The sequence below is a fragment of the Phodopus roborovskii genome, unplaced genomic scaffold (assembly GCF_943737965.1).
Source record: "Phodopus roborovskii unplaced genomic scaffold, PHOROB, whole genome shotgun sequence".
Lineage (NCBI taxonomy): Eukaryota > Metazoa > Chordata > Mammalia > Rodentia > Cricetidae > Phodopus > Phodopus roborovskii.
In genome coordinates, this window is record NW_026126525.1 from 11072325 (window position 1) to 11360682 (window position 288358).

The 288358-nt window shown below is 44.8% G+C and overlaps 1 protein-coding gene across 2 annotated transcripts; it reads right to left on the reverse strand.

Annotated features, from left to right (window-relative positions):
• Positions 1 to 32991: 32991 nt before the first annotated feature.
• Shroom3 (shroom family member 3) lies at positions 32992 to 180158 on the reverse strand. Of its 2 annotated transcripts, none has more exons than XM_051198642.1 (10): positions 179858 to 180158; positions 71127 to 71258; positions 58269 to 58400; positions 49496 to 52685; positions 45600 to 45673; positions 43570 to 44424; positions 42009 to 42500; positions 39264 to 39414; positions 34253 to 34525; positions 32992 to 33431 (listed from the first exon to the last, which is right to left on the reverse strand). In XM_051198642.1, the coding sequence occupies exons 3-10, from the start codon at positions 58325 to 58327 to the stop codon at positions 33078 to 33080; spliced, it is 5448 nt and encodes a 1815-aa protein (XP_051054599.1). In that variant the 5' UTR covers positions 58328 to 58400; positions 71127 to 71258; positions 179858 to 180158; the 3' UTR covers positions 32992 to 33077. The 2 variants fall into 2 exon arrangements, with proteins under 2 accessions (XP_051054599.1, XP_051054598.1); XM_051198641.1 differs by having other exon boundaries at positions 42009 to 42503.
• Positions 180159 to 288358: the final 108200 nt, after the last annotated feature.

The window sequence follows — 288358 nt, forward strand, 5'->3', positions numbered from 1 at the left end:
GAGTTGTTTTAGTAAGGCCTGAGTTTGGGTCTGAGTTCTGCTGGGGCCATGGTGGTGTACATGACATTTTATTAGCCTTCCAGTATTAAGGAATACATGCCCATCCCAAATGTACATACAATGATAATAGCCTTAAAATACAGGAAATAAAAATTGATAGATGTGTAAGAGAAACAGACACATCTACAATTAAGGTTATTTTTCATGATTTATAAAGAGACAAACAGTAAAGAACATAGAGTTGAAAGACATTATATACTAACATGACCTAATGGGTACTGACCATCTAGAAAATGTAATATTTCCAAGAATACATAGAATGCTTGCCAAGAGAAATCATACAGTCGTTTATAAAATGTTTCAGTAAATTTAAAATGAATCGTTTTCTGATGATAATGAGATTAAATTTCAAAAAATGTACCTTGAAATTCTCTAAGTATTAGGAAGTTTAAACACTTTTAAGTAACTCATAGGCCTAAATAAATAAATAAATAAATAAATAAGGAGGAAAGCCAGAGACTATTTCTGAGTGAATGGTAATGAAAACATAAAACAGAAGAATATGTGAGATTCAATCCTTAGGGAGGAATTTACGTCTTTAAAAAAATGGTTTCCTTGGATACAAAGCTCTTACAGCAAAATCTAGACACTTAAAAGCTAAAGGGGAATGAGCAGTAGGTAGGAGATGATAGAGGCGATGCAGAAATCAGTGGCACAAAAATAAACAGAACTAGGAAAACCAGTTAAAACAAAAACCGGTTTATTTTTAACGTTCAATAAAATCAACCTCTAGCTGGACTAAAGAAGAAAATCAGGGGAAATATAAGTTACTGCCATGAAAAGGAAACAAAGGCTGTCAGTCCAGATGAAAAAGGTGCCACCACACTTTGCTTTTTCACGTGGGTTCTGGGGACCAAACTCAAGTCTTGCACTTGAAGGGTCTTACACACTACACTACCCCCCCACCCTGAGCACCTTAAATTTCACCAACGAAGAAACACATTTCGAAATCAACCATTTCATTAAAGTGCCCTGGATTTCCATAAAGCCCACATCTGATGCCCAGGGTGTCGATCTGAAGTCTTAGCTGACGTATGGTGAGGAAAAGTGTCTCTAGAACAGGGCCATTCGGGTGGGATGCTGGCTGTCCTGGTTGACTTACAGTGAGGGGCAGTATCTCTAGAACAGGGCCAAGCGAGTGGGGTGGTGGCTCTCCTGCCTTTGCCTGTACATGTCTGATAAACTGTCATGGGTCTAGCTCAATCACACCAACATACATGTAACATTATTAATCGTGAAATAACATATATCCATTATAGCATGAAGGTATGCCAGTATATGCCTGGCATTAGTTGGGATCTGACCTATCTGATTTTATCCTATGCCACAAGGAGGAAAAGCCAAAACTAGCCCAAATTACGACCTGGTATATAAAATCAGAGAGGCAAATGATTTGTTTACAATGAGAATGAACTTTCATCCACTTTGAGATTGATGGGGTAAACATATTTCTCCTTAGATACCGTTTTAAGGGGAAATTATTGTAGGGACCCGTTGAACGTTGATTTAGGAAGAGGAGAGGCTATGGCAGGCTGGAGTTCCACCTCATCCCCCCATCACCCGGGTGGCTCTCCCTAGACTGTTCTCTGTTCTTTATGAGATGGCAGAAACCAGAGGTTTTCTAGTTCTGTTTGGGGGAAGCCAGACTGCATGACACCTGGCAGCAAATAAACTCCAAGTAACTGACACAGAGGGGTGGGGGTGGGGAGCCACAAAGCGTTCGTAGCACTGAGTGGGTTTACATTCCAGGTAAATAAATGCTTCAGTTTGATTTTACTCACAAAGATCAGGGTCTATCTATCCACCCATCTATCTACTTATTTTTTACTTTACTTATTTTTATTTTATGTACATGTGTGTTGGGTCCCCTGGAGCTGAAATTACAGACAGTTGTGAGCTGCCATGTGGGTGCTGGCAATTGAACCCAGGTCCTCTGGAAGAGCAGTCAGTGCTCTAAACCACTGAACCATCTCTCCAGCCCTTTTTATGTATTTACTTATTATTCCTTGCCACTGTGCTCTGCCTTGGGCGGCACAGCCGCTGTTACTGTTTCAGGCCTGAGCACCAATGTTTGCAGTACTCTGTACAGCTAGGGGAACTGAGTCAGAACTTAGAGAAACGATGACGGTGGATTCTGCTGCTCATTTCACTCACATGGAATGATTGCTCACTTAAACCATCTTCAACTCTAGGGGAGACTGAGGAGATTTGTAGGAGGCAGAAGAACCCCAGGGGGTGGAGGCATCATTTTCTTTGCAGTTCATCAGTGTAGAGGCCTGTTGCCTGAAGGCAGATAAGCTGGCAGTGTCTGGCTGGGGTGCACCCTGTAGTCTTTCCATAGCCTCTTGTCAGCCCCCTCCTCCGCCGAGATACCTGGAATCCTCTTCCTAGAGTAAGAATCCATGAAGTGTCTGCAATTACCAGAGCCCAGGTCCCCAGGGCTGGACTGACTGGAGTTGTCTGGCAGATAGGTCTGTGAAATCTGAGCTGGGCCTACTTTGTGTCCCTGCTCTTTTTCATGGTCTAGCCTTGGGCAGATTCAGTCTTTAGCTAACAAACCACCAGATTTTATTTAATTCATTCCATGGTCTAGAGTAGTTTTAAACTAGATCTCTCGGCAGCCCAGGCTGGCTTCAAACTCCTGATCCTCCTGCCTCAGCCCCTCAAGTGCAGGGATTACAGGTGTGTGCTACCACAGGATTCGGAGCTGTTGTTGGGTTTGGCTGGCCCTGTGCCTTCCTTGGCGCTTTTCCATTCCCTTTCTGGGCAGGTAGTTTTCCTCCATGTGGAATTTTGCTGTTGGTTTTCAGTCCCCTTGGAGTAGCTCGGTGACTGATTCTTCCGGTGTGGTGCTTGGTGCTGGTTTCCTTTTGCTTCCTGGTTCTGTAGATGTGACTTCTGGAATGCCTTGTCTTCCTGCCAGAAACACTAGCCCTTCCCAGCATCTGGTCAAATGCAGCGTTTCCGGGGGCAGTGCCCTTTGCTTTTGTAACCTTCTGGTCATCTGGCTTTAGGTTCCACAAGGGACTGTCCTGGCTGGCAGGTCAGCGGCCGAACCCTGGAGCCAGAAGGTGCCTTAGTAATACGTTTCCGTTGTGGATGGAGTTGACAAGAGTTTTAAAGATGGTCATTTGGAGAAACTTGCAAGCTGTGTGTTGAAAGAGCCACATCAGGGGAACCCACCTCCTCGTGCCAGCCTGCCTTTTAACGCTTTTCTCCAATCACCCCTGCCCCCTTTAGCTTCCACTCTGTTTCCCTCATCCCAGCCATCTCCTGGCTTTTGCAGGAGCTGCTGCCTCCACAGACTGGCCACCTTTCCTGCCCGGTTCACTGCCTGTCTGGCTCCATCTCTGCCTGTATCAGTAGCATCCTAGCATCTGTAGCATCCATCCCTGTGTACTCCTAAAGCTTACTAGGCCCTCCTCTAACCAAACTCATTTCTCTTTTAACCCCTGCACTGCCATGGTGCCATTCTTACATTTTCGGCATTCTAAGAGCCATCATTTTAGGGGTTACATAGACATCCATTTGAAGTGAACCACTCAATGGTTTTTAGCATCACCTCAGAGTTGTAAAATCATCCACACAACCGATTCTAGAATATTGTTATTGCCTGTCCTACTATGCAGCCTTATATTGGTTAGCTCCCATTCACTGATATTTCAATCTTCCCAGCTCTGGGTGACCAATAATCTTATTTGTAGATGAATGTATTTAGGATACTTCATATAAATGGAATCATATATGTGTGGCCCATAGTGGTTGGCCTCTTTCACTTAGCACGATTGTTTTCAAGATTCACCCATGTTGTAGCATATATTAGCAGGATTCCATTCAAGAGAGCCATTAACAACATTTTAACATCTCTGAGGTTAAGCTGTATCTTCAAGTCAGTGGTATATATAGTTTAATTAGCATTTTTTCTCTCTTAGTCATACTTAAAATAATGAGTTACCTTCCAGTTGATAGTGTCAAAAGCTGAAACTCTACCAGTTAAACACTAACTGCCTGTCTGCCTCTCCAAGCTTGCCTACAGGCGTGACTTTCAAGTCTGGAGCCTGAGTGTGGAGCCTTTCCGTTCTTAAGATCTTAATCACAGCTTGTGAGCTTATCAGAAGGCAAGCCTCACAGGGAGGGACGGGAGACCCTTTATCCCCCCCCCCCAGCCTTTATCTCGGCTTTCCATCTCTCCTGGAATCCTTTCCACTGAGCTAACGATAGTTATCCAACAAATATTTATGTCAAGACTCACTCTCTGTCTCCTAAGAGCTCACAGTATAACTGCAAAGTCAAAAAGTTAAACAACAATTATTCCAGGTGACCCAACAGCACTGCTTCTGAGCATATTTCCTCCAAAGAAATGAAAGATGGACACTCATATGTATAAGCCAGTTTATAATAAAATAGTTCATACTAGCCCAGAGTAGAAACACCCCAAATGCTTGAAGAAGGGTGTCTGGGCAAATTGTATGCACACACAGTAGAATATTATTCAGCCTTCAAAAGGAATGACATTCTGACTCATGTTACAGTTTAGTAGAAGCTCGGCTATACGGTGTGTACAGTCACACTGCTGCCATCTTCAGGCGTCTAGCCGGATCACACCAGCTGGGCTTGTTAGTTGGGGAAAGCCATGGTCTCTCCTGAGTACCCAGCCATCTTTCCCTATCAACTGTACATAACTCTGGCTCACAGCTGAGTGCTGTAAGCTGTGCAGGCTGCTGAGGTTTGGGCAGGACAAAGAGCAGGCAGTCTTGGGCTCAGTAGTGGTGGGGGAGGGGAGAGGCTGGAGAATCCGTAGCTATTACTTAGCTATCTAGTTGGTAGAGATAGAAAGAAACTAGGCTGCATACGATCTAACTCAGGGAACCATGGGATGAGTGACATGAAGGAGCTGTACCCAAAGAGGTCTCAGGTTTGGGGGACTAGTTCTATCTCATAATATGTGGGCCTGCAGAGGATGAATGTGCTTGCATGGAGACAGACGATGAATTAAACTTAAAATTTTTCAGATCTGCTGAGTTGAAGGGGTTTGCAATATAGCTAAGCAGTCAGCTACCAAAAAAAATCAGCTTTAGTTTTATTCAGAGACTGTTATAGGAAAACAGATTGAGTTTTTGTTTTGTTGTTGTTGTTTTAAGACTTGCTCTTCAGCCCTCTAAAGAGTATAGGACCAGATGTGCCCTTGCATGATCGTGGCGGCTCCCTGTGCGCTGCCCACTTCCGGCTTATTTTCATCAAGCACCCACGTTTGCTCACTCCTCTCTGGTCTTATTTAGGGAATCACTGATTGGGACCAGGAACTTGGTCTTTCTATTGGGAAGCCAAGCCATCATCTCCAGGGCTTGAAGGAAAGAAGAGGCACTTTAGCTGCAGAACTGAAGTTCTCAACCTGTGGGTCTTGACCCTTTGGGGGTCAAATGATCCTTTCACAAGGGTCACCAAAGACCATGAAAACGCAGACATTTACATTCCAATTCACAACAGTAACAAAATCACAGTTATTAAGTAGCAATGAACATAATTTCATGGTTGAAGGTCACTGTAACACGAGGAACTGTATTAGTGGATCACAGGACTAGTAAGGTTGAGAACCATGCATAGTGGTTATAAACTACAGCCCCAGCCTTTATGTTGTTGAGAATGGCTTCTTGGTTTTTAAGTTTTGCTCTGCCTTCAGAAGGATTGCCATTGGAGAAATACTGTTGATTTGCTTTGGTTTTAGATGCTTGGTTTCTCTCCCATTCTCAATCTGTTATCTCGGCTGCTGCAATTTTCAAACATTACTTGACAGGGTCTGGATTTAGCCTTATCAGCTGGTCTCCCTATCTCAGCTCCCTGAGGCTGGAGGATATACCCATAATCACCGGGCTCTCACCTAAGGCCTTAGTCCTACTGTTCTGCTTAGGACAGTCTTCACAGCTACAGTTAGTTTTCTTTCCTCTTGGGAACTAGTGAATGAGGCACTGAAGGGTTGACTTTGGGATTTGGTAGTGACCCATTGTTTCTTGGGTCTGTGACACAAAACCCCAGCAACCATCTTGTGCATGGTGTGTGTGTGTGTCTGTGTGTGTCTGTCTCAGTGTCTGTGTCTGTATGTGTCTTTCTGTGTATGTGTGCATGTGTGTATGTCTCTGTGTATATATGTGTGGTATGTGTATATGTGTATGTATGTATGTGTGTATGTGTATATGTATGTATATGTGTGTATGTATGTGTATGAGTGTGTGTGTGTATGAGTGTGTGTTTATGTGTGTCTGTGTGAGTGTGTGTGTGTGTGAGAGAAAGTGTGTGTGTGCAATGTTGCAATATACAAAGTTCTTCATTTGCTCACATCTCCTCCAGAAACTTAGTTTCTTCATCTGTGAAATGTGGACAGTGTAATCAATGTATCTTCTCCTCTTTGCACACTCACAAAGATCCTGACTGACACAGATAGCTCTGGGATGCCAGCAAATCTGACTTATTAAGATGGGTTCTATTAACTAGATAATACTATTTTCGAAACTCTTCCATATCCACAGCTTTTCTCTTCTTGGAAAGCACTTTCCAGCTCTGTCGTCACAATCTACGAGACTGTTCATTATAACAACACTGTCATTTATCAAGACTTACTATGGTACATAGGGGGTCTCATTTGGACAAGTTATTGTGGCCTGTGCCTGTAATATCATATCAGCACTATGGAGGTTGAAGTGTGTGTGTGTGTGTGTGTGTGTAAGGCCTGGGATAGGGCTTAGTATTGGAATGTTTGCTAACCATGCACGAAGCATGGGATTGGTTCCCTAGCACCTCCAAAGGAAAAACAGTCCCCACTTGAGAAGTAGAAATAAATATGATTATTTTACAGAGGAGTTACAGCGGGTGGTGAGAGGTGGAAACTAGACAACATTAATCCATGAGGTGCAGTGGGGAAGAGGTGGGCTTGGAAACAGGTTTGGATGATGTGTGGCTCACCAGCTCTGAGGGCTTTTCTTGAGGTGTGGGGGTGCTCTTGAGACAAGAGTTTCTCTGTATGGCACTGACTGTCCTGGAACTTGCTCTGTAGACCAGGATGGCCTGGAACTCAGAGACCTACCAGCCTCTGCCTCCAGAGTACTGGGATTAAAGGTTTATGCCACCATCCCATGCCCGGCTGCTCCTAGCATTTCAATGCACTCTATCTCTCCCAGCCCTGCCATACCCCCTTTGCTTTGTCCCAGGCACCCCGGACAAGGTGACAGATCCTGCATGCACTCTGTTCCTTGAAGAGAAATGTTAGGAGTAGGTTTTACCAGCAGGTCTTGTCCCACTGCCGCACCAGCCCCAAATAATTAATACACAGAGACGCTGTAATAGATATAAAGCTGTAGGTCAGTTATTAGTTTCTTATCAGCTGGCTCTGTCTTAAATATTAACCCAGTTCTATTAATCTAAATATTTCCACGTGGTCTTATCTTACCGGACAGAGGGCCTGGCATACTACCCTTGTTGTCCTCCATCTTGAATCTCCTCCCTACTTCTTCCTCTCTCTTCCTTGTCTCCCAGTCCCGCCTATCTTGCTTTCCTATTGGCCAACAGTGGTTTATTCATTAACAAATATGAGAAATATATTTACAGAATGACATCTCCCATCAGAGAAACCCTGTCTTGAAAACAAACAAATAAAAATAACAAAATAAATCTTTTTTTAAAGTTTAATGTGTGACAAACACTATTATTTAGCCCACCCAAAATATTGATACATTTACCTTAGACACTGGAAAAGCTAAGTTTTCCATTTCCCAGACTCCATTGCCACTAACAATAGCCATATGACTTACCGCAATGAGACATCAATGTCAGGCTGCCGGATTGTTGCTGGGGGAAATGCTTTTGTAGCAAAAGCATCTGCTTCCTATTGTCCTCTTTCCTACTTTACTTCTTACTTTGAACATGGGTATTGTGTCACCAGCAGCCATCTTTTGACGGCTCAAGCTTTACCTGGCTGCCAGAGGACTCAGTTACACATGTGCAAGCTCCCCTTTTAAAGTAAGCATGCCAAGCATGCCTCTTGCTCTCTCTTTCTTTCTCTCTCTCTCTCTCCTGCTTTCGGTTGGCCACCAGCTACCCCCTCTTTCTCTCCCTTCTCTCAATAAACTCCACGTGGGCGCTGAGTCTCGTGTTTGTGTTTCTTCGGCATAAGCTGCAGCAAAAGAACAACAGTTAGTCTATAACTCTTTCTCACAGCTCATTTTCCAAGGCTTCAGTGAGGCATTTAATAGTCTCAATTACAAACATTTTTCCCCAATGACGTCAGCTGATTCAAAGCAATATTTTCAATGCAAAAACAATAATTTAGTGGTAATATGGGTCTTGTAGCTCAGATTTGACTCAACAAACAACACTCAAACATGCATACAATATGAGACAATTTTTTTTAGAAGACAGGAAATAGAAGGGGTAAAAGGTTGTTTTCTCAACTAATAAAGAAAAATTCAGAACATTTTATCCTCTATCCTACTACTGAAAGTAAATATAGATTTAAGAACAGTTTATTTGTGCTTGCTTTTTTTTTTTTTTTTTTTAAATCATGGAAAGTGCAAACAACCCCAGTAGCAGAGGGGTTAGCTACATGATTCCTGGAAAACCCATCAACCAGCCCAAGTAGATACCAATGTTCTACTTGTTGTTTTCAAATGATAAAAACGCTACAACACTTTTATTAACTTCAAAATAGCTTTAAAAATTGTTAAACAGCCGGGCATTGGTGGCACATACCTTTAGTCCCAGCATACCTTTAGTTGGAAGGCAGAAGCAGGCAGATCTCTGTGAGTTCAAGGTCATACTGGTGGGAGATGTCATTCTGTAAATATGTTTCTCTTATTGGTTAATGAATAAAGCCCTGTTGGCCAATGAAAGCAAGATAGGCAGGACTAGGAGACAAGGAGGATTCTGGGAGATGTAGTGGAGGAGAGTCAAGATGTAGGGACTTGAGCTAAGAAGTCTGAACCCCTCTCTCCGGTAAGAAAAAACCACATGGAAACACTTAGATTAATAGAAATGGGTTAATATTTAAGATAGAGCTAGCCAATAAGAAATGCTAATAACTGGCCAATAGCTTTTTATCTAATACAGCATCTCTGTGTGTTATTCAGGGTTGACGAGGCTCTGGGACCAGGCTGGCGAGAAATCTGCTCATAACACCTGGTCTACAGAGCTAGTTCCAAGACAGGCTCCAAAGCAATACAGAGAAACCCTGTCTCGAAAAACAAAAAACAAAAACAAAGAAACAAAAAATTGTTAAACATTGTTGTGGGGGTTGAAACACCAGCCAGGGCTTTAAAAGCAAAACAAACCACCCCCCTCATCAGTGAAGGGAAAAGGCTGGAGTCCAGATCCTCCTTGAGAACTTAGGAAATCTCTCCTAGGGTTGGTAGGGAAGATCTGAATTTGCCTGATGTCAGGAGCTTGAGACAGGAAAATCGAGGCTTCACAGCCAGCCTGCGATATGTACTGAGATCTTCTCTCAAAACACAAACAGGGAAAGGGTATGTGTGTTCATGTTTTTGAGCATAGGAAGGGTCTGGAACCAGGTGATCATTCTACCTCATGGCTCAGATTTGCAAGTATCTGGTTGGTTGAGAGCCAGGTGAGGTAAGAAAGGAGATGTAGTGAGTTTCTTCAAGGGGCAGGGGACAGGAGAGGATGGCATCCAGACTTTAGATGGTATCTCTAGTCAACTGTCCAATTATATTGTGGTGTGTGCTAAGACACAGTTTTCTTAATGTAAACATCTCACTGGTCTACAATCTGTGTGACTTTGGTGACATGCTGTTTTTCTCATCTCTATAACACATTACCTGGCAGAAGCAATTTAAGGAAGAATTTGGGTTCACAAGAAGAATTTGTTTGGGTTCACAGTTTGAGAAGGTGCTTCTCAATGGGAAGCAAACATTCAAACACATGGCCTGGTGGAGGCTGTGCATTCAAATCGTAACAGGGCATTTTTCAAATTTTAAGAATTATTCATTTTTATCTATGCAGTGTATGTGTGTGTATACATACATGCATGTGTACTTGTGTTCGTGAAGGCCAGAGGACAACCTCAGGTGTCTTCCTCAGGAATAGCATCCTCCTCCTTTGAGACAGGACTCAGTGACCTGGAGTTCACCAGTTAGGCTAGGCTAGATGACCTGTGAGCCCTGCATACTCCTGTTCCTGGCTCCTAGGGAATCAACACTATATAGATTGTTTCAAAATGTGGGTTCGGTGGCTTTAACTCGGGTCCTTATGTTTGCAAAGCAAGCACTTTACTGACTGAGCTATCCACATTTCTCAACTTTAAAAAAATTCATCAGCACTCAGGAGGCAGAGGCAGGCGGATCTCTGTGAGTTCCAGGACAGGCTCCAAAACAATACAGAGAAACCCTGTCTCAAAAAAACCCAAAACAACAACAATAAATAAATAAATAGTAAAAATAAAAATAAATAAATAAAATTTTAAAAACCCATTTCAAAAGCTTCAGCAAATGGCAGTGATCTGAGGTCACCTGGGAAAGCCTCTGGTGGGGTTGGGGGTGGGCTCCACACAAGCCTGTTCTCCTTACCTTTCTTTCCCTAATGAGACAGTTGCAGGAACCGCTCCTGAACAGAGCCCAGGGAGGCAGTGTAGGGTTAGACGTCAGATGGTTGAAGAGATGATGAGGCAACTGAGCTAGAAATAGATTAAATATGGTGTGGACACCTGAAACCTGGCACAGGAGAAGGGGGAGGGGCATTCTCTTGGAGTAATAGAGGGAAATCTGGACTTTAAATAATTCACTCGTCTGTGTGTGTGTGGGGGGGGGGGGTCCGAAAAATCAAGGCACAAAAAGCCAAGTTCTTGATGGCTAACTATTTAAATCTGTCAAGGAGATTCCCAGACACCTCTGCAGAGACTTAGAGGCACAGCAGGACCCATGAGAGAGTCACAACAGATAGCTGTCTCCTCCAGGAACTACTGAAACCCAAGGTTTGTATCTGCACACCCCCACCCTCCAACCCCCCACTCCCCCACCCCTCCACACCGTCCCAGACCCTGCAGGCAGCTTCCTTCCAGAAGCCCTTGTAAACACCAAAGCCGGCTTCCCACTGACTGCCTCACTCCTCACCTAACTACCTCACTCCAACATAGCCAGACAAAGAATTCAGCGTCTCCCACTAGGTTCACTGACCCGAGAAGCAGGCCGGGAAGAATTGCTGACTGAGTTCCTCCCTCCCAAGGAACCCAGGACACTGCAGGGTGGCAGGGTCCCCAGAGAGAGGGTGGCCTTTGCACAAAGTGCAGGCTCAGCTGGGTGCTTGGAATGACTCAGGAGGGGACACAGGAGGCTGGGGAGCTGGATGAGCTCACCCCTGGTGGCACCCCTGTAACTCAAGAAGGACCTCAGAGCTGAAGACTAGAGAGCTACACAATCTGCAATCATGATGATCCCTTGGAATCGCAGGCACCCTGGAGGCTGCGCAGGAGGTGGGGGCGGGCAGGGCTTTTGTAGCGAATTTAGCAAGTATGAGCGATGACAATACATCAGAAATGCATTTCATAGAAATCTAAAAATAAAGTGATCTTGTCACAGCTTGTAGATATAATTATCAATGGCCTTTCTAAACTATTTTTGACTTGCTTTCATTGGTGTTGGTTTCCTAGAAATCTGTGTAACACATAATAAACATGTGCTCCTCATGGAAGGGGAGAGCAGAATGCTAGGCTGCAGCTTGAGTTTATGTAACAGGCTGTGTCCTTTTGATTTTTTTGTTTGTAGCTTGGTTTTTTGTTTTTTGTTTGTTTGTTTGTTTTTGTTTTTGTTTTTGTTTTTTGTTTTGTTTTGTTTGTTTTTTTGTTCTTGTTTTTTGAGACAGGATTTCTCTGTAGCTTTGGAGCCTGTCCTGGAACTAGCTCTGTAGACCAGGCTGGCCTCAAACTCACAAAGATCCACCTGTCTCTGCTTCCTGAGTGCTGGGACTAAAGGCATGTGCCAAGCCACCAACACCCAGCTCCTTTTGATGTTTTGGTTATGAGCCTAGCCTTTAATGGCTGAGCCATTTCTCCAGCCCCTTTTGATGTTTTATGGGAGAAAAAAGCCACTTGGAAATGTGGATGCATCATGGACCTCTAAAGTTTCACTAAGTACCAAAGACAGGAAACACTGAAGTCTAGTGGCTTGGCATGGAGTACGTACTTGGCCAAATGCCTTTTTTTAATTTTTCAATTTTTTGTTTTATGAGACAGGGTTTGTCTGTGTAGCCTTGGCTGTCCTTGAACTCAGAGATACATCTGCTTATGCCTTCTGAGTGCTGGAGTCATGTGCTACCGTATCCAGCTTAATTTTTAAACATTTTCCCAAAGCAGGTCTTTCTTGCTATGTAGTCCTGGCTGGTCTGATACTCATTTTGTAGCCCAGGCTGGCTGAAAACCTGAGGCAACTCTTTTGTTTTGTCCTTCTGAAACCTAGGATTACACTCATATACCAGCATGCCCAGCTCTTGCCAATTTAAAAATTTTATTTATGTATTTGTATGTGTGTGTATGTATATGTGTATATGTTTATATGTATATATGTATGTATGTTTGTGTGTATGTATGCATGTATGTGTATATATGCATGTGTATATATGTATGTATATGTGTGTGTATGTATGTATGTGTGTATGTATGTATGTATGCACGTGTATATGTTTGTATATATGTGTGTGTTCATATGTATGTTTGTGTGTATGTATGTGTGTGTATGTATGTGTGTGTATGTATGTATGTGTATGTGTGTATGTATATGTGTATATGTATGTATATATGTGTGTGTGTGTGTGTGTGTGTCACAGCCCATGTATGGAGGTCAGAGGATAGACAACCTTTCCCGGTCAGTTCCCATCCTCCACCATGTGGTCTCCAGGATTAAACTCAAGTTGACAGGCTGGTCAGCAAGCCGTCTCACCAGCCCCTTGCTGGCCGTGGTTAAAGCACTTTGGTTCCGGAGAGATGGAGAGCAAAAGGCAAGAAGGGAGGCTGGGATGTAAGAAACATCTTAGGGCTTAGTCTATAATCCCTCTTGCTTCCTGTACCCAGGGCTGCCTCCATGCCAGAACTATTTTTGTCTCCGCTCTCCTTATGTCCTATTTCAACATTGCTCAGCTTATAGGCAGGCAGCGAGGCGTGAGAGTGAAGATCTAAAAGGGGGCTCCCCAAGCACTGGAATCTCCAGCACTTTCCCCTAGACATCACTGTGTGGTGTGTGTAGGCTTGGTTCTCTCAGCTGCAGCATCCACACCTGCCAGGCCGCTTCCTCTCCCACCCTGCACATTTATAGGTCCAGGATGGAGAAAATGACCTCTCCCATCCTCTCACATTTATGGGCCTGGGATAGAGAAGTTGAGGAAAGGTTCAAGAGACCTTGAATGATGCTTTGCTCTTTGGTTACTGGGAGTGAGCTATTAGGGAGGAGAAGGGTTCAAAACCTGCAAGCTGTAGGCTGTGGGAGGGGACTTGAAGAGACTGAAGAATGGAGGAGTCAGACGGCCTGGGGTAAGTGTCCAGACTAGACTACCACCAACATCATTCTCTTCTGTGGTCTCCAAGGATACAGTCAGAAGGCCCAGCCAGCAGGCAGGGACCAAGAGGTAAGTGTGCTAGTTTTTGTCAACTTAGCACAAACTGGAGTCACTTTCTGGTGGTTTTAAATAAGAATGGCCCCCATAGGCTCATATTTGAATGCCACTATTTGAAAGGATTGGGAGGTGTGGCCTTGCTGGAGGAAGTATGTCGCTGAGGGTGGTCTTTGAGGTTTCAAAAGGCCCACGCCAAGCCCAGAGTCTTCCTGCTGCCTGTGGATCCAGACATAGACCTCTCTGCTATTTCTCCATCATCATGCTTGCATGCCACCATCCTTCCTGCCACAATGAAAATGGACTAAACCTCTGAAACTGTAAGTCATCCCCAATTACATGTTTTCTTTTGTAAGAGTTGTGGTGGTCATGGTGTCTCTTGATAGCTAGAGGATCTAAGACACACCTGGAAAGAGGGATGTCAATTCAGGTATTGCTTCCATCAGGCTGGCCTGTGGGCAAGTCTGTGGTGCATTTTCTTGATTGATGTGGGAGGGCCCAGCTCACTGTAGGCGGCTCCTTCCCTGGGCACGAGATCCTGGGTTGTATAAGAAAGTAGGCTGAAGAAGCCATAGCCAGTGAGCAAGTCAGCGATCTTCCTGGCTTCCACTTCAGTTTCTGCTGGGTTCCTGCCTTGGCTCTCTTCAACGATGGACGGCACTCTGTAAGTCAAATATGCCCTTTCCTCCCCAGGGTGTTTCCAATCAGTGCTTATCACAGCAACAGAGAAGAAAGCTAGTGACAGGACCATAGTTGGCTGCTGGGCCGCAAGGAGATGTAGCTTTGGGAAGGGAATTACCAGAGTGGTGGCTACTAGCGTTACCTGTTTTAGACAGTCCTGAGGGCAGTCACAGTGTAGAGGAGGTTTAGGGCGGCCATTGCTTTCGTGTTTATTATTATTGCTGCTAAGTTGTGGAAAGCTCTGGGCATGTAGGGGAGGGCAGAGCCAATCATGTGTGTTTTTGAGGCTCTATTACACCCACCTGGAATAACTCTAAACAAGTACTGAGAGCCCCGTTGACTAGATTCTCTCATAGATACACACCTGTTCTTTTGCTTGGCATGGGTGACATTCTGATAAACTCACAGGAAGCTAAAAAACGTTATTAGTGAAAATGTATTCTGTATTTACACGCCAAGCATGCTGGTACTCTCCTGGATATCCTGGCTGCTTGAATAGCTGAGATGGGCAGATCTCAGGCCTTCAGGGCAGCATGGGCAACAATAAGGAAATACATTTGCTACACCTGATTTGCTAAACATAGCATCATAGGGCATTGCAAAGCCCTGTTTTCTTTTGTGTTTGTGTATAGCTGCCTAAAAGAGTGCTACACTGTGTACTACCAGCCCAGGGAAAGCCCGAAAGTCAAAGTGCAATTTCTACTGAATGCATATTGCATCATCACAAAGAAGCAGCCAATCAGGGATCATCTATTGTTTAATATGTAAAGTCATATGCTCCTCAACATAAGCTTGCTGGTTGTTGTACCCATTTCACAGATGGTCAGACTAAGGCATAGGATACCAGCAACTCTGGGTTTGAGTGGGCTGTTTGGCTGCAAACATACGTTGTAAATACATTAGGCATTTTTCAATTGGGGGTGAAAAGAAATAATGCAAGAGGGAAGGAGTATAAAGACCTCAGAGACTGGGAAGCATTTGACTTGGGACTTGAGGAACCCTGGGTTAGGGCTGGGGTGTCTTTGCTTTTATTTGCACGCAATTAGGAGCGGGGAATCCTCAAAGTCCGCTGGCCACCATGGCTCCACAGGTGTAGATGCGATGGATCACCAGTCTCAGCTTTGTGAATCTTCATGACTGTCCTCAGGTGTGTGTGGACACAAAGGGGCCACTTCGTTCTGGTGTCTTCGTTCAGAATACTCAGGTGGGGGCAGAGGGGGAGTGCACGCTTGGCTGAACTTGCAGCACGGGGTTGATTAGGCACACCACCACACCGCCAGCTTCCCCTTCAGGCTCTTTCCAATCTTAGATACTGATGCTTCTTCCTCATCCTCCGGCCCTGTACTTAAGAATGGTGTGTGAATAGCTAATATCCCCAAGTACTAAATGAGTTTCCTCTATCTGGAACCAGAGGGTGAGTATGGACTGAAGTGGGAATAATGAAATCTTTGCTCTCAAAGAACTTTTTTTTTTTTTTTTTTTTTTTTTTTTTTTGAGATATGGTCTCACTGTGCAGCCCTGGCTTGCTTTAGGATTAGCCATGTAGATCAAGCTGGACCTGAATCCAAAGATAAAACACCGGTTCTAAATCTAGGGGTAGAATTAGATTCTAGTCAGTTCTGTTTTTCCCTTCCTCACCCCAAGTGAGGGATGTGAGAGAATGGAGAAGCTAGGCAGCTGCAATGTTTCCTTTTTAGTCAGAAAGTTAAACTTTTCTGATAAGTGTCCCCTGAACAGATGACCCTGCTCCCCTCCCCCCAGACAGTAGCACTTCCTAAGCCCCAGATGGGGAGCTTTCTGGAAACAGAGGGGCATAAAGAAATGATGGCTAGAGCTGGAGAGGTGGCTCAGAGGTTAAATGCACTGGCTGCTCTTGCAGAGGACCAGGGATCAGTTCCCAGCACCCAGAGCAGCTCACAATCATCTGTAATTTCAGTCCCAGGAATCTAACACTGTCTTCTGGGTCCCAAGGGCACTACACACAGAAGGTGTAGGGAGATACATTTAATAAAATACCATTCACATAAGTAAAATGATCAAAATTAAAGAAGTAATGAGTGTTGTGGTGTTTTGAATGTAATTGGCCCCCATAATCTCATAGGGAATGGCACCATTAGGTGTGGCCTTGTTGGAGGAAGTGTGTCACTGTGTCACTGTGTCACTGTGGGCATGGGCTTTGAGGTCTCCTTTGCTCAGTGTCACAGTTGACCTCCTGTTGCCTTCTGATTAAGATGTAGCCAGCACCATCTCTGCCTGCACACTGCATGCTCCCTGTCAATGATGATAATGGACTGAACCTCTGAAACTGTAAGCCAGCCCAATTAAATGTTTTCTTTATAGGAGTTGCCATGATTATGGAGCAATAGAAAATCCTAAGTCAAGTGCTCATGGTAGAAATGTTTGTGCATGGCTTAGGGTGGGCAGGATGGGCACAGAATTTGTTGGCCAAACAAGGCCACATTTGAGTCCAGCATTCAAGAATGAGAGCATTCTTGATAATTATGCTATTATGCTGGCCAGTTTTGTGGCAACTTGAGACAAGCTAGAGTCATTTGGGAAAGGGAACCCTCTCATTTTGGAAAAAAGTTCCCCAGATTGGCCTGTGGGAGGCCCCAGCTCACTGGGTGGTGCCACACCTGGGCAGATGAGCATGGGTTCTATAAGAAAGTAGGCTGAGCAAGGAAACAAGCCAGTAAACGGCTCCCCTCCATGACCACTCCATCAGTCCTGCCTCAAGGCTCCTATCTTGCTTGAGTTCCTGCCCTGACTTCCTTCAGTGATGGCCTGTGATGAGGAAGTGGAAGCCAAATAGACCCTTTCTTTCCTGCCCAAGTTGCTTCTAGCCGTGGTGTTTCATCAGGACAATAGAAACCCTCAGACGACAATGGCAACAGGTATAAAACAGTACTATCCCAGGCAAATGGGAAAATGGGGTGGAGGCAGCTCTCAGGAAGTGTTCAAAGGCGAACACAGCAATGCCAAGCTGCTGGGCTGGAAGAGGCTAGGAAACACCAGGGGTGGGCGCCTCAGTGGCTACCCCAGTGCTAACTGTTACTGCCCCCTCCTGTAAGTGCTTAGCATTCATTGCTAAGTGCCTGGAACTGCTCTGTGTTGGTGCTTGGTGTGGGAGATCAAAGAAGAAGGGAGAGAAGGAAATAGACTGCAATAAACTGTAGGGCTGAAATGATCAGAAATGTTTGTTTTGTTTCAGCACTTTTGGCAGAGGCATTTCAAAGGTGGAAGAAACAATGGTGGTTAGAGAGGAAAATGGCTTTGTGATGACAGTAACGGTCTGAAATTACTTGCATGGCACTGGCCTAGTGCCCAGTCACTGGGTCAGCTAGGTGTGCGCAAAGAGATCTGTGACTCAGGTAGGGCTGGGTTTGTGAGCTACATGCAGTACAAGCCATGAGCGCCTTGGGTGAGGGAAGAGAATAGAAAAACACAGAGAGCTGGGAACTGGAGAAGCTAAAAACAACAAACAAACAAAAAGCCCCGCAAGAACGATTAACTGAGTTTCAACAGGACTCAGTTAAAGGAATGTCTAAGGATGGAATTTAGAACCGGCAAAATGGGTCAGCAATGAAGGTACTTGCAGCTAAGCCTGACCACCCAAGTTTGATTCCCTGGGACTCATAGTAGGAAAGAACTCAACCCTGCCAGTTGCCCTTTGTGGGGGCATGCGCCCACACATATAGATGCACGACTAACCATGCATTGAATAAATACATGTGATACATATTTTAAGATAGAATTTGAGCCTGGAGAGACACCTCAGCAATAAAGAGAATTTGCTGCTCTTGCGGAGGACCTAGGTTCAGTTCCAGCAACCTCCTCGCCAGACACACACACACACACACACACACACACACACACACACACACACTCTCTGCAGCTAGCAACAGCCCCTAACTCCAGAGGATCTGATGTCCTCTTCTGACTTTTGAGGAGAATCAGGCATGCACACAGTGCACATGCATACATGCAGGCAAAAGACTCATATACATAAATCTTTAAAAAAATGAAATTCAACTGAGAGGGGAAGAGGGATGGGAGAGAGAACAACCTCTATTGCCAAGTAGACATTATCCTCTGAGGTAGGATGCTAGTTGCTCCCAGCATCCATCTTTCCACTTTCTGTGTAGATGTGGAAGCCCTTCACCCTTCCTGAGGTTCCTACAACATACCAGGAAACAGAACACAAACATGACACAGGTAAAAGAATTTTGTAATTATTGTTTGTATGTTTTTGTTTTTTGAAACAAAGTTTCTCTATGGCTTTGGAGTCTGTCCTGGCACTAGCTCTTGTAGACCTGGTTGACCTTGAACTCACAGAGATCCACCTACCTCTGCCTCCCGTGCTGGAATTAAAGATATGTGCCACCACCACCCAGCAAGAATTTTGTATTAAAAACACATACTCAGCTCTTAAATTCTTCCCCAACATTTCATTGTTTTTGTTTTATCATAAATGTAACCATCCATACTATTCAACCACAAATCCTTTCCAAAGAAATACAGGTTATTTCCTAAATTCCTCAGGAACCTGCCATTAACAAGACTTGAGTGTTTGTTCAGGATTTTGTTTTTGTTTTCACATGACATTTAATTTAAATTCAGTAAAAAGCATGCATCTTGAGTATATATGCTAAATTTCCCCAAAAACATTACAAATGGAAAAAATTTCAAATATACATGAAGTTGGAAGGATTTTACAACTAACCACTGTGTTAATCACATTTACTATAAAATCCATCCATTCCTCTTTCCATTTAACTTTCTAGGAAGTTCAAAACTTTATTTCTGACAAATACTTACTGTGCATGGCATTAGAGACATTTGCTTATATTTTCTTTCACATGATGTAACTTTCTCATGTATAATAGTAAAATGCACATCTTATGTTCCCTGGGATGGTTGTTGGTGGGATTTGAACTCAGAGCTCCAATATGGTAAACACTTATTCTCTCTCTGACTACATCCCAGCCCTTCCATGAGTTCTGATGAATATACAAACCTATGTAACTCAAGCTCTTACCAAGGTGCAAAATACTATCCTTTCCTCCATACAATCAACCCTATGGAATTTCCCACTCACTCCCAGCCCAGCTGCCCCAGAGGCAATTCCACTTTTTTCTACCATGCATTGATTTACACATGAAATCATATAGTCTCTTTACTCTTGTGTGAAAGGCCTCTCTTTTTCATATTTTTGAGGTTCATTCTTGTTTGTATCAGTAGTATATGTCTTTTTCTTTTGTCCTTGCAGTCCTGGAGATATCAGGCAAGTTCTCTGTCCCTGAGTTAGAACCTCAACCCTCATGTCTTGGTATTCTTGAGTCATACTCCATTGTAGGATGGACTAAATGATTTCCTAGTCTTGGTGGAAATCTGGGATGTTTCCAGTTTGGGGCTTGTGTTATTTATTTACTTTTTTATCCTCATGACAAATTTCTGACAGAAATGACAGAGGAAATGGTCACTTTGACTCCTGGTTCCTAAGAGTTCAGTTCATGGTCTCTTAGCTCCATGATTTGGGGCCCATTGTGAATCAGAACATCATGTTCTTCACAGTGAGCAGGAAGCAAAGAAAAGAGAAATACAGGAAAATGCCAGAGATGCAGTAACCTGTATCCTTCAACTGGGCCCACCTCCTACCTTTTCCCACTTCCAAATAATTCCAAATCATTTTAGGATCCATCAAGAGTGAAGCATTTGTTAACTCAAAGCTCTCAAGGTCTACCTGTTCATGGAAATGCCTTCCTAGACATACCCAGAGGAGCACATTATTAATTTCCCAGGGATCCTGGAACTCTGCCGAATGGGTGGTAGACACTAAGTGTCACAGTACATATTCTCGAAATTGTCTTAGATGGGTCTCTTTGTAGATGTATACTTTTATTTTTCATGAATAAATACCTTGTAGATACATAGGTAGAATATGAATGTGCAAAATGAATAAGGAACATATGGTTTGTAAGTATTTCATATTCCCATTAGTCCATTATTGAGTTCTGGTTGTTTGTTTAGGATTGTCTGTTGTAGGGAGTGGAGGAAACCCTGAGTGAGTGAAGTCCTAAGTGAGTGCATTATTGGCAGGGGCAAGAGCTCCAATGCCTTGGAACTGTGGGACATTGGCATTGGCAAGGCCATTGCCCATATGGTCTGGGCTCAAGAGAAATTGCAAAGCTTTCCTGGGAGTCCGAATCTGAGTGTTCATGCATGATTAATTGGTGTGAGCAAAGACTAGCAACTGCAGCTTCCTCCTCCCAGCCGCTTACAGCATTGGAGTGCTCACCTCCAGAGAGACCAGCCAGCCCCTCCTTTGTGCTGTACACAATAAACTCGGATGGTGTTTCAGGTTGTGGCAGGTTAGGAATCTCCCACGTGACTCTGCCTCTACTGTACATGTGTCTGTCCGTTCTTCAGTTCCTCCCTATCCCTAGTCAGGGTTCCGTGACTCAACCCTGACTACAGCAGTCAGTGACTTTAATTTTAGCCATTTCCATAGTGCTGTAGTAATGACTCATTGTACTTGAGATTTTCATTTCTCTGATGATTAATCATGGTGAACATTTGTTGGCTTGATGACTATATTTGTGTATCTGCCTTCATGAGGTGTTCACTCAAAGGCCAATTCGAAAAACTGTTTGTCTCAATTGTTGCAGACATTGTTATTTGTCATACATGTAACTTGTGGATATTTTCTCCAATTGTCGTTATTTTAATGACAGCCAGTGATGAGCAGAAGTTTTCCGTTTTGATGAAATTTAATGTTTTCTGTAACCAGTTTATAAGCCTTTTCTCTTCCTGAGTCACAAACATATTCTCTTATATTTCCCATAAAAGTACCATATGACTATAGCATTTATACTTGTATCTATGATTCATTCAAAATTACTTTGGGGAATGGTATTAAGAAGGAGCGAGTTTACTCTTTTCTCCATATGGACATTGTTTTTATACATAGAACCTTCCCTGCTGTTTAATTGCTCTTGGTACCCTTTTGGAAAGGCAAAAGAGTAACCAAGTACTAGCCTATTTCCGAGTTCTTGTCTGTTTCATAAATTTGTACCTAAACTTTTTGGAAAGCAGAATGTTTGCTGTGTGAGTAATTGTTGGCGCGCTCAGCATGAGCTCGAGGCAGCCAGTGAGGCTGCTCTCTTGGGTCTAGGCTGCTCCTTTCACAGGATGCTTGTGGTCTTTGATCCCTTCTGGCAGCACATGGCTTCTTGGCCTTGACATCCCACTTCTCTTTCTTGTGATTGGCAGGGAAGTGACAGGCAGATTCTGGAGGTGGCATGATGTTTAGTACAATGCACTGCAAATGGTGACAGTCCCTCAACATCCTGCTCCTGCAGTGAACCAGTGAGATGATAAAACTGTTTCCTCGTCTCTAAGTGTAAGCCAACAGTCAACCGTTTTGTGCCTTGGGAGGCGCTTAGCAGGCAAGTACTTTTCTGCTGAGCTATACCCCAACCCAATACATTAATTGAATCCATTTACTCCTTTGGGTGGTTGTTTTTTTAATGTTTGTTTATTGGGAATGGGAGAGAAAGGCAGTGTGTGTATACAGGATATGTGTGCCACGGCATGGCATGTGTGTGGAGGTCAGGACAACTTGCAGGAGTTGGTTCTCTCCTTGTACCTGTGGAGCCTGGGGACTGAACACAAGTGTCCAGCGTTGGTGGTAACCAGTTTTACTCATGGAGAAATCTTGTCAACCCTAGAGAGTGGGTTCTCTTCTGTCATTTTGTGGAATCCAGTGGTTAAACTCGGGTTATCAGTCCAGTGTCCAAGCGCCATTACCCACTGAGCCGTCTTGTCAGCTCTTTGTTTTATGCATGCAGTGTCTCTAGAGGCCAGAAGAGGGCATCAGCTTCTCTGGGGCTGGAGTGACAAGAGTTGAGAGCCACCATATGGATGCTGGAAACAGAGTCATCCCTCTAGCACAGTGTTTCTCAACCTTCCTAATGCTGTGACCCTTTAATACAGTTCTCATGTATTAACAATAAAGTCATTTTCACTGCTACTTCATAACTGTAATTTTGCTGCTATTAAGAATCATAATGCGAATATCTGATATGAAACCCCTGTGAAAGGGTCATTTGACTCCCAAAAGGGCTCATGACCCCCAGGATGCAAACCACTGCTCTAGCCCCTCAGATTTTCCAATGTTTTTTTCTTTTTTTTGCTATTAAAAGCTGCCATGAAGCTCTTGCTCCTTAGCTTACAATGGGATTGTAGCCTAGAAAAAAAAAAAACAAAAATAAAAACAACAAAAGACTACTGCAAAGTGGAAAATGTAAGTAAAAAAGATTTTACATTTGATTTCCTGAGCACCCACCCATAAGTGGGGATCCCATGATCAGAGTGTGATTGGGGGTGACAGGTCATTGTCACTGCCCCGTGTCTTGCAAGGACAGCAGTGGGCTGGAAACAGACCCAAGTCTGAAGTACAGGTTCTCCTGAACACTTGGCATAAAGTCCAGTGAATCATCGAGTCATGATATTGGGAGCGCCACACGTCCAGTCCTCGCAGTGACTGCCTCAAAGTGTGATTGCTAAATCATAAGGTAAATGCTTTGTTTTTCTAGCAAATGTCTAGACAGTTCTTCTTCAAACTACCCAGCTACACAGAACCCCATTTCCCCCACTGACACCCCAAAGCTGCTATCAGTCATCCTAGCAAGTAAAACAGAATTTCTCTGACAATTAAACCCCTGCTTCCCTGGTTGTTTTAAGGGTGTTCACCAACTGTAGCTCCCTTTGAGAAATGACTTTCATTTTTTGCCTAAGCTCTTAAAATCATTTTTTATTGCTGATTTATATTTATCAGATAAAATGCATCTTTTATGTATCCACATTTAACATATGTGACAGGGCCCAGCCCACTCTCCCCAAATAAAAACCTTGGCATTTGATACAGAAGTGGGAATGTTACCCTGACATTCTCTTGACATTGTCCCCTGAAGCAGGCCCTGAAACAGTTGTCCCGCCTCCCTGTGAAGTAGGTCACAGTGCAAGGTGACCTCAGATAGACAGGCTTCCCTGCTTCAGCCTGTTCTGGAATTACAGGCCTGAGCCACCATGCTGGGCTTTCCCGTCTTTTTGATAACAGCTTTTAACTAGCCAGACTAACAGATCTTAGGAAATATCTCATTGTGATTTGAATTTCTGTTTTTACTTGCAAGCACACCTGTGTGTGTGTGTGTGTGTGTGTGTGTGTGTGTGTGTGAGTGAGAGAGAGAGAGAGAGAGAGAGAGAGAGTACATGTGAGTGCAGGTATGGGTGCATGCTTTGTATGTGTGCACACACCTGAGGTTGATGGTGGGTGTTTTTCTCTTTTGCTTTTCACTTTAGTTACTGAGGCAGGGCCTTTCAGGAAACTGAGATCTCGGCTGATGCGGCTAATCTCCCTAGCTGGCTTGCCTGGGTTTGCCCTGTCTCTGTTGAACATCACACCTGCCTGGCAGTGTGTTCTGAAGTCCCGACCTTACATTTGCACAGCAGACACTTCTGTAACTAAGCCATCTTGCTAATCATATACTTCATATGATTAAAAAAGTTGAGCATTTTAATGTGTCGGTCATCTTTATATCTTTTGGTGAATTGTCTATTCAAGTCCATTGTCCGTTTTTGAATAGAGCTGTTTGCTTTCTTATAATCGAGTTAGCTGGGGTCCTTGTTTGTCCAGTATATGATCTTTAGCTCTTTTCTTCCAATCTCAGGTCATCTCTTGGCTCTAACAGTTTCCTTTACTGAAGAGCACTGTGGCGGATATATCTCATTATCTAGTTTTGTTTCCAGTATCTGTTTTGGGGTCATAGCTAAGAAATCACTCCCACACCAGTGCCCTGGATCATCCCTCTATTTTTCCTAGTAGTTTTCTAGCTTTAGGCTTCATAAGTTGTGAGTGTCCTCCTGAGGCATGGAATAGGGCCGTTTCACTCCTCTGCACGTGAGGACCCAGCTCTCTCCACGGTGTTTATTGGGAATGCTGTCTTTTCCCATGTTTCATGTTTGTCATCTTCGGTCATCACATGTTAGTGCTTTGGACTTGACAAGTTAACTTTACTGGTGTTTTTACATTTTCATGCACTTTTCTGTTAGCAATTAACATTTTCCTCCTTCAGCTTGAAGAACTCAGTTTTGCCTTTTCCCAGAGAAGGCCTCGTGGTGACACTCCATCTTGCCTTTTCTCAGAGGAAGTCTTTCTTTGCTTGGAACTAATGTTTGCAAGAACCCTTTACAATTAGACTTTATTTTTCATTTTTGTTTATTATTGAGGGCTGTAATTACAGATGTGTGGCACCATGCCTAGTTTACAATTTCTTTTTAAATCCTGCTACTTCTTCAATATGTAGTGTTGAGAACAAGGAGTGTTCAGTGGGATCTGTAGAAAAGACTTGGGGAATATGGTTTGAAAGGAAGCCAAAGGGAAATGTGGAAGAAAAGGCTTTGTTATTCTCAATATGAAAATAAATACCTCCTTAAGGGTTTTAACCACATAAGGCAGGGATGAATGCCTGGTGTGGGCAAGTTTCCTCAGAGTTTAAGTAAGAACATGAAACATGGTCAACAATATGGAACATGATGACAGCCAACACTATGGATCAGGAAAAGCTCCAGACATACTTTAGATGCTTCCGGACAGGAAATTACAATCAATTGGGAATGAAAGAACAAGAAGATGGCCAGTACAGAAATTAAAACAGAGAAATGCAGAGACCCAGAGGAGGAACACACACACACACACGGACATACACACACGGACATACACACACGGACATACACACACGGACATACACACACGGACATACACACACGGACATACACACACGGACACACACGGACACGGACACACACGGACACACACACACACGGACACACACACACACACGGACACACACACACACGGACACACACACACACGGACACACACACACGGACACACACACACACGGACACACACACACGGACACACACACACACACGGACACACACACACACGGACACACACACACACGGACACACACACACACGGACACACACACACGGACACACACACACACGGACACACACACACACGGACACACGGACACACACGGACACACGGACACACACGGACACACGGACACACACGGACACACACACACACGGACACGGACACACGGACACACGGACACACACACGGACACACACACACACGGACACACACACACGGACACACACACATGGACACATAGGACACATAGACATACATACACCCAGACACACACACACACACACGGACAGTCTCACACACACACACGGACACACGGACACACACGGACACGGACACACACGGACACGGACACACACGGACACACACACACACGGACACACGGACACACACGGACACACACGGACACACACGGACACACACGGACACACACGGACACACACGGACACACACGGACACACACGGACACACGGACACACACGGACACACACGGACACACGGACACACACGGACACGGACACACACACGGACACGGACACACACACGGACACACACACACACGGACACACACACACACGGACACACACACACACGGACACACACACACACGGACACACACACACGGACACACACACACACGGACACACACACACACGGACACACACACACACGGACACACACACACACGGACACACACACACACGGACACACACACATGGACACATAGGACACATAGACATACATACACCCAGACACACACACACACACACGGACAGTCTCACACACACACACGGACAGTCTCACACACACACACGGACAGTCTCACACACACACACGGACAGTCTCACACACACACACGGACAGTCTCACACACACGCACACGGACAGTCACACACACACGGACAGTCACACACACACGGACAGTCACACACACACGGACAGTCACACACACACGGACAGTCACACACACACGGACAGTCACACACACACGGACAGTCACACGCACGGACAGTCACACGCATGGACAGTCACACACACACACACACACAGACAGTCACACACACACACACACACGGACAGTCACACACACACACGGACAGTCACACACACACACACACACGGACAGTCACACACACACACGGACAGTCACACACACACGGACAGTCACACACACACACGGACAGTCACACACACACACGGACAGTCACACACACACACACGGACAGTCACACACACACACACGGACAGTCACACACACACACACGGACAGTCTCACACACACACACGGACAGTCTCACACACACACGGACAGTCTCACACACACACGGACAGTCACACACACACACACGGACAGTCACACACACACACACGGACAGTCACACACACACACACGGACAGTCACACACACACGGACAGTCACACACACACGGACAGTCACACACACGGACAGTCACACACACGGACAGTCACACACACGGACAGTCACACACACGGACAGTCACACACACACAGGGACCACACACAGGGACCACACACATAGACATACATACACACGGACACGGACGCACTTGGACAGACGACAGGCAGACGGACACTTGCAGGCAGGCAGGCAGACAGACAGACAGACACACACACACACACACACACACACACACCCCACGCCCATGCACACCCCACGCCCACGCACTCCACTCCCCCATCCCTACCCCCACCCCCCACCTCCCCACACTCCCACCTCCCATCCCCCATCCCCCACCCCCTTACGCTTCCACCCCACACACACACCCAGACAACCAGACAGATACACACACACACACACACCCAGACAACCAGACAGATACACACACACACACACACAGACAACCAGACAGACACACACACACACACCCAGACAACCAGACAGATACACACACACACACACACAGACAACCAGACAGACACACACACACACACCCAGACAACCAGACAGATACAAACACACCCAATACACAGACACACACACACACACCCGATACACAGACAACACACACACACACACACACACACACACACACAGGGGTCAGCTGAGAAACAAAGGTTGACAGACACACACTTTTACATACTTGTCACAGCCCTCTGTCTGAATCTGTTGACTTGGACTTTGAGGACTTTGAGTACTATAGAGTGTATAAAGTTCATTTGTAAACAGACGGGAAACTGCTTTCTTTCTTTGTGACCCTTGTTCTTTCAACAGACATGGCTTCTACCTGATAAGCCTTGCTACGATCTTTATCGTCTGGGAAATGGTTCTAAGGGGTCAAAAGGTACAAAATTGTATGACTCCAGATTTAAAGCCAAGAAAATATACAGGAAGCTATATTTGTGCCAGTTTTCAATAAATTGCTTCTCAGCTTCTAATTCCTCATGGATAGCTCCTTTAGGTGAGTGTGATTTTCAGCTTTCTCAGTAGAGGGCGCTAAAGCAGTGAGCTAGAACTGCAGACACTCCCCCGTTAAAATGTTCCAGTAAACCCATAACCATGGAAAATGTGGTTAAGTTGAAATGTATTTGATGACTCTAATATCACACTCAGCCTAACCTGCCTTCATCATGGCTAGAACCCTTGGGCAAAAATCATCTAACAGCTCCTATTTCATAATAAAGTGTTCAGTTTATTGAATGTTATACTGGAGGTAGGAAGCAGAGTGGTTGAGTGAATATACTTTTGTACCAATATAAGGCTAGAAAATTATAAACCGAACCGCTTTGTTAAGATGGAACCTGTCTATATTGTTGCTCTCTGTTCAGTGAGGATATCTGATGGAGTTTTCAGCTCCAACCATATCCCACAATGTAGGCTATCCCCAGCTACCCTGTAGCCTCAGCCTGGTGACAACCTTTCCTGGGCTTCCTGAATGCAAGCCTGAGCTCTGAAAGATTCTGCTTATCTGAAACCCAATGGGCTCCCAGAGTGGCCTGCTTTCCCGTTGACCGTTATCTGCACAGCTGGTAGAACTGCATTTATCTGCACTAGGGAGGGTTGCTTCCTGCTTGCCTGGGGAATGCACCCGGCTAGCTCATGCAAACCCTGTTGTATAAGGCAAGCCAGTTCTCCTAGGTCTGAGCGTCTTAGGGAGGGCCATCTGTTTAGGTTTCTTTCCTTGGGTATTCTTTAGTTTTAGGATGCTCACCGTTTCCTGGTATGTCACGGCCACCTCTATTTCTCACCACTTAATATGTCCCGCCACACTTCTTTCGGGCGACTGTATAAGTCAACAGCAGTGCTGATGTCTCCCTTGATGCAGCTGCCTTCCCATTTACAGAGACGAATTTATAAAATGCAGCACCAGCGAGTCAGTTGCTGTTTTTTCCTCCCTAGCTTTAAGGCGGAAAGGGTTTTTCTTCCTTTCACTCTCAAAGCCAATGGACACTCTGCCTCAATAGCTAGACTGTCCTGAGTGTCACTCACATGTGGCATAGACTTAAGAGGATGCAGGAATCCCAAAGAGGCCAGTGATATCCTTCAATCAGGATGATGTGACTCTTAGGAAAACAATTGCTATCAGCTAGTCCAGGGCTTACTTTGTTTAAATGTAAAACAGATGTGGGGACAAGTAAATGGGGAGCAGGGGTTACATCAAAGCAGGGGAAGACAGTAGCAATGTTATAATATAAATAGCATAGTTAACTGAGCAATCACTTCTGTGATTTTTATTATTAAAAATCTTTAAAATCTGGGATTTCACAAGTTCATCATAGCCTTGTGATGCTATCAATAGAAACTGGGTAAGTGGTCAGAGCAGTGGCTCTTATAAGTTAAGGCGACCAGGACAAGCTAGAGATGGAATTCAACCCAGAACCCAGCCTGCCCTGGTGTCTTAGCAACCTGCAGCTTTAAAGAGCATCCCAGGGGATGCTGATAACTTTGATAAACCATGAACTGGCAGCCAATGTAAGTAAGGTTGTATCTAAAATCAGAGTAAGTAAGCAGTTTACAGATCCCATTACGGTATGAAAATTGTCCTCATTGTATCTGACACTTCACCTCAGAGTTAAGGCGGCTGTATGTCTTCTGCCATCAATTTTTGTGTGGCAAGATCCTCATGTACCCCTGATCACTTTAGACCTGCTGGAAACGAAGAAGCAGTTTCAGATAGTCTTTTTCTTTTTTTTCTTCTTTCTACTAGCAATGTGAATAAAAGCTATGTTTCTCTAATAACAATAACAGCAATAATTCTGAATCAGCATGCTAAAGCTACATAGTATCAAGGAAAGTAAAACAAGTGAGCTATGAATTTGGAAACACAGGAAAACATAGTATTTTCCTAAGTATCCAGAAAAAACAAAACCAGTAATTTAGTGAAAGACGCTCGGTTACTTCGTCATGGGCAGGAGAGGGACTCCTGAGAGCCCACTCCTTGCTGAGGAGCTGAGCTGTTGGTGGCAGGTGTGGGGGGCATTCATCTTTTGAGGGTGTGGCCAGTGGTAGGCTAACCCACCCTCATGCACACATGGGCAGCACTAATTGGATTCGTTGGATTTTTTTTTTTAAGTCATAGAAGTTGTGAGAGGCGGTTGTGTTGAGAGCATCCAGGGCGAGGGTGGGAGGCGGGGAGTGGGAGAATAGAATTTAAAAATACAGCTTACAGGCATGAAATTCTTGAACAGTAGACACACTTTTAGAACAGATCTGTTAAATACAGCTACAGAGTTCATGGCATACGCATCCTTTTTAAACCAGGTGAGCTTCGATCAGATGCTAACAAGACAGAAGCAAGAAGGTGGGCAGAATCCTTCCTTTCCTCAGTGGCTGCTACTGATTTGGCCCGAGCTGGCTACTTTTTCTGTTTGGAAACCAGCTGTACTGAATGAAACCTAAAGTGTACCCTGTCTGGTGTCTTAGATAAGAGGTCCCTCCCTCATTCTTTAGGGTGAAGCATCTAACACAACAAAAACCACAGGGAGGGAGGCTGAGTTAGCTAACTTGTAGCAACAGGCCTGGAACATTCCAGGGGACCTCCTGACTTGGTCACAGGACATGTTTCCTGGAACTTCCAGGATTCTGGTGTATTCTCAGGATGCTGCAAACACTACCACACCCGACGACGTGAGTGGGAAGTGGGTGTCTGAAAACACAGTAAGTGAACTCTGTGACGCATGTGTGTTCTAAAACCCCTGTGATGGTGTGGCTGTGACTGCTGCTCTCATTGTCTTAGCAGTGGACCCTGTTATCTACATTAAATGATTTCTTTTTTCTTTTCTTCCTCTTTTTTTTTTTTTAATAGTAAAGAGTGAGCTACAAAGGAATGAACACATAGGATTTCTATCTGGGGGTTTCTTCAAAGCATGGGTCAAGTCCAACATTGATGAAGGCCACATCCCCCTAAATCAGATTTCAAAGTCCCTCTGGGTACCTCACTCATTTCCTTGTACCAGGGGAAGGATATTAATTGTAGCAAAAGCACAGATGCAATGCTGTGAAGTCAGTCTTACAGGTCTAAAACAGAAATGTCAACAAGGCAGAGTGTGTGGATTGACCCCAGTCAAATCCTGCAGTGTCTGTATTTGAACATGTGGAGGCCAGAGGACAACCTTAGGTGTTTCTCAGGTGCTATCTGTCCACCCTGTGTTTTGGAGCTGGGTTTCTTCACTGGCCTGCAACTTACCAGGATCCTTGGGGATACACTAGTCTCCACCTCCTAACCGTGGGGATACATATGTGTGAGTGCTCTCATATGCTTCTGTTTTTAATGGGTTCTGGGGCTTGAATATCTGCCTGTAAGGCAAGCGTGTTTTCTTGCTTTTGCTTGTTGCATGTGTGTGCATTCGTGCATGTGCCATAGCATATGTGTGGGACTATTTGCAGGAATTGGTTCCCTGTTTCTATCACGAAGGTTCCGGGGGCAGAGCTCTAGGCTGTCAGGGCAGCAAGCACCTTGCGCTGCTAAGCCACCTCACCATTTTTGATGAACAGTGCTGGGGCCTGAGAGCCCCAGAATTCCTCCAAGGCCTTTTTTTTTTTTTTTTTTTTTTTTTTTTTTTTTTAACGAAGAACATCTGTAGACAATTACCCACAGGCATGGCTTTTAAGTTTCTGAGTGGTCCACACTGACATGGTTTAGTATAGCATATCAGTTGGATATATTATATTAACTTCAAAAATAACTTTGCAGTGTAGTGTGGCTGTTGAATCCTCTCTCTGGCTTCTTGAGTCATGATAGCCCCTTTGAATGAAAAGAAGCATTTGAACCCAGCCCTGGGAAAATGCTGGCCTCCCTGGATCAGCACTAGAATAGTATACAAGTGCCACAGAACATAGCAATAGCTTTTGCTGACTGCTGGCAAGAAACCTCTGGGTGGCCTCGACACAATTTGTAGTGTGTCACCCGCTTACAGTGGGGCACTTTTCTTCTCAGTGGCTGTGCACAGCCTGGTTCTTGGCCTGTAACCCCTTTCTCATCTGATTTGTTTGAATAGACTTAGACCTCAGGCCACCAAACCCCGACATATGTTCTCATCGATGTCATTCTTCAGGTTTTAATAGACCCGGGTCACAGAACCACTCACATGCTCTCACTGAAATGACAGTAGCAATCAGGTTTGACATTTAGGAGGACCAACTTGTAAAAAAATACTAAAATATCCTGATTATGTAGCTCACTAAGTAAGTGCGATTAGCTCACATCCTGCATGGGAAGGCAGCATGGATTCACTTCTGAACAGGTTTAGACTCTGGACTTCTTACAGGTTTGGAACTGTTGTCTCTGTCAATAAACTGGTGAAGATGACATGTAGCCCGAGGAGCCATCACTGGGCTGCACAGAGCCATCATCCTGGGGAAAGTGTTGTTTGATAGAGGACAGATGTGCTAAGTCCTGAGCATCATGGGAACTGGGACCTCCCACCCAGTTAACACAAGTGTAGTGTGGCCACTGGTCTTTATAAACATCAGACAAAGGCTGGAGAGATGAGTAAAAAGTACTTGTTACACAAGCCTGATGATCCAAGTTCAATCCTTAGAACCTACAAAAAGTTGTACACAAATATTGTGGCACTCACATCCACCCACACATCATATACACACAAGCATGTTTATACACAAATATATACAGGCAAAGAGTATCAGACAAGAGCAGAAGAAAAAAACCCACAAAAAATCTTCATATTCAATTTGACTATCTTTGGAATTCTTCATTAAGGTTTTCACAAAATACAAAGTTCACACGTAATGTCTACATCCACCACAAAACAGAATCAAATAAGTGGTTAGCACACAAACATAATGATCTTTTTCATTTTTAAAAATATAAATAACAAAAATGTTTAAGGTTTTACAGTTCTTAACATGTGTATCTTTTTAAGGCTTTGTGTTGCAGACTGGTCCTTGCGCCCTGATGACAGGGTGCACTGCCCACCAGCAAGGAAGGCCACTGTGGATACATCCCTGAGGGTGGCGCACACTGGCCTCTGCTGCTTCAGCCTGTGAAAACCTATAGTCAAACCCCTCCCATCAGGTCAGTGTCATGACCGTCCCTTAGTCCCTTCTACTGCACAGCGAATACAGAGTGGGAAGGCCCAGCAGCATGCAAGGTCAGGAGAACCAACCATGAAAGGCAAGGGAGGAGAAAGATGGGCTTCTTCCCACCCCCACCCCCACCCCCAACCCACAGTTCAAACTGCAGTCGTAGTGAAACACCTTTTAGATTAAATAGTGTTGAGTGTGGCATCTTTCGGTTGGGTCTTTCAGGGGAGGTTAAAGTGGAGAGGTCAAGGTTGGGAAAATGCCGCCGACAGGAGTCACGTGGCTGGTGAGGGCTGGGGGCAGGGAGATGGCCCCCGCCTTGGGCCTGAAGTCCGAGGGAAGCGACTCCAGCAGGCACTTGACCTGCTCCTGGCCCAATTTGATCTTGTCATCCAGCTTCCGCTGCTCGATGAGGAGTGTGGACTTCATTTTCACGAAGTGCTGGTAGTCTTGGAGCTGCTCGGCCGACAGATAATTGGCCAAGATGGCCAGCACCGCGCGCTCCCTCCGGTCCAAGTTCTCCTTGAGCTCCCGTGCATCCTCGTGCTGCTCAGCCAGAATCTTCCTCTTCTCGTTCAGAGAACTCTGCCAGGGTAAAGCGACAAGAAGTCAGCCAAGAACACAGGGAAGCAGATGGGCCAGGCTCCTGCATGCAGCCTCTTCCAGGGCAGCAAACCCCTTCTCTACTTAACAGTGCCTTTGTGGGCCTGGCTGTAAGGACCAGGCTTTCAAGTCTATTATCCTATGTGAACACTGTGGCCATTAAGTGGCTGTGAAACAAGCCTGACCCTGGGGGCACTTTTTTGAGTACTTTGTGTCCCCCTGGGGGCACAAAGAATCAAAAACTCTACATAGTGTGGTGGTTCCAGGCACTAACTGCTCAAGAGGACCCTGGTTCAATTCCCAGCACCCACATGACAGTAACAGCATTCCCATGCCCTCTTCAGGTAATGATTGCACAGACATAAACAGGCAAAACACCCATTAGTATACAATGAAAATAAGCTAAAAATCTTAATTCTCTCCAGGGAAGGAAGTCTGTTTTGCTTCCCTTTTTGGGGGGGGGGGTGGTGTGTGTGTGTGTGTGTGTGCGCGCACGTGCGCGCGCAGCGTACAGTGGACTCACGCCACGGCCTGGGCTCTTCATGTAGGTTCCCTGGAGCTCAGCCTGCCCCTCCCCATCCCAATAGTTCTGTGGTCTCTCGCAGTTGTCTGTCTAGCATCATGTCTGTTCTTCTCTCTCAAACTCCTAACGTCTTCATCTCCTTGTGGAGAAGCCCGTGGGTCCTGTGCGCTAAGCATCACTACTGTGTCCTGCATGGAGGCTACTCTCAGCTCCACGGGATTGTGGTTAACATCTCCCCTCTGTGGACACAGGCTGGGAGGACAGCCTGCTGGGCACATACCCTTTCTTCTTTACTTGCGTCTTCACCGAGGCCACTAAGGACGTTCTCCACTCGGGCGAGGCGTCCAGAGAGTGAGAGCAGCAGGTTGACCACCTTGTCCAAGTCCCCTATGAACATCTTGTACTTGTCAAACTCGTTGGGTTTGCAGAGCTCACTGATCAGGCCCTCCACCTCTTCCCCCAGGGCATTGTTCAGCTTGATGTCCATGAGCAGGCTCCCCTTGGCCTCCTGGAGGGTCTCCAGCTTGTGGGTGAGGCTTCCGATGAGCTCAGCCTGGAACAATAGAAGCACATGGCCATCTATGTAAGGTGGACTGGTGCCTCCTCACCCCATCCTGCCTTTAAGGCTCAGCTAAAAGCGCCTCTGCTCTACACGGGCAGATGATTCAACGTCAGAACATTTTTCTGGCCTTTCCCTGAATGTCCGTCTACAACACCTGATTACACATTGCTCATCATGTTTCCCCACAGTGTCATGGAGTTCCGCCCTTTCCACTGGTTTGTTAAATTCTCATTCAAAGCCCTTTTGTGATGTGTTCTCACTGGGAACAATATCATGAGTTAGAAGGCAGGGGCAGGGCAAACATCCTCTTACAGAGAAGCCACCAAATAGGAATGAAGGGACTTGCCCAGTCTGAAGGCTGAGCGTTAGCTGACCTGTGTGTGGCACAGAGCAGTCTCCAATAGTTCACAGGTGACGGTGAAGCTCAGTGAGAGGCCACCTGAGGCACGTGCAGCATGGGGTTATCCTCACAGAATCATTACAAACCCCATGCCAGAACACCATCAGAAGTCAGGTTTCATTTTTGTTTCTTTTAGATGAATTTGGATTTAGTTACCATGGCCCAATTACGATTTCTTGAACTTGAAAAAGGAGGCTACAAACACACACCCTGTCTATTTTGTTGGTTACAATCTCTGGGGAATCTTGCCATGTTCAGGTTTGCTTCAAAGGCATTATGTGTAGACAGTGCTGGCTCAGAACTTGTGGCAATGCTCCTGTACTGGGATTATGGGCATCAACACTATACCCAGCCTTGGACTACAAAGGACCGGAGATGGAGAAGGCAATGAAACTAATGTTTTGCTCTGAACATCTGTCATGGTTAGGAACATGTTTGAAGTGATCTAGGGATGTGTTCTACAACTGCCACCTGGGAGCCAGAACTTCTCAAGTTCTTGGTGTCAGCGGCTCACATGTCCTTGAAATAAATGCCCACACTCTGGTTTGAATAGGGACATCTTGTCCTTTCAATTTTCTAATCCCCATGGCTATGGGTGTCTAAACTGATACCTGTTGCCCTTTTAGTGGAAAAGCTGAAGGGGAGGGGGAAGGAGAGGAGAAAGATATTGTAACTAACAAACCCGTCTCCCGTGGGAGCTACTTAATTTGTAAACCTCTGACATTTACCCACTTGGCTTCTCATTGGGCAAACTGTTAACTCTGGCTGTATTTCTATAGCTTCTTTTCTAAACATAGTTCAGTGCATCCCCCTCCCATCTCACCATCTGGGCCTCTCTCCCCTCAGCACCTGATGAACACAGACTGAGTCAGAAGCCGGCTCTGACAGGATCACTGCCAGGCAGGCACTTGACCTGTGCTGTGCCATCAGCTACCCACACCACCTGCCTAAAGCTCACCATCATATCTTCGTCACTGAGCTCAAGCTTGGTGCCACATGGTACTGTCATTGTCCCAGTGTTATCGCCAAGCACAGCTAGGTGAATGGAGGGTATGGAGCATGCCTGAGCCCAAGGCTAAACCCATGTTGTCTGAGTCCAGGGCAGACTTCAGTGACCACCTTCAAATACCTCAGATGAAATAAAGCTGGTGTGAACACACTGGAAAACAACCCTAACCAGACACATCCTGTTCTCTGTGCCATCACAAGGTCAGGCTATATAGTTTGAAGAAAGCAGATGCCTGGAGGGCAATGCCAGCTTCCCCGTGTGGCAGAACTGCCTGCCTCCTGCACTGAGTGCTTGTGCCAGCAGCATCCCTCCCCCCCAAACAGCAGGCTTCTGCTGGCTGTTTTCATCTGGAGAAAACTTCTGCACTACTGGCCGAATGGCTGAGGACAGGTGGAGTTCAGGCTTCTTTCTCTGGTTCTAAAGGCAAGATCCAGGACACTGCATGCAGCTGCTACTGTTCTTGCCAAGCTTTAGAAAGTCAGGGCAGTTTCAGACTTAGCAAGGAGGCCAGACCTACAGAGGTCACGGGGCCTGGTGTCAATGTCAAACATCCTCCATTTCTCCTCCAGGAGGCTTGTGACTGGAATGCCACTATTTGAGATGGTCCCTTGGTGTCAGTTAAGGTCTAAGCTGGAGGAACAGTAATGAATCTGCAAGGTCAACTATTCCCAGATACTGTCCTCGCTGTCCCTCAGCACAGCAGCCTGGAGCCAGGGTCATCCTGACCAACCTTTCTCTTCTACCATCAGCTCCTGCCTATTTCAACAAAAACCCTTTCAGATGGCTCCTAAATGGCCCCCTGGATTGTGTGTCATGGCTGCACCACCTTCCAGTGACTGCACTCTCCTCCCACCCTGCTCCAGAGTGACTCTTCTGAAATGCCAATCTGTCCTGCCTTCTGCCAAGCCCCAGAGGGTAACCGCTGGTGTGCGGGCAGGAGTCATAACTAACCACTGCAGCTTCCCTCTTCTGCATGTTATATAATCAAACTGGAGGCTCAGGAGGGCATTGTGAGATGTTGACCTTGGCATGACACTGAGGTGCACACCAACACACGGGTGAATCTCCTGCTTTTCGTACCTTAACAGCTGCAGGGTAAACTGAGGAAAGCTTGTCTATAGAGTCTGATGAGGGGGGGCCTTAGGTAAGCTGGTGGGGAATCTGCTTTCTCTTCTTTCCCAGCTGTCTCCAATGTGCCTCCACTCAGGGAGGCCCACTATGTAGTAATGGCAAGGCACCCCAGAATCCTTCCTGAGAGTGTGAGGGGATGCCGCTCTATTTTCCTTCTAGGCTGCTATAAGTGAGAACCTGTCTTTCCAGCCAGAGGACTAAGAATAGGGGTCCCTGGGAGCCAAAGATTGTGTGGGAAACCCCTAGCGCGCGCGCACACACACACACACACACACACACACACACACACACAGAGCAAGGCAATAACCAGCCAAGCACCACAGCCATGTGGTGAAGGGGAGGCAAGCAGCCACGATGGAGCTCACATTTAAAGCTGGACATTACTTCTCAGTGGTAGCAAAGCATGTAACAACATGTCTACACACTGCAAGACTAGAGAGTGCTCAGCCCAGAATTCTGTATCCAGTGAGGACACCCTTTGCAATGATAGTGTCCTGGACACACAGACGGAAACTATACCAGTGCAGATCTATTCAGAAGGAGACGCTAAAGGAATCTTAGGGTGAGGAAGCAAGGCCAGAGGGGAACCTAGAACTCCAGAGTGATGTGCACCAGAATCGGACAGCAGAGAGCTGAGGAACCACAGCTGCCTCTCAGCACCCATTCAGGACTCATTGGCAACAGCCATTTTCAAGGGCAATGGAGCACAACAGTTGTAAGTGCTGCTGTCAATCATTTCACTACAAAATGGGCCAATAAAGTATTGGTGGAATTTTGTATAAAGACTAGAAAAGCACACAAAACCTTAACAGCCCACACATGGACTGTAACTAAATAGTGCTAATTTACTTCCTGAGAGGGTGACTTAATCCTATAAAGTACTGAGGAGTTGGAGAGATGGCTCAGTGGCTAAGAACACTTGTTACTCTCCCAGAGGATCCTAGCTCCAATGCTAGCACAAAGATGGAGTTCCAGAGGATTTGATACTCTCCTGCCTTTCATGGACACCAGACATGTTTGTGGTGAACATATATACATACATACAGGCAAAACATCTATACACATACATACAGGCAAAACATCTATACACATAAAATAATCTTTAAAAAACTGAAGATGAAAAAAGTGCTGTACTTTGCTACTGTAATGCAGAGGGCTATGCTCAGGAAAACAGGACAAAGGGAAACACTCAGTTGAAGATGTCACAGCACAGGGGATGGCACATATAAGGCTCCTCTCAGTAGCAGAGCAAAGCGTCTGATCTCCGAGCACAGAACCCACAGAATGGGCCCAGTCAGCAGGGATCTGAATGAGAAAGCTGTGGTTGGGAGAAATGTGTTGTAATGGACGCTGCAGCACACAGCACGCTGAAGCAGCAGGGACAATCTGAGGGAGTGGCCCTCAGGTCTCTCCATTTCTGGGGGTGGTGTCATCAGGTGCTTTCAGTTTCCTCCAGCACACTTGGGGGAGGGCCTGGAGCATGTTCTGTACAATAAGTAGAATGCCATGTGCAAGGCCCTGCTAGTACCTGCCAGAGCACACATCCCATGCTCACTCGCTCCTCTTGTGGAAGGCTTGCCTGGGATCTATGGAGGGCTGTAGGCAATGTGGAGGGGTGCTCTGCCCTGCAGACACAGTCTGCCCACATCTCCATGGGATGTGGGGAGGCTGTGACAACAGCAGGGTCATCTTAAAAATGTCTGACATTTACAATTTCTGTAGGAGTACCAAATGCTAACAATTACATTTCAATGCTGTATTTTAAAGGTCTTTGAGGTACTGCAAAGAGTTGGGGGTGGGAATGTGTAAAGGTCAGCCTTACATCTCCTCCAGGTGTCTAAACAGCTGGCTTTTTTCCCTAAGCAAAAGTGTAAGAGCCTCTAGTTTTCCTCTGGAATAAACTACAACCAGCGGCCTAGAACAGCGATCCGGAGCAGCCAGGAACCTCACCCAGGTCCAGTTCCAGCTGCGAGACCTTTAATAAACAGTCCAACCTCTCAAAGCTTTCCTTCATCATTTGCAAAATGAGAATGACAGCGACTTACCTGCCCCGTCTGCTCACGGGAGACCGGGGAGAACCCTCAAGTGCTATCAGATGGGACAGGTTTTCCCCTGCCCTAGAGGCTGGCAACCGTGTAAGTGTGTTTCAAAGAGTTCCACTCCCTTTGGGAGCAAGCATCCCACTCTACCTTTTTCTCGTTGACGTCCTCCTGCTCCTCCTCCTCAGGCACCTGCTCTGGCATATCTTTGATTTTGATCAGCAGCTCTGCCTTGGCAGCAGACACGCTGTAGTAGGCAGGGCAGTTGACCAGCACACCTACTGCTTCCTTGCCATCACTCCTGAAACACACGGCACAAAGTCAGAACAGCGCTTTCGCATCAGGCCTTCAGAAATGTGCAAATACTTCCACATACGTTAAGTCTTTCCCAGAAACAGTGACAAATGAACAAAGTATTTACTGGTGAGTGATTATTATATGTTGGGCCCCTAAAATCAGATAAGCCCACGGTGGAAAACTCCCAAAGGCAGCGCTGGAGATGGAAGTGGGAATCGGACTGCGAGTCATTCGGCTTCTGTTCTCCTGATGGATCCTGACGCCTCACTTCACAGAAAGACAGTGTGGATGGCTGTGGAAGCACATCCATGGTGCTGCACAGCCAGCGTACCCTGTCCTCCTTGTTCCTCTGGAATCTTGCTGATGCTTGAATGCATAGGAATACATAGTCTCATACCATACCATACACCTGTGAAATCTGGAGCTTGCTGGTTTGATAACAGTGAACTGATACAAAACCTATTCATCAGCCCGGTATGGCGGTGCCTGCCTGTAATCTCAGCACTTGAGAGGTCGTGGCAGGAGGATCAAGAATTTGAAACCAGGCAAGGCTATTGCATTTCAAAAGGAAAAAAAGAAAAAGTGGAGATAGAAACAGGGTGGCAGGCTCAAAGCTGTCCAAAAAACCTAGGAAACGAGAAATGTGGCATCTCATGCATTTGTTTTGACCATAATTGAGTTTTTCATAGTCTGTTTCTTTTCTTTTTGAGGAGCTGGGGATGGAAATCTAGGTCTTTATGCATATCAGCAAGTCTTCTACCACTACAACCTCAGTTTAGAGTCCAGATACCACTGGTGAATAAATGACTCAAGGAAGTAAGTTAGGGTCTCTTGTGGGGGAATTTTAACTCTTCAATCATGTGACATTTAACTCTGATGCTATGATTCACTCAAGAATAAAGAACCATGCATACAAACATTTTACCCATTTCCTCTAATTGGCATATCTACATGTAAGCCAGCTGATTAGGAAATCGGACAAAGCCTTCAGAGAAGGTTGCAACTTCTCTCAGGGTGTTCCTGTCCTACAGGCCACTCAGGAATCTGAGTCTTGCCACAAGTGGGCTTTCTTGCTTTCACCAGAAGGTGGCGCATGCTGTCTTTTTGGGCTCAGTGCAGCAGGAACATCTCACCACCAAATTCACCAGGGCTCATAAACTCTCAAAGGTAACTTTGCTTTGGTCTTTGTGCAGCCAGGTAGCAGCATAATTAATATATACACACCACGTGAGCTGCATGGCAGACCCATCCTTTGAGCCCTTGTGGTGCCCAGAGGACTGCCCTGAACACTGCAGGTATTCAGTGATGTTTGCTACTCTGGAGAAGTGACCGCACCTAAGGGTAGCCTCGACTTCCCAAATCTGAAACTGAAGAGACAGACGGGGTAACAGTAGGACCTCGAGTTAGAGAAGTTCTGAGAACGTAACCCATAGACTGCAAATGCTACGCACACAGCTCTTTTCTTCCTCCCACCCAATGAAACACGGTATTCCTGCTACTGATTCAGAGAACCAGCGGGAAGTTTCTAAGCTGCAAGCCCGTATGTGGGTGAAATGTTCTGTTTGTATTTCATCTGGAAACTACTCACTGCTGAGTCCCAGTCTGTCAATAGGCATAGTTTTCACTGAAAAAAAGGAAATAAAACCCACTCTACTCCTTTTCCTAACAGTCTTTAACGAAATCAAATATGTAAGAAAATCTTAGAATAACTCAAATCCACGTAATGGGAAACACAACTGCTCAGTTCTCATGCTGTGACTGGATTCTGGAGCAATGTTCCAAGCCCAGCATAGGACTTGGGAGCCTCCACATCTAGGGGGCATTCCCTCTGAGACCTCAATCCTCAGGGTTTGAGCAAATGCCCCCAAGTGAAATATCCCATATACGTCTAATTCTCTACACCCCTCTCTTTTTCTCTCTTGGTTTTTCAAGACAGGGTTTCTCTGTGTAGTCCTGGCAGTCCTGGAGCTTGCTCTGTAGATCAGGCTGGCCTTAAACTAGGAGATCTGCCTGCCCCTGCCTCCCAAGTGCTGGGATGAAAGGTGTGCACTGACACCGCCTGGCTAGGCCCCTTTCTTTCTCATGAGGACTTGTCCACTGATCATGTGGAGGCCTCAGATATGCCCACATCTCCTTGCTACCTTCTTAGCCCTGAGCCTAGGAGGTCCCTGAAAGTATGGCAGGACAGGACAGGATAGGCAATCATGTGTTTGCTGAGTTAGGAACATTGTATAATTGCTAAGAGAGAAAGAAGTCAGGGTTCAAATCCAATTGCTTCCTTCCACTTGGACATTTTAGGGCTTTGGTGGAGGCAGACATTAACATACCTGTGAGTATCAGAGGTAGCTGCCAATTCTCAGGGGTGCTTGTGACAATGACAGGCAATGTTTACATGAAGGAGGAAAATGAACAGTGGGTATTAAAGACAATGACTCCTACTGCTCTCATTTTCGCTGCTGGGATTTGGAATGTCACATATGCTCAATGATCTGTGGTGGCAGGAATATATCACTTGAGTACTCCAGAATGCCATGACCCACAGGAGTTTGGTTGTAAGGCTCTGTGGGGATGGGGGGAGGGTCACTGCAGGGGACTTACCTCTTGGCTTCACACCCTGTCTGTCTGATGGTTTCTTCTAAGGCTTTCCTCCTTGCGCCGCTTTCCTTAAGCACGTTAACATCCCTGGGGAACAGACCCTCCATTAGGTCCATCGTTGTCTTCCTTCTGGAGTCCGGGTCCAAAATGTCTGCCAGAGATTTGTCTTGGTGGACAATTTCCTTGGCAAGAGCTTCTGTTCGGATATCTTCCGAGGTCTTCTGGGGCTCTGCATGGATATTCTGCTCTAGATCCTGAGTTCTACTGACAGACTCACGGGTGAGGCTTTGGGTCTGGTTGGGAGAGGCCTGCTTGCCAAGAGAACTGGAGAGCTGCATCTGAGCATTCCCATCGGAAGGTGTGCTGGACTCGACTTCTGAACCTGTGGCTGAAGTTTGGGGTGCTTTGGGAGTCGTTATGTGACTACTTTCGGAATGGACTGCACCAGGCACGTGCCTGTCCCTTGTGACTGTCACCTTGGGAAATCGGCAGGAACTACTAGAGAAAGAAAAGAAAGCATGGTGAAGAGAAGAGTCAACAAAAAGCTGAAGGTGAGGACAACAGGGAACGAGAGAGAGAAATTCTCATTAGGGCTACTCAAATCAGGAGTGGTGTGAGGAGACACAGCGGTGGTATGCTCCCAGCGCACAGAGCTCTAAAGGGCCTTCTCCTGAGCCCAGGGCTGGTCCCAAGACACTCACTAGCAATTTAGTTTGACAAATGTTGCTATTGGGCTCCAGAACTTTCTAGAAGGTGCAGATAAGACAGAAAATGGTGGTGAAGTGACATTTGGGGCATTTCGAAGAGGCTACCCCATAGCCTCTGCCTCCTGAGTGCTGGGATTAAATGCTTGGCTCCAAAGAGTGGCATTTTTTTTTTTAACATTTTATTTTTACATGTATTTATTTGGGGGAGAATGTGTGCCATGGTATGTGTATAAAAATTAGAGGACAAGCTCTCTCCTTTCACTATGAGGGTCCCGAAGATCAAACTTAGGTCATCAGGCTTGGAGGCATGTGACCTTACTAACCAAGCCATCTCACTGGACCCCAGAGAATTCTGCTGTGAGCAATCACCAGTCTCACAGGCTGGTTCCCACCACTTCCCCTAAATACCACTGACTGCTAGCTCTGCTAGCTGTCCTTTATGTCTGTGGACACGGAGTACCCGTAGACCGGAAGCCTAATCTGGGGTTTAGTACCAGGAGGCCCTCACAGTCAGACCAAAGCCGCATTCTCCACTGTCTGTTCTGCCAGCAATATAGCAGCATTTCTGGATCCTATTTCTTTGATTGATCCGAAACTCAGTCAAGAGGAGTGGGTCTTGACTCTTTCAAGTCTCACTTCTCAGTGTGTACAGTAAGAGCTAAGCCCCTCAAGGCAAACAAGTGAACTGTGGTGGCAGCTTCATGAGTTAAACCAACATGAAGATTCTTTACCTTAAGGCTCTCCTGTGAGCAACACAAGGATGCCTTGGGGTCCCTGGCTGCGAACACCTGTGAGTGAAAGCCGACCCCCCCTTCCCCTCAGCCAAAGGCTTGTCCTGGCTGCAGCTGCTCACTCACCTGCTGCCGGGTTCCTTGTATGCCTCGCTGTCTATCAATGCCTCGTGCATGGCCTGGGGAGGAGGTGGAGGGAAATCATCAGAGCTATTCACTAGGGTTTCCTGGCTCAGTAGAGAGCACGGAGGTGGAGGTGGGGGCAGCACCTCGAATGTGGGGCTTGAAGTAACCTTGGGGTGCAAGTCCTTCACAAACACTTCGTCATCATAGTCTCCCCGGGGTAGCGGGGAAGCCTGAAGGGCTGACTCTGATATTCGGAGAGAGATCCTCCCTGGAGTGTCTGGGTCTGAAGTGCTGCATGAACTGGGCAGACTCTGATTTTTACAGTGCTTCAGAGTTGCAGACTCAGGTGCCAAGGCATCCTCTGAAAGGCTGTCCTCTCTGGCTTCATGGGCCCACTTCACCCAGGATGGAGGGGGCCGCTGGGGCAGTGATGCCTTCCTCCTCATGCCCTCTTCTAGCCCATGCTCTGGGCTGCTGAACTCATGGCACTTTGGGCTGGAAGGCTGGGTAACTGCAGGGGTGGAAGGTGGAAGCGGCTGTCGCTCCATCTGCCCATTCCTTTCAGTCTGATGATCCATGGTAAGCTGTGGCCGGTAACTGGAGGGGACAGGAGATGGCAGAGGGGACCTGAACGGGGCCATGGAGGCAGCTTTGGCATCTGGAAAGTGGCCTTGCGTTCCTGACGGAAGTGGCCTAGGGCAAGGTATTCTAAGTTGCTTCGGGTGGTCTGGAACTCCAGAACATTCCATAGGAGCTGGGGAACCAACAGTAGAACCTGAGCCATTCTGGCAAGGGGTAGGATGGTGAGGAGGCAATGCTGGCTCTTTCTGGCCTCTGTCTGAGCAACTGGTAGACCTGGAACAGGGCAGACAGGACAGTCAGAGCTCTATTGAAAGGGCAAACCCTGGGCATCAGGCACAGATGAGGACCCTCACCCCCAGAGAAGTCAGACACTCTCCCTGGACCAACTTAAAGTAGCCAGGCAGTGTCAGCACAATCCTTTTCTAACCCCCACTCACAGCCCAGTTTCCTGCCACCACATACATGTAAGATGGCTTCTGAGGACAAGCTATGGAACATGAAGGAAAACAAGGAACACAGTTCTCCAGCTTCTTTCTCTTTGGACCACTTTGGGGAGCTGCTCTCGGCTCTGATGCCTCCCTCACTGCCTCCCTGCAACACCCGGAGGGAGGAGTCTGCCTGGGAAGCACTTGTATGGCTGCTGAGTCTCAAGATTTGATTTTAACATTTCTGTCCTGAGTCTCTCAGTGTCCCTCACTCCCTAAGACAAAAAGGGACAAACAGATAAAAAGGAGGGGGCCACCTAGCCTGCTTTCAAGGAGATTCAATGTGATGTGGCAAGCGTCTAGGCATTAGACTGGCTCCTTACTGGGGGTTGTACTATTTTGTGTTTATGATGTCCCCTTTAAAAGCCTTTAGACGTACATTATAAACACAAACTATGCAATAGTCGGTAAGGAGCCAGCCTAATCCTTGGGCGTTTTTAGTTTGTTTGGTCTCACTCACCACACTAATATTAAATCCCTTTGGAAGCAGGATTTAAGTTCAGTGCTTCATTTGGTTGACATTCTTCACGGTTATTGGTTTTCTGTTTCTCAGGAATAATTTTAGGGTAAAAACAAAACATCTTAGTTCATTTTGCTAATATAATCAAGGTTCATATTTGATAGGATTTCTTCTTTTTTTGAGGCTGAACAATATTCCACTGAGTCCACCACGTTCTGTTTATATGGTCATTCCCAGATGGAGACTTGAGTTCTTGACTATTTCTGACTACTGTCAATGGTAAACAGCTGCTATCAACTTCACATGTGAGCCTTTCTCAGACTCGGCTTTCAACCCTTTGGGATATAGACTCGGGCTTGCTACGGGTGGAGTTTTTAACGCTTCCAGGATCTTCCGTGCTCTTTGCTTTGCTGCCACCGATTTACATGCCCTCAGTGTACAGAGTTCTGACTTCTCACCCTTGTCAACATTTGTTTTTTCTATTGCCACGTACACACACATACCTAGATCCAGTGCCAGCCAAACAACAAGGGTCCTTCACAAAACCAAAGCCACCGTCTTCCTGCAAGAGCACATCCTGGAAGCAGAAGAAAGGGACACTGAAGTAGGGTGCAGGAAGGAAAGGGGAGGGGCCTGCACACTGGTGACCTACTGTGGTCAGGTACCACGGCAGCACTCTCACAGACACTGCCCTCAGTCCCCAAAGCTCCGGGAAGACTGCTGACGGCAGGCATCAGTGAGGACACGCCCAAGGTCAGAAATGGGTCAACACGAGAACTTCCGAAGTTTCTGCAGGCATCTGTCCTCACAAGAACGTTTGTCAAGGAAGAGATGCCGAAGAAGGATTATTTTGGAGTTCACAATCACTACAATACTCAAGAATGATGATAATGACACAAATTCCATGGGTCAAACTTTTAAAATGGCAACAAGTGGTGATGGTAAATAAGACAACAGGAAAAATTACAATTTTGAAAGATTTCAAGTGTTCTAAATATGAATCTAATTTGTAATTAGGTGACAGTAAACTCTCCCAAGTCTTCCGGTTAGGTGATATCAGAGGCTTTTCAGAGTAGTTTTTGTTTTTTTACTATGAATAGATACTGGTACCTTGAAAGGGTTAAAACTGCAACATGGATAGTGTAAAATCTGTCCTGGGTGATCTGGTCATGAAGAAGAGGACACTGACGCTATGGATGACATAATCAGCTCTCCATTGTTTACAATAATATGACACAGGTGGGAAAGGAGAATGCATATATAATCTGAACCTAATAATGCCTTAACTCACTATTTACTCATCTAATGGGATAACTTCCTTATCCATGTTTTTGACTGGGTAAAAGAGGAACTCATAGTCAACGAAGACTCAGACGGGGAGATAACGAGTGGACAAAGTGCTTAGTGGGAGCTGGAGTTCGGATCCCTAGAACTCACACCAAAGCTGGTGGTCATAGTGGCCTGCCTGTAATTCTAGCACTCCAGAGACAGGGAGTCCCAGAGCGAGTTGGCTAGATAGATTAAGTTACACTCGTGAGCTTTGGGTTCAACTGAGAGATCTGTGTTACTACCATCAGCCCAGGGGGAAAAAAGATTCTCAACCTACACACACACACACACACACACACACACACACACACACACCCTACAAACATATACATGTGTAAACAAAACAGTCAAACGTTAGATAGAGATACAGAATGCTTGCCTAGCATGCATGAGGACCTAGGTTCAATTTTCAGTATGGTCTCTTCTCTCCACTGCTGTTCCCCAAAGGTCAAAGGTATTCACAGGCGGATGAAGTGAATGAATGCCCAGACATTAATAATCCCACAACTCCCTTATTAGGTATATTACTGTGTGCCAGACACTTTGCTTAGTATCTTGTACGGAATATTATCTACTTGACACTTCCATTGAAACTTGCATGTCTACACACATGCACAAGTACACATGTACATACACAATTAAGTGTGTGAATGTAGCTCACTTAAACAGAGGAACTAGGATTCAAGCCAGGCCTGCTTCAAAGCCCAAGATTTTTCTGTGGAATTTCAATGAGTTAAATGCAGCTGATGAGTGCGATCAGGTTTGAACACATGAAGATGAATCCCATGCACTGACTACCACTGCAGGACAGAAGCCCCTGTTCTCAGGAACTCTACGGTCCTTTAAGTCTCGCCCCACCATCCTCCCTGTTGACCAGGTGGGCCAGTTTTTGCCAACAGTTAGCCTGAGCCCTAGGACCCATCTGAGTTCCTGGCACTGCCCTTAACAGTTGTTTGTTCTGCAACTGTACTCTCGAGTACAAGGGAAAAAGCATGGGTGCCGTGTGTTTTGGAGAGAATACCAAGGAAGCAGGGGAGAGGCCTTATTTCGTCAAGTTTTGGAGTAAAGCTCTCAGGCTATTTGTAGTTCAACACAGTAGCCTCTTGCGGTTATTATTTCAGACCTCCAAATTATCAACCATTATACTCAGGGAACTGATTTTCATGATGACTTGTTTTGGAGACAGAAAGTACCCAACTGACAGAATTTTGAGAAGGACTGTCAGATGTTCGTAGAGTTGTTCAATACCCGTGTGTGTGTGTGTGTGTGCACGCGCGCTCTCTCTCTCACACACATACTCTCACACACACTTACACACTCCCATACATACACTCACACTCACACACACATACTTATACTCTCACAAACAACTCTCTCTCACTAAAGCTTATAAAATCTTACACTACCAGCACCTGATCAGTGAGAGCAAATCATATTCTGTGGGTGTCATAAACACACATACACACACACACAAGCTTATAAAATCTTGCACTACCAGCATCCAATTACTAAGAACAAATCATATTTTGCAGGTGTCATAAACTCTGATAGTATCAAAAATGAATCCCATAGAATTTTGGTTTTAACCTCAGACTGTACAAAGTTCCCTACCTTGCTTGAGTTCACTGAAGTTAGAAGAAAAATTCATTAACTAAACCTACAGAAAACCTAGATGATGAGGGAGTTCTTTAAACTTACAATTCCAAAAACTAAAAACTTGATTTTATAGTTCTAAAATTCATGATTCACCTTGACTCAATAACCCCACCCCCCCTTTGGTGTTGGAAACCAAACCCAGGGCCTTGTTCCTGCTGGCTTTCTATCTCCAAGCTACATCTTCAGGCCCCTTGCTTTGTTTTAGCCACAAAAGGCTAAAGATGAAAAGCACACATGAAGTGGCCCGGCAGCGTCTCTAGTCAGGCTGGGACTAGCTGCTGGGCCAGGCAGCAGCTCAAGAATGTGAGTGTTGGCGAGGAGCGGCACAAGGCAGGTCTCTCACCTTGAATGTTCCCCCTTGGCTTCACAGTCCCTGATTAAATAACAATTACATATGATGTCTCCTTATTAGAAGAACACCTTTCTAAAAACAGTTTTACAAATAACACACAAAGTATTTAACTGGGATTTGAAGAAGCCTTACCACTTCTCCAAAATAGACTAAAAGCTCACTTGGCGTCTATTTCCCAAGTGACCAGCTTATGAAATACTGGGGGGAGGGGGGAGATACAAAGCATTTAGTCATCTAACCAATTCCTCAAGACAGAATAATGACATTTAAATATGACTATGCTTTTCTATCTTTTTTTTTTTTTTTTTTTTTTTTTTTTGAGACGGGGTCCCTCTACACTACATAGCCCTGGCTATGGCTATCCTAGAACTCACTATGTAGACCACGCTGGCCTTGAACTCCCAGAGAAATCCCTGCCTCCTGGGTGCTGGCAATAAAGGTTATGTGCTACCACACCTGGCTTTTTTTTTTTTTTTTTTTAATCACATCATCTTTACAGTATTGGGAGAGAAGAACAAATTGTTTGGACTGCCATGTGGTAAACTACTGCTATAAAATGAGCTGAAAAAGCTTGTACCTATGGATTTTAATGACCGGTTGGGAATAAGGAAGCTCTGTAGCCTTTGAATGGCTTCTATAGATTTTTTTCTTTTTTTTAAAGTAGGAGTTACACTGGGGAGAGAATATTCCTAGACAGTTCTGAGCAGAAATTACCTGGGAGGGTACAGCATTTTCTCTCACAAGGATGTATGTGAGTGGTATGTGTATGTACACGTGTTTCAATACACTGAGAGATGGACATTTCCTAAAATCCTACATACTGGCACACACCTACATAAAATACCAAAAGCCAGACTTGGTGGCAAAAGTTTATATTTCAACTACTTGGAATTCTGAGACAGATGGGCAGAAAAGTTCCAGGTTGGCCCAGACACCTTAGTGAGACCCTATCTCACTAAGTAGAAGGGGTCTGGGTGGGTATAGCTCCGTGGTTACGGCTATTGCTTGGCATGTAGTATTAAACACCAGTACCCCTCGGCCAGCTGGCTCGGCTGCACCTACCTGGCCTCTCTTGTCTGCGGTGGGAGACGACCTGGACCTCACATGCACAGGGACAGCCAGGGTGTCAGAGCGCTCCAGCAGGTCCTCGGCTGACTTGGACTTCCCGGCCTTGGCGGCCACCATGCTCCAAGAGGGCGGCCTGCTGCCAGGGGTCCTGTCTGGTCTCTGGGTGGCCCTCGCTCCGCAGTTTGCCCCGCTGAGCAGCGGCCTGGGGGGCTGAGGGTCCCAGCGTCGTCGCTCCCCGGCCCCGCCGAGGCGTCCGCCGGCGAAGGAGCTGCTGCGATCTCGGGGCGCGGGCGCCTGCGGGGCGTCCGCGGCTGCTGCAGACAGGTGGTGGGGGTGCTCCTTGCGGGGCGCGTCGGGCTCCCGCAGCGAGCTCAGGCTGCAGGCCGAGGCCAGGCCGGGGCCGTCGGGGGCCGCAGCGGGGCCGGCCTGGAGGTAGACGCTGTGGGCGCGCTCGCGCAGCCCGGGCTGCGGAGGGCAGGCGGCGGCGGCGGCGGCGGGCCGCTTGCCGGTCTTGCGCTGGATGTAGTCGGCCAGGGCGCTCTGCTGGAACTGCTTCAGCTCGGGCCCCGACAGGCTGAGGCTGGAGCAGGCCCTGCCGTCGCGCTCGAAGAGGCGGCGCCGGTCGGCCACGGTGCTGCTGCTCTCCCCGGAGAAGCTTGGCGGGGCCGGCCTGGGCGGGCCTGGGCGGGCCGCGGGCTCGGCCTCCTCCGACACCCCCACCTCGTTCATCTTCTCGGGCTCCGAGTAGGAGCGCTTCTTGTGCTCGGGCGGGAGGCGCCGCCGGGCACCACGGCGCGGGGCGGCCTGGGGTGCGGCCGGGCTCACGCTGTGCCGCTCGCGTGGGGTGTGAGGCGAGGAGGACGCGGGTGCGGCGGCCTCGGGGCTCCGCATGCCCACGTGCGCCGAGGCGGGTCGGGGGCGCCAGGGCCTCGAGGCGGCCGGGGCACCGGGCCCCAGGTCCCGGCGGCGAAACGACGTGGCGCCCAGGACGCGGGACTGGGCGTCCTTGATGCTGTTCCTGTAGGCGCGGCTGAAGGGCGCGTCCAGCACGGGCGACTCCGGCGTGGGGGGCCTGTCCTCCGGCGGCCACGACGCTTCCCTCCCGGCCGCCGCCTCGCTGCACAGCTGGAAGCTGCTCTGGCTGCGGAGCAGGCGGGCCTCGGGCTTCGGGGGCTCAGCGCCTCCTCGGACGGGAGGCCCCCGGCCGTCCCCGGCCGTCCTCGGTGGCTGGCCGCACGGCTGCCAGCAGGGCGCCTCTTCTGGCCTGGACTCCCCGGGGCGCAGCTGCTCCAGGGCCTTGGCCGCATGGACGCTGGCCTTTGGGCCCTCGAAGTCGCTGCCGCCACTGCCGCTGGAAGGGCTGGAGGTCTGGCCCGTCCTGCCGGGCCTATGGTTGAGGCCCAGCGTGCTGCTGCCCGCGCTCGGGAGCCTGTGGCGCCCTTGTTCTCGCTCCTCGATCATGGAGACCTTCTCCAGCACCGAACAGTGCAGCTTCCGGTACTGCGGGCCAGGGGCGCAGCTGCTGCTGCTGGAGCTGGAGCTGAGCCTCCTCGTCTGCTGGAGCGGTGGGCCGGGGGGCTCTTCCGACCTTGGGTCAGGACGGTGCACATTGTCTGCGGCGGTCATTTTCCCCTCCGGCCTTGCATAGGAAACGGGCCTGTCCTGGTGGCTCCTGTTGTCGGGCCCGGCTTTCCTGCCAGGCTCTTCCACGTTGGCATTGAGGGCACAGGTAGGCCTGCCACCTGGGTGGCCCTCCTGCGCTTCTCCTACAAGCTCGACGCTGCCTTGTCTTCTTAGACTCTCTGGAATGTTCTGGAGAGATGAGAAGGCCGACTTGGTCCTGCCAAAGCTGCCTGGTTGGCTCTGGCCTAGAGCTTCCCTCTCCGGTTTCTGTCTGAGGTTGGCGTTGTGATCTTCCTGAACGTCCTCCTCCCAGGGCTGAGGGAGCCTGGAAGGCCTCTTGCCATCCCCGGCGTGCAAGGCCTGGGCCTGAGGAGATGAGAGGCTGTGGTGATTAGAACTCACTCTGCTGCCATGGAGAGGTGTGACGTGTCTCTTCAGGGAGGAGTCTTCACCTTCGGGGGCTGAAGAGAAGTGGACTTTGTAGGGGACATATTTGGCCGTGGGTTCTGCATTTCTCTCCCCTGGGGTCACTGAGACATGCTCTTGGGGCTGACAGAAGGCAAACCCCGGCCTGCTAGCTTCATTTTGGTTTCCATTCTCATCTACGGCAGCCATCTTGTTACAAGCTCCCTGAGCAGCTGTATATCCACTCTCTTTGACCAGTGCAGGGTAGACTGTACCATTACTACTCACAGAAGGCTGAGGCACCTGGGCAAAGTGTGGCTCTGGAGAGGGTACCGGATAGATGCCAGTGGGCAGTAGGGGTTGGCCAGGCTGCATCTTCTGGGTGTAACTATGCTTAGGCTTCACTGGGGGGCTGTTCTCTGGACTCCTCTCTAGGACTGTATGCAGCTGTTCCTCGATAAGCGGGGTTTTCAAGGAACCTGGGGAGTTTGTCGGAGGTCGGCAGAACCTCTTCTGATCAAGGCTGGACCAGGAGCTGGGACGGTCGCGATGCCGGAAGGCTGCATAACTGTCGCTCCGAGTAGGGGGCATGGGCGCACCCACTTTATGAGGCAGGTTGTCAGTGGCAGTTTCTGAGGAACTGGGGCACTGCTGGCTCCAAGGTGGGGAAGGTGCTCCCTTGCCCCGAGGAACGCTGTGCCATTTAGCACAGCCCTGAATACCTGCTGACGCGTGGGCATCCCTACCTTGAAGAAGCAAAGCTGAAGGGTTCACCTCATACTCTGACGATACTCCCCTCCGGGTATCATAGACTGTCTTGACATAGCGAATGTCTGCTTGCCTCATCCCTTCTAGGAGGCCGCCTCGAGCAGAAATCATGTCCATGGAACCTGAACGTTCTTGGCCAGAGCCACCAGGGGGTGGATACTCTAGGATGCTAGAGCTTGTGGAGAAGGAACTGTATGCCGAGTCTCTTTTGTTATGGAGGTGGCCGAGCTGGTCGATGCTGCTCATGGACTTGGCAGGAGAAAGGAGATGGCAGGGTGGGTATCCACCACCAGGTCCCAGACTTTCCATGCTCCCCTGCGAGCTGCACTGGTCAGGGCTCCGCCTCAGATAAGCATGGTCATAGTTGGAGAGGTCACTTGTAGAAGAGCTGGGAGGAAAGGAGACAGCAGTCAGTCGGCTGAGGAGGTTAGTGGGCTCACAGACACAGGGCTCAGCTTATAAATTCGCTCTTATGCAAGATGTTCCGTTTTTGGAAGGGTGGGTCAAAAGGGCCTTATTTGGGGCTTGTTCCGATGCCTGTGTCATCACTAGGATCAATTGCCCAGTGCTGTAGCCTTATGAGACTCTAATTAATCACTCAGGCTTACTAGAAGAAGGGGGTGGCCTTAGGCACAGGCAGCACTCTGGCCCAACTTGCTGCATTGTAGCTGACATTTTGCACATGCCCAGATATGAAGGAGGTGAGCGGGGGCAAACGGAAAGGAAGAATGATAGAGAAGGACATTTTCTGTCTGTTGTAGATCCTTGTGGGGCAGACAGAGGAAAGCTTAGTAAGCGAACAGGCATGTGAAGGGCTCGGGACTTGGGGAGCACATGAGTATGATTTTAGTTAATATCTTTCCTTTTTAAGGAGTCAGAAGCTAGGCCCTGGCAACCTTCCTGAATCTCAACACTGGGAGGGACAATTTGTTTGTGGGGAGAAGCTAAACACAAAGCTGAAAGGAGAAATACAGGGGGAGACATTAGAGCCAGAAAAAGGCAATGAGGGAGGAGAGGGTAAGCAAGAAAGGGAAGCTTGGAAGGAAGTCTTAGCCACAGGAGGTCCTTTAGGCTGGAATTTCAACACCAAAGCCATCTCCAGTGTGCATTCAGGAGAGCAAGGCCTTTGTATTTCTAAACTCCTCTGGGTTGAGAAGGAAAGAATTCTCAATATTGGACCTTTGTACCACAGAGATTTTGTTTTTGTTAGATAATCAAAGAGTCTAACATGCCATGTGTGGGGACCAGGGAGTTTGGGAAATCTTTGTAGCTTCCATTCAATTTTGCTATTTTAACTATAAGGGCTATAGGGACTATAAAGGGCTAAAGAGATGGCTCAGTAGTTAACAGAACTGGCTGGGTTCGATTCTTAGTACACACATTGATGGTTCACAACTGTCTCTAGCTCCAATCCCTAGAAATCTGACTCCATCTTCTGGCCTTGGCAGCTACTATGCATGTATAAGGTACATGGATGTACACACAGACAAAACACCTACATACATCAAATAAAAATTTTCTATAAAATATATTTGGGGGGTTGGGCAGTGGTGGTGCACATCTTTAATTCTAGCACTTGGGAGGCAGAAGTAAGTGGCTTTCAGTGAGTTCAAGGCCAGCCTGGTCTACAAAACGAGTTCCAGGACAGCCAGGACTGCACACAGAAGAAACCCTATCTCAAAAAGCCCCCACAAAACAAATATATTTGGGCTGGGAGTAGAATCCATACCTAGCATACGGGAGGAACTAAAGGAAAGGAATTATATACCTAGGAAAACCTATACTAGAATAAACAAGACTCAATCAGCAGCCTCCTTGTGGTAAACAGTGATTCTCCAGAGGAGGGTAAATCAGTTCTTACCTTGGCATTTATTTCATTTTTAGATGAGTAGAGACTCAAAAGCATTTACAATCATGTAGTATACATATTTCTAGATCTCATATAGGCAAATGTAATGATATAGTACCAAGTATGACAATGTTTTAAGCTGGAATGTATCCAGAGACTATACAAAGAGACTTGAAGGGCAATGTTCAAAGTTATAACTAGTGACAGACCAAGGAAACATTGTTGGTCCCTGATAGCATGACCATTGTAAACAAGAACACATGCCCAGCATTTTACCTCAACAGATCCATTTTCTCCTCAGGGAAAGACAACTTACTGAAGGAAGTACCCTGCTTTGGGAAGGACAGGATAAATTCAAGAGAGGAAGAAGGAACAGTTGGCGAGCCTGCCAGCTCAGGAGTAACTGACCTGCTCTCAATGGCACGGTGCATGTCATAGCTAGATTTTACTGAGGCCTGACTCTCACATTCCCAGTTTCCGCTAAAGTGAAGAGGTTTGTTGCAAAAGCCTGGGGGTGGGGGGTGGCGGCACTGAAGTCCCATTTGGCTGGCTGTAATTCCTTTAACTTCCTGCAGCAGAGGTGACACTTGCAGGGGACTTGGAAGCAGCTGGCCACATGAAAGCTGCTCTGCTCACCAGTTCCATGCATGGAGTGAGCACTAGCTAGTCCTCTTGACTACAGTCACTCACTGAAAGGGTAACTCAGCTCTAAGTAGGAAAGCACATATAAGCAACCAGCAGCCACCGGGAGGAATACCAATGAGCAGGGAAAATACCGTCACTGGTGTCTCAAAATATAGTTGGTGTCTAGGAATAGGAAGTCCCACCTATCTCTTGACAAACCAAACAAGCGTCTAGGGACCCACTTCCTGTAGCAGACTTCAAGTGGGTAGCAACACACGAGGACTTCATGGACTACTCTCCTACAGGGGTCGGGGGTATGCTCTGCCCCTCCACGGTCTGTTCTAGGGATGTGGGACCCAATGCTGGCCTCTAGGAACAAGCTTCCCACTACTGTCTGGAGACACTCATCACTGTCAGCTTTGACGCTCCTGCTTCTAAGATGCATTAATGGTGAGGAATGAAATCTTCTGTCCCGCCACACTTTCGATGCTAACAGGGGCAACCTGACTTTGCTCACTGCACTCCAGTCCCAGCCCCTCCTGGAAAGGACTCAAATGCATGCGATAACCTCACCCATCTCTGCCAGTGTTACAGAGATTTTTTTTGCTTGCGCTCTACCACCTGGAGTGCCCTTCCTCTGCTCACTCCCTTCCCTTATTCAAGTCTCTATTTCAGAAGACTGCCAAAAACAATCATGGCCTTGGCTCTCCTTACATCCTATAACGCTGCTTTTATTTTCCTCATAGCACTTCATGCCACTTGACTTTATATCATTGCTTTGGTTATAAGAAAGCAATTCAGTTCTATCCACAATGTTTAAAGAATGAAAGCACTCAAAAAACATTTGCTGATTTTATGGCAGATACAGGTGTTTTTCTATGCTACTCTATTTTGTGTACTTAAAAGTAATTTTTAGGGGCTAAAGCAGTTCAGAGAACTTGTGATATTGCAGAGGACCTGGGTTTGGCTCCTGAACACCCACCTGGTTGCTACAACCATCAAAACTCCAGTCCCAGAGGACTGTCAACCTCTTCAAACCTGAGGGCTCTTGGCATGCACGTGGAACACAGACATGCATACAGGCAAAATACTTATAAAATATTTCTCAAAAAAAGTAATTTCTTTTGTTTTTCAAGACAGGGTTTCTCTGTGTAGCTTTGGAGCCTTTCCTAAAACTCATTCTGCAGACCAGGCTAGCCTTGAACTTACCTGCCTCGGCCTCCCAAGTACTGGGATTAAAGGCATGTGCCACCAACACCCAACCAAAAAAAAAAAAAAAAATAAATAAAATTTAAATGCTACATTGTGAAAAGCACAAGACAAATGACATGAAAAATTTCCTGATATGTACTCCCAGAACCGTAATTCCTAAAATGATCAAATCTGTTTGCAAAACACTGGACTAAAGTTAAACAAGTTTGTTTACTGCTAGACTTCTGGGTCTTCCATAAACTACTGTTCATCTGTTGTTCCAAAGGGGAAAGACACAAAGCAAACTTTTCTAAACTTATTTGACCCCAGAAACTTTCTGCCAAGGAACACTTAATGAGCTTTTATTTCATGGAAAAGTCTTTGGGAAACAGTATTATAAGGTGAAACATTTCCTATCTTCTTCGGGGAGCATGCTCATCACTAAGACATGGGGGTGCATTAGGGGATGCATACATTCCTTTAAGTTCATGCTCACAATGACCCAATGACATAGGAGTCATTAGCTTCATGTCAGAGAAAGGAAAGCCAGGATCAAAGGGTGCTCATGCTCATGAGCAGGTGAGGAGTCACACCTAAAAGTTCCTCAAGCCGTTAGGGGCCCATACTTTACAAAGCCCTGACACATACAGGCCTGTAAATCAACTGTCCTTTGTGGGATGGGTGTACTATGAGGGAACCCACTCTGCAGAACAGATGGTCAGGTAGTGTGAACTGGTCCCCTTAAGAGACTAGGAGGGCACCAGGTATGGTGGAGCATGTCTTTAATCCCAGCACTTGGCAGGCAGAGATAGGCAGAGAATGCCCTGCCCTCCCCAAAAAAGACAGAGACTGGGATTCCTACAAAAAGGGAAAAGAGGGCCTAGAGAAGTTAAATAACTAGGAATCACTTCTTCCTGTGGCCTGATGCTTACTCTAATATGACAGAAGAGGTCTGTCCTGCTCTGTGTCATAGACCAACGAGAGGTCTATGATTTGCCTTTGAGCAAATCATGATCTGTAAGGGCTGAGTCCTACTTTTCCCCCAAAATGCAGCCACGATGTTAAATAATCCTTCCAGAAGCCCCCTAGTGGCTGTCCTTAAAATGCCACCTGCATTTTTTATGTAGGTTTGAAATGTCTTTCCCACCTCCTGACCTCCGCTTTACCTCTTCATGACTCAAGTGATGACAATACTGTGTAAAGCCTGACTCTCAGGATCTACATGGATGCTAGCTTGTGTGTGCAATTGGGGTGGGCAATCCTGACTTGAGTTTGTTCTTCAGGATGCCTGAGGGTCTGAGTTTGGATCCCCTTTTCCCAGCTCCTCTCAGATGTGTAAGGCCAGATCTCTGGAACAAACCCCTTCCATTGCGGCACTCATGGAGGCTCTGTTCATTCTTGAACAACCTGAAGAGCTTCAGAATGACCAGAGCACAAGCATAACCTATATGCAAAAACTACAGGACCTGGCTCAGCTCTGTCTTCACCACATACTAATCAGCTGTCCATATGCAGACAGACTAATTTGTGCATATTTCAGCCTCTTGTTCTGCAAAATGGGGCAAATTAGTGTTTCTTTTTTGGGAGGTGGGGTGAGGACTGGGGGGTGTTTCAAGACAGACTTTTCTCTGTGTAGCCCTGTCCAGGCTGTCTTGGAAATAGCTCTGTAGACCAGGCTGGCCTCAGTCTCAAGAGGTTGGCCTGCCTCTGCTCCGAATACTGGGAATTAAAGGCATGCATCACCACTGCCTGGCAACTTCTGTAATCTTTAAAATGGTACTGCATGCAGAAGAGGGAACTGAAGGGACTTGGTGAAATCACGTATCTCTGAGAAAACCTCCATTTTAGTTGTTTCTGCTGCAGGGCCAAGCAAGATAAATTGCTTTGACAGAGGAGGAAAACCAAGTAGAACATTTAAATAAGCAATATCATCAATTTGGATGTGCGTGCGTGCGTGTGTGCGTGTGTGCGTGCGTGCGTGCGTGTGTGTGTGTATTTCTTTTTGCATAGTGCAGACAGGACATTGAAGCACCCAGGAAAGAAATCTGTCAAAATTTTCATATATGGGATTATAATAGGTATTGAGAAACAGCTGACTGGGAATGGGTTTGTTCCATAAATATCTCAAATGACCAGCCATGATCAAACTCTTTTCAGCCTTCTCTCAACAGTCTAGTTCAGGGTATGCTGGAAAGATAAGCCACCCACATGGTTAGTATTTTAAGAGGATGAAAAAAAAAGACATTTTTGGGGAGCACATGACCTTTGGAAGAGAGAAAACATTGGATGGCAGCCATGGCCACTCACCTGGAATGGTAGCTTTGGTGCCAAGGAGGGCCCATCGTGCCCTGAGATATCTGCATCATGCTGGTATCAGGGTGGTTCTCTCCACACTTGGTTGCATGCCACGAGTGAGGGCGAGTGGCAGGCTCACTGTACCTGTGGAGGCAGAGGAGGCGACCCTTTAGCATCAGCGGCTTCTCAGCTCAGTCCCCTCATGAAGCAAGGTGGTTGAGGGGCCCAGAGACCTGTGTCCCAAGAGATCACAGATGCAAGCATTGCTTACTTCCCCTCTGATCACTGTGTCCTTGGCTCAACAAATACTCCATTTTACTTCTTATTCTCACTTAACTTCAGACCACATAGGAATGCTGCAAAGTCAGTATAACTTTATTTAGGCTTCCTACATGTTGGCATTTTAAGCCTTCTGAATGTGAGGACATGGTTACCATGGTCATTCTGGACATCCACATTTAAAGAAAAACAGGAACACCAAAATGCCTTCCTATTTCCCAAGTAGATGCACAGTGAAAAGCTTTCTGGGGGGTTTCAAGTTGTCTGTCAGACCCTGGGTGGACGTTGCTGCTGTTGATTGTCTTGCTGTATGAAAGGCAGAGGCTGCCCTGCATTGACAATGAATGTTCTATGCCACGGTCTCAAGAACAAAGTGTTCTCCAACAGGCTTTCTCATTTTTTTAAGTCGGTGACTTCAACTTTTAAGTATCTGCCCTTAAAACACAAAAATCTGATGTAGCCGAAAAGAAAATGTGGGTGTCCTTTAGACGGAACATGAGTTTAAGGAGGAGTCAGGGACTAGAGAAAGACAGTCATAGGACAGTTGCTGTGCAGTATTTTTGGCAAAAGAGTGAGGTGATCCACCAGGCATCTTATGCTGACAACTTCTGAACTATGAGACTGCAGGGGAAAGGAACATTTCTGTAGCATAGAAACACTTTGGGATACAGGAACCCACTTGATAAGACGAAAATAATAGATGTAATTCATCCCAACTCCTAATATTTGCCCTTGAACCCTTAAAGCCTAGGTCATTTCTTCTCTCTGTACATAAATTAGCTTCTGTAATGGAAAGGAAAACCCAATCCAATGATGCCAGTGAACTTCCATTTGTTACGTATAGAAGAACTAACTACTAGCCAGCCGCCTGGATACGTTAGTCCTCAGCCAGACTCTGTTGTTAACCAACTGTGGAAGTCACTTCCTGTCCCTAAGCCTCTGTACACTAAAACCTGGAGAAACTGGTCAGAGGCTCAACTCATTTTAATCTGATTTTTTGAGACTAAAATTATATAATAGAGCTGATCCATAGTCAAATGTCAATAAATACTAGCATCAATTATTATGATATAACTCATTTGCTGTTAATGAATTGATAGAATAGAGGCCAGGCAGACGAGCCTGTTAGACAGACCTACCTAGAAGGAAGGGCAAAAAATGGGGAGAAAGAAGTTGAGGATGGATGATGATGGCAGATATGGGAATGGGCAGGAGGAAATATTGACTCAACCATTCTTCCAGCTCTAGGATCATTTATGAAGTACTAAGAGACAGTAATTACAAAGAGGGGGTCGGCCAGATGGCTCAGCTGGCAAACACTTCTGTGCAAGGCTGACAGTCTGAGTTTGATCCCTGGAACCCACATGAAGGTAGAGAGAATCAACTCCACAAAGTTATCTTATGACCTTTGACTGAGCCCTGTGTGCCCCCTCCTACCAGGTGTACACACAAATAACTATTTTTTAAAAATGTAAAAAGTATTACACAGAGACTGTTATCAAAGTTCACTGTGGTCAAAGTAAACGGTGTGGCCACGGTGGTGAGGCAGGGAGCTGCTATGGCACTAACTGAGGCCTGACACCAGAAGGGTAAACAGAGCCCAAACAGTACAAGTGCCTGCCTGGAATCTACCTAATAACTAACGGGGCTTCGTGATAACCTAGGGATGGCAGAAGCTGCAGGAAGGCAAGCCACCTTGAGGAACTGGGGTGAAGCCGCAGCCTGTTTTCTGGGGAACTTGATACCCAGGGTCTTGAGAACACTGGGAACAAGAGTACTAAGTGCTGAGAGGCTGTACTAGCTGTAGCTCTCCAACTGCCGCCCCAAAAGAGCCAGCTCAGGGCTGGGGCTGTGGGGAGCCTAAAGGCTTAAGAGACAGGCCCCCAGGGGGACTGGAGAGTACTGGGCGAGCTGAGATATGCTTGCTCTTTTCTTGGTCTCTTGTTTTATCCTCCACTATTAGCCCAATAACAGAAACTTGGGTTCTAAACCAGATGCCACTGGCTTTGAGCTTTGGGTTTTTTAAGTACATGTAAGTAGTAATTTTTCACCCTGAATCTTCTTCTGGTTACAATAGGACATACTGGTGGGCCAGTGTTATGGCTTGAGTGTGCAATGTCCTCCTTGGGCTCACATGTTTGAACACTCAGTCCCAGCATATGATGCTGTTGAGAGGCTGTGGGAGTCTTAGGAGGTGGGTTGACCCTTAGTACAGAAGAAGTGGGTTGCTATGGGATGGGCCTCAAGGGGTAATTATGGCCCAGCCTCACTTCTGACCTGAGATCTCTGCTCCTTGACAGGTGCCTTAATAACAAGCAGCTTCCTCGTGTCCTCAGTACCAAGAACAACAGCTGGTCTCCCTTCCATGCCTTCCTACCCGTAATGGGCTGGACCTGCTCAACTCCAAAGATGGATGAGGATCAAGAACCTTAGGCAGGGGGAGGCATGCTCAAATCTGAAGTTTTAGGAAGATACTACCAACAGCACAGTGAATGAATTTCACCAGCCAGGTAAAGTTACAGAAGCAGAAGAATCCTCATCCTCGGTGACCACTTGGATAGAACTGGTGTGTGTGTGTGTGTGTGTGTGTGCGCGCGCGTGCACATGTATGTGTATGCATAAGGGTCTCTGTGTGTTTTGGGTAATGTTTAGTAAACAAAGAGTAAAGGATACTAAGTCCTTGAGGTGAGAATAAGTTTGGAACATTCAAAACAAGAGTATGGCTCAGCCAGGGCCAGAAGAGCCAAGGGTGTGGATTCAGATCATGAAAAGTTCTGAAGACATCTGAACACAGCATCAAGTTTACTTCAATGGGGTCTGAGGCCAAGACTGAGAGGTGGAGTGGCCTCCAGATGACCTCAGAGGGCTGTTATGTGCTAGATAAATGGAAAGGTGACAACTGCAGCTTAGAGAGTGAGCACTGGAGGGCGTCTGTTGCTGGGCTCCCCATGAGCAGCCAGCTGACTGGGCTGCATGGCCTTCCAGGTACACAGGCCAGCTGTCAAGCAGACACAAGTCACACATACAAGACACAACAGACTCAGATTGCTAGCACCACAGGATCAACGAGACCATATTCATAGCCCTCTGACCCGTGCACCTGTCTGTCCACTGTTTACCGCACATACTGTCATCACAGAAGACAAAGGTCACTGAAACTCCCCATATTCTTGACCCAGGGAAGTAATTCATGACCATGATGTATTGGGTTGTCTGTCAAAAAACAAACGGTGCAGCCTTCGGGTGGAGGTCTTCAGGATACCCCTGCTAAACACCATATAAGGTGGCGCTAATAATGTTCCTCTTCTACTTTGTGTTGCTTTCAGATGGATTTTACTATCTTGCCTAGAGGACTCAAAATTCACTGGTTCAAAATTATTTCCTCTGCCTCAATCCCAAGGTGTATGCCACTGTAGCCAGCTATTTCTTCATTTGTTTTAAAAACTGAAACCTTGCCAGGCATGAGGTAAAGGCAGGTGAATTTCTGTGAGTTCGAGGCCAGCCTGGTCTACAGAGCGAGTTCCAGGACAGGCTCCAAAGTAATACAGAGAAACCCTGTCTCGAAAAACCAAAAACCAAACCAAAACAAAACAAGAACCCAAAAATCTGACACATATAGAAATGTATTCACATTAATACAAAAACTTATTTACTTATGTGTGGACTTATAGCTAAATTTAAATAATTAGCATATGTGGATTTAAAACTAAACAAATAATTAGCATATCCCCATATTCATTTTAAGTGTTCTTTTGAATAGATAATAAATCACACAATTAAGAAATAAATAAAAACAGTGTGCAGTCTTGCCCTCCAGACCCTTTCCTTTTCCATCACCCCATTATGTAAACACAGCCTATATAAAGGTGTGAATGTGTGTCCCACTGGGACAGCGCCTTTCCAGTATGCACAAAGCCCAGGATTCTACCCCAAACACCAATACAACCGAAGAGGTAGACTGGTGGGAAGAATGGTGTTTATAAGGTAATACAACCTCAGAGTAACATATAGTCCTTTCTGGAAGGGGATATTCTTTTTAGATGTCACACTCATAAAGTACCCAGGGGACTTTGGGCTTTGCGAACTGAAAAGGCAATACTCTTTCCTTATGCTGTGTTTACATGCCCACTCACATTTATCTCCATGTATCTCCTTCCCTACTATGTAGTTTATCCCTCCTCACCCTCCATTCGGAAACATGCTTATGGACTAACAAAAATAATACAATAAGAGACAGGGATTAGTAATGGGTTGTCTTTTTGTTGTTGTTGTTAGTCAATAGTAAGTGATACCAAAATGTTCTATTTCTCAATATTTCAATCCTGCTCCCTCCTCCCAACTCAGACACACACAAAGAGAGAGAGAGACAGAGAGATCAGAGGAACTGACTTTCCTATGTGTAAGCTTCACACCTAAGTCATTGCAACTGGATACAAACACTATAGTATCCATAATCTACAATAGTGTTCACCTTTGCCATTGATTGTCTTTCAAATACAACTACAATAGGATAAAGAACAGCATAAACCTTACCAATGGTCTCTCTATCTCAATCCTGAACATGGACTAAGGCATTATTTTCTCTGTGGAGAAAGGAAAATGGACTGGTTTTTACCAACATTTTCAGGCATCAGAGGTAATGACCTCGACTTTTCTTCCCTACTATGCCAGAACTTTGACAGGAAGAATCCATGCTGGATTCCCATCAATCAGGCAAACATACACAGACAGCACAAGCAAATTCTTCCCAATTCGGGGAGGCTGAGATAGCAGTAAAGAATGGGAAAGTCCTGTGTCCCCTTTGGGTTCTCCTGGGTCCTTCCCAGAGGACATCTACCAGCAGCCAAAGCAGGGGCAGACTGCTTTGGTGTAAATGGAAGATGGGGTTCTCCTCCACACACCTAGGGGTCTGCAGGGTTGAGAGGGGCAGCCCCTCAGTCACCAGAGCTGGAAATATCTCCAGTACAAATCAGAGACTATCAGTCTGGAAGTTTGAGGGAGCCCAAGTATCAACCAAAACATTTAAAAATCAAGGTAACTAATGTTTTATAGACGTTTGATTGCATGCATGTGTGTGTATGTTATGTGTGTGTGTGAGAGAGAGAGCGAGCTCAGGAGCACAGGAGCGCACTGCTACATTAAATAAAAACAGTATCTCTGAAACCCCTAACACTGAAGAGTAAATTTGATACATGATGCACAGTGCTGGGCTTTTTTTTATTTTACTCTCTCTCTCCCCCATTTAAGAGAATACAAATAAGAAAATGAAGAGATAAGAAAATAGATAAATACCAATTTAAAAAAATGGTTACAAGGAATCTATTCTTTAAAAATCATACTGAGAAAAAAAGCATTTATTAAAATAAAGTTTTAAAATAACTGGGATCCAAATAAAGAGTCTAGGTTTGTGGGCAGAGCAGCTCCCATCCCTTCCTTACCTACCGATATTTCCATAATAAATCTTACAGCAGGGAGGCATTTCACAGACACAGCTGGCTAACACAGACCCTGCCACTCAGGAGGATAATAAGAATGATCTCTCCTTCACTTTCAGAGGACAGAGTGCCAGCTAAAACCAGAAAAACCTGCCCTGTGGTCTCTGGCACCCAGGGCATTTCTGAATTGTGCACTTCAGATTTTTCTCTTACCATTTGTGTGGCATGGCAATGAATTGCAATCACAATAAAAATCAATATTCAAGTCAGCCAGGGCCCTAGAATGTTACCTAGACAGTTCTGTTTACCTGTTCTTTTCCACAGCACACTCCAGTACACCCAGCGATTGATGGGAGTTTTAAAATCACAACCACACGAGGATAAAAATCAGAATCTAAAGGGTTGTGAGGAAAGGTAAAGAAAAGGGAGATTAGCCAAGCTCTCGACAGTGCTGGAGGACAGTGGTGCACAGATGTCCTTTCATGGACAAAGATGATTTCAAAGCTTAATGAGAGGGCTGGATCTCCTTAAAACTGATACAGATGAGACCCAGAGGTTCCCTCCCTCCCTCCTGGTTTAAAAAAAGGAGAGAGGGACTTCCCACACAGGCTGGACCTGGATGAAGAAAGAACCTCAAACCTATAGGCATCTTTTTTGAGACACGGTTTCTCTGTATAACAGCCCTGGCTGTCCTGGAACTCACAGAGATCCTCCTGCCTCTGCCTCCCGAGTGGTGGGATTAAAGGCGTGTGCCACTACAGACCAGCCCTCTTTTTTTTTCTGGAACCTGTGGGCATCTTTGGGGGGGGGGGCACAAAACCACATGAGCACCATAGAGGTGTGGTACCCACACCATGGGAGCTGAGAGTAGAGAAAGAAAAGGGGACCCTAGGAGTCTTTGGAATTATGAGTGGGAGAAATTCTCCCAAAACACACATCAGGGCACCAACCACTAGTCCAGGAGGCTTGGTGTACCCAAGTGGGTCAGACTCAAACAGGCTTTGCAGAAGCAGAAACTCTGCCATGACAGAAAACCAAACAGAAAAGAGTCAACCAGGGTCAGCATCCATGCTCACACAGGTATCCCTGGCTGAATTCAGTGGCCCAAGAGTATATAAGAGAAAGGCATGTAAGTAGGAGGGGGCTTCAAGGGAAGGAGAGAGAATAACGGGAATAATATGATCAAAGTACATTATACATTATATGTACTTGGAAATGTACATAAATGAAAAAAGCAATTTTAAGAGCAATTTTTTAAAATCTGAGAGACACCTGGAGGAGAGAACCCCACAGAAGAGCAAAGGTAAGAATCACAGGCAACATCCCCTCAGATACCATGTAAACATGAATCCTGCACTGCGCCATAAAGGGCCGTCCTGCACTACACAGTAAGGGTCTGTCCCTGCACTGCTCAGTGAGGAGCTATCCTGCACTACACAGTGAGGAGCTATCCTGCACTACACAGTGAGGGGTTATCCCTGCACTACACAGTAAGGAGCTATCCTGCATTACACAGTAAGGGTTTGTCCCTGCATTGCACAATAGGAGGCTATCCTGCACTACACAGTAAGGGTTTGTCCCGGCAGGCCCTTCTAACAAAGTAGTCACTTTCAGACAAACAGAAATTGTCATCAGAAAAGACAAAAGTTATGTAGATCGGAAACTTGATCAACAACAATAGAAAAACATCAGGCCAAAATGAAACTTAAAAACTTCCTTTACTTTATACACAGGCTGGCAGGCAACAGAGCATTGAGGGGACTTGGCAACTGGTCCCCTGGCCCAGTTCCTCCTCCTGGGAGCACAGTTCTGACAAGTCCACAGGGAGCTGCAGGGAACCTGAGGGAGAACAGAGCACTTGCTGATCAGAATGACATAAAAACACAATCTAGGTGGATGGGCCATGACAAACTGGGGAGTCCCGTGTGTAAGCGAGGGGCTGGGGATGTTGGATGAGAATGAGAAGTAGGCTGGTCTTAACAGGTAGCTGCTTATTTTTCTTTAAAAATAGATACTCTGGGGAAGCTAAAAGTAGGATGATTATGGTGAGTCTCAGACTAGCCAGGCCTTCACAGTGAGTCCCAGGACAATCTGGGTTACAGAGTCTAAAAAAAAAAAAAAAAGACAAACAAACAAACAAACAAATACCAAACAGCCATCCCCCCAAAAAAAGATGAGGCAAGAAAACAAAGACCCTTATACAACACACTATCAAAAAGACATCAGAAAAAAGGCTCTTGAGTTTGAACCCTGCAACGAAAGCTCCAGAATCTCATTCCAACGGTGTGCAGTGTGCACTTACCTTATGGCAGACAGAAACACAGCACAGAACAACCCCTGGCCAACCTGGTTGGTATTCAAGAGCAGGGTAGAGAGCTAAGTCATCCCGCTGGGCTTCTGCTCCGCCCACAGGGGTGGGGTTCCGAAGATTTCCGGTCCCAGGCAGGTGAGCGGGCAGTTAAAGGGCAAGAACCTCCCGGAGCGCTCAGAGCAAGTGGGAGGACTCTACCTCTCAGGCACCTATGTAAATGGACCAATTAAAAATCCAACTCGGAGAAGAAAGGGTTGCCCTTAGTACTTTTCCTGGAAAAACCAGGATCCTGGTCGGCAGGCAGCACATTGCTTTGAAATGCCAAACTTTTTGACTCTGCTTTAAGCAGGCGAGGATGCAAGCAAGGAAAACCTCTTGCTGGACGATGCAACCAAAGAAGGAAGCCGCCTCCCTATACGAAACAACACTTGTGAACCCCGGGTGTTCACTGCTTCTGCTTTTGAAGCATCAGCTCTTACAGAGGCTCACCGGGGGTTTCTCTGGAGAGCAGGGAAGGCAGCTGGGGACAATAATGCCCCACTGAGAGAACTAGGAGGCGCAGAATCATTGGCCCTGGAGCTCAAAAGGAGCCTGAGTCTGCGCTGTTTGTTTTTCCACCCGGTATGTATGTATGTATGTATGTTTGTGTGTGTGTGTGTGTGCGTGCGCGCACGCGTATCTATGTACTGTTTGATTCCACACAGTTATTCTAGTGGTAGAGGCAACTGGTGAAGGAAGGACGAATCACTGGAGTGGTAAATCCTTGGTTGTAAGGTAGAATAACTTTTCTCCATTACCGACTCATTACCAACTACCCTAACCCAGAGCTCCACAAATTTTTAGGGAAACGTTACTGCCAAAATAGGTGAGATCTTAAAGATTCTCTGTCCCTCCCACTGGGTGGCTCACACTTGAAATCACAGCAAAGCAAGGGGATCAAAAGTTCTAGGCTGACCTAGGATACATACTAAGACCCAACTTGAAACAAACAAAGGCAAAGTGCTCTCCTGTTGTCTCTCTCCCTGCAACAGGGTCTCGGGCTGTAGCTTGGGGTGGACTTGAACTCAAAATTCTCCAGTCTCAGCCTCCAAAGTGCTAGAATTGCTGTTGCACACTGGGGAATGGGATTTCTGTTGCACACTGAGGAAGGAAGGTTGGGTTGCTAAATGAAGGAGCTTTAGAGTTCTCACCTCTTGTATTTGGTCCATGAGGTGACCCTAGAAGTTTCCAATTTTCAAAGTCATGGTACTGGCCTCTAAGAGGTACCCACTGTTAGCCTCCTGCCTCAACACTTGTTTGACTCCACATATAAACACATTGTTTTTTGCTTTCTGTACCAGCACAAACAAAATAATGGTACTTCATGCCTTTCCGTATGCTTCAGACTAGGATTTGGAGCAGAGCCAGCCTGAAATCACTTCAAATGGCCAGCATTGGGACAATATGAAGCAACAACATAAATAGCAGACGCCTAGGGTTATGAACTCCTTGCTGATATAAATCAGTCACTGGAAAAAAATTAGATGGGAGAAGGAAGAAAAAGTGTTCCTTGCTGAATTCTGATGAACAAACATAGAAGAAATTAAGGAAATACGGAATACCTTCTAGAACATTCCTGTTGTCACACATAATATCAACAGATTTTAAAGTTAGTGAAAAGAAAAGTTAGAAGAGAAACTGTATTACATATAGCCTCAATGTTACTCTGCAAGATAATCATGAAATACAAAGGGACAAACAGTGCTCCCCACAGTGAAGAAACGTGGGGACCTCATCATGACCAAGTTGCCAAAGTTGCCATCAGCAGTAATGAAATATCACCATCACGTGGACTATGCAAGGCACTAGGAATGACACACATCATTTGAGTGGCGTCCCTGCCAAAAATGCCTAAGCCTCACTTCACCATGAGAAAACATGAGATATCTCCAAACTGAAGGCATTCTACATAGTAACTGGCCACTTCCCTTAAAAACAAGGTCACTGCTGTAGGATTTGACAAGCATGCATGATAACCAAGGTTTAATCCCCAGTAAAGACAAAACAACAATCTAGCAACACTCAAGTTGTGGTGCACAGGCTTCGGGGCTGGGAAGATAGCCCAGTGGGTCAAGGTGCTTGCTGCTGAACCCATCAACCCGAATGTGACCCTCAGGACCCTCAGAGTCAAAGGAGAGAATCAACTCACACAAGTTGTCCTTGGACCTCTACACAAGCCCAGGGGACAATGCCATTATCTCCAAAAGAAATGTTTTTTGTTTTTTTTTTTTTTAAATTCAAGTCACAAAAGCCAAGGAAGGACTAACAAAGTGTCACAAATTAAGAGACAAATAAGAAAATGTGAAAACTGTGAAGCAGCATTCCTAAGCAGAAAAGGCTAGCAGGGAAGGAAATGGCCAATCTTTGTAATTTGCTGTTTAGGGAAAAGCTGGGTACCAGGTTTGGGAAATTACTAGCACTACTTATTTGCTAGTAATTTTACAGTGATTTTGGAATAAGTAAAAGCTAAAACAATTAAGAGTTAGGATCTGAATGAATATAGCTGGATGAATGAGAGCCGCTCCAATTTTTAAGTTCAGTCTGGTTGGACTTGCAGTCACCTAGGAGACCCACCTCTGGCGTGTCTGCTAGGGTGTTTTTGGAGACATTCAACTAAGGAAGACCAAATTGTCGGGTGGGATCTGAACACTGGGGAAAAGGAGGAGGAGAGCTGAGCAGGTGCATTCATTCCTCTCAGCTTCCAGACCAATGTGCAGTGTGAGCAGCTTCCTCCACTCCTGCAGCTGCCCTCACTGCCTGCCACCTCCCCAACCACCCTCAAACTGTGAGCCAAAACAAGCTTTTCTCCCCTAAGCTGCTTTGGCAGGTATTTTGTCACAGCAACTAACACAGTTGGGTGACCTTGGAGGATGGGATTAGGAAGCATGACCTGACCGCAGATCCTCATTAACTATAGTTACGGAGACAAAGCCCACGCATAAGCAAGATGAGGCACACGGAGTGAAACCCCACTCGAACAGTGGTAAATAGGTGCAACGCCCAATCAAACTCAGGATTGTTTTCGTTTAAGATAGGTGCCGTGCGTCCCAGGTTGGCCTCAAGTTCTCCATGAGGCTGAGAATGCCTCTGAACTTCTGACCCTCCTGCCTCAGCCACCTCAGTGCTAGGATTTAAGACGCCACCATGCTTGGCTTATAAGGTGCTTGGGATGACACCCAGTCTACATCATGCTAGACAAGCACCCCACCACCACCATCAAATGAGCTCTGTCCCCCACCCCCCACCCAAAGCTCAGGATATTAAGGAGAAAATTACCTTTCCACCTGATCCTGCCATGTTCCTTCCACACAGACAGCACCGCTGACTGTGTTGGTGATGGCTGACTAGTTTCCTATTTGCCTGTTTGAGAAAGGAGCTTGCTATATTGCAGGCTGTGTGATCATTTTAGACTCCCCCAAGGAGGCAGAGGTTGCAGGAACACAGCACAGCCCCCAGCACCCCCGGCCAGATTTAAAAATGGCCAGGCTACCAAACCGATATATTTAAATTCATTTGTTTTACTTAACTTTTCAAGGATTGCTTTACAAAGTATTTTCTGTGCATATGTGTCTTCATGTGTGTCTACCCAACAGACAGATGAAACTCACAGATAATCCACCCGTCTCTGCTCCCCCGGCTACTAGGATTAAAGGCCTGTGCCACCACACACAGTCTGAATTCCTACTTAGCACCAGCAGGCTCTGTCTCCTGATGTCTCTGCTTTCTGCTCTCCCAGGGTTGGCCAAGAGTCCTACCATTGTCTCCAAGGGCCCGACAACAGAGCCCCTGGGAACTGTGATTGAACTGTCCTCCTTTCCCTTACTTTCATCTATTAACTCTGTGCCCTTAATCCATCTCGAGTCTGTGTCATCTCGTGTCCTATCAGCACAGACTTGGTTCGGGATCCTGATCACTTTTTGCCCCAGGTTAGAGCAGCAGGTGTCCGAATGACAGCTTCCCGACCTCCATGGGATTCACCTACACAGCCTAGCAGATGATGCTGATTGTCTGCACTGGAAGGAAACGAGGTGACCAAAGGGACCGGTGCCAGCCTCAGAGCTTCTGCCTTCACCTGTTGCTGGCAGCAAGCCTGCCAGATGGTTCCGAGAAGCTCAGCCTGTGCCGGCCAGTCTACCCACCTCTCTCCAGGCAGCTGGCTTCACTGGCCCTCTGGCACGTTCAAACAACTTTCGAGTACCTTTCTTAAAATGGAATATAATAAAGGATCTTAATATAAATGTCAAATATAAGTGTTGTCTTACTACAATAAAACATAACAGATACTTTAATTCATAAACATGAATTTCATAAACATGAAAAACCCAAACAAGTAAATCCAGGTTGGCACAGATCCAATTTCTCTCTCTCTCTCTCTCTCTCTCTCTCTCTCTGTGTGTGTGTGTGTGTGTGTGTGTGTGTGTGTGTGTGTGTGTGTCTCTCACTATGTAGACCTGGCTGGCCTAGAACTTGTAATGTAGACCAGGCTGGCCTTCAAATCATAAATTCATCTGCCTCCCAAGTACTAGGATTAAAGGCATGTGCTATTATAGCAGTACAAAATTCAAACGTCTAATGTCTAATAGCACTGTGGGAGAACATTTGCTATCATTTCAAGACCAAGTATTCAATCCTCAGGCCTAAAACAAACAAGATTCTTACCCTTGTGACCTTTTAACCTATGTGACCCCCTTTCCTCTTTCCTCTCCCACCAGCCCGTGTCTCTGACCATCTTTGCCTCCACCCTCCCCTGACGGTGGGCCAGTCTTTCCCTTCACACCGTTTGGCATCGACCTCCATGTCTCCTACCTCTGCTTTAGCCGAAGCTTCACCCCTCCTGACCATGTTGCTTTCCGGTGCTGGGGACCGCTGGTGAGCCGCTCTGAGTTGAGGGAGTTAGAGGCATCAGGGTCTGCACGGCTCGCATCCGCACACACATTTCTGTTAAAAAAAACAAGACAATAAGCAGCTGAGTGTGGTGGGCTTTACCGGGAGGAGCACGAGTGAGTCTCACTGGAAAATACATGAGCACGGACTGGAGCCAGGGCCTAAAACAGGATCCAGTCTGCACCCCAAGCTCTCGGCCATAAAGACAGCAAATCCACAGAGGGCCCTTCCATCCTCCCGTCTGTTTCTCTGAAAGACGCAGTGATTATTTTTTTCCTTTTGCGGTCCTGGGACTGTGGTGTGCCTTAGAGGTAGAACACTCACTCCTCTAGCATGCACAAGGCCTCAGCACTGCAGTCTTCGAGGTTAACCTGGAGCTCTGTGCATGCTGGACAAATGCTACACCATGAGCCACACCTCAGCCACGCTAGCTGTCAGTTTCCCTGAAACCTAGTCATTTCTCAGCTTCTGTGTGAGGGGCATAATCTCCAAGTGCAAGGAATAGCCCATGCTCTGCTCAGTGGGTGGCAGCTCAGGAGGGACATGTGACAACTCTCAGGCAGCAACTATTCCAGACCGTTTAGGTTCTACTGTGTTGGAAGGCAAGCCTTTTGTGCATCCATTTCAATCCAGTCTCCCACCCACAGGCGGGGATACACCATCCCTGTAACTCCTTTCCTCCATACTCCCAGAGAGTCCAGAGGAAAACGTGAAGCCCCACATTGCCAGTGCCTTCTGCCATGGGAACAGTGTATCTTCCTTCAGGAGAGACTTGGCTCTAGAATTTCTTGACACCCTCGATGTGGCCTCTTTATCACACTGGCCCTGCTTCAAGCTTTGAACTAGCTTTAAATTTTTATTTGATATCATTATCATTGTGTGTGGTATATAAAAACGAGCACGGATGTGTGCATGCCATGGCTCCCTGGTCAGAGGACAACTGTGATGAATCGGTTATCTTCTACCTGGTTCTCAGTGCTGTGTGTTCTAGGCTACCTACCTAGCTCAGGAGACTGTCCTGGCAGAAGGGAGGGGATTACAGATACGTACCCCTGCACCTGGCCTTTTACATGGATTCCTAGGCTTGTCAGGCTTGTGCGGCAAGTGCCCTCGCCCGCCCACTAAGCCACCTCGCCAACCCCCCCCCCACTAAGCCACCTCGCCACCCCCCCCCCCAGTGGGTCTTTCAGCCTCCCAGTGGTATTTGCCTCTGATATCCAATGCTAGACTTGCGAGTTGAGCGGCACGGTGCGGGAAGGCTGCTCTCCGCCTCTGCATGTGCCTTGGCCAAAAGGGAAGGATTACCAAGCAGCTGCTGAGATTAAGCCTGGCCATCTGGCTTCCTATTTTTTAGGACACAGAATGAAGTCAAAGAACGATCTTTCTCGAATCCTAAGACAAATCAAAAGAACTTTTATCCCAGGGTATTGGGGAGGGGCTCAGGACTCAGCTGGGGGTTTCTATTCTTTTAAAAACTTATTCTTATTTTCTGTGCATTGGTATTTTTGCCATGGGTGCCAGGTCCCCAGGGACTGGAGTTACAGACAGCTGTGAGCTGCCATGGGAGTGCTGGTACTTGAACCAGGTTCCTCTGGAAAGGCAGCTAGTGCTTTTAACCACTGAGCCATCTCTCCAGCCCTGGGGTTTTTCTATTCTTCAGGTGTGTTTCTCTTTATCTTAGTAGTGGCCTGGATCCGTTCCAAAGGCAATAGGACATTTAAGGGATGGGATCACATGGTGGGGGGCATTAACAGTCCTGCCCTTGGAAGGGAAGGCTGTTACACAGATAAACTTGGCCCTTGAATCATCATCTACTTTCCTGTTTTGCATGGCAGCCTTTTGCTCTTGATCTGTGCTCCCAGCCGTGATGCAGCCTTGAGGGCTCTTGCCAGAGACCAAGCCAAGAAACCTGCCCTACTTAGGACTTCAGCCTCCAGAACTGAGAGCTTAATAAAATCCTTTTCTTTATCGAGCTAGTCCATCTTATGTATTCCATTATAGCAACGCAAACTGGGTTCTACACTTGCTTACATCTATGCAGTCCCACCTTCTATACACTCAACAGAGCTCTAAACTTGACAATTACTTGCTTGAGGTTATGCCACTGACACGTGTGACATTAATGGCCCTGGGCCTCAGGCTACTCAGCCGTAGGGAAAACAAAATAAGGGACTGTGCACCATGGCTAAAAACACAGTTCTGAACATGAGCAATGGGCCCTGAACCGCTGGGTAACGTCATCCTCTCTGGACCTCTGTCTGCTCTTTTGCCTATAAAATGGATGGAAAGCGCCACTCTTTCCATAGGGCTGTTGAGACACTTTTATAACACAGGTAAAATATTTAGAATGAAGCCCAGGGCACACTAAGCACTCGGCAAATTAGCCTTTATTATCATTATCCCTGTCTGTGGAGTTGTTCCAGAAGTTCTAGATAATGTATACAAACTGCCTAGGAGACTGCCCACACATGGCATGTGCTTAATAACCCTATTATTTACACTTCTGACTTAAAATAATATCTTCGTTGTAGAGCTTCTTTCACACAGTGGCTGCAACTAAAAATAAATAAATAAATAGCCTAGTTTACGCGGGGAGGATGGAAGGGCCTTGGCTGGTAAGAGTTAACAGGCCAAAACCTACCAAATTCTAGCCACCCTCGCTTAGAAATTCTCATGGGACCCTCGCAACACCAGTCAGACAGACATTTGGCTTAAGTTGAGGCTCAAAGTAGACTCAAAGGAATCTCCCAGTTCAACACCCCGGTGTAAAGATTTATGAATGCAGAAGGCATGCACTCCACCAGCCATCGAGCCAGAGGGAGGAGAGCTGCCGGGCTGATGACCTGAGCTCCATTTGCAGGACACAGACGAACGAGGAAGAGATTCAACTTCTGCTCACTGTCCCACAACCCCCCCCCCACACACACACACGGAAATGAATCTCAAAAACAAAGCACCCACTGGCATCATCCACTCTGCCACAAAGGGCGGGGCTTGTCCTTTCCAGTTGTCCCCTAGACCTCAGTGTGCTCTACTGGAGAAAAACCACCACAGGCAGGCCTTTCAGAACACGTGTGTGGCATTTAATAACTTCTCCGTTGTAGGTTGCTGTACAGTGGCTGGCCCTCTGAAGCTCCCTTCTCTTTTTTTTTTTTTCCCCATTCCCCATCCTGGACATACCCAGAGACAAAACCATGGGTTGTGGGTGTCACAGGCGATGGCTGGGCAGGAAGAGGAAGCCGATGTGAAAAGAGGCAAGTGTGGAGCACATGCAATAGATTATCTCATCTTTTAATGGTCCGAGACCAGCGTTTCATCATTGCATTCTAAAGCAGTTAGCCACATGTCATCTCAGAGGACCAGGGTAGCTGGGTACAAGATTAATGAAGCCATCTGAATGTGTGACTGCAATCCCAGGTGGTGCCACTTTTATGGTGGGAGCTCCACCCCAGCTCCAGCCTCTGGCATCCATATACCCAAAGAGTCTGGAATGTTCTGGTGGAAGTTCCACACAAGCTCCCCTCTCCCATCTCTCTCCACACCCTGCTGCATCTCAGAAAGCCTGCCAAATGATGACCTCTCCCCCAGAGGTGCTCAAGACCATTCCCACAGTGTATTTAAACTGCCCCCAAGAAAACAGGCTCATGGTTTTCCGATCTCTCTTTTCCGTCTCCTCTCTGCTGGGCTGGAAGGCCATGTAGGAGCACGGTATTCATTAAACGACACAAGAACCTGTCTGCTAAGCCTCACACTTCTGCCCTAGTCTGGTTCAGGGGCCTGGACAGGGAAGTCTGAGAACCAGAGTAGGCGAGTTGGAAGATACACCATTAGAAATCAGCTTGCAAGGTCCAGGAAGCATTTGATAACACTCACATTCCTGCCTTAAACTCTTCTAGAATAATCTGGACAACAAATAAACAGTTTTAAATTCATATGTTCTGATGAAAAGGAATGTGACAGTGACTCTAGATGGAAGACAGTTCTAGAATGCACTTGAGGAGGCCCCATCTACTCAGCACCTTGGAATTATCTTTTTGTCTTTCCCTGTCTTATCTATACACAGATCCACTTACCCACACAGTGGGCCTCAGTCTGGGCATTAACTCGCTCACGCTGCCTCCAGGATGATGATCTCCCCACCCACTGCTGACTTCTCCCACAGCAGTAATTGACAGTCAGCAGGCACTTTGATGAGCTACCGCATGACTTGGGCAGACTGACCCAAGTCCTTCCTACAAAAGGATGTGCAAGCTTCCCCATAATCAGAACTCCTTAGGAAACAGACAACAAGTGAGGTTATTTTTGGTTCTAAGACCCATTTTCCAGCGCACACACACAGACACACACAGAGGCTGTGTGTCTTGGCTCAGACCACACACAGGGACTCACTGGGAACTGAAATCCCAGACAGCTACTCACTCCTTGCTCCGTTCAGCTCAGCAGTTTCAAACACTTTTGTTTATGCCACTCATTTTCAGACCTTAAGGTTTCTAACCTAAATGAAATGACAGGTCCACAATTTAAAGTTATCAGATGGAAATATTTTTACTTAAAATACACAGCTGAAGCTCCCGGAATCAGCAAAACATCTTCAAGTAAATACTGAAATAAACCATGTGGCTGTCCCACCTCTCCCCCGGCCCGGCCAGGTCCCTGAAAGCCAGCTCCCCACTGGCTGGTGTATCCCCTTCCTCCTCAGGCTTCCACTTGGATAATCACTTCCTGCAGGGCGCCTTTCCCCACACAGTAGGGGTGAAGCATGTTGAGTCCACTCCTTCTACTCCTGTCTCCCAGTACACTAGCTGTGGACGTGCACATCAGGGATGACGGCAGGGTTTCCCCCGTCTGCTTTGGTAGGTTCCTCTTTTACTACTCTGCTCACCCAAGATAAGCAGTCCCACTATGAACCCTGGTACAATCAACCAATATTTGTTGAGTGGATGAAGTATGGCTAACCAGTTCAACAATCTGATACCCAATGGTAAGATAATATGTTGCAACACTAATGAGATAGATACTTCTGGAAACTGTTTTATAATGTTGCTTGCTATTCTCTGGTCTCTGTTGTAGCAGTATCACACCCATGGGTGATAAACTAGGAGTTAGGCCAACCCAAGAAGGGTGAGCCAGGCTAAAAATTATTGTGATCTATAACTACAGTGGCCCATTGTAACATCTTTCTTCCTCATACCTAAGAAGCAAGAAATGTAGGCCAACCACCTCTCTCTCTCTGCTTCCTAGGATGGGTACATTCTGCCCCTTAACATCCCTAACTTGTGAGCACACAATGGCTGCTTTACTGTGTGGTATTTTAATGGCATCCATTAACTACTTTCTGGACTGAGTTTTGGCCAACACGAGAAGATAAAGTTCCAGATCATTCTGTTCCCGTGGCTGCTTGAACACTGTAAAACTACAGAAGGGTGGTAGGACCTGAGCCTATTAGAATGGCCTCCCCAGGTCCGCTTGGTTTCTGGCTTATATTGAGTTTAGTTTTTCTATTTTGTCCTTAAATGGAAGGACAGTGGCAAATGGAAGAATCATGCCTCCTTGGATATGGACCGCTACAACCCAAGGACAGGCTCCATTTACCTGCCGAGACCGGCCACTTCTTCCCCTCACTGTTGTTCCCTCTAGTCTAGCGTCTGTGCAGCCAACATAACCTTGAAACTGAGTGGACAGTCTCACCTCCTGATTTCTATTGCACATTGAGGAAGTGCTCCTTAACCCAGACTCAAGGAGCCAACTAGGTTGACTCCTGGCCATCCTTCAAACTCATCAAGCCCTGACCTCACCCAGATCCTCTCAAGTTTCCTCAAACCTGCCAAGCTCTCTACTCCACCACATTTTCTGTCCTCTTGGAACATTCTTTCCATTGCGGCTGTTCCTCAGCCTTCAGGTTCCAGGGCAAGCATCCCTTATCTGATGTGAATGGTCTCCTTCCTGGTGCCCCATATTTCCTTTACTGTGCTTATCACGGCATGGGACTAACCACTTGTATTCTGTCTGCCTTGGCAAGCGGTGTGCTCAGCAAACCAGGTTCCCTTCTGGTCTTTCCTTCGCTAAGTTCTTTAGAATTACCACCCACCCAAGAATAGCATAGTAGGAGGCCTTTTGTGGGCCCATTTTGAGTTTCTGGATGAGCCTTGTTGCCTTAAACTTTCTTTTTGTCACTTTCTACTTAGGCCATGAGCCCTCACTTTTGCTGCAGGCTTTCTTAAGTAGTGGCGTTGCCAGAAACTGGCCAAGACCTTTGACACAAGGCTGGCATGCCTTGGTGCAATTCTGTTGTCTCTGTTTGGAAACAACCAGAACGCTTTTAGGAATTAAGTGGGCAGTGTTTGTTTATATGGGGCTATGTCTGTCCTCAGAACCCAGAGACCTTCCTTTGGGTTTGTGCTGGGTGTATATGCATACTTGTTTCATGACAGCTTGCCTTCCTTCCTAAAAGCCACATTCTTGGTGTTCCAAGTCACTTTTGGCTTCTCCTTCTGCTCCATGTCTCTCTGACCATTTGCCCTTTGTCTTGGGCTAGCAAGTTCTCAAGTCATTGCAATGGGTTTCCCAGTCAGCACCTTCTTTTCTCTCTCCCACAGTCTCCAGCAGGAGGGTGGGGAAACTGACAAGGCCTGGACTCTTCAGTGCCTAAAGGACACTTACGAACTTCCGGCCTTCACAGAATTTTGTTCTCAAACATAGCTACTCTTCAGTTTCTGGTCACTGACCATGTAACCAAGGGCCAAAGGTTCCCGGGACATTCTCAATGCCCTATCCTTTCTCCAAAGGACCCCTTGCTCTCATTACAGACCCTTGGTTACTTATCTGTTTGAGGCTTACCTTCTGGGTCACTGTCTCTTCATTCCTCTCCTTTTTTGCTTTTCTAATCATTCCTTACAATCTAGGCAGCTCAGTCCACACCCCCTGACTATATGCTGGCGATAATCACAGGCATGGTGCAGTCATGCTCTTAAAAACTCCTTGTCTTTCTGCTCACCCACCCTGCTCCCATGCTTGGTTAGTGACAGGAGGGCCAGACATAATCCCTCAGCCTTGGGTTGATGGTCTCTGCACATCTCAGATATGGGTCCACTTGCACTTGCTCGGGCTGTTTTTTCTTACTGTCCTGAAACCATTTCAAATGGACCCATGCCTATAATCTAGATCATTGCATTTAATATTTCCAATTCTTTCTAATCTATAAGCTTATCCATTTCTAGATGTCAGCCTTGTATAAAGATAGGAAAGGGATGAATGGGGGGGATGATCAAATGCTCAAGTTTTTAACCTCCTAAAAGTATTAATCTGCTTCAATCTTTCTTTTTTTAAGTTATTATTTCTTTTCTTTCATTTTTATTTTATATACATTGGTGTTTTGCCATGAGTGCCATGGAATTGGAGTTACAGACAGGTGTGAGCTGTCATGTGGGTGCTAGGAATTATACCCAGGTCTTCTGAACCTGGGATGGCTTAACCACTTAGCCATCTCTCCAGTCCTCTGAAGTTATTTCTATTGTGTGTTTGTGTGCACAAGTGTGTGCCATGGTGTGGGTGCATGTGTTAAGATCGGAGAGAAACTTGTGGGAGTCCATTATTTTCTTCTACTATATGGGTCCAGGGATTTGAACTCAGGCCATCAAGCTTGGCAACAGACGCCTTTACTCGCTGAGCCATCTCTCAAGCCCTTGACTTCAGTCTTTCTACTCAGCAAGCCCTCTGGCTCACCAAGCCTTAAGTAAAGGCTTAAGACAACCAATGGTCCCTACTCAGGGGCTCACAGTTAAACAGATGAGACCTCTGCTAGGGTCTGTGATGCCCATGAGAAATGTTAGGCTCTCAGATGTGCGTGAACAATAGGGCTTCCAGAGCCAGTCGCTTGAGTCCTCAACCTGGTTCCATAACCTGGTAGGTCTTTGCTTTGTGTCTCACTTTCTTCCCTACAAAATAGGAACGATAATAGCCTCTGAGCTAAAATGTAGTTATTGATATATATAAAACACTTTGAATGACACCTGTCAACAAATATTAGCTTCTTGAGACTCACATGTATCAGGCACATGGTGTGTTTGCCTTCTGTTACTACAGTTGAGGTAATCAACCTATCTTTTATAAGGCTTTATTTTGGCTGGACATTGGTGGTACACAACTTTAGTCCCAGCACTCCGGAGGCAGAGACAGGCAGCTCTGTTGTTTGGGTCTACCGCAGCATGCCAGGGCAGGAAAATGTACACTGTAAAACACCTCAGCCCAAGGATAGCAAGGGAAGCAAAGAAAGAGGAAGGGACTGTGGTCCCACTATGTCCTTCAAGGGCATGTCCCCAAAGGGATGCTGACCTCTTATTGGACCTCGCCTTTTCAGGCTCCCACCAACTTCCTACAGCACCCCAAGGGGAACAGTGACTTTAGGAGCTTCAGTAACACTGAAAATACATGGAAAAAATGCAGGGTTTCTGGGAAACTAGTGTCACTGGGGGAAGGTGAATGCTTCCCGAGAAAATGAAGGTCTTCCTTCTCCAACCTTCACTCTCTAACAGTCACTGGCGACACACTGTAGTCTATGTCGCAAGCTGTGCATTGTTACATGGATAGCAACATAGCTCAGGAAGCACTTTCCCAGACCTCCTTCTACTGAGCCTCAAAAATCCCAAAGAACCCTATGGCAGGAAGTATTTATCCCCACTTAACAACACTGTAGGGGGCAGATACTTGCTCAGTATCACAACTCGTGAGCTATGCAGCTGGTGCAGCTGTGTCCTTAGCTCGTTTTCATGCATTTAATCTTGGAATCTCTTAGCTTAGATTGCCTTTGAACATGACATCCCTAAAAGTTCTGTGAAAAAGGGGTGGCAAGCACTTAATACCCAAAGCTTCTCTGCAGGGAAAGCTGAGGGAGGAGAAAAGAGACTGTTACTGAAATTCAAATGGGACTATTGGTTCCCAAGGTCAATTATTCCTGGAATAGCACCTGGAAAAACAGGGCTAGCATCCAAAGGGTTCCCTTACTCTTACTCACAGCACCCAGGTTGTATTCCTGCCCTCAGAATACTTCCTAACACTAGGCACACAGCTTAAAATAATCCGACGCGTATTAAGATAGCTGGCTCATTCTGAGACCAAGAAGCTGGCTGCTTCTATACCCAGTCCAACAATCCACTGGGCCAATAGTCACCGAGGGCCAACCACGGAATGTATATTGAATCGGGTGTTATACTTGCAACAGAGGCAAGCAGACACGACCCCCCTCTGCACATACAATTGCTCAGTTATACCCTTGGAAACCCGATGGGTGCTGTGGAAATGCAGTACAGGGGACTAAGACTAAGCCCTCTGCTCTCTCTTCCGCACTGTCTATTATATGATTGCACCCACTGGTCACATGGAGCAGGTGGCAGAGCAGCTGTCCCAGGCTAGGCACAGTCACGCATCTTCCCAGAGGACCCACCACCATTCTTAAGACAAGACAGCTGTCTTTATTACTCTGTATGTTGGAGCTCAAGGCTGGCCAATGGCAAGGTCTATGCTCTTATGCACCAAAAAGTCTTAATCCTATCTGTGTTTTGCTTCCTTGGCCAGTTATGGTTCTCTTTTTAGCAGTAATACCCGGTAAATATTGATCTAAGGGTTTGCTGTCAGGGCTGGTGAGATGATGGCTCAGTTGGTAGTGCCTGCAGTGCAAGAATGAGGACCCGAGTTCAGATCCCTGTCACTCAGGCAAAGACCCAGGCACTGCACTGCATATATAATCCCAGCGGGCAGACCGCTGGAGTTCACTGCGCCACCACCAGACTCGCCCAAGTCAAGTCAGTGTTCTGGGCTGCTTTGCTACATGCATGAGTTTTGCCATGGATGAGTCCGAGGGTCCTTCTCAATAGTCTATGAATGAAAACTGGGAAAGGGGCATCTGTGACAAATCCTGATAAAAACAACACCTCAGACATGACCAAGCACCTTCTAAGCTAGAATTTCCAGTTCCTGACCACCCACCCACCCACCCAGCCCCACCCAACCCCCACCCTCTATCCCCCCCACCCCACCCCCGCTCTCTGGGAAAAGTTACACAAGATTTGAAGCCAGAGACCTATGTTCTGACTTGGGCCCTGCTAGTTCTTGCCCCTTGTTCTGTGGGCCTCAGAACTTTCTGTTTCCAAAAAAGGGGAAAATGATATATCTTTTTTTTTTTGGGGGGGGGGTCTACCTATGCCATGATAACAGCTAGAAAGTAGAAGCTACTAGAAGTCAATCAGCATGGTCTACATATGACAACTGGATGTGGGCATTTGCCATGTAGGGGTAAGACAGTGGTGTCACAATCGAATATATGAGAGGGAGGGAGGGAGAGAGAGAGAAAGAGACTATGAATGCCTAACACATTTGGAGAGAGATAAATAATCCCAACTAGATAAGGGGGTGTTTTGCAGCTAAGAGCTAGTAATATACTGTGCTATATATGGATATGAGAAAGAAATGGACAAGGTCAAGGGTACAGATAGAGCTTGGAAGCATTAAGGCCACTGCTGCAGCCCCAGCTCTTAGGTTAGGAAGATGAACCAGTGGATATCACTTCCTGACCATTTAGAGACTCCAGGAGTAGAGGCTCAGGTTTTCTGTCAAGTCCATCCCACCTCAAGCTCTGGGTGAGATCCCCATTCTCCTGCAGGACAGCAAGATAGAGGGACTGGGCTCTGGAAGAACACTGGGGACCAGTGCAGTTTACAGCAGCCAAGCTTTCTTTGTCCCATCCACAAGCATGGAAGCTGTCCCAACATAAAGATGTGAGGTGGACATTAAAAATCTAAAGGGGGGTGGCTGGAGGAAAGATGGCTCAGACGTTAAGACAGCCGACGCTCTTGAAGAGGACCCAGGTTTAATGCCCAGCACCAACATGGCGGCTCATTAAGTATCAGTAACTCCAGTTCCAAGAGATCCAATGACCTCTCTTACTCCAGGTCTCCTGCATACACAGTGTACATACTTACACTCAGGTATATGCACACATACACACACACACACACACACACACACACACACACAAAATAACAAAAATTTTTACATGTTAATGGAGGTTGTCATTCATTGAGAGGAAATAGACCTCTTACGAAATTCAGCAACAGCCAAGGAATCTTAGCAAAAAACAGAACTCACCACCTTATTAGCAATGGAGCCTAATCCTCACTTTGCCCAAGAGGATTACTATGTCTTAGGAAGGAGCTCACATGCACAGCTTTTAAGCCCACAGTGGTGGCAAGTGCATCTGTTTCCAAGATTCATACTGCTTTTGGGGAGGGAAATAAGCATCCCATACTATTTCAGTACCTGAAGATAGCAAGCCTATAGGTTCCCACCTTGCTATTGGCCAGGCCTCTCCTGGGCAAACTTCTCTCCCCAGCTGAAGCTTTTAATTCTGTGGAAGAACCGTTGATAAGGAAGGCGAGATGTCAAAAACCACCAGCATGTAGAAAGGTAACCAGTTAGTTTACAACAGACATCCTCCAGGTGTGGCTGAGCTTCTTCGGGCTGTTTTAGTTCTCCCATTATTTTTCCTCTTCCATTCATTATATGGATAATGTAACATGGGCTGAGATGCCCTCTGTCCTATCTTGGGTGTCCCTGTGTGCTGAGACTTCTGGGTCCACTGTAATACACAGGTTTAGAATCCTAATCTGAAAATCCAAACTGTTCTTAAGTCTCAAATTTTCCAATATTTGAGATGACATGCATTATTATTATTATTATTATTATTATTATTATTGTTATTATTATTTCAGAGTTTAGGGTTAAATATGCTCGACAATTTGAATATTCAAGAATCAACCCAAACCCCAAGATCTGAGCATTTAGTCCCCCCCCCACCCCTAACCCCTCCATGTTTTTTGTTTTGTTTTGTTTTGTTTTGTTTGAGACAGACTTTCATTATGTAGCTTTTGCTGGCTTGGAACTTGCTGTGTAGACCAGGCTGGTTTCAAACTCCTACTTCTGCCTCCTGTGTGCTGGGATTAAAGCTGTGTGCATCATGTCTAGCTTCCAGTTACTTCTACAGAGGAACATTTGGCCCATATAACACGCAGCAGGACAGATGAATCTGTGGCCTCAGTTTGGCACGGCATTTCCAAAACGTCATTTGAAAATATTACAACTGGCACCGTATGCTGCACTATGCTTTACAAAGTAATTTTACCTACCAAATTTCATCTTTGCAACATCTAGGGAGTGTTTCTGAAACAAGGGGTGTCTAAAGTATTTAGGATCACAAAAAAATGATAAAATAAAAAGCCTAAACTACAACAAGCCTCCAAGGATTTCTTAACCACCCTCTCCCATCGGGCCACAGTTCAAGGGCTTCTTTAGACATCTATAAGGTGGAAAGTTCTCTATAAAAAGAATTTCTCATTCTAGGTGAGCCTGAGGATTCCTCGGGCAGCACCTTCCATAGCAGAGAGGATGTGGTGGCTTCTGCTGCACACTTTTATCCCCTTACTATCAGGCAGCTTAACCTCCACCCAGAGACATCACTGGGTTCCAAGACACTGAGGCAAGCAGCTTCCCAACTATTCTGAGAGAGCTCAGGGGCACACTCTTGGCTGGTTTTGTTCCTCTTTGTGACTGTCAGCTGCCACACTGGCTTGGGTTTCCAGGACCTGCTTGGTCTTTCAGGCTGGAAGCAAAACCTGTGTTTGATAACCAGTTCCTGGTCTCGTTAATGTCAACTAACAGTTTGTGGGGGCAAAAGTCCACAGGAAAGCAGCAGGAAAACATCTGACTGGGAAGAACAGTGCCTTCTGGGCACTGACACACTGAAGGAGTCGCCACAGACTGAAGTCAGACAGGTCAGTGACAGCTGAGCCAGGCAGGGCTGGAGCAACAAATACCCTGGGAGCTGTCTGTCAACCCATAGATCTCCTACTGCAACCCTAACATGTCAGGTCTGGGAAAGTACAGAGTCCAGGACAAAGCGGGAGGGGATACTGGACTGTGACCCCATGTCATGAATCCAGCTGTGGATCACTGGCCTCCGCCCTAGCTGGACCTGGCTCTATAGGGGAGACAGCCTCCTCACACCACACATTCCAGCTGCTAGTGGTGAGGAGGTAACCATGGGAACCAACACAAAGGGCTGAATGTTAGAGGAAAAGAGTAGAGGCTATGGTTAGGAGTCTTGCATTCTCCTAACTGCAGTCGTGCTTACCGCAACACCGCAGCGAGGCTGAGGCTGAATCAGGGCTTGCCCACAGTTAAGCTGCCTGGCACAAGGCCTCAAGGATGTCAGGGCAGCCAGACAGATGCTAATCCTGTAGGGTCTTCTTCAATATTTCTTTTTTTCCTTTTAGAGTGTAGTGCCCTCAACTGCACTTGCCAGGTGACTGAACTTACCTACACTGAGATAATATAGCTTATTTGAGTGGCCAGAAATGGCATATAGTGACATTCCTGCCAATAGGGGCTCACAGGCTACACTTTGCAAAGGGCACTCCCTTGGCCACCTCGCTTCTGCCCAGTGTGCCTGTGATCAGAGCTACCAACTCTTCATTGTGGTGGCTTCTGCAGAGACCTCTTAGGTGATTGAGGAGGTGGCCCTGAGATACCAGATGTCAGATGTCCAGGGAACTCTACCCTATAAAGGAGAAACAGTAATTCCATGTATCTAGCTCAACAACCAGGGTGTGTGTGTGTGTGTGTGTGTGTGTGTGTGTGTGTGTGTGCACGTGCAAGCGTGCATGCGTGCGCAATAAAGAGAGGAAGTCAGACAATTTCTTTTTCACCAGTGTTTATTTGCATGTAGTTCCTAAGAGTGACACAAAGGCCACTTATTATTGGTGTGACTCTCTTCCTGGGATAACTGCATCTCAAAAATGTTGCCTTAAAGGGAAAGGTAGCCAATGTCTGTTACGAACCTCATCAAGTAAGGGAAAGGGTGGATCTGGCTCTAGCCCTGGCACCTGCATGCACTCTATAAGCCATTTGATCTCACCTGTGTCTTGGATTTCCTCACTTTTAAAGGGAAATAATAGTGCCTACTTTATAAGAATGGGAGGAAGATCAAATCCAAGAAAAGGCTGAGCCACAGCAAGTGAGCATTAGCAAGTAAAGCTTAGCAATTACCACCAGCTAGGTGGCTGGCTGGTGATTTTGACATGTATGTTGTTGCCAGTTAATCCTTACCACAGCTTCTCTCTGTATGATTATCTCCACTACACACATGGCGGAGATGGAAAAGGATCCCCCAGGCCACCAGGAGGCATCCCTGCTCAGACTCAAACCTACACCATTCTATTTGCACAGTCTGGGACCTTTCCACTACACTCAGCTGCCTTTATACAAGACTGTTTGTTTTTTTTTTTTTTTTGCTTTTTTTGGTGAGGAATAATGAAAGAATTCCACAGTAAGATCCAGTGTTTGAAGAAATAACACGACCAGGATCTGAAATCTTCATTTCAGATGGAGGCTTTGTCGACAAAACACAGTACCTGAAAAACTAGACTCTCCCAAGACAAAGCTCTCAATTCGGAAAAATGACCAGACAGAACCAAGCTGGTGGTCACACTCAGAACATCTACAAACTCCAGGGCACAATGGCCAGCTATTCACTGCTGCATTCCTGGAGACTGGTGCAGTCTCAGGCCATGTTTGAGGAATAGTTTCTAAATGAATTAAACCAACCCAACAACAAAATGCCTCTTTGGAGTTGGAAAAGCATCCTCTTTCCCAAATACTTGAATTTAAAGAAACAATGGAAACTTAATAGGTTAACTACTGTCCTTCTTTCGAAATGTTGTTTTTCACTGAAAATCCAAGTTAAAAAAGTCATTTCTTTTTTTCTCCTCTGTGTAGCCCTGACTGTCCTGGAACTTGTTCTGTAGACCAGGCTGGCCTCAGAGATCTGCCTCCAGAATGTGCTGTGATTAAAGGCCTGTGCCACCACCGAAGGGTTAGTGTAGCCTTGGCAGCCCTAGAACTCTCTCAGTAAACCAGGCTAAAAAACTTAAAGTATCAATTTGATACAGAGCCTGGCTTCCCGGAAGATGCTTTTGAGCCTCAGCCCAGACAGAACTGACCTTGAAATACTATCACAAAATTAGTCTTCAAAAGTGGGGTTTGTCTAACAGACACTTCCTCTCTTTGATGTAACTTTAACACAAGTCCCTGTGATTATTTTTTTCATTTTATTAAGAAAAAAAATTTTTTTTCAATGGATGGTGGTGAAGCATGCCTTTAATCACAGCACTCCAGAGGCAGCCACAGATATCAGTTCAAGGCCAGTCTGATCTACTGATCAAGTTCCAGGGCAGCCAGGGCTACACAGAGAAACCCAGTCTCAGAAGAAGAAAAAAAAAAAAAAAAAATTCATACAATTTTTAAAAATTTTTTTCCCTCTCCCAACTCTGTCTAGATCCTCCCCAACCCCCAACCCATGTTCTTTCTCTCTCTTAGAAACCAAAACCAAACCAAACTAAAACCCAGAAATCCAAAAAGGAAAAAAAAGAGAGAGATTTAAAAGTCCAAATGAAACAAAACAAAAAACCCACCCCTCAAAAAAGAAAAAAAGTAAAAACAAACAAACAAACAAAAAAAAAAAAAAACCTGAAATCCAAAACAAGCATGGAGTTTGTTCTGGTTTGGCCAACAATTCCTGAGCATGGGGTCTACCTGGTGTGTAGTTGATACACCCAATGACACTTCGAAACTAATTTCCTCTTTGCCCTTTGCCACGGCGTGTCAGTTGCACATAGCATCTTGGTTAGAAGTGGACCCCTGTATCTTCTGATCAGGCCAGCAAGAAATTCACAGTGAAATTCCCAACAGACACCCAGAAAAGAGATGCTCACTAATGAAGAGACATGTAATGCTGGGACTAGTGGTTACGTTGCTTCCCTAACCCTGAGAAAGTGAAGTGGTTTTAACAAAAGGTGTAATCATTCATACTTTAAGCCACATACTCACAACAGCGCACAGAAACATGAACAAGTAAGTCACGGAGTTCAGACCAAGCTATATACTTTTAATCATTACCTAGCTCTGCCCTCCCACAGCCTAAGGAGATGTGCAGGGACTGTCCAATGTCCCCAGGCATCTCTTAACTTGTCCAAGCCTGTGTCACACACCCCTAAAGGCAGAGGTGACGGAGGATGTCCCTTTCCTAGGGTTCAGTGACCACAAACATCTATGTGACTGACAACAGAACACAAACCCTTCCCTCACCACACAAAGCTCTTATTTCTCCCCAGCCCAGCCCCTTTCCTGAGCAACCACTGACTTTTATTGGCATTGATTAGTTCAATGGTTAGTACTAGCAACATAACTGAGGGGTGGAGTGCTTGTCTGGGATGTGAAACGCCAGGGTTTCAATCCACAGTACAATAAAAGTAAATAAATAGTTTATGTATTTTGTTTTTTTATCTGACTTTTCAGTTAGCACAAAACTTCTGAGATCCATCAAGGACTGAGTATCTGAAGCTCATTTTTGTTGCTTGCTGAATAGTATTCCACTGTATGGGTATGCCACAGTTTATCTGCTTTCTTGTTTGTAGATAAATGATTATTACCTGTTGTAGACTCAAAACAGGTCATTGTGTGTGTGTGTGTGTGTGTAAACAAATATATATATATTTGTTTCACCTATCTTGGATGAATACCTGGGCATGAATATGTTGGGTCACAGGTTGGTATATATTTAACTTTACAACAAACTTATGTTCTTAACCCCTGAACTCTACTCCCATAGAATGGCAGTAACTTATTAACATGTTTTATTTTTCATATATGATATGTTCCCTGAAGGCAGGGAACCCATCCCTAGTTTCTAGGATGCCTCCCACATGGTAAATGTTTGCTAAATAAATAAATGCCCATTGTTCTTTTTCTTATTTGGTGTTATGATAGCCTAAGAAAACTAGTTTGGGGCATACAAGGAAAAAAAAAAAAATGACCACAAACAGAAGCTTGTGGAGTGGCAGAGGTGGGGTGGGCAGGGAAATGCTGTCTGGCAGAGACTTCGCTCTGCTTCTTTTTGCTATGACCCTTCTAGAACATGAGCCCTTCTGTGACCTTCCAGGAAGAAAAGTGGCAGCTCCTGGTCAATCGATACTCAGGAAAGGGAGGAAGGTGTCACTGCAGCTGAGGTCACACAGTGGTTAGGATTACACACTTCTGTCAAAGAGGCAAGCAGGGGGAGCAGCAAGCCATGAAATTCTACCTTCTGGAAGGAACCAACAAAGCCAACACACCGCTGGGGTCCTCCAACACTCAGTACAGGCCCATTTGGTTTTGGTTAATGTACCATGAGCTCCAAGAGAACATGCAAAGCAGGAATTAAGTTTTGAAAAGGAAATGGTGGGGAGGTTTTTTGTTTTGTTTTGTTTTTTTTGGGGGGTGGTAGTGGTGGTTTCAAGAGAGGGTTTCTCTGAGTATATTCCTGGATGTCCTGGAACTCACTCTGTAGACCAGGCTTTACATCTGCCTGCCTCTGCTTCCCAAGTGCTGAGATTAAAGTGTGCACTATTACCACCTGGCTTAAATTTTTAATTATAATGAAATGATAACTTTCTGAATAGATCTGAACATTATATATACAGGTATCAAAATATCACATGGCACCCCATAAGTATGTACGATTTTTACACATCTGTTAAAAACTGGTAACTTAAACAAACTGAAGCCAGATGTAACTCATATCAAGAATAACTGAGTTAAAAATGAAGAGTTCACAGAAGCCAGCATTGTGGTATTCATCTGTTCTCACTCCCAATTACTGGGGAAATCAAGGAAGAAGTATGGCTTGCGTCCAGGATCGGAGGCCAGAATAGATAGCTCTGAGTGTGTGTGGTTTGTGTGGTATGTGCGTGTGTGGGTTGGGGGGGTATGAATGAGAAGAATAAGAATGATTTCAGGCTTCTCATCCTTAGAAGTTTACTACACAAGATGACACATACCCTTCCTGCATTTAAGGGAAAACTTCTCTTTTCCATGAATCAGTCCCTTTACTTCAAATCCCAGAATTGCCTCTGTAGTCAACCCACAACTCCTTAGGCCAGAATTAAACCATTGGTGCATTTTCTGTACGCCAAAGAAAAGTCTTGGGAAGTCATAGCATGATCTAAAATCATTCTCAGCAAAATACCTTTGCATCACCTCAGCTAGGCTCGGGTAGTTTTGGTAATCTTGGTGTCCTTTGTTCCCAGGTCACTGCAAATGGAAATTTGCTTAAAATCCTTCAATTCTGAGGTTGGCAGAGGCGAGTGACCTATCTTACTCAGTCAGTACTACACTGAAGCCATCCTCGACAGATGGATGTTTATTCTATTCTTAAAGTCTCCAGGGAAGTAAATTCTCTACAGCATCCCTTGGTTACCTTCTCCAGGGTTTTATCAAGGGTTTGGTAAGGAAGTTCTGATGTAGAAACCAATAAAAATATTAACTTTATGAGCCTAGCTACAAGCCCTGGAAAGAGCTATGTGTTTGGCATTTTGCCGGAACGGTGAAGGGACATATTTACAAAACAGGCTGTACAAACAGAAGCCATTTGCCAGGGGCAGATGTGGAAAATCAATTCAAGAGAAATTGCCACAATAAACTCCATTCCAACCTGGGAACTGTGTGAATGAGTTATTGTTGGTTATAAGCACTTTAAGGAAATTTATTTGTCAATAAGGAAAATTTAAGGAAAATTCTACAGCTTGAGTTCTCAATAGATGGCTATGAAAAACCAGCCCTTAGGAAACAAATTCACATTATTACATTTCTTTCTCTCTTTATATATCCTTTCCCACAACAATCATATAACGTTTTTAAAAATCAAGAAAAAAATTTTGTAAAGACTTATGTGACCAGAGAGAAACCAAGCATGGGGGGGGATACTTTTTAAAAGGATTCACTGAATAATTGAAATCTAGGCCAGCCTCTGGTGAAAGTACTTGCAGAGAAGGTGTTTTCATTGAGAATGTAACCTGACTAGCCTTTAAAAACTAGTAAGAAATAGAAAAGGTACGGGTCTTTGGAAGCCCATGCACCTAGATAGCTCAAAACAATCTCTCCATGGGAATTACATGTATTTGGCGTCCAGCTGAAAGCAAAGTGTCAAAAGTCTGTGCACACAACTGCTCCCTGGCAACACTAGGATTGGATGGGTGGGGGCTGGGGGATGAATGCCAAAGGCTTTAGAGAAAGAGGAATACACCCCACCCCTACAGCGAGGAAGTTTTAGCTTTCTGGCAACTCGGAGCAAAGCAAATGTCAGGTGCAATTTCATTTCCATGCTACCTGACAGCTGAGCACACTCCCTGGAAATCATGCCTTGGCGCCGGAGCCAGTGGGGGATGGGCACGCGCGCCCCGCAAAGTACCAAAAGGCCCCTCCGTTAGGGACCAATCCAGTCACATTAAGAGAGGCCAGGCGGTCTAAACTCCGCAGGAGCCCCAGTGGGAAGTAATTTATAAATACTAAAATATTTCCCGGATCATTTCTTCCCAAGCGTTTTCACGCTGTCAGTCACCAGCAATTCTGTTGGAGTGGCAGACCTGCGTCCCCGTCCCCCCACACACACCCCACCCCACCCCACCCCCCGGCATCTCCCCTTCCCGGCACCCCCCGCCCGGGTGAGAAAGACCAGGCCTAGAGTGTCACCAGCCCCTCGGAGCGCGCCACCTGCCCGCTGCAGTCTGGCCGGCTCGCTCGGGAGACCGTCTCCGGGTCGGGCTTCTGGAAGTCTCCCGCCCGCCCCTGCGCGAGCCCTGCACTCACCATCGCCTCCCGGCCCCGCGGGGCTCCCAGCCGCCGCCAAGTTCAAACCTCGCGGCCGCCGCGCACAGAGCATCGCCGGCGGCTGCGCGCGCTCAACAACAGGCAGCGGCCGCGCTCTGCGCCTGGGCGCGCTGCTCGGGCTGCGACTCCCTCTCCGGAGGCGGCTGTGGCTGCGGCGTCCACCGCTGGTCCCCGGAGCGCGGGCGCGTCCGTCCCTGCGGGTGCAACACCGCCACGCCTCCCGGCCGGGGCCGCGCTCAAGACCGCGCTCCCCGCGCGCCGCCACCAGGTAATCCCCAGGAAGCGTCCCTGATTGGCCCGCGCTCAGCGATGGATTTGCATGTCAATGGCACAGAGGACGCCCGGAGGCGGAGTGCACGGTCGAGCTCCCCGCCGTCCTCGTGGGGTTAAAAGTGAGGAGACCCACGCGCCACCTTCTTTCATTGTCAGTCCGCACCCCGCGGTGTCTTCTTTGCACACGCCATAAACAAGTAGCAACCTCTAGGAGCCCGCTCCTGCCAACCAGTTAGTAATTGACAAAATGAAGCTTGATGAAGCAAGGTAAAAAGTTCACAGCTTTTAAAAAAAAAAAAAAAGCTCACATTACAAGGAAAATAACCACCACCCCGGTGGGTCTTTTCTGCGGGTCAACCAGACAGATTCAGGTTGTCGGTGATGGGGTCCAGCTGCTGCCCCATCCCTGTCCAAGCCCCTTTTAGTTTCTTGAGCATCGTCCCAGACCAAGGAAAGGTTATTTCAGCCATATGTTAAGGAGAGTTTTGTTCAGCTTTTCATATCTTTTAACATTATATACATCTAAACATCGTATGCACATGTTTCATACGCGTTTAAACATTATGTACATTTCCACTGGTTCTGTACCTATGGCATGGTTGCTCCACTAACAGTAAGGAAAGCCTGTTATTTTCAGCTTCATCTTTCTTCAAAGGCTCGCCCAGCCTCTTTCAATGCAAGCTAAGATTTTACCCCCTCAGAGAGTACTTTTTAATTACTTTCACATGTGTCCTCCAGAGAGCGTCAGAACAGTACGGTTTGCAATTGGCTTTATTCTCACTCAAATTTGGGTTCCCTATCTACAGCAATACATATGCACACAGATGAAGAAAAAAAGATACCTAACTAGATAGGAGGCAGCTGGGAGCCTAGGTTACTGCCCAGCTGGTACCATTTGCCTACAGTTGGCTGAAGTGTTTGTTGTATCCTTATGGGCTGCAGGAGCCTTAGCTGCCACAGACCTCTTTTGAAGCCATGGACAGCCTGCCCAACTCCAAACGTATTATCTCTGTTAAAACAGTATTGTCCTTTACATGTGGTATCTATCACAAGTAGTTGTTACGACATAGTCACAGGTTGTCCACACCATTGCCAGGCATCAGGGGCAGACAGCTGATGTTGCTGTTTCATGTTCTAATCATGTATGGGAATCCAGTGTTAGAAAGAGGCCAAGGTCCCAGGTTCTATTCCCAGAACCCACATGGTAACTCACAACTGTCTCTAACTCCAGTTGCAGGGGATCAGATACCTTCAGACCAATGCACATAAAGTTAAATAATCTGTTTAAAAAAAAAAAAAAAAGGAATTTGAGATTGAAGAAGAGGCGCGTACGCCTTGCAGTTTATGGAGTTGAGGAAACTGCTAAGTAGAGAAATCAGTCAGGCACTCACAGTCCTTTCTTGACTTTACCTCATCAACTCTGCTCCGCCCTTGGGATCAGGAAACTCTCCTTTTATTGTTCTTGTTTCCTCCTTTGTTTGATTTCGGTTGAGACAGGATTTCTGTCTGTCCTGGAACTCACCCTGTAGACCAGACTCGGAGATCCATCTGTCTCTGCCTCTCTCCCCAGTGCTGAATCTAAAGACCTGTGTCACCATGCTGTGCTCAGGGGACTTTCCTGAAGGTGGGACAGACCCCTTTGCTGTGTGAAACACCACTTCAAACCCACAGTTCAAAACACACATTGGGTCCAAACCTTACTCCCTTACAGCCTGCGCGGTAGCATGAACTTCATCTCTGTGACCACCAGTCCCTGGGATTCTATTAGACGACGGGTAGGGAACAGTACTTTGTCTGCAATTTAGAGGCATGGGGTATTTTTAGAGATTGGAAGAAAGCAATCTGTCTCGTGGGACCCAAGAGGAGACATGAAATGATGAAATCCCAGCCACAATGCAGAATGCTGTGGGTGTTTGTCTCCGTACACTGAGGGCAGTTCTCTGGCCAGATGCCTCACCTCTGTGGTTTGCCCATGCCCTCAGAGCAAAGCGAGCAAGGGGCAATAGACAGTGTGTGCCCAGTGTGTAACGTGAATTCCCAGTCACCTATTAAACATGGTCCCCATGAAGCCACGCTGGGCTTTAGTGCCTGTAATAAAAGTGCCTTTAGAAGGTCTGTTTTAACATTGGAATTTGAAGCCCTTTAGTGAAAAAAGAATATTAATGAAGAAATACAGTTTCAGAAAGGAAAAAACAAGATAGTCTGCTTTAAGAAAGGCTAGTCTGAAAACTGCTATTCGCACACCTTTTTTTTAGCGCAATGATTCTGTGTTTAATATATTAATAGAAATAAAATTAATGTGCATTGAAATGTAAAATTAAAAAAAAAAACACAGCTGGGTGGTGGTGGCACATGCCTTTAATCCCAGTACTTGGCAGGCAGGCAGAGGCAGTTCTCTGTGAGTTTGAGGCCAGCCTGGTTGGTCTACGGAGTGAGTTCCAGGACAGCCAGGGCTTCACAGAGAAACCCTACCTTAGAAAACCAAAACAAACCAGCAAAACACAAAACAAAACAAAAGAAGTACTTTTTGCACTCCCTCTCCCCTCCTCAAAACCTTTGATATTGGTGGAGACCAAAATTGCTATGTTAAAGCACTGTGGAGAACCCTGGCAGGCGAGGGTGGCAGAGGGACAAACATGCCAGGCAGACAGAGCTAAGTGAGAAGTTTCATTAGAAAGGGAAGGGGGAGGGGAGAAGAGGAAAGAGACACAGAGACAGAGAGAGGGTAGAAGAGGGAGACAGAAGTCCTGTCTACCCCAGGGGAACAGCAGTAAAGAGAGGGTAAGTGGGCACTGGGGTCTGTCTTTTAAAGGGGTCCTTTGCACCTGCCTGCAGACTAGTATTCATGGAACCCTGGGCTGACCAGAGTACTGCCTGAGTGCATTCTGCCAGGTGACAGGGGCAGGCCAGCATAATGCCTGAATCCTTGCAAAAATGACCAGAGAAGCTGGACTAACTCCCCACCCCACCAGCCCCAGTATATGTTTTTATAATATATATTGTGCCTTAAAATTTTAAACTAATTTTTACTTACAAGTAGACTGTCATTAATTCTTAGAAATGCAATATAGCCCCCTATTTTTCCCAAATAAGAATTATTATATGAGAAATATATGTAAGCAAGCTCTTTGCACAAGCATAAAACCCTTCTCTTGCCACAGCTCTACAATAAATTCCTCGGTTCATCTGCATGCTCTTTTAAATATTGACACTTTAGGAAAACACTATCCACATCTCTTGAGTATTCTAGGGATTATGTATGTAAAAGTTAATATCAACAGCATAAAACCAAGAAAGAAGATTCAAAATACAAATTTACTGCTTCATAGAGGAAGTTTTAGGAAGAGGAAAGAAAGATATGCTGCTTTCTGAAATGATGTTTGGGTTTCAGAGGAGCATTCTACAACTTTTGGTACAACACTCATGCTAATAATGTTTTTTAAACTTTTTGAGAGACAGCAAAATGTGAAGACCAACAACTAGTTCAGCCAGGGTTGGGGGATGTGGGGTGTTAAAATGGAAGCTTAAAGCAAGGAAATTCATCTAAGGCCACTCCAAATCTAAGAAACGACTTATTTTATAGGTAGTGGATGTAAAGGGGGAAACTCACAATCATATTTAGAGCTTGCAAGAGTCTCTTTGTCCTTCCCCCTCTCCTCCTGCTCCCGATAGCACTGACCTCTCCCCTAAATAACGCTCAAACCAAATCCTCTGAGCCCACTCCTTCCTTAATTCTCTCCTCTTATTTAAGGCATCTTCAACTCCAGCTGGCTAAATCCTGTTTACAAAGGCACCTCCAGGTGCTCTGTTCTTTGGAGCCCCAGGAACAAGGGCCTACATAAAGGCCTTTATGCAACCTGGCTGTAACCCAGAAAGCTATGCGGGCTTTTGCAGAGGTCAGAACCCTAAGAAAAGAGGGGGCTAGGACTAGGTAGGCAGGGCTCATTCATCACTGGGGCAGCAACAGACACGTTACTGCCATGGTCCCCTGCTGCAGCAAGCATGGTCAGCTGCAGCAGTGCTGGGACCCTGTCTGTGTAAAACCCACACTGCTTTAAACAGAAGCAAAGGGAAGGACGCAACAACGGCACCGGAGGGAGGGATAGTGTAAACTGGAAGGGACAGTTTCAGGCAAGGATGGTTCTTTTCCTCATCGAAGACACCGGTCATTGTCAACATTAGGAAGGCAGTTAAGAAGTTACAGTCACTCAGGTCAGCGTCCCAAGTTACTAAGGAGACAAGAATCGACAGCATTCTTTCTGGGATGTCTTGGCTGAAAGGTTTGAACTTTATCTTAGAAAGTGAAAGCAACCTAAATATTCATTTAAAAACATTAATTAAGAAATATAGCCCTGAAAAACAAAGAGGTTAAACGTGTCTATCGTCCCAGCACTCAGGAGGCAGTATGGCCAGAGATTCAAGGTCGTCTTCAACTGTATTACAACTTCAACCTAGGATACATGAAATCCTATTTCTAAAATTTGAAAAGTAGGGGGCTGGAGAGATGGCTCAGAGGTTAAGAGCACTGTATGTTCTTCCAGTGGTCCTGAGTTCAATTCCCAGCAACCACATGGTGGCTCACAACCATCTGTAATGAGATCTAGTGCCCTCTTCTGGTGTAGGCATACATGAAGACAGAACACTATATAATAAATAAATATAAAAAAAAATAAAATTTAAAAAGTGGTATAGATACACACACACAGAGAGAGAGAGAGAGAGACAGACAGACAGACAGACAGACAGATCACAGCTTTAGACCTCTAAACTTCACTGATATGCATAGCCTACATATATATTTGCTATCTGGGGTGTTTATGTGGATTTATTTTTTTGGTTTTTCAAGACAGGATTTCTCTGTGTAGCTCTGTCTGTCCTGGAACTCACTCTGTAGACCAGGCTGGCCTTGCATGCACAAGAGATCTGCCTGCATCTGTCTCTGGAGTGCTAGGATTAAAGGTGAGTGTCACCACTGCCCGGCAGTTTGGATTGGGGATTTATGTCCATCCCACCATCAGTTTGGATGACAATGTCTAGGAAGTAAATACAATCCTCATAGAATGACAGTGGCTGACAGCAGCACACGTGTGCTTACTCAGCATTCCTGTGTCACCAACCACATTACACACTTCTAGACACAAGAAACTAACTTCAGGGGCTGTAGAGATGGTAGTTAAGAACACTGGGTCTTCCAGAGGACCCAGGTTCAATTCCAGGCACCCACATGGCAACTCACAACTGTCTGTAATTCCAGTTCCAGAGGACCCAACACCCACGACAAAACACCAATACACATAAAATAAAAATAAATTTAAAAAAGAAAGAAACTAACTTCAATGCCTAAAATAATCTGACAAGCTAAGGACAGCAGAGTTCTAGACATGAGTTAAGTACTCAAATTTCATTTCTACTTATATTTCAGTTGGCAGAATATAATTTAGGAAGTTTCAGAATAGCTTGAGATGAGGAATTCTCACATCCACCCTCATTCTTTCTCCTTGGCTACTTCAATTCACTCTCCACCTGCAAAGCCCCTGCTTGGGGTATCAGATGGCTGAAGGGCTAGCTGTTACTTCAGGAAGCTCCCTACTCAGTGGCCTCTAAAACTCTGACCTCTAAAACAAAGTTCTTCTAAGCTGTGGGTGGTAGTACAGGTGTATGATCCCAGCGCTCAGGAGGCTGAGGCTTTCAAAGTGAGGCCAGTCTGGTCTCCACGGCTGAAACTGTGTAGAAGGATGGGTCTGAGTCTCCTGAGATAAAGCAGAGGGAGTGTTTAGAGCATGGAGTACAGTCAACAGCTTCAATAGTTTGCCAGCTGAAGGCAAGGTAAATACATCTCACCAAAGCTCAGCTATTCCTGTGTAAAATAGGAGTAATTAATTAATTATACCTCCTGAGGTTTATGATGACAACCATATTGGGTAATCATTGAGTGTGCATTTTTAGGGGAAGAGAGCTATGTTGTTCTGATTCCCTGTATTGAATTCCTGGTAGTAGCCCCAACTTCCTCCCAGCTAGTGCCATTCCCTGGCAAGGCATGGATAAATCATCACAACCTGTGGAAGCTATAGAAGAATATTCTAGTCCAGCGGCTCTCAACTTATGGGTAGCAACCCTTTGGGGGGTCAAATGACCATTTCACAGGGGTCACAAATCAGATATCCTGCATATTAGATATTAACACTGTGATTCATAACAGTAGCAAAATTAGAGTTATGAAGGAGCAACAAAAATAATTTTATGGTTGGGGGTCACCACAACATGAGAAACCCAGAGGGCCGCAGTGTTAGGAAGGTTGAGAACCACTTTTCTGGTCAGAGACATTTTTTCCTCTCACAACAGACATTATAACTTTTTAGAACTAACGCAGAAGGCCAAGGTGAGCCTCGGGGAACAGAAGGCCACTGGAAGAGTTTTGAGTCCTGGCTGGAGGCTCTGGTGAACATGAGTGGAAGTCAGGGAAATGTGTGCCTGGGGTACCAGGGCTGGAGAGAGCTGGCCCTTTCCACCATCCTACTGCCTAGTGACTTAGAACAGGCACAGTTCTGGTTGGAGCTCTGGAGGTGGTGGACCCCTCATGGGGAGACAGCAGCCCAGAGACCAGAGGTATATCCTCCCATTCTCCCTGCAACACACACACACACACACACACACACACACACACACACACACACACACACACACACACGGAGGTGAGCGAGACAGAGAGATCTAGACTTTGTCCAGGCTCCTTTGAACAGAGTTGCTAGGGGCTAGTCCAGCCCTTGAGTTGGCTGCTAATGAGTGTCTGTCTCATGCCTAAATGAGATCTCCCAAAGCAAACTGCTCAGGTTTTAGAAAAGAAACTCTCTATCCTGATATGTCAGCGGCTCATGATTTGTACCCAGCAAACAATCAAAGGGTTTCCTTAGTGCATCCGGTATCTGTAAGTTCAAAAGCATAGCTATGGTTATCTTGCCTTACAGTTCTGTGTGCTGTATATAGTAAGCTGGAGAGAATGTTTGTGTCTGGGAATTATTCCCAGGGCTGTTAAGAGAGGTCCTGAGGGATGAACAAGAGGAGAAAGAGTTCAGTGGAGAAATCTGGAGGCCAGAGAATCAAACAGCATCATGGGTCAACGGGATAATATAACTAAAAAAAGAGGAAGTAATCAACAGACTCAAAGAGGCAGTTGGTGGACAGTGATGGCCTTCATGCCATGGCTGGCTGGGGTAGAAGACCAATTGCTGCATATGGGGAACAGACCAAACAGGAAATGTTGGGTTCACTAACCTTGGCCCTAGGTCTTTGCCACTAATTTAGAATCACATTCCAGCAGAGCCAGCTCAGAGTGTAGACTCCAGAAATAGCACAGACAATTGGAGCCGTGGCTGCAGCACTTACTAGGTGACCTTAGACTTGTCACTTCCCTCAAGTGAAGTGAAGGAAACAACTTGACTCAACTGTGAGGCAGGAGCTTAACACTGAACTGAACCACACAGCTCTTGGCGTCTTAAATCGGACACTTCATAGGGGGCACTGAGAACAGCTCTTGCTATAAAGCAAATGCATGTTGAATCTTAGCTCCTATTAGCACTTAAAATCATTGCATTTTTATGGGGAGAGAATGATAACTGTGTTGAGGAATTATTATATCTGACTCACTGTATTCACGTAAACGTTCATCCCCATATAAAATCTCAAAAGAAAAACCATTAGCCAGAGGTAGGAGCCTAGCTGCAATTAGGACAACTAACTCCCACCAGCTGGTACTGATTCTGCCAGTTGGTGCTGGAGAAAGTGTTTTCCTTTTCAACCTTGAAGCTCTGAGCAGTGTTGATGAGAACCCTCCCAGCTGCCACCTCCCATGAGAGGCACCAGCGAGGCCTCAGGAGGAAGGTGAAGTGCCCTTGGTATGTGAAGGGCACTGACTCTGAAAAGGCATGTGACCTAGGTGACAGTGAGTTCTGCTGGACCAACACCTTGCAAGGTAAGACTGCATCAGTGACAGGTCCTTAACAGCATGGGTTCAACTGGAGTGCACTCAGATCCTGCCTGCTACATCCTTGCTGGCAGAGTGTGCACAGGGGAGCGGAGCAGGAGGTGGAGTGTGTAGGGCTGGACAGGATCAAGCCGGACAGTGTTCAGAACCCCAGCTGTCCCTGCCAATGAGGATTTTAATTGTTGGTGCCTAGAAGACTTGAAGTCTGAAGTCTTTTGGGGGATACGATTTTATGTGGACTATAAAATTTTATTTTAAAAAATATGTAATATTCTATGTTCATTGGTGTTGTGCCTGCATGTATATCTTCGAGAGGTTGTCAGAAGCCCTAGAACCAGAGTTACAAACAGGTGTGATTTGCTACATGGGTGCTGGGACTTGAACCTAGGTCCTCTGGAAGAGCAGCCAGTGCTCATAACCACTGAGCTTCTCACTGATCCCATCCCCTCCCCCAGAAAGATATTCAGGCTTCTTAGGACCTAGATAAAGATCCAGATAGATTTAGGAAGGAAGGGCAACTTGATGACTTAGAGGTAAAATAACTATGACTGCTGTTGTTTTCCACCTGTGTTTTTAACAGGTACGGTTGTCACTTGGTATATCTGAGGACAGGTTTCTCCTGCTCCCACCCCTCTGTCAGTCTGAAACTGTGGCTATTCGAGCCTGAGTGTAAAATGCATGATCTTTGCATATAACCTCCACACACCTTCCTTTAGACATACTCAGCTCTAGATTTCTCATAATTAATACCTAATCTGGTGACAATACACTGTGTAAGTTGCTGTTGTCCTTTGTCATCTGTGGAATGACGAGAAATGGTGTATGTGATGGGTACCGTTGCAACACCATGGGCCTGGTTCCAGGTGGCTAATTTGTTCTGTGTCCTGTGTGAGCACCTGTCTGATGACTAGGTGGGAAGACAGTACAAAGAGATAAAGCTGAATGACAGGAAAGAAGCCTGGGCCAGGAGGCCCCTGGGATGGAAGCCACCAGCTCGCCTCGAAGTGGGTAGGGACAAGTTGTGAAGCCAGGTTGGGATGTCTGAATCTAATCTCATTTGATATATAAGGAGAGAGTGGGAGCAGGTGTTTCTTTGGTAAGCTGGCATGATAAATAATAAAATGACCTATAGATATCTGTCCTAATGACTAAAAGTATCATGTTTCCACACTGCCTGCAGGCCTATGACTCATTGCTTCCCTGACTCATCAAAGGCACCAACGATTACTTCAGAACTACGCAAAATAACAACAGCAAACCAGTTTGTTAAAAGAAGTGTGTTCAGAGATTTGGCATTTCATACCCTTCCGTCCTGTCAGGACCCTGGGCCTTTCACACAGACCTGTTGTTACTTTTCTTAGCATCAAGACATATCCTATTATGGTTTCTTTCTTACTCTCATGTATGAAGTCTTGGCTACTAAAGGCCACAAGCATTGCCATTCAAGATCAGTATTTTCGGGATACCTCCATGGTGAAGAAAAGTAACTTCAAGAGAGTGATTTTTATTAAAAAGGTTAAGTTTCTGGGGTGAAGCAAATTGGAACTTTAGAGACCATAGTGACTTTGATGACTGATCACAGCTACGGTGCGGAATGGAATATATCCCTGATTCGAAAGCAGTGAAATCAGTTTTTTTTTTTTTTTTAAACCACCTACCCTCATTTGTAAACTCTAATATTTATGCTTGAAAATAAAAACTTTCCACTAGCAAGCTGGCAGCCTTGCTAGTCTTAAAGGGGATAGCTACTTTGCCTTTCGAACACAAACCAGAAGAGCTGGATGTGGCACCTTTGGGAGAGTCCTGGTTTCTTTACTGACCTTAAGGAGCCAAGGCACCACCCTTACTCTTTCAAGGCCTGCAGGCAATGAGCCTGTAAACAGGGATTCTAGCTGGCCCTGGCGATGATGTCTCTTCCTGGAGTCATCTCCCAGAGTCCCTTTCACCTGCCTTATATCACAGCTTTCTTTATACTTTCATGTACAGATTCTAGCCACAATCTTTCTCTACTTAACAGCTTATTTGTTCTCAGGCAGGACTTTCTCCTTTGTAGGTGTCCAGGAAACTGTTCTACTTCCAAGCCGGATGTCAGCCTTATTCCGCATACCTTAGTGCTCTTGCCTAGGAACTGGAAGATAAAGTGGGAGAGTTTTGTTTTTTGTTTTGTTTTTTTTAAAGTTCCTGTAGCCACCACATTTGGGAGGCATCCAAAGGGTGCTTATGTTGGCTGAAGTCAAAAAGGTCACAGATTCTCAAGCAGATCTAACTGGCACTTGATCTCCATTGCCTCATTGGGAGAAATCAGGACGACAGAAAAACGTGCCCAGAAAGGTGACTGACTGACTGACTGCCTAGCATTCACACGCAGCGCAGGCTTTCTATACTTGACTTCCAGTCTGTACAATAATATCTAAATGTATGGCCCACCAGTCCCATTTTACAGAAGAAAACAAGGCCAGCTTCAATTAGCTTGGAGGCCCATTAGTGAAGCGGGGAGAACAGGAATGCTGGTTCCGAATCCAGGCTTTTCCCACACCAGCCTGGGTAAGAGAAACCATTTCATTGAGTGGACAAAGTGTGTCCATCTCTTAGAGGGAGAAGGAAGGTGGGTGGACACATCCTTTCTCTGTAGGCAAAGACCACAGCTAGTGAGAGCACCAAAAGAAAGCTGTATATAGACAGTTTTACTTGCAAACCTAACAGGAGACGAGTAGGACCCATGGTGTATTCCTCTTAAACAGCATACCTCTTACCAAGTGCAGGGCACTGTGCCCAATGCCATCTACATTAGTGCAGCTACAGGGGACAGTGTTCAAGGGACCTTTAACGACACAGATGGTTACAATTTGCCAGCATTCCCTGGTTTCTGGGTTACCTAACTGACTTGTGTTTTTCTTTGTCTGGGTTTGTGTCTTTCCCTTCCCTCAGTCTCCATTATGAAAATACTAGCCGACTTCCTAGGACCTCTGTGTACTCCTTTCTCAGAGGCACTCCTACGGTTCTTTCTGAAAAACCTTGGAATGTTCAGAAAGGCATCAATTATCTGCTACAGCCCTTAGCAAGTTTTAGCTCAATAAGCATACCAATACGATGAAAACAGAAGTCTCTTGGGGTTTGGCATTGGCTCATCCATTAAAAGTAATTGTTGCTCTTGCAGAGGACCCAGTGTCAGGCACCCACAAGATGGTCACAACTGTCTGTAACCACAATTCCAGAGGGATCAACACCGACAAAATAACAATTCTCATAAAATACTATGTCTGTAGTCTCCCCTTCCAGCCTAACAGTGTTCTGCAAACAGAGTATCCACCCCATCCATCCTGATGCCCTATGCACATGTAGGTAGAGTTGAATCAAGGTTGCCACTGGCCGTGCCAGGAGAACAGCTCAATAAGGGAACAATTACCAGCAAACCTGGGCCCTGAGTTTGATTCCCAGCACTGCAAAACAAAACAAAACATATAACTCTTTGTTAGAAGTCAGTCTGAGGTCTGTCTTTTAAAAAATCCCCCGCATGTCCAAACAAAGGCCTGTTACCTCGCTTTTGTAAGCTCAGGTTGCACTCCTTGTCCCCATCATTCTTTCAAGATCGGTCCTCGCATGCTCTAGCCATTTTTTCCCCTGCAGAACTCAGTCTGTCTGAAAGGTGCTACTGTTCAGGTTAATAAGAACAACTCTCATATTTTGAGCAGGGTTTCTGAATGTTCTTGTGGGATGGGGCCACACATGCCTGCTGAAGCACGTATGGAGGTCGGAGGAAATGTGAGGGACTTGGTTCTCTTTCCACCATTTAGTTCCTGAAGGTTTACCTCAGGCCATCAGTGCCTTCCCCTGATGAGCTGTCTTGTTGGTCCTAATCCCTGCTTGACACTAAAAATCCTCAAGATCATGTCACTTTGTTCCTCAGCCTGGCTGGCCCTGTCTGCCTGCTCTACTGCAGTATGTCCCCATGGTCTTGATACCATCACAGTGAGCCCCTTCAGGGGAGGGATCAAGTGTGCTTACTTATCTAGAATTCTCCTATCCATACAAAAACTGCCAGATTATGATTTTTTTAATTCATTGTAAGATCCCCGCTCTTTCTAAAATGGACACGTCTCAGGTTTTGGTTAGTATGCTTTGTTCATCCCTCCCATTCCCTGCACATATCCACCATGTCTATCTCTGATCTATACTCATACTTGTGTCTGAAGACCCTGCTTTGGTCCATAGTCACGTTCGTGTCTGAGGGAGCACCGGTCTCTTTCCCACGTGTAGGAATGGAAAACTATGACAAGCCTTGAAGCTTCCCAGAAGGAACTGTCTTGAGCCAGTGATTTATAGCCTTGGCTTCCTTATTAACTGACTGCCAGACTTCAGGAAACTGGAGCCAACCCAAGTGGGGCCCCTGGCAGCTGCTGGTATGATGAGCCAGAGCCTGGAGACCAGTATGTAACAGTTGTGGAGCAGAGGGCTGGAGTGGGGTAGAGGCAGGGAGGGAAGGAAATGTGTCCTGAATCCTCATAGGCACTCTAGCTAATTGGGTGGTTCTGCTTCCTCACAGTTAGCAGACTCTTCCATACAGTGCTGTGTTAAAGACAGACCAAGAGGCTGCTGGATTTCAGCCTCCCTCAATATGAAAAATATGTAGGAGACAAAAACCAAAACAAAACAGTAACCTAGAGAAATATAGTAATCAATGTTACTGGAAATAGGTATCTCTTCTTACACATATACACTCACCCATCCACCCCATATACCACACTCATCCATCCATACACACACATAACACACACTCACCCACACCCTCACACACATACACATTCACCCATTCACCACACACACACACACATACACACACACACACTCACCCATCTACCCCTCACACACATACATACACACTTACCCATCTCCCCCCACACACACACATTTAAAAACCTTTACTTCCTGACACATAAGAAGTATAATGTATAATGTCATACAGATTTTAAGAGTCCATCTTTTAAACTAATTTTACAATGACAATAAATCAGGCAACTGGAGTTATACAGTGAGTGGAGATTCTTGATCTGTTTTACACATGTATGCTATATGCTTTACCACAATTAAAACTATTTTCATCTTAAAAAGCAAAGCACAAGAAGAAAGGGAAAATAGCCCATTCCTACATGAGAGATTGCTGCTGGGCTGTAAATCCACCACTCACCCCATCCAACTTCGAGCCTTCTCGCCTGAAGCATAGTTGTTACATTAAAATATCCTTCTTTACATGTAAACAAAGCAGGGAAACACAGAAAGACATGAGTTTACAGAAACAGAAGGGAGAGGTGACTGACAGCCATCTTCTTGGGAGTCTTGTCACTCAACCTCTGTCCAACAGAGAATTTTTAACGCTACTCATGCAGAATGGAGAAAGTTCCTGAAGACTGAGATAGTAGTCTATATTATGGCCCTACCATGTGATTCAAGTGTTCTAGTGATCCAGGGAGGGCAAAAGTGTGGAGAAAGGACTCCAACCCCATGTCTCCCTAAGCCTTACCCACCCGCCTTGCACCCATCACACCCAGGCCAGTCCAGTTGGTTGGCTGAGCAGTTTCTATTAGTCTACTGTAATGCTGGGAAGGATTTGTTTTTCAGCCTGGCCCAATTTGGAGTTGTTTTTCTTTGGGAGATGGCTGAAGGGACAGGCAGCAAATGTTCTAACTCATGCTTCCTTTAGCCCTGCGAATTCTAGGATGCAGGTGATGTTCATGAGGTATGAGATGAGGTCCTCTTCTTGCCAAGGGTATTCCTCTCCATACACTAAAACTTATTCTTTTATGAAGAATAATGAAACAAGGGGCCGGAGAGGTGGCTCAGCAGTTAAGAGCACTGGCTGCTCTTCCCGAGGATCTGGGTTCAGTTCCCAGCACCTACTTGGCAGCTCACAACCATCCACACTACAGTCCCAGGTGCTCCTATGTTTGGCCTCTAGGTGATCCACGCATTTATGTAGTGCACAGACATACATGCAGGCAAGTACTTATACATATAAATACATTTTAAAAATTAAGGAAAGTGAAACCAAAGTAGCTTTTTACAGGAGGGGGCACAAGTCCATGTTACACATGAAACATGCTACATACATGACATGTTCTTTGTCCTTACTCAAATCAGCTGTGGGGTTACAATGTCTGCCACCAACTTGGAGTAATAGTATGGTACAGAGTGTGAGAGAGACTTAAAACTTTAAAAACATACAGTTGGGGGCTAGAGAGATGGCGCAGAGGTTACGAGCGCTTGCTACTTGCCCCATGTTGGGCAGCTTATTAACCTGTAACTCCAGCTTCAGAGAGATCTGATGCCTTCTTCTGGCCTCCATGGGCACCTGCACCCACGTGGTATACACCATGACATACAAAATACATTTTAAAAAAATCAAACTAAAAACTCACATTAAAAAAAAAATAAAAAAATCAAAGTAGATCTTTAAAAATACATTTGTCGAGGCTTCCATGTTAACAAGAAGGATAAATATTTTGGGGTTTTTGTTCTCTTTTTGAAGTGTATTACCGTGGGTCCTGCCTTCCATCCTTCCCACTTTTCCTTGCTTTCTTCTGCTTTGTTTTAATGTCCCGAGTCAGAGTCTATACAGCCCAGGCTGGCCTCAAACACACAATTTTCCTGCTGCAGACTCCCAAGTCACAGGCACAAGTATGCAATTTTGATTTTTTTGTTTTGTTTTGGTTTTTTTGTTTTGTTTTGTTTTGTTTTTGGTTTTTCAAGACAAGGTTGCACGGTGTAGTCCTGGCTGTCCATAGACCAGGCTGGCCTCAGACTCAGAGATCTACCTGCCTCTGCCTCTTCCCAAGGGAAAGGGACCAAAGGCATGGGCCATCACATTTGCTTGGCTTGGACTATGTCTCTGTGGATAACATTTATCTTCCTGGCATGTTTCATTGAGCCAGGGTGCTCTGTGATGAAATCTTCTCCAGCAGAATGGAAGAAGGCCTCCTCGCCTGGACTGAATGAATGATACCCAGAAGTCTGGACTGAGTAAATGACACCCAGAAGCCTTTTATAGGCATTAGAGACTCTGTGGGAGATTGAGAGAAGACAGCTAGGCGGTCCTGAGCAGGGAAGACAGCACAGATGAAGGAGGATGTGAGGATGAAGGAGGATGTGATGGAGCTAGCGGCACAAAGGCCTGGCGGGCACTGAGCATGAAGGGTCTCCCACATCCTACTCAAAAGTCAGGAGTCTACCCTGAAGGCAGATGGAAGCCATTGGAAGTCTTTAAGCAGAAGGGCAGGATTACTTTGTAGAGGCCACTGGTGGAGATGAGCAAGGGCAGAAAGGCAGTTGGGACACAGTACAGCCTGGAGTTGATTGATGGTGACCTTATGCTTGGAATGTAAGCTCTGCTAGGCCAGCGATCTCTCACCAGCTGTCCACTTGTGTTGCTTGTGTCTGGCTTCCACACTTGACTTGGGGCTAGGCTTCTAGCACCCAGTACCTGGCACACAGGTGCCTCTCAAATATTTGCTGAACAAACATGAATGGTGAATGGCTGAGCTCGGCTGAGGCCAGGGTTAAAGGACCGCCACAGAATGGAGGAAAGGTGGGGAAGCACAAAGGACAGGGCCTTCCAGCCCGCCTGAGCCATGTCCGTTGGTGCTCCTGTCCTTAAGATGATTCAGCGTGAAGTATCTATTAAATATCAAAAACCTTTTCTAGATAAAATGCTCTTCTTAACAGTACATGAATCTATTTTTTCCCATAAATTTGTAGCATTTTTCAGCCAGCACCTTATCCCAGTCCTAGGATACTTTCATCACCCTGTAATTTCTCATCCCCATTCCTGTGTCCATCTTCAGCCCCAGGTTATACACAAACCTCTCTTCAACTCCACAGATTTGTCTTTTCTAGGTCTTTCAAATAAACAGAGCCACATAATTTAGACTTTCAACTGGCTGCCCTTCACTAAGTATGTCTGTTGTACAGCAAACGTCAGTAGCTTGTTCCTTTTTATCGTTGAATAGTGTACCATTGTATAGATGCACAACGCTGGGTTTGTTTATTTACCAACTGATACATGGCTTGGTTGTTCCCATCTTTTGTCTGTTGTGAGTAATGCCACCTTTTACATTTATGTGCTTGTCTGTGAGTGGTCGGGCAGATGAGTCTACTAAATTTGACTAAGAACAGAAGGGTCAAGGAAGAGGCCCAGATGTTTAGCTTAAGCAACAGGATGTGCAATAATCCCAAATTCATGGAGCTGGGTACAATAGAGGAAGAGCTGTGATGGGGAAAATGACATCAGTGTGACACTAGTCACTTGTGACATGTGGGTGGGCACAGCCAGGGAAGCCAGTGTGGTCTTGGAACCTTCTGTTAGCTTCCTCAGAACACCTGACAAACTTACGCCATCGCCATCGTTTTGAGCAGCCAGTCCCACAGTATGATCCCTCTTGGGCATAGTCATAGCAATGCCCTGTGATACAGACTCCTCTCTCTATGAATGTGACCACAGAAGAAATTCATATAACATCCCATTGAATGATCATTTTGGTTTACCTGGCAATTATAACATCTGTCATGTATACAGCACTTCCTATTCATAAGTTGTGTTAGGTATAAATAACAAAGTGTACCTTAACAACAGTTAGTAGCATGAAGTATATTCAAAGGGCTGCCCCTTGGCCAACATCATCCTGCCACACAACTCTTTTTATCTTGCAACTCTCTTGCCCATTAAGCAATCCTTAAATCCTTCCATGCCCTGCCCCCCACAACTACCATTCTACTTTGCTGGACCTGACTTCTTTGAGTGTGAGTGTGTGTGTATACATATATACATACATACATACATACATACATACATACATACATACACACATGTGTGTATATACATACATACATGCATATATGGAATCATACAGTATCTGTTTTCCTAAGATTGGTGTGTTCCATTTACTGTAATGCCCTCAAGGTTCATTCACACTGTAGCCTGCAAGATGATTTCCTTCCTTTTCAGGGCCGACTAATAAAAAGGCCACTGTATATCATAAGTTGATATTTAGTTTTTTGTTTGGTTTTTGTCAACTTGACACAAGCTAGGGTCGTCTGGGAAGAGGGGTCTGGAGAGATGGCTCAGAGGCTGAGAGCACTATCTATTCTTCCAGAGGACCTGAGCTCAATTCCCAGCAACCACATGGTGGCTCACAACCATCTGTAATGAGATAAGGCACCCTCTTCTGGCCTGCAGACATGTATGCAGACAGAATACTGTATACTTAATAAAGAAATAAATCTTAAAAATCTCTAACAGACTGGCCTGTGGGCAAACCTGCAGGGCATTTTCTTGATTAGTGGTTGATGGGAGAGGACCCAGCACATGTGGGCTGTCCCATCCTTGGGGTGTATAAGAAAGCAGGCTGAGTGAGCCATGAGCAGTAAGCCAGTAAGCAGCATCCCCCATAGCCTCTGCTTCAGTTCCTGCCCTGTTCACTTCCCTCAGGACCATGATCTGGGAGTTATAAGATAAAATAAACCTTACCGTCCTCTTTGTCATGGTGTTTGCTGACAAACTGAGTTCAATACCTGGGGTCCACATGAATGTGCTCTCTGACACCCACATATGCAATGTGTGCACACCCATGCACACTCACAAATATAGTAAAATTAAAGAACAGATGAGGTAAGTATAGCCAAAGTGGTTTATGAAACCCACAACTATGCCAGTAAAAAGTATAACATGAAGATCTCGTCAGATCTTCAACTCAGGCAAGCTGAAATACACAACCCATCTTTATAATACACAATCACACAGCTGCACTGTGTGAGCCCAGAATTCCTGAATGCTACACAGACAATATAGAACACAGCACTTTTTTTGGAGGCCTTTGGACATGCCCCTTTAAATCATTGAATACTTCAGCCTGAACGTTCCCCTTCTTTCCCCATAATCCATGGGGTCATGCTCTGACCTGGGTCTGTTTGGCTCTGTGATAAAAATGTCTAGCTGGAACTTCATGGTGCACTCCAAGTTTTCTGTAATATGCAAGGTCAGGCAGGTCAGCACTGATAACTGCAGGATTTCAGGACAACACTTATCAGAGATCCAAGGGATGACATGGGGTCAGGCTGTCACACCTGATGGCAAAGAGAAAGATAACCCCAGCAAGGAACAGGGAGAAGTTTTTAATTTTGTGTTACCAAGGAAGGATAAAAGCAAGGCCCAAGCATCTCAAAAGACAAACAAACAAACAAACAAACAAATAAACTGCGCCTTTCACACATGGACAAAACAGAGAGTTCTTGGAAAAATACCAGAACAGGGCAAGGTATCTGTTCTATCAGGCTCAGGAAGACTGATCACATGTGGGAGGAATTAAGATAATAAACTCGGCAAGCTTCAGTAGCCATAAACACCAGTGAACACAGTTGAACTGTTGTAGACAAGGCACAAAGCAAGAAGTCCATAGGACCCCCAGGCAAGGCTCACACTCCTGGGCCTTCCAGCACCTTCTCTCCTCCAAGTGACTGGTTCTCCTGACAAGACCATACATAGGTCCAGGGTGCTCCAGGAATGCCACAGCTTCCTGGTACACCTGCCCAGATGCCACACCTATAACTGGTATGGAAGGTGGGTCAAGAAATTAAACATAACCTAACAACAGTAGGGAGATAGGAAATCGAACCGAACTTGCCTGGCTGCCTGCCTAGTCACATTGGCTGAGTTTGGCATGAATAAGCGCCTCTCAGGTAGGAATGCTGCCAAGTTGAAATGATTCCTTCATTTGAGGCCTAGGGCAGAAGACTGTTATTACTCAAGAACACATACAGTCCAGTCCTGTGTTATTATGTGAGAAGTAAATGTATCCTGCTAATTTTGCATGGCATTGGCAACTATAGTAACCAAATAACAACTAGAAAAGCCTAGAACCTGTTTAGGGTGGGGACACTGGTCAATGGTCTTCAGTTTGGGCTCATTTGAATTACCTAAGCAAGCAACCTTTAAACCAAGACTTAGTTAGGGCCCTGGGATCGGGGACATGGGAAGATTGTATTGTATGTATATAGAGCTAGAGTTGTTTTTTAGTGTGCATGAAGTTTCAGTTTTGCAAGGTAAGAGACATGGGAGATCCGTTCCTAATGCACAACCCTATGAATATACTTCGCTTTTGACAGTGTCAAGATGGAACCCAAGACCTTGCACATACTAGGTAAACGTTCAAAAATACTTGATAGTACTGAACTGTCCACTTAATTGGGTGGGTCAGTAACTAATGCTATGTGTATTTATTCATGTGTTTGTTTTAGCTACAATTAAACAAAAGCACACAGAATCTCAGCACTGACTCCAAATCAACTGAATAATAATTCCTGGGAATGGATTCCAGGCATCACCATTGTCATTAATCATTTAATAATAGCATAGACATTGTTATCTTTGAAAGCTCTGCTAGGCTTCTCACAGGGAGGCAAAAGAAACAGACTCTTGGGGCTGGAGAGGTGGCTCGAAGGCTATGGGCACTCACTGCTCTTACAGAGGACCTGGGTTCGCTTTTCAGCACCCACTTCTCACAACCACCCATTAATTGTGGATCCAATGTCCTCTTCTGGCCTTTGTAGGCACCAGGCATATGGTCACTTACACATATGTAGGTAAAACAGCCATACACATAAAAATAAGATCAATAAAGTGTGTTAAAAATAAAAATATGATTATTTGATTGAGAGTTACAACTATCAGTCAACTCTAAATTCTGGCTACACAAATGGAAGAAGAGAGTCACCAGTCAGAATCACCCACACAGAAATGATACAAATGTGTGGCTCACTGAGCTCTCTAGATGGGAGATTGCCTCTTCCAACTAACCTGACTTTACAAATACAAAATGTTTTCTTTACTTAAATGCATAACGTTCTGAGCGGATAAGGTGGCTCAGTAGTTCAATGTGCCAGGTAAGCCTGGCAGACTGTGTTGGATCCACAGAACCCATGAGGAAGAACAAAACTGACTCCCAAAAGCTGTCCTCTGAGCTTGGCCGGACAACTCTGTGAGTTCGAGACCAGCCTGTTCTACAGAGCTGGACAGCTAAGGCTATACAGAGAAACCCTGCCTTGAAAAACCAAAAAAGGAAGGAAGGAAGGAAGGAAGGAAGGAAGGAAGGAAGGAAGGAAGGAAGGAAGGAGAAAAATTTGTCCTCTGACCCTCACAGCATGCCCACACTCAACTACCTCTGAAAGATACACAATAATAATAATACATTTTTAATAAGCTATGTCCACGAGGAAAAGGGTATTTTCTGAAGTTATAGGAATGCTGATAACCACAAGAATCCCATGCAGCTCGCCCACTGTGTAAACCTGGTTTGCTATCTACAGCTGCCAGGAAATGAGAGCCAAGCATTCTTGGGTACATAGGCCAGATAAGAAACTGTTTGGAAAAGGTGTCTCAAATCAGCCCAGGAGGTAGTCTACAGAGGAGTAGACTTTGGGGTAGAAACATGACAGGGGGTGACGGCTCACCGGAATGTCTTCATCCTGTCCAGAGAAGCATTCTAAGGCCTGTCACCCAGTAAAATGTGTGTCCCCAGCTCCTCAGACAGAAGCATGACGTTTGGAATTTTTCTGTGATATTTTCCAACCTCCTTTGGTTGGGAGGAATTCTGTTTAATTTGGCATTATGTTTTCTACTTACTGTTTTTTGGCTTTGTTTTGTTTGTTTTTAGGTTTTTTGAGACAGGGTTTCTCTGTGTAACAGCGCTAGCTGTCCTGGAACTAGCTCTGTAGACCAGGCTGGTCTTGAACTCACAAAGATCTGCCAGCCTCTGCCTCCCAAGTGCTGGGATTAAAGGTATGCAACACCACCTCCCAGTGTTTTTTTTTTTGGGGGTGGGGGTATGTTTTTAGTGTAGGAAATGTCAACAAGAAACGAAATAAATTGTGAAGTCTCCCAGAATCTCACTTTCATAACTTGTTTTCACTTTTTATGTTCTCTTATCCATAACTGCAGATTTATAAGTAATTTATAAGTACAGTGTACATTTTTAATGTGTTTTCATTTTGTTATTGTTGGTGTTTTGAGACAGGGTCTCTCTACAAAGGCCCTGCTGTCCTGGAGCTTACTATGTAGACTAGGCTGGCCTTGAACTTACAGAGCTCCTCCTGCCTCTGCCTCCCAAGTTCTGGGAGTAAAGGTGTGCACAAGCTCCATTTGTTTTTTTGTTTGTTTGTTTGTTTATAACCCTTTTTACAGGTTGCCATTTTTACAGTAATATTCATGTGAGTATATAAGAGTGTGTGTGTGTGGGGGGGTGCTCGTGTGCAGTACACCAGTGCAGAGGCTAGAGGAGCACTGTCCACCTTATTCTTTTGAGGCAAGGCGTCTCACTGAGCTGGAGATAGGCTGGCAGACACTGAGCCCCTGTGATCTTCCTGTTTCTGTTCCGTGCACCACCACCACCCCCCCCAGTGCTGGGCTTATGAGTATGCACATACATATGCCCAGCTTTCTAAGTGGATCCCCAGAATCTGAAATCACGTCTTCCTTTTACACAGCAAGCACGCTTACCTGCTGAGCCATCTCCCCAGCCAGCAAGGTCTCCGCCCCCCCCCTCCGCCCCCTTAGTTTTTGGTTTATTGAGATAGAGTTTCTCTGTATTGCTTTGGAGCCTGTCGTGGAACTCACTCAGTAGACCAAGCTGGCCTCGAGCTCACAGAGATCCTCCTGCCTCTGCCCCCCCACCCCAGTGCTTCTTTAATAGGTGGCTTCTGATCTACAAATTGACGCAGATTTTGTTTGTATTTAATACTCCTGTTTTCAAGTGTTAATTTTTTTTTAATTATTTCTCAGTGCTATGGGATTCTTTATTCTTTGTAAAACTGACATACAAAGGAATAGGTGTTATTCTGGCAAGTTCATGCCCCCGCTGTTCCTACCCCTCATCCTCCTGCCCTCCCCTGCTGGCCCTCTTCATCCTCGGGGAGCCCCTGCTTCTGCTCGCATGTCACATTCTGATACTCTTTTTAGCCCTCTCCCCAGTTCTCCCTTAAGACCACTTTTTCCCACTTCCTATCTTTAAGTATTAAATATTAAAAATTAATTCAACTAGGGACAGACAGGTAGTTCAGTGGTTCAGAGCACTGGCTGCTCTTGCAGAGGACCTGGGTTTGATTCCCAGCATCCACATGGTGGCTCATGACCATCCGTGACTCCAGTTCCTGAGGAGCCAATGTCCTCTTCTCCAGCTCTTGGGCACCAGGCACAGACACACAGGCAGGCAAAACATTTATACACATTAAAAAATAATGGTTTAAAAGTCTAATTTTAAAAATTAATTCAACTAGAAACAACGATGTAAGCAGGCATGGTGGCACACACCGTCGTCCTGGCATCTGGAAGGTGGAGGCTGGAGGCTGGCCAGCTCAAAGGCAGCCTGAGCTAACCCTCTGCCCCCCCCACCCCCCACAAAGTAACTCTTGACCTGAAGGATGGCTTTAAGACTAGGAGGGATCTTTGTGCTGTTCCTCTGAAGACACAGACAGGTCTGCCTCTCTTTCTCTGTGCCTCCTTCTCTTCCCTTTCCTCACTCCCTTCCCCAGTAAGACTTCCTGCTTAAAAAATAATAATAATAAAAAAGAAGAGGAGGAGGAGGCCAGATATAGCGGCGCAAGACAGGTGGATCTCTGTAAGTTCTAGGCCAGCCTGATCTGCTTAGTGAGTTATAGCCCAGCCGGTGCTACATAGTGCGACCGGTTCAAAAAACAAGAGGAAGTGCGGAAAGTGGAAATCAGAGGGGAGGGGAGAACACAGGGAAAGGAGACCCACAAAACTCAAAACCAATAAAGCCCAAACTGCTGCCTGGTAAAGACCTACCACCGAGAGCCTGCACACTAGTCATGGCTCAGCAGGTCCTGTGACTTTGAAGCCACCTCCTCTGGGATTTATTGTGAAAATTAAGGCTTACAAAGAGTGTCACAAAGGTGCAGAGCCCCTTGGTACTGCACAAGTCACACACAGAGCAGACACTCCCAAGGTTTTATCAACCAAGCAGGGGCCTGTCACATCCCACTGCCTCCTCCCATCCCAGCTCATTTTAAGCTGATTAAAGATAAGCTAGCAGAGCACACTGAGCCAGGTGAACGTTTTTTCTTTGGAATTTGGGAAGATACTATAACCTATGTGTGAGTGTCAGTATTTCCTGGATTGCCAGAGACTTAAAAATTGAATTAAGTCCACAACTCGTGGCCACCGAAGGATCAGCGACAGATGGCGTACAATCAAGGGCCTCCAGAAGACAGCAGATGCTGGCCTAGCCAGGAATCTAGAAATATGGCTTTCAGCACTAACTCCTACTCTCACTTGATCAACCTGAGAACTTTAAATTCTGTTATCCTGGTTACCAAGTTGACAGCTTACACCTGTAATCCCAGAACCCAGGAGGCAAGAGACAGGAGATTTGATGCAGTTCAAAGCAGTTTATACAGTTAGCTCCAGGGTTACAAAGGAAGACCCCAAGATCTGTCTCAAAAAAAAAAAAAAAAAAAAATTGACTTTCAGTTTTGTAACCAGTTATCTAAGTTATCCAACACAATGCCAATTTAGGTACTATCAGGACAGGAAATTACTAACTAAGGGTAGAATTCAATGGAGAGTGCTTGTGGCAAGATGCAGGGTACAGGCATGATGGGGGTTGTTGGGGAAGCAAGTAGACTTGTCTGAAAGCAACTTAGGCCAGCTGAGCTTGGAGGACGTACCACAGTGGTAGAAACGAGAGAGACCCTCTCTCAACAAAAAGGAAAATTCTAGAAAGTGTATGCTGTGTCCCCACCCCCCACCAAATGAGTAAATAAACACTAGCAACAAATAGATGTAGAGATTGTCTAGGTGGGTCCAGCTGTTTGAAAAGCAACCCTTTCATTTTCCAATTGGCTGCAGAAGTCAGTGGTATTCTAAGCAGGAAGGGTCAGAGTGTATCTTACAGGCTTAGGGGCAGTGCAGGCTGTCTCTGGCAGCAGAGTTGGCCTGGGTGGCAGCCAGTTAAAAAGATGGAGACTTTCTTCAAGAACTCTAAGAAGTGAACTCAGGCAACATCTTGAATGGGTTTGGAAGCTGATTCTACTCTAGAGTCTTCAGATAGGAACCAGCTCAATGTACACTTTGATTTCTGCTTTGTGAGAGCCTGAGGAGCAAGAGAATCATGAGTGATTTCTAACCTACAGGTGTGAGCTTGCACATGTCTGCTGCCTTCAGATGCCCCGTCTGTGGCAGAGTTCTTTACAGTAACAGAAAAGGAATGCAGCTGCCAACAGTTGGGAAGGTTGTGGGAAAACAGAGACTGGTTTATAAAATGATCTGAGCACTTCAGAAAATGGGATAGAAGTTTCTTATAGTCAAACATGTATCTTTCCCGTGTTTCTCCATTTCATTTGCATGTATTTACTCAAGAGAAATGAAAATGTGTGTCTATAAAAGACGTGTTCACTAATGTTCACAGCAGTGTTATAATTGCCCCCAAATGGACACGGGTCACATGCTCATCAAAAGGAGAATGAAAAACAATGAACTATGAACACATACATGATTGAAGTTCAGAAATAATGGTGAGTGGAAAATACACAAGACAGTACAGTGCTATTCCATTTAACCAAGTTCTAGATAGGCTGGGGCATGGCTGTGATGCTAGAGTGCTTGCCTAGCATCCACCAAAACTTGTTCAATCCCAAGAACCACAAAGACCACACAAAGTGGCACACAACTATACTCCCACATTTGAGAAGAGGAGGAGGAAGAAGAGGCTGCTCTTCTAGACGAGGTAAAAGTATTTCTAGAGTGAAATGAATAGGAACAATGGACACCTTAGGCATCCATCTGAGGTGATGAACATGGTATACACCCTGTCAATGATCAGACTGTGGGTATTCATTTGTCAGGACGAAGGTACAAACATTCCTGATTGTAAATTACCTGTCAGTAGAACTACTTCTAAAAGGAATTCACCACCATATTATATTCTAGCCTCTCACATGCAAAAACATCCACTTTCTGGCTAGCCCTGAACTTATCTTTTCTCCCGTTGTAAGAGGCTTCCCAAAGTCCACAACAGCTTCCCAGGATTTGTCAGGCTTCTATTCAGGTGTTTACGTAGGGATCTTAAACACAGACAAGAACCTCAGGCTAAACTCTTTTTATCTAACTCGGCCAGTTTCTAAACCAAAACAACCACTACTATGACAAGCGAGGCTTTAAATGTGGGCTCCAGCTTCCCCAGAGAAACCCAAATGCTGCATGGCAGGAAAAAAAGAATTCCTAGTCCTGTTGTCCTCAGAAGCTCCATACACACAGGGAGTGGTGCATGGGACCCTCTACTGTAAGCTCTGATGGATGAAGTCACCAGGGAAAGGGGGCGGGCTGCAGGATGGGTCATGAGTATCGACAATGAAAACGAGACAAGTGAATAAGAAGGCGCACTGGGGAAATTCCCCTATTAGGTGGCAGCCTAGGAGGAAAGGCATGTGAAGGAGATCTCACCTCAGATGAGTCACTCTTTGTTGTTGTTTAATCCAAAGGATCATCCAAAAAAGTTTTATTAGGTGAGTCAGGAACGGGTCTAGCTTCATGTGTCACCAAGAGTTACAAATTATTCGTTGTTACAAATTCTCTAATCCTTTCCAAAAAAAGGTTTACTATGAAGTGACATAATGTGAAATCAAGTCCCTGGGTCTTGTTTCCATGTGTAAATGTGGTGTGGCTGATGTGTCAGGATTACCACAAGCCTGGTTTTGAAACTGAGTGATGTTTGATAATTTGGCTTTGAGTTGAACTGAGACTCTTCACAAGGTTTCCCATCCTGGGACTGTCCATGTCTAGCTATTACTTACACCCCCCCCACACACACACCACGGTGGAACAGAAAGGGTTTTCTGTTACCTTCACTTGTAACAACACATTGTTAGACATCACTGCTCAGCTGCTCAGCTCTCTAGCCCTCACAGGACCAGACCAGCGGTCTTCAGGACACACTTTGTCTTGTTTGTTGGTAATCTTTTATTTTAAAATTGTTTTAAAAGAGTGTGTGTGTGTGTGTGTGTGTGTGTGTGTGTGTGTGTGTGTGTGTGTGTGTGTGTCCGGGTACCTATGGTTGACCCCGCACCACCCCCGCACTCCCCCAAACTGGAGTTATTGGCAGTTGTGAGCCTCCTGGCTCACATAAGTGTTGAGAACTGAACTTGGGGCCTCTGAACACACTAACTGCTGAACTATCGCTCCAGCATCTGTCCTTGCTTTTTAAGTAACCCAATGCTTAATAAGTAAAAATAGATTATTTTAGTCTTGGTCCTTTCTGTTCTAGTCTCTACAGGGATGAAAACCAGCACGACACCCTACTGTCTACCTGAGAGCACTTGCTCACTGCTGGCTCATCTCCACCCATTAAGTCTTCTCTCTCCTTTGATCTCATCATTCTGTCTTCTCCTCAGGGCACCTCTGGAAATGTTGCCCAAGTGTCTGTGATGACTAGGTTCCTTCCTTCTGGGGCAGTGAATGTAAGTTACTGAGCTGTGTCATTTGGTGCTCCACTTTCCATCCTTAGTTTGATGGATGCTGAACTCTCACAACAATGTTTATAGGATGGTGGGGATTTATTGTAAGCTGTATGGAAAAGCCATTGGTAGCCATAAAAGCAAGTGTTGGCATCAACTTTATCACTGAAGATCCAGAAGTAAAGAGAATTGCCCTTGATAGTGTGTTCAGTATGTGGAACCCAAACCATTGGCTGCCTGCAACCCACTGAAGTATTGAAAGTCACAGAAAGAACAAACTCCCACACAACCAGAGAGAAGAGAGATGACGTCTGTATTACCACATCATTGGGAAAGGGTCCTGACACCAGCCCAGGCTGCAGGGGACCAGAGACTGTGCTGGCCATCAGCTTGATGTCCTTAAATGTCCTGTTGCCCCTGGGGCTCCCAAGTGTGCCTCATATTTCTGTATCCAGAAGCCCAGTGGTCAAGCAGCTCTCTTCTCTAAGTCAAGGTTCTACCACTCAATCCTTGTGACTTTAAGGCAGCAGAACAGGCTCTGGACTAAACTCAAGTGGTGGAAAAGTACACAGCAACTAAGATGCATATTTCAGGACAAGTGAAAGCAAATGGCTATGAGCACAATGACTACATAAGCATATCTGTCACTTATCAGGAGAAAAGGTCACAAAAGGAAACAAATCAGGCCCTTTGACTTCAAATATTGTTTCTTCCACACAGCCTGATTTTTGTCTCACAGACAATGCTCAAGATTATTTTGTAAAGTTTATGTGTATGTATGTTTATGTTGATATCAAGAGTGAGTCCTCTTCAGTAGCCCTACATAAATACATACTTCTAGCTGAGTGTGGTGATGTGTACCTTTAATGCCAGCACCCAGAAGACAGAGGCAAGTGGTTCTCTGAGAGTTGGAGGCCAGCCTGGCCTATGCATCCATTTTTCAGGCCAGCCTGAGTTACATGGTGAGATCCTGTCTCAAAAGAAAAGGAGAGGGGGGGGGGGGGGAGGAGAGAGAGACAGAGGGAGGGAGGGAGGGAGGAAAAAGGAAGGAAGGAAAAAAGACAGAAAACAAGCAAGCAAACTTCTACTTCTCCCCCAATAGGAAGGACTACTACAGGAATAAATGTACCTACTAAGCACCTATCTATCATGGACCAGGAACTGTGAGACTGCTCGAAACTCTTGAGTAAGAGCTGTTATGTCCTTTTTTCCCTTTCCATATGGGGTATGCCGCTTCTCCTGTCAACTTGGCACAAGCTCAGATCATCAGGGAACAGGAAGCTCAACTGAGAAAACACTTTAATCAGATTGGCCCCTAGGCAAGTCTATGGTGCCTTTTCTCAATTGATGATTGATGGGTGAGGGCCCAGCCCACTGTGGGCGGCGCTGCCCCTGAGCCAGCTGTGGAGAACAAGCCAGTAGACACTGTTTCTCCATGGCATCTGCTTCAGTTACCACCACCAGATTCCTGTCCTGTGCCCCCTCTATGATGGACTGCGGCTGAGAAGTGTGAGCCAAATAAACCCTTTCTTCCCCAAGTTGCTTTTGGTCTTGGTCTTTCCCATAGCATTAGGAAGCAAGCTCGGATATAGGGACACTGAGGCATAGCAAGAAAAGGTGTCTTTTCCATTACACAGTGTAATGGACAATGCATAGTGTCAAATCCCCATCTGGTGGCCTGTCGAGCCTTGGCCCCTAAGACTAGATCAGATGCCTTTAAAGTGCTCTAGCCATAGACACACCCCTATGTTGAAGATGTCCTCCAAGTAGCTCTAGCATTCTTTCACAGCCTAATGTGTGTCCCTCATTGAACACACTACAATGAACACAAATCCTTTCTGCTCCCAAAGACACTGTAAGATTTTTCACAGACAGTCATATTCCAACAGACTGAGATGGACTTTTAGGAGGCACTATGCAACTAATTGAGCTTTGGAGAGAGCTAAGGGGAAGTTATCCAAACAGATACAGGAGAGGGGAAAGTTTAACCCAGAGAGATATCTATTATCCAGGCACGAGTGAAAACATATTCTGGTTACCTAGAGTTAAAGTTTACATAAGATTCATTTTAAAAGGAGTAATCAGGGTTTTAAAAATTAGACAGAGTATGACCAATATGATTAAAGCCAAGCTATTGCCCAGTCATAGTTTCTAAGGAGGAACTCAGTAGCAAGCCCTGCCTTGGGGATGGTGAGAGGACTCGGATAATCATAGATATACCAGAAATACTCCCACAGCTTCCCTGTGGCTAGAACCCAAGCAGAGTATCAGGGATGAGTGATGAAGGGGCTGCCTGCAAGTCTTCGGGTGCATTCACTCTTCCAGGAATCCTGAGTACAGATCAAATCCCATCCAGCTCCGGAGGGCAAGCGATTCAGCAGCGTGATCTGTGTGAGCTAAGCCTGTGTGTTCACTTCTGAGTCACAGCCTCGAATGCACAGCTAACAGATGTAAGCAGCTCAATCTTCCATCCAGGCTCAGTGAGGAGGAAGGCGAGTCTCAGCCACAAGCACCAGCGACATCCCCTGACAATTCATATAGGTCCTTTGAGCTGTCCCATGTCTCAGGCTATAATCATTCTTCAATTTTCCAACGACAACCCCTTCACTGCCGCTGTCACACAGGCTTAACTGGTCTTTTGGAATATTTTCTAAAAATATAAGTAAATCCTGCTTTGTGATACCCTGATTATTCTAGGAGTTTTGAAGTTGAGATTTGGAGAAGGCAAGGTTAAAAGAAGAACCTTAAAAGGAAGTTGCACAGGGATCTGTGTTTATCTTAACCACACTCATACGTTTCTACCTTCTGTCCAGTCCTTTCTTCCCTTTTTCCTTCCTATTGGTCATTCCTGGTTCTAGTCCTATTAGTATCTTTGGACAACAGGAATGCAAGTTAGCTTGTTGCAGAAGATTTAATGTTGAGGCTAAAATCTTACATAAATTGCTGAATCATTTGACAAGTGTTTATTACAGCTATGCCCAGGGCTCTGCATCTAAAGATGCTAAACAATGCACAGAGGCACCTCAAGCCTTCACTTGTTCCTACAGAACCTGAGAAGAAGTCGGAGCAACAGCTCACATGGGTGATATTTGCATATAATGCTTGGCACGCTATTTGCTCTCTCTGATACAGAACACAGGAAAAAAGATATGTAAAAACATTGGCATCATTTTCATTAAAATCCTGTCTCCTTTCTCTGAGGATTGAGCACCTGTCTAGCATGACAGCCAACCGTATCCATGGCTACTTTTCTTTGTGCATCTTTCCACCAGCTTTCGCCATCCTCAGCCAAAGCACCTAGCAGGACGGCCTGGAAGTCCAGGCCAGGTGACCAAGCTGGTGGCAAGCCCCAAGTTTCCTGCCACTGCTGTGCATTGTGTCAGCAAGCTTTCTCCTCTGAGCTCCACTTTCTTCTATTTTTGGTCTGAGTACTCTGTCTACATGCAAACCTGCAGGCCAGAAGAGGGGGTTATAGGTGGTTGTGAGCCACCATGTGGTTACTGGAATTGAACTCAGAATCTCTGGAAGAGCTGCCAGCGCTCTTAATCCCTGAGCCATCTCTCCAGGCAGAGCCTCGATTTTCTTATGTGTAAAGTGGTGATGAGTTAATGTGCTACCACCAACAATGGCTACCCTCACAGGGCATTTCCCATAGGCAAGACAATGACAGTGGCACCCAATGCCAACCAGGACAGGCACTCACCTTTAACCTTTGCTCGTTCTCCTCTCCTATAGCACCGACCACAATGCCATGCTTTTTTTTTTTTTTTTTTTTTTTTTTTTTTTTTAATCTGTAAAATATTTCTTGACTCTTTTCCATCACTCTACTTCAAGTCCTCATATTCCCTTTTGGCCTCTTAGATGGTGTCCCTGCCTTGACCCTTGTGTCCCTTACACTCATTCTCTGCACACCCATGCAAGCAGTAGGTTTTAATAAAAACATGCACACTCTCACCTGAGCCCCTCCAGTGGCCTCTGACCATCTGGAACAGTGGTTATCAACCTATGGTTTCAACCCCTTTGGCAAACTTGTGTCTCCAAAAACATTTACATTAAGATTCATAATGGTGGGGCTGGAGAGATGGCTCAGAGGTTAAGAGCATTGACTGCTATTCCAGAGGTCCTGAGTTCAATTCCCAACAACCACATGGTGGCTCACAACCATCTGTAATGAGATCTGCTCCTGTCTTCTGACCTGTAGGGATACATTCAGATAGAGTACTGTATACATAATAAATAAATATTAAAAAAAACAGTAATGTAAAAAAAAAAAAGATTCATAATGGTAGCAAAATTACAGCTATGAAGTAGCAACCAGAATAATTTTATGGTTTGGGAGTCACTTCAACATGAGGAATTGTGTTAAAGGGTTGCAGAGTAAGGAAGGTTGGGAACCGCTGGTCTGGAATGAATGAAGTACAGAATGGCACACAAAGTCATCTGCCCCCTCTCCCCACTGCCCTTACACAGCTCTCAGTACACTCCAGGCTTTTTAACTTCATTTGTGTCTTATGTTTCCACACTCCCTCGGAATCATCAGAGTTCTAGCCTCCACACACGTTTTATCTTTTCAGATTCAGTGCAAACTCAGCAAGTCCAGTAAACCTTTCATGTCTCTAGAAGCTGCTTCCAAGCAACTCCCTGCCCTTGACCATGAGAAACACATGTCCCCAGACCCTCTGCAAGGGACTGCTTCATCGCATTAACCTCGATGATTGGTAATTTGCTGACTTACAACTCCTCTTTCTGTAAAAACTTACTCATTCTTCTATCTCTATCTCCCAGCACAATTCATGGCACATAACAAAGGCTCAATACATAAAAACAGGAATGAAATCAAATGGACTCTTTGGCTCATGGTTTTTCCATATATGATATCCCATCACCAACATTTGCAGCCAGGGTAATTTTGATTCTAGATGATGTTCTGCACATATCTGGAGTGGCATCTATTGGATAGAAATCAGGGACACTCCTAAGTAGCCTAAAATGCCTGGGCAGACCCTGTCCTCACACAACAATGACCTATCTAGCCTAATATGTTAATGATGCACACACTGAAAATACCAGCTCTAGCCCAGTGTGGTGCCCTACACCCTTAATCCTAGCACTGCGGAGGCAGAGGCACATGGACCTCTGTAAGTTCAAGGCCATAGTGGTGTATATACTGAACTTCAGGACAGCCAGGGCTACACAGTGAGGCCCTGTCTCAACAACCCACTAAAATTCAGTCCTAGAGTAGACTCTGGCGCATGGAAAACCCACAATATAGGGTTCCTAAGCCCAGCAGCTCAGTGGCATAGCAGTAGAAATGACGGCAGACTAAAGAGAAGCCAGACAGTATGGTAATGTTTTTAAGTTTGTTAAACTACTTTGCATAGTATTAGCTCTTTTCCCAGCATCAGAGCCAAGGTGGCTTTATAAGTAACGCTTGGGGGAAAAAAAAGAAAAGAAAAAAGAAAGAAAGAAAAGTTCTATTCAGAATTAGTAGAGTGTGATGCATGACCCGGTCTTCTAACCTCCTTCCACCTCTTTGCATGCATGCGTGCGTGCGTTCGTGCATATGTGTGTGTGTGTGATGTGTGCATCCCTCATCCCCCAATATTTTGCTTCTTGCTTGCTTCCCAGTACAACCTTTTAGAATGCCTAGACCATTTGGGTCAAGAAGTTAGCTTATCACTTGCTGTTGGTCGTGTAAAATATGCAAAGAAAAATGCAAATGTGTTTCATATCCTGTACAATCTCACAGCCTTATTTGTACCTCTCCCTAGGAAGGCCTCACCTTCTGGGACCATAGGAAACCATAAAGATTAAAACTGGCAAGCTGCTGGGCAAATTGTACTGGTCATGTGACACAGTACAGGTAAGCAGAGCCTGTGGCAAAGGACACTGGTTGACCTACTTATTAAGGACCTTACAGTCACAGCAATATCATGTCACCAGTCACAGGTGTTACAGCAGTCAGCTACTGTTTCCATCTAAGCATATTCAATCTCCCAATATTTGGAGCCAAAAAAAAAAAAAAAAAAAAAGTGTGATGAAGGAAGCTGATCAGAGGTGTCAGAATGAGGACCTAAGTTCTAAAGCCACCACAGTGACCCCTGCCTCTAATCCATCTTCGTGACCCCCTGCCTGAACCTTGTGGCAGATTTATGATTGGTGTCTGCTGGTTATCTTTAGCCTTTCCCGGATTGCCTTCTTATCCACCCAGCCGTCTCTAGCTCTCACAGAGTCATCTTTCTTGTCTGAGAACCCCAGTATCTGTTTACCTAGCTCAAACTATTGAAGCGTCAAAACCAAACGGCAGCACAGGAGGAATTTGTCTTTGCTTAACATACACAGGGACACAGTGGCTGTGCACCTTTTCACCCTAGAATAGTCATCTCATCCTAGGATTCCCAAGCTGGCATGTGGCTTGCTGAGTCCCGTCAGGTAGCTCAGAGTCCTGGCATAATAGGAATGACAAAGACGGATGCTGCCACCACAACCAGGCCGAAGTTAGGGTACAGTAGAGTGGGACGTGTTAATTCCTTTTGCCAATGCCTAATTTGCTAGGTAGATACCAAGTGCTCTGAAACTGTGGCTAATGGTAGAGAATTGTTCTTGGTCTGTCCCCCTATTAACCTGACCTTGAACAAATCTGTGTAAAGAAGCTATGCTGTGATGCTCTGGCTTGGACAACTAATGCATTTATAGATTTAGCAGAAAACACAGCACTAGCCTTGACTATTTGCCAGCTGCCTACTCAAGGCATTTCTGTTGTCATGCAAGTGTACAGGAAACACAGCCCTCTGGCAAGTCAGGGAGTTTTAGACAGATTGCTCTATATTGTGAGATGGTCTTAATAACTAAGCGAGTATACCTCTAACTCTCGTAAAAACAGAAAGCAGAAAAACCCTGGTGATTGAGAGCATTTACAACCCCAATGCTGTGGAATCACAGACAGGTGGATTTGGGGGGGGCTCAGCAGCCCAGCAGCCTAACCTACTGTCAAGCTACAGACAAGTGGGAGACTGGCTCAAGTAGAAAAAATGTGAATGGCACCTGAGGAATGACCCTTGAAGTTGTCCTCTGGCCTCTGTGTGCATGCATCTAGAGATGTATATGTGTATACATGCGTGTACACACACAGAAGAAAGTTAAATGAGATCATGAGGATAGGGTCCCAATCAGAATGATTAGTGCACTTGTAAGATAATACACTTGGGTTGAGGCTGTAGCTCACTGGAAGAGTACTTGCCCAGCAGACATGGAAGTACTAGCTAAGATCCCCAGCAACAAAAGAATGCATGCATGTATGCATGAATGAATGAATAACATAAACCACAGAGCTAAGCCCACAACTTCTCCAAATGCATCTATCTAGGAAAAGCCACCTGAATACATAGTAAAGATATGCAAGCTAGGAAGGAGACTTTCAGGATCTACAGTGTCCAGACTGAGATACAAATAGATTTCTCTTGTTTGAGCCACAAGGTCTGTGCCCAGGCATATGAATACAAAGGGCCATACCAAGAACACTAAAGAGTGCACAGCTTTGCCAAGGCAGTAATTATAGTCACAATGACACCCCCCCTCTCTCTCTCTCACACACACACACAACTGTTGTGTGCATCATGGGTGTCCTGTGCTTGGTTTTAACTCAAATTATTTTGTCTGTCTCTCTTTCTCTCTCATGTGTGCATGCGTGGCACACACACACACACACACACACACACACACACAGAGAGGGGGGGGGAGCGAGGGAGGGAGGGAGAGAGAGAGAGAGAGAGAGAGAGAGAGAGAGAGAGAGAGAGAGAGATATCTAGAAAAACTGCTGCTCCCACTGGAAATGGTTCTGCTTTTCCCTGGTGTTTGAGAGAGAAAGAGCAGCCCTTTAATTTGGGAAATCTTTTTAAAATGATTTTTTTTTTTTTTTAATCTCAACCGTTCCTAGCATCATTAGCTCAGTCTGAGAGAAGTTTCAATTTCCTTTTATCCCCCTTGAGCATGGACTCCAATCCCTCAAAGCAGTGCCTTTTAATTGGCCAAGAAAAGGTCATCACTTCTAAGAAGAACTCATGTCCCACATTTTACAAAGTCAGCATGGGTCTTGGAGATCAGAAGGGGTGGCAGCTCAGGATAGATTCATTTTCCCCAGTGAAATATTTAAGTAGCTGATGGCATGTGATTATATTTCCAACATAATTGCTATATAATTACATATACCCACTCTCATGCAACACATTCCCTTGTATAATTAGTTAGCCTATTTTTCAAATTCACTTGCCTTTAAGAGTTTGTCCTTTTCTTTTAAACTTGGATCCAGTGAATGACTAACGGACGCTGTTGGTTTTAAGAGTGGTTTCCTTACATGTAATAATTTTCGGTAATGTTCTCCTATACAGATGCCCTGATCACATACATGCTTTTTCAGAAAATGATGCAGGTTGGGGGTTGGGGCTGAGATGTAGCTCTGTTAGTAGAATGTTTGCCTTGCATGCCCAAGGCTGTGGCTTCAATTCAGACTTACATAAAGTGATAACATGTGGGAGGGAGATAGAAGCAGGAGGGCTAGAAATTCAAGGTCACCCTTGGCTACCTAGCAAGTTTGAAGCTAACCTGGACTACATGAGACCTCACCTTTAAGAAATAAAAAAACCACAAGTATGTCAAGGTGTTCTCCTTGTCTTTCTACACCCTCTGACATATGCTGCTGCCTTTTCCAGAGAAGTTGTTGCGAAGGGCATAATCAACTCTTACATACACACACGGCCTCGGTTCTAGCTGAAGGAAGCGGTTGAGGTTCACCTGCACTTGTAGAGTTACAAAGCTAGTGTGGGTCTGGAGTGGGTGGCCGTGTCCTGTGGTAAAGGAGGAAGGACTGGGCCCTTTCAAAGCAAGAGGCAAAAGCTTCACAGAAATACAACTCCAACCACTTCAAAGAGCCACCCACATAAAGGACATGGCACAGTGTTTCATATCTTTCTTTTAAGAAGCCCTGGCATTTGTCACATCAGTGTCTTAACTGAGTAATTGGGAAAACATACAGTGTTTTGTTTTGTTTTACAGCCCCTACTTTACATATGAATTGCATATGAGATATGAATAGATTAATCTAAATACCAAACAGTGTGTTGGGGACCACAATACGACAAATGAAAAATCTGTGATCAGTTCTCTTCTCCCTACCTTGTAGCTGACTTGGTGGGCGCAAGGGAAAAAAATTACTGGTTCTCAAAACAAACTTTCAGAAAAAGTCCTCATTTTCCTTTTGAAGAACAGACTGAAACCCGGTTAGCACACTTGATAGCAAGGCAGCAGGCAGAACAAGGGAGTCGGCTGTCCTTGTCCGTTCCTGAGTTTGATGCCACAGTCTGCGAGCAATGCAGGCAACTCAACTCGGACTGTCATCAAGGATGGCAGGGGGGACTGTAGTTTGTGTGGGATGGTCCTTAACAGCTGGGGACTGTAGTTTATGTGTGAGCAGGGTGATGGTCCTTAACAGCTCAGGACTCGGGAGTATAGGAGTGATGGGTGCAAGCCTGGGCGACTCCAACTTGGAACAGGCACGGTTTGGCAGGGAAATGATGGCTGTCCTCACAGGTTGGAAGATGGTAAAGTGAAAAGACTTGGGAATTTGGTTCAAAGGATGGAAGGGTGGGCGTCCTGGGACAGCAGGTGATGGTGTTAATGTAAAGAAGGATGCTATTGCAATCTGACACTGTGTGAGGTGAAGCAGGCTGCTTCTGGACCCGGCGTTGGGAATCAAACCCAGGTTGCTTGGAAGCACAGCAAGTGTTCTTTGCTTCACAGTCATCTCTCCAGCACCAATGATGTGTGTTTTAAAAGAGATTTATTTAGTTCAGCTGGCCTCAGATGCTTGGCCTCTGGTTGGGCACAGGTGGCCTCATATGCTTGGCTGATGGCATCATGGTGGGCACAAGGGGAAGAGATTACAAGGAAATAGTAGAAGCCAGAAAATGTGGAGAGGGGACAGTCCTTCAAGTCTATAATGACTCACCTCTACAGGGTCCCAAGAAAACTAACTTGTCTTCAAGGACACATGGCTAATGCCCTATTCCAGCCCCCATAAGATCCACTCCCCAAAGGTCCCATCGATACCCAACCCCATCCCACACAGGGGATACACCATATCCAACCATAACAGAGAAGGAGCTTTTAACCTGGGGACCTGTTGTTATCCCTGGGTAGACGGTGCCAGGATTAAGTTGAACTGAAGGGTGCCCAGTTGGTGCTCAGAAAAGGGCACTGAATCTCATTATAGATGGTTGTGTGTGGTTGTCAGGAATTGAACTCAGGTCCTCTGGAAGAGCAGCCTGTGCTCTTAACCTCTGAGCCATCTCTCCGCCCAGCCCCGCCCCGCCCCCCAGTAGGTGTTTAGAGAACAGAGGGATTTCTTGGTATGGAAGAGATCCACATTTGGTATCAGAAATGGTGAGAACAAAAATGGGCTTCACATTTCAGGAAGAATAATTTGATGCAACAGAACTTGGTACAGTGAAAAAATGCAAACCTGTGACATTGGGACCAAGCAGTAGGGGTTTGCATGTCTTTGTTCAGTCTCTCCTAGCACACAGCTAAGGGCAGGACAACATATGTTGCTCATTTAAATGAAGTTGTGTTCTAAGCCAAAAACAAAACAAAAAAACTAAAGACACGATGTCTGTTTCTACCAAGCTTGGCTATTTCAGTGGGCTCTTTGAGTTTTCTATGTGGGTTTTGCTAGATGCAGATAGATTCTGCCTGTCTGTGGCCATCAGTTAGAATGCCACGGCACAGGGTCCCTCTGGGAACCATCATTCATGGCCTCTAAGAAGCAACCAAAGGTCAAGGCGATACTGACAGGTGATAGATACACTTTTGACATTGGACAAGGGCTATAGAAAGCCACAGTAGAAAGGGTGGGGCTACTTCAGACACACACAAACACAAACACACACATACACACACTTCAGCTGCTAGTATTTGTGAAGTGTGCTGTACAGAGAACCAATAGTTTTATTGACCTTTACTCTGCGATTGACCTCCACACATTGCTATGGAAACCACTGCATTTTAATCAGTTTAAGGAAGAGACTTGTATAAGCAATAAAGAGACAATGTGCTACTACATGCACAGGCTCTCTAGAGTCAGTGAAGCAGGTTCAAGTTCAAGCTTCTACTCCCTAGTTCTACCACCCCAAGCAAGTGGGTGACTTAGCTTGTCCAGGCCTCAGTTTTGCCATCTGTAATATGGGGCTAGAGATACTTGCTGGCTTAAAGTACTAGATAAACACTAGCTTCTATTATTCAGACAGAAACCAAAAACCCAGTCCCACTGAAGCCGGCCTCTCCTTGAGTCCTATTTAAGACACAAAAGGAAACAAGAGCAGCTTCCAGGTAAGAATCTGGGTCACATCAGATCTACCGCTCTGCTGACTGGTAAAGAACTGGGTACCAGTCAGAGGGAGCATACGTCCTATGGAATTTCTAAAGGAAATAAAACAAGAGAAAACTGTGTAGAGCAGCACAGAAGGAGGTCTTATCAGTTCAACCAAAGCGTGTCATCATAGTGTGATCACCCTTAGGGAGGGGGTTACTATGACAGAAGTCACAAGTGCTGAGACTATACCAGGCTCTACCAAAAAAAAAAAAAAAAAAAAAAAAGCCTGAAAAATTTCTACCTCAAAATAGATGATGATTTGGGGGTCATAGGGGTCATCACATGATCACATGGGACACCGACTCTCTATATCCATTATGTCCGTAAAAATTGAATTTCATGCTGAATATTATTTTCTTTTTTTCTTAAATCAATGCTTAAAAGACAAACAAGCTGGAAAATGGCTCAGAGCTGGCAAAGTGCTTGTTATGCCCATTTGAAGACCCCAGTTTGGATCCCAGGCACCCATGTAAAAAGCTGGCTACGTTGGAACTCACATATAACCTCAGTTCCGGGGAGGCAGAGATAGGAGGGTCCCTAGGGCTTGCTGGACATCCAGGCTAGCTGAATCAGTGAGCTGCAGGGTCAGTGAAAAATCTCAAAGAGACTGAGGAATTCACCTGATGTGGGTGTCTGTCCACATGCACACACACAGGCCACACCCCTACACATACAGGCAGAGGAAAAAGCATATCACCCCATTAGATTTTAAACTCCAGTGGCTGTTGATCTCCTTAGCTGAAGTAAGCAATTAATAACGATGACAGGTAGGCTGGTATGGAAATGCCCCTCTGATCTCCTTCCTAAGTGGTGATAACACGCATGGAGTTTAGAATCGCTTTCATCATATCGTAAATCTTCCCACAAACCTGTTCGAGTGAGTATTTGTGGTTAAGACTTGGGCCCGCACGGCCTTACATCCTGTTTAAACTCAGCTCTACATCTTAGGGACTGTCTGATCTAGGGCAATTTACTAAATCTCTCTGTGCCTCAGTTGATTTATCTGTCAAAAGAAAGTAATGGGAGAACTTCAAAGCCATGAAGATGACTCCAGATGCTGCATGGGAAATGCTTAGGACAGTGGCTACTATATAATGAGCCTGGAGTAAATGCTTAGCTATGGTTATTTTACATCTCCCTGGGAAAGAAAATTCTCGACACAAATGATGCTTCTATCACAACCCCCCCCCCCCCGCCCTCCCAGAATCTCTCATTTAGTCTGGAATTCCACCACATGGTGTACAGAATGTTGCTGTACATTCCTTCAAGGCTGCTGGCCTCTGGCACAGCATGCTCCAACCCATCTTGCCTGGCACTGTTGGACTCACTTCTTTTGAACTTTCCTTTTATCTCTTTATGGCTTGATTGAAACAGCTTCAATGGTTTCCTTCTGCCAAAAGTTTACATCCCAAACATCTTTTGTCTATTCACACTCTGGCCACATTTCCTATACACAGTGAGTATTTCAAACATGGAATCTGCTCTGACCACAGGCTCTACTCCCTGTTCTCCAAGCTCCACAAAAGCATCCCCAACTCTGAGGTACTGTCTCCAACAGCTGGCTGGTCCACTCTTAAATCCCATCCTCTCAGAATACTGTATTCAGGAAGGCTGCCTGATCACTCAGATCCACAGCAGGAAACTTCAGTTTCCTACAGCATCTGTATCTCAGCCCTAGTTCTCATTTTACACTCGGCCATAACCGTCATCCCTGTGCTAAGGGTTACATACATACATACATGAATGTATACATACACACATACATTAAATTCCACAAGCATTCATTGGTAAGGCTTTGGAAATTGAGAATTAAATTAAAGGCACAGTCCAGGCTGAGAATGCTGCTCAGGTGTAGAGTGCCTACACATGTGAGGCCCTGGGTTTGACCCCCCAGTACTAGTGTTAATAAAGACAGGAAGGGGCTGGGGGCACAGTTCAGAGGGACAGATCTTGTTTATCAAATTAAGGCGCTGGGTTTGATCCCTAGCACCACAGAGAAAAGGGAAAAGGATGGCAGCAAGTAAGCCAGGTGTGGTGGCCCATGCCCAACCTAAGCAGATGAGAGACAGGAGGATCCTTGAGTGTTCAAGGCCAGTCCGGTCTACATGGCAAGTTGTAGACCAGTCAGGGCTTCACAGCAAGACCCTGTTTCAAGTAAGGAAAATAAAATAAAGGAAAATAAAAAGTAAGGAAAAGAGCACACTAAATGAGGGAGAGTAAGAATAATTGCCAGGCCACAGTTGGCCTTGTGCTCTGTTAGAGACGCACAAAACGCCTGGTGGCAAAGCACGCAGGGCTGGGCTCATCTTTCCTCTCCTGGCCAAATTAGCCCTTCTTCTGGCTGATCAAAAACACAGAACTGGATCTGAACTATGTTAAGATCCTGTCCTACTTAGGCTCGCAAAATGACCAGCTCTGACCGGTTTTCCCTCTCCAGCACCAGCCTCTCCCTGGGTATATTTCCACCTTCCCTTCTAACTTACCACCTCTATCTGCCCATTTGTTTAAAACGTGAACCAACTGGTCAGGTACAGTAATCTAATTCTGCATTTGGTTGGAGGCCAATGCATTGACAGCATTCACTAATGGTGTCTGGTATGCCTTTCTTAGATTCTAGCTGCTTGCTGGGGGTCTTAGGAGGCAAGCCCAAGAGACAAAGGGTTGAAGGCAATGGAGTGAGTGGAGGCAGATCTGCTTTGACTGCCTGGCCCAGAAATTATACACCTGCCATTGGCCTGCTTGGGTAAGGCCTGTGACATGCAAATGCCTCTCCCATGAGTTGGCCAGGGTGTGCCTTCTTCCTGACAGATTTTCTCTGATTCAATCTGGGTAAAAGTGCACACAGGCCCATCTGTGTTCGCTTGCCTTCCTGTGAGTGGGTGGTCCTGGGAGGAGCAAGACAGGTGTCTGCTGGGTTATACAGACTGCCCCAAGGGAAGAAGAGCAGGGAGAGCATCTTGAAGATAAAATCTCATGGACAGTGACCACTCATCAGAATATAAGACCGGCCATTCTACCCATCTACCCTGTAACACCCAACGAGATTCCAAGGATGAATGTCACAGGCTCTTGTTCATGGAAGATACTCTTAGGTATTTACCTCATCACTAAATTTAATTCATGCTTTAGCTTTCATTCACAATCTTCTTCTATGGAGGAGACTCTGTATCATCTAACACACTATATGCCATAGCTGAAGGCTGCATTATCCAACATATTCCTTCATTGCTGGAAGAGGACTCCCAAATTCCTTTTCCTTTTTCCCTATCACCCATCCACATATGAATGGAGCCCTCTGGTTTAACCCCTTTTTTTAATTTAATTTAATTTTAATTTATTTTATTTCTCCAGGCCTCTGAATGGTAACTGGAGCAACACTGGGTAGTTGTGAGTTGGCCTCTGGCTCGATCCTTCTCTGCTGCATTTTCTCAGGCACAGTCGGGGTCATTGGTTCCATTTCCTGCCTATCACTGGCTTTGGGGCAGCTTGGATGACCAGCTGTGTTACCCATTCTCTACCTGTAGAATGGCAATGGTGCCAACTGGCTCAGACATGGGGCAAGGGCTGGTGAGCTCACAGCTAGGGAGAATGACGCACCCAAGAGTAATGCAATGCTATAAGGAGAAATTTTGGTTTTAGTGTTTTGGTTTTTTTTTTTTTTTTTTTTTAATAGTCCATCCACCAACCTCACAGTTTCTGGCTTTTCTGCCTCTGTGGTTTTGGCACATTGCTTCTAGAGGTCTGAATAATGAGCATGACTAGTCTCCTCAAACACACAGAATCTATTTAGAATAGAGCTGGCACAAATAGTAACTCTGGTTGTAGCTGGTGGCCAGTCAAACGCAGGCAGCAGGTGAGTAGGAATCACCTGGCAGAGGCACTTCTAAGGTAGGGTTTCTGGAAGTGTCTCTCAAACTATTTCAGCTAACCTATAAGTTTGAAAAGAATCCCACTACAAAACAAGAAATTGATCCTCCTGATTCAAGGTGGACAACCTTTGCAGGTTACAACCACAGACTATAGCCACAAGAAGAACCACACCACACACACACACACACACACACACACACACACACACACACACACACACACACACAAGTACTGGGGAATTACTTCCCGCAGGAGTACGTAAGACAAATTCCTCGAGCATGAACTGTGTTGAACTGTGGGACTCTCTCTAGAAGAAAAGTCCCCTTTATTGGTCAACTGATAAAGACATCAGCAACATAACTCAAGAGAGTGGCTAAAACCCAAAGCAAACATGATTGTTATAAGCACAATGGGAAACAGTGACATCAATTCCTAAAGCTAATAGTCAGACTGTATTATTGGTTATTTTCAAACACGAGAATGAACAAGTACACATTGCTCCTTTAAAATCAGAAACCCCAAGAAATAACATTCCTTTAGAGAAAAGACCATCACAGCGATCTCACATTAGCCCAAAGATGACTAGAAGACACACCAGTTTTGTGCTGTGTGCCAACCCAGCACTTTCCATTTGAGCCACAGAGGAAGGGAGTGAATGCTGGCCCTTTCCCCGGAGCCCTCACTGGCTACACAGGAGACAACCCACAAAGCCCTCACTTACAACTTCTGCTGCCTTCTTGAGTTTGGGGTCCCAAATCTGGGAAGCACGAGAGCCAGGCAGCCCTTCCTCCCCACCATGTCTGGAACAGTGCAGGCGGCAGGCTTGGTGTGGAAGAGTAACCAGAGCAAAAGAGGAAGAGGCGCTTACTCACTCTGCACTCAGACCTGGCACCGGTTATAAAAACAGCACAACTCCCTTGGGGAGGTGCGCCTCCCAGCCACCTTGCCTCATCACCAATTTGCAGCAACAGAGCTGGCTGGCTGGGATGGCAGGAAACGGCCAACAGGGATGGTGAGAGACCCCAAGCCGGTCTCAGAGAGTAATTTTCAAGTGGGCTCTGTGACACCAAGACCTGTTTTCCTGTAGAGAAGTGAGTTGTACATGGTTTGGCCAGGTACTCAGTAAAGGGCAGCCAATAGACTACTGGGGGTTCCTTAGACGGCTCCTCTGTAAACACAGCCAGCAGCCTGTGATGGGGGAGGGAGGTGCCAACCAAAGCAGGGACCCCTTAAGATTGTTTCTAGGACTCAACCCATGATCTGAGTGCTCTAGGATTCTGTTTCCAACTGTATGTAGATTAGTTCTCTCTTCCCCCCAGATCTCTTTTAAACATTTTAAAACTTAATTATTGTTGTTGTTATTGCTATTGTGTGTTTGATGTGACACATGTCCCATAGTCGTACATGTGGAGGTCAGAGGACAACTTTCAGGACTAAATTCTCTTCTCCCACTGTGAGATAACTGGGATGGAACTCAGGTCCTGAGGCCTGCACTGTTTACCCCCACAGAACTGCCCCTGGGCCACGTTTAACATCTTTTGCAAACATAACATACAGTATCGAGCAATGTAGTCCTGGATATTTTTATGTTTAGTGTCATTTTAAAACTGAGATGCACAGAAGCAGGGACCCGAGGCTTCCTATGCCGTCTCTGCTAACAGACTGTGCCCAGGCTAACCTCCTCCTCACAGGTGGCCAGCTGCTCCACCCTATCCCAATTCCAGCAAGGGCTGGGTGGTGGTGTCTACTTCTCCTGAGTTATCCAGATGCCACTCATTGCAGAGATTCATTAAATGCTGCCAGACCTGACCTCATGACCTGGGAGGGGAAGACACTGTAAGGGGAAGCTCTGAGCGCATCCTCTCACGCCCTCCCTCTCAGGGCACTCTCCCAGGCTTAGTGCCAGTGCAGTCTGTTGAACCATCTTGAGGCAGTATTCCAAAAACTTCCAAAGCTTGGTTTCCTCCTCAAAGCATAAACAAGTTCTCATTCTCTGTAAGTTTACTTCTCCCCTCCAAGAAGGCAGGCCTCAAACTCATTAAGTGGCAAAGGGTGACCTTGAATGTTCCATCCTATTTCCACATGCCAGGAGCTTCGGTAGCAGGCATGTGCCACCAGGCTCCGTTTATGTGGCACTGGGGGTCAGACCCAGGGATTCGAGGTGTCAGGCAGCATCCTCCCACTGAACGTCATCCCCATCTGTAGGTTTGTTTCTCCTTTAGCAACTGTCATTGCCAAGTGGAACCAGAGCCTTAGGTTCCTTCTAGGGATCCCAAGTATTTCCTCCTTAGAAAAGTGTAAAGGACTCCGGGATGCGTCTCAGTGTTGGAGCACTTGCCTTGCAGGTGTGAAGCTTTGTGTCTGATATGCAAAGCTTTGGAAATACTTTTAAGTAAAATATTTTGTTAAATAATTGTAGTGGGGGAGGGGGCTTGGTCCACAGCACCCATGTCCTACAGCTTCAAACTGCCTGTAACTCAGCTTCAGGGGAGCCCATGCCCTCCTCTTCTGCCAATCTGCAGTCATTGTACACGCATGGCAGAAACACACACATGCACAAATTTAAAAAATATATAAATCTTTAGAAAGGAAATCCACAAAGGTTTTGTGTATGGGGGGGATTGTAGGGATTAAGATAGCTCACTGGTTAAGAACATTAATTGGGCCGGGTGTTGGTGGTACATGCCTTTAATCCCAGCGCTCAGGAGGCAGAGGCAGGCTGATCTCTGTGAGTTCAAGGCCAGCCTGGTCTACAGAGCTAGTTCCAGGACAGGTTCCAAAGCCACAGAGAAACCCTGTCACAGAAAGGGGAAAAAAAAAATCCACTATCTTGCAGAGGACCTGGGTTTGGTTCCCAGCACTCACATGGCAGCTTATAAATGCCTATGTCTTCAGGGGACCTGATGTTCTTCTGGCCTCCACAGGCACTAGGCATGCATATGGTACACACACCTACAAACAGGCAAACATTCACATACATCAAGTAAAAACTAATAAATCTTTATGAAAATAACTGTAAAATCCAGTCACATAAAAATCCAGGCGTGTGTGGTGGCCTGCCTGAAATCCCTGCACTCCAGAGGAGCAGAGTTGGGGGTCTTGGGAAGTTGACTAGCTAGACTAGCCCAGTCCATGAGCTCTGGGTTCAGTGAGACACTCTACGTCAATAAATAAAGTGCAGAACATTTGAAGAAGACTCCCAAAGTCAACCTCTGACCTCAGCACGCACACACTACACACACACACACACTTACTTGTGTGTACACACATATATTAAAAATTTAAAAGAAAGCCTATATTATAGACTATCATTAATCTAGGAATGAATCCAAAGCTCATCATGCTTAGGTGAGTAATACCAGTTACTTTAGGAAGAGAGAATTAAAATGAGTAAAAAATTAATTTCAGGGCATGGCTCTACTTTCTGTAGCAGTGGCCATTAAAGTAGGTTTTTTCCTCTTGGATTTCTACTTGTTGGGGTGTTTGTTAAACCAGTATTACCTCTGTGCTGCGGAGTCTAATAAGGTTTTTAAAAGAGTGTTTCTTCAAATATACAGGGTGTTTCACATAATATAATACGGGGACATCATGAAGTGTTAGAACCCCCGTAGAAGAAAACAACCCCCAGTCAAACATAGGAGACCAACTACATGCCATGCTCACCTCCAGACTGCTCAGGATAAAGTGTTCCAATAGTAAAGTGGGTTTTCTTTCTTTCTTTCTTTTTCTTTTCTTTCTTTCTTTTTTTTTTTTTTTTTTTTTTGTTTTGTTTTGTTTTGTTGTTGTTTGTTTTGTTTTGTTTTTCAAGACAGGGTTTCTCTGTGGCTTTGGAGGCTGTCCTGGAACTAGCTTTTATAGACCAGGCAGATCTCGAACTCATGGAGATCCGCCTACTTCTGCCTCCCCAGTGATTCGATTAAAGGCATGCACCACCAGCAACCGGCATAAAATGGGTTCTCAGCAGCCATCTCACAGGACTGGATTAGACAGCATAAGACATAATAGTCTTAAATCTTACTTGGGAGATTCTATCATTAAGAGAATCTGTTGGGATACCAGAAGGACAACTTTATCAAGACCTCCAGGGCAAATGTCGGCAGGTTCCACATGAAGATGGGGTAGGCTCATGCCAGAAGCTTAGGGCTGGGCTGAGAGCACAAAGCAAACAGGAGAGTTCTGGAGCTCTGCTGTGTATTCTGTTCCTGAGGTGGATAAACCAGTGAGTATCTTTGAATGCCTAAGTTTATTTGAGGACATAAAGAGATCATAGAGGGGAAAGATCTTTGCAGGCTTCCCAGGAGTGCCGTAACAGCACAGCATTCTTTTTCTCTGGAGTTCTAGATCTCCTTCAGGCAGGACAGAAGGACTGGAGAAGGGTTCCACATTCCAGACTTCCAGAGTCAGTGATAGGTCTGTGTTTGGACCGTGCTCTAGGAGCCAATATTTTCAGTAAGAGATCAGCTATCATTGTTTCCTCTGTGAACAGCTCCTGCCCGTTCCCTCAAATGAAAGCAAAAGCAATAGGTTTCCCAGTCTCCCAACTATGGCAGATCAATAGTGAGTGTTCCTTGAATTAGCAGAAGTTGTCGAGATTATGAAATGACCACACCCATGCGAAGACAGAGGCAGCATAACCAAGATGGTGGTGGGGGCCAGGGGTTGTCCTCCTCTGACTCTCGCTTGACCTCTCCAACCCTGTGGAAACACAGTCTTCCAGGGTATTTTAAAGACAGGGGTCTTTAGAATACCAGCTCAAAAAAAAATGGCTGGAGCTTTTATTTGTTTGCTCCCCTTACCCCCAGTGCATTTTCAGCATTTAGAACAATGCTTGGTAGAGAGAGTGGACATGCAAGAAATCCTTGCAGGTTAAATGCATAGCTGCTGCTGCCAGAATTGGTGGATGCCTGAGGCCACCCTCAGGAAAGACAGAATTATCACAAAAAGGAAAGAACTCACCAACCTCTAACCCAGCCTTGAGAGCATGTGCTTCCTTGTACTTCCATAACCCCTGACTCAACATCACAGAAAAGTCTCCCTATTCCTACTATGTGATACATAATTATTTTTTCTTAATTAGAAAATAAAGTTACCATTTGAAGTTACCACTCAGGTACATGAAATCTGTTTGGAGACTGTCCCTGATTACTAGGAATTCCAGGGTGCTTTCTCTTTTTGCAACACTGCAGATGGAGAATGTAGAATTTGATAAATTATAAACTTAATGAGGCTTCTAACTCCTCTAGCCAGTCATTAGCTGCCAGGAAATGATCGCTGTTACTTAATTACAAGATGAAACTAACCATTGAGAAATGCTGAAAGTGATCTGATTGGCCCATACACCGAGGACTAAGTCCACAGGCATGCCTCCATGTACCAATTAAAGCTGCATCACCCACAGCCAAAAGCGGCATGTCCTTGGCTGGGATCTATGTTGTCATTTTCAGATTAGAACAACAAAAACAATTGCAGTCTGGGGCACTTCCCAAGCACCCATGACTGAGTCTTTCTAACCTCAGTGATGAGGTTCCCCCTGACTGGCTTCATTCCTCAGCAAATGCTCTATGGGCTCATTTTGGCCCCACCTAGCATAAGAGAAAGGCATAAAGGCACCAATCCATCAATCACTGGTTTTCAAGGCTGTCAAGTAGAAAAACACTGAAAAGCTTGTCAGAGACCCAGTGCACATAAAATATACATACATGTATATGTATATATACATACACACACACACACATGTATATATGTATATATGTATATATATATATATATATATATATATGAAATTTTCATTTTGATTTTAGCATGTGGGAAGTAGGTAATAGAAATAACACTGAGTAACCTACAGGGTCAGCATTTGCCCAATGCAATATTTGTTGGCATACAAGGTTTTTCTGTTTGTTTGTTTGTTTGTCTGTTTTGTTGGTGGTGGTTTTTATTTTAAGTCAATACTGGGTGAATCAAATTCCCCAACACACCCCTCTGAGTCAGGGTCTCTCTGTGCAGCCCTGGCTGTCCTGGAACTCACTCTATAGACCAGACTGGCCTCGAGCTCACAGAGATCCACCTGCCTCTGCCTCCCAAGTGCTGGGACTAAAGGTGTGCACTACCACCACCGCCTGTGGAAGAATTTTATAGTTTTGAACCAGTACTGACTTGATCAAATGCTGCATGCTTTTCCTTTCTAGATCTGTGCTTCCATTTGTCTGTGGTTAAAAAAATAAATAAATAAACCGATTGAAACCAGCCAGGGCCTAGAGCTCTCAGGCTATCTGGGTTCTAATCCCAACACCGTCAGAGTCAGTGAGAAATGGCTTATGGGTAAAGGTGACAACCTGAGTTCAATCCCCAAATCCCACCAAGTAGCAGGAGAGAATATAGTCAACATATAAACTATGGCACCGATGCACATATTCATATCACACACACAAAATAAAAAAAAAAATAGATTTGAAAAACTTGGAGTAAAGATTGGCATGTGACATTTAGATTAGAAAAGAGAGAAAATTAATATTCTTGCTCAATATACAGACTCCACCCCTTAACTTCAGCACAAGGTTCATCACAAAATCTCAAGACCAAATGGATCACTTGGAATTTAGAGGCAGCTATGTGATCTTATTGGGAAGAGACAATTCCCACAGAAGGGGACAGGGACACTGAAGGAGCCAATCCAAGAGCTCTAGAATGTGAGCTATTTTAATGGCCCTTGCTCTACTTTTAGGGTGGAGCTGCAGGGAACAAACCCAAGAAACTGGCATGAAAGAATGTTTAGGGTTGCATGGACAAACATCAAGGTGACTGCAAGGCAATGTAAGCCCCATAACCAACTGACCACTTAAAAGCCTGTGATTAAGTCTTTCTAGCAATGCCGCTGTAGACCTGCTCCACTGCCAAAGGCTGAGCAGATGAGATGAGGGAGGCACAGGCCTGAGGATGCCCACACTTGCCTGTGTTGGCAGCTCTTTTCTCTGCACCCTGCCCTTCCCAATCACCACCACATTGCCAAGGTCAATGATTTGTGTTCACCTCAGCAGCACAGTCATGGATGACTAGGCCTTTCTTCTTGAAATTGTCTTTGCTTGACTCCCAAGATGCTACACCCCCCTCAGCTTCCTCCCTTCCCCCAACTCACTGCTTCATCTAAGTTGGCTGAGTCTACCTGTCTCCAGGCTATGGAGCCCAGGCTTGATCTTCTTGTCTTCTCTCTTCTCACGCTTTCTCAGATGATTCTCTGCAGTATTCTCTGCAGTCTTCGGACCTTTAATGCTAATCACATGTGGGTGACTCTCATTTTCATCTCAGTTTTATTTCTTGTTCTATATTCTCAAATACAACCACCTTCAAAATCATATGATTGGTATATCAAACAGATTATACACTTAAATAGGAGCTCTCTCCATTCCACACTAAACTAACACCCCCTACACACACACACACACACACACACACACACACACACAGAGCAAAGCCCACTCCAAATAGGCCTTTCCCAGTTTTTCCTATCTTGACTGCAGGTTCCATCATCATCCAGAATGTTCAGATAAAGCCCAGGGCCCCATTCTTTTTTCCCCTGATCCCTGTATTCAACCCATCTGCTCATCAGTTATCTTATCAGCGCAAATCTCATCCCTTGGGCCATCTCTGCTGCACCATCCCAGAGTGAGCAAGCAAGAATGGCCTCTAAATTAGTGTGCCTGTTTCCTAACTGATTTCCCTCCCTACTTCCACTCTGGGCCTCCTATAGTCAGTTTCCTCAAATGAGATCTCAGTGTCATTTCCCTGAAACAGAATGGGCAATATCAGTATCATTCATTTACTTAAAACCCTTCGAGGGCCACATGTTACACTTAGGAGTCCCCATCCGATATGGCCACATACTTCCTGATCATTGAGCTTAACTAGCCTTTCATGGCATTCTAAGACTGTTCTCACATCGCAGTCATGAATGCCCAACATCTCCGTGGGGTTGGATCCTTTCATTATTTAAACTCCAATTCAGACATTGTCTTCCTCTACCACTAAAGCATCTTGCCCTGTCTCTCTCTCTCCCCCCTGTCTCAAGTTGCCTTCTTCATTTGTTTATTCGCCTCCAGGAGAATCTAAGTCCCAAGAAAACAAACACCTCCCTTATCTTATTTACCACTCCATTCCCCATGGCTACCATACAGTGGCTATTCTACCAGGATCTGTTAAAGGATTAATTACCTGTAAGTGTAATAGCAATTTGCAAATTACACATAATGGCCCGGCTGGAACTCAACAGCTAATCCAACTAATTCACCAATAGCTGAGAAAGTGCTGGAGTCAGGGAGAAATCAGGGCAGTTGACTGTCCAGAGTTTGCGATATTCTTCTGAAACCCTTGTCCCCAGAGTCCAGAGCACCAATAGAGAAGGTAATGTTGGAAAAACTGTCTGCCCAGGTGGTGTCTATTAGTATGGCTGTAAGACCCGGATGCTCAGTTTCTAGGACTGTAGAGCTAAATCAGCTGTAAGTCCCTGAAGAAATACTTCTTGGGTTATGACCCATAGTTCTAAATGGTTTGCTTAAGGATCCTCTTAAACTGATTCTTCAGCTACACATGGACCCTAGATTCACCACCACCCCTGCCCCCCAGGAGGCCATCACCCTCCTGAGACTCCCAGATCCACTTCCAAGAACTACCTGGAAGTTGATAGAAAGTTTAAGAGAAGTTTTTAGAGAAAGCCTTGTTCCCTAAGAGTTTGACTCTAACATTTGCAAACAGTATGGAGTGACTAGCTATGGCCCATACACAGAGCTAGGAATTACAGAGACAAAATCACAGATCATCATGTTGGCAATTCCTCAACTTTTGGTCGGTTTGGAAAGTCTTGCAACAGCTGAGTTGAAATTCTCTAGTCTGGGCCTGGAGGGATGGCTCCGTGACTAAGAGTGGTTAAGTGTCTAAGTGCCTGCTACTCTTGCTGAGGACCTAGGTTTGGATCCCAGCATCCATATGGGAACTCCCAAGCACCTGTAATGGATGAACTGGCCTCATGTATTCACACACAAACACAGCTCTTGGGTACTCAGCTTTGAAAATGTATATAATGACATTCATACACTTACTGCATAAAGAGCTGATTCTTGCTGAGTCATGAAACACCCTGGAACACATTCTGCCCCTCCCCACCCGCCAGTGTATGTCTTAAGTCTCTCTGCACATGAAGCAAGCTGATTCACAAGCAGACCCAAGATTCTTCAGTGAAAGTGTACTTCTAGCTGGGTCATGATGGTATGCACCTGTAATCCCAGCACTGGGGAGGCTTAACCCTGGGATTGTCCTGGTTCATGGTCTTTACTACAGAGTGACTTCTCGGTTAGCTGATGCTACACTGGAAGCCCCTGCCTCAAAACTACAACTTACTGTTGTGTGTCAGGCATGGTGCCAGATTCTAAAGCAAAATGGACATGGGCATAGCTGGGATCTGGCTAAGCTGGTAGACAAGTCTTGAGCACAACATAAAACCAGATGTGGTGACACACACCTGTAATTACAGTACTTGGTAGGTAGGGGCAAGAGGATCAGGGTTTAAAGCCAACCTAGGATACAGAGACCCTACCTAAATAAATAAATATGAGCATAACCTTAGTTCACAAGTTAGAGTCTGAAGGGGAAGGGATCGCAGTTAAAATAACTCTAGAAACCGGAACTTGACCCCATGAGAATATCTCCAGCCATGTGGAGAAGGGTGTACATTTCCATTACTTGAACACATGGAGAGGAACACTCAGTGTTACCAAGAATGTAAGGTGGCTCTGACTGGCTGGATAGGAAGGAGGACCTCATTCATGGTCAGGGAGGGGCTGAAAAGGCAAAGCTCTTAGCCTGGCCATAAGTCTCAGTTACATCTTGATGAGATGCAGAGCAAGGAAGGAAGGCTCTGAGCAATGCAAGAGGGAGAACAGAGAGAGGGAAGAAGGGTGGGAGGCAGGGATGGAGAGAAAGATGAAGGGAGACAGACTGCATGCCAGTGTTAAAATGGATTTATCTTATATACCACCCCCACAGTGACCCTATACATACAAACAAGTTCCCTTTTGTTTCATTTTGTCATAGCTGTATAAAACCAAATAACTAGTTATTTAGATTTAAGAAGAAATAAGTAGAAGGAGGAAGAAAGAGGGAGAAGGAAGAGAAGAAAAGGAAGGAAGGAAGGAAGGAAGATCCAAATGAAACATATAATGCGGCAGACCATGGCATTAGGCGATTTTAGACCATGTTTAACGTCACCTATTAGAATTAGCCTGGGGACTGATGTATGGAGGAGAACTAAAAAATAGTATGTCATAGGGCAAAAATTAGAAACCATATGCTATCACTCCTTTTAATTCAGAAAACTGTTAAGAATGTATTACTGATCACATCAAAAGTATTTTGCAGGGCCGGCAAGATGGCTCAGCGAGGAAGTCATCATGACTGAAAACCTGAGTTTGATCCCTCGGGACCCACATGACAGAGGAGAGAAGAGAGTCCTGCAAATTGTCCCCTAACCCGTATCTGTGTCCCATGGCACATGTGCACCGCCCCCAACACACACAAATAAATTCATGTAATGCAAATGTTGTTTTGCAAATATGCCAAGTCTCATCTGGCTTTAATTTGAGCAGTCACCTACCTCACTGTCCTACACTACTGAATCCTAAATTATTAAAGAGGGATAAGCGGCAGCCCCGAAATGTGTGACACACACACTTGCTCTACAGAAGTTCAGATGGTAGCACACTATTCGTGTTCTTCATAATTTCAATTTGGTGTGTGAAATGCAGCCTGATTTTTTTTTATGCATATAGAGTATTTTTTATTTAATTATGCAGCCTGATTTTTAAAAGTGCCACAAAAATCAGGCTTCAGAAAAATAATGGGACAGAGGAGAGGCACATGGCACGGGTTTTGACACTGAGTGGTAACTGTCCCTGCCGGGAATTCTCATGCCCCCCACTCCCCCTTAGAAACCTGAACAATAAAACAGGCCTGAGGGCCTTCTGAAGTCACTGAGGCTGGAGCAAGTGTTACACATGACTCATCTCCCCGGAAACACAGAACCCTGCCAAGAATGAGGAGAGGGAGCAGAGCGAGCACCGGGAGCTATAATGTACTGTCTTTTGCAGACAACAGTGCTTTAGTGTCAAAGCCACAAGACCAAGGGCAGGCCCCGATTCCAAAAGAAAACCTCCATCAGCCAGTGCAAGGCAGCGATCACAGACAAGTGGCTGGCCCCAAGGAGGGGAGAGGACAGAGGCTCAGCGGACTAGAATGCCTGACCCAAGGCAGGGCTTGCCCATGGCTGTTTCTCATTCTGGCGTTTTAACGAGAGATAAAGGGAGCAATGTGAAGGTTTTATGATCATTTTACTGTGTTTTAAGTCCTGGGCAACTCTTTCACAGTTGATCTTAGCTATAAAATGGAGGAAGTGATGGGTAAATGCTTAAAAATACCGTCTCTCTCCTCCTCTTCTGCTCCCAATGTCCCTCTCTCTGTCTCTTTACCTCTTTTCTCGTCCCCTCGCCCCCTCTCCACTTTCTAATAAACTTCTCACTTAAAAAAAAAAAACTCTTAAAAATATCAATTTCTTTCTGTTTTTTAAAAAGTACCTTACAACATCATTTTTAAAAATCTCTATTTAAATTAAAAGATTTTAAAAAGATGGTTAGAAAATTTGAAATTAGCTAAATTTAGGGTGCAGGCACATTCATTAAAAAAAAAAAAAAATCAACATATTCAGAGTTAAAAGCAATGAGAGTTTACCTAACCTTTCTTCATACCAGGTTTTAGAAAGAAAACGCAGATGCAGCAACCCTCGTTGGGGAGCCTCCTTTCCCATCACAAGAGTTTCTTTTTAGCTGTGCAGTGTGGCTCACACTGCTTCACTTCGGTGGACCTACAGGAGGCAGAAGGGACAGTCCCAGCACAGCCATCAAGGAAAAAAAAAAAAAAAAGCCCCTTATCACATTTACCAGATTTACCAGTTAATGGGGGAAGGGAATCTTTGGGCACTTTTACAAACTATGCCAGGTCCTAGCAGACTGGCTCAAAGGCAATGGTTTCTGTTTGACTCTGGATTCTTTGACTTTAGAGGTCATCTGTGATCTAAATACCATCGGACATTCTTAAAGCTGGCACAATGAACGATCTGTTCACAAGACCAATCTTCAGAAAGTTTCTTGCCTTGCTATACGTGGACTTGATACAGCCTGAGATCTTTTTTTGGGGGGTGGGGTGGGGAGAAGAAATTAAAACATTACACACACACACACACACACACACACACACACACACACACACAGCTATCTCAAGCCTAAGTATCATAAATCAAGCCAAAGCACCAACTAGGTGCTATATGGACCCTTTTCCCTAAAATAAACAAATATATCACTAATAGCAAACAGAGTGCAGTTAAAAAATCTTGGCCTAATGCTTCTTTCTGAGCAGAGAAATGGACTTGCAGAAACCCAGCTGACTGCAGGTGGCAGAAAACTGCTGGGAGTTGTTTTGCTTAGAGATAAGATCGCCCTTCACCCCCACTGCCTCCTCTCCAGCCCCCAGCCTTCACCAGTAAGTAGCTTTAGTAGCTAAAGGCCCTTCCATGGGCTCTCCAAACCATAAACTTGATGTAGGTTCTTTGAATTGACTGCCTGAAATTGAGGGGGGGGAAATCCTTTGCTATTTTTAATCGTCACCACCAGCAATTTAAACAAGGACCATAAGGGAACAATGAGAATACATATGGCAACTACAAATATTATTACCTATTAATGTCTGTTATTGATGGGTTCACTTCCCCCAACCACTGGAAAAAATGCACCTTCCAGATCTCTGTCTCTGTCTCTCTCTTGTTCTCCTCCAAACCAAATTCCCTCAAAGATAATAAGTTTTTGCTTTAAAAAGGTTCTGGAAAGTAAGAACACTTTTTATCTGTCTATGAGAAATGGAATTAACAGAAAACCAAACAGAAACCCTGGTAAGACTACTATGGTGAATGGTTAAATATTTACAACCTCCGAACCAGTCCATCTGAAAACAAATGTACAAGTGCCTGGCTTCCTTCCCTGGCTCAGGAATCAAGAATGTTCCCTTGCTGAGAGCTGCCATTTTGTTGACATTCAAGTAAAAGATTTGGCTCCAGGGAGATGAGGGAGTGTGCACATGAAACACAGCCTGGCGGACCATTATCATAACAGATGAGTTCATTCCACACAGCTATGCCTGAAGACCACAAATGCACAAAGAGGGCCCAGGAAATAAAATACTTTCCCAGCTCAGCTCTATGTCCCACCCCAATGGATGCCTTCACCAAAGGAGTCCAACCCCCAAATCATCACATGTTGCCAAATCAGAGTCCCAGGTCACCACACAATTCCACAAGCCACTGGGGTATCAGACATCCCTCATCAGCACTCACAGTGGTCAAGCACTTTCCCTGTGTTTTCTGCTGGTTTGGATGGGTGGTTGGGTTGGTTGTTTGGCTGGTGGGATGGGTGGGTGGGTGGGTGGTTGATTGGTTGTTTGGCTGGTTGGATGGGTGGTTGGTTGGATGGGTGGGTGGGTGGGTGGTTGGTTGTTTGGCTGGTGGGATGGGTGGGTGGGAGGGTGGTTGATTGGTTGTTTGGCTGGTTGGATGGGTGGTTGGTTGGATGGGTGGGTGGGTGGTTGTTTGGCTGGTCGGATGGGTGAATGGGTGAGTGGGTGGGTGGGTGGGTGGGTGGTTGTTTGGCTGGTTGGATGGGTGGGTGGGTGGGTGGTTGATTGTTTGGCTGGTGGGATGGGTGAGTGGGTGGGTGGGTGGGTGGGTGGTCGGTTTAGGTGCTCAGGACCGTGCCAAGCACATTCAGTCTCTGAGTTATACCTTCAGCCCTCCTTTTGTTCTCTAAAGCCCACTGTGTCTATCCTGTCTTCTCTGTCCCACCCTCATTCAGGTTTCCAGTTCCTTTCCAAAAAGGATCACACTGTCTCTTGAGATACCCACTTAGCCCCACCCTGCACTCTCCAACAGTGTGAATCCCAATGTTTCTACCAAACTCCCATCAACCCCTGTCAGACCTGTGACTCGTTTTTTATATTCCTTTGAAAATAAACAAACGATCGTGGGATTATCTGGATAATTCTGAAGATTTTAAGATTAAGAATAGATACACGTTTGCAACTTCCATCATGAAGTGATAAGATTTGCTCAATGGTTTCACTGGCCCTCTTTGTGGAAGGTACGTGTACTCTGAGAGTAGATGGGTTGACACAGAAATCACATGGTCCAGGTCCAAGCCCAACAGCACAGACATGAAGCACCACGGTCAGGGACAGAAAACTCAACAATGTAAAACCATCTTTGGAGTACAACACAGAGAGCAGATTGTGGAAGTTTAGGCCTGGAATCCTGGGGATGATGAGGAGGTTGAGAGGGAACTCCGAATTCAAGGCTAGCCTGAGTAAGTTATTGAGGTCCTGTCTCAGATTACAAATGTGGGGAGGGGGGGAGGGGGGCTTCAGTGGTCAAGAGTTTGGCATTCACAAGGCCCTAATGATCCTTTCATGGCAAAACCAATAATACAAAACAAGTAGATCAAAAGTTAAATTAGAACATGTTCTCAGTGTCCTTGTGGAAACAAGGACAAATCTTTACTTTTTTGTTTGTTTGTTTGTTTTGTTTTTGTTTTTCCAGACAAGGTTTCTCTGTGCCTTTGGAGCCTGTCCTGGAACTCACTCTGTAGACCAGGCTGGACTTGAACTCACAGAGATCCATATGCCTCTGAGTGCTGGGACTAAAGGCATGCACCACAACTGCCCGACAAGGACAATTCTTTAAAAATAATTCTTAAGGAAGGGTGGCATGAAACAAATGCTTAAAAGATGATTCCTAAGTGTAATACTTGGCCTTCTGTGTGTACTAGAAGAAAAACCATGTTAAAAGCAAAATTAGTGTATAACCTGACAAAAAAGAATTCAGACAATGGGTTAAACATTGGTATCATTTCAGTGTTAAAGTTACCAGTGGTAGGGCTGGAGAGAAGCTCAGTGATTAGAAGTGTCCGCTACTATTCCAGAGGACCCAGGTTTGAGTCTCAGTACCTACATGGCAGCTCCCAACTGTCTGTAGCTACAGTTCTAGGGGATCCAAAGACATCCTCTGACCTCTGTGGACCTCAAGCATGCAAGTGGTGTACATACATACATGCAGGCGAAACAATCATGCACAGAAAATTAAAAAAACGAATGATTTAATTTTGTCTTTTTGTTTTTGTTTTTCAAGACAGGTTTCTCTGTAGCTTTTGAGTCTGTCTTGGAACTCACTCAGTAGACCAGGCTGGCCTCAAACTCACAGAGGTCCCCCTGTCTCTTCTTCCCAGGTGCTAGGATTAAAGGTGTACGCCACCACCACCAGGCAAAACAAATGATTTTAAAAATTCCTAGTTGTTAATTATGCTGAGGCTATGAAAGAGGTACTCTATATTGTAGTAAATACCCACAGGAGGAGTTAGCTGTAAAAGGGCCACTGCCAATATCAAATTCTAAGACAAGAACTCCCAGGATTAAATAACCTCAGCTCCCACTCAACTTTTACACACTTATCTAAAACTGAATAAACAGACTGTTCTTTGATCATGCCACCCCACCAAAAACTCCAAATCCCCCAGAATAGAAATGTGAAACACCTCCATGCTTTATGGAGTGATGCCATTCAACTAAGGCAGTCACTGCCCCAAGAACCGACACCCCTTCTCCCAGAACCTACCATTAATTTGACACCTACACCATGGTAACTCCTGCTGGCTTCTCCACTGGACTCCAAGGATGGGCTCACACTCAATCATTTCTAGAAGTCTTTGTTGTGAAACAGCTGCTAAGCAGCAGGATGATTTGCTTTCAGCTTCTAGCAAGATCTGTAAACAGCATGACAAATGGAGAATCCCAAAGCTCCCTTCTGCCCAAAGGTCTGCTAACACACCGCACACAGCATCTGCTGGCATAAATCATTCACTTCATGTCAGACCTGAAAGTTCCCAGTGCTCCTGTGGACCACCTTCCTGTTGTCTGTGGGAGAACAGGCCAGTCAAAATCAAAGGTAACAGCATGATGAGAATTGACAGCAAAGGTCCAAAGCCTTCAACTGCGCCTTTGATGGGAGGTGGTACTGAAAATAGGTACCAAGTAAAGCGACTTGAGCCCAGGAGTCCAAGACTGGCCCAGGCAATGTAGTGAACTTGTCTAGAAAAAAGTAGTGGGGTGGTGGTGTGGTGCACACCTTTAATCCCAGAATTCAGGAGGCAGAGGGAGATGGGGGAGGCTATTGTGGCACAGAGAGAGGCAGATCTCTGTGAGTTCAAGGCCAGCCTGGTCTACATGACAAGCTCAAGGCCATAGAAAAACTTTTTTAAAGGGAGAGAGGGATGGTATAGTAAAATTTGTGGCACATGTCACCACAATTAGAAACAAAAGGAAACAAACCCCCAAAACACGAAAAATGACAATTCCCCTGCCTCCCCTCCAGATTATGTCCTTGCATGGACCAAGAATGGCCCTTTCTTCCCTTAAAGATAAAGTCAGGTTTGAAGGTGATTTCCATCCAAGTCCTGTCTTTTTTTTTTTAATTCTTTCAGGCCAACCTATGCAGGTGTGTTCTCAGTGCTATCCAAGAGACTTTTACCCAAGCCAAGGAGGTGTTCATTAAAAAATATTTTGAAGTTCATTTTAAATATTTTGAAGTAACCTTACCACTGGCTTCTGTTTGAGTCCATCAATTCTGTGATGGCATTAACAGTTGATAGGAAATGTTTTCTGTGAACTCTGCGCCCAGAATCCATCAATGATAGCATTAAAGATCCAGTTTCCTTGGCAATGAGCAGGCCTGGTGTTTACTTACAACAGAGAGTTGAGGACCACTAATTTTAATTTTCTAACAGTTCTGGTATTTTGGGTGAGGAACAGACTGGCTCCACAAGTCCCAAGTAGCCACAAAAGGAGAAGCTTTGTGCATGTATGTCTGAGGTCATCAGAGAAGAGTTTCTCATATGGAGCACAGGGATGATCAGGAATTGGGGAAATGCTGGGCCTTCCTCTGACTCCTGCTGGTAATCATCTCTCTGGTCTTCCCACTTACCAGGGGCGTTTGTTTTCTTGCTTGCTTTGTGTTATATATAGTCTAGAAGGCCACTGACTTTGTAGTTACCCCCTTCCAAGGTGCTAGAATGACTGAAGTCACACGGATTACTCTCTATGTTAGCTGGTTTTTCGGGTACTTATAATAGGTAACGAAAACTAACCGGAAATGTCATTATTTGTCCATTTGATGTGAAGCCCCTTCTCCCTCCATCCCCCAGGCTTGTAGCCTAGCACAGAGTTCCAAGGGCCTATAAAGAGCAAGCCCTTAAAGGGAATAGAGGAACCCTAATCTTCTCCTCTTGGTCTTTCTGGAACAGTTTGCTTAGCCATACACTCACAGGCCCACAGCAGTGAGGCCAACCAGTCATGGGCTAAAAAGCTGAGATCCAAAATGCTCTTTAGAAGTTGACGATTTCAGGGATGGAACTTAACAAATTACATTATATATTACTTCTCAATATAGAAGCTTTAATAGTGGTAACTGCTATAAAATATGAAGACCACTAAAAATATAGCCAGAAGAAAACACTTTTAAGCCTGACTAGTCCTTGCACAGAAACTTAGCATCCAGGAAACTAATTCCTGGGACCCACTAGCAATTTAAAGACGTCAAAGTCACAGAAGTCAAGCAGCCTGGTATCTTCAAGCTGCTTGTTTTTTGTTTTTTGATTTTTTTCTTTTTTGGTGTGTGTGTTTTGTTTTTTTTTTTTGTTTTTCGAGACAGGGTTTCTCTGTGGCTTTGGAGCCTGTCCTAGAAATAGCTCTGCAGACCAGGCTGGCCTTGAACTCAGAGATCAGCCTCCCTCTGCCTCCCAAGTGCTGAGGTTAAAGGCGTGAGCCACCACCAACCAATCCCAGGGTTTTTTTTTTTTTTGTTTTGTTTTTTTTTTGTTTTGTTTTGTTTTTTAATTTGTTTATCTGTATTTTATGTACATTGGTGTTTTGCCTACATCTCTGCACATGGAACAAGCCAGACATTTGTCCACACAGAAAATTAAAACATTGAAATGATGGGGTAAGGAGACCAGCCACCAGTTCTGTCCTCTGCCCCTTCTCCCCTAAGGAAGCTGAGTAAGTGTTCCGCTTCCTCCTCTGGACCCTTGGTGCCTTGGTCCCCAAGGTGGAAGGAGCAGAAGCAGGGGAGAAATGTTCTTCTGGCTATGGGTACGGTATGATGGAGACAGCCCTCTGGGATATGACTTCTGTGAGTCAGCTCAGCTTTACTCCAGACTATGGGAAATACATAGGATTGGGGAGCCTGGGAACAAACCTAATTTACATGAGGTGGCATTCCCCTGCCATAAGGCTTCACATGTGGCAACAGGGTCCTACAGGAGAGTACATATTTTAGTTTCCATCTCAGATACCATATGTGCTGCAGGGACAGCTTCTAGCAAGAACTCTAGTCATACTAGAGTTACCAGGCAGGCTCAGAGACAGCTTTCAGATAAGCTCAGTCTGAGGGTGTTGGATTCCCCCCAGACCTTGAGCTACAGACAGTTGTGAGTTGTCACATGGGTGCTAAGAATTGAACCCCAGGTCCTCTGGAAGAGCAGCCAGTGCTCTTAACCGCTGAGCCATCTCTCCAGCCCTGCCATGACCAAGTTTTAAGGACTCCTGTATTGTGGGTAGTGTTGCTGCTCACAGCTGGCTTTGCACCTAATATCATCTTATGAGCTGGACATCTTCCCCCACACACACCAAATTTATGTATACAGTGTTCTGTCTGCATGTATGCCTGCAGGCCAGAAGACAGCACCAGATCTCATTAATAGATGGTTGTGAGTCAACATGTGGTTGCTGGGAATTGAACTCAGGACCTCTGGAAGAGCAGTCAGTGCCCTTAACCACTGAGCCATCTCTCTAGCCCAAGCTGGCCATCTTATGAGGGTGAGCTAGGATGCCTTAGGAGACAGGAAGCCAGCAGCTGCAGGTAGAGTAACATTGGCTCTTTTGCCTCTGGTGGAATATACTTGGTACTGCCTTATCTAACAGGAAAAGAAAAAAATTCCAAAAGAAAAAAATCCAGAATTTTCTCAGAGAGGGGAGAGAAGAAAAATATGAGAGAAAGAGAGAGAGAATATTCCTAATAAGAAGAACAAAACATCAAGATTGTTTAAATTCCACCGAGACCAAGTCATTATGCAGTGTGGGGGAAATCCTTCCCACTCCCCAGTTAAATAATGGCATTAGGTGCCCCTCAGTTAAAGAATGGATAATGAAGATGTGGCACATCAACACAATGGAATACTACTCTGCAGAAAAAAAAAATAATGGTATCTTGAAATTCTCAGGCAAGTGGATGGAACTTGAAAAAACCATCCTGAATGAGGTAACCCAATCACAAAAAGAAGAACATAGTATGTACTCAATCATATATGGATTTTGGACTTAGAGCAAAGGATCACCAGCCTATAACTCAACACCACCAGAGGAACTAGGATACAAGGTGTATTCTAAGAGATTCATATAAAGTCCCTCACAGAAGGGGGAAGGGACAAGTCCCCCAGAGCTCAGGTGAAGTGGGGGGGGGCAGCGAATGGAGGGAGAAGTAGGAGAAAGAGAAGGGGAGGAAAGGAAAGCATGTGTGACCAGGAAGATTGAGCCTGGTTAGGAATAGAAGATAGGAAAGAGAGAGAGAGACAGAGACAGAGAGAGAGAACATAAAAGAGGGAGCCAATATTGGTTTGAAGAGAAAATTGAACCCAAAGAAAGGTCTAGAGAACTACAAGACTGCTGCCAACTAACAATATGAACTTCCGTGGAAAAGCTACCATAAATGCCCTTCCCGGAGAGTGAGATCAACAACTAACTTATCCATGGAGCCCTCATCTAATACCTGTTGGGAACAGAAGCAAATACCCATAACTAAACACTGAGTCGAACTAGAACCCAGATGCAGATGGAGAGGCTGCAGAAACACACAGAGTCAGCTTACCTGAACAAGGAGGAGCTAACTGGCCCCCAGACTGATAGCTGGGAAGCCAGCATGGGACTTACTCAGGCCCCCCTGAATATGGGTCTTAGCCAGAAGGACTGAGCAGTCTAAGGGACCTCAGACAGTGGAACCAGGATGTATCCCGGTGCACAAAAGGACCTTGGGAACACATCCCCCATGGAGGGATAACTGCCTTAACCTAGAGACAGGAGAGAAGCCCTAGTCCCTACTCCAAATGACCTGTCAGATCTACATGACTCCAAATGGATGGCATTTCCCTACATATGGAATTGGGGTGGGGGTGGGAGAGGAGGATGATTAGGGTGCATGTGAGAGGGCAGAGAGGGTAAAAGGGAGGGAGGGAGAGGGACCTGGGATCGACATGTAAAATAATAAATTAAATAATAATAATAATAATAATGGCATCAGGAACACAGACCTAAGTGTGTGAGCACGGGGGAGGGGAGGTAGGATATAAATGTTTATAAAGTCAACTGGAATGTGGAAAACAGAGGCAAGAAGTCACTATGATAAAATTCATCATTAAGATTTACAGGTGGAGGCTGGAGGCATGGCTCAGTGGTTAAGAGCACTTATCATTCTTGCAGTGGACACAGGTTCAGTTCCCAGCACCCTCAGTCTTTAACCCCAGTTACAGGGGATCTGATGCCCTCTTCTGGCCTTCTTGGGCACTGCCCGTATGGTACACACAAAGAGGCAGGCAAAACACCCATACACATTCAGTAAAAATAAGTACATCTTCAAAATGATAATAATAAAGACACGGTGGGGGGGACGCATAGAGGTAAATAGTGTTTGGCTGCACAATCTAAATGTACTTCATGCCTCTGAATTACAAACTTTAAAATGGTCGATTTAAGTTATGTGATTTTACTATTTAAAAAAAAAAAAAAAAAAACCAAGAATTAAATCATCTCCAATTCTTCAAGCAAGTCCCTTCTTCAATTCTCACCCACATTGGAGAACAAACAGGTTGTGCTGCTAAAGCCTCTTAAGGGTTTATCATTTGGACAAAGGCTATGAACTTGCATAGAATCAGCAGCCCACTTCACCAGCTGCCAGAGCCTTTGTCCCACACTCGCTCCCTTGTTTATTTGTGAGGCCCTGCACAGACTCCCTGACCCAGCTTTGACTCTGAACCTCTGGAGATAGTGTTGAGGTGGGGCTTGATGGGGAGCCAGCCCCAGAGCCATCTGTGAGGACCTTAGAGGCATAATAAAGTGGAGTTCCAGATAGGAGAGTGGTATGGGGGGGCAATGGGGAGGGGGTTGGGGGGACATGACACATGGGCGCTACAATTGTTGAAAAGAAGGTCAACCCTCAGCTTTCATAGGAATATGCAAAATGCTATCCACTCACTCTATTCCTGCTTTGGTTTGCTCTTTGTGTTGTGGATTTAGGAGCAGGGTGTTTGGTTGTCTGTGTTTCGTCGTTGTTGGTTTTGGTGTTTCATTATCTTTACCTTCAAGTAAGAAAAAAAAAATGTACTAAAGATTACTGAAATCCACATTCAGAGTCTGTCACCACCTTTGGGGAAATCCAAAATCACCAAAAATCGAACACCTGTGGCTTTGCTAAACAAATAAAGCCTCTCCGAAAAACACTGAGGCTGAAGTCAAACGGTGACAGGTCGTCACACAGCGAGGGCACCCGCAAGACCGCATGACCGCATGACGCAGTGTTTAATCTGTGGTTCTAGTCTTACAGTAAGGAAAGCCTGCCTGCCTGCTGGCTTGGGTCTGACAGATGACGGTCAGCGGCTGGAGATTGTATCTTCCTTGCCCCTTATGAAGGAGAACAAACAAGAAGCTTGCTTCCTCCTCCTGTCTTGCCCGGTGGATTCTTCAAAGCCCTTCACCTTTGTTTACCAAAAGCTAAATGAAAATAATGGTTGACAGATGGCAGGGACTGCCTAGGACACGTTTGCAGAGCCAGCCTTCCAGCTAAGAGTTCGCACAGTGACAGCAACTCCAAGGTGGTCTTCTGTGCAGTTCAGACAGGCTCTAATGGCACCAGGGCTGGATAATTCTAGGATTTCCTCTTTACTAAAGTGCTGGGGCATTAGACGGTAGACTGTTCATGGCATTTATTCAATTCCATTGGAAAGTAAATGCTCACACTTATTTGTCTTGTAGCTTATATTTAAGCAGAAGACCAGACCCCAAGGACTCAAAGTTCCATTCTGGGAATATCCTACAGCAGTGGAGGTTCTGAACCTCCTTAATGCTGTGTGACCCTTAGTACAGTTCCTCATGATGTGGTGACCCCCATCCACAAAATTTTCCTTGCCACTTCTAAAGTGTAACTTTGCTACTGTTATGAATCATAAATGTAATGCACTTTCTGATTATCTTAGGCAATCACTGTGAAAGGGTTGTTCAACCCCCAAAGGGGGTCACAACCCATAGGGTGAGAACTGTTATCCTCTAGGGACTATATGGAACTAAGAACCTGGAAGTTTGATCATGTGACTTCCTATGGTGGCGATTAAATGCTGTGCACTCCCATCAACCACAGGGAAATGACAAACATAAGCTTCTTGAGCAGGTCTGTTAGCTCCCCCAGCCACTGCACTCAGGGAGGGACTCTAAATACAAGCTTTCAAAAGTGGGGCGGGGGGGGGGGGGCATACCTGAAACTGCTTTTGTGTTTACGTATGACTGTGTGATAGTAACCCCTGTTGTGATGGGCACCATAACAATAACATTTGCCAGAAGCACCAGAACCCAAAGTAATGGCTAGAACTCAGGCCGTTCCTTTGTAGACGGTGGTAAAATACACATAACATTTACTTACTCGTCTTTCTTTTTTCTTTCTTTTGTTCCCTCCCTCTCTCTATCCTTCCCTTTGTCCCTCCTTCAGTCTCTCCCTCCCTCCTTCCCTCCCTCCCTCTCTCCATCCCTTCCTTTCTTTGACCTTGAATGAAATCAAACTTGCTAGGTTCAAGGATGATCATGAGTCTACTTCTTAATCGATGTGCTACCACACCAGTAACCCTATACTATACACTCACAGAACTCTTTCTTTTGCCATATTGAATTAATATGGGCTGAAGAGATGGCTCAGCAGCTAATGGCACTTGCTCTTGCAGAAGACTGGGTTCAGTTCCCAGCACCCACATGGTGGCTGATAATCACCCATAACTTCAGTTCCAGGGAATCTGACACACACACTTCTAACCTCCATGGGCACCAGGCACGCATGTGGTACATATATGCGCATATAGGTAAAACACAGAAAATAAAAAGATCTGTAAATATTTTAAATTGCTATCTGTGCAATAACTCCCCATCCCTGTTTCTGAATTGATTACCGTTCTTCCTGTCTACAGGAATCTGACTACTCTGGGCGTATTATATAAATAGTCATACAATATTTAAGTCTTATGCATATATGTGTAAATAGTTGGGTTATTTGAGTGAAATACTACCAAGTACAACAATGTCCTTAAAGTTTATTCACATTATAGTATGTGTCCGAATTTAGTTGTTCATTTGGGGAGTTTTATTAAAGCAATTTTAGTTTAGACAAGCACCAGGATTAGGAGAAAGAGAGGCACTCAAACAAACTGAAACACTCCCAAGAGCGTGGGCGTGGGCTCCTGAAACACAGGCTGCACAAAAGGAAGACCTACCTAGGTGTGGGTGGGAACTCCTCCAGCCAGACTTGCCTGAACTAATTTTTTAGGGCTGATGATAGCACACATGTATTCTTACTGCATATGTTTACCCTCCCATCCTTTGATGGCCACTTGGGTTGCCTTTATCTTTTGTCTATTGTGATTAATTCGGCTGTGAACGTTGGTGTACAAATAGTTCCTTCAACATCTAATTTCAGTTTGATTGGGTCTATGCCTAGAAATGCATATGGTACCACTGTAATCATGTGCTTTTTTTTTTTTTTTTTAATTTTTTTTTAAGGGAAAACTGTCCTTTGTCATGGTGTTGCCCAATTTTATATCCCAACCAACAATGTTCAAGGGATCTAGTTTCAACCCATCTTTGCTGAAACCTGTAATTTCGTCCTGGAAAACTAAAACATTATTTATTACTTGTTGTGGGTGTTGCCATCCTAATGGCGCTGTGGTGGTTCTTGGTGGCTTTCTTGAGTCATAGTCTCGGAAGAGTGGACATTTTCACATGTATATCTCTGGAGAATCTCCATTCACCGTTGTTTGACCATTCTTTGACTTCTCTTTTTCGCTTGAGACAAGGTCTTACTATGTAACTCCAGCTGGTCTGGAACTCTCTGTATAGATCAGGCTGGATTTAAACTTACAGAGATCCACTTGCCTCTGCCTCTTCAGTGATGGAATTTGGCCATTAAAAAAAAAAAAAAAAAAAAAAATGAAGTAGCTTTGTTTCTGTTCAGTTCTAGGACTTCTTCATGTGTTATGATCCCTTATTAGATAGATAATTTAAAAATATTTTCTTCTACACATTGAAGTTTTTCATTTGGAGCCTGAGAATTTGGATTTCTAACATGTTCACATGTGATGTTACAGGTCAAAGGTCAAGGATTATATTCTCCCTCCCTCCTTTCCTTCTTCCCTCCCTCCCTCCCTTTTTTCCTGTACTCCTTTCCTTCCTTCCTTCCTCTCTCCCTCCTTCCCTCCCAGGGCCTGTGGCCTGCTAGATACGCACTGTATCACTGAACCCTAACTCACTCCAGCTCACATCACTATTCTTGTTTTATCAAGCAGGAAATAGATCCTCAAAACAGTGGCCAAACTTGCTCAAAGTTGTTGTACTGAAGGATAAGGGAGAGGTTTCATTTCAAGCCTTCTGACCTAAGGCAGAGCTACTCAACACAATGTCTACCTAATGTAATATAAGGTTTCCAGAGGCTACAATGAGCAGTTAGTGGACTGAGAAAGGGTGATATCTTCAAGCTTCTGTTCCTTTTGTTGTTGTTGTTGCTTTCAAGACAGGGTTTCTCTTTGTAGCTTTGAACCCTATCCTGGCACTCACTCTATAGCTCAGACTGGCTTCGAACTCACAAAGATCTGCCTGCCTCTGCCTCCCAAGTGCTGGGATTAAAGGCAAGCTTCTGTTCCTTTTCATCAAAACTCCAATGCCAGAGTCATTTCCTGAGATGCAGGAGGTTCAATCACAGGCACCAAAGGAATTACTCCAAGACAACACGGGAAATGATGGCATCTGGAGTTTGACAAGTTGGGGAGGATGGGTCAGTGTAAGAGCTAAATGTTTATCTCTGATGGTTTAGGCAGGTGTTGGGCCTTTCTCCCAAGGTTGACTATGTTTAGACAATCCCCTGATAACAGCTCTATGTGATCAGGTCCACAGCTGACCTATCTAAGGCTTCTCTTTGTATACAGAAACAAAAAGGCATGATCCAGGTTGTGTAGCCAGCTCTTGAGGTGCCTGGCCAGGCCAGGAATGGGGGTGTGGTCCACACCTAGGCCCTGCTGGTAGTGAACAGCCTGCCTGTCCATCTAGATAATCAAGCATTCGAACACAGCAACTCGTGGCCATTGTGGCTCCACTTAAACAACCAAAATAGGTATCTAGTGCCTATTAGTCAGATGGGGCTAGAAGTGCATCTGGACTCCTGCTGAGGGTGGGGGGTGCTTGTGCTAACCCCGTGACCATGAATTTACCAACTAGGGTTTGAACTTCACATCACTGATAACCAAGTTGTGATTTATTCTGACATAAAGCTTGCTACTTGAAACTCTTATCTTTTATTAAATATGAAGGAAAGAAAAAAAACTTATCTCTCACAGAACCTAGACCCAACTTTATCCTTGCAGAACCTGCAGCTTTGTGTTGAACTTCACAGCTGCAAACCCCAAAACATGGTGATTTGTAGGCGGGTATGAATAAAAAGTGTGGAAATCGCTGGATGAAGACATAAACTGTGTTTGTCTGTTTGTCTCTAGACACTGACATTCCCTGGGGCCACCACAACAAAACCAGAATTAAGATGCAAAAGGAATTCAGGCCCTTCCTTTGCTATCCCAAGCCCGGGAATCTTTTCAAATTTAAATGAATATCTGTCAAACTAATTAAGAGGAGATGTAAAGCTCTTGTTCTGAGCTCGTTAGAGAACAACTTTCTGGTCATAAATTCCTCAGTCTCCACGCTTGCTTAAGATTCCTGGCTTTGTTAATTTCCAGTTTGGCCTGTTCACCTCCCAAACCCAGAAAACCCACAAAATATGCATTGAATCAAGTTTTAATTCCATAAAACCAGAAATGATGAGAGGTTGCAAAGGATGCTTTGTGCTGGAGAGATGGTTCAGCTGTTAAGAGCACTTGCAAGGGATGCTTTGAGCTGGAGGAAACAGCAGTGGCCATTTACATTTGAGAGGTATCCCTCCCAGATGTTTCACAGCAAAGAGAACACCGCAGATTTCAAATATTTCCTGCACATATTTACATATTCATGTGTAAACTGGACTCAGACTCACTCATACACACACACACATACACACACACACACACACACACACACACACACACACACACACACGGGGGGGGGGGGGGGGGGCCGGGCGCAGAGAGAGTTTTCCCTTTCTCTTTTGCAAATCTTGGATTTGAAGCTGAAGGTGGTTTGGGAGATCTCTGCTAATGGTGCCAGAGTTGGGCTAAAGATTAATATCCAAAACCATACACATTTAACTAATTATGTCAGCCTCCAGTACAATACTATGCTGTGCCCTACCGTAGTGTGTCTAGAATACTCCCGTTTACTCTGTAGGCAGATGCTCTTACATTCTTTTAATCAAAATCAAAATCAAAACAAAACAAACAAACAAAAACGGGGCTGGAAAGAGGGCTCAGTGGTTAAGAGAACAAACTAGCTTTGCCAATAATTTCTAGTATTTTCAAGGCATTGTTTAGATAGCTGGTTCTCATTTGAACATTTTAATGAGGAAATTGGACTCTCAGAGTTTTTGACCGGGTATTGTGGTTTATAAGAAGGACACACAGGGGATTTAAATGCCAAGCTAATGTGGGCAAACTCCAAAGTAGCAATGCATCTTTACTCAGGGTAAGATACATGGTTAGGAAATAAGGTGCGAAGTCAATGCTATAAAACTGTCTCTGCCTATTTATGTACAACATTTTACTTTTATCTTGCTATAACAAGATAAATACAATAAATATTATAGCCACCAACATCCACAGTATTTGATATCAGTATCTTTTCAAAAACAACATTCCTACATCCCCAACTATTAGATGCAACAGGCTACATGGGTCGGAACATCCTCTTCCAAGACAACCAGAGGCTCCAGTTTTAACATGTGTCATCGGCTGCCTAAAGATGGAGTTGCCTGAGAGACCTGGGAATCCAAGATGCTGCCTCCTTCCTGCATTTCACATGACTTAACTAAACAGCAGGACAGAGCCCTGGATCATAAATCAACACATCACTGTCTTGTTAGTTCCAGTGTGTGTGTCTGAGCAAGCATGTCGATGTGTGTGTGAGTGAGCGCATTCCATTACATTCATGGAGGTGTGAGTGTGTGTGTTGTCGATCTCAATGGTAAGTGCCTTTAATCAGCTAAACCATATAGCTGACCTAAAATATTTTCTTAAAAGATAAGTGTTTCACAAGGCATGGCCACATGCCTTTAATCCCAGCACTCAGGAGGGAGAGGTTGAGGCCAGCCTGGTCTACAAAGCAAGTTCCAGGACAGCCAGAGCTGTTAAACAGAGAAACCCTGTCTCACCCTCTCCCTCCAAAAGACAAGTGTTTCAAGGAATGTGAAGTAATCTAAAGCAAATGCTTGTATGTCACTTTGGACATGGGACAGTTGCAATGACCCAGACATCATTTACATACTTAGTACAAACATACGATGATAAAATACAATGTGATGGTGATGATAGTGAATCTAAAAACAACTAAGACGCAATGAGTGCTTACTGTGACGATGGGCACCAGATCATCTAATCCTTATAATTACTTCTGAAGATAATGCCATGACTTTGATTACTTCAAAGATAAGGAAACCTAGGCATCAAAGTTGACTTCCCCAGAGTCACCTACTCTGAGCATCATCTAGGACTTAAATGCAGCCCTTCTGGGTTAGGAATCTAACCTCCTAAGACTGTGCATATGTGCAAATGCACAGGGAAGCCAGAGAGGCCACCACTCTCTACCATATTTGGTGAGGCAGTAATCTCTTCCTTAAACTGGAACTTATTAGTTCAACTAGACTGGATGACCTCAGGGACCCCATTTCACCTCCATGACACTGGAATTACAGACACCAGGGTATAATGGATTCTGGGGACTGGACTGTGGTTTCCATATGTGCATGCTCAGCACTTTACTGGCTGAGTCATCCTTAGCCCTTAGCCCTTAACCCTTAACTTGGCTGAAATACCTGACCCCACAATGACATTATCATAGGAAAACCTATGTGCTTTTCTCCAAGCTAACCAAGAGGAATCCAACTTTAAAACTATCACATAGTAAGATTATTAACCATGCTGGGCTTGGTGGCACATGTCTGTAATACCAACACTTAGAAAGCAGAGGCAGGAGTATCTCTGTGAGTTCAAAGCCAGCCTGTCTTATATAGTAAGTTCCAGCTAGCCTAGGATACATAGTAAGATGCCATCTTAACAAAGAAAGAAAATAAAAAAAGGATTATTAACTGTATGTCTTTTGAAAAAAAAAAATCTTACAGCCAATTGGGTATGAGCAATGAATTTCCACTATGCATAGAATATTCATCACACTGTTATTAGTAAATTGTTGGCTTTTGGAAACTCACCAGCTCTGTGACTTATCTGACTGTGCTCTGCAGGGTAAGGATGCTGAACTGGATGAGAACAGTTCAGGGGAAGGGAACTGAGAGTGAGATTCAGGGATGTGTGTCACCTCCCTTGGCTTTATCTACCTGCAAAGGGGTTGATGCCCCTGCTCTATGGGAAGGAATCCTGTCCTAGAAGACAACTGACATCAAGATGAGCTGTTGATGACAGTCTTCTCTTCCATTAATTAGTTCTCATAGTTCCATATTTTGTGCCCATTCAAAAACGATTTTAAAAGACAAAGTCACACAGGCACACAGACAGACAGACAGACAGACAGACAGACAGACAGACAGACACACACACACACACACACACACACACACACACACACACACACACGTATCTTACCAACCCAGCTGGCTTTTTCTATAGTCATTTCCATGCTTTCTTTCAGGGTCAGCATATGGAGACTTGCTCATATTACACTGGCTGGAGTAAGAGGGGCCTCCCAGGTTTTGGAAAACGGGCCCATTTCCGAGTTTGATTATACAGACCCTAAGTTCACTAACTCCATTTTGCTTTGATCAGGTCAAACAGTGGCCTCCCATAAACCCTTTTACAAGCACACACCCTTTGGCTTTATTTCCTTAGAAAGTAAACAAGACTCTGAATCTACCCAGCTTAATTCTTTCCTGATTTCCCTTTTCTTTTTGGAGCTATACCTTCACCCATGTGGTCCAGGCTGGCCTGGAACTTGAGACCTCCCTGTCTTGGCTTCCTAGTTAAAGAGTATGTCTCATTTAATCAGATCACTTCTATTTTCTGTAAGCCCCAATATGTGTAAGTCATAATAAAAATTATGTACCTTATTTCCTCTAAAAAAGAAAAGACTTTGCCATAATTAAATTTCATCTTGCCTACTATGCAGTGATACACCCTACTAGTGAAGAACTGGGTCAGGGTAATCTCTAAACGGTGAAGTAAAACCTTGCTACAGGAAACTAACCATGAAAAATAACATATGGCTACAGATGTCACTCACTATAACTTGCATTATTTCACTTTCTCAGTAGAGACCAATGCATGGTCAAGGGCTCACTGTGTACTTTGTAAGACTGGAACTCTGGGGAAGAAACACTCACTATTTAAAATTTCTTTCCTCTTTGGAGATAAGCTAATATTGACAGGGCTTAATTTTCTTCCAGCTATTCTTACATTCCCTTCCAGTATCATAGCCGGTACTTATCTTAGGGCTTGGGGCGGTAATACACAATAAATGTCTTGCACATTCAGGGAGAGACGGAAGAAATAAGAAAAGCAGGCCGTGGCAGTGCCCTGGCTAGCTTCAGGTTTGGCAGGCCTTTGAAAATCTAACTTTCCCTTTCCTTGGAGGAGTGTTGAAATGCATAGGCGTCTCCTAAGGGCCTCTCAGCTCTGCTTCTGGTAACACCAAGGAACAGCTATGCATGCAGGGGCATTAAAGAGAACAGAGAAGAGAGTGCTTGACCAACCTGGCTGTTCTTTTCCATCTACAGACTCCCCAGAATCTGCCTTGATTTGTCTGAAAGCTGGAGAGCTGGACAAGAAGAGACTAAACTTGCGTGAAGGGAGAAAAAAAAAATCCCTACACAGCCTGGGAGATATAATTTCAATTATCAGAAAGCATTGGGAGCCACTTTCTCCTCTTTTTTTTTTCATGATTTATTTATTTATTATGTATACAGTGTTCTACCTGCATGTATGCATGCACACCAGAAGAAGGCACCAGATCTCATTATAGATGGTTGTGAGCCACCATTTGGTGGCTGATGGCTGGGAATTGAACTCAGGTCCTCTGGAAGAGCAGGATGTGCTCTTAACCTCTGAGCCATCTCTCCAGCTCCAGAAGCTACTTTCTCAATGTAGGAGACTCCAATGCGGAGTAAGAACCGTGTGTGTGTGTGTGTGTGTGTGTGTGTGTGTGTGTGTGTGTGTGTGTGTGTATACAACACTAGGGACTTATCCCAGAGCCTTGCATATTAGACAAAATGTCCCATCACAGAGCCACACCCCACAGCCTAACAGCCTTTACTTAAGAGCATTTCTCAATCTTAGTACCACTGACATCATTTTGACACCAAGTAATACTTTGCTGTGGGGCTGCACTGTACCTCATGGGATATTTTTAGCATCCCAGACATCTGTCCACTGGAGGCAGGAAGCATGATTCCCCGCCCCCCACAGCTTCGGAAACCATAGAGGTTTATAGGCCATGTTAAGTGTCCCCTCAGAAAAGTCACCTCTGATTGAAAACTACTGACTGAAACTCTTCCCTGCCACCTTGTTTCCCATTCTTGAATAGCACACAAGTTACAGCTTGCTAATTTTGACTTTTTTTCCCCTCCTTTCTCAAAGGCAAAGTAGATTTATAGCATAAAATAGAGATGCTCCTGTAAATGGAGTTCTTGATATCATCACACTCTCCCAGTTCCCAATCTCTGATTCCTTGCGTCTGTCTCAGAAAGACTCCGTGACAGTCAAAACTAATAATATTTAATAGTGAGGGTCTGTGGGTCTAGCTCAGTGGTAGAACATTTGCTTCCCATGTATGAGGTCCTGAGTTCAATTCCTAGCACTGCAGACAAGCAAAAACTTTATTGCTCATGCCTATATTTCTATGTTTCTGTCTGTCTGCCTTATGCTGTGTGTGTGTGTGTGTGTGTGTGTGTGCACACGCACGTGCATGTGAGTTCAGAGGCCCCAAAGCTCCATGGGAGTCTCCTATCTCCACCTCCCTGTAGGAACCCTAGGGCTGCAGACACCTGCTACTGTGTCCAGTTTTTACCTGGGTCCTGGGGATTGAACTCACAATCCTCATGCTTATGTGGCAAGTGCTTTGACCACAGAGCCGCCTCTCCAACCCTAGCTCTGTATTAACCCAGCCACTTGAGCAATATCACTTCCTGAATTCCTGCTGCTCCCTTTTTTATGGGGGAGATAAAAGCACACCAGCATTTCCTTTCAGTTACATTAAACCATAAAAGCATTTTTTTTTAATTTGTGAAAACATAAAACAAGAGCATTTCTAAAAGCTTCTATCATTCCTACCTATAGGCAATGAAAACTGGCAGGACCATGAGGGACATTCCAGGGCAATGACCAAAGTACATGGTAAGACAGTTTCTTGATAAGAATACTGAAGTACATTTTTTGGTGCTATTAACTACTGGCACACAGGCTGGTGTCAACAGCAGTCTTAGTTGACTACTGTTAATTGTTAATGTAAGGCAAATGTAGCTTCTGTGGCCTCTAATATTTAGCAAAACCATCTTGGTCATGTGACAACCAGTCACACCATGCCTTTCTTCTGGTGGTTTCTGTAGCTTCAGGATCTGCTTTTCCATGCCGAGTGTAATCAGTACAGTCTCTCCAGGCCCAGGAGGAGAGAGTACATGATGTCGGCAATCTGCTCTCTGACTCAAGTGGTATTCAACTCCTTCTCCTGGGCCAACCCACAAAGAAGGCTATACTGCTGCCATCTAGTAGATGTCTGTAGCCTAAGGACTAAATAAAGGCTCACAATGAAGATCAACCTTTCTTTTTTAAAAAATAATAATTTATTTAACCTTATGTTTTGTGTGTCAGATCCGCTAGAACTGGAGGTACAGGCGGTTGTGAGCTGAGCTGCCATGTGGGTGCTGGGAATTGAACCTGGGTCTTTTGAAGGAACAGGCAGTGCTCTTAACCTCTGAGCTATCTCTCCAGCCCCCAGATCAACCTTTCTTGATGTCTGAAACTGGCCTTCATAGCAAGAACAGCAGCAATATCAGTCATTTGCAGCAAGAACAGAGACACTGGCAATGACTGTAGATGAAGTTCTATGGTGACAGTGTTCTGCCCAACACCATTATGACAACACATGGCAATAGGCTAGCTAAGTACGGTATCAAAATCAAGAGGCCATTTTGTGCACAAAGTGTGGGAAGGTTTGGCACACTCTAGGTTTAGCATCCATGCTGAGGTAGGCTCCCCTGGTGTAGCCTAGACTGCCTTTTAATTCACTCTCCTCCTGCCTCAGCCTTCCATGTAGCTGAGATTAGAGGTGTGCAGCTCCATGCCTGTTGACACTGTGGTTTGGAGAGTTAGAGGTGAATGCTAAACAGGAGGATTTTGTTTCTCTTTTTTTGGGGGGGTACTAGGGGTTGAGCCTGGGATGTAGGGCATACTAGGTAAGTGTTCTACTTACCAAACTACATCCCCAGCCTTTTAGTCTGGAAAGAATAAACAAGGGTGATGAAGTAGTTGGGCATTCTATGTGTCCTATTTTGAATGGCCTGATTTTCTGCTAGGGGTTTTGCTCTACTTGAAAGAAATCCTAACCCAAAAGACGGCTATGATTTCCTTTCATAACAATTGGTCATTCTCTGACAGGACATGGCACAGACCAGGGTGTTTTTCCTGTGGCTATAGAGCTGGTCCTGAACCTTCCTTTTAATCTTTAACCACAACACTTACATGAGGAACTTTTATTGTTATTATTCGGCAGTGAGAGCCTGACCACATACTGTGCCAAAGTTCTTGGGTTTATCAGTCTTTGCAGGGTTATGACAACCTTCCACTAGGCAGCTGAAGCCAGACCCCTAGGACCCACTTCTGTTTCCCCTCACCCAGGCAGCTGCCTGTCACCTCATTTCAAGGATCACATGTACCACCGTCCCCTGCCCTAAGTGTAAGTCATGTGCCCACTGTTCCTACTCAGATCCACCTTTTCTTTCTGGTTTAATCCAGACTTGCCCAATCCAAATCCACCTTCTAAAATGAAGGCCATGGTTAGGGATGTGGCTCAGGGGTAGAACACTTGTCTAGCATGTACAAAGCCCTGGGGTTCACTTCTTATCACCACAAAACCAAAACCAAATAACAAAAAACAACAAAATGCAGTCATCATGGTCTTTACAAGGCCAGGTCTGAAGCTGTCATCTCTAAGTCTTTTTTTCTATTTCTCATTTTCTCCACCACCACACTTCTGGTCCTGATTAATTTCATGAGCACCCTCATACAAACTCCAGGGAGGGCAGCTGCACCCAGACAGGCCTACCCTGGCTCATCAGGCACCTGTGCAAATTAGGAAATGGCATCTCTGGACCAGGAAGCAAAGCACAGGCTGGATTGTAGCAACCACTCCCACTTCCGGGCATCTCCACCCTGTTTTTTATTTTGTTTTGTTTTGTTTTGTTTTGTTTTGTTTTAGCACATTGCAAATGAACCATTTGCCTATGTCCCTGACTTGAGGTTCTCCTCACACATCTCTCTGCCTTTGAACAAGCTGTTAACTTTGTCTAGAAGACCTTTACTTCCAAATCCAGAGCCAAACTCCTATCCACATTTCAAAGACCTAGTCAACTATCCTTCTATAAGATGCTTCTATTGGGGCTGGGGAGATAGCTTACTGGTTAAGTGTACATGTTTCTCTTTCCAGAGGACCCAGGTTCAGTTCCCAGCCTGCAGATGCTGGCTCACAGATATCTGTGGCTCTCATCCGTGTTATCTCTGTGGGCCCCAGATGTGTGTGGTACATAGGCTAAACACTCATACATTTAAAATAAATCTCCAAAAGTTTTGTAAAGAAGCTTTTTTTGTTGTTTTAATGGTATTGAATTGAACCCAGGACATCTTGAATACTAAAGACATTCTCTATTACTGAACTGCATCCCCAGCCTTCACATGTCTGCATGTGTTTGTATGCAAATGTTCATGTGTGTGCATGTGTATATGTGTGCCTATGGATACCAGAGATCAACCTTGTTTTGTTTTTTAATTTTCTTATTTATATATTTTTTTGTGTACAGGTATGCTGCATGTATGACTGTGTACTGTGTGCATGTCTGGTGCCTGTGGAGGCTACAAAAGGGTGTCAGAGACTTCTGCAACTAGAGTTCCAGATAGCTGTGAGCCACCATGTGGGTGGGAGGAACCAAATCCAGGAGCAGCAAGTGTTCTTAACTACTGAGCCATCTCTTCAGTCCCTACCTCTTTTTTCTTTATTTTGAGACAGGATCTTTCACTGGCCTGGGCTAGGCTGGCTGTCCAGCAAGCCCTAGGGCCTTCCCTGAATCTGCCTCCCCCAGTGGTGGCTTTACAAGTGTGTATTGCTACACATTCTTAGGTGAGTTTTGCTTATCAAACTCAGTTGCTGACCGAGCTGTTTCTTCAGCTCTGCTACATTTGTTTATTTATTTGGTACCTGTTAGAATTCTAGATTTTCTAACCCATTCCCTACATTAGATACTAAATTCTCTGGAAGCAGGGCTGAGTGCCTATAAAGCCTAGCGCAGCACACAGGCGATAAGAAAGTTGCTGAATGCTGTATGAACACTGTCTCCTGCTTTCTTCGGCTTCTCACAGGGTAAGATGGAGGCCTTTCAGCCACCCCCACCCAGCAATTTGGAGATTAGGCCATGAGGTCTGCTTCCTCACATTACATAATCCCTGCTCAAATCGCTAGAAGCCGGCTCTCATTCAGCAATTACTTCGCTAACCTATGATTAAGGAGAACAAACATCTAGGATTTCAGCTTCCTGTCCCCTCCTGACAAGTTCACTAGTACATCTGTCACTGACTATGCTGTCCCTTACTGGGTCCTGCTCAATTCTTCCATCTCCCCCTCCCTTGTCTTAGTCTACTGAACACGAGTCTCCCATGGGTTTAAGGTACACGGAATTGATGGTATCCACTATCTGCATACACTTTGGGTGTTTTCTTAGTAAGTGTGTTTGAAAGTTGTTTTTTTAGAAAGCAGTATTCTTGCTTACTGACTTAGCATCTTATGTGGGACTTTAATCACTAACCCAACTGGCCTGCCTCGGATGCCCACATGGCTCCCATTCATGACTTCACTCCATGTTACTGGTCACTCTCAGGTCCAAAATTCTCATCTATATCAGTCATCCGAAAAGAACAGAGGTGCCAGATTTTAGCTTCTTGTCCAAGTCACCTATGTATCTGAAATCAAGTCATTTTTACTTGTGATAAATGTGTTTTCTTTTGTTGTTATAGCTTTTCACTTTTGTTTTTATGTGCATTGGTGTTTTACAATGAGTTTCCCTGGAAATAGTTATAGACAATTGTGAGCTGCCATGTGGGCACTGGGAATTGAACCTGGGTCCTATGGAAGAGCAGTCAGTGTGCTGAGCCATCTCTCCAGTTCGTGATAAATGGGTTTTCTAATTGGCAGTCCTTCTAACTTTAAGAGAGACTGAGAAGACAACAGATGTATATGATAGAGACAGAACTTACTGTCTGGCTGTCACATTGATTGCCGCAGAACATGGCCCCATGAAACCTTTGGCGAAGGGCTGGGTTTGGAACTATCTTCCCCAGCCATAAGAATCAGTCGGCAGAAAGTACAACAGGGACCCAGGTCAAATGGTGAGGCTGCAGAGCTATGGACACAGGAAGAGGGCCCAGTGACACCTCCTTACTGACCCAGAAACACACACCAGCAAATACTGGAGGACAGGGGATTTGTTGTTATTGCAAATGACAAGTAGTATTGAACGCACATAGATATTTAAGGGAAAAAAATGGACTTCCTTCTTAAGTCCAGGGATAGACATAGTGTCAGGGAGTGAAAAATATTGTTCTCCTTCATCCCTACCCAATCTGGCACCACCCCTTGTTTGATGAGGGTGTCTGTTCTTCTAGAAATCTCTCTTTAGGGTGTGTGTGTGTATGGGTGTGTGTATGAATGAATGAATAAATGAATGATGAAAATGAGGCATATAAGCATCCATTCCTCACTTTTATGTATAATCATCATAATCCAGTGTGTGTATGTATGTGTTGTGTGTGTGTATGCTTGCATGTATTGGGAATGTACTTATAAAATCAAGCAGAATGCAGAGCCTTAAGTTAACCCTGTCCCAGAGTCACTACCTCAAAAGGAAGTGACTCTGTCTTCTCCTAAACGCAAAATAGAATAAATAGAGTTCAGAGAAGTTCTTTGGCTTGCCTGGCCTACGTACTTATCCATTTGACATGGGCCTTTGTGAGTGAAAAGCCATTCGACAGTGACTGTCCCCTCTTCCCTCACAAGTGTAACTGGCTCTCTTGCAGTATCAAACCAACATGAGCTCAAGATGCTGGATCCTTCTATGACCCCAAGAGAGACATGCTTCATCTATATCAATCACAGCAATTACACTCTGCCACTGCTAGTGTAGAAATGGGTACAGGTACAGGACACAACACTAAATAGAAAACATGATCCAAACCATGGTTTACAGTGAGGAGTAATGGGAAAATATATTCTTCATTCCTCCCTCTCCAGTGCTGCAGATAAACCAGGGCCTCACACATTCTAAACAAACACAGACTGTTATTGAGCAATACTTCATCAAACCCTTTCCCAATCTTTACAAAACTGGGGCTTTCTTCCCTTAGGCAAGGCTATGTGAGGGCATGATGCCTGGGGCTCATGCAAAAGGTTTAGACAAGCCTGAAGCGTGAATGGCCTCACGATGCCATTAACACTGGCATCATGTCATCTATAAAGCAGGGAGGGTGATGGGATTGATGGTCAAAGTCAACTGAAATGAGCAACCAGACCATCCCACAGGACAGAGAACAGAGCTGCCTACTTTCTAAATAGTCATAAAAGCTAATGGTAGCTGGACATGGTGATGCACACCTGCAATCCCAGCACTCAAGAGGCTGAGGCAGGAGGATTGCCTCAAATTGGAGCCCACACAATGAGATTCAATACAGAGTGTGGGGGGAGGGGGGTGAATAACTTATTGAATTCCTATTAGGGTCAAGCAATATCTCAAATGTTTTAAGAAAATCATCTCATTGAATCCAAACAACAACCCAGTAAGATAGACATTGAATACTCCTCACTTTCTAGATGGATAAAAAGGTTCACAGAATGTAACTTATCTAGATTATAGATTCAGCAATGAAAAGAACTTTAGGCTCAGCCCCAGGCCTTCTAACTGTAGAGTGCTTAACCTCTAGGCTAAAGGCCAGGCGGTGCTGACTTTCCGCTCAGTTCTGCATGGTATGGAGATTGATCTGAAGCAGCCAATTTTCAGGGAGGGGGTGTTTTGTTTTGTTTTGTTCTTCGAGACAGAGATTCTCTGTGTAGCCCTGACTGTCCTGGAACTTGCTCTGTAGACCAGGCTGGCTTCAAACTCACAAAGATCTGCCTGTCTCTTGAGTCCTAAGTGCTGGGATGAAAGGTGTGTGCCATCATGTCCAGCTATACTTTGGTTTTGAATGAATGAGTTTATTTTTTACTTTTATTTTTGTTTGTTTTTTTTTTTTTTTTTTTTTTTGTTTTTTTGTTTTTTTGTTTTTTTTTTTAAGATAGGATTTCTCTGTGTAACTAACCTGGCTGTCTGAGAACTCACACTGTAGACTCCAACTCAGAGAGATCCTTGCCTCTACCTCCAAAGTGTTGGGATTAAAAACATGCACCATCACCACCCAGCTATGAGTCAGTTTATTATAGTAACCAATGAAAAGAATAAAAAACACTGATAGATATATAAATGATTTACAGATAGCAGATAGACAGATGATAGATAGACAGACAGACAGACAGCTAGACGAATTAAATTGGGTGCTCTAAACATTAAGTAGAGACTAACTGGAGGAGCCCATTTAAGGCAGACAGCTGCAATTCCACATAGAGAAAGTCCCAGGTAGTGCAGAGTTGTCCCTTCAGATGAGGCTTCCAAGTAAAAGAACAAATAGCAAGAGGTAGAGATGGCATGGAATTCGGGTTCATGACACTCAGCAGGAACTGCCTGGGGATGATGAAGCAGCCAGCTGGAGTAGACAGAGCCCTCCCTGCCTCCCCATCTTCGTGGATGAGCTCCCCACCAACACACAACCACCTTCTTCCTGCCACAGGCACCTCCACCACAGGGTGGACAATTGTAACATCTTGGGAATGGTTGACCTAGCTGTCTCAAAGACACTATGTTACTATTGGGGTGTTTTGATGTTTTCTTCCCACTCTGTCACAGGGCTTGGGGAAGGGGAGCCTTGTCCCATTCCCAGGCATTGGCGGACACTTTGAAACAAACACCCTTGGTTCTCAAATAGGGGTGGGGCTCCCAGAGCCAGCTTCTTGGTGAGCTCAAACAACACATGCCAACACACCAATATTGTGTACACTACACTCCCCACAGTTGGAGTCCACACACCGCCTTCACCTCTTCTCAGAGAGCACCCCTTTTCATTTGTGCCAGAAAGCTCACTGCACTTAAACCTTCCCACAGACACTTGGCACTGGCCAGACCCAGCCTTTCTCTTCCCATGACACATTTGTAAGTCTCTGCGTCCAGTCCATTTGCTAAACAACCAAATCCAAGGCACACACCAGGGCCTTGATTTATGGAGACAGGGTTCTTCAAGACTCCCCGTTTTGTTTCTTTTCCAAACGTTGGCAGGTGTTAGTTTGACATTGGGTCCTTTGGGGGACAGTTCTTCCATTAAAACACCAATGAGCACGTAATGGGGGCTGAAACTTTCAACACTCATTCACATTATGAGAGTCTCACTCACCACCTGGCTGCTATCTTCATGCTTTTGTTTTAACTTTTCAGCATTAAGAGTTTTGCATAATCACATTGCTTATGACTCTGGAGACTGGGAAGGCATTTCTCTGGCTTTACTGTTTATTCATGTCACACACTTACTCAATAAATATTTGAGTATATGTGCTAGGCACCAACCTAGGCACCGGAATCAACAGGCTATGTTCTCTATATTAGAGGGCAATAAAAGGTAATGACATATTATATGACATCTTTCTCTCAATCAACAATAAAGCTGTAATAACTACAAAAAGTACATGGTGTCTGGGATGTAGCTCAGTGCTAGAGCACTTGTCTACAACACACAGTGTCCCTGGTTCTAGTCCCAGACCCACAAAACAAGGTATGGAAGGCACAGCATTAGACAAAGTATTTTGCGAGCAAAATCTAGCATGGCTGTTAAGAGCACCTACCCACTGGTTCAAATCCCAGCTCAACTACTGTGGACCTTGATTAATTTCTTACCAGGTATCTCAATAGTTTAACCTATTAAATGGAAATAAAAACTGTTATTTTGTCCTCCGGCTACACTGACAGTTGCTGTTGGGCTTTTTTTTTTTTTTTTGTTAGTCATCCTGAAAACAATAAATACTACACAAGTGTAAGTGTTGGTTCACAAAAGAACATGAACTGTAGTCTATCACTAACTTTAACTGAGTAACTTGGCAGCCAGTAACAGTGATGCAACAACTCACTGGCCTTGGGCGCTACAGAGGCACATGGCATCATCAAGGGCTCCAGGAGCCAGGCGTGGGCAGCCAGTGCAGGAGGATGACATCCTTGGCCACTACCCTAAGGTAAATCAAAGCTGCTCCCATTAGCAACTCCTAACATGTGAGCTAAAGAGAAATCCGGGTGACTGTTCCAGAAGAATCTGTCTGCAGAAACAGATCTTGGAAAAACACAAGGATTAGAAGAAATGCTAGGAGAGAAGCTCTCTCTCATCTGAATGTCTGAGGCCCCCTCTGGTGACTGAAGGCCTTGCCCTTCTAAGAACATCTCCCATGGTGAAGGTTCATGGTTTTACACAGACTCTTGCAGTTATTAAACTTTTATTCTCCCTGGCTCTGCAGCAAAGGTAATCCTGACCAATGACAGTCTTCCTGACCAATGAGGGAAAAATTCCCTGTCTTCCTGAGCCAGTTATCACTGGACATGACTTATGACCAAATTGTTCACGTTCACAGAGGTCAACACAACAGAACCTAGACATATAAAAGCATGTTCAGAGATCATTCTGAAAAGTCTTCAAAGTGTTCTGAGAGGCTTTTATATGGGATGGAAAGCACACTGATCCCTTGGCATTGTATCTGGGACAAAGTCTTCCCAATAGACCCTATGGTATAGAGAAGGGATCAGTATCAAAACTCAGGCATACATCGACACATGATGCATGAGAAGTTCAGTGGAATTCTACAGCCTTTATTTATTTATAGCTGAAATTGGCCCTTAAAATCTCAAAATATACCTGTCCCTGAGAGTATGGATTTGGTATTTTCATAAGAACAATGACTTTGCTTAAACAAGGGCAGTCTTCTTTTCCTTTCCCATTTTTTCCTGAGTATGTGTATTGCGTGTGTTTGTGTATTCTTGGGCTGTTTTCATTTTTTGTTTGCGTATGTGTGGGCACTAGTTGTGTGTGCATGTGGAGACCCAAGGTTAACATGAAGAGTAATCCTCCATCACCCTCCCCTTATTCACTGAGAAAGGCCTCTCAGTCAAACCCAGACTTCACTGACACATTAGGCCCCCTAGCTAGCTTGCTCTGGTGATCCCTGTCAGGCAGGTGGCCACACCCTCCTGGCACTTACATGGGTTTCTGGGGATCTGAACTCTGATCCTCCCACTTGCACAACAAATGGCTTAACACTAAGCACCAAGCCCGGCTTGTTCTAAGAAAGCTTTTCCATATATCCGTGAGAAGATAGCATTGAGACCTGATCAGCTGAGAGAAGTGAATACTTCTGAGTACAAGGTCTGGAGTTTAATCTTCACAAGGAAGCTATGATAAGATCTAATAAGTCAAATTTCCCAGCAAGACAGCCAGGCGTTGGTGGCGCACGCCTTTAGTCCCAGCACTTGGGAAGCAGAGGCAGGCGGATCTCTGTGAGTTCTAGGCCAGCCTGGCCTATAGAGTGAGTTCCAGGACAGGCTCCAAAGCTACCTCAAAAACCCTACCTCAAAAAACAAAAACAAAAAAATTCCCAGCAAATTCTTGCTACCTTCCCCCCCCCCCCCACCCTGGGCCAACAGTTTCTCCTGCAGCATTTCTAGTGGTGACTGACATTTTCGGACAGACCATAGTTCCACAGCACACACACTCATTCATTCCATCTCTAAACCCCTCAATCATAACAGCAATAAATGAACGGGCAATAGCCAGCTTGCACGAAGGAGGTTTTCCTAGCATCAGGCCAAAAGAATGACAAACTCTACCACTGAATCTTTATAGCTGCTCTCTGAGGAAGCCCCTCCATATGGCCCACCTTCTTTAAAGTTTACTCTTGAGGCACTTATCTCCTCCAGCACTGGCTTCCCAGGTCTTCCAATAACACTTCCCCCTTTGTGGATGCTATTCAGCTCTTCAGGCCTTCCTCCCTAGGCAACCCAGAGCTCAGTCTTTTCTCAAATACTGTCTTCTGTGTGAATTCTCCTACCACCTTTTAGAAAACCCATGCCCCTTCATCATAAACATTTCAAGCACAACTGATTTTTTTTTTTTTTTTCTTTTTTCGGTTATCTGTGATCCTTGACAAGAACTCATGCCAGGATTTTTGTTAACTTTTTTTCACAGCTCTAAATCCAGGACCTAGCGAGACAACTGGCACATGCCAGGCACTCCATCCATATTTGCTGGTTAAATTCTACACAGAGATAGCTGGTCCAGAGTAGGCAAGTGACATGCCTTTCATAGAGACCCTGCCTTCCTTAGGATCCCACATTCCAGGAAACAAACAGCCAGTGCCTTTTCCTGGATCTGCCTTAAGCCATCGGGGTGGGGCTGGACCTGAATAACACAGGCTAATTTAGTACTGCGTATGTGTCCTGTGTTCAAGAACTTTATACAAATAGTCAAAGCACCCCTGAGTATTTAGTGGCCTCACTGGGAAATGTTCCAAACTAAAAACATGAAGGAGATGTCAACATTCTCCTGAAAGTGTCTTCCCATAGCAACACAACAGCTTGGTCAGTTTACAGCCTCCTCTAGATGCCAGTCAAACTCAAGGACTATTTCCAGGTTCCTCCTATGCATTATATTCTTCTTTCATGCAACGAAGAAGTCCAATTTGCAAATGAAACCCCACTCTTAGCAGATTTTCCCAAGCCAGCCCAGTACAGGGCAGTTTGTACGGCTTTTCCGCCTGTGCCGGGATGCCCGCCCTGCTACAGGTGTTCAGCAATTTTCACGGTTCTTCACTCTGAAACACAACTGTGGCTTTTAGAAATGGCTAATTTTAATGGCTGGTCAATTTAAAAAAAAAGAAAGAGGAACTACCAATATTATTTCTTTTCCCTCCTGGGGTCCACAATGGCCCAGATTCTAGAAATTGCCTGAGTACATATACTGTCACAGTAAAATCTGTTTGAAGTTCATTTCCTCTACTAAAGAGTTAAAAGCTCACATTATTACAAAAGGGTGAGGGGATGTAGCAGCTGATAGAATTATAAAGGACAAGTGCCAGGAAAATCGTGACACTCCAATCATTTTTAACTTAAGCAATATTTTTACCAACTATTTTGCTCACAGCTTTTTGAGCAGCTTGTTTTCAGCCCCCCCCCCCCTTTAAAAAAAAAAGCACTTCTACCCCTGGGGAGAAAAAATGAAGACCTCAAAAGCAAGTACAAATTGCTCATTTAAAGAACAGAAATTAAGGATGCGGGGCTTTTCTTCTCCTCACGCTCATCGTTCTGTAGCAGGGATCCGAATCCTGTGCCGATTCTTCTTGGGCAGTGGAGCAATTTTGGGTTTTGTGTAAGTTAATTTTAATTTACAAAGCGGGGGTGGGGAGGGGGCTCCATTCTTGAGACACCACCGTTGCTATGAGACTTCTAGGCCACAACAGATGGCCACAAGAACAGTTCTCAGGCCAAGCCAGACCTCTGAAGCCTGCCACTCAGGCATACCATTAACATTCCTGGCATACCTTCATAGGCAGCTCCGCCAGCCACCTTCAGACTGGCTCTCCCCAGTTCCTACGCTGGCTTCTCTGGTCAAGGGGCCCTGGTGGAAATACCCAGACCTTTCCAGGGAAAGGGTGCCACCTCACTTAGATGTGGCTCCAGGTAGGCACAGACCTGTATATACACCCGGGGACACACCCCACTGTACCCCTTCATTTATCTTCAAGCTCTGCCTCACTCTTCACTGAAGACGGCCAGAATTCTTCTCCTTAGAAACAGTTTTAGTGCCAAGACAGAAGAGCTAAGGGAAAGAAAAGCTGAATTTCTAATTTCCTTTTTTAACAAGAAAAAAAAAAAACAAAAACAAAAACAAAAACAAAAACAAAAAAAGCAGCTCGGGCCCAGGCCTGTAATCTCAGGACTCTCAGAAGCAAGTTCAAGGTCATCTTCAGATATGTAGTAAGTTTGGGGCCGGCCTGAGCTACATGAGAAAAAAGAAAATGCCTCTTTTTTTATTCTACCTTTATTGTCCCCTTTCTTTGTCTTCCAAAGCAGGGTACCAATCCTGACCTGCCTGGTATCAGAAGGAGTCGGTGAGGCGTGGCTAATGAACAACTGAGAAATCATGGCCTAAAAGTAAGGTCACTAAACCTTCTCCAATGTGAAGCAACAGATAAGGGAAGAAGCCCACTGTTCACCCCCCTTCCCTTGGTGTCCAACTGCTGAGACAACCACCTGCGTAGCTGTCCCCAGGGCTGACCAGAGGCTTTGGTGGCTACAGTCCTCTGATAACTTTATCACTCATGCAGGAGTTTTGGAACCTGGTAAAACAACAACAACAAAAAAACAAAGCAAGCCATAGCTTCTCAGGGTGGAGTTCATTTACATTCCACCCCATCGTTTTCTCGGCTTTCAAACCAGGCCTGCCTGAGGTGCTAAAGCAAAGTCCTCCTTGGAGACTCACTTGGGGACTGTGACCACGCAGGGACAGCAGTGGCAACCCACTTCCACTCAAGATCATCCGGTTGTGGAGGGCTCTCCCTTCACTGGGACTCGCAGATTTGCCACAGATACACTGCTGCCATGGTCATTTGGATTTTGCTCCTGAATCTAGTTCGACTAAGTGGGAACAAAATGACTGGGGGTTGCAGAGGTCTTTTGATTTCCAAAATCTCCCATCTGAGAGGACAGTCTCCAACTGTCCCCACAATGGAACCATTTGAACTACTGTGAGGTGGTTTTGTTTGTTTATAAAAGCATGCTTTGAAAGAGTTGGTCTAACCAAAAGACAATTGGTGAGATTTTAGTGAAGTCCAGAGGTGGTGGGGATGCTGCTGTGTTGTCTATCTGATACCTTGGCTGAAGCACATGAACGACTCATGGCTTCTGAACAGCCAGGAGCCAACGTAGAGGCAGAGGACAGTAGTTGAAGAGGAAGTATCTGCCAGCTGGAGCCTTCAGTTCATGGGGCTGAACCTTTCAAGCCAATCAGTGGGGCGCACCATGCAGGGAGGGGGCTGGGCAGTTCTATTGAGCCCCTTTGTGTGCTGTCCACAGCACCACACAGCCAAGGAGGGAGTGAGCAGGCATTCCACAGCTCCAGGAAGGAGACTTAAAAATGGTCGTCTCCAGGGAAACAATAAATTTAGTTACTTAATCCCCACACACTCCAAAGTAGCACTCTAAAGATACTGTGCTTGGAATGAAGTAGCTATGTGTCTACCCCCAGTTACTAATGATTGTGTTATGTATTTGGGGTGGGCTCAACCCTGCACAAATATACAGGGATTTCCTGTACATGATATGAAAGTTTTTTCAACTTTCTCTTGTTCGTGTCTTAAAAACACTGAAACTTTTTGTGTTTTTAAAAAAAGATACTAACTAAAGATTGCATTTATTCCTTCCAATGCAATCTGACAATATCCCTAATTCAGGATATCACTTTTGATTTGTTCATAAGCCAGGGGTAGAATTTTAAAATAAGAACCTAGATGCTAGATATTTGCCACCTATTTCTATTTTGATGCTTATTTCTTCCAAACTCTTCCAAAACGTAAAAGCACACAGTATTGCCTTGCTACCTATGTATCAACCTATATATTAAACCATCATCAACCAAATATACCAAATGCACACATATTATCAAAATGATTGTGTGGTGGTCACCTTTTACAGAAGTAATGTCATTTCTGGGGCTTTTACTATTCAAAGCAGTCCTATTTAGCATTTACGCTCATTAGCTGTATATTGCTACTATGGGGAAATGTTTTTATAGCGACAGGTTAGCTAACAGTAGCAGAGATGGAGAGTTCCAACTGGTTCAAACACGGGAGGAGAAGATATATTTTAGGATGATTAACATAGATTTTTGGCTTGCAGATTCTCTGAATGCTTATATCACCTTCCCTCCACCTTTATCTATCTTCCCCCACAGAGGTTTACAACTTGACTAGAGGCTCCAGGAACTGGTAAACAACTCCTTTCAGGAAGGTGTTCAAAGTCAGCTTAGAATCAGTCCCGCGGCTCACAAAAGGGTCTTCAACGTTTGTGAAGTTATTTTCATTAAAAGTAAATTAAAACTCAAGATTAAACTCCTTCTTGTCTTGTCAGGGTGAAACAGGCAAATGGGAACACTGGTTTCGAACCCACTAGTCTTTTTACTAACTCCTCAAATAACAAGTACTCTAATGGTTGCCCAGGTTGGGGAGTGGGGGTGGTCGTGGAAGGATTTGTCGAACACTTTAGCAGTAGAATGAAAGAGTAGAGTAAGAGCCAGGGCCTACTGTTCTAGGCATTTCTACTGCTCCATTTCAGATGCTGAAGCACATAGAGGGAAGCGGGGCACAATCAGCCCAGCGGTATCATCAGGTCCCCTGGCTAAAGTAGAATTCACTAACTCCATGCTGAACAAACCTGAAAAGGAGAAGGCGCGCTCACATCACACCATATGAAGTTAGAACTGTAAAAACAGCGTAGCTCACACCAGTAGGAAGCCTGAAGGTCGGACTCGAGCCAGTCAAGATGTTCAGCCTGACTGAATTGTCTCAGAAGTCAGTACATAGATCCGCGGGCTTTAATGAGAAGTCCCTTTACTCTCACAGGGGTGAGTTCTCATCCAGTGACAATAAGTGTACAGAGTGGTGAGGGGTACCGTGATCCGTCGCGCCCCCACCCACCTTTTACTTTTCCCTTTGCCATTTTGCAGGCATATCTGCCAGCTGGTTAAGTCGGTCTTGTCATAAAGCTCTGTCTCTTAGTTTAATCTTCTCCATAGTGTCATTTGTGTGGCTATCAATCGAGGAGAAATAACCAACTTAAACGGAACTTACCTCACAGAAGAGGGAACTCAAGCACCTCCATCGTCCTCGGTTGTCCGGATACTTCTGTCCGGCGTGACACACAGCCGGGCTGGCCCACCAACAGGGCTTAGCGGCTCGGGCAGGTGGCGCAGAGGCAGACTTCCGCCAACGAGCCAGCTCCGGGGCAGCAGAGCTAAGTCACAGGTGTCTGACACCCAGGCACCTCAGCTCCTGGAACCTGCGCTGTCCTGATTAGCCAGGCACAAAAGGCAGTTCGAATTACTGCCTTCTCCCCAGCCAATCGCCTGCCGGCCTGGCTGACAGCAGCAGGACCCCTGAAGTCAGGGACGTCCACTCGCTGGCCCCGGCCGGCAGCCGGTTTCCACCGTACCCGCAGGCAGCTCCGCTTCGTGCACCCTGGAGCTGTTTGTCAGGGTTAGGAGTTCTCTCTACCCGCCGACGGCATCGCCCCAGGGCCCTCCGACTCTCATCAAACACGCTGTGCAGCGAAGGCAAAGCCAAGCTCAGGACGGGCGTGTGCTTCTGGCTCTAGCAACCTTTGGAGCCTCTTTCTCTCCTCCCTTGCCTGGCTCCGGACGCTCAGGCCCCTATGCGGCTGATGGAACTCAATTTTTAATAGCTATGGTTTTTGCCAGCAAGACTTTCTTAAAGAAACCGGGAGACAGGGAGACACAAATACAAAGATCTTTTTACAGTCACCATTCTGAACGATGAAATCCAATATGGGCGGCGGCGGGGGGTGGGGATCACTTCAGATGTGAAAATGGATAAGTCTGCTGGAAGGTTGAAGGAGACAACAGGCTGCATTTTCAGCTCCAGAAAAGTGGGGCGTTGCAGCCCACCTGTGGGCAGAGCTGTCACGGGCTCCCTAAAGTGCCAGCTGAAGGCATTGTACTGGAGCCCGAGCCTATGAAATGGCAATCCTCTGCAGCTGTACGGCTAGGCAGCGCTTGATTCAAGTATGGTATTTGCCCCAGACTTTAGGGGTCAGCTTAACAGTAAGCATAGACACAAAGAGAGAGAGAGAGAGAGAGAGAGAGAGAGAGAGAGAGAGACAGACACAGAGACAGAGACAGAGACAGAGACAGACAGAGAGAAGCAGCACACACAGAAAACGGGTCTCTAAGTGTGTCTGAGTTTGTGGGTATGTAAATGGATTTTCATTTGTCTGGGATGCTATGGTGTGTCTGAGTGGGAAGCATGTGAAATTCATAGAAGACTTGTGAACTTCCTTCAAAAAGAATAACATTAAGATTTGCATTATTTCTTAGGTGTGGAAAAACCCAAAGGAACACACACACAAATAGATCACACCCCACCCCCACAAAGGGCAGTATAAAAAACAGTCAGTAGTAAGATCATTCAGACAGGAGAAAGCCTAAAGCTGTCATTGAGCTTCAAAGATGAGAAGGAATTCATGGGAAGACTTTCTCTGCAGAGGTTGTCTCTCCAGAATGCACCACTTGACTCCTGGAGCTATTTTTGGCTCTTAATTTGAAATGCAAGGATAGAGATGCATGTGGATCCCAAATGTAGCTTGGGTTGGGACAAGCAAACAATTCTGATAAAAATCTTATCAGAAAAAGGGAACTCCTGGCAGATTTTGCATTATAGATAGTCTCACTTTGAAAACAGCCTTCTGGAGGGGGCAGGTAGCCTGGTAATGCAATATTTGTTTAGCACAAGTGAGAAGGGCTCTGAGCAGGAGTCCCAGCAAACACGTATACACACACACACACACACACACACACACACACACACACACACCTTTCCTTTTAGAAAGGCAAAATTGCCTGGTGTTGACACATACCTTTAATCCCAGGACTCAGGAGGCAGAGGCAGGTAGATCTCTGAGTTCAAGGCCCACTTATTCTACAGAGTGAGTTCCAGGACAGCCAAAGCTACATAAAGAAACCCTGTCCCCACACCCCTGCAAAAAGGCGAAATTGTCTTGTTTTCTTCTCCCTAAAGGCCTTGCCTGAGTTGCATTCCCTTGTTATCCCTGGCCTGCCAGAGTTCGAGATCTTGAATGTGTGCAACTGAACAACTTCCTGCTATCAACCAAGACCTCATCTCCAACTATAGGGTGCAGAATGACAAAAGATTGTGTCTGACATTCATCTATCCCCAGCAGCCTTCTCATGTGGGAATGCCATGTCCTCAAACACTAATATTCACAGGGCAGAAGAGGAGCCACGGGTCAACTCCTCTTCGTGCCTAAAGCCATCCCCTGGTAGTCCCACTCTGTCCAACCTCAGCTCACTTGAAATCTTTTCAAGTTCTTTCTGACAATATGTTGTCAACATGTTGTTGGTCCCAATAACTAAATATATACAGCAGAATGTCTTCATGCAATGCTCTTTTATAGTAAAAGAAATCTCAGTGAATTTCTAAGGAAGCTAACCCAGGCATGTAAAACCTCTCTAAATTATGTTGAAGTAAATAAAGAACCTGTCCTTTTACAAATCATGAGCCAAGTAAGCAAACCATTGTGGCATCTACAAAGAATTGATGCTGATGCTTGATGCAGCTCCGTGGTTGAGTGCTTGCTTATTATGTGTGAGGTTCTGGGCTAAGTCTCCAGTGGGGGTGTGGGGGTGACTAGTCACAGAATGAAATTGTAGCGTGTGATCTCCGACAATTTGGGTCCACTACAAAAGCAATAGCAACTGTATGTGGTTAAACCTGTAGTTCACCACAATTGTCACTGTGTCTGCAGTGACAACGTCACGCTCTCAACTCACCATTAAAATGCTATAATTATTAGTCTAACCTTACAGATAAGAGGCCGACTAGTCTGTCAATCATTCTACAGCATGCAATGGAACAGGAGGGAATAGGCAGATGACCCCAAAGCCCACACACTCCAGCCACCACACTCACTCTGTGATGGAGACTTTGACATTCACTAGTGACCCCACACAACCTACTAAATACCTCTGTTTCTTTTCCTGTGAAATGGACGCCTATCTGATTTGGGGGCTAGAGCTATTGATATCATTAACCTACTCAGCATAGTGCCTGGCCCATGGGAGAGCTCAGGGTTCCCTGAGAGAAAAGGCTAAGTGAGGCAGCAGAGTGTCTCGTCACTCATTAGTCAGGGGTTCTCTCCCACAGGCAGAGGGACAAGAAGCCTACAGTCCTCCAGTCCAGCAGCAATTCTCCTGACACAGTGTGTGTCCCTCAGGGTGTAGGTGTTATCTGCTCAGTCTTCAGTGATCCTGGTGTGTGTGGCCTTTAGGAAGACTCTGATGGTATAAGCAATGGACTGAACCATAGGAATCCTACCCTGGAAACTACGGTAGGTAGTTCTCAAGACAACAGTTATAATAAAGCAATATATGTATGTATGTATGTATGTATGTATATGTGTACACACACATACACATATATACTTTAAATATATATACATGTATTTGAAAAAAATATTTTTTAGGCCACACTATGTCTCTTCCTTGGAGGATCCTGGTCCAGAACATCACCATGCACCCTCCCATGTTAATGTTTGTGGTGAAGAAGAAAATAAAGATAATATACCAATGAGATTTTGACAGAATGTGATATTTTTATTTTCTCTTTCTCTAAAAGTTAGTAGCCCCTCAACTCCAGCACATCCTGTTTTTCTCTGAGTACCTTTTCAAAACAAACCCAAGGGCAGAAGGGTTTCACGTTACCCTGCTGATGAACTGCAGCCCATGATGGACAGGCTCAGTCAGAGGGATTTTCCTTAACGATTTGCATATGTCTTCGAAGGGTGCTTGTTTGGGATTAGAAATGAACGCCTGTGGTGGGAAAGCTGCATAAAGCACACAAGACTGGCTTCTTTTCTATTCACTGGCTGTCCTCAACACTGTCACCTTTCTCCAGGAGTTGCAGACAGAGGGGTTTTGTAGTAAGGTAGACCTGGATGACTGTGAGTCCTCCTTACCGAATATTCATGACATAGTCTCAAAGCTCAAAGAGCTTTCTGTCCGTAGGTTTTTGAAAATGAGAAGTTTGTCCTTAATACTCTCAGGAGGAATGTAAGGAATTTTATGAATGGAGGAGACAGAAAGGGCCTCTTGGCATCTGACCTGCTTTTCTTTTCCTAGAGTACTCGCCAACTTCCAACAGGCTGTGCACTGTACCCATGTAACTGTGCATGCTATATGTACCCATATAACTGTGAAAACTATATGTACCTATCTAACTGTGCATGCTGCAAATGTACCTGTATTAGTGTGCATGTTGTAGGTACACTGTGCATGCTTTATGTACCCATGTAACTGTTCGTGCTGTATGAGGACAAACATGCTTGTTTATTTATTTATTACTTATATAGTATTCTGCCTATGCTTGCACACCAGAAGAGGGCACAGATCTCATAGCAGATTGTTGTGAGCTACCATGTGGTTGCTGGGAATTGAACTCAGGACCTCTGGAAGAGGAGTCAGTGCTCTTAACCTCTGAGCCATCTCTCCAGCCCCTTTTGTTTTGTTTTGTTTTTTTTAATAATAGTTGAGTTACAAGTACATATAACAATGGCTGGCATAAATTAGATGCTTATTTTGTAAATGAAACTTTATAAAATCATGTAAAAGGTTCAGGAGAAATGGGACTTTTCACATCTCACTTCTAGACTTCACAGTGCATTGTGTGTGTTTGCATGTATGTGTACCTGTGTGTGTGCATATATATGTTCATGTGGGTGTGAGTATACGGTATGTGTATGCGTGTAGAGGCAAGAAGTCTATGTGCCTGAAGCAGTCAGATTTCCCAGGATGCTCTGGGGGAGTGAATCCTTTGGCAAAGAAGCCAGTGCAACCTTGCACTTGAGTGAACATTTTTTTATGTCAATCTGATGGCACCTCAACACTAACAAGGTTGATGAGATAATGTGTAGATTCTGTATGAGTCCTCCCCTGTCTAATAATTACAGGGCACACACAACTGATTGCACAGAAATCAAAAGGCGTATTTCTCACTGCTGACATAAGCGGTCACAGTCTGGTGACTACGTAGTTTCATTTTGCCTTGAGGCTACTGGCCTCTCTTCATATTCTGCAATTCCTGGGAAAACCAAGGGACTCTTGTCACAAGGATGTTAGTGACCAGAAGGTAGCAAGCAAAGGCATCTGATTGTTACTCCCTGGAGGTCCCAGCGTTGCAGGTGGGAAAGCCAGGTTACAGTTAGGCTAAGAATTGGAGTAAAGAAGTCAGGTGATGGTGGTACATGCCTTTAACCCCGCACCTGGGGGAATAGAGGCAGGTGGATCCCAGTGAGTTTGAGGTCAACCTGGTCTACAGAGTGATACAGAGTGAGTTCCAGGACAGCCAGGACTGTTAACAGAGAAACCCTGTCTTGAAAAACCAAAAAAAAAAAAAAAGTTGGGAAATGGGGTAAAGGAATTACACTTAGGTTCACAACTTAGTGCTATGGATGAAAGGGCTGGAGAAAGAGCATCCTGGAATGAGGCTACAACATTACAACATCACAAAAGTAAGCAAGGAATAAGGACACATGAATCCCTCTGACATATGATCTTAGTTATTCACAGGGAGCTTACCACATATCAAAGGACACAAAGTGCTATGCCGAACTTTGGGTTCTGTTGTTTTGAGACAGGGTCTCCCATAGCCTAGGCAGGCCTCAAACTCTGTACAGCTGAGGGCCTTGAACCTCTGACTCATTTGCTTCTGCCTCCAAATGCTGCAATCACAAGTGCTACCATACCACAGCTTTGTCCAAACTAGATAAGGATTCTACCAACTGACCTATGGCTCTAACCCTGACTTTTATTTTAAAACTATTAATAACTCTATATGGGAGGTGTTGTTGTTGTTGTTGTTGTTGTTATTATTATTATTATTACCTTGTACCCATTCCACAACTGAACAGTCTCAGACACAGAGCAATGAAAATTTGCCCAAATTCCTCAAACTAACAAATAGCACCAACAGCACTGGTAGCCAGACAGCATGACCCCAGAGTGCACGCTCTTCAAGCACAAGTGCACATGTTGGATATGCTCTCTGAAACTCGGGAGGATTTTTTTGGGTGCTGTAATTCCCCTTGGTGAGACTATGCCCATCCCTCTGAATCCAGTATCAGTAGAGTAGATCAGGTTGGTGGCGCCAACCAGCAGTGAGGAAAGAGGTTGTCAAGCAATTAGCCTGATGATAATTTGCTAAAATAAACCTGGTTAAGATTATTGAAACAGACCAGGAAGAGCATTTCCCTTCAACTTCCCCAGCATGTACCTTGTGCTGCAGTTCAGTGGGAGACAGGCAGTCAGAATCACAGTGAAGCTAGGAAACCAGTGAGCCTTAAAAAATATTAATGAGTCAGACTAAAAGCTCCACGGAAACTCTCACCAGTAGAACAGAGCAAGGAGAGGTCAGTAGGTGCGGCAGAGATGGTTCAGCATGCAAGAGCACTTGCTGTTCCTCCAGAGGGCTGAGGTTCAATTCCTGTTTATAACATTTCCAGAGTATCTGGTACCTTCTTCTAGGTACCAGGTATATACAAGCAAAACACCCATATGCTTAAAATAATACAAGATTTTACTGTTGTTGTTTAATAGAAAGGCGAAGACAGACAATCTGAGCTTGAAGACAACAAGCTTGGAGGAACAGGAGCAATAAAATACAAAGATAAAATAATGGTTGAAGTGCCAGTGGGAACTCCAAGTTGTTCCCAATAGTTTAAAAACACCAAATTGATGAGTAATAGAAGGAGAATCTCTTTCCAACAGCAGAGAAAACATTTTTAAAAGACTTGTAAGATGGGTGTTGGTGGCGTATGCCTTTAATCACAGCACTCGGAAGGCAGAGACAGGTGGATCTCTGTGAGTTGGAGGCCAGCCTGGTCTACAGGTTCCGGAACAGGCTCCAAACAAAGCAATAAAGAGAAGTCCTGTCTCGAAAAACCAAAAAAAAAAAAAAAAAAAAAAAAAAAAAAAGAATTGTAACAGAAAATTTCCTAGAATCAGAAAAGGAGATGCCAAATCCAGACTCAGGGCAGGGAGCACTGCAGGCAAAAAAAGACAAGAGCAGGAAAGACTCTCCATGACAGAATAACAGCAGATCATTTAACTGAAACTTGAAGCGCCAGAAGACCAAGGTTGGAATGATGGATTCTAAGTTCTGAAAGCCAGGAGCCAACCCAGACTACCATATGCAGCAAAGCTGTCATAATTGAAGGAAAAGGGAAAGATTTCATGATTAAAAAAAAAAAATAGACTAAGTGACCATTAAACCAGCTTGAAGGAATTCTTTAGACTAGAGAGAAAAACAAGTCCATCTATAACAACATAGGAAGAAGAAAACCATGCTGGAATGACAGTTAATCAAGGGAAGAAGGAAGAAGCCAAGCACAAGCAAATCAACAAAAGTGCAAGGTTCAATATGCACCTTCCTTTCAAAGTTATTTTGGGGCTGGGCTGGATAGATGACTCAGTGGTTAAGAGCACAGGCTGCTCTTCCAGAAGACCTGGGTTCAATTTCTAGCACCCATGTGGCAGCTCACAAACATCTGTAACTCCATTTCTAGGGGACCACACTCTTCTGGTCTCCAAGGGCACTAGGCATACCTTGTATTATATTGACATACATGCAGGCAAAGCACCCCCCCATAAGATTTTATTTTATGTGTGTGGGTGTTTTGCATGTATTTCCATACCACTTGCATGGCTGGTGCCCAAAGAAGCTAGAGAGGGCATCATGTCTCCTGGAACTGAAGTTACAGACAGTTGTGAGCTGTCATGTGGGTACAAGGAATCAAACCCAGGTCCTCTGGAAGAGCAGCCAATGCTCTTATGTACTGAACCACTTCTTCAGCCCCTAAATACACATATCTCAATAATAACTCTGGATATTGTTGGTATGAATTCCCCAATAAATAGTCATGATTGGATTAAAAAGCAGAAACCATCTATTTGCTGCCTCCAAGAAATGCACCTCACTACAAAAAGACAGATACCCCCTTCTGGTGAGAGGATGGAAAAAGAAACCCCAAGCAAACGGACCTAGTAAACAAGCAGATGTGGCAAAATAGATAAGGAGACAGAGAGTCACTGCACATTGGTTCAGAGAACAATCAGAGGCCACTGCAAAGGGGTGAAATCCATTTCATAAAACAAAACTAAGATGCAACACCACAGATTGACCCTAGTACAACAGGTGTGTCTGACTTTAGTACCCCACTCTCACAAGCTGACAAGTCTTCCTGAGGAAAGGTAGAGAAAAATATGGATTAAATGATATGATAGACTTGATAAAAATCTACAGACCATTCTATCTAAACACAGCAGAATACACCTTTTTCTCAGGATCCCTTGGAGATTTCTTTAAAATAGGTTATACATTAGGACAACAAAGCATTTGGAAAGCTGATCTTATTCATTGTTTCCTACTTGATCACAAATCAGCAGAAAGAGAAACCCTAGAATGTACCACACATTCCTGGAGTTTAAATAACACATTATTTAATGATGAAGAGATCCTTAAAAATTTGAGAAATAAAATTTAAAATTCCTAGAATCAAATGAAAAGGAAAACATAATATAATAAACCATAATATAACAAAAAAAATCCTAAGTGAAATCTGTAATTCTAAATGCCTACATTTGGAAATCTGAGAAGTTGCAAATAAATAACTTAATAATGTATCTTAAGGCCCTGGAAAAAGAAAAATAAACCAAATCCCAAATCAGCAGATGGGAAGAAATCATTTAGATTTGGGCAGAAACCAATGAAATGGAAAGGACAATAAGGTGCCATGCCTACTACTGGAGAAGAAAACTAATCATCAGTCTTACCTAACTGTGAACCTGACTGACAGTAACACCCAGCCTGCCAAGATGTGCTCACTGGTGCATTAGTGGCACAAACATCATGGGCATAACCAACCACTTTCCTGATTGGATTTAAGATCCACTCCACAAGATGAAACCCACACCTGGCACTGTTATTGAGCTAAAAATCTATGGCTAGACAGGTCACAGGTCCTATAGGAGAACCTATTACTATTGTTCTGCTAAATGGCATAGTACTAAATGCAAATAACATATTGTGATATGATAGATTAGTGCAACTCTCAACCCTCATTAGAGGGTTGTAGTAAACAGTAATTAACAAGAGGCGCACAACTTGTTAAGGTGCAGAGAATGAGGGAATAGCAACTGCTCAGCCCTAAAATGAGTGATGGCAATTGAAGCTAGATCTTCTGAATGAATAGCCAGTGCTCTTAACTACTGAGCCATCTCTCTAGCCTCAGCTTTTCCCCCTTTTAAAGCACCTAAATGAACACAGTCTTAGAGGAAGAAAGATAACAGCATTTTATAAGCATAAGTCTTTTCTAGCTACAGTTACCCAAGCTAATTTTCTGGGGCTTATGAGAACACTGTCTTTATAAAATATATTGATACAAGAAGGAGACCTATGGTATTTAAATTTTTTCTCTTCTCTAGAAATTGGTGCATTATGGAAGTGGTGTTAGAATGGGTTGGCTGTAAGATCATAAAAGGGCCAATGAGTGGCAGCTGAATTTGTAGTTATGGGAATGTGACTTGAAGGGATACAGTGGAAAGTTCACTGTTCTTCCTTAGAGTGGAACAATTTTCTAAGGATGTGTTTATGGCTGAGAATGTACTTCATTGGATGGCAAATAATACAAGAAGTAGTCATGCGGGGAGTCCAAAGCCTCATCACCTGCCAATACCATGTGCTCCTGTTGCTGCATCCAGGGAGGAGGTGGCATCCCTATGACAACCAAATGATGGGAAGAAAAGAATAACAAGGGACATGGGAGACTTCCATCCAAGTCGACATAAATAGGAAATTTCCTGGCCCTTCTCAATGGCTTACCTTCTGCCCCTAGAAGGGATCGCTGACTTTCCAATATGTAGAGGATACAGGGTAGAAACCACTAGGAGTTCTGCAGAGGAGCATTTAGCCTAAGACATAGAAACAGTCTAAATGTGTACTACGCAGTGTCTCAAAAATCACATTGAAAACAACTGTAGAGAGATATCACCTGTTACTCTGACCACACCCAGTGTGGACAGGTGCGGACATGACCTGTGGGAGCTAGGTCCACCTTGCTTTCTTCCTGGTAGGAGACAGAGAGCGTGGGGGTAGGGGTACACTTAGAACAGTCATCTATTTCTGGTGTAAGTGATTTCTCCCCGAATAAACATTCGTCAGCCTATATTGTATCCCAGAATCTTATTTCCCACGCAACAAACAACTACCTCTTTGAATTTTAGACTAAAATGTATTTGACCAACTTCTTTTTATTCTTTTCTCAACTCAGAAACACAACCATGATTTGCTAAAAAGATCCAAATTTACCAGCAGCAGCAGTTGCTGTATTCTCATATGAACCTTAACCTCCAAGGTTGTGGGGTTTTTATGTTTGTTTGTTTGTTTTGTTTTGTTTTGTTTTGCTTTTTGGAGACAGGGTTTCTCTGTATTGTTTTGGAGCATGTCCTGGAACTAGCTCTTGTAGACAAGGCTGGCCTTGAACTCACAGAGATCCATCTGCCTCTGCCTCCCGAGTGCTGGGACCAAAGGCTTGTGCCACCAACTCCTGGCCAAGGTTGTGTTTTGAGGCCAACAGCTAAGTAACTATGTGGTTTTTCTCAATGATACCTAGTTAAGAACTTAGGCCATCCTTAACTCATAGGTTTCATTTTGTGTTAACTACCAGATTCTGTGGGTGGTGGTTTCTTGTTTGTTTGTTTGTTTTGGGTTTTGTCTTGGTGCCAGGGATTAAAGCTCACCCAAATGCCCCACCACTGTACATACTACCTGCCAGTCACCAAATTCTTCTTTTTTAAATTGAAATTTTAACTGTAGCATTTTTCTCTTTTAAGTACAGAATTCAGTGAGCTCAAGTCTGCTGTCAAGTTCTCACTGACACGCCCACCTCCAGAACTCTCTTTACAGCACAGAGCTAGAATGCTGTCCCTGTTCAGGAGCAAGTTCCTTCTCCACTAGCCTGAAGCCTGCTGAAATCCCCACTCTGTCTCTGAGAATTAGTCTATTGAGGTCCCTGTGGAATTCCATATCTTCTATACCCAGTTTATTTCACCAACACATTTCCTAATGGTTTGTCCTGTTAGCATGTGTCAGACAGAGTCCCATATTTATAAGCTGGGAACTGCTTTCTTCTAACCATGCAATGCTTTCGGTTTAGCTAGTGGGTATCAATCAACTAGATTAAGAAAGTATCTGGTCTGTTTAACAAGACATCGGGCTTGAAAACCATGGCTCCTTACAGGATTTGAGGATTCCAGCAGAGGCTTATTGGACCACAGGCTGCTGTGCCTGAATCCCAGTTTCTGATTCAAGGAATTTAGAGAAAGGCCTAGGAATTCATATTTCACAAAAAGTTCCTGGTCCAAGACCACACTTCTGTTTTTTTTTTTTTTTCCTTTGGGGGAGGGGGAGGTGTCCAGACAGGGTTTCTTGTAGCTTTGGAGCCTGTCCTGGAACTCACTCTGTAGACCAGGCTGGCCTCGAACTCACAGAGATCCACCTGCCTCTGCCTCCTGAGTGCTGGGATTAAAGGCATGTACCACCACTCAGCAAAACACACTTCTAAAAAGAAGTGTACCTTATCCTGGGCTCCACATAGACGATTCCGATCATTTTTTTTTCCCCCATAGTGCAAAGCTGGTGCCCTTCCCACCTAAGAAAAGAAGTTTATGGTTGGTGTTGAGGCCAGGGAAAGATTTAAAAAAAAAAAAAAAAAAGAGGCTCAGTCCCTCAGATCTCTGTACATCAGGGGAGGGAGGGAGAAGACCATGACAAGTCACACTGGGAACCAAGCTCTGCCTTCCCCTCAGGCTGCAGTGAGGAGGAGGTGGGGATAGAAATAAATACAGGGAAGCCAGCCCAGACTCAGGGAGTCTTGGAGATCCCAGGAAAACATCATTGCCTGCCTCCATGCAAGGGTCCCTAGTCTTCAGAAGGAAGTTTCTCTAGCGTTGAATGCTACAGAGCACACTGGAGATGAATTTCCCATAGGGTTGAGTTGAGCTGGGGGTGGGCCCAGAACAAAAGATCACTAGGATAAACCTCAGGCTGCAGGGCCTGAGTCTAATGGGTGTAGAGCAGCCAATGAGTCTACAAACATGGGGCTCCCAGTAACCACAGGGACATCATCCAAGCCCAAAGTGACCAGGGCTGCTGAATTCTGCCTGGAGGCCAAAAAGATTACTAGATGCCAGGGACAAGAAACACTGAGCCAGGAACCTACATTAGTCACCATCCCAAACTCTTAAATCCCTCCCTACCTCTTTTATCTAGGGAACTGGGAAGCAAGGGGAGGACCACAGGAGAGAAAGATGCTTTATTTTAGAGATTTAGCCTTGCATCCAAGGACTATTCAAATAGCTAGCTAAGATAGCATTTTCCCTGGCGAACACAGACAATTTACTGCTTCATTTATTTCTTTAACTAGCAAGAGTGGTGTGGTGGTTTGAATGAAAATAGGCTCATAGGGAGTGGCACGATTGGGTGTGGCCTTGGAGTAGGTACAGCTTTGTTGGAGGCAGTGTGTCACTGGGAGTAGAACCCGGCGTTTCAAATGTTCAAACCAGGCCCAGGGTTGTTCATCTTTCTGCTGCCTGTGTATCCAGATGTAGAACTTTCAGCTAACTCTTCAGCATCATGTCTGCCTGCACACCACTATGCTGATAATGGACTAAACCTCTGAACTGTAAGCCAGCCCCAATGAAATGCTTTCCTTCATAAGAGTTGCCATGGCAACTGCTGGGCAGTGATGGCAGATGCCTTTAATCCGAAACACTCAGAAGACAGAGGCAGGCAGGCAGGCAGAGTTTGAAGCCAGCCTGGTCTACAGAGTCTGTTCCGAGACAGCCAGGACTAGGACTACACAGAGAAACCCTGTCTCAAAATACAAAACAAAACAAAAAACCCCAACAACAACAAAAACCACAATAATAATTTGTTGGATTTTTGGCTTGTGCTAATATTTCAGTAAGGCTGGGTGTCAGAGAAGGGAGTTCAGGATTAATCCTTCCTTGTGATAGTTCACAGAGGTGCAAACTCTCACACTGACACTGGGCTGAGAGCCGAACCCGGGACATGCCGATCACTGCTTTTCCAAAATGCTCAAGATTCCGAGATGCCCCTTATCACACCATCTCTTTAAATCATTTCCAAAGCTGTGAAATGAGCCCTTTCACATCCACTATCAGGACCTCTGAAATCCCCTTTCTCCATCCATGGCCACCTTCGTTGCCACTGAGCGCTTCGGCTGGCTCACAGCACTGCCAGGGGGCCCGGGGAAGTCTGAGTCACACAGCAAGCTCTCTAGACACTGGCAACGCCCAGGCTGACCTGGCCAGAGCCAGTCTTCAAGGTTACTTTCCACTTGACTTGAAGGTTGCTTCAATGACAGGATACACTTACCACACACAGATAATAGGACATACCTTTCTCTAAACAGATAACACCAACTAAATTGTCACTAAGATTATATAGTACTGGGCACTTATTCCTTTATGGAGAAATACTGATCACCCACAAAACTGCATTTAAAAATACAAATAGGACTAGTTAGTAATGCAGACACAAAGGCCTGGGTTCAAACCCCAGCACCACTTAAAATGGACATCCAATGCATAATTGTAGTCCTGGTTCTTGGGAGGTAAAGGTTGGGGGATCTAAAGGTCAAGATCATTCTTGGCTATATATTGAGTTAATTGAGTTAGAGTTGAACCTGGACTACTTGAAATCCCTCTTCCGTGTGTGTGTGTGTGTGTGTGTGTGTGTGTGTGTGTGCGTGTGCGTGTGCGTGTGCGTGTGTGTATCTGTGTGTGTGTGTCTGGGTGTGTGTGTGAGAGAGAGAGAGAGAGAGAAAGAGAGAGTACATTTTATTATTTTCATTTAAGTTAGTGTAAGATTGTATTGCTTTCAAGAGATATTTTACTATTTTCACTCTCTTGGTTCAGGGGAAAGTAGGAAATGGGACAGAAAGATTTGGGGTATGAAAAAAGAAGGCAATAGCTCTGAAGGAACAATTTGGGAGAGGGAAGATTTAGAGGCAACAGAAAGAAAAGTGGAAAAGCCAAGAACTTGGGGAACAGGTGGTGGCAGATGGCAAAGGCAAACACCACAGCCTTCAGAAGTAGGGCTAGGCCTGAGAGAGTGCAGTCCTCCAGGGACAAGGGCTAGGAGACCCCAGTCCTCCAGGGACAAGGGAAGAGAAATGACAAAAATTTCACTGGAAGTCTACAATATTCTCTTACAAAACAATGATTACACCAACATTGAGATTTTTTTTTCTGTCTCAAATTATTTATTATATATCAAAGTTGCACAACTTGAGGCTGGTTAAATACAATTGGTGTTCAAAATCTGAATATTTCGTAGATTACTACATGCAAGTGAGCATGAAAATATTTGGCATTTTGAAAATTTGAAATTCTGAACAGGCACTTACATGAAGGGAGACATGGCCAACCTTAGAAATCCACATTTACAACAGCTGCTCCAGGTTGTGGTATGTGAAACCTTTGGCCAGGTTTGGTTGCTGGCCATTTTATTAAAGTGCCATCATAGTAAAATAGGTTTAAAGAAATGGACTCAGGCTGTTCAGCTCCCTCCAACATTGAGATGTTAAAGGAGTTTCTAACCACTTTTTAAAAATTACAGAACAAACTGTGATTGGAATCAGGCTGTAGGATTTTTTTGCTCTCTCCTGGGAGGAAGTATGGTAGAAAATGATGCGCCCAGCCCATATCTCAGAGAACACCGAGCCCCGCCCTTCTCCCTTCTGCTAGGCTGTTTCCTCCATCTCTGTTTTTATTGGCCTGTAGTCTTGCTCCCATTAAACAAGCAGGACCAGATAGCAAGGCTAATTTACTTAAGGCAATGCAAATCAACCCGCCTAGGAAAACAAAAGTCCCAGTGTGTGCTGTTTTCAGAGGAAAACAAAGGAAAGTGAGTGTGTAGGTCATCTGGAGCCTGGAGTAGCTTCAAGGTTGTGCAAGCACAAAGAACCAGCCCATGGGAACACAGACAGGTGGAGTGTATTAAGCTTTGTGTCTGAACTAAATTGAAAATATGTTTTCAGAGCTGGAGAGATGGCTCAGTAGTTAAGAGCACTGACTGGTCTTATGGAGGACCTGAGTTAAATTCCCAGCAACCATGTGGTGGCTCTTAGCCACCTGTAAGAAGATCTGGTGCCATCCTCTGGCCTGCATGGATATTTGCAGGCAGAGTACTACATACATAATAAATAAATCTTTTTTTTTTTTTTTAAATATGTTCTCAGTGTTATACTGAGATCAGTGTGGAAGCTCATTTTGTTTTGTTGAGTCGAATTTATTTATTTGTTTGTTTAAGATAGGGTCTCACGATGTAACCCTGGCTAGTCTGGAACCCACTGTGTAGACCAGGCTGGCTTTGAACTCACAGAGACCCATTTGCCTCTGCCCCTGAAGGGCTGGGATTAAAGGCCTACTCTACCAGTAAAAGTTTTGCTTATGAGAATTATGTATTCAGACTGTCTGGATAATACATCAACCAAAGTTGATTTCTGTAAGCAATACGGTATGATCCAAAATAATCTGCTTCTTCAAAGGTATTTCGAATCTTATGAATATGTGTAGTGTTCCAATCCAGTTAATTCATGTATATTCCATGTCAAGTGCCTCTACTTTTTTATCTCCATTTCTTTTAGAACGTTTATCTCAAAACTGTCTCATTCTTACACAATCTATGCAGTCTACATATTTAGGGGCTGGGAAGGGATTGACAGAAATTATTAGATAAAAAAACAAAACCAAAAAACCAGTTGGAGAGATGGCTCAGTGGTCAAGAGCATCCACTGCCCTTCCAGAGGACCTGAGTTCAGTTCCCAGACCAGGAAGCTAACAAACACCTGTAAGGCCCACTCCAGAGACCCAATACCCTCTTCTAGCCTCCATAACCTTTTGTACTTACACACACACACACACACACACACACACACACACACACACACACACACAATAATTCTTTTCAAAAAAGAACAAAATCAATTTTTATTCTTTCCAGGCTCTTCTGCAAATATAGCAAAGATAAGTTAGACTTTTCTGTGCATTTTATATTGACAGGTTCCTAAATTAGAGTTGCAGATGATGGCTTGTAAGCTTGCAAGGGGAGATGCATAGGATAGGTTACACAAACAAAGTGAAACCCCTTGGCTCTTAAGTTCCTGAACATGAGCTCATTTTTCACTCGATAGTATCTCATGGACTGATATGGAGGTTTTGACCTCTGCCCTGACGTGGAGACAGTGATGGAAAGGAGATGAATCATAAGGCAAAGGTTGAAAGGGCCCCAAATCCAAACACCACTGCTAGGGCAGAGCTGCTGCCCAGGGATCACGGCCCTCCACCCCACAGCGAATTTGACCAAGAATTCCCACAGCCTCCTGTGGGTCCTCATGCCTCATCAAGTAAGGACTGTTGCTGTGAAGGTGTCAGAAGTAAATCTGTGTAAATAGAGCGATCAGGAGGCCATTCCTGCTCAGTGACCTGGACCACAAAGGTCTAATTTTAGAACCGTCTGAAGCCTGCCATGCCCTTGGAAAGAGGGCCAGCTACAAACACTTGGCATTTAAAGGAAAAATAAAGCGACTCACATTTGGGTTGTGTTCTCAAACGAACGCTTATGAATAGCGTTGGGAAAGATAAGAAGAGTGCTGCCCAACCTCTGACCAAAGTCCAGTTTTCGAATTTTGAACTTTCCTTGCACAGCAGGGGCCAAAAGAGTCTAGAGATTTTTGAAAATAACTCTGGGGTCACCCATGCGGACACTGATTCCCATGCTTTGTGTCTTATGTAGGCCAAGAAGAAAACAGAGCCCACAACCATGCAGGCTGCAAACTTTAAACTTTTGGCAAGACTGTTAAAAACCAGCTCTGGGGCTTGTTTGGGCTATGTGGTTCAGTAGGTGAGGCACATGCCAGCAAGCCTAGGGACTGGGGTTGGCTCCCCAGAATCAGTGTGAAGATAGGAGAGAAGTGACTCCTTTGACCTGTACACTGTGCCTTGGCACATGTGCCCCTACCCCCCACTTCATACAATCACAACAACGACGACAACGATGATGATGATAAATGGCTTTCCCGAGAGAGTCTGACTTACAGCAGGTACCAGAGTTGCAATACTAAATTACAACTGATGGCTTTGGGAAGACAACATTCTAGATAGACTTTTTTTTTTTAAAGAAATGAATTTTTTAAAGATTTATTTAATAATTATGTATACAGTGTTCTGCCTGCATGTATGCCTGCAGGCTGGAAAAGGGCACCAGATCTCATTACAGATGGTTGTGAGCCACCATGTGGTTGCTGGGAATTGAGCTCAGGACTTCTGGAAGAGCAGCCAGTGCTCTTTACCTCTGAGCCATCTCTCCAGCCCCCAATAGATGTATTTCTTAATACAATATTTTTTTTGTTAATTCTTTGGGAATATTACACTTGCATACAATGCATTTTGATTACACTCACCTCTACTCCTTCCCTAATTCCTTCCGGATCAGAGCCCCCACCCCATCACCTCCCAGCTCCTTCCCTAGCTCCGTGTCTTTTTGTTGTTGTTGTTAATACCACTGAGTCCAATTGTGCTGCTCATATACTGGTATGGTGGGTATGAGGCCATTCACTGGAGCATGGTCCATCTACCAGGTATCTTAAAAGACACCGATTCTCCCCTCCCTTTGGAAGCCATCAATAATTCCTCAGCCAGGGGTAGGGCCTCATAAGCCCCTCCCCATTACCTGCTGGAACATTGACCAGTTTGGTCTTGCATAGACCTTGTGCAGGCATTCATAGCTGCTGTGAGGTCATGTGTAGTGACCGTGACCCTCATGTCCAGAAGACACTCTCACCCCAGTCCTCTGAAGCCTCTGGCTCTTAAAACCTTTCTGTCCCTTCTTCCAAAATGTTGCAGGGAAGCAGGTGTGACATACCAGTCCCATTTATGGCTAAGTATTCAGTACTTTGGCTAGTTCTGTAATAACTCGTATCCATTGAGTGCACAGATATACACATAGACAGACAGATGTACCTACACACACTACACACACACACATACACACACACACACACACACACACAGCTTCTTCAGTGAGGCCTGGAAGCTGCACTAATCTATGGTTATAGATTTCCTATTTATAGTCTAGTTTGACCCTACATTCAATCAATTTAGTGAAGCAGTAGATAGCACTGCTAACCACATTCACAGTACCTAGCAGCCACTTATTTCTACCTGTAGGTCTTAAGTCTAATCAGATAATGGTTAGTTATTGTGGTGGCTTGAATGTAATTGATCCCCAAAAACTCGTAGGGAGTGGAACTATGGGGAGGTGTGGCCTTGTTGAAGTAGGTGGGGTCTTGCTGAAAGAAGCACATCGCTGTAGGGTGGGCTTCGAGGTGTCTTTTGTTTAAGGTTCTCTGGTGTCACAGCTACTTCCTGTTGCCTTCTGATTAAGATGCAGCCAGTACGATGTCTGTCTGCATGTCACCATGATCCCCGCCATGACAACAAATAGTTAAACCTCTTCAACTGTAAGGAAGCCAGCCCAATTAAATGTTTTCTTTATAAGAGTTGCCTCTCAAGCCATGCTGGCACACACCTTTAATCCTAGCACTCAGGAGGCAGAGGCAGGTGGATCTTTGTTAGTTCGAGGCCAGCCTGGTCTATAGAGCGAGTGCCAGGACAGGCGCCAAAGCAATACTGAGAAACCTTGTCTGAAAAAACAAAAGTAAACAAACAAACAAACAAAAAACAGTTGACTCTCCTAGGCCTTCTGAAGTGGTTTTCAGTGGTTTGCTCTGTTAGAAAGAGGGTAGCTGGTGGGCAGAGTTTTCCTATCTTGACTGTCTGCTCCCAAAATAACTGTCACAGAGACTAAATGTTAATTATAAATGCCTGGTCAATAGCTCAGGCTTGTTTCTAGCTACCTCTTACATTTTACATTAATCCACATTCCTTATCTATGCTCTGCGGCGTGGCTTGGCACCTTTGCTCAGTATGGCATGCTCATCTTGCTTCTCCCTGACTGCCGGCCCCTCCTCTGACTCCACCATTCTTCTTCCCAGCATTCTTAGTCTGGCTGCCCTGCCTAACTTTGCCCTGTCCAGCTATTGGCCAATTGGCTTCCTTATTAAACCAATCACAGTGACAAATCTTCACAAAAGGATTATTGCGCAGCAGTACCTTGTGGTACCAAGTCACTTTTCTTGCATAATTTGCTTCCTGTTGGTGCCACTCAAAAGTCACACAATTTCATGTCATGGCAACATGGCAACTACAGCAAGACAGCCATGATTTTCTCCCCTGCTCTAACCTTCTGGACAAGGTGGGCTCAGAGCAATGGCATGTGGTAATGAATGTGATCACAGATGCTCAAGAGGAAGGGCCACCACATGTGCTACCCTCCAAAGGTTTCCCTGTGGGTCTCCATTTATCACTAGTAACATAATTTACTTCTTAAAACTGAAAAATAATAGCTGGATGTGGTAACACATGCCTTTTGTTCCCGTTGCTGAGGAAGCTGAGACAAAAGGATTGCTTGAATCCAGTCCCTTGGGCCCAGCCTGGGAACATAGTAAGACTCTACCTCTTTTCAAAAGGTGGGGTTCTGGGGTTGTAGCTTAGTACGTAGAGTGCTTACCTAACATTCATGAAGCTCTGGGCCCTATCCTTAGCACTGCATAAACACTCAAGTTCAGTAGCTCACACCTGGAATCCTAGCACTTGATGGGAGCAGCCTGCAAGGTCACCCTCGGTTACAGAGTGAGTTGGAGGCCAGCCTAAGCCACAAGGGACCATGTCCTCCCCCAGAACAAAGAGTTAAGCTTTTAAGTAACAATGGACACCTCCAGTCATGAAAACAAAGTTCACAGATGTGCAAGCACAGGAGCAGCTGCTGGAGGAACCTTCTTCCCAGGCAGCTTCTCCAGGTCCCCACCAGCCAGAGCCACTGGCTACAGGCTCCCTACACTCTTTGCTCTCTGTTCCTGCATAAGCAAGGCTCCGCTTGCCTCTCAGCCCTCGAGGCATACCTTCTTGAGTCTCAGGCACCTGCCCTCCTTCTGTGCCCACATCTTTCTCCTGTGTCTACTCTCTGGTTCCCCACTGTTTCTTATTACTGCTTCAACCTACAGATGAGACCCATGGTTCTTGGACTCCACTGACCATCTGTCTTTACCATTATTATTACTATTACTATTATTTAATTGGAGCATTTGTCATTTAGGTGCTTTTAAATTTTCCAGCCAAGCCAACATTGGCATCAATGAAATTAGACTCCCTGGAGGGCAGAAGTATATATTAGCATTTCTTATTGCTTTTAAATCTCCAGCAATCCTAATGCATAGCTAAGTATAAGACATAGGTTTAGATCATTTTGATCCTGGGATGCAGAATTCCATTCCAACTGGAATCATCAAACTGACTGGTGATGTATCCATACTTGGAACTGGGAAAAGAATCAGGCCATAACTTCTGTGTGAGCTCAGAACTCAAAAGGCTCAGATAGACATTTGAGTGTCATTCTTTAGTGGCCAGACACTGGGTAACAACTGCAGTTTGGAATACATCTGTCTTAAGTAAAGCCATGCTATCCCAGGAATGAAATCGGGTCTTTCATCATCAGGCCTCCTTCCTGGAGAGCAATCAGGCATTCCTTTGTATGTGGCTAGTGTTCAGTGAGCACATGCAACCCACCAGATAAAAATAGTAGCTATCATTATATGCTTCAAGGGGGAAAAAGTCCCTTTACTCATTACAGCGAGGGAATCTTATTGCATACCTCCCAGGAAACCCAATAACATGTTACATGAATTTTCCACGGAAAGGAGCAACTGGTTAGGAAACAAAACCCCAGACTTCTACACAGTGATACTGAAGCCTAGAACTCCAGGGAAGCCAAAACTGCTCTGAGTACGGTCCCAGCAGGATTGAAATACCTCTTCAAAGCACGTTGCACAAATTCCCATGATGCTAGGCCTCTTGGACATGTGCCTGAGGGTCGAAGGCCACTACATCTGCCTCCTCCTCCTCCCCTCAGCTGCATGCTCAATGGGAAGAAATGTGGTGAGGCTGAGTTACCACAGTTCTCGGTTCTACTGACTTCTTGGGAAGTCTAGTGCTGGCTCCTAAAATGAGGTGCAAGCCATGTTACTTGGGATTTGCACTCACAACCCAGCCCCTTGCCCAAATTAAGAATTTCAAAGAGCACGCGATCTTGGGGTAGGAGGGCGAGAGGGCACACAGCCACCAGAGAGGCGTGTGCAAGGAAAAGGACTCACAAGCTGAAAGCTCTCAACACAGAAGTCACGAGGTATTACATCTCCTGGACAGTCCTCCAAGGGCTAGTGTGGACACACCCTCTTCCTTTATGATTTTCCCTGCCCTCTAGTTGGACTGGAGCTTGACACGTAGCCCAGATTGACCTTGAACTTCTGATGCTCCTGCCTCAACCTCCCAGGTGCTGGGTGGGATAGAGGCATGTGCTACCAAACCTAGTTTTGAATTGCAGGTTGAACCTGGGGCTTCACACAAGACAGGAAAGCCCACCTGAGCCACATCTAAAGACCAACACACCTTCCCCCTTCCTATACGTCTATGGAGGATTTAGCCTTCCTACACTGTGAGAGGTGAGGTTGTTATTAGAACTTCCAGGAAGCAGAAGCATTTCTCACTTAGCATCTGTGTAGAGGTGAGGTGAGGAGGCCATAGCTATGCACATAAAAGACTACTTGAAGCCAGGTGGTGGTGGTGCACACCTTTAGTCCCAGGACTTGGGAGACAGAGGCAGGTGGATCTCTGTGAGTTCGAGGCCAGCCTGGTCTATAGAGTGAGTTTCAGTACAGCCAGGGATGTTATATAGAGAAACCCTTTTTCAAAAAACCAAAAAGCATACTTGAGTTTCAAGAACATCTTTGTAGTGCTGCAGAGATGGTTCAGTGATAAAGAACAGTTGTTGCTCTTACAGAGGACCCAGGTTCAATTCCCAGCACCTACAAGGCAGCCTGCAACCATCTGTAACTCTAGTTCCAGGGGATTTGACTATCTTTTCTGGCTTCTATAGAAATCAGACATGCACATGGCACATAGAGACACATGCAGGCAAAACACTCACACACATAAAATAAATATACATCTTGGAAAAAAAAAAGTAGTTGCCTATACAGCAAATTCTGTCACCTTTTCAATTTGTCCTCAGTCTACTGCCTGCCCACTTGGTAGTTCCCTCTTGACACCTGATTTCACCAAAGACACCACTTCTGCATGGTCCAATGGGCAAGTCTTCAGATTGCCTTGCCTGTGTGGGAGTAACCTGGTCCATTTATCCCTCTTATGAATCCTAGGGACCAAAGAGTTCTAGAAGGTGCAAGAACACTAGCCTAGTGAGTTCTTCCCTTTTTGGAGCTCAGCTTCCCACCACAAGCTGTGATGGGTTGTGACCCAGCTCAGGTTTTCCAAACCCCCATTCCAAAACAGGCTCTTTACAAGTAAGATCCCTCTTAGCACAAAGGGTTTAGTCTTTCAAATCTGCCATATTTTATTTCTTGGCACTAAAGAATACAGTCTTACAATATTTTTGTGAGCTGCAACTGCAACTGTAACAGAAGGTCCTCATGGGATACTGCTCTGACATGAAGAGTTTTCTTATGCATGACCTTATCTCATAGCACCAGTACAGAAGATGATATTACTGCATCCCTCCATTGTCGCTTAGCACCCCAGTACAAGGAGGCACTCCAGACACCTGGTGCCTCCTTGCCATCTGGCTTGCAGATATCCATTTATGACAGAAGAGGTTATGACTCTCAGCTTCAAATTTTCTTGCTTTTGCCGGGCAGCAGTGGCACACGCCTTTACTACCAGCACTTGAGAGACAGAGCCAGGTGGATCTCTGTGAGTTTGAGGCCAGCCTGGTCTACAGAGGAGTTCCAGGACAGCCAAGGGTATACAGAGAAACCCTATCTCAAAACAAAACAAAATTTTCTTGCTTTTAAAATAGGGAGTTTTAAGTTAGATGTGGTGGCACACTCAGGAAGCAAAGGCCAGGCAGGTCTCTTTGAGTTCAAAGCCAGCTTGGTCTACACAACACAGTGAATTCTAAGGCAGCAAGGACTCTGTCTCAAAAAATAAAACAACAACAATTTATTCCAATTTCTTTAAATCCCTTTGATGGACTTGTACTGCAAAGTGCTTTAACACAGGCGTTTTGTTACTGCTTTGGATCCAAACTGTCCTCTGGAAGCTGTGCGAAGGCAGGCTGGGTCCCAATGTTAGGCCCCTCTGAGAGGGGTGTTTGGGAAGTGACTTTCTGCCCTTTGTGCTATATTCTGCTCAGTCTTTCTCTTTGCATTCTCTCCCTTTCCTCACCGCCATAAGATTATCATGTTTGCTCCACCATCCCCTCTCTTGCCTGATGTGGGGGTGGTGGTGGGGGAATCAAGTGACCCTAAACTGAAACTCTAAAACCAGAAGCCCAAACCAACCTTCCTCCTTTAGGGCAGTTTTCCTGGGTGTTTTGTCACAGCCTTGGGAAGTTAATGTTGTTAATCAGAGTTGGTGGCTGTGAGAAGATGGGGCTTGAAGTCAGGCAGGACACAGTCCACAGTCCTGTGAAGGATAGGGAAGGCTAGAGTCTAAGAAATTGTTTTCTTCCATAAAGTATAGCCATGAGTTGGCAACAAAAGAAGTTTGCTCACACACACCCCTTTTTTTTTTTTTTATTAATAGTCAGTGGAGTTAATTTTGTATCCATTAAACTGGCCTTCAACAGCATAGGGCTATTACAAGACATTTATTTCAAGATCATTGACTTGCAAATCTTGGACAAGTTGTAATTTCAAACTGAATCTAGAAGTAAAAGGTCAAAGGAATCTAATTCATGGAGGCAACAGATGTTTGAGCCAGTCATTCCAACCCAATAGTGTCATCCTACTCTTAATATGAAGAAATGATTCCCTAACCCTCAGAAATGTGGGACAGGCCCCTCCAGTGGCATGTGGGCCCCAGGGTAGCAGTGAACTCAGCTTCAATTTTAGGCAGGGTGTGTGTGTGGGAAGCAGCTGCTGGAGCAAAGAGGTTCTGTTTCAGGGACTCATGTAGGAATCGAAAGTCAGCAGAGTCCCAAGGGAACTCGAGAAATTTAAGGTCATTTAAGACACATCCTGTTGAATTAAAGATCAGGTTTTTGTCTTTCCCGGTTTTGTTTTCTGGTTGCTTTTTCAGTAGCACACATCTTTCAGCTACTAGCATGTGGTTCCGGGGAAGTCCCCACACATCTTTGGATGCAGTTCCTTATTTTATATTTTTAGATAGCCCAGTCTGGCCTGGAACTTGCTATATAGACCTGGCTGGCCTTGAACTCTGCCTTAGCCTCTGCTTGATAAATGCTAGGATAAAAGGGGCATGCCATCATGCTGAAGGGACCAGACCCTTACCAGCCCCCTGCTTTGGCAGCGATGACAGGCTGCAGAAAAGACCCAGCAAGCTCTGACTCAGCAACATGTGCTGAGCTTCCAGACCTTGCCCAACCTCCTGGTCTTTAGGAAGTCAGATTCCCATCATGTGGTAAGGAACCAATCAGAAGTTAGCTGACAGACTCTGGATGTGTTTTATGGGCTCTGGATGTGCTTTGTGGTAACAATGACATGCAGAGCATAGCAACTGCCCTGAGACGGGCTATAGGCCACAGCAACCAGCTGACCAAAACAGGACAGGTTGTCTAAGCCCGGAAGTGCATCAATCCTGAGACTGTTGTGGACCCCAAGACAACCCCCTTGCTCTGTCCCAATAAAATCCATGCCCTTTGGTCCCTCCAGGTCCTTCTCACCCCACCTGCTGTGGGATGGAGAAACTGTTAATACAATTAACTCCTTAAATAATAAAAGACTCTTTGATTTTGCATCCAAATGGGTCTTTTGGTGATTTTGGGGTTCAGAATTCGGGTACAACAATGCTAGACTAATCTCCTGCATTTTCTGCCTCCACAGGCTAGAACTCACAAGATGAAGATGGTCACTTGAGTCTCACTGAACCAGGTAAGACACACAACCAGAGTACACACAGGACTCGCATGCTGCTCTTAACTCTGCCCTTCTGTTTCTTTCTAGTTTCTCTTTTCCCAGTGAAATATGGTCTTCTCCCACTGCTCATTCATAAATACACACACACACACACACAGACACACACACACACACACACAGAGAGAGAGAGAGAGAGAGAGAGAGAGAGAGAGAGATGCTGTCCTGGAACTCACTCTGTAGACCAGGCTGGCCTTGAACTCACAGAGAGTCACCTGCCTCTGCCTCCCGAGTGCTGGGAAGGAAAGCATGCACCACCATCACCCAGTTTAAAAGAATCGTTATAAGGCTTTATTAACTCAGGATAAAAGCTTCTACCAAATTTGAAGAGAGACAATGACAATGGAGAGGTGGCTTTAGAAAAAGACTCCAAACTGCCTTGGAGACCATGCTTACAATTCCAGGATTTGGGAAGCCGAGGCAGGAGGATTACCACAAACTCAAGGCCTACTCGAGCTACAAAGTGAGACCCCCATCTCAGAGAACTAAGATTAAGAGCTGTGGTTGTCCTGCAGATGGCAGAGTGCTCACCTGGTGCAAAGGGCTGAGTGCCACACCTAACTCTGCAGAAGCCAGGCATGGTGGTATGTGATGCAGTTCCCCAAGAGGTGCAGAGAGGAGATCTGAAGTTCAAGTCTTCCCTTGGCTATAGACTGAGTGTCAGGCTAGCCTGGGCTAAGTGAGACCTTGTCTCAAAAACTAAATACAAACAAAACCTAAAAGTAACGTTTCACTTTGAAAGGCGGGGTCCACTGTCTGCTCTGAATGAGGCACACTCTTCCCATTGAAATCCTGCCTTGGCCCGAACCCAGGTTTATACCCTGTGGTCTAAAGACTAAGGTGGACCTTCTCAAGGCGGTATTTTCCTTAACAAATGCACATTTTATTTTCAGATGATCCGAGCTATAATCACCACACTAAATACTGCAGTCACACATTTCTCAGTTAAGCCTCACAGAGATTAAGTGATTTGCCCCAAATTCCACAACTAGTCCTAATGCCCTCAGACCTCCAATCCAGGCAGACTCAGATTCGCCACTGCTGTGTGTTTCCCAACTTCCACATTTCTAGCAGGTGCCTTGTCAAAGCACAAAACGGAGGCAGTGGTGGTGCACACTTCTAATCTCGGGAGGCAGAGGCAGGTAGGTCTCTGTGAGTTCAAGGCCAGCCTGGTCTACATAGCAAGTTCCAGGATAGCCAGGAATTCACAGTGAGATCCTGCCTCAAAAAGTAAATTTAAAAAGTACAAAACAGTTACCACAAAAATGTACTCAGTTTTTTCTTACCAATTAATTTTAAATTGCTTAACTAACGTGTGTGTGTGTGTGTGTGTACTTGTATACTAAGTTTAAGAACAGGATACAAGGTACAAGGGGGCAAGGCGGTACAGACTTTTAATCCCAGTTCTTGAGAGGCAGAGGCAGGCAATCTCTGAGTTTGAGGCCAGCTTGGTCTACAAAGTGAGTTCCAGGACAGTCAGGGCTGTTACACAGAGAAACACTGTCTAAAAAACCCAAAAAGGAAATTTAAAGAAAAAAAAAAAAAAAAAAAAAAAACCAAGATACTACTTGGCAAAAAAATGTCTTTTAAAAAATCAATTTTTGGTATGTATTATGTACACATGCACAAGTCTGCAGCTGCACGTGGATGCCAGAGGTTGACAATAGGAGCTATGGGGCGTGTGTGTGTGTGTGTGTGTGTGTGTATGCACGCACACACATGTATATGCATACATATGAATATAAATGAGTGTCAGGCTAGGGTACTGTTTTTAAAGTATTTATTATTATTACTTTTTTTTTTTTTTGAAACAGTGTCTCTATGGCCTGGCTGTCCTTGCCAAAAACTCAGATACCAACCTGCCTCTGCTTGTAGATTGCAGGGCTTAGAGGCATATATCACCACACCTGGCCAACCTTATTTATTTTATGTGTATGGATGTTTTGTTGCAGGACTATCTGTATATTATGCACAAGCCTGGAGCCTGGGCTGCTCAGAAGAGGGTATTGCACTCCCTGGACTGGATTTACAGACAATGCCATGTGGGTGCTGAGACACCAACCCAGGTCCTCTGGAAGAGCAACCAGTGCTCTTAACCACTGAGCCACCTCTCTCTCTCTCTCTCTCTCTCTCTCTCTCTCTCTCTCTCTCTCTCTCTCTCTCTCTCTCTCTCTCTCTCTCAGCACCTGCAACACAGTTCAATTAAACCTGAAGACATTTCCCATGTCTACCAGTTCCCTTCTAAAGGTCCTCTGCCCTCAGACAAGTATTTTACACATACCTGTCAAATAACGTGTGTGTTTACTGCAGGGAGGATTTGGGTGTTAACTCTGCCTGTGTGTCTTATCCTAATTAACACTCTGTATGGGCTTAGGGTCTTTGCATTCCATGAAGGCTTCCCTTAGCCAGCAGGTGTTTACTCTCCCCTTAGAAGGTCTTTTCTATTTTATCCTATCATCTACAGCACCAGCTGTAGGCCTTCCATCTGTGACCCACACGGACCCCATTTTCAGGCCTTGCAGCCTCCATGCTGCCCTTCAGCTCTCAAGAAAGGCTAAGCTCCGCCCCTTTCAAGGGTCAGCAGAAATCCCAAGATCTCTGACCCGCAGCTCACTGGGGGCTTGGCATGTCCCTGGTCATTGTAGCCTTTTAAGAAGGTGTTTCTACTTTGGCCTGTTTGCAGTCACCCTGAAACTCACGCAAACACCATTACTCCTGGCATTTTTATGGGGACAACCCACAGGTGTTACCCTCACCCATGCAAAATAACTTTGCAGGTACACAAATGCTGACTACTAAGTTATTCCCCCTCCACAGACAGTCATCATCACTTACATTCTCAGAAAATGTATTATTATTATCACTATTGAGATCACTTATGAAAGCAAGCAAGCAAGCAAGGTAATAAATGAAATATCACAAGTCTTTTTTTTTTTTTTTTTTTTTTTTTTTTTTTTTTTTTTTTATGGAAAGGAATGAAATCTCAGGCTGAGGCCAGGATATAAAAGTTGGATTTCAGGATATGAGGCCTGCAGAATCCAGCCCAGGGTCTACCCTCGGGTCCTGAGGTGCAGAGGAGAAACACCCTTGCATGTCTCCTGCAGCCTGTCTGTGAGAGAAGCCAAGCAGGCCGCTTTCCCTCTAATGCAGACAGTTGATGCTAAACATGGATGAGTGCCTTCAACAGACACCCAGAGACAAAATGCTTCCCACATGCAGGAGTGCAAGGCTGTCAGTAACCTTATCGATTGCATTAACATATCTAAAGAAGGAATGTGTCAGTCAGAAAGGGGATTTGGTGGTGAGGAACTGAGGATGAAGAAGGGGGGTTTTGGCAGGGTGATTTCCTGGGGTCCACGGGGTGGGGGGGGGGTGGGAAGCCTTGACATGGGCAGGCAGAGCATCCATTTCAAAATGAATTAGCACATGGCCACTGTGGTTTATACTCCAGTTGCTTGTGAGTTCATATAATGTGACTTTATACTCCTAACTCTCACAAGGTCTGGGATGTCCAGCACCAACTTTAGACCTTTAAGCAGATCACAGATACCAAAACTGTGATAAATTCACAGAGGGAACAAGACAGAGGCTTCTGGATAAGCAGAAAATCATATATGTGACCATTTGACAGTACCTTTCCATATTCCCACATGACTCTAGCCCAGCTGGACTTACTGCCTGTCTTCTATGCATGCTAACTTATCCACCCCAGTGCTTATAGGGCTCTTTTGAGGCAGGAACTGTTATTTGTGTTTTATTACACATGTGAGGGACATGAAGCTTAGAGGATCACACAGTCAGTCAGTGGCAAGGGCAGATTTCAACCCCTTTACTAAGTTACGTCAAGAGCATAATGTTCGCCAGTGTCTTTATGTTGTAAATGGTATTAATAGCCTTCCTTTTAGTGCAGAATAGTGTCCATGTGTGTCCGTGTGTGTGTGTTGCATACTAAATGATTTACATATGTATATATACACCACATTTTTTTTTATCTACTTCTCATTTGGTAGACATAGGTCATTTTCATATCATGACATAAAGCAAGTATTTTAATACTCAATGAAAGATAAGAAACTAGAGTAAGATGCCGTCTGAAAATAAATACTCGGGCTGGAGAGACACTTCACGGTTAAGTGCACTTGGCTGTTCATGCAGAGGACTGGTAGCAGCTCACAACCTCCTGTAACTCCAGTTCTAGGGAATCCAGCACCCTCTTCTGGCCTCCTTGGGCACTGCGTGTATATAGTACATACACATACATGCAGGTGAAGCACACACACACATAAAAATAATTAAATAAATAAATAAATATAAACAACAACAAAAACTAAAGATATGCTGGCATTTGCCTAATATCCCAGCACTTGAAAGGTAAAGACACAAAGATGAATTTAAGACCAGCCTAGGATATATTTTGCATTCTAGGCCAGTTATGTCAGACCCTATCTTAAACAAGTAATGAGAAGAGCAAGGGAGAAACTAAATCTTCACTGAAGTTAAATGATTACACACAGAAGGTGGTGACCACAATATCTGCACCCTGCTCTAATCTGGCTGGGGACTTTGTTTACCAGCCACTCTGTCCCAGTGACAGCCAGAGAAACATCTTGCAGCTAATGGCCCCAAGGAGTGGGCAGACACTCCAGCACACTGAGCAAAGTCATCACCCTGGAGGGACAGCAGGCAGTTTGTCTAGATTTATGTCCTGTGATTGGAAGAAAGTGGATCCAATCAAGATTCACCAGGGAAAACGGCTTCCATAATTTTAGCTGGAATTTCTTTCCAACCTGGTCCCGCAACCAATTAGTCCCAAATAAACACACAAAGACTTGCATTAATTTATAAACTAGGGCTTCTTATTGGTTAGCGCTCTTTTAATTATTAACCAATTCTATTAACCTAACTATTTCCACGTGGTCTTATCTTGCCAAAGAACCCTGGCACATCCCATCTCCCAGTTTCTATAAAGCATCTCTCCCTGGTGGCTCCTTATTATGCCTTCCTCCCCCGAACCTTCTCCAGGTCTGTTAGATCTGCCTAGACTTCCTGCCTGGCTACTGACCTATCAGGGTTTTACTTGTCAACCAACTAGAGAAACACATACAGAAGGACATCCCCATCACATGATGGAATGAGTTGCTGTAGGAGCAAGGGGTCACTGAAGTGACAGAAAGCTGTCTTACCTTCCATAACTTGAAAATGGTGGGACTTGATTAGTGTCCCCTAAAGTCCCAACACAGTCTCAAATACTGCAATGTTGAATTCCAAGGGAGGCAGAGGAAGCGCTTTAGTAAAGAAGTACCCAAGTACAGAAAATGTGCAGGCTCGTGCCTCGGGAGCTCCAGGTCACGCCCCTCCACCACCACCATGGTGACACAGGACCAGGCAGTCCAGGCTACTCGGACTTTTCACCTCCTCAGCCTCGCTACCTTCAGGGGCCACCGCGAGAGCTACATCGAGAGGACGTCCATTTATAACCAACTTAAGATTGTACTTATGTGTATCTGTATATGCACATGTGGGTACTATGGCAACAAGTGTGGAGGCCAGGACCCAGATGGTCCTTTCCTTCTATGATTTGTGTCCTGGAAATTCAACTCAAGTCATCAGACTTGGCAGCAGACACCTTTACCCACTGAGCCTTTATCTCTGACCTCTTCTCTTGGGGTTCTAGTGCAGCTTAAATGAATCAACATATGGAAAACATCTCAAATGTGTTTGGTTTATAATGGGGATGAATAAACCAAGTCCCTTCCATTTTCCATAGATAATTCTTGGCTCCTGGACAGCAAGGCTTTGTTACTGTGACACATCAAAATTGTAAGCAGTGGGCTAGAGAGCTGGCTCAGTGGTTAAAAAACCCTTGCTGCTTTTGCAGAGGACCTGGACTTAGTTCCCAGCACCCACATGGAGCTCACAACCTTTCATAACTCTGGGGGATTAAAATACCCTTTCCCTGTCCCTAGAGGGAGAGCTGGCTCCAAACCTCTCCGGCCACTGCACTGATCTCCTTAGGTGATGGCTTTTGGCATGGATGCAGATGAAGAAAGACATCTCCTCCCTTGGAGGGGGCAGCCACTAGGAATTTGACCAGGCTTGGTGAGTATATGGACAACATAAAATGGACCGTTTTTTCTTTTTGGGATGGGGGAGGTCACAGGGGAAGGGGGGACGATTGGGAGGTAAGCAAGATTGGGGTACATAATGTGAGATTCTCAAATAGTCAATACAATTTTTTAAAAGATACCCTTTTTTTTCTGGCTTCCTTTCATGCATAGGTACACATAAACTGGTACACACACACACACACACAATTAATTAAAAAAATTACAAGCGAGCCTTTCCCAAAAAAGGACCCATCACTCCTAAGATGTCCAAACAAGAGGAATCCACCAGTTTTTCAGCCCCGAGTTGTAGGCACAGCTAACAAAATGTCACCTCAATTAGCTCCAAGTCAACAACTTTCTCGAGGTCCAGTACACGCGGCTGCCTAGAGCTGCAGCCACACCTGGGATGCATCAGTACTCAGCAAATGCAAATTTAGGAAGGACAGCTAAGCTCCTCTGAGACAAGCCAATACTAACTCTGAAATCCGGGGAGGGTTTTGAAAGAGACATAAACAGTCTCCAACGTCTTCACTCCTCTTCCTGTCCCATACCACAGCATGGGCAAAAAGAAAGGAAAAGAAAAACCCTATGAAGGTAGCATGCCCCCTATTAAGACATTAAAGATAAGGTACAGGATAAAGTGGCAGTGATGTGCTAGAAGGGTCAGGGTGGGGTTCCAGCACACTTACCTGCGCACCACCAGCCGGAGGGTCTTGTAGGACCCTTTCACCAGGGAGACAGCTTCCCTCCTGGAACTGCTCAGTGCCACCTCATTGATGTGCACGACCTCATCCCCAGCTTGCAGTCTGGAGCCCACCACATCAGCTTTTCCCCCTTCTTCAATCTGCTCAGAGAGATAAGAGAGAGCCACAGTGAACTTGTATCCAGCCTGGGGCCAATCCCCCTGTCCTGATCCATGCCTGGACGAATGCAGAGCAGGGTGGACCAGGGGCAATGTAATCTTTAAGAAGTAAAGGACTGGCCCCTGTCCCCTGTTTTCTCTAGCCCCTGTAACCCTGACTGCCCACAGAGGGCTCTGACCAACAGCTGAATGGATCAACGTAGTTCCCACCTGGAGGCCACTAACCCAGGGCCCTTTAGACGCCCACTTCCCTCTCCAAATCCACTTGGAGCTTCTGCTTTGTTCCTTTGGAAATCAAGGTGGCTTTTGTTGTTTTTGTTTTAACAGTCTCATGTAGCCCAGGCTGGCCTTTAATCTGCTATGTGACAGAGAATGGAATTGAGCTTGTTGTTTTCCTGTTTCCACTTCTTGGGTGCTGGGATCCATGGGCGTTCACCACCATTTCCAGTTTGTGCCCAAACTGAGATACAGCCTCAGCCTGGCTGATTCACTCTTCATAACAAACTTCAAACTTTTTGGTTCAAATTCTAACTCATTGGATACGCAAAGCAGTATAAACAATGGCATGTTATTCAGTAGTAGAACATAAATGAGAAGATACAGGGGTACAAGAAGACTAAAAATGCTACATACTCTTTATATGTGACACTCATGCAGATGGTGGGAGATCTGTGGTTGCCAGAGGTGTAGATTACACAGAGGCTTTCTGGTACTATGATGGTGGACACACTTGTCAGTGTCCTAAGAAGATAGACCAAGAGTGGACATTAATGCTAAAGTGATCTTTGGGTGAGGATGGTGTAAAAATGTGGATGGAGCAGGGAGGCTAGGTGTGTGCAGGTGCAGAGTCTCATGGGCAAAATGGTACCTTCTACTCAGTTTTGGACTTAAAACTGTTCTACACACAGTATATTTTAAAAGCTAGGTGGTGGTAACATACACCTTTAATCCCAGTACTTGGAGGCAGAGCTAGGTGGATCTCTGAGTTCAAGGCCAGTCTGGCCTATTATCAGAAGTGGGAACCACTGTTATCAGAAGTCACACAGCACGAAGACACTGCCATTCAAAGTAGCCCATCATCTTAGTTACTGGTGGCCTGACATTTGGGGTGGGGTGTGGAGATGTCACGAAGAGTGCTTAGTTCTCTTGCACTAATGACCATTTCCTTCTTCCCAGCCTGGAGACTAGGTGCTGCCCTTATGTGGCAACCATGCTCTACCAAATCCCCAAGTCAGCGGCTTGGGTTTTCCTTCTGTCTGGATTTCTTAGATGGACCATCACACCTTCTCTAAAAGCCACTGTAGACCATAATGGTCACAAGCAGAGTCAAACTGTATGGCTGTTTCTTAGCGGCTACCTGGGTTCTAAGAAGTTATCTAACCACACGTGCCTCAGTCTCCTCATCCGTTAAATGATTACATTTACCACACATACAGTGGGAATTAAATGAGCTCATGTTAGCAAGGGCCTGGCACAAAGTAGTGCTTAGATACACTCGCTACCCAGGGTTTCAGTCCAAGTGCAAGCTCTGCCTCAGTCCAGGGTTCTCACCAATACTGACCCAACTCCTTCACTGCTCTACCTGCCCTTGGAGACAATCCCTCACCTTGAGAGTGTAACTAAGTAGCAGAGCTCTTGTCCTGCACACAAAAGACCCTGGCTTTTGTCCCCAGCACCAAAGAGAAATGAAGCCCCCTTCCCTCACTTTCAGAGCACCAATGGACAAAATGATATCTACTGGTAGGGTGACATTCAAATAATTTACTTTTTCACACACCTTAAACATAATGTTGTATTTGCCACATGATCTTTCAGCTAAGTTATTAATATTTATTTCTGTTATCTGCTCATAGGTTTGCCTTCCCTAGCTTTAACTGAGCCCTTAAAGACAGGACTTAGTCATGATTCCACCTGTATTTAGGTCCGAATGTAGTACATTCTCAGAAAGTGCAGCTTCACGGCTTTAACAAACTGCTGAGTAAGCAGATAAAGGATGAGGGTATGGCGATGACCACAACCAATAGGGCTCTCCCCAAATGCAGGCTGTGAACTGAATTTAGCAACAATTTGAACAAGATGAACCCTAGGAAGTGGTCAGTGCTTATATGAAGAAGAAAATCAAGTTACAGAATCGAGCAGATGAACAGATAAAGACAATACAAGCCACACACACCATCGAGTCTCATTCAGCCATGAAGAAAAATTATTATGTCATTTTCAGGTAACTGGAGGCCATTCTGTTCTGGGTTCAAAGATGAATATCACACACTTTTTCCTCATGTGGGGAATCTCAGTTTTTAAAGGGCTTATTTTAGAAGATAGCAGAGACCCATGGGACAGGTAGAGGAGCCAGAGAGGGTGAATATGACTAGAGTACATTACATACATGTAAGACTATTACAAAACAAAGGAGTGGGTTGTGTGTGTGTGTGTGTGTGTGTGTGTGTGTGTGTGAGAGAGAGAGAGAGAGAGAGAGAGAGACCTGTGACCCTATTGCTCAGGAGGCTGAGTCAGGATGCTCACTCCAAGTCCAGGCCAATCTGGGTTACCTACAGAATACCAGGACATCCAGGCCTATGCACTGAGATTGAGACTGTCCCAAATTCCAACGACAACAAAGTAAACCTTTGTTTTCTGTAAGTAAACCAAGAAGAGGAAGAGGAAGCTGGCTGTAGAGTTCCCTTCATGTTCCTTCATGACTGAGATGAAAGCAACCGTCAGGAGAAGAAAGTTGCAGAGTTTCATGTTGTCCACCTCTTTTTTTTTTTTTTTTTTTTTTTTTTTTTTTTTGTCCTTTTTTGGGTTTTTATTTCTGGGGAAGGGACCCAGGGGACTGAACTATATTCCCTTTCCCATTGTTTATATGCACAGAGTTCCCTAGAAACTCTTCACCTTTCACTGTTAGCTCTGACTGGCCTGGAATTAACTATGCAGTCCAGGCTGGCCTGGAACTCACAGAGATCTACCTGCCCCTACCTCTTTAGTGCTGGGATTAAGGGCATGCAACCACCACATGGTGTGTGTGTGTGTGTGTGTGTGTGTGTGTGTGTGTGTGTGTGTGTGTTTTATTACTACTGTTTAATGTTTTGCAGTGCTGGGAATGGATCTCGGGGTCCTCTACAATGCTAGGCAAGTACTGTTTGAATTTTATCCTCAAACATATTTACCTGTTTTGTTTTATTTTTGTTTTTTGAGGCAGGTACTAACATATATCAGGCTGACCTCAGACCCACTGCGCAGCCAAGGATGATACTGAATTTCTGGTCCTCCTGCCTCCACCTCACAGTGCTAGGGTTCGAGGCTTAACCACCACATCAGTTTCTGTGGTGCTGGATATCACACCTCGGGCTTCCTGAATGCTAGACAAGCACTCTACCAACTGAGCTACATCTCCAGCCCCCAAATGCTTCCTATGTACACTATGTGTGCCTGGAGAGGTCGGAAGAGGGGGTCAGAGTCCCTGAGACTGGAGTTACAAACAGTTGTGAGTCACCCTGTGGGTGCTTGGAATCATGCTGGTGCTCTGAAATGTTGGGTCAATGTTCCAGCCCCACAAATGCTTACTTTTTCAAGGCTAATTATTAACATATTAATTTGTGAAACTGGAGAAGCTGAGGCAATGTTTTGAAATGGTATTTCTTAGGAAAACATTGGGCGGCTACTTGCATGCTTTTGTCTGGTGTTGCTGGGAGTGAATCTGGAGGCTTGTTACCCCTCAGTCTCCAATCTCTCCACCAGTCTCTCAGGGAGCCATGTCTTAGGGCTTTAATTATCACCAGAGATACTTTTAGGCCTTTGCTCCAACATGGATTTTTTATACTAGCCCTGAGCCTATAATTTCAGTGTCTTGCTCTCTATTGCTTTTTGTGGTCCCCTTCTGTTACAGGGAGGTCCCTGTCAACCCAACAGACCCCATCCATCTCAACCCATGCCTCCTAGGAACAGTCTCTACTGTCTTGAGAGAAGCCTCAGTTCCTTCCCTTTTCCTCCATCTTTCTGATCACGCCTTATTTCCTGGTTTTAAACTCCCCAGGTCAGAAACTAACAGAGAGAAAAAGAAGACAACTCGTTCATCCACCCACATGTGTTTTTTGAGTGTCTAACATTGCTAGGCCCTTTTGTAGACCTGGGGAAATAGCCCGTATCCTCTTTCCTGGAGTTTACAATCTAGAATACTTTTAGTATAGTTCATCTCTTCATACTTAACTAAAAAGGTTGGTGCGAGAGAAAGAGAGAGAGAGAGAGAGAGAGAGAGAGAGAGAGAGAGAGAGAGAGAGAGAGGCAGCTCAGTGAAAACAAGGCTGGATTTTTTTCTTATCTTGAGGGCACTTCAACTGATCCCTGTAAACAACTCTCTCTGGGAGGCCAGGCAATTTCTAGGCAAGGGAGGACTCTGGGAAGCCTACTTGTTGCTGTGGTTTACCCAGGGCTATACTACAAAAGGGGGAGTCTCTCCCAGTAGGCCTTCCCTGGGTTTTGAATAAAGCTAGTTTCATAAGTGTAGAGCCCACACCTAGCACATAGCAGCCATTCAGATTAGATAAAGGCTGCTGTTTTATCTGATGGTGCCATCAGGACTCTCACAGCCCTTCTTCCCTCAAGCCTGCCAGCCTTTCTCTGCCTGTCCAGTTGCTAGCCATGTCAGTGGACTCAATGTTTGTTGACGATTTGGTAATAAACATGGTTGCCAAGCAAGTTGAAGCTACTGGCTAGAACAAAGCTGTGACTGACTGAATCAATATTGTCTCTATCATAACAAATGATAAATTGAACTGTTGAGGTAACAAACATAATAGCCAAGTCAGTGTGTGTGTGTGTGTGTGTATGTATATGTGTGTGTACGTGTGTGTATGTACGTGTGTGTACGTGTGTGTGGGTGTGTGTGGGTGTGTGTATGTGTGTGTGTAAGTTTGTGGGCAGGAGTGCTGGTACTGGAGAAGGCTAGAGGCATAGATCCTCCTGGGGCTGTCTGGAGTTAGGTACCTGTAAGCCATCTGACTTAGGTGTGGGAGCTAAACCCTGGTACTCTGAAAGAAAGTACCCACACCCTGAACTACCGAACCATCTCTCCAGCCCTCAAACTCACATGATTCTTTACAGTGTATCTAAACGTCATTATCATGCCTTCCAGAAAGAATATTTAGGATATTAAACAATAATCTTCTTGAACTAGTCCTCAAACAGAGAATTCCCTCAGCCTCATGCCCTGCTGATAATGCCCATCATCAGGACTCACAGGAGGTGGGGCATTTATTATTTTTAATTGATACGTTGGCAGTTAACAAGGTCACTGGCATTCTTTATCTAGTCTCACCTGCATAGGAATGCAGTGTCAACAGGCTAAAGGGCTCCAGGTGACAGCAGGGAAAGCTGACTAGGATGTCCCTAAGCCAACAAAGGAGGTGCATATGTACACATCGAAGCCCACGACATAAATGTGTCCTGTTTTTTTTTTTTTTTTTCTCCTCTGGAATCCTAAGTTTAACTATACCTACAAAAATAAGTTGAATTGATTTTAATTTTTTAAATTACGTTTCATCTACATGTGGTGTGTGTGTGTGTGTGTGTGTGTGTGTGTGTGTGTGTGTGTGTGTGTGTCAGGGGGAAGCTGTGTACCAGAGCATAACTTGGGGGAGCCAGTTCTCTCCTTGTGGTGGAACATGACACAGCCTCACCTCAGCTATCTTAGTCTGGAAAGCTTTGTCATCATGTCCATGCTGGAAGTAGCATTTCCCAGCTATGCCTCTACAGCTTCTGTCCCCCACCCAGTGTTAAAGATGGATCTGGGCCTTGTATCTGGACTCAAGTGCCCTACCATTGAGCTACACTACCAGCCACACCCTTCTAAACCTTCATCTTCCTTCCCAACTGCATTTTCCCTTAGCACTTAATCCATGAGCAGCACTTAATATGTATGTACATTTTTACATTTATGTACATATGCAAGTGTGTGGGCTGGTACATGTGTGCATGGCATAGTGTGTGGAGATCAGAGAATAATTGGTAGGAGCCAGTTCTCTCTTTCTACAAGTGAGATTCAGGGCTAGAACTGGGAAGTCAGACTTGGCAGTGAGCACCTTTCTTTACCTACTAAGCTGTGTCGATAGACCATGGCCAGTCATTTTTCCTATACATCTTATGTATCCCTGTCTCTAACTGGAATGCCAATTTGTGAGGACCATCTTCATTTGTTCCCAATGCCCAACCAGTGCAGGGACAAAGATCAGTGCCTAATATTCATCATCTAGAAAAGCAAAAAAAAAAAAAAAAAAATCATTGTCATAGCGACCAAGTGTAGGTTAGGTGCCTCATATTCCAATACTGGTACTCTATCTTCTTGGTTATTACAAGATCTCTGTGAGGTTATTATAATCATTTGGTTTATAATAAATTTCCATAAATTCTCACTTACAGAACAGAACACTGAAGGTCAGAAGAGCGTAACTGCTCACTCATGACTGCGAGTCAGCAAACGAAAAGCCGGCTGTGGAATTCCAGACAGACTTCAAAGCCCACATCCTCCCACCGGCCGCCTCTGAGAACCCTCCAGATATTTGTCCCAGACTAATACTTCTTTGATTGTCAGTCTAATCCCTCAAGTGCCCAAGAAACCCGACACTCTGCATGTCTGTGTCCCATCCTTCTCTTTCAGGAATCCTAAACACTGGGAGCCCATTGCATAGGCTTATAGGTTTAACATCAGTCACAGATTAGCCATGGGAAAACAAGCCAGCATCCACTGCCCCGGGTTGGGGGACTGCTACACAAAACAACACAGAGCACTTCCTGCTAATCTCAGCTCTATCTGGAGTTTAGTTAGAATCCAACTCATCCTGCAGAGGGCTGTCACACCTGAATTGCACCTGTTTGTGCTGTCTAAATTCTTGACCGACCTGTTTTCCTTTCCTCACATTTTTTTTTTTTTTTCCTCTGCGTTGTGGCATAGTAGGGATCGGGGAGGGGGGGTAGTTCAGTAAAACTACATATCATGCTATGTAATGTGCAGTGGATTTGCTATTCTTGATTTGGTTTGAAGACAAGTTTGTCCTCTGTTAAGAGCAGTGATAATTTATGAAAGTGATAAGAAAAATAGGGAAAGATAAAGGAGATGAAAGATACACTGCTTTGACTGTGCATGCCCCCATGGGCTCATGTGTTTAAACACATAGTCCCCAGGTGAGGCCAATATTTGGGAACATTGTGACATTTTTAGGAGGAGAGGCCTTACTGGAGGAGGTGGGTAGCTGTCATGTAGCCCCACTTCCGGTAAGCTCTCTGTTCTTTTGATTAGCCCCTTTACCCAATTGCTGGCACACCTTCCCCATCATGAGGGACAGAACCCCTCAAACTGTTAGCCGAAATAAAACTTTCCATAAATTGTATCTGCTCAGACATTTGGTCACAGTAACAAGCCAAGATGTGTGTGTGTGTGTGTGTGTGTGTGTGTGTGTGTATACACATAGATATGTATATATAGTATTTATAGTATAGTATTTAGTGGATAAAAAAATAAACCAAGAACACTTTGATTATTTTGAATGTTTTTATTTTCTGGGAGTCACTATTACAACCCACTGGACATTCTCAGTTTTGAACTGTACACAAAGTTTGGACAATGAAATAAATACAAAGTTCCTTTCAGCATTTGTATATTCTCAGCCTCTCATGTTCTATGAAATCAGTCAGCCTTTTGAGGGGTCCCGGCATTAAGTGCTGGGTTATAAAATGGACAGAAATAGTTTTGTGCATTGAATGGCGTATCAGTGGTACTGCCATGATGCTGACCCGCCCACCTCTCATCCAGTGTTGACTCTTTACGTTGATGGTTTGTTTTTCTGGTCATTCAGTGGTGCATCTCATGGCTTAGGACAGTTGGCTGGGATTCATGAATTCAGTGCTCTAATTCCAACTTTGTCCTTCCATTATAGGGCCCTGAACGGGCCTCTCATCTATGAACCAGGGGTAATGTCTGCTCTGTATTATGGGGCAGAGCCTTACACACAGAAATGTGTGCTTCACACTTCGGATGCAAACTATAACATTCTAAAGCTTTGTTTAGATTGGAATACATGTGTACTGCTTTTAGGATTTGATTCTTTGAAGAGATACCATAATCACAGCAACTCTTATAAAGGAAGGCATTTAACTAGGGCTGGCTTATAGTTCAGTATTTTAATCCAGTATTGTCCTTGAGTGCTGGAGAAGGAGCTGAGAGTTCTACATCTGAATCTGCAGGTAGCAAGAAGAGAAAGACACTGGGGATCTGAAATCTCAAAGCCCACCCCTAGTGACACACTTCCTCCAACAAGGTCACACCTCCTTATAGTGCTATTCCCTACAGGCCTATGGGGACCTTTTTCATAAAAGTGGCCTCCATAGAGCTGGGTGGTGGTGGTGCACACCTTTAATCCCAGCATTCAGGAGGCAGGGGGATCTCTGTGAATTTGAGGCCAACGTGGTCTACAGATTGAATTCAGAACAAGCTCCAAAGCCACACAGAGAAACACCGTCTCAAGAAAGAGAGAGAGAGAGAGAGAGAGAGGGAGAGGGAGAGAGAAAGGGAGAGGGAGAGAGGGAGGAAGAAAGGCCCCTGTAGACTAATAGATTTGAATGCTTGGTGACCAGAGTGGCACTGTTTGAAAGGATTAGGAGGTGTGGTCTTGTTGGAAGAAATGTGTCACTGGGGGTGAGTTTTGAGGTTTCAAAAGCCCATGCCAAACTCAGAGTCTCTCTCTCTCTCTCTGTCTCTGTCTCTTTCTCTTGGCCAGTGGATCAGGATGTAGCTCTGAGCAACGTCTCCAGCATTGTATGATGACAATGCACTAAACCTCTGAAACTGTAAGCAAGCCTTCAATTAAGTGCTTGCTTTCTTCTATAGGAGTTGCCTTGGTCATGGTGTCTCTTCACAGGAACAGAACAGTAACTAAGACAGTATGAAAACCCATGTAAAACCTTGCTGCTGTTGCTTTTAGGATAAGGGGTGCATTATTCTCCCCTAAGTTGAATAACCTAGATGGGAAGCAAAAGAAATGGGGCAGAGGCAGCACGGTGTGTATAGACGAGGACCTCGGGGTTGGACCAGCACAGGATGGCTCCCCTCCCCATACTGGGTGATGTGTATCTTTTCTGAACATGCATTTCCTTACCCCAAATATGGGACAACACCAAGACTGTGTGAGGGTTACGTGAGTAATGACATAGGAAGTTCTTTCACAGAGGAAGGACTTCCGAGACATGCTTCGTGGATTGCACAATCCCATGTGGGCAGTTTTGTGCTTCTCTGACCATTCCCACTGCAAGAATGCAAATGTTAGCATCTGGAGACACTGGGGGGGGGATGGGGAGGGGAGAAGGGGCCGATGAAGCAGGACAGATGTTACTTTCCTAAAGTTACAGACAGGGAGTTAACGTGATTTATAAAGGCACAGGGGACAGTCTCGCCTTCTGGAGGAAGTTTTTGTCTTCCGGAGAGGTCCCAGGGGGAAAGGCCACTCAGCAACACCCCCACAGAACTTCTGAATAGCTTCGGCTGCCAAAAACCAAGCCAGGTTGAAGTTCTGGATTTCCTGTTGGTTAAGATAGCCAACCACCTAGAGTCACCAGGGCAACCATGCCCACTCAGATGTCCTCACCGCAAGAGAGTGTCCTTGACTCTAGCTTCTCCGAGGTGGTTAGTACCAATAAAACCAGTTTGCGGTAATTAGAAAGCTGAGCAGTCGGGGTTCATCTCTGTTTGTTTATTTATGCTACCCATCTTACCTTGGTGTTACGGCACTCCTTAGCAACACCAAAGAACATAGGAAGCAGTTATGGGCATCGGAACAAAATGAAAAACATAATAAAATAAAAAGCAAGGACACACTCCATGGGTGGGAAATTCTCATTACCCAGTCTGTTGGTGCATGGTTCTGTGGGGAGGCAGAGTCAGCCTCACTCACCAATGTTAACAACTCAGGCCAGCAGCTGTGAACAACACTCCACAGGCCCTGGGGTCCAGCTCCATCTCCAGCTGCACCACCATGGCCAGCTTGGATGTGGGACGACAGATAATTCAACAAGCAAATGTAAAGCAAACAACCCATGATATGATTATCCTATGCTGGAGTTAAGTGATGATATAATTATATACCGGTATGGAGTTAACCAATGGCATAACTAACATAAATATCGTCCAAAAAAGGCAAAACACAAAAGGCAAAACATTATCTTAAAAGTCTGTAAAGAAGTCAGGATGGTGCCAGGCGTTGATGGCACATACCTTTAATCCCAGCACTCAGGAGGCAGAAGCAGGCCGATCTCTGTGAGTTTGAGGCCAGCCTAGTCCTTAAAGAGAGTTCCAGGACAGTCTCCAAATCTACAGAGAAACCCCATCTCCCCTATCTCAAAAAACCAAAAAAAAAAAAAAAAAAAAAAAAAAAAAAATAAAATAAAAATAAAAAAAAAAAAAAAAAAAAAAAAGTCAGGATGGAATAGCCCTCTGAGGATTAGCCAAGGGCTATAATGGTCACTTAATTTCTTTTATTTTTGTTGTTCTTTACAGAGTAAATTTAAGTGTGCTTATTTGCATAGATCAACATTTTGATTTTCAACTTTCTATGATTTGATATCACATTTTGGTCCCTGTTGTAAACCAAGATTCTTTAGACAAACTGTGATCTCTGGAGTGTTTGCTATATGGCTCATATTTGACTCTAAGCCTCCTGGAGACAAAAGCCAAAGCAAACAGAAATCTGTAGAGGGGTGAAGCCTGGAGCCCCAGGGGCCACAAAGAAATTTGAAAGGCAGAAATGGTCCTTTCCAATTGATTTTTGTTTGTTTGTTTGTTTTGTTTTGTTTTTCTTTCTTTCTTTTTTTTTTTTTTTTTTTTTTTTTTTTTTTTTTTTTTTTTGAGACAGGGTTTCTCTGTATTGCTTTAGAGCCTGTCCTGGCACTCGCTCTGTAGACCACGCTAGCCTTGAACTCAAAGATCCACCTGCTTTTGCTGGGATTAAAGGCCTGTGCCACCAAGGCCCAGCTTTGTGTTTGTTTTAAAAGCATCAAACACTAGAAGTCTGAGAAGACCAGTGGTGTCATCAACACTGTTCATTAAGATTCCCAAGGTTAGGTCTGACGGCCCATGATTCCAGTTACTCTGGAAGCTGAGGCAGGAAGATTGCAAGTTCAAGGCTAGGTTGGGCCACTTAGTGAGACTGTCTTAACACCTAAAAAATACAAAAAAGCTGGGGTATAGGTCAGTGGTAAAGTGCTTATGCAAGCACTTGGGAGGCCCTGAATAAATCCCTAATACAAAAAAAAAAAAAAAAAAAAAGAGTCCCAACTTCACACCCTGACCACAAAGGAAACTGTCTTTGGTCTGAAGCTGGAAGTCTTGGGCTGAGGGGCGCCGGAAGCTGTTTCTGGATGATGAGTTTTGAACAGGAAATGGTGCCACCTTCACTTCTCCATGAATCCTTTCCTTGGTACAAGGACTGGCCATGTTGGAGAGGCCGGTCGCTCTATCAGTGAGGGTTGAGAGGTAAAGATGAGCTCTGTCCTGCAGACACACTGTGGACATAAGGAATGAGCTAGAAATAGGAGGTGGAGAGACAGCTCAGCAGGCAGCTGCTTGTGAGAAAGCATGAAGACCCAAGTTCAGATCCGGAGCGCCCACATAAATGCTCGGTGGGCACTGTGGTCTATCTCAGCTCTGAGAGGGCTGAGATAGATGAGCAAGCAGGCTTGCACTCTGTTCAGCTGAGGACCCTGCCTCAGTGAATGAAGTGAGAGCAATCAAGGAAGGGCCTGGCTGTCAGTCCTCGGCCTCCACGTGTGTGTACATATATGCACATGTACCTGCACACACATACACAGTACATGTGTGTGAACATACACACGCCTTTATATCACACACAGGCACATGAAAACAAAAGAATGAGCAAGAGGTAAACCTGTGTTTAAGCCAAAGAGATACCATATCTTTTCCATTCAGAGAGAAGACAAATGGTTCCTTTAAATTTAAAGGCATTTCTTTCTATTTTATAAGCATTCTTAGAATAACCCCAGGAGTCTTAACATGTTTATTCCATGTTCCTAAAAAAGACCTTCTGCATCACCCTAGTTTGTTTACATTTAAGTTATGTTTTCAGTCCATTCTGTATATGTTGTGTATCTATCCACAGGCCAGCTATCAGTATGTACAGAACAAAATACATAAAACATGGAAGACACAGGGTGGTGGACACTCCTGTAATTCCAGCATTCAGGAAGCTGAGGCATGAGGAATTCTGTGAGTGTGAGTCCAGCCAGGACTACATAGTGAGTGCCAAGGCAGCCAAGTCAAAATAAAAAGACTTACTCTCCATATGAATAGAACTCAGTTTGAAAGGAAATAAAAATCTATCAATTGCATATTATTTCATATGTTTTATATGTATATAGCATGTATTAAAAAGTAAACTTATTTTTAGGCATATCCTCACTATGTTGTCCTGGCTAGCCTGGGACTTACTATGTAGACCAGACTGTCTTCAAACTCACAGAGATCCACCTGCCTCTGCCTCCCCTGTAGAATGTTGAAATTAAAGGTGTGTGCCATTATTTCTGGTCATAGTACTGCTTTTAATATTAATATTGGTCTGTTTGTTTGCTGGAGTGAGTGAGTGTCTCACTCAGTAGCTCTGGCTGGCCTGGACCCTCTATGCAGACCAGGTTAGCCTTGAATTCAGAGATCTGCCTGTCTTTGCCTCCCAAATGCTGGGATTAAAGACATGCACCACCACACACTGCTTAATATTAATATTGTTAATATTGGCTTGCAACAAATAGGAATGTTATGTGACAAGGGTGTCTAGTAATAATACCATTGTCTCCAAAGAAATGACCTCTTTGTTTTTGCAAAAGAATTCTCAGAGGTGGCTGAGCTATAAGGAAATGGGGTAATAAAGTTCTCAAGGATACCTCAGGCCTGTCAAAGATAAGAAGAGTATCCTATTAGTCAACAGTGTAAGCCTCCAGTATCTACAAGCTGTAGAAGATCCCAGAGGCCAGAAAGATACCCAAGCAGCAACTAGCAAAATAATTTCTTCTCTCTGTAGTTCCCAACAATGATCTGTTTACTTATCATCTTTCAGAGGCTGTATGGTGGTTAGGCTTTACAGCCAGATGGTCTGGTTCAAATCCTCCCCCAGACTGAGAAGCTATGTGGCCTTCGACAAGTGATTTGATCTCTCTGGCTTGTTCCCCTTCATACAAGATAAAGCTAGTGACATCTCACAGAATTGTTAGGGGCATTAAATCAACGAATTCATGTAAAGCATACAGAAAAATATGCCCAGTAAACATTGAGAATATTCATTTATATTTTCCTTCGTAAATCAGGAATATGAACACTTCTTTTCCATACCCCACTATTAGTGAAAGATCAGAAATATTTTATAAAACACTTGAGGTGTTAGTTTGTTTTTTGTTTTTCAAGGCAAAGGCTCTACAATGGAACCACACCTCCAGTCCAATTAAAAAACAAAACCAAAAATAGCAGGCCCTCCCCCGACCCCCCCAAACTTTGAGAAATGTTATAAGGCATAGTAAAATAAGCGATTGCAGTGATCCTGTCAGTTTGGAAATCAGCGCAACCATTTCAATCGTCCTGAGAAGAAGACGTCTGATCAGACAAGGTTCCTGGAGGTGCAGGCAGGTGGGGAAACAACAGAAGTGACAGCAGGAAGGGAAGGAAGAGGGAGGAGGAGACACAGCATTTCCGGCGGTGCCTACTGCCTGCTATAACACGGAGAATCCACTCTTGCCAACACATAGGAGTATTTTGTCAATCAAAAGCTAAGCCCAGCAATATTAAGTAAGACGTCTATGCTGGCTAGTTTTGTGCCAACTCGACACAAGCTAGAGTCATTTGGGAAGTAGGACCCTCGATTGAGAAACGAATGCCCCATCAGTTGGCCTCTGGGCAAGGCTGAGTGTGTTTTCGTCATTGATGATTGACATGTGAAGGTCTGGCTTACTGTAGCTGATAGATCTGGGTGCTATAAGAAAGGTTGAGCAAGCCCTGAGGAAAAACCATTGGTGCCTGCCTCCAGGTCCTTGACTAGAGATTCTGGCATGAATTCCCTGGATGATAGACTGTAAGTCAAATAAACCTCTTCTTCCCCAATTTGGTTTTGCTCTTGTTTTATCACAGCAATAGAAACTCTAATTAGGACAACACCTACATTGATAAAGTTATAAATAGTGGAGCCAAAATTTAAACATAGTCTCAGACCAGAAGTCAAAGTTCATCATGCCCCTCCCAATCTACTCTAAATAGGCAACCCTTAAACAAACTGAGGAAGCCTCGCCAAGGGGAAGGGAGGCTGAGTAGAGGCAGGGACTGACCAGTTCAGCTAGAGCCAGGGCCTTGAGTTGGCCCATCCTAACACCTGCCCCAACTCTAAGCTGTTGGAGTGGATGAAGGGACTAGCCTTACAGAGCCATAGATTCTCCTTGACTCTGGGCAGCAGCAGGGTGTCTGAAAGGGGTCTCCAAGAGGGCCCAGTATTGATGGCATAGCAGAAGCCAGAGTCCATGAACCGTGCGACACACTGCACCTTCCAATGCCACTATGATGAATATATGACCCAGAGGTGGGAAAGACATAGGAGCAGATTGGTATGTGTATGGCAGAAGTGGAGATGTACTACCAACTCTGGTCCAAGAGAAGGCAGCAGTTGCTAGAGGAGCAGGTTGTTGCCTGGGGTGGGGGGAGGGTGTCAAGGAGGAGTTTTGTTTTTTTTCTGTTATTGCTTTTTGTTTTCCTTTGCTTTGCTTTTTGTGGGGAGGCCATAACGGTGGAGAGCAGATATGGAAGGACTGCAAAATGAGCCGGATTGGGGTGCATAATGTGTAATCACCAAAGGATCATTAAAAAGAAAACTGAGGCAGATGTTTCCATAGTGTAATTAAACAATGGAGGCCCCTGTGATGAGCACGGTGTGTGGGAAGTTGCAGACTGATCAGCATAGCCCTCCAGCCACCTTTAGGGCAACAGGTCCTGGAGATGAAGTCATTATACAGTCACCGGACACTGAGGCCACCAAAGTCCTCTCTGTCATGGCCAGCATCATTTACTGAGAGGACTCCATGAGTAGGTAACAGTGCCAGCAACAGAACAAACACATGCTGTGTGAACAAATAAATGGGGGAAACAAACAGTAGGCTCCAAGTCCCAAAGTCCAGACCTCTCTAACCATCCCCTGGCTTTGAACTTCCTGCTATTAAAATTCCCTCCCACCTACACCCCCTACCCTACCACTCTATCCCCTACCCTACACCCCCAACCCTACATGCTAGACTTCCCTGTGGCCATCTGCAAGCTCACAGGTCCTCCTCCTCATTCCATGGGGACGTCTTCCTCCTGGATCACTGGTGGATTTATTGCCAGGGTGACCCCCGCTACCACTCTTGGTGCCCATGGCCTACATAGCCCTCTAGCACTTGCTGTCTTTTCTAGCGCTCTGCCTAGTTATCTTTCCTACTCACTTCCAAGGTCAGATTCTTACTCTGGGTACCACCAAACATGTTATCCCCATCTCAACTTCAAGAGTTTCTCTAACCACCTCCTCTTATCTTAGTTTATATTTGTTGTTCACAGCTTTATGATATAATTTAGAAGCTGTAAAGTCCACCCTTGTAAGGTGCACAACCCGAATGGAGAACAAATGCTCAACTATCTGAGCCTTTGGGGTATATTCTCATCTAAAACACTATATATGCCAAACACCACCATCTCATTACTCAACAGCTATAAAACTGAACTTCTGGATCTTCATCATGAAAATGTGTTAAATCTATTATAATGGCTAGTACTGGAGTTATTCATCTGAGGACCTTGTGTGCTCAACTGTTGTCTTAATTTTACCTAGTCTTGATTACAGCTGATTCGCACTCAGATGATCCTAGGACAATGTAATTCTATCCGCTGATCATCTTCCAGAGCCCAAAAGTCAAATATGAGTAAAGACCCTAAAGATCTCTACATCCCCAATGTCACCAGTAGCAGTCAGATTGACTTGATGTTCATATTCTAAATGACTTTAGGGTCTCAACTCTTGAAGGCAGAATGTTAGGTATCTAGATAGACTATTAGGTGGGTAGGTAGGTATGTACGTACATACATACATACACACATACATACATACATACATACCATTGAGGAAGAAACCCTCTTCCTCACAGCATCCTTTTCTTCCAAAATTTCCCAGTTCAAGAACCCCCTAATGAGGATGTCAACCTCACCCACCAGGAATGAACTAACTGGCCTACCATGCCCCCTTCTCCATCTATCTATCGAAACAAAAGTCCAGAATGCTAGCCATGATCTTGTCATTTTGAGATGTTGTTTCATTTTGGCTAAACAGTGACAATATCCTAAAATCATAGTAATTAGCATTCCAGAACTAAAGCCTAGATTCCCTGCTGTATCCCACCTTTGCAGAACCCTGATGATACTGGCCATAAAAGATGTCTATTGGTCACCTGACATTCATTCCTTTACTCATTGATCACTGTATTTGCTTATTCCTAACAACTGACAATTCCAGGTCAGAAAAAGGGGGAGCTTTCAAGTCTTCTTTCCTGTAACCCTTTCTACCCTATAATCATCTCAGCTTGTAAGTGGAAGACAAGCTCTGACTTTTTATAGATGCCACCTCAGCAGCTTTTGTTACCCATTAGATGCCCAACTGTCTTGAAAAAAAAAATCTAGGAGCCAGAGAAATGCCTCAACCATGGCTTAAGAATGCACACTGCTCTTCTAGAGGAACTGAGTTTGGTTCCCAGAACCACAATCGGGCAGCTCACACCTGCCTATAAACTCCAGCCCCAGGGATCTGACACTTGGTTCCTGGGGCACCTGCACTCAGGAGTACACACATACCCATACACAGTCATATAAATATGCATGCAATTACAATTTTTTAAATCCAAAAAATAAGTAAAGAACCATCTAGTGGTTCTTAATCCACTTAAAAGTTCATTAATTTATAGTCCAGGTTGGTCTTGAACTTTCAGATTTAAGCAGTCTTCTTCCCCTGCAGCTTCAAATGCTTTTAATGGCATCCTAGTCCAACCATAGTCTCCCAGTCTGTCCTCTGTGTCTCCCCAGCCTCTTTTCCTACCTCTCCCAGTCCTGGGATTCTTCACTCTAGTCTCACTGCTTCTCTGAGCCCCTCCAGAGAACAGCAATGGTGAGGGGAGACAGACTGGAATAACAGAGAGGATGGGAGAGAAAAAGACATTCAGACTCAGAAGTTCTCCTAAGGCCATGGACCTGTACTTTGTTAATTCTTATAACATATGAGATGAGGATAATTATATTTATTTTATAGATAACTGGGGCACAGAATAAGATTGAAGCCATGTATTTTTTTTTTTTCTTCTAATCTTTAGTAACTGCTGAGTGTTCAATGAAGAATCTACCCAAGGGTTTACAGAGATTGCTCAGTGGTTCAAAGCTGATTTGCTGCTCCTGTAGAGGGCTGGAGTTTGCTTGCTAGCACCCATATCAGGAGGCTAACAATCACATACAACTTCAGTTCCAGTGCATCTGATACCTTCCTTAGGCCTCTGAGAACATTTTTACATATGTGCCCATCCCATGTGTACACAGAGACACACAAAACAAATCTTTAAAAAAAAAAATCTACCTTCACAACTAACACTAAAAAACTATATGGAAACCTACTACTATAGAAGCTTACATACACACACACACACACACACACACACCCCACACACAAATGGAGTTACCATATAATGAGGGAAACAACGTCTGACTAGACATTTTATACCATCGAGTAGAACCTCCTCCAGTGCAAGAAATGAGTCATATTTTGCTGAGTCATTGATCAAAAGTCCCATAGACAACCCCTTCCCCAAACATCACAGGCTATTGCCAAGGCTACTGATTAGTCTCCACAGCCTGATGGTAAGGCCCTATTGCTGAACACAATACCTACTTACATCATAGATTGTGGAAAAATCAAACTGGTGCCCAGCTAGAAGCTTCATCCCCTATTAACTAGCTTCATCCCCTACTAACTAGTTTTATCCTCTACTAACTAGCGTTTGTGGTGATGGGAGGGGCTCTGCACACAACCAGAGGAAAAAAATAATAACCAGTATCACCCAGCTACAAATCCCATAACTTACATCTGCATCCTGCCTGCAGGGTACCCTAGTACATTAGTGGCACAAACATTATGGGACTAACCAACCACTTTCTGGTTGGATTTAAGGTCCACTCCATGAGGTGGAGCCCAAACCTGACACTGCTAAAGTCAAGGGCCTAGAGAAAAACCTAATATTATTATTCTGCTGAAGGAACATAGTAATAAAATGACTCCTAATGTCACAGTGCTACATCCATAGATCAGTGTGCCACTCAACCCTCATCAGAGAAGCTTCTTGAAGTAGATGGTAATTAACAGGGACCCACACTAGACCAGATGCAGAGTGAGAGGCTTTGGAACACTCAGTCCTAAATGGGATGTCTCCATCACATCCCTCACCTCAGGGCTCAGGGATCTATGCAAAAAAGGAAGTGGAAAGATTGCATGAGTCAGAGGTGATAGATGGTTCCAAGAAAACAGCCATCTTGCAGACACAACAGAGCCCATGCACATATGAACCCTCAGAGACTATAATGGCACACACAAGATCTTCACAGGTTCAAACACTGAGAAGGGGTCATGGACACAATCTTACCCCTAACCATGGAGCCGGTTGCAATGATGACTAAGGAAAAGGAAAAACAGTTTTCTTCAATGGAATGTCCTTGTGTATATCAACCATACGCCAGGGCAGACCCATGCCTGGGAGTAGTGGGCCTATGAACCCCCTTTGGTGGTCTTATTGTTTTTTCATTTTTTATTTTCTGGGGTTTAGGGATGTGTGTGTGTGTGTGTGTGTGTGTGAGAGAGAGAGAGAGAGAGAGAGAGAGAGAGAGAGAGAGAACATGAAATTGGATGGGTAGGGATGTTGGGAGGATCTGGAACATAATGAAAAATATTTTGTAAAATAATGAATCTACCCTCAAAACCATCCTTGGACTACTGCATCACAGATCCCCAACCTCCCATTTAATTGACAACAAGCTAGGAATGCATGGCTATTAAACAACTCAAATATTTGTAAAAGTACAGAATTCAATACAGCTCCTGTTTTTGGTAAGTTTCCCCCAACCCACCATGACTCTAAAATGAAACCTTTATGTTTTCAGCTGAGATTTAATTAGATTCCAGGGATTCCTGGCAATCTCTCAACTCATCATCCAGGACTATTTTTTTCGAGATAAAAATTCCACCAAGTGGCTCTGTGTGCTGATGCCTATCAGCAGCTCGCTTCTTCTCTTCCCATTAAGGAGGCACCAGGAAGGTCCCGCCAGCCAGGAAAATGAGAGGAAAGTAATTACTCAGGGGCCTTACTCAAGAGTGTCCTTTCCTAAAATTACATGCTGGGTGGCCCAAATATTTTGAAACCTCGCCCTGTAGAGCTCCCTTCATATGAGCTGTAGCTCTGGGTCTTACTCAGCTGCTGCTGTGGCCCTGACCTCCACATCTGCCATCGCTACCAGTCTGTCATTTCTTCCTTCTCTTCTGACCTATTCTCCCCTGGCCCCTTGAAACTCTGATTTGCTTTTCCCTGTGTGGAATTTGTGCCCTAAACAATGTAATCACTTAGAACTTGGTGCTATGTGACAGGCAGATATGGGGAGCAATGTCAGCCATGTTATTCATATCACTAGAGTATCTCACCAGCCCCAGACACCATCCCCACTATTTTATGGTGATGGGTTAGCTGCTAACTGTCCGTGAACTACAGGTGAAGGGCCAGCTTCTACTGCTAGTTCATTTTCTATACATGCTAAATAAGCTCAATAAAGGAGCTCCTTGTAAATTATCTTCTGCGGTGTTATCTGCGAAGTTTGAGATGTAATGGCCAGATCGCTTGCCCACTTATCCAGCTCCCTGTCCCCCCCAGTGTCTGTACTCTTGATTTGATTAAACTGTAACCTCTTTAAAAACCTTCCCTTCCAGACTCCCATTCACTCAAGTTCAAAGACTGAGGGCCGGAGGAGCTGTGGGTTTACTGTTACACATTCTTTCACATACGTATCTGTCTTCTCAACCAGACCTAATTCCTCCAGGGCAGGAACACATTAGTCATTTGTTGGATACACAGTGCCCACCACAGTTTGTGTCTCATCTGAATTGCTCACTAAATATCACAGGGTTCTTTTCTTGCCAGTGTGGGAAGGTTGAGTGGTGTCCTCTACCAGACAGAGTAGCTGCAGGAAAACAAATTTTCTCTCAGGCAGTGGCCCGAGACAGAACTGACTACATAGCAGGTGGATGAGCTCACAAGCTGTGGTAACAACTTCACAGCTGGAGGTAGGGAAGCAAGATTGAGTGCCTAGATGGGGATAAGCCACCAGTACCGAATCTGAGACCCTGAGACCGACCGAGACAGGGGGAACACTGTGGCCTGGTCTTCTCACCTTTTAAACACCCAGCAGTGGGCTACTGCCTCGAGGACAGAGGAACACAGTCTGCAGGGTGAGCTTCCAGACAGGGACTCGAGCAGTACTGGGCACCATCACACACTGCGTTTTTCTTGTGATCATGATGAAAAACTGTGAGCCAAGCATGCTGACCTGCTCCTGGGCTGGATGACAATGACATGTGTTTATTGCCTGGTGTGCCATCATTGCCTCTATCAGGACACCACTCTTCTGCTAACTTTCTGTTCCTTTAGGCAAGTCTAAAAGAGACTACATCATGTTGTGTCCAAGTTGCCAAGGACAATAATCAACATTTTTTTGAGCAACTGGTTTTCGCCCAGCATCGTGCCTAACTAAATTGGTGAATCCCAGGCCGTGAATTGCCCTTTCCTAAAAGAAATCCAAGGTGATTAGTAGCCATGGAACATCAGAGGCTGGCTTCTGCCCCCTACACAGACCATCAACAGTGCACCCCTTATGTGTATCCAGATGAAGAGAAGAGCAAATAATACTTGTTCTTTTTCTTTTCTTTTGAGATGGAGATGTATTGCACAGTCCAGGCTATTTTGGAACTCACTATGTAGGCCAAGATGGCCTCAAACCCACAGAGTTCCATTTGCCTTTGCCTCCCAAGTATGAGATTAAAGGTGTGCACCTCTATACTTGGCCCTGCTTGTAATTTTTCAGTTCAAAGAAATTGAAAAGTAGAATTTTATGTACTTATTTTGCAATCTGGTATTTGTTTTTGTTTTTTTTTTTAATAAAAAAATGTGCAGGACAGGTATGTTTTAAACATTCTCTGTCCTACTAAACTTATCCTGGTGTTATGACAGTAGCATCCTGTAAGACAATGTCTAACTGGCCAAGAGATTCTTCGGCTCTGTCTTCTGAGTTGGAGCTGATGAGTTCCTGGGGTCCCTGGTACCTAGAAACCGAAGGGAATGTCTGGAAACCTGAAAGCACAGGTTCTTATTTTCAGAGACAACAACCACTGAGTATCTCTGGGAAGCCACTAAACCGTCTTCCATTTTTAAAGTACCCATTCCAATTAAAAAAATTTTTTTGAAATTAAAAAAAAAAAACCTTTTATGTGTATGGATGTTTTGCCCAAACATGCATGTGTATGGATGTCTATGTACCATGTTCATGCCTGGTATCAGGAAAGGACAGAAGAGGGCACCAGATAGATCCCTGAAATCGGAGTTACAGATGGCTGTGAGCTACCATGTGGGTGCTAGGAATTGAACCTGGGTCCTCTGGAAGAGCAGCCTATACTCTTTACTGCTGAGCCATCTCTCTTTTGATTTAATAACACTTTTGTTAATAGCCTTAGCACCTATCTGACCCTAATGTATATGTCCCCACAGTAAGCACAGAATAGGGCACAAGCCCCCATGAGGCTCTTTATCAAGAGAGGTTACATGAGTAAAAGTCATAATAGTCTCAGCCCTGACTCCTCATTTACATCAGACATGCAGTGTGGGAGGATCTCAAGTCTGAGGGGTTTATATTATTCTCAAGGGAACAGTGATTGAAGGGTTCATATTTTCCCAGCTACTTACTCCAAAAGGAAGGAAGCTTTCAAGATTAAACTGGCAGACAGCATTGAGTTTGTTCCAAAGGCCACCACATTATATCTAGGATGGCCTAGCCTTCCTGGAAAGAACAAATTGTTTGATGGCCTTGCTCATGGCTTTTGGCATTCCCTTCATGCACTGGAGTGGGAGGTAATTCACATTTAGACATTTCCCCAGATGTGAACTAGATGGCTGGCGGAGGACTGTGGGGACCAGACATCCTGCCAGTTGGTAATCGTTTACTAAGTGCCACGCTGAACGCCTTGCATGAGTCTGCACTTGATCTCCATGAGGAAATATAATTATGACTGACAGCTAAGAAAGCTGGGATGTTTCACCTTCTACATATTATGGCAGTTCATCGAGGGTGAAGGGTTCAATCTCCCAGCACATTATAATCTACTTCACCATGTGCTATCTGCATACAGGGTTGATTTAGAAAGTGTTTTGTGTGAGATCCATTTGAAGGCTGTTTCCTCAAAGAGAACACTTTCCATGCAGCAGGATTTCATTAAACTATCTTCAGGCTATTGTAAAATCTTCACAAATATCTCCACAGGGTAATATGGTTTTATGCAGCTCACATTGGCCTCAAACTCTATTTAGTGGAAGGTGGTATTGAACTTCTGATTATCCATGCCTGGTTTTGTTTGTTTGAGACAAAATCTCTATGTTACCCAAACTACTCTTGAACTCCTTAACCATCTTACTCTCCCAAGAAGCTAGGATGACAAGCATTCTCCTGGCTGTATTATTTCATGTTTATTTGCTTTTTTGATGCAAAACATTGAGCAGGGTCTTATAAATGCTAAATTCATTAAACCCATGCCTAAACACTAAGCTACATCCCAGGACCGAATTTTCAAATGTCCCCCAAAATAATAATTTCACGGTCACTGTTTACCTAATGTTTTAATAAAAAAAATCATATATATTGAACACAACCATTGCAAAGCTAAGCAAACAGTAGTGCTCTGGGTCACTACTCTGGAATCATATGTTGTCACAGTTCCCCAGGTCAATATGGGAAAGCAAATTTTCCTCCCATATATGCTAAGTCTACCTCTTCCAAACACCTACTCAAGGCCTGGTCCCCAGAGCACACTAGTCCCTAAGGATACAGGGAGAAGGTTCCGAGTTGGGACACATGTGAACCTGATCCTCACTGATCTATGTTCAGTGTAACGGACTGTGTAATGGGTTTGAGTTAAGAGAGACCTGTGCTTTAATCTTGAGACAAACTCTTTCCCTGGGCCTCCACTCTCTACCTTGTGTTTGCTGCTTCTGCCTAGAAAAAACAATGACACAAACCAAAGGCATCCACACACATTTTCCTTGGAAGGAACCACCACCTGTCTAAATGCTGTCCTCTAAGGTAATCGCTGAACGGAGGGACAAGCCCATGAAGAATGAAGGCCCTGGAGGATTAAAAGTTGAGCTGTGGCTTCTGGGAGGAAATATCTATTTTGGTTCTGGGGATCTCATTTTGTTATATTGGGGAAGGCTGGCACAGTATAAGATCACATCTGTTCACCTAGAATGAACCAGGAAGCCAAGAAAACAGGCCACCAACAGGGTCAATGGCTGTAACTTCATAGACCTGTCCCTAGTGAACTATTTCAGGTAGGCCCTACTTCCTAAGGACTTGACAACCTTCAAAATGTCACCACAAGTTGGAAACCAAGTGCTCTAGCCACGACCCTGTCAGAACCCTCATTCTGACCATAAGATCATCAAAGAATAAACTGTCTCAAACGTACTGCGCTGAACCAACATTATTGGGAAACAAAGTTCTGAGTACAGAACACTTCAATTAGTAGGAAACATCTATTGTATTGTTAAAATAGAACAATTAATCCCAAGTCACCTGACTTCAGTCAGCCTTGTCCAGACCTAGAGTAAAATACTAAGTGGTAAAATTTGGTTTAGCCACAACTAAGAAATTCCAAAGAATATAAAATTATATAAGCTTCCCTTTTCAAACTAAACAGAAGATTTTTTTTTTTTGTGTGTGCCTGTGTGGCTGTTAAATCTTTGATGGAAGCTGGGCAGTGGTGGTGAACACCTTTAGTCCCAGTGCTTGGGAGACAGAGGCAGTTGGATCTCTGTGAGTTCAAGGCCAGCCTGGTCTACAAAGCTAGATCCAGGACAGCTAGGACTGTTACATAGAGTAACCCTGTCTCCAAAACAAACACATACAAACAAACAAAAAATGTGTGTGTGTGTGTGTGTGTGTGTGTGTGTGTGTGTGTAAGAGAGAGAGAGAGAGAGAGAGAGACTTTCTCACAGGGGACTTCATATCCTTTGATGTCATAATTTTACACTCTGCAGAACCATGGATGGGGAGAAAAGGGAAATTTTGAGCTGACTAAGAAATTACTCACAAAAGATGGAGTTTTAAGCAAGAAATAGTTGAATTTATCCTCAATCAGAAAAGACACAGTTTCCTGGTAGGAAGTAGGAGCTGGGGATTGTGAGTGAACCCATTTCAGTCGCAGAGAAATGAAATGATGTCTTGGCTCAGCTGACATTTGGAATTGCATGAGTTTATTCCTGTCCATATTGTATCTCACCTTTCTGAATGAGTGGTTAAATTCTCTTTAGCAAGTTCTCTCTTCAGCTCAGAAAGCAGAATTACTTTATTTTCAGAGGCGTCATGATGACCCTTCGGTTGTTGCCCAGGTGTCTGCTCCTGACCCCTTCACTGCGAACATTGGTGCTGCCCAAATCAATAGCACAATCCCATCACCTGCTGCAGGGACGAACTCAGGAAGGCAAGGCTCAGTCAACAAGCCCTGGACACTTGCCTGTCCTTATGGTTGCTCCTGGGCTCCCTGTGATCTCTTCAGGAGCCGTGGGAAGAACTAGCTGCTTTTGGGAGATGATGGTGAAACACAGAGCTGGCCTCAGGCTGAAGGTGATACCATACAAGGCAAAGCATGTCTGGAAATTTACTAAACCAAAGCAACCCTGGCTCTTTTACTTCTGAACAGTTTAGAGTTGAATTAGTCAAGGTCTTGTATTGTCTTCACACAGTCGGAGTTGTTCCTCTTTAATTATATTGGGGGGGGATCCCCATCAATTGTCATATTTAAAGATGGCAACTTTCTCAGCTCCTAAATGTAAATGGATGATCTCACCTCATGATAGTGACCACATGCTGCAGTGCTTTGTTCTAGAAAACTATTCACTGAGGAAAAGTCAATACTGAAATAAAAGAAAGTTCTGGGTTGGGTATGTAACTCAGCTGGTAGACTGCTTGCCCAGCCTGCTTCCAGCCTGTGGATTCCACACCCAACACTCCATACATCAGAACAGTAACACATGACTATAACCCCAGCACTGTGGAGGGGGAGGCAGGGGGTTCGGAATGGAAGGTGTCATCCTTATTTTCACAGAAAGTTTGAGGTCAGCTGTGGATATGCTGACACGGTCTCTGGAAGGAAAGAAGGGAGAAGATAAGAAGGGGAGGGAGGAAGGGATGACAGGATGGAGAGGAGAAGGGATAGAGGGGTGGGGAGGGAGGAGGATAGAGGGGTGGGGAGGGAGGATATGTTCTATGAAGTGAGAAACACAGTCTCCTACATTTCCAGACTCCATATTTACCTTCCAACTGTGGTGTCACACTTCTAATGACCCCTGTGAAGTGGGTCCACCTTTTCTCTGCCCTCTGTGCCCTTCTTTCCCCCTTAGGGTTAAGAGAGAACAGAGGGAGGAAGCAGGGAAAGAAAGGCACGTAGGTGGGCAGCTGCTAGGCTTTCTGCTTGGCTGGGCAGAGCTGTCCTCATTAGCTCGTACATAAAACTAAGAATCTGTGCTCCTATTATTCAGGGAGAGTGGGTGACTCCAAGAGAACAATCCATTCCACAACCCCACGGCTGCTCATGACTAGGTGACGCAAGCAGTGCACACAGGAACAGGATGACTGTTTGCTCTGTCAAGGGTATGTTGGCTGGCAGCTCTCGCTCAGGCTTTCGCTTCATACCACTCCTGGGCTCTTCCAGTAATCTCTCTGACCAGAATTTAGAACAAGCCAGTGGACAGGGCACTTATCGAAGGGCAGATGTTTACTTTATGAGGTGGCAGTTAAAAATAACCTTGCAGGGACACTAACTGCCTCAGGGAAGGGAGGCTATTGTTCTGGTGGACAGTATATCTGATACTTCCTGCTGAGGCCATCTCTCCCAGCTTTTGATACTTTCTCAAATCAGCTGCAAACTGGTGATGCTCAAAGGAGACCATGCTTTTCAGAGGGTTGTGTTCCCAGGGTTCACTCAGTCTTACTTTTTTTTTTTTTTTTATTGCTACGATAAAGGCACTGTGAGTGACCAAGGTAACGTCTAGAAGGAAGGACTTAGGGGAGCTTATAGTCCCAGAGGGTTAGTCCATGATCCCGATGGTGAGGAGTGCAGCACCAGGCAGGCAGGCATGGTGTCAGGGCAGGAACTGAGAGCTTACATCCTGATCCACAAGAAGGAGGCAGAGAGAGCTAACTGGCAATGGTGTGGGCTTCTGAAACAAAGGTTAGCCCCTATGACACACCTCCTCCAATGAGGCCACACCCCCTAATCCTTCCCAAACAGTTCCAACCAGCTAGGGACCAAGCATTCACATCTGTGAGCCTATGGGGACCATTTTCATTCAAACCGCCACAGCATATTTTCTGCTTATTCAGGATAAGAGACACATCACACTGGTTGATACAGTAGAGGAGAGGTTGGGGTGAGGGCACAGGAACTCCCTAGCTTTTATATTTTATTTCACGTTACATGTGGGTCCAGGGAGAGCATCTAATTCCCAAAGCATGCAAGCATCTCACAAAGCATCATGAGGCCAGGAGGAAGCTGTAGACACAAGGTCCAGGCTGCTCTGGGGGGATATATGCACTGTGCAAGGCTCAGGAAACAGCTGTATCCAGTGTGATTCGGGGTGGGGCACGACTGTGTGGAATAAAGAAAGATTGGACCCACACTCATATTGAAGCAATGATGGGATCAGAATTAACACCTTACAGTTAGTGCTTCCAACGATACTGGAGAAAGTGCTTGTAGCTGGTGTATACCTGTAACCCCAGCATTCAAGGCACCAAGACAGGCAGCTGCTTTTGAGGCTCACTTGGGCTACACAGCAAGTTCAAGGCCAGTTTGGGCTATACAGTAAGAGCCTATCTCAAACAAGACAAGGCCAGGCAAGACAAAACTGTAGCTCTTCCCAGTTTGCTCTTGTCATTTCACTGCAATCGGGTTTAACTGTGTATGTTCTTCCTTTTTCTTTTCCTAGAGCATATGTGATATTTGCTATCTTTGTATATAATTTTGTATCAAGGAATCTCTCACTACAAAAACAACTTGCAAACTGCACTAAGACAATAATCATAGGCTAGAATGAAGGCTCAGCAGTTAAGAGCACTGGTTGTTGTAAAACCATGGGTGGTGGTATACCCCTTTAATCCAAGCAGTTGGGGGGCAGAGTTCAAGACCAGCCTAGTATACATAGTAAGTTCCATAACAGCCAGGTCTGTGCAGAGAGACCCTGTCTTAAAGCAAACAGCAACAACAACAACAAAAAAGCACTGGCTGTTTTTCCAGAGGATCTGAGTTCAATTACCAACACCACATGACAGCTCACAACCATTTCTTACCCAGTTCCAAGGGATCTGACACCCTTTTGTGGCCTCCTCAGGCACAAGACATACACATGGTGTACAGACATAGATGCAAACAAAACTCCTATACACATAAAATAAAATAAATCTTTAAAAAAATCCCATTAGAAAATGGGCCAAAGATGTGAAGGATTTATTATGGAAAAATAAACACATGGAAACATATTCAGCATCATTGCCCACTAGGGAAATGCAAATTAAAACCATATGGGGATGTCATTACATACCTGATAGAATAATTAAAATTATATCATGGGAGAAACCTGGTCTTTCATATTGGTGGTGTGAGTATAAAATGTGATAGTCACTCTGGAAATAGTTTGATAGTTTCTCTGGAAATTAAACATATACTTACTCTATGATCCAGCAACTGTACTCCTGGAGATTTATCTCAGAGAGATGGAAACTCATGCATGCATAATAACATGTTCATAAATGCATATGACATAGCACACACACACATGCACACACACACACACCTCACAATGGGTGGTCTGGAACTGACTATAAAGATCAAGCTGGTCTGGAGCTTAGAGATCCCCTGCCTATGCCTCTTGAGTGCAGGGATTAAAGGTGTGCACCACCAGGTGTGGCGTCAGCTGTATTAGTAATAGCACAAACTGTAAACAACCAAGTTGTCCCTCAGAAGTTAAGCGGTCAAACAAACTGTTGACATTCACACCCTAAAATGTTACTCAGCGATTTAAAGGAATATTTGCATAACAGTCTTAAAAATGACAAAATTAGAAATAGAAGGGCGGGGATGGAAGGAGATGAGTACATTGTACAACTATAGCGTGAGGGACACATTTACTGTATGTGGCAGTCCTGTGTGCTGACTGTGCTGCACACGTGTGATTGTACCAGCATCAAATTCCTGGTTTTGATATTGTTGTCTAATCATGTAAGATTGAACTATAAGGTCTCAGATCTCTGATAGTATTTCTGCACGTCAACACTTTACCTCTAAAATTATTTTTAAGTTTTATTTTCTGATACAAGGCATCATGTATCCTAGGCTGGCCTCAAACTTTGAATATAGCCAAGGGATGTTCTGTTTTTCAAAAACCAAGCTATCAGGAGCTTACCGTGCACCGGGAACAATGAGAGGCTTGGACACCTGCTTCCTGGGCCTTCTGGCTACAAAGTCACAGCAGTGGCTCTGGGAGGGGTTGATGCTGAAACCACACACCCTCTCTGCAGGTGCATGCAATGGGGATTACTGCTTCATTCATTACCGAAGGACTCCAGTCCAGACAGTCAGTACCACTTAGGCCTCCGTTCCCACACCCCAGCCACTGACAATCCTTTTGGCTTGGGCATTGCCTCTGATGTGACCCTGCTTTGGTCTCCTTTTGGCTAACTCATCTCTCTGTTTCTCTGCTCCCCGACCAGACTTCTCCAGCTTTTACCCTGCCTGGCCTTGGCTCTCCCTTGGCTCTCACCTCATCATCTCCATGAAGATGGGACTCTTTCCACATAGCTCTGGGCCCTGAGTGCCTAAGGACTTGCTTCATCCATCACTGATGCTCTGTGGTGACCATCCCAATCCTCTAATGGCTTAAACCACAGACTAGTGGTTTAAGATTTATTTTCAATTTAGAAATAAATATGTATATTTGTGTGTATCTATGTGTGGGTATGTGCACACAAGTGCAAATGCCACTAGAGTCCAGAAGGGGTCAGATTGCCTGGAGCTGAGGTTTCAGGTACTCATGGACTGCCTGAAGTGGGAGCTTGGTACTGAACTCAGATCCTCTGCAAAAGCAATAGGAGTCCTTAAGGGCTGAGCCCTCTCTCCAGCCCCTAATTACCATGCTTGTAAGACTCCTTATTCTGCAACAATTGTCTGACTTTTGTCAAATGTTTTCCGAACATTAACTCCCCGCCACACACATTGTCTTAAAGAGTTTAGTTGTTTAATTTTATTCATTCCCAAACTTGTATCTGATTATCATTTCCTCTCGCTTAGATTCAATTAAACAGATTTGACAAAGACCTGTGTCTTAGGGTTATCGTTGCTGTGATAAAATACTTTGACCAAAAGCAACTTGTGGTGGTAGAGGTGGTGGTGGGGTGTTATTTGGCTTTCACCCCTACACTGTTAATCACTGAAGGAAGTCAGGACAGGAACTCAAACAGAGCAGGAACCTAAGCAGAGCAGGAACCTAGAGGCAGGAGCTGATGCCATAGAAGAATGCTGTTCACCAGCTTTCTCCTCATGACTTTCTCAGCCTGTTTTTTATAGGACCCAGGACCACCAGACTAGGAGTGGCCTCACCCACAATGGGCTGGGACCTCCCCCATCAATCACTAAGAAAATGCCCAGCAGTCTCATCTACAGTCAGATCCTGTCGGGACATTTTTTCAAGTGAGGCTCCTTTCTCTTCAATGGCTCTAGCTTGTGTCAAGTTGACATAAACTAGCTAGCATAAACCACAAAAGTGATACCAACCTGTGGTGGTTTGAAAGAGAATGGCTCCCATAGGCTCAAATATTGGTTACCAGTTGGTGGACTGTTTGGGAAGGATTAGGAGGTGTGGCTTTATTGGAGGAGGTATGCCACTAGAGGCAGGCTTTGAGGTTTCAAAAGCCTGTGGCAGACCTAGTCTGTCTGTCTCTGCTTCCACTTTATGGGTAAGATGTAAGCTCTCAGCCATTGCCTGTCTGCTGCCATGCACCCTGCCATGATGGCCATGGACTTACCCTCTGAAATTGTAAGCAAGTCCACAATTAAATACTTTCCTTTATAAGTTGCTTTGGTTATGGCATCTCTTCACAGCAATCATAACTAAGACATCCTATCTTAGTAAATTACACCAAAAGGCACTTAATATGTTAGTTGATTACCAACACCCACTGGTAGTTCTGTAGAGTAAAGGAATGTGACAATTTTTACTAGGCTTGTGAGTCCTTAGCTGATACTTGAGAAAACAAACACACAAACAAACAAATAAATGAGAAGCATGAATTACAGCGGTCTGTATTGAAACCAAAAGACGTTAAGTTTGGCAACTTGTGCAACTTCTTATTAGTCACCCTTATTATCCGTGTCATTATTTGGGAGCTGGCTGGCAGGACAGAGAAAGCCTCACTTGCCACAAGTGTCAGTTTCACAGGATTAGAATTACCCAATTCAGGCATGTGTCTGAGGAGTCTCTAGACTGTGTTAACTGAAGTGGAGAGACCCACGTTAGCATGAGCAGCACCGCTGCATGAGCTGGCTCCTGAGGGGTGGGGGGACCTTCTATAAAAAAGATCATGTGAGACTGCATCCACATCCATCCCTGCTTCCTGAATAAGGGTGCAGTATGAGCGGCTGCCTCAAACTCCAGCTCCTGTGCCTCCCACATCACGACAGACTGTACCCTCAAACTGTGAGCCAAAACAAACCTTCCTTTGCCTGAGTTCTTTTCTCAGGTACTTTGTCATAGCAATGAGAAAAGTAACCAACACACGGACTAAACTTCTAGTCCCTTTATATTACTGGGAGTGAGAATGTCACCGCAGCTGTGGGACGGGGCAGGAGACCTATCTAAAGACGGTCTGAATGTCAGTGAGGTGACCCGAGTTGCACAGGGAAAGAGGTGACCACACAAGTAATTCAGTCTTGAGTTCGGAGGTGCTCTAACCCTGAACACATGACTCAGCCAGGGTAGCTTGGAGGGAGCTCTCACCCCACCCCACACCCCACCAGATTTTCTGTTCATGGGCTGGGGCTGGAACTGTTGGTAGCAACCTCCACAAAAACACCCAGGACCAGAACTGGAGCTCCATTACGGTTACTGCTTAGAACTTTTTCTGGTAGCTGGCACCAGCAGTGTACTGTGGGGTTTGGATTTCTGGTCTTCTGTTTGTTTGCATTCTTCTAATCTCCACACATACATTGTGAGTCAAGTGCAATCACCTGAGGGTGTCCACTGATGATATTCTGTGTGTGTGCGTCTCTTGTGGCTCCTGTGGGGGACATAGCAGGTAAAGTCCAATGTCCCTGGTCCTCCTGCCATGAGCATTACCTGCACACTCAGCTCTGTGTTCTCTGAGCACAGGAACAGTATGGGGTAAGGATGGGGCATGATTTGGATTTTAGAAATATTACTTCCATGGTGGGAGGGATGGACTGTTTTAGAGAGAAAAGATGACAGAGTAGAGAGTGTCCTATAACTCTTCTGTAACAGGTCAGGCTAGAGATGGAGAAAAGAGTGTACTAGAAAAGAACGACGCCCAAATTCCCAAATATTGTTTATAAATGTTTGTTTTCATTTAAATGGGCTTGGTTATAAATGGTTAATGATCACAACCAATATTCTTTTTAAAGGTAAAAAGGTGATTATGATATAGATATGAATACTTTGTTTTGGAATGGATTTTCATTTATTGATACAATTTAAAGTCAATTTTGTGATGTGTATATTTCTCCTTTCATTTAGGTATTGTGTTTATATAGTTCATTCAGAAATGTATTGTAAATGTAGTACAGATTATAGATAATTACCTATGACAGTCAAAGCTTAGAGTTAAGTTAGCTAGGTTTTCAAGATACACAGAGATGTATTTGAGATAGATAGGCATTCTTCAAACCTTTCAAAGACCTACAGAATATGGCATTTAAAATGGTTTAGGGTTTTCGTGACAGTGAGACATAATTGCTCCTGGCAACACCACCTGAGTCAGAGAGGAAGATGGAAGATGGACCTTGAAGAAAGGAGTTATGAAGTTTACTTCCAATATGGCAAGACTAGCCATTTGGACAAGATACTGCTCTTGTCTGGACTGTTTGACTTTATGCTGTATAAACTGGACATGCAGGACCCACAGAAAATTGACTGCTGATTCAAGATGGACATTGCTACAGAGTTCCTGCTTCATGGAAGAGTCTGCCAGACAGTCTGCAGGACACAGAGAAAAATGACTGACAAGCTGCCAATAAAAGAAGACAGTTTAAAGTTTCCTACTTTGCTGAAGAGTCTGCCAGACACACTATGGCCTATGGGCTGAAGATGGAAGATTACAGAAGAACTTCAGGTGACTGAAAAGGCAAGATGTCTCTGTCATATCTAGAGTTTATATACTATCCTTCTGTGGTCTTTGAAGGAGTTGAAGACAGATAATTATGGTTATAGTTTTCCTTAGTTAAGCTTAAAGATAAGTTACATAGACTCACAAATATAAGATAGATAATAAAATAGTTTCTTTTAATCTTGCTAAATGTTAATGGACTAAATATTGTTAACTGTGATTCTTATTGGATAACTGTTGTGTTATATATTTTGCTATGTTAAGGTTAAAGCCCTTCTTTTTATTTAGACAGAAAAGAGGAGATGATGGGAGATGTCTGTATATGTTTCTCATACTGGTTAATGAATAAAGCACTGTTGGCCAATAGGAAAGGAAGATAGGAGGGACTAGGAAACAAGGAGGAAATAGGAAGGAGGAAGGAGGAGTCAAGATGGAGAATCTGGAGAGAATAGAACCGCCAGCCGCCTCTCGCTGGTAAGACCATGTGGAAATACATAGAAATGGGTTAATAATTAAGACAGCTAGCCGATAAGAAACAAGTACCTGGCCAACAGAATTATATCAAATACAGAATCTCAGTGTGTTATTTGGGGCTGTCACGGTGGCGGGACAAGACTAGGTGGCGGGAGGAAAAACCATACTCCTTATAGTAGGCAGGAGGGGAAGCAGCAGACTGGGCCCCGTAATTGAGAGGGTGATGGGTGGGAGGACCAGCCACTTCCAAGAAGGTTCAGAATGCACATTCCAAGAAGGTTCTTGGCTAGTTTCCATCACTTTGCACCAACCTGAGCTTTCCCAACCTCTCATTACCTTTGTTTCCATATGCAAACCATTCTCTATTATGAGAAATGGCTATTCTATTCCATGTCAATTATGTTCTGTGTCAGGCCCTATGCCAACACCCTGCAGTTTCTAGCCATCGAGAGTGTAAGACTAGGTCATAACCAACTCATGCTCAAGACCTCTAATTAATTATTTACCAGGTAGATAAGAATGATATGTCCATTCTAGAAAGAAGACTAACTGTTGAGCTCAACGTGACTAAATAAACTGTCAATGAAGAACCTATATCTCAACAAGTCCCAGATTCAGCTTACATGGTTAAGAATCATTTCATTACATTATTAGTGCCCATGCATGCACTTTCATGAGAAATTTAGAGGACAACTTAAGGAAATGGGTAACTTCCTTCTGTCGTGTGGCTCCCAGTGATTGAGTCCAGACTCCCAGGCTTGGTGGCAAGCACATTTATCTATAGCCATCTCTTCAGTCCCATTAATTAGTCTTGAGATGTAAAATCCAACCCCAGTCATTTAGTGATACTGTAAACCCCAAACATTTTATATTCGAAGCTCATTCATTCCACTGGGAGCTGGGGGTGGGGTGGGGTGGCGTGCAGATCCAAACCACTATGACAGGCCTGGGAGTGAAGGCTAGCAGTCCCAGCTACTCATGAGGCTGAGGCAGGAGGACTGAAAGTATAAGGCCTGTCTAGACTACCAAGTGAGTTCAAGGCCACACTAAGAAATTGAAATATTTTTTAAAAAATAGAAAGAGAGCAGGGGGTGTAGCTCAGTGGTTGAATATTTATCTAGCATACATGAAATCCCAGATCTAATCCCTAATGATCCCCAGCCCCCAAATCCAAACCACTGAAGAATTTAAGGGAAACAGGTAATTGGGAACCTAAAACTAATGCTCAATTTATGAATTAGAAGTCCATCAATGGACAATAGCATTCTGAAGACCATGGCCTAAAAATTCAGAAAGTGAGAGGAATATTCAGTTATTTTAAAAATCATGGAACCAGTCTCTCTCTTCTCCCCCCTTAAAATATCTCAATATATTTGCACTGTATTTGTGTGTGGTGGTGGGATCACAGCATTTGTGTGGAGATCATTGGACAACTTCTAAGAGTCCATTCTCTCCTTATTATATTATTAATAAGATATAACTCATATACCATAAAATTAAATTCACATTCCATAAAATTCATACTGTTTACATTGCACAAGTCAAGGGATTTTATTATGTTTACAGAATGGTACAATTATCACAACTACCTAATATTTCAATTCCTCAAAAGCCACTGCCTTAGTGGTTATTCTCCAATTACATTTAGTCTCCAGCACCTGTCAATCTATTGTTCATCTCTGTGGATTTGTCTAGCCTGTGCATTTCACCTAAGTCCAATACTACAATGTATAGCATTTTGTTTGTGGCTTCTGATTAACAATTTAAAAAATTATTTATTTTATTTTCACGTATGTGTGTATGTGTGAGGGAAAGGGGAATGTGCACATGAGTGTTGGTGCCCACAGGGGCTAGAAGAGGGCCTGGAGCTGGGCTGCCTGGCATGGGTGCTGGGAACCCAACTCAAGTCCCCTGCAAACCCAGCAAGCTTTCCTAACTGAGCTACTTCTCCAGCCTCAACACTGGTTCCTAAGGGACCCTCCACATGTAGAATGTATCATGATTTCATTCTTCTTATGGCAAAATATCCCATTCTGTAGATATAATGCACTTACCAGAAATTTGGGGTCTTTCCAATTGGGGCAATTTTGAATTATGTTCAAATATTCACATATACAATTGTTTGGAAGTATGGTTTCATTTTCCCAGGAATAGATCTAGAAGAATTCCTGCTTACATGGTAAATCTATGTAATCCCATCTTTTTGAGGAATCTAAACTCCTTTCCAAAAAGGCTACACAAGTAGGCTTCCAAATTTTCCCTCAAACATTCAGCTAGTCAAAAGCTTTTAGAAATTAAAAAAAAAAAAAGTGAATTAAGCTATTCTTTGTCTCCCCTTATTCTTTGATACTCATAATGCCAAGATGGCCTCCTACTCCAGGGACACCTGATGTGATGGTCATTTAACAACCAAACATGCTAAAGATGCCTTTAAAGATCAGTGTCTGGCTGGGTAAGTCAGCTCAAGTCTCAAGTCCTTCATCTGCCCTTTCCTCTTGATATCCTTCCAGAGCCCATCAGGTGGGGACAGAGTGCTCACCTTTGTGGTGTCCAGCTTATCAAGTTGTGTGTGTATGTGTGTATGTGTGTGTGTGTGTGTGTGTGAAAGAGAGAGAGAGAGAATGAGATAGAGACCCTCATGTAGCCCAGCCCAGCCCAACCCAGCCTCAAATTCCTTCCATAGTAGAAGGTAGCCTTGAATTCATAAACTTCCTCCTCCACTTTCCAAGTGTTGGGCCTGGGCCACCATCCCTAGTTCAGGTCATTTTAGTGAGCATTTACTTAGCTCCCTTTTCCCTTGAAGCCACTTTATCTATAATGTGATACTATAGAAGTCACATCCTAACTCCATACATTAGAATCCAAACCAGCAATCAGCTTCCCGGGCTCCTTTTTTTAAAGATGGGAACTCAGTATGTAGCCCAGGCTGGCCTTAACCTCACAATCCTGCTGCATTGGCTCTCAAATACTGGGCCAATAGTCATGTACCACCCTGCCAGCCTTCTACCCTGACATCTACAGTTAGCATGAACATCACTTTCTCTCCCCTTCTGAGGTGAAATATACACACAAAACCTCCATGAGTCAGGAAAGGCTCAACCATGTGACTGTTCTACAGAAGGTCCACCAAATACAAGGGAAACCAGGAGTCTGACAAATGGTTAAATGAATACTCTAGCCCTCTGGGTAGACTAAGGTGGCTTAGTGCCCCCACTGGCCTTAGGGGATGGCTACAGGAATTTGATAGGACCCAACACAGCTTTGGGCCCTTCCATGACATTGCTGAGGAAGTCCACTATGACAGCCCAGCTTCTTTCTTCCCTATGCTCCAGCAAATATTAACTCACCATTTCCACCCTAGCCCCACAAAGCTTTCCACTGTTAGAAAGAATTTGGGATTACCCAGGCGTGGTGGTGCAAGTCTTTAATCACAGCACTTGCAGGGCAGAAGCAGAGGTGGGGGTGGGGGTGAGGGCAGGGAAAGAGGCAGAGGCAGGTAGAGCTCAGTGAGTTCGAGGCCAGTCAACATAGTGAGTTCTAGGGCAGCCAGAGCTGCACAGTGGGAGCCTGTCTCAATAAAATAAGATTGGGGTCTGAGATTATTGAATTGTTGCTAACTCTCCCTCCACAGGGCATGCCGAATTGAGAGGTTAGATTTTCTAGTCCCTATCACACTATGGTCCCAAGGACAGCACAGGCTCCCATTCCTATCTCCACCTCTTAATCAAGTGGCACAATTTACATAGCAACTACCAAAAAAAAAAAAAAAAAAAAAAAAAAAAAAAAAAGGCCAGGACTCAAGGGTTAGTCTATCCCTCTACTCCACCCAGTTTGCAGAGGGGACAGCTCTCACAGCAGTGTGTGATGACGCTGAAAGGCTTGGGACCCACACTCCAGATCTACTTTCTGCTGTCATTAACCCGGAAGGGACAAAGAAGGAAGTCTGCTCTGACATCCAGGATCCCAGCCCTCCTGCCCTCTGGAAGTTTCTGCTTTCTGATGATCATTTGAAGAAATGGGCTGAACACTGTGGAGGATATAAGGGTGCTTGGGTCATATGCCAGTTATATGGCATAGGATTAACCAACTAAACATCTCCTAGATACACGCAGACCATTCTTTTAATCCCTTCAACTCTGTTTCCACTATGCTGGAAGTTCTGTGACATCCCCAGTTCCCTGGAGAAAAGGTCTCATGCCAGCTCCCTCTGATGTCGGGTTTAAATTCTCCACTGGGTCTTCTGACTGGCACTGCAGGCCTCATCCTTAGATATCTGTAGAACCCCTATCCACAGACTCGGAGGATGCTTTGCTTCTACGTAGAGATCCCTTCTCACTTTGAGGTTTGCTCCCACTTTCTCCCCAGTCTCACCAGCCTCAACCAAGAAGCAGAGCTTCAGGGGGCTGGAGAGGTGGCTCAGTGATTAAGATCACCGACTGCTCTTTCAGATGGACCTGGGTTAAATTCCCAGTACCCACACAGCATCTTACAACTGTCTGTAACTCCCATTCCAGGGGACCCTCACACAGACATGCGAACACATAAAATAAAATAAATAAATCTTAAAAAAAAAAAAAATAAGAAGCAGAGCTTTCCAACCTACAGGTCATGGGCCATATTTGAATAGACTGACAGCACACAGATGTTCTATGAAATACACTGGGTAAGCCTCACCGTGTATTTAATAACTCAAATCCTGTCTGATTCTAGAAGACAGTTTTCACCTTATAAAGCACAAGGCCACCTCCCAGCCACCCAGAGCCCTAGCTTGTTATGGGTGAGAACTTGGAAGCAGTAACATCAATGTAAGGCTTTGGGATAGGAAGATAGCAAAAACCCTGGTAAAACCATCTATGTATTATTCCAGGGACCTTAAGGCCTCAAAGAAACTGCCAAGACCAGCGACAAACCCAAGCCGTTTGGTGACTTTATTTTATAATATAGTGTAAGTTACAGAATGCCAGATTACCCTAGGGCAGCATTTCTCAACCTGTGAGTCCCATCCCTTTGGGGGGCCAAAGGACCCTTTCACAGAGGTTGCCTAAGACCATTGGAAAACGCAGATATTTACAATATGACTCATCAGTAGCAAAAATTACAGTCCTGAAGTAGCAATAGAAACAATTTTATGGTTGGCAGCGGACACAACACAAGGAACTGTATTAAAGGGTCACAGCACAGCGCTGTGGCCAAATAGCAGTCAAAGGTCTTGTCTTCTGCTGCCACCTACTGTTTGTGCGAGGATAGTGCAAATGCCAGCCAGCGGAAAGCTTGGAAATCCTTCGGTCCAACTTGGCTTCATAGATAAATGGAAACTCAGACTGGAACCAAGGTGTTCTTACTGCTTTCTCTGACACACACACACACACACACACACACACACACCATCTGTATGTGTCTGTCCTACACAATTAAGGCCACCAATGTGTCCGGCAGCAAAGACCAGTGTACACAAGTGCATGAGTGTTTCTTTCATTCAGTCGAACATTTCCAAGGAACTTCAGTCATGTGTGACTGGGTCAGGTCACCAATGACAATGAGAGCTAGCACAGAGCATTCATTATGGACCAGGTACTGTGTTCAACACTTTATAACTCGCTGGATTCTTCCAGTCCCCCTGAGGACATGAACAATTGGTATTCCTATCTTACTTTTAAGGAAACTGAGGTTTAGAGACGCTGAGAAACAAGTCACATGGCTGCATTTTGGCAGAAAGAGAATTCCACTGAGTCTTCACTGGTTTAGTCTATAACCATCATTTTTTAATCACACCAAATTTGCTATATGTAACTTGACTTCCACATGAAGGTTTCAAACTAGAAGAAACCCGGAGAGTCTATCCACTTACTAACTTTTTTGTCTCCACCCCAGGCAGATCTCCCTGGATCCACTGAACTGATCTAATTTAAAAGCCACAATTCCCAAAATGTGGTTCTCCAACCAGCAGCTCCAGCATCATGATGACTCTACAGATGCTTAGATCTCCGAATCACAGCTTCTGTAACACTGAACAATAAATTCCTGCTGCTTACAAATTCATCATTTGAAGCTATTACATCACAGTAGCAAGGACTAGGAGACATACACTCAGAAAATTGCAAATACTGAAAGAAATTGCAGAAAATATAAATATGAATGGATAAAAGGTAATGTGGGTAAAATGCCGACATGGATCTACAGATTAAGTGCAGCCGCTACCAAAATCCAGTTGGTTTCTTTGTAGAAACTGATAAATGGATTGTAAAATTCATATGAAAGCTCAAGAATATCTGGAAAAGTCCTGAAAAAAGAAAAAGTTGAGAGAACCATGCTTCCTGGTTCAAACTTAAGTAAGTTAATGTCCACTAAGGCATTGTGTAATTAACCAAAGGAAGGACATCAGCACAAGGGAATAGGATCCAGAGGTCACATTGATAATCAATTCATGCTTTTCTGAGATAGGGTCTCCCAGAACTCATGATGGTCTTAGGGACCCCTCATGCCTGGTAGCAGTGATGGAAGGCCTTTATGGCAGTCTACCTTGACAGCTTACACAGTCGGTCCTTGAATCAGCTACTTGGGGCACATCTAGAGACACCCTTGGATTTGTCTTCATGGCATTACTCAGAGCCTCTACAGCCTTTAGTTTTTTCTGTTTGATCAGACACATGCCAATAACCGTTTTATTCTTTCAGACAACTGTTGCCTAAAGCTATTCGGAAACATGTCATAAGTTACAATTTTATATTTATGTTTGTCTGTTTGTCTGACATTAATAACATGAATCTATGTTTCTTTCATTAACATTCACCTTTTGTGTCTTTACCCAAACTTGGTTATTATGGAGAAGTCCACATATTTAAATATATAATTAAATTATTTTATATAAATAGTCATAAGCTAACATGTACTATAAGAAAGCTAAAATTTCACCTTCCATTGTAGAGTATCAATTAATAGCAACTATATATGAAAAAAGAAAATCCATAAGGTGTCCATTCAGGTATCTGTACTGGTCTGTCCTTGGGATTCTGACAGGGCACACCCTCAGCTGTGGCCACTAAGAGCACCACCTGTGCACATTCACTGGGTTCCCTTTTAAAAGGGCCCTGTCCGCCTCCCATCTCTCCCTCTCCCTTCTCTCTCTGTTACTCTGCCCGTCTCTCTGTCTCCCCCACCCCACACCTCTCTTTTCTATTCTGTTGCTCCTGTCCCCCAGAGGCCATCTCCCCACTCCCATCACTCCCTTTCCATTCCCTTTCCCCCAGTTAAGAAACAACCTTCCACATGAGCCCTATCCCAATGGTGTCTTTCTCTCTCATGCCACTTTTTAAATTACAACATAAGGCATGTAAGTTAAAATATGATGAGGGATATAAAAAGGAATAGTTAAGACAGGCGGTTATGGCTTATACCTTTAATCAAATCACTCAGATGGCAGAGGCAGGTGGATCTCTGTGAATTCGAGGCCAGCCTGGCCTATGGAGTGAGTTCCAGGACAGCCAGGGCTGTTACACAGAGAAACCCTGTCTCAAAAAATAAAAAACAAAACCCCAGACCCAAAAAAGCAACAACGAAGAAACCAGAATAGCTAAGGGCTGAGTGGTTGGTTCCATCAGGAAATTGAGAATATAGGATAAAAGAGGAGACAGCCAATCACCAGGCTGCTGTAAGACAACTGTATCCAACACATTCTTCCTAGGCAATGAATTCTCCATTAAGATGAGTGGTAACCGGCCTCCTGAGGACTGGGGACTGCGTGTAGGGGGACCCGTCCACTTGGACTGGCCTTCCCACAGTCTGCCAGTGTCCTGGTCCCACCTCTGCCCAAGGAGGGAGCCCAACTTCCAGTGCCCTGCTTGGAGCCTCCTGAGGACTGGGGACTGTGCACAGGGTAACCCATCCAAGCAGACCAGACCCTTGTCCCACCTCTGCCCACTGGTCGAGGAGAGCCATCGGAGTATTGGACCTGCTTGTACCCACTGGAAGAGAACCTTGGCCCTGTACCCACCAGGAGAGGGAGAGACCCCACTGGTACACACTGGAAGAAGGGATGGGTAGAAGACAGTATCAGTCAACAACAGAAAGATCAATATTATGCCTTCAGAGTCTAGGGACTCCACACCAGCAAGACTTGAACATCCCAACACAGATGAAGCAGAAGAGAACGACCCTAAAAACAACTTCATGAAGATGATAGAGACCATAAAAGAGGAAATGAAAAAAATTCTTTAAAGAAATGGAAGAAGAAAAAAGAAAAAAAAAACAAAACAAAAAAAAAAAATGTAAGAAATCAACAAATCTCTTAAAGAAAGCAAAGAAAGCCAAGAAAAAAAAATATAAACAGATGAAGGAAGAATTCAAACAGTTCATTTGAAACAAAAAATAAAATAGAGACAATAAAGAAAACACAAACTGAGGGAATGCTGGAAAGAGAAAAGCTGGGTAAATGATCAGAAATTACAGATGCAAGTATAACCAACAGAATACAAGAGATGGAAGAATCTCAGGCATTGAGGCTACACTAGGAGAAATAGATTCATTGACAAAAGAAAATCTTAAGTCTAACAAATCCCTAACACAAAATGTCCAGGAAATGTGGGACACTGTGAAAAGGCCAAACCTAAGAATAATAGGTATAGCAGAAGGTTTAAAAAACCCATCTCAAAGGTGCAGAAAATATATTCAACAAAATCATAAAAGAAAACTTTCCCAACCTAAAGAAAGACATGCCAATGAAAGTACAGGAAGCTTACAGAACACCAAATAGACTAGGCCGCAAAAAAGTCCCCTTGCCACATAATAATCAAAACACCAAACATACAGAATAAAGAAAGAATATTAAGAGCAGCAAAGGAAAAAGGCCAAGTAACATATAAAGTCAAACCTATCAGAATTATAGCTGACTTCTCCATGGAAACCCTGAAGGCCAGAAGGTCCTGCATACATGTTCTACCAACACTAAAAGACCATGGATGCCAGACCAGATTACTATAACCAGCAAAACTTTCAATGATTATAGATGGAGAAACCAAGATATTCCAAGATAAAACTAGATTTAAACAATACTTATCAACTAATCCAGCCCTACAAAAAGTTCTGGAAGGAAAATTCCAACCCAAGGAAGTCAACTACACCCACAAAAACATAGGTAGTAGATAATCCCACTTTACCAACAGCCAAAGGAAAAATTGGGGGGGGGGAGTGGAATCCATACATAATACCACCACTACCACCAAATCCAAATCAACAATCAATGGTTATTAATATCCCTTAATATTAATGGTCTTAACTTGCGTATAAAGAGACAGGCTTACAGAACAAATATGAAGACAGAATCTAACCTTCTGTTGCATACAAGAAACACACCTCAACTTCAAAGACAGATGTTACCTCAGTGTTAAGGGTTGGGAAAAGATTTTCCAATCAAATGGACCCAAGAAATAAGTGGGTGTAGCAATCCTAGTATCTAACAAATTAGACTTTAAACTAAAATCAATCAAAAGAAATGAAGAAGGACATTTCTTATTCATCACAGGAGAAATCCATCAAGATGAAGTCTCAATTTCTGAATATCTATGCCCCAAATACAAAGGCTTCCACATTCCTAAAAGAAACATTACTAAAACTCAAATGGCACATAAAACCTCACACACTTATACTGGGAGATTTCAACACCCCACTCTCAACACTAGACAGGACCACCAGACAGAAAGTTAACAAAGAAACAAAAGAACTAACAGAAGTTAAGGCTCAATTGGGTTTAACAGACATCTATACAACATTCCATCCAAACACAAAAGAATATACCTTTTCAGCACCACATGGAACATTCTCTAAAATCAAGGACATACTAGGCAATATAGCAAACCTCAATAGGTACACAAAAATTGGAATAGCCCCCTGTATCTTATCAGACCACCATGCTTTAAAGTTGGAATTCAACAACACAAATTGCAGAAACCCTACAAGCTCATAGAAACTGAACAATGTGCAATTGCTCCATTCCTGGATCAAGAAAGAAAGAAAGAAATGAAGGACTTCCTAGAATTCAACGAGAACGAAGACACACATACGCACACTTATGGGACACTTTGGAAACAGCACTAAGAGGAAAGTTCATAGCACTAAGTGCCCACATGAAGAAACCAAAGAATAGTCACACTAGAGAACTAACAGCACAACTGAAAGCTCTAGAACAAAAAGAAGCAAACTCACCCTGGAGGAGTAGTCACCAGGAAATAATCAAATTGAGATCTGAAATCAATAAAGTAGAAACAAGGAAAACAATACAAAGAATCAATATAACAAAGAGTTGGTTCATTGAGAAAATCAACAAGATAAACAAACCTTTATCCAAACTAACCAAAAGGCAGAGAGAGATGCAAATTAACAAGATCAGAAATGAAAAGGGGGACATAACAACAGACACTGAGGAAATCCAGAGAATCTTCAAGTCATACTTTGAAAACCTGTACTCCACAGAGTTCGAAAATTCAACGGAAATGGAAAATTTTCTGGATAGATATCACTTCCCAAAATTAGATCAAGAACAGATAAACAATTTAAATAGACCTATAAGCCCTAATGAAATAGAAGCAGTCATCAAAAAGTCTACCAACCAAAATAAGCCCAGGGCCAGATGGTTTTGGTGCAGAATTCTACCAGAAATTAAAAGAACAGCTAATACCAATACTCCTCAAAGTGTTCCACACAATAGAAGCAAACTCTTTTTACAAGGCTGCAATTACCTTAGTACCCAAGCCACACAAAGACACAACTAAGAAAGAGAACTACAGACCAACATCCCTCATGAACATTGATGCAAAAATACTCAATAAAATACTGGCAAATAGAATCCAAGAATACATCAGAGAAATCGTCCACCATGACCAAGTAGGCTTCATCCCAGGGATGCAGGGATGGTTCAACATATGAAAATCCATTAATGTAATCCACCATATAAACAAACTGAAAAAGAAAAACCATATGATCATTTCACTAGAAGCTGAAAAATCCTTTGACAAAATCCAACACCCCTTCATGATTAAGGTATGCTTAAACATAATAAAAACTATATACAGCAAACCAACAGCCAACATCAAACTAAATGGAGAGAAACTCAATGTGACTCCTCTAAAATCAGGAACAAGACAAAGCTGCCCTCTCTCTCCATATCTCTTCAATATTGTACTTGAAGTTCTAGCTAGAGCAATAAGACAACAAAAGAGACCAAGGAGATACAAATTGGAAAAGAAGAAGTCAAACTCTCACTATTTGCAGATGATATGATAGTTTACATAAGTGACCGAAAAACTCTACCAGGGAACTCCTACAGTTGATAAACACCTTCAGCAAACTAGCAGGATACAAGATTAACTAAAAAAAATAATCAGTAGCCCTACTATATACAGATGATAAAGAGGCTGAGAAAGAAATCAGAAAAACATCACCCTTTACAATAGCCACTTACAACACAAAATATCTTGGGGTAATGCTAATCAAACAAGTGAAAGATTTATATAATAAGAACTTTGTGTCTTTAAAGAAAGAAATTAAAGAAGATACCAGAAAATGGAAAGATCTCCAATGCTCTTGGATAGGTAGGATCAACATAGTAAAAATGGTAACCCTGCTAAAAGCAATCTACAGATTCAATTCAATCCCCATCAAAATCCCAGCGCAATTCTTCACAGACCTTGAAAGAACAATACTCAAATTTATATGGAAAAACAAAAGATCCAGGATAGCCAAAACAACCTTGTACAGTAAAGGAACTTCAGGAGGCTTTACTATCCCTGACTTCAAGCTCTATTATAGAGCTACAGTCCAGAAAACAGCTTTGTATTGGTACAAAAATAGACAGGTAGACCAATGGAATCGAATTGAAAACCCTGATATTAACCTACAAACCTATAAACACCTCATTTTTGACAAAACAGCTAAAATTATACAATGGAAAAAAGAAAGCATCTTTAACAAATGGTGTTAGCATAACTGGATGCTGACTTGTAGAAGACTGCAGATAGATATATATCCATCACCATGCACAAAATGTAAGTTCAAATGGATCAAAGACCTCAACATAAATCCAGCAACACTGAATGTCTTAGAAGAGAAAGTGGGAGGTACCCTTGAATAAATTGGTACAAGAGACCACTTCCTGAAAATAACTCCAGTAGCACAGACAGTGAGATCGACAATTAATAAATGGGACCTCCTGAAATTTAAAAGCTTCTGTAAAGCAAAGGACACAGTCAACAAAACAAATGGCAGCCCACAGACTGGGAAAAGATATTCACCAATCCTGACAGGGGGCTGATTTTCAAAATATATATACAAAGAACTCAAGAAGCTAGTTACCAAAACCCAGATAATCCAATTAGAAAGTGGGGTATAGAACTAAATAGAGAATTCTCAACAGAGGAATCTAAAATGGCTGAAAGACACTTAAGAAAGTGCTCAAATCCTTAGCCATCAGAGAAATGCAAATCAAGGCAACTCTGAGATACCATCTTACTCTTATCAGAATGACTAAAATCAAAAACACCAAAGACATTTTATGGTGGAGAGGATGTGGAGAAAGGGGAACACTCCTCCACTGCTGGTGGGAGTGCAAACTTGTGCAGCCACTTTGGAAATCAGTGTGGTGGTTCCTCAGGAAATGGGAATCAGTCTACCTCAAGATCCAGTAATGCCACTCTTGGGCATATATCCAAAAGATGTATACAACAAGGACATCTGTTCAACTATGCACATTCACACAACAAGTACATGTATTCAACTACATTAATAGCAGCATTATTTGTAATAGCCAGAACCTGGAAGCAACCTAGATGCCCTTCAACTGAAGAATAGATAAAGAAGATATGGCACATTTATACAATGGAGTACTACACAGTGGGAAAAAAAAACAATGGAATCTTGAAATTTGCAGGCAAATGGATGGAACTAGAAGAAACCATCCTGAGAGAGGTTATCCAGTCACAAAAAGACAAACATGGTATATACTCACTCATATATGGATTTTAGACATAGAGCAAAGGATTACCAGCCTACAATCCACACCGCCAGGAAAGCTAGGAAACAAGGAGGACCCTAAGAAAGACACACATGGTCCCCTGGAGAAGGGGAAAAGGACAAGATCTCCCACACAAATTGGGTACATGGGGGAGGGGAGAGGGAGTTAGGAGGAAGAAGAGGGGAGAGGTGGGCATGATAGAGCAAGAAGATTGAGTCAGGGAAAGAAGAGAGGATGACAAGAAAAGAGATACCATAATAGAGGGAGCCATTATAGGTTTGAGAGAACTCTGACACTAGGGAAATGTCCAGAGATCTACAAGGATGACCCCAACTAACAATCTAAGCAATAGTGGAGAGACTACCTTAAATGCCCTTCCCCAATAATGAGAGTGATGACTACCTTATATGCCATCCTAGAGCTGATGGAAGCAGAAGCAGACACCCACAGCTAAACACTGAGCCGAACTCCTGGAATCCAGTTGCAGACAGGAAGGAGTGATGAGCAAAGGGGCCAAGACCAGGCTGGAGAAACCCACAGATTCAGCTGACCTGAACAAGAGGGAGTTCATGGACCCCAGTCTGATAGCTGGGAAACCAGCATAGGACCGACCCAGATTACCTGAATGTGGTGTTAGCTGGGAGGCCTGGGGCCTCTGGTAATGGACCAGTATTTATCCCTAGTATAGGAATGGACTTTGGGAGCCCATTCCACATAGAGGGATACTCCCTCAACCTAAACACATGGGGGAGAACCTGGACCTTGTTCCAAATGATATGACAGACTTTGAAGATCCCCATGGAAGGCCTCACCCTCCCTGGGGAGCAGAAAGGGGATGGGGGTTGGTGGGGAGAGGAGGGTGGGAGAACTTGGATTGACATGTAAAACAAGTTTCAAATTTAAATAAAAAATTATATGAAAAAGAAGTGTAAACAATTAAAAAAAGAGAGAGGTAACAGGTAACCACTTATCGATAATCTACTGCAAACCTACTATGGCCAGGATAAAGAGTATGTGTAATGTGTATACTTTGTATACAAAGTAGGAATCTGAATCTGAGAAAGAGTAATAGTACGACCTGGAGCACAGGTAAACCAGAAGTGAGAAGCTAGGCAGGTGGTACAAGCCTCTAATCCCAGAACTTGAGAGGCAGAATCAGTAGGCTCACCACAATCCAAGGCCAGTCAGGTTGACAGAGCAAGTTCCAGGCCAGCCAGCGCCACATGGGGAAAGAGGAGGAGAGAGAGAGACTGTGAAATCAGACATTGCAGATGGTGTCCCACAAAATACCTAGAGCCAGTGAGGTGGCTCTGTTGGTAAAGATACTTGCCACCAAGCGTGGCAGGGATCGAGTCCCTGAAACACACATGATGGAAGGAGAGCTGACTTCCACAGTAGTCCTCTAGCCAGAACACAAATGTGGCATGGACAATCTCCCCTCCACACACATACAAAACAAAGTATTTGAAAATTAAATCTGATAGCATTCGATACCTATTCACGGTTTCAAGCAAAAAAACAAAACAAAACCAAAAAAACCCCAAAACAAACAAACAGTAAACAAAAAACCCTGAGGAAATGAGGACCTGGGGTTTCCTTAACATTCCATCTTCTGGGAGACACACAGAGAGGGGGTAATTATCACTGCCATCTATCAGGAACCCTAAGTTCACTGTGCTTGTGAGGGGCGATGTGATTTCTGATTCCAGGACTCAAGATCTGTGTAGGCTAGTGGGACACAGAACACAGAGGGTCCTTCTGGAGAACAAGACACTATGCTCTCTGTACATTTTCTGCTGTCCACACGAGGGCACCAGCACTCACAGTATTAGAGACCTATGCTGGAAGGGTGAAATAACTGTAGTATTAAAGTGCTTAGGTGCAAGTAACTGGGAACTCACAAATGCGTATTTCTCCTAGTCCTCCAGCCACGTGAAGGAGACATGTACCCACTTTATCTGCTCTTCTACAGAGTAGTGGTGTTGCTATGATTCAATGGTTTTCAACCAGGAGACAGTCATGGAGCTGAGGATGGAGTATCAGACTTCAGGGATGGGGGGAGGGGAGAAGATACCGTAATTTGAAAAAAAGGGGGGCTTACTCTATTAAATTTTATATTTTGAAAATAGCTTTTGTTTCTATAATACAAATATTAAACAAAGGCATAAGGTGGGTTTTCATTCTTAACAAACAGAGGTTTGAATTTAAAATGGTTAGCTCTGCCTCTCTTTAATCAGTTTGTGATTAACAGAATGTGACAGAGGGCATCAGAATGTGATACAGTGTGATACAGAGCATCAGAGTGTGATACAGAGCATCAGAATGTGATACAGAGCATCAGAGTGTGATACAGAGCATCAGAGTGTGATACAGAGCATCAGAATGTGATACAGAGCATCAGAGTGTGATACAGAGCATCAGAATGTGATACAGAGCATCAGAGTATGATACAGAGCATCAGAGTATGACACAGAGCATCAAGACCTTTTACATTTGTCTCTTCCTTACTGTCTGTCTTTACTGCCACCTTCCTGTTTCAGGCCCTTGTTGGTCCTGCTATTATTATACACAGTTGTTATGAACTCAGGGGTAAGAACAAGTCCAAGGAAAGAACTATTTGTATTAGACCCCAGAACTGAGTTGAGCACACGGCAGAAGAGGCTGTGACCAGAGCCAACACCCACTCACTTGTTTTTGAGATGAGATTGTGTACATATTTCTGACTGTCCTGGAACTTATTGTGTAGATCAGGCTAGTCTTGAACTCTCGAGACCCACTTGTCTCCTAGGATTAAAGGCGTGTGATAAAACACCTGGCCACTCTCTGTTTCAAACAAAGTCTTAGGAATTTTGGACAGAAGGAACCCTCCTTAACAATAAAGAACAACTACAAAAAGTCTCTCACAAATATTATGCTTTAGAATAAGTTTGGGCTGCAGTGATGGCTAAGAGGTTAAGAGCACTGGCTGCTCTTCCAGAGGTCCTGGTTTCAATTCCCAGCACCCACATGGTGGTTCACAGCTGTCTGTAATTCTGATTTCAGGGGATCTGACACCTTCTATACCAATGCAAATAAAGTTAAATAAACATTTTTTTAAATTATAAGATCATAAAGCAATGGATCAATACACAAGACATTATTAATATGTGTATGCAATAGCAAAAGTAAATATTAAATTAAGAAAATACGGGAGAGTAAATCTAATAAAACACACATAAGACCTTTACACGGATAACTACAAAAGTATTAGTGGGTTTAAAAGCCGGGTGTTAGTGGCACATGCCTTTAGTCCCAGCACTCAGGAGGCAGAGGCAGGCGGATCTCTGTGAGTTTGAGGCCAGCCTGGTTTACATAGTGAGCTCTAGGAGAGCCTCCAAAATAACCCTGTCTCAAAAACAAAAACAAACAAACAAAAAGTATTAGTGGGTAAAATTGAAGAAGACTTAGAATGCAATAATATATCACGTTCTTGGATTGAAATACTCAATATGTTAAGATGGCAATTCTCGTTGAATCAATACATAGACTTATCACAACCTAATAAGATCCAAGCATCCTTTTTGGTGGAAATTGACAAGTTTCTAAAATACATACAAAAATGCAAAGTTCAAAGGACAGTAGTTGAGCTGACTTTAGAAGGAAAGCCAGAAGATTACTTAGGCTTCCAGATTCATTACAAGCTGGACAGGGCAGTACACACCTGGGACCCCAGCTACCTGGGAGTCTGAGGCAGGAGAATGCAAAGTTGGAGGCAGCCTAGGTAATTTAGAAGGACCCTGTCTCAAGATAAAAAAGAGCTAGGGGTATGGTCCAGCAGTACAGCACTTGCCTATCATATATGAGAGCCTGGCCTCAACCCCCAGCATCATTCTCCAGGTGTCTTCCATTCTAACAGGAAACAGAGGGCAAAGCAGCCCCTGAGAGAGCCCACCCAGCTCAGAAAGGGACCAGAGACCAGAGACCAGAGCAGGGCACAAAGAGCAAAGAAACCAAGTCTGACACAGTCTGATGCCAAAACTGGGGCATGGACTGACTCAAATAGCCTAGGTCCGTGTTTGGGTCTTCTATAAACCAGTCACAAGGCACTGACTTCACATGCCTCAATTTTCACATCTGTAAAATGGGGATAATAATAATCTACTTCACACTGACAGACAACATACAAAATAATGAATAAATAAAAAGTATTTAGGACATAACACGTTTCCTTAAGTCGCAACTGCTATTAGTGTTTTGTTTGTTTTTCAAAACAGGGTTTCTCTATGTAGCCTTGGCTGTCCTGGAACTCACTCTGAAGACTGGGCTGGTCTCAAAGTCACAGAAATCCACTAGCCTCTGCCTCCAAATTGCTGGAATTAAAGGAGTATGCCACCATTGCCTGGCTGCTACTATTGTTTTTAAGCTTTTCATATTCTGTGATCATTTAAGTAGAGAAATTCACTATATTTGTGTACAAGAAACCCCTGTCCACAGGAATGTGCCGCAATCTCTCATTCTAGAACTCAAGGAGCCTCTAATGTTACTCCCTCCCAAAAGATCTTGCTGAGCCTTCCATCTGTATGAAAGCCCCTCTGTCCAGCCAAAGTCCCCCACCCACCTCCCTGGTGTCCTCTCTGAACATGGGCCAATGCACACATGTCTGCGCTCGTCAACTCAAAAGCAAGGACATCATGGCTGTAGAACTCTCTATAGTGCCATTCACAGTACCTTCTGTCCAGGCCACCCTAAGGTCTGTCTGACCTGGAAACATGTCCAGCACTGTTAAACTCAGAGTGGCTTCTGTTCTGCAGCATCTCTTTGGCAACAAGGAGCCACTATGACTATCACTGTACCTGGGCATCACAGGCTTTGGTCTGTGCTTCTTACAACCAGCTCAGGGATATATGGGGAATGTAGGACTCAGAGAGATAACGTCATTTGTCTGGGCCACAGTGGCTAGGAAGTGGCAGAGCTATGACTTGCACACACACCCCTCTTGAAGCTGTGTTATTATGGCTCATGGTTTCGAGAAATGTGCATCCCTGATTCGGGTGTGAACAAGCACCTCTCTGATCTCATTTCTTTCAGTTGCACGATGAGGGAGGGCTGGGTAGCCCCCTGAACTTCTCCCATATCTGAAATGCATGAATTCTTTAAAAAAGGAAGCTCTCTGTCTATTTTTATCCAAGGACTGTACTGGTTTCTGTTTGGGCGTTTCTTCTTCCATGAAGAGGTAGGCGCTCTTGGTTTCCATCACACAAGTCCAGGAAGCAGGTCCCTCGAAACTGCACTCTATAGAGCTCAGGTTTCCTCGTCTTCAGTTTCATGGCTTATGGTGGAGTCAACAAGAGTATACTTTGTGTTTGCACAAAACCAGAACACAAAAGAAAACGTCCAGGCATTACTGAGCATTCAGGAAAGAGTACCCCACACCAAGAGGACAGAGTTCAGTTTTGTTAGGTTCTCTCATTGTTTAGCAAATATATCCCTCACCAACTGCTCAACCCAACACCAGCTCCCTCTAATTTTCTCACTGCTGTGGGGAGAAAAATAAAACCCAGTTTGTATTTTGTTAAATTAGAATGTATGCAATGAAGAAGGGATTGGAATTAAGGGAGCATCCACCCAACTACATTACTTCTGAATTCTGTATCTGTGATTCACAGAAGCCCATAGGTTCTCCTTATACACAGTCTCACAAAGATATTCCCCCCTTCTTTCTGTCTGTCATTCCCTCTCACTTTATTATCAATCTGTCTGCCCATCTTTTAGCCTATATATCTTGTCCATCTATCCATCCAGCCTGCAGCCTCCTAGTCAATCTATTCTTTCTATCCATCCATCACGTATCTTTACACTTGCCTTCCTTCTGAGAGGCAGTCCAGACTGAAGAGGCAGTTGTACAACATACATTATGATTAGGATAAAGCAGTCCCCACTATCTACGTGGACATCATAGAAACTGCCAAGCACAAACTCTCAATTAATAACCCAACCAAGGAAGCAACTTATCTCTGGTTATATAAAACTAGATTTTTCTATCTACTACCCAAGAAAGCACAAATGTGCATGAATAAAAACACGAGAAGCCTGCATCACACCACTAAGATGAAGACATCAAGTCATGCTACATTTCCACTCAACACCCTCCAGTGGGTCCATCATATCTCAGAGGAAAAGCCCGACCTCTTGAGTTATCCCAGGAGCCCAGAATGGCCAGGATGCCCACTTAGGCTTCTGTCCTGATTTATGAACATGTCAGGTGTGTCACGGTGCAGAGCCCTCAGACTAGCAACTGGTACTGCTGCCCAGAGTGTTTGTTCCACAAATGTCGCATGCGCTGTTGCCTCTCTGTGTTTTCCTATTTTATGCTTTCTACTCTGATCATTATTATTATCTGATCCATAGCAGCAAATCATCCAACCACAAAGGAAGTTGACATCTCTAGAAATGAACTACTGTAAGTAGCAATAAGAGACATCTCTAATTCCAAGAGTTGGGAGGTGGAGATAGGAGGATTCAAGACCAACCTCAGCCACACAGGGAGTTTGAAGCCAGCCTGGGCTATGTGAGACCCTATTCTAAACAAATAATCAAAAACAAGCAAGCAATAAACAAGGATTTCCACAAGAACCCTGTTGGTTATCCCAATAGTACTTCAAGGTTAAGGACCATTGATGTGTTTGCCTGGCACACTGTAATTTCAGAAATTACTTAACATTAAAACCAATACGTGGTTCTTTCCCCCCAAAGAACTGAGGTGATTTGTCCAAGATCACAACACAAGGGAGAACCAATCTAGGGAGAGAAGAGGACTCTGATCCACACACTCAATCGATTTGTTCTAGGAACATTTACTGAGGGCATTCTTTATGTGAGGCGCTGTGCCAGGTACTGGGGATGCAGAAGGGACCCTTGCCCTTAAAGAGGTTACATTCCATCAGGTGCCACAGACTTGAGCAACAGGGGACTCTTTGTTTGCTTCATTGCAACTATGCTGAGGCACACAGGTGAACCGGAACTGTGAGACTGCACAAAGGGACAAGCCCTGAGATGCTCAGGGAAAGCCAAAAGACACATTTCATCTCAACCCAATGGATGAGCAAGAATGATGAGTAAGTGAGGGACTGGGGAAGACCCCAGAAAGGGGTCATGTGGCCTCTGCACCACACCAGGCTGCTTCTGCAATATCCTTTAGTCTCCTAGTGCCCTGTCAGCAAGGTGTCCAGGAAATAAGGATGGCAAATAGAAACACACTGCAAGAAAAGTGTTAAAGAATGTCAACTAGTCCAAGAGACTGTGCAGCACCATGAAAACAGAAAAACGAAAATACGAGTGTTTAGGATCCTGTACATTCATTAGGAAACATCTTCAGTAACTTGTCTTTGCCCACAGCCATCATGAAGATCACATCTGCCTAATGGCTTTGACACAGGAAGTGACCACAGTCCCCACACTTAGGGCAGGTAAAACACGGCAGTACTTTGATCTCCCCGCTCCATCAACTGCCCTCACCTATGCTCACAGCACATTCTAGACCTGACATTAAGCAGACATGCTCTCACATCTTGTTCAGTTGTCTGAGACAGAGTATCACATAGCCCGGGGTGGCCTTGAACTCACTAGAGCCAAGATGAGCTTGAATTGTTGATCCACCTGCCTCCACCGCCACCTGAGTGCTGAGATTACAGGTGTGTACCACAACATCAGCTTCATTTGATGCTAGGGATGGAATCCAGGGACTCGGGTGTGCATGGCAGGAACCCTACCAGGTGAACTACATTCCAGCCTTCACTCTCAAATCTTACATTTTTCTATTCCAAAGTCCAAACCCCCTCTCCCAGCCCCCTAATCTTGTCATATCCTTTTCAGTGTCTTTAGTTCATTCACCCCACTATTTTTTTCTGGGATAGTCACTCCTTCCTAAGGTAAAGTCATTTATTGTCATGCCAATCCATGACTTCCGTGGTATACATCTGTCAGAAGGACAATCTTATGTCACCTACTCCTAGGCATTTGCTTTTAATTTACTTATTTGTTTGTTTGTTTATTTTTGGGGGGTCTGTGAGTGTTTGGCCTGCATGCATGTCTGTGTGCCACGTGCATGAGAAGGCCAGAAGGGGGCATTAGATCCACTGGAACAGGCTCACAATTGTGAGCCTCCATGTTGATGCTAGAAATCCAGGTCCCCTGTGAGAGCAACTGATGCTCTTCACTGCAGAACCCTCCCTCTAGCCCCTGCTCACCAGCTTCTGTACTCTAGGCTGTGGCATGCTGAAGAAAATGATGCCACCATCGGGCAGGCTGACAATCAAATCCACTCCCACTCTCCACATCAGACACCCAACATTACCCTCAACCGTCTGTCTGTCTGCTTGCTTTCTTACATCAGGACAAAGGAGTGCGAACACAGGAATTCCATGCACTCCCTGCTCATGCAATACCAGGTGGGGTTCTCAGAAACGGAGCCAGAGACAGGGAGAAATGGGGAGAGGGACATACCTGGGGGAAACCTGGATGAAAACAAGGAGAATGCAGATGGCTCGAAGTTGAACTGTGAGAGCATCTGAAGCTTGTTCTTAGCCTGCTCCCACGGGGTCTCGGAGGCATAAAGAGCATATAAGGTTACCTACTTTGAGGCAAAAGGCCATATTTAGTAATTAAATTGTTGAAGTTCATCTCTGGAGGAAGACTCCTTCAGACCTTGAGAGAGAGAGACCAAGAGAGAGTGTGGTGTGTGGTGTGTGTGTGTGTGTGTGTGGTGTGTGGTGTGTGTGGTGTGTGGTGTGTGTGTGTGTGTGTGTATGTGGTGTGTGTTGTGTGTGTGTGTGTGTTGTGTATGTGGTGTGTGTGTGGTGTGTGTGCATGTGTGTGGTGTGTATGGTGTGTGTGGTGTGTGTGGTGTGTGTGTGTGTGGTGTGTATGTGGTGTGTGTGTGTGGTGTGTGGTGTGTGTGTGCATGTGTGTGCGTGTGTGTGGTGTGTATGGTGTGTGTGTGTGGTGTGTGTGGTGTGTGTGGTGTGTGTGTGTATGTGGTGTGTGGTGTGTGGTGTGTGTGTGTGGTGTGTATGTGGTGTGTGTGTGGTGTGTGTGCGTGTGTGTGGTGTGTATGGTGTGTGTGGTGTGTGTGGTGTGTATGTGGTGTGTGTGTGTGGTGTGTGTGTGGTGTGTGGTGTGTGTGTATGGTGTGTGTGTGTGGTGTGTGTGTGTGTGGTGTGTATGTGGTGTGTGTGTGGTGTGTGTGTGTGTATGTATATGGTGTGTATGTGGTGTGTGTGTGTATGTGGTGTGTGTGTGTGTGGTGTGTGGTGTGTGTGTGTGTGTGTGTGGTGTGTATGGTGTTGTGTGTGGTGTGTGGTGTGTGGTGTGTGTGTGTGGTGTGAGGTGTGTGTGTGGTGTGAGGTGTGTGTGTGCGTGTGTGTGGTGTGTATGGTGTGTGTGTGTGTGTGGTGTGTGTGTGTATGTGTATGGTGTGTATGTGGTGTGTGTGTGTATGTGGTGTGTGTGGTGTGTGTGTGTGTAGATGGCATGTGAAGCTACACAGGGCCCTGTGTGTGCCAGGCAAGTGCTCCATAGCTAAGCTGTTTCCCTAACCCTTTCCTAGCTTTTATTTTGAGACAGGGTGTCAATAAGTTGCCTGGGGTGGCCTTGAATTCACCCCATAGACCCAGCAGCCCTTGAACTTTTGATCCTCTTACATCAGCTTCCCCAGTAGCTGGGACCCAATCCCTGGCTAAGAGGCCAATTTCCCATGGGAGCACAGTCAATAGTGCAGCTGGGGACCGAGGCACACATCACCACCAGCAGCTCTTAGGACGTCCGAGCATGACTTTCCCTAAACCACCCACTCCCTGTCCGCAGCTGTGAATTCTTACCCCTGCACTTGTTACTTCAATACTCCACCGAGTTTAGCTTGTGAGCTCCGGGGCAGCAGTGTCTAGCACACAGAACAAAGCTGTCTGAGTAAATATTGTGCTCATAGGTGTTTCTAGAAGGAATTTTCAGCCCAGAGGTGGGGGGGGGGGAGCGTTGGTTTTTGTGCTCCTGGGGATTGAACCTAGCACCTCATGCATGTCAGGCATGAGTTCGACCACTGAGCTACATCTCCAGTACTTTCCCCTCTTAAATAGAAGAGATGCTATTTCAGCCTTTCAATAGATTACACAGGTGACAAACCAGCAGACCTCTTAGAACTGGTCTTGAGCAATGGCCTCCAAATGACCTCTACTTGCAAAAGTCCTTATCTCCCACACTGGGCATCAAAAGCCCCAGTCCAAGATGTGCTACACAGAAGTACCACAGACAGCCCCTCCTGCTACCCTCCCTGCACTGGACAATCACAAAGCCAGGCTTGGGGGAACAGTCCTCGCTCATTAGGCACCTACCTGAGAGACATCCAAAGCCACTTGGGTGTCACTATCAGCTCATTCTTTCTCTTGCTACTTTTGACCTAAGGGCCTGGTGCCCTTAGATACTTACCATCTGAGAGAGATGACCTCCATGTCTTAAGCTCAGCAGCTCCTTCTAGTTCACAAGAAAGCACAGTTGCACAACCAGAGGTGCTAAGTGATCTTGTCTGACAAACAGTAACAAAGTTAGCAACACTCCTGGAGCGTCAAAGGCAAGATGCAAACTGGAGTGAGACCCAGAGCTAGTCCCTCAAGCATTAGCATGGAGACCCGTGATCTCTCCTTCTGTGGAGATGTGCTCTGTGGATGAGGGCTGTGCAGACCACGGAGTGGTGAGTCCACATCAAATCTGGAAAGGCCCAGATAGCTAGGAAGGAATGTGAGACTCTGGCAATCACTTTCCTGTTGAGCAATGGTCTACTGAGTAGGAAATCAATGCAGGGCACACAGGAACAGAAGTCCGTTCAGAGAAGGGGCAGTCAACACAAGGAAACAAGGCAGAAAACAAGGAAGAGCCAACTCATTTGCTGCAAACTCCGTATGAGGACCAGAGGAAAGGAAACCAAGACTGAGCCATAGGGAATTAACATTTTCACTTTATGTTAAAGCCAGCCAAGAGGGAGATTCAGAAAAGAAAGGGAGGTTCTCTTCCCATTTATGTCCCTGAGGACACTCCTCCAACCTCTCCAGGGACATTAGTTATCAAACCTGGAGTCCTCTGTGTCCCTCCTCCACCCCACACTGAGCAGCTCATACTTATCCTCTAAGACTCCTACCAGAATTCAGATTGGTAGTTTAGCACATGCAAACACATGATACCCAGTTAAATCTGAAGTTCAGATAAGTAATTGATTTCTTTAGTATAAGCTTGCCCTATGCAATTGTAAACACATAACATTAAAACTATAATAGGGAGGCCCCAGGGGTCTCTTAAACAATCATCACTGCTCTTATCTGCTCACCAGAACTAGATGGTAAGACTGTATTGTTGAAGACACCACAAACTCTGTTCACGGAATATAGAAAAATCAAGCTGGAATGGAGTTGAAAGCCTCTTCCCTGAGGCCTAGCCTTCATAGCACCAAAAGGTAGTATGTAAGCTACTGGGAGAAAATTGTCATCAACACACCTGACTTAGCTATGGGCCTTGTATGACACACCACTGACATGAGAGGTAAGATGAGCACATGGGTGTATTAGTGGCATGTCTGTTCTGGGGTGAACAACCACTTCCTGACTGGATCTGAGACCCTTCCCCACAAAAAAGAAGTTCATAGCTGGTATTGTAAACCTAGTGGATGGAGGTGTCATAGCTTTTAGTGGGAGAAGCCACTGGTGCTGTTTATTCAATGGATGTGGATACAGCTGTCAAATTCCCTTGTAAAGAAGTATGTTTAAGCCAGAGAAGCTTCTTGAGTGATAGGCGCTTCTTTTGCAGAGGCTGGTGATAACTGTAGAGATTCAAAACTGGTCAAACTGATAGGAAATGTGACTGGTTATAGCTTAGCCAAAATGAGAACCTAAACCACCCCCTCCAAAGCTCAGGGAACACTGTTAAAGAATGATGTGAAAAGTACTTCAAAGCCAGAAGAAAGGGTGGGGTGTTGTGGAATGCTGTCTTCTGGGCATGATGTAGCCACCCTGGTCTTGAGTTCACAGTAGCTATGATTACCTGCACAAGATCTGCATTACGACTAGGCTGTTGACAACCTATCATGGATGGGGGAGGTGCTCAGAGGGCAGTCAAAGGTTGCTGGGAGAGGGGGACACAGTTGATTTAGTGGTATAGCCACTGATAAGGAGCCCATGAGCTGTGCTAAGCCCTCACCCATGCTCCTATAAGCAATCCTAAAGAAAAATCATTGGTCACAAAAAAAAAAAAAAAAGAAGAAGAAGAAAAAGCAAGGATGAAAGTGAAGGGAGAAAGGGGGAGGAAGGGGGATGGAGAGAGGGAATGAGGGGGAGGGAAGGAGGGAGGAAGAGGGGGGAGGTGAATGGCTGTAGAAGAGGGCTAGTTGGGGAGCAGAAGGGAATCAGTAGGACTGAGAGTGAACAAGATAGGGCAATGGAGGTAAATAGACCAAATTACATTATCTACATGTATGAAAACACCACAATTAACCCATCATCATCTATAATTAATATGCACTAATACAAAAAGCTTTAAAAATAAAATAATATTTTGAATCTGAAATTCAAAGTGATCTAAGTGCCCTGTATTCTAACCAGAATTCTACTGTCAAAGCACCATTGTGCCTTAAGTCTACCTGCCTGCTGTGTGAGACGCAGTCTCTCCAGGAGAAATGTGGGGAAGACCCACCCAACCCAGTACCACACAGAATGAGGGAGTCTCTGTCTATGGAAGAAACTTTTAAGTTTGTGTGCATGGGATCCTTCACACAATTTAGTTACTTTCATTGACAGACATGAAAGCTTGGAAAGATTAAACTATTTCCCCATCTCCTCATCTCCTCAAGGCAGCAATTACATATCCAGAATCAGGCCTAGAATCTCCATCTCCTGTTTCTTCCCTTTCTTTCATCCGTGCGCGCGTGCGTGTGCACGTGTGTGTGTGTGTGTGTGCGTGTGTGTGTGTGTGTGTGTGTGTATCTGTGTACACATGTCTGTATGCCAGTGTATGTGTGTATGCCATGTGTGTGTGTATCTGTGTACACATGTCTGTATGCCAGTGTATGTGTGTATTCCATGTGTGTGTGTGTATCTGTGTACACATGTCTGTATGCCAGTGTATGTGTGTGCCATGTGTGGGCAAGTGCCTACAGAGGTATGAGGGGCATTGGGTTCCCTTAAGCTAGAGTTACAGGCCATGGGAACAGTCCCAAATGGGTGCTAGGAACAAAACTTCAGCCCTCTGGAAGAGCAGCCAGTAGTTAACTTAAAAAAGAAATGGATGGAGAGGAAAGTATAATGCTCACATCTGTAAACTCAGCAGTCAGGAGGCTGAGACAGAAGGATTGCCATGAGTTTAGTGGTAGTCTGGGCTACATACTGAGTTCCAGGACAGCCTGGACCACATATGAAAAGCCTATCTGAAAAAAGAAAAATCAAAACCCAAAACCAAATGAATAAACATATCAAAAATAAGTTGCTAAAAGTTGGGTTTTGTGCAATGGAATTTGTAGTAGGCCTTCTGAATCTCATTTTGAAGCCCTGAGGTCAATTCCTTTTCAGTCACCAGTCATTCAGCTCCTCAGAGCAGCATAGTTGCTGCAATTCAAAGACTGAACAATGCAGGCTGACCTCTTCATCAGCACACATCCATCATGGCGAGTGTGCCTTCCCACCAGAAGGCACCAGTGCTTGCTCGCTCCCTCACTCGCTCGGGGAAGGTGGGAGGAAGCAAACGCAAAGAAGCAAAAGCATAGATAGCTTAGAGAGGAGCCGCTCATCCGTCCATCTGTCCATCTGTCCATCTGTCCATCCATTCAGAAGCACATTGCCATCCCAGACCCCAACAGGGCTCTCATCCCACAGCTAACAGGGGTCTCAGTTCCAGGCTGAGCTGTCTGCCCCTTAGAGACTTTTGTTAAAAAGTCCACATTTATTAGAAATGATATACTCTCCCCCATTTGTTTTTTTAATAAATTCTAGTATTTTGGAACCTTCAGTAGATAATTGTAATGATCTCTATATATACAGTATCTCTCCAAAATTAATGTTTAAAAGAAAAGTAAAGACTTAGATCAAGGTGACCTGGAATCTGTATAAAATCTGTCAACTCCGATGCCCTGGCTATCTTAAAAATAATGAAATATTTTTAATAAATGTAATGACTGTCTTAAAAAGTGTTTGGGGCTGAATGTGATGGTGTATACCTTTAATCCCAGAACTTGGGAGGCAAAGGCAGGTAGCTCTCTGTGAGTTCCAGGCCAGCCAGGCTAGAAAAATGGACTCTTTCTCAAAACGCAAAACCAGAAAAAAAAAAAAAAAGTGTTTAGAAGATGGACATGGTAGTTACCTCCTTTACTTTCAGCATTTGGGAGCCAGAGGCAAGTGGATGACTGTGAGTTCAAGGCCAGTCTGGTCTTCATAGTGAATTGCAGGTCTACATAGTGAGACTGTCTTAAAAACAGAAAAATACACAAAAGTGTTTGGGCAATGTGGGTGATTTGGCTTCTTTTTCTGGCACGTAAGAGAAGGGGCAATGGTCCCCTGGCTGTTTCACGGCTCTCCTGTGGCTGGGTTCTGAGTCACTTCCAGCCTGTCTCACTGGTCTAGCCTATAAGACTGAATGGTTGTGGCTTTCCTTGGGTTCCCTAGATCCCATTCTTAATTTTTTTAAAAAAATCAAGCTGGGTGTTGGTGACTCACACCTTTAATTCCAGCTCTCAGGAGGCAGAGGCAGGCGGATTTTTGCGAGTTCAAGGCCAGTCTGGGCTACAGAGTGAGTTTCAGGATAGGCTCCAAAGCTACACAGAGAAACCCTGTCTTGAAAAAACAAAAACAAACAAATAAATAAAATCAAAGCCAAGGGAAAATGGGTTTTATTAGATTTTTAACAGAAAGAAAAATACTTCCTAGAAATTCACAGATGGTATCTACTTGGGTATCCTAAATCTAGTGAAGCAAGTATCCAGAGTCTGGCTTCTACTTTGTGGACAAAAACTATGTCAGCAAGGACACAGCTGTTCCTCTTCCCGTTAGTGGGACACACTGCCTGCCGGCATGTCGCCAAGGCCCTGCACAAGCCCAAAACTCCACCATAGCTCAAAACACCTTTCCAAACCAGCTTTTGCACCTGAGCTCCAATCTCCCTGTCACTATTCTGGAGGTCTCAGATTCACCACGGAGACCTTTCCTTACTCCCACACCCAAGCAGTGTCCATGTCACCAAGATCCCCTTCCTACCCATGAGCTTTACAACCCTTTCCCCTTCTGGTTCTGACCTAGTGTGCTAATGAGCTTCTTGACTAAACAGCAAAATACCTGCCCACACTCTGCTTTTTCATGTTTCCTATTTGGGAAACTCACAGATAACATCATTCATCCCAGAAGATATGCCAAATGCCCTCATTTGGATCTTTAAGGTCAGCACAAGGGGCCGCAATGAGGATGAAAGTGAACTTTAAAGTTAAAGGGTATGTGTGACATCTGGTTAATCTGATCCTAAAATAAAAGTGACAAAACAGAGTGCACATGGTTAAGAGTCAATAAAGGATAATTTGGGGAGCTGGGGAGATGGCTCAGTCTATAAAGAGCTCAGCATTCAAGAAAAACTGAACCGGAATCCCCAAGACCTGGGGAAATAGTCATGGTTGCATGTACCTGTACCTGAGCGCCGGGGAGGCACAGGCCAGAGGGTCACTGTAGCTGGATGGCCAGCCAGTCTGGAAAGCCTGGTAAGCACTAGTTCATTGAGAGATCTTGTCTCAAGACAAAAGGAGGTCACTAAGAGAGGAAGACACCAGATACCAACTTTTGCCTTCTACACATACGTGCACTTCCACACTTCTACACATGTACACACACACACACATGAACACATATGTTTCATGCACCACTGACTCACACTAACAAACTAAGGAAATGGTAATTTTGGCTTTGCTGTTGTTCATGTTCTTAAATGCACTTTCAGATAGACAGGTGGGTGGTGTGTATAAATGCCCTTGTTGTCAACCAGCTGATTTGAGTTCCTGAAACAAAATCCCAATTCTGTTGGGTGAACGAACGTCCAATCCACCCAACCCACACCTTTTATAAGTGGATCCTTATGGTTCCCTCCCTAAAAGGAATTAAAGTACAAGCCCATTTCTGTCTGTGCTCATTCTTCATGGAAGCTCTGTCCTTGGGGTGCAGCTGTGGCTTGGTGTAGATCACATAATGAGCACGTGGAAGACCCTCGGTGCTTTCCCAACACCACAGAAAGAAAGCCGCCGCCACAGCTCCAAGGTCTCATTTTATCTTCAGGAAGACCTTCCCCTACTGAGGCCACCAAGCCTGGCTCAGGCCTTGATTGGCTCTCCTGTAGCACACAGGGTTCCAGAAGCTGCCTGTCACTGATGTCTGCACAACTTTCGAGGGGCAAAGGTCTACTGTGTGTCTTATATATGTCTTTATTAACTTCTTAGCTCCTTCTCATACTCACCTAAACCTATATCTAATAGCCCCTGTCCCCAGTTCGTGGCAGAACAGACCTGCTGGGTCTTGACTTTGTCACAGCATAGTTTTCTTATTTCTTTAAATTTTAAGCAGAAATTCATACTCATGGCCAGGACTAAACAGAAATACAAGTTGCCTCTTCCCATTTTGTGAAGGTCTTCTGATTTAGCATCTTCACCTTTAAGACTTAGCTTCTCTTCATTTGATTTCTTTATTGGTTTCCACACACCGGCCATGCCATAGAAGAATTCCATGTACCCAAGGCACTTTCAACCTCTCAATTTGTCCAAGCAGCAAAAGGCCAAAACAAAGCCCAGGTCACTGACTCGGTTTGGCAAAGTGCTGGCTGGGAACCATGTCTCTGCCTCCCCCAGAGCTATGGCTGGGCACCATGGGCAGGCCTAAAGGCACTTCCAGGTTTCTGAACTACACAGTTACTAAACCAGCTAGCTGGGTTTGCATCATGGATGTATGACCTCAAGCAAGTTCCAGAGACCGTCTGCACTATAGTACCCTGACCCAAACACTTCTGTGTTCCCAGGATTACTGTGAGAATCTCCTGAGTGATGCCCACATGGGTTAGTGCAATGTCTGACATAGATTGAAAGCTAGGCAGGACTGAGCTCTTGTTATTACTAATACTCTTTTCCAGGGCTTGGCCACCTATCAATGGTCTTGATGGCTTGCTGGAACACTTCCTAAACATTTCCCAAAGCTCTCTATTCAAAACCTTGGGCCAGCCTATGAATCAAGCAACTTTATTGTGTAGAAAAGAGTCCAGGAAGAATGGAACCCAGGAATGCTGGGCTAATGCTTCAGACTCTCAAGATCTGGTAACTGCTTAGCCTACAGGGGAGGCCATATATTACTCCTCTCTAATGAGACAATGTTCCCTTTAGGGGTCAAACAACACCCCTCTACACTACCATGCACATGTACACTAAATGTATATGCCATTAGGAAAAGTCTACAGACCCTTCAAAATCAGATCACTGAAAGTGTGTCAGTCCTAAAATGCCAACTCCAGGATGAAATTCACACCACAAATTCATAACCTCAGTACTTGTACTTAAAGCACATTGCCTATTTAAAAAAAATCTACAGTCCTTATTTCTGCTTGGTGGCTTGCTTTAAAAAAAAAAGTATTAAGTAATTTGTATCCAAATGATCAGCTATCCTTTTTGACCACCCTTAAAATAATAACTCTTACAGCACACTGCTAGATGCCCACCCCAGATAAAAAGAAGCAGGCTGTGGCTTCTTGATAAAATCAAGAGAAGCAACACAATTTTCAAGGGGCATAAAAACCAAGATGACACATGGATGCCATGTTCCTTTCACCCAGAGACTATAAAAATACTTGGCCTGAATCAACTGTGTTCTCCCAGCTCAGGAAATGGTACTGATAGAAAACCAAAGGCCAGAGAAAGAGGGACGGTGAGGAACTCAGAGCACATGGGTCCTGGAATAATCTGCAGTTGGCTCCATCCATCCTCTGAGTTGACTAATGAAACAGGGAAGCTCTGTTTCCAGTCTATAGTTCCTATCCGGAGTGAATACTGTCTCTGTCCCAAGCACAGTAGCAAAACAATAAATCAGGGTGAATTCAATGTAAGTACAACCCAGTCCAAAGGAACCAAACAGTTAGTACAATTCGATTCTCTGTGCTTCACCTACTTGCTTACAGCGTGGGTAGACATGGTGGGGGAGGCTGCTGCACACATACCATTAACCAGATGGCTTTCAATCCAGAGTGCCAACCCACTGCTATGGATAGACCCCCAGAAAACAAATATCCACACAATGCACTATGAGTATTCACAGTATTACTCATGACAGGGGGAAAGTGGAGGCAACTCACATGACTATTAGTAAATGTGCAGATAAATTGGGGCACAGCCGTACAGTGGAATATAATCTGGTGATAAATGAAGTGTGGTTATGCTCCTTCACTGTGGACAGACCTTGAAAACACTGTGTTAAGTGGAAGAACTTGTTCATAAAGACCATACATTGTGTAGTTCCATTCATATGAAATGGCCAGAACGGGCAAATATATAGGGAACAGAATCCAGACTCATGGTTGCCAGAAACTGGGGGCAAGAGAAAGCAGTGGATGACTGCTAATGGATATGGGTTTCAGGGAGAGTGAGGAAAAGCCAAATTTTAAGTTGATTCTAGTAATATTGCACTACTATAAGAATATACTAAAATATTGGTTTGTACACTTTGAACAGATGACACATGATGTGTGAGTTATGTCAACAAAGCATTCTGTAAGCTGCATTTCTCACCCTGATTCATCAAATAGATATTACGCAGTAGTTACTCGGAATGAGCTAAGAAGTTAATAGAGAAGTATATAAGATACACAGTAGACCTTTGCCCCTCACAAAGGAAAGTTCAGGAAACATTTCCAAATTGGCAAATAAAAGATTACTGCCAGAGCTGAGATATTACACAACTAACAGGGGGTGTCGTTCCTTCCGGAATGTGTGTAAATGTTGCCCCCGGGAGCCATCAGAGCAAAACATACATGGTCACAGGGGTGGTCCTGGCTGGTCCTGAGACACTAGTTCCTCCCCCAACCAAATGCCCTCATTGTTTCACATTCTTCCCAGACGAGAGCACATTACATTTTCTCTCTCCCCCCTTACACACACACACACACACACACACACACACACACACACACGTGTGTGTGTCAGTGGCTGGATATGTGGCAATATATTGGTATTTAGATAGTAGCCTGTCAGTCAAGCTATATGGTTCTTCACTACCAGCTACTGTGAGCATTTATGACGATCTCCACCCCACAGCCTCACTTTATTACCCAGATAATTAAGAAGGGAATACATTTTGTCATGTGGCTATAAATTGACAATCTTGTCTACTTATAAATATCCTTTCTCTACCTACTTCAAAAAGCCTTTTCTAAATTTATTAGCTTTTGCCTTCTATCTGCACTGGCCTTTCTGAACTGTCAATTAAATAGACAACTGATGGGGATGTCCTTCTGTATGCATGTTTCTCTTATTGGTTGATGAATGAAACACTGCCTGGCCAGTAGCCAGGCTGGAAGCATAGGTGGGTCTACCAGACCAGGAGAAGGCTGGGGAGAGGAAGGCCAGAGAGAGACAGCATGCTGCCCAAGGAGTAACATACCGGATTATGGGTAAGCCACAGCCATGTGGCAATACATAGACTGATAGAAATAGGTTAATACTTAAGAGAGAGATAGCCAATAAGAAGCCCTAGCCATCAGTCAACTGTTTATAAATTAATATAAGTCTTTTTGTGTTTATTTGGGGCAAGCAGCTGTGGGACCAGGTGAGACAGAAACTCCGATTACAGACAACTAGAGACTCGGGTCAGTAGTTAGGAGCCTGTCTTAGGGTTTTTATTGCTGTGAAGAGACACCATGATCACAACTCTTATAAAAGAAAAACATTTAATTGAGGTGGCAGCTTACAGTTTCAGAGGTTTAGTTCATATTGTCATGCTGGGGACAATGAGGCATGTAAGCAGATGTGTTGCTGGAGAAGATGCTGAGAATTCTTACGTCTTGATTTGAAGGCAACAGGAAGTGGTCTGGGACACTGGGTGTGGCTTGAGGATATAAGTGACATCAGAGCCTGCCTCCACAGTGACACACTTCCTCCAACAAGGCCACGCCCACTCCAACAAAGCCACAGCTCTTAGTAGTGCCACTTCCTTTGTGGCCTATTTTCTTTCAAACCACCACAGAGCCCTTTCTGCCCTTAGGAGGAGCCACTCTCAGTTCCCAGCACCCACATTAGATAGCTCACAACTGTCTGTAACTCCAGCTACAGAGGGCCAGGGATCTGACACCCTCCTCTGGTACTTTATTCATGTGCGCACACACACACACACAATTTTAATAAACAAATAAGATGCAACTGACTGAACTTTTGAGGTAAGTAGCATAGCAAGTACAACCGTGTATGGAAAAAGCTGTGTTCACGCCCAGCCTGACCCACAGAGATGGAGGCTGCTGATATTCATGCAAGGATAACGAATTCTTTTTCTTCTTCCTCTCCCTCTTCTTCCTCCACCTCCTCCTCTTCTTTTTGGCTTTTTTTTTTTTTTTTTAACCTTTTCCTGCTGGATTTTCTTTATTAGCCCTGGCTGTATGGATGCTCACTCTGTAGACCAGGTAGGCAGTTCTGGGATTAGAGAAAGAGGAATGGTAAGTGCAAAAAGAAAGGAAGGAAGGGAGAGAGGGGAGAGGAGAGGAGAGGAGAGGAGGGGAAGTAAGGAGGAATTTTATTAATATTTGAGTAGGATATCAAGGGTGAGGGTGAAGGAGTCTGTTAGGATCCAGTACAGGACTAATGCCCCCAAAGGATCTGTTCTATCTAGTTTGGTTGGTTTCTTTCTCAGAGGCAGTGAAGTCAGACACTCAAATACTAAATACTCACCCTAACTCTGACCTTTGCCCCAGTCCTTATTTAGCTGTGCTTTTGTTATTTTACTAATAATGACGTATTTCTGACACTAATGAAGAAGCCCAAGTCTTCTAAGCAATAAATACCAGGGGAGTCCCAGATTTAATTATTCTCCTTTTTAATTTTCTTTTCAAATGATTTGGGAAAGAAAAGGAGAGGGTGCCTAATACATTTCAGGGAGGGGGGTAGAGGGTCAGAGCCTAGCTATTGTTCTCCAAAGTTGCTGTTGCTTCTCAGACTATTGTGTGAAGGGGCTGCCTCACTAAAGCTAGACCCACTTCCCAAGTCCTTGATGCCAGATGTCTCAGATGCTCGCCACATGACCACAAACATCAGAGTCTCAGTAAACAGGTAAACAAATCAACCTCACCCATTCCCGGGAGCTTGTGGAGAACATTGCCAAACATTTATTTCTGAAGCAAAATGTTCTAAACAACAGAGGGGCTGGAGATGGGTTTAGTGGTTAGAGCACTAGCTGCTTTTCCAGAGGACCCAGGTTCAATTCCCAGCACCCACAAGGTGGCTCATGATCAGTTCGCAATATACATAATTTTTAAAGAGATTAAAATAAAATAATCAGACAGCTCTTCCCACAGAAGCAGCCAATCAAATCTCATAGTTATAAACAGCAGGAAAGACTGAGGTCGAAGCTTGCCTTTTGCCTTCCAACCCTCCCTACCAACTTTAACAAAAAAGACTTACAGATCACCCATGGAAGAAGTTGAGTCTAGAGCTCCTGTGGGCAGCAGGGAGCAAGCTGCTTAGGCCACAGGGAAGTTGCTAAATGTCTTACTTAGGGTTTCTATTGCTTTTATGAAACACCATGACCAAAAACAAGCTGGGCAGGAAAGGGTTTATTTGGTTTCCACTCCAGAATTGCTGTTCCTTTCTGAAGGAAGTCAAGTCAGGAACTCAAACAGGGCAGGATCCTGGAGGCAGGAGCTGATGCAGAGGTCATGGAAGGTGCTGCTTACTGGCTTGCTCCCCATGATTTGCTCAGCCTGTTTTCTTACAGAACCCAGGATCACAGCCCAGGGATGGTCGGTCCCACCCACCGTGGGCTGGGCTCTCCCCCATTGATCACTAATTGAGAAGATGATTTACAAGTGGATCTCACAGACAGGACACGTTTCCTCAGCTGAGTCTCCATCCTCTCTGATGACTCTAGCTTGTGTCAAATTGACACACCAGTACACTAGATATGGCTGGCCCTCATTCAATATCCCCGTTTCCCAACCTTGGAACACAGGACTGAAAACAGCATGTGTTCTACTATGTGACATGACGGTCATTCCTGTTGTTGTTTTGCTGCAGCTGCAGGCGATAAAACGCGAACCACAAAACTCAACAAAACCCATGTGGAGTTTATTGGGGGAAGGAAGCAAAGGGAGGGGGAGGGGAGGCCAACTGGGAACAGAGATGGAAGGGGAAGGGGAAAGAGGTAGGGGGAACAGGTGAGAGGCTTAAAAGGGAAACCATGCACATGAGTAGAGTCCTTAGGCAGCCATGTAATACAGGGCCTAGCTACATATCACAGGGCCCTTAGAGCTGTCTAAGTATCTGCCTGAGGCCAGTTGTCAGGAAACAGGGTCAGCATAATGCCGGAATCTTTACAACTGCCTCCTAACATGCCTTTGCCTTGGGCAGTTACATTCTGCTGGGTGGATTGGAGGCTGCTTATCTTTTCTCTCCTTTCTCTCTCTCTCTTTTTTAAATTTTTTCAAGACAAGGTTTCTCTGTGTAGCTTTGTAGACCAGGCTGGCCCTGAACTCACAGAGCTCTGCCTGCCTCTGCCTCCCGGGAACAAAGGTGCGCACTACCACCACCCAGCTTGGATGCCACTTTTCAAAGGATGGGCTTGGAGGGGAGTGGAGAAAACGCAGCAAGCGAGGCGTAGAGGGAGAGGAGATGGCCAGGACTGTCTGTTTTCACAAACATCAGGCCCGTTTATGGAGGATCGGGGCTCAGATCACAATCATAGTCCTCTTGGTGTTTCCTAACAGATGTTGGGGCTACAAGTCAGCCGGCCTCAACTGTGCAGTTTTGGAGTGAAATCACTGGTATTGGAAAGGAAGGGAAGTCAACAGTTGCTTCTGCCACGCTCTGAGAGCTGTGATCCAGAGCTGTGTTGGGACTCTCTGAGACTCTTTTGTTTGCCCTTTGTTCTGTGTTGTGTTTTCAGCCTTCTTGTTCAGAATGAGCTTGGGTGTTCCCATAATATGAAAGAAAATGCTGGCCGAAGCTGATGGACGCAAAGGAAAGCAGCCTGCGGTACACTGTCTGTCTGGCTTGGGCTTTAGTTTGTGTTTTGAGGCAGGGTCTTCTTATGTGGGTTTGCTTCAAACTAACAATCCTCCTGCTTCAGCCTCCTGAGCACTGAGATTACATGTGTGTATACCAAGACTGGCTAAGCATGTGTTCACTGCCACATATATTATATGTGGTTCTCTTAGCACATATATTTATATCTCTCTTACTTCTGAGAATAATTGTAGATAGCCTCATAAAATATATACATATACATTTACTCATATAAACATATACCAATAATACTCTATATTTGATAAAGTAAAGAGAAAAAGCAGGACAATTGTGCAAAAGTTTTTAAATGGATACACTTTCTACAACTGAGCATTAAGAAAGACTTTGAGGCAGACACAGTAGTCCACATCTATAATCCCAGCACTCATGAGGTTGACCTAGGAGAACCGAAGCCAACTGGGCTACACAATGGAAGCCCAACTCAAAGAAAAACAAAAATTACTTTGATCATGTAAATGTCCCAAGCAAAGTCAGAAGTGTTTTGTATTCTGTGTGGTCTTTCATAGCCAATGGTCTCACTGCCCCAAATAGGGGGCCTGTCCTTTAGTCTCTGCACATGGAAAACCCAATCCCATGTAGTTGAGGAACTGTTCCCAGACTCTCTGTCTTACTCCAGCCCTTAGAACTAGTTTGGGTATATTTCATGAACAGTCTCCTATATCTTTAATCCTCATTACCTCCCAACCTCACAGGAGCTCCAGACTCACAGACACTGCCCCAGCTCCCCCCACCCCAGTTCCACATGTCACACAAACCCCACAGCACATTCCCAGAGGCATTATCCTAGTGCACAAGGTTCTAAATGCAGGATTAAGAGATGAAAGGGCAGAGCTACAGATCCCAATTCTTAATCTTCTGCTATGTCCGCCTTAAAAAAAAAGGGAAGGCATTCCAGCCAACAAAAATAAGTAAAATTACATGCAGAAAATATTTAAAAAATGAAAAAGGTTAAACAGGCGTGTTTGGGGACAGTAAATGAAACTGACAACCAAATGCATCTAAGCATTCTTTATAACTCATCTTTAAGGAAGAAACACGATGATAGAAGGGCTCCACTTGGGGGGGGGTTAGATTTTGTTCCTACTAAGTTGGTTTACAAGAAGAGCCGTAACCTGATGCTCAGAGGCTGAGTCTCTCAATAATGGACAGCTCAGCATTTAAAACACCACAGAACACATAGTTCAGGCCAGAGTTTGGAGGAAGTCACAGGACTGAGGCAAATGGCACTGGCGTGTAGGAAAGGGTGAGGGGTCATCTTTCCTGTGTACTCAGCACACAGTTTCTTGGACTTCATTAGTTCACCAAGTCTTTTCAGCAGTGTTCTACCCGAAGATATTCTGCTTCCAGGTTCAAACCCTGCCACCCTCACCAAACTTTCAACCCCTGCATCTGTAACATTCAGCATGCAACCCAATTCTTAGAGGTTTTCTGTTGGCACAACTGCCCCAGACTGTGCTGTTTGCCTGGGAGATTCATCAAGTTTCAATAAAGTAAAATGCTAACCATTTGGTATTGGATAACCAACTAGTGTGCTGGTCCTGGGGAAGACTACTTCTCTCACTCAGCGTTTCTCAGTTACCTGTACTTCTTTAGTGTAGAGTTGAGACCTCAGGAGCTTTTTTACCTGTATATTTAGGAACACACACACACACACACACACACACACACACTTTTATGTGATAACAGTTAAAGAAAACAAGGCCATGAGTTTGAAGGAGAGCAGTGGGCAGGGCGTGTTCATAGGAGGGGTTGGAGGGAGAAAAGGGAAGGGGCTTTTATAATCTAAATTATAATCTAAAAAATAAAATATAATAAAAAGATAAAATGCTAGTATGGAGGTGATTATGTGGAGGGATTTTCAGAATGAAAACCTTCAGATAGCATTGTTCAGCATTGATTAAGGAATAAGAACTCTTCAGAGTACTGTAGACAACACCAGAAGAGAACTGGGGAGATGCCTAAGTTAGTAAAGAATTTGCTGCGTAAACACAAGGTCCAAGTTCAACCCCAAGAATCACATTAACAAAATGGTGCCTGGTGGCCTGCCAGCCAGCCAGCCTAGCCTAGTTGGTTCCAGACCAGTGGGAGACTCTGTCAAAAAGCATAGGGCTGAGGAGTGGCTGAGTTGGTGGAGGGCCTGCCTGGCTCAAAGCCTGGGTTTGATCCCTGGCACTGTGTAAATCAAGCATGGTGGCACACACTTGCAATCCCAGCTCTTAGAAGGTGGAGACAGAGGGACCAGAAGTTCAAGGCCATCCTCAGTTATATATCTAGCTGGAGATCAACCTACACCACATAAGACCCCATGCGGAAGATGTCACCTGAGAAATGAGAAATGAGACAGGAGGTTGAGTTCTGGCTTTAATATACACATGCACCCACACACACACACACACACACACACACACACACACACACACACACACATCACTCTGCAGACCTGGCTGGCCTTGAACTCACAGAGATCAACTTGCCTCTGCTTCCAGAATGCTGGAATTAAAAGTGCACCACCACACCTGGCTAAACTCATTTCTGAAAAGTGTGTAAATAGTTATCCCACAGAAGTAGAAATTGACCATGTTAAAACGATACTAAACTATAAAGACCCTCTTGTCTCTGAGACTTCTCTGACCCTGAAGCCTCGTGTCTTCTGTGTATGCTTGCATACAACAGTGACTGCTCCCTTCTTCTGTTTCATGTTGTTAAAAACAGTATCTCGGCACTCTACCCCTGGGCTGTGATAAAACAATATCTTGCCAACAGCTCCTCACCATACCATGCAGCTGCCAGATGCTGACCTCAACCAGGAGCTTCCCAGGAGCTCCAGCCCCTGGCAGAGACATGGCAATAGCTCCCTGCGGTGTGGCTGGTTGGGGCTGGTCTCCACCAGTAGCCATCTGGGGACTCTAGCTCCACACAATGACCCAGCAACAGGTCAACAAAAGCTTGTCATGCAGCTGGCAGGGGCTGGCCTCGACTAGGAGCCCTCCAGGGACTTAGACAGGGACCAGGACACAGTAGCAGCTACGCATCATGCCTTGTGACTGGTGGGGGCTGGCCTCAACCTAGAGCCCACCCCAATATCTACCCCATCTGTGATCTGATGGAGCACAAGTGAGGGGGTCGTGGTAGTGGTAGGATCAACACTGGACCCAGGGCTGCAGGATCTCCATGACACAGGGCAGCAGCAATGGGGTATCCAGGAAGAGTCCCCGTGAGGGCCCAGACTGGATGATGCAGCAGAGACCAGGGGCCTCGAACCAGACCAAAGAGTCTTTGCAATGAATGCCTCTCCGGAAAACTGTTTACCACATGCCTCACTGTGCCACACTGCAGCCACGGCTTCCACGGTGAGATTGTCCTTTCCCCCTTCCCCCTTTTCGGTCTTAAATATTATCTTGTTTTATTCTTGGTGGGGGGAGATGGGTAGGATTGGGAGGCATGGTGTGAAAGACACAAAGAATAAACAAAAAGAAAGATATTAATAATAAATAGTTTAAACCTTAAAAAAAATGTCACAAACTGGGTAACTTACAAAGAAAGAAATCACCCCCACTCCACCCACACACACTTTTTACTGTGTAGCTCTGTCTGGCCTAGAATCCACTATGGAAAAAAAAAGTTTAAGGCTAGCCTTAAACTCACAGAGAAATCCACCTGCCTCTATTTCCTGAGTCCTGGGAATAAAGGCATGTACCTCCAAGCCCAGCGGAAATTTGTTTCTTATAGTACTAAAGTACAAGGCAAAAACGGCCCACATGTGTGAAGGTAGAAGGCAAAAGGGCCTGGTTTATAATACTTTATAACAATCCTACTTGATCCATAACTAATACACCCCCACAATGAGGGCATTCCCCGACCTGATCACCAGTATCAGGCACCACCTCCCAACATCTTTATGTTGGGGATTAAGTAAATAAGTTTTAAAAATGCATAATGTACAATTCAGAAACTTGATGATCCTAATGCTTGGCTCAGCTTATTTAAAAAAAAAATTTTTTTTTTTTTTTAAAACCATGTGTGTCTGTGTGTGAGGCCAAAGACGTTTGATCCCCCAGGAGACAGAGTTACAGACAACTGTAAGTTGCCTGGTGTGGGTTCTGGGAACCAAATTCAGGTCCTCTGGCAGAGCAGTCCACACTAGATCCTGAGCTATCTCTCCAGCCTCCCGACCATATTAGGGAGCCATATTAGAGAACCCACCACTAGCAAACAATAGTTTGTGGTGCTGGCATTGTTGGCAGCCATCACCTGATTGACAGGGCATTTGTCTCTTTCCCGCACATGAAAGTGAGTGAACTAAATTCTGCCCTAAATGTGGCGTGCTAACTTTCTCCACCTAATGCCCATTCAGCAAGCTGAGGCAGGAAGGACACCACGAGTTTGAAGCTATCCTAGGCTGCATAGCTAGTGTATTCCAGACTAGCCTGGACCACAAAGTGAGAATGAGACTCTGACCTCTGCCACACACAATGCTGTCTTTGTGTTTGTCCCTGCATACATGACCTGACTAGTCCTCAGGTTCAAACTCTGGCAGAGATAATTCTGGGTTACAGAGATAGGGAAGCAGTAGTTCTAGCAGGTACCATCAAGAAGATGCTCCTTGTACTTTCAAAAGCTTCTATTTCCACTAGTGATGTGTAGAAATGTTGTCTCCATGCAGAACGCTTCCCCATCCCCCAACATTGCTGAATCTTGTTCCAAATTAATCCCAGCACTTCTGATATCATTGCACTTTGTGGCTAACAGCTAGTTTCTCAAGGGGCTGAATCTTGTCATCTAAGCTGGTGTTGGAGTTTGGCTCCCACTAACCTAGCTCACCACCTCATGTCTACCATGTGAATTCAAATATTGTTAGTTTTTCCCTTTGTTCTATCTCCTAGGATAAGCCATCCCAAAGCAAACCCATATTCTTCATTCTCATTTCTAACATCAGGTGGTAGAGAGTTGCATGAAGTCCTTGGAAGTCACACCTACAACCCAGTCATTTTTCACAACTCTGGTGCTGACTCTTCGAGCCCAGGCAGCCAAGAGTCCAGCACATCTCATAGCCAATCAAGTTCTAACCTAACCAAGTTCTGACCAGGGTTAAGAAAGTAGGGCTGCTGGGTGGTAGTGGTGCAGGTCTTTAATACTGGCACTCGAGAGGCAGAGGCAGGTGGATCTCTGTGAGTTCAAGGCCAGTCTAGTCTACAGAATGAGTTCCAGGACTGGCTCCATAGCTATTGAGAAACCCTGTCTTGAAAAAACAAAACCAAAACCAAAAAACCAAAACAAACAACAAAGTTAGGGCTCCCAGAGTCCCCTGAACATTATCAGTGACTATTCTCAAAGCCCCTCAGAGCTGGTTGAAATTGATTGATTGCTTAAGTCCTGGCCTCTGACAGGATTTGCCTTATCTTTCATATTCTAAAATTCTTCTCCCATTAAGTGACCCACTCCTGGGTTTGGATCCCAGAGAGACCATGCTCATGTGATCATAGAGACCGTGTGATCTCAACCTCAGTTTTGGTCACTGATAAAACTGAGATGGTGTTGGCTGTGGTGATGCATATGCCTATAATTACTGCTGAGGCAGGGGAATCATGAATTAGAATGAAGCCTGAGCTACAGAGGGAGATTCTATTCTTTAAAAAGCTGAGACAACACGCTTACCTTCCTGGGCTCAGGGGAGGGCCAGGGCTAAAGATGATGCATAAACAGCATGGGTGTAGCTAGCATGAGTTTCCTCCTTACTCTCTGGCAGAGATGCATGCTTGACTTTTATCATTGGTTTACTTTCTCTTAAGTCCATATTGTTATCGCATGTTCAGGTCCCAATAGGCCAATTCCTTCTTTATCTCTTGTTATTGCTAAATTGTAAAGATTAAACAGATTTTAAAAAATAATTTATTAACTTTACTTTATGTGCATCAGTGTGAAGGTATTAGAACCTCTGGAACTGGAATTGCAGACAGTTGTGAGCTACCATGTGGGTGCTGGGACATGAACCCAGGTCCTCTGGAAGAACAGCCAGTGCTTTTAACCATGAGCAATTTCTCCAGCCCTAAACAGATTTTTTTTTTTTTTGCCTTTAAGATCTGATCATTGGAGTATTTTTATTATTATTATTATTAAGTACCTGCTGATTTTGTGCTTAGGTTTTATTACCATTGCAAAATTGTTTTAGATTCTTTCATAATTGAACACAGGATTATTATTGAATGAGAAGCAAACCCATCTAGGAAACAGTGGGGTCCTGACTTTTATACTTCTTAAGAAGGATTAGACGTGGCCATGGCTTGATGCCTGAGGATTATAGACATGACTCATGGTTCCTTCACATAAAACTGACACCCACATCTCCACATCACTAGAAGCAGTAAATTGTACCATCCTGAAAATTCAGAGCAGACTTGAACACAAAAATGGAAGAAAGATTGAGAGCAGGTGCTGTGGAAGAAGTGAAAAGCAATTTTGCCTTCAGGTGTGCTGATTAGGCTGTGGTAATGCCCACTTCCCTTCTGTCCATCACTCCTGGCTTCGGTCAGACAACAGTCTGACCCCAACACCCAGGCAACAAAGGACAAACCATGCCATATTCTTTTTCAGTTGGTCTTGGAAGGGAGGAAAGTTTGGTTTGGTTTTCTTATAAAGCAAGAAGCAAAGAGTAAAGTCTTGCTAGCCAAGATCAACCAACATGTACGCATCCTGCCCAGGGTCCTGGCTGCTGCTCCCCATCTCAACAATTTAACCTCTGCTCTGGATGCTCATTCAGTGGCTTGGGGGGTTGGGGGAAGAGGGAAATAGCTCAGTGGCAGAGCTCCAGCTTGGCACGTTCAGAGCCCCTAGCACTACCACAGCCCCCCAAATAAAACTGAAGTGAA

Excerpts from the sequence above, each read along its gene's own strand:
- Shroom3 (XM_051198641.1), bottom strand. The coding sequence starts at position 58,327 with ATGATGCAGATATCTCAGGGCACGATGGGCCCTCCTTGGCACCAAAGC. Across the intron at positions 52,686-58,268 it reads CACCAAAGCTACCATTCCAG|CTCTTCTACAAGTGACCTCT; the intron begins GTGAGTGGCCAT and ends CTTTCCTCCCAG. Across the intron at positions 39,415-42,008 it reads ACAGGGTGTGAAGCCAAGAG|GAGTGATGGCAAGGAAGCAG; the intron begins GTAAGTCCCCTG and ends CGTGTGTTTCAG.